Source organism: Oncorhynchus keta, chromosome 15, assembly GCF_023373465.1.
Source record: "Oncorhynchus keta strain PuntledgeMale-10-30-2019 chromosome 15, Oket_V2, whole genome shotgun sequence".
In the NCBI taxonomy this organism is placed as follows: Eukaryota; Metazoa; Chordata; class Actinopteri; order Salmoniformes; family Salmonidae; genus Oncorhynchus; species Oncorhynchus keta.
Window position 1 is genome coordinate 14655262 of NC_068435.1, and position 288358 is coordinate 14943619.

The following is a 288358-nucleotide window of genomic DNA, read 5'->3' on the forward strand; positions in this document are numbered from 1 at the left end:
TCTGTCTGTCACTATCTTTCTCTCTCTGTTGCTGTCTCTCTCTCTTTCTCTCTCTGTTGCTGTCTCTCTCTCTCTTTCTCTCTCTGTTGCTGTCTCTCTCTTTCTCTCTCTGTTTCTGTCTCTGTCTGTCACTCTTTCTCTCTCTGTTGCTGTCTCTCTCTCTTTCTCTCTCTGTTGCTGTCTCTCTCTCTCTGTTGCTGTCTCTCTCTCTCTTTCTCTCTCTGTTGCTGTCTCTCTCTTTCTCTCTCTGTTGCTGTCTCTCTCTTTCTCTCTCTGTTTCTGTCTCTGTCTGTCACTCTCTTTCTCTCTCTGTTGCTGTCTCTCTCTCTTTCTCTCTCTGTTGCTGTCTCTCTCTCTCTGTTGCTGTCTCTCTCTCTGTTGCTGTCTCTCTCTCTCTTTCTCTCTCTGTTGCTGTCTCTCTTTCTCTCTCTGTTGCTCTCTTTCTCTCTCTGTTGCTGTCTCTGTCTGTCTCCGTCTCTCTTTCTCTCTCTGTTGCTGTCTCTGTCTGTCACTCTCTCTGTTGCTGTCCCTCTCTCTTTTTCTCTCTCTGTTGCTGTTTCTCTCTCTCTTTCTCTCTCTGTTGCTGTCTCTGTCTCTCTCTTTCTCTCTCTGTTGCTGTCTCTCTCGCTCTCTTTTGTTTTATTTCGTTGTCAGTCAGTCGGTCTCTCACACAGTCACTATCTTTGTCTTTCTCCTCAGTTCCCTCTGTCTCTCTCTATCTCTACTGCTCTGCTCTTGGTTATCAAATCTATTCCACAGTTCCTCTTTCACTTTGTTTATCTTTTTTTCCCTCATCACATGTTCTCTTTATTTCTGTAATCACCACTTATCTTACAGTGGGGCAAACAAGTATTTAGTCAGCCACCAATTGTGCAAGTTCTCCCACTTAAAAAGATGAGAGAGGCCTGTAATTTTCATCACAGGTACACTTCAACTATGACAGACAAAATGAGAGAAAAACAATCCAGAAAATCACATTGTAGGATTTTTAATGAATTTATTTGCACCTTTATTTGGTCACCTACAAACAAGCAAGATTTCTGGCTCTCACAGACCTGCAACTTCTTCTTTAAGAGTCCTCCACTCGTTACCTGTATTAATGGCACCTGTTTGAACTTGTTATCAGTATAAAAGGGGGCACCTCGGGGGTTTGTGGTATATGAACAACCTAAGAACAGCCCTTAGCCGTGGTATATTGACCATACACCACCCCCCTCTGCTTAATTGCACTCTCCTTCTGAGATCGGGCTTCCCCGTGTTGCCCAGTCTGGAACGGCACTTGCGTTTCCAGTGATATGCTCCAGTGATATGGTCTTTCTGTGACCTTGTCTTTTGTGTTTGAGATCTGTTTCGGTTTTGTAAACTGAAGAGGTTAAGAGATCAGCTTTGACATAATGTAAAATTAATGGTGTTTAGAGTGGCTAGGTAGGGGGTGTGAATGGTGTTTGAGTGTCTTTGCGCCTGACCTGATATGTTGAAAGTGTTTGCGAGTAGTTGATGTTCGAGAGGGACTCAAACAACAGAGATGATGTTGTGCTGCTGCAAACCCGTTTATTATTATTGTTTAGTATGAATTATTATATATCTTTACTTTTCTACGTTTTTATTGATATGCCTCGAGTGTCTAGTGAGACAGTTCATTTTTTTACGATTTGGATTTGATTGCACATACTGTATCAAGTTCAGCCTGTTCTCAGCAATTCTCCTGAACCCGTTGTACCCAGGCTCATAAAATCACTTCGAGATATGAAGTTTCTCTTTTCTGTCTTGGCAGCTGAAAGCATGTAACCTCTAGCTCTAATCTCTGCTTAATTTTCTGCAAATCATCTCACTATGAATAGTATTAATTTCACTGTGTTCTAGTCCAAATCTACACTATGTCAAGATTTTACTCAGACTTTTTCTAATGCATTATTAATTACTGGTAGAATTTGCTTTGAGGGCTGAGCTTGTGTGAAAGAACGTTAGTGACTGAATTCATGTTTATGTGGTAACTGGTACCGTTAGGCCTTGTTACATTTGAAAGGTTGAGTAATGTACCCACGTTTTTACTTGTGTTCTACAATACAGTGCCTTGCGAAAGTATTCGGCCCCCTTGAACTTTGCGACCTTTTGCCACATTTCAGGCTTCAAACATAAAGATATAAAACTGTAATTTTTTGTGAAGAATCAACAACAAGTGGGACACAATCATGGGAATGGGAAAAAATGTCAGTCTCTCGATGTGCAATAGCGTATTTAGCGTATATGTTATTGCGGGTGTAGTGAAATGCTTGTGTGTGTATGTTGTTCCAGTGTTTAGACCCCTGGATCTTTATGTTTTCTACTGGCTTTGGGCAGGCTTCTTCAGCCGAATAATAAATATCTAAAAGCCTACTGATATCATTATTTATTTATTTTCTTCACATTGGCACTTTTGTTTTGATTCCAGTATGTCATCTTGCTTTTGAATATTTTTTTTTTTTCAAGTAAATGTATGGCATGTTACATTTCCATGAAGTAAGACAGTGTATAGAATTAATTCAGGTCACACATTCTCACCAGCTAGTTAACATTAACCCAGAAATAATCATTCTTAGTGTTTATTTCACTCCAGTAGTTGGCTTACATCTCAGCTGTGTCATTATGGTCACGTGGTCATCTCTGGCGATCATCATTGACATGATACAAGGGAAGTGTATATGTATACGTTTTATTCCAAAGATGAATGTGTCCACCCTGAAGGGGGGTGTGGTCAAATCATGACGACGGTGATCTTCAGGTTGGAGATCGAGAAAGATGCCAGAGTTTCCGTATAGTAGGTATGTTGGGGGGTTGTATAGTAGGTATGTTGGGTGGTTGTATAGTAGGTATGTTGGGTGGTTGTATAGTAGGTATGTTGGGGGGTTGTATAGTAGGTATGTTGGGGGGTTGTATAGTAGGTATGTTGGGTGGTTGTATAGTAGGTATGTTGGGGGGTTGTATAGTAGGTATGTTGGGTGGTTGTATAGTAGGTATGTTGGGGGTTGTATAGTAGGTATGTTGGGTGGTTGTATAGTAGGTATGTTGGGGGGTTGTATAGTAGGTATGTTGGGGGGTTGTATAGTAGGTATGTTGGGGGGTTGTATAGTAGGTATGTTGGGGGGTTGTATAGTAGGTATGTTGGGTGGTTGTATAGTAGGTATGTTGGGGGGTTGTATAGTAGGTATGTTGGGGGTTGTATAGTAGGTATGTTGGGGGTTGTATAGTAGGTATGTTGGGGGTTGTATAGTAGGTATGTTGGGGGTTGTATAGTAGGTATGTTGGGGGGGTTGTATAGTAGGTATGTTGGGGGGTTGTATAGTAGGTATGTTGGGGGGTTGTATAGTAGGTATGTTGGGGTGTTGTATAGTAGGTATGTTGGGGGTTGTATAGTAGGTATGTTGGGGGTTGTATAGTAGGTATGTTGGGGGTTGTATAGTAGGTATGTTGGGGGTTGTATAGTAGGTATGTTGGGGGGTAGTATAGTAGGTATGTTTGGGGGGTAGTATAGTAGGTATGTTTGGGGGGTAGTATAGTAGCTTTGTAGGGGGTAGTATAGTAGGTATGTTGGGGGGGTTGTATAGTAGGTATGTTGGGGGGTTGTATAGTAGGTATGTTGGGGGGGTTGTATAGTAGGTATGTTGGGGGTTGTATAGTAGGTATGTTGGTGGTAGTATAGTAGGTATGTTTGGGGGGTTGTATAGTAGGTATGTTGGTGGTAGTATAGTAGGTATGTTTGGGGGGTAGTATAGTAGGTATGTTTGGGGGGTAGTATAGTAGCTTTGTAGGGGGTAGTATAGTAGGTATGTTTGGGGGGTAGTATAGTAGCTTTGTAGGGGGTAGTATAGTAGGTATGTTGGGGGGTAGTATAGTATGTATGTTTGGGGTAGTATCGTAGCTTTGTAGGGGGTAGTATAGTAGAAAAGAAACATCCTCTCACTGTCAACTGTTTATTTTCAGCAAACTTAACATGTGTAAATGTTTGTATGAACATAACAAGATTCAACAACTGAACAAGTTCCACAGACATGTGACTGACAAAAATGGAAGAATGTGTCTCTGAACAAGGGGGGATCAAAATAAAAAGGAACAGTCTGTGGCTGCATTAAGTACTGCAGTGCATCTCCTCCTCATGGACTGCACCAGATTTGCCAGTTCTTGCTGTGAGATGTTACCCTACTCTTCCACCAAGGCACCTGCAAGTTCCTGGACATTTCTGGGGGGGAATGGTCCTAACCCTCATCCTCTTATCCAACAGGTCCCAGACGTGCTCAATGGGATTCAGATCCGGGCACTTCGCTGGCCATGGCAGAACACTGATATTCCTGTCTTGCAGGAAATCACGCACAGAACGAGCAGTATGGCTGGTGGCATTGTCATGCTGGAGGGTCATGTCAGGATGAGCCTGCAGGGCACAAACCCACCATCGCTGGACCAGACAGGACTGGCAAAAAGTGCTCTTCAATGACGAGTCGCGGTTTTGTCTCACCAGGGGTCATGGTCGGATTCGCATTTATCGCCTGCCTTACAAGGTGCCTGCAAACCCTCAGTCCAACCTCTCTCAGCCTATTGCGGACAGTCTAAGCACTGATGGAGGGATTGTGCGTTTCTGCTGTAACTCGGCCAGTTGTTGTTGCCATCCTGTACCTGTCCCGCAGGTGTGATGTTCGGATGTACCGATCCTGTGCAGGTGTTGTTACACGTGGTCTGCCACTGTGAGAAGGATCAGCTGTCCGTCCTGTCTCCCTGTAGCGCTGTCTTGGGCGTCTCACAGTACGGACATTGCAATTTATTGCCCTGGCCACATCTGCAGTCCTCATGCCTCCTTGCAGCATGCCTAAGGCACGTTCACGCAGATGAGCAGGGACCCTGGGCATCTTTCTTTTGGTGTTTTTCAGTCAGTAGATAGGCGGCGCCTTTAGTGTCCTAAGTTTTCTTAACTCGGACCTTAATTGCCTATCATCTGTAAGCTGTTAGTGTCTTAACGACCTTTTCACAGGTGCATGCTCATTAATTGTTTATGGTTCATTGAACAAGCATGGGAAACGGTGTTTAAACCCTTTACAGTGAAGATCTGTAAAGTTATTTGGATTTTTAAGAAATATATTTGAAAGACAGGGTCTTGAAAAAGAGCAGTTTTCTTTTTTTGCTGATTTAAAAAAAATATTTATGTTATATTTTCAATTCAAATGAATTAATCAATTTTAGTAGAAAACTTTTGACCTGAACTTCACTTTGATGATTTTGGCATCTGTGTGCAGAACTGTACAGTCATGTTGCCAGGGGAAGAAGGTAACTTGCCAGCCCTAGGGAGAAATTAGTGGTCCAAACGACAGCCCAACTTTCTCATTTGGAATTGGCACTAGGAGAGGGGTTTACATAGCAAGGACAAAGTAGTGTAGAATTTGGATAGTTTTAGGGCTCAGAGATGAAATGCGTGGGGTAAAGACAAATGTTCTGTACTCAAGTTAGAAACGAGGGTAAGTTAAAACTAGTGAAGTTATATATTTTCACTAAGATCATCAACTGCATGATTGTCACTAATAGTCACTAATTTAATTCATATGCATACTTTATTTTTTTACTGAGGAAAAGGTAGATTTGACTGAATTAAAGTTGAAACCTGCTATTTATGACCCTAGGTTAACAAGCCCAAGCTAGGTTTACAAGCCCAAGCTAGGTTTACAAGCCCAAGCTAGGTTTACAAGCCCAGGCTAGGTAAACAAGTCCAAGCTAGGTAAACAAGCCCAGGCTAGGTAAACAAGCCCAGGCTAGGTAAACAAGCCCAGGCTAGGTTTACAAGCCCAAGCTAGGTAAACAAGCCCAAGCTAGGTTAACAAGCCCAAGCTAGGTTAACAAGCCCAAACTAGGTTAACAAGCCCAATGAAATACAGATCAAGTAAGATTATCGTGTCATGACATGACAGGCAAACATGATTTGAAACACAGACACACACACCGCAGGCTGCCACTACAGGGAACACAATACTTGGTGAACAAATGTGGGTTTGCTATTTGGAGACAGTAGGCTACACACAAAGCTGTCTGGAAAGAACAGACAGGCCTGCTGTGGGTTTGCTGCTTACTAAGAGCAATAAACGTACATTGTGTGTGTGTGAAAGTCTGCCAGCATGCCTGTGTGACTGTTTGTGTGTGCATGCGTGTGTATGTGTGTCTTCCTGTATGTGTTTGCACAGACTCCCCCCACTGTCTGCCTGTACCATTGTATCTAAAAGTGATACAAAAATGAATGCAGTGTTTTTTTCCCTCAAGTTATCCCTGATCAAGCTGTTTAGTGATGTGTATTTGTACTGTATTTGTATAGAAATGTCTGACATAGACATAGACATTTCAAATGTCATATTATTGCTCTCTTTTTGTCTCTCTTCCTTATCCTCCCCTTCTTTTTCTTTCTCTCTCTCAATTTAAATTTAAGGGGCTTTATTGGCATCGGAAGCATTTATTTACATTACCAAAGCAAGTGAAATAGATAAACAAAAATGAATAGTAAACATTCCACAAGTTCAAAAAGAAGACATTTCAAATGTCTTTATGCATATACAGTATAGTGTTGCTGTCTCTCTCTCGCTCTGTCTCTCTGTGTCTCTCTTTCTCTCTCTGCCCCCCCCCCCTGTCACCATCGGGGATCACTAAGGTTGAGGATGACCATGTATGTACTGTATCTGTTACGTTTCAGAGACAGTTTGAACCAATATATTGTAGGAAATAATGAGGCTTTTGTTTGAGCTTGTATGGTTTATTAGGATCCCCATTCGCTACTGCACATGCAGCAGCTACTCTTCCTAGGATCCCCATTAGCTACTGCACATGCAGCAGCTACTCTTCCTAGGATCCCCATTAGCTACTGCAAATGCAGCAGCTACTCTTCCTAGGATCCCCTTTAGCTACTGCACATGCAGCAGCTACTCTTCCTAGGATCCCCATTAGCTACTGCACATGCAGCAGCTACTCTTCCTAGGATCCCCATTAGCTACTGCACATGCAGCAGCTACTCTTCCTAGGATCCCCATTAGCTACTCCACATGATGCAGCTACTCTTCCTAGGATCCCCATTAGCTACTGCACATGATGCAGCTACTCTTCCTAGGATCCCCATTAGCTACTGCACATGCAGCAGCTGCTCTTCCTAGGATCCCCATTAGCTACTGCACATGCGGCGGCTACTCTTCCTAAGATCCCCATTAGCTACTGCACATGCAGCAGCTACTCTTCCTAGGATCCCCATTAGCTACTGCACATGCGGCGGCTACTCTTCCTAGGATCCCCATTAGCTACTGCACATGCAGCAGCTACTCTTCCTAGGATCCCCTTTAGCTACTGCACATGCAGCAGCTACTCTTCCTAGGATCCCCATTAGCTACTCCACATGATGCAGCTACTCTTCCTAGGATCCCCTTTAGCTACTGCACATGCGGCGGCTACTCTTCCTAGGATCCCCATTAGCTACTGCACATGATGCAGCTACTCTTCCTAGGATCCCCATTAGCTACTGCACATGCAGCAGCTACTCTTCCTAGGATCCCCTTTAGCTACTGCACATGCAGCAGCTACTCTTCCTAGGATCCCCATTAGCTACTCCACATGATGCAGCTACTCTTCCTAGGATCCCCATTAGCTACTGCACATGCGGTGGCTACTCTTCCTAGGATCCCCATTAGCTACTGCACATGATGCAGCTACTCTTCCTAGGATCCCCATTAGCTACTGCACATGCAGCAGCTGCTCTTCCTAGGATCCCCATTAGCTACTGCACATGCGGCGGCTACTCTTCCTAGGATCCCCATTAGCTACTGCACATGATGCAGCTACTCTTCCTAGGATCCCCATTAGCTACTGCACATGATGCAGCTACTCTTCGTAGGATCCCCATTAGCTACTGCACATGCAGCAGCTACTTTTCCTAGGATCCCCTTTAGCTACTGCAAATGCAGCAGCTACTCTTCCTAGGATCCCCATTAGCTACTGCACATGCAGCAGCTACTCTTCCTAGGATCCTCTTTAGCTACTGCACATGCAGCAGCTACTCTTCCTAGGATCCCCATTAGCTACTGCACATGATGCAGCTACTCTTCCTAGGATCCCCATTAGCTACTGCACATGATGCAGCTACTCTTCCTAGGATCCCCATTAGCTACTGCACATGCAGCAGCTACTCTTCCTAGGATCCCCATTAGCTACTGCACATGCAGCAGCTACTCTTCCTAGGATCCCCATTAGCTACTGCACATGCAGCAGCTACTCTTCCTAGGATCCCCATTAGCTACTCCACATGATGCAGCTACTCTTCCTAGGATCCCCTTTAGCTACTGCACATGCAGCAGCTACTCTTCCTAGGATACCCATTAGCTACTGCACATGCAGCAGCTACTCTTCCTAGGATCCCCATTAGCTACTCCACATGATGCAGCTGCTCTTCCTAGGATCCCCATTAGCTACTCCACATGATGCAGCTGCTCTTCCTAGGATCCCCATTAGCTACTGCACATGCAGCAGCTACTCTTCCTAGGATCCCCATTAGCTACTGCACATGCAGCAGCTACTCTTCCTAGGATCCCCATTAGCTACTGCACATGCAGCAGCTGCTCTTCCTAGGATCCCCTTTAGCTACTGCACATGCAGCAGCTACTCTTCCTAGGATCCCCATTAGCTACTGCACATGCAGCAGCTGCTCTTCCTAGGATCCCCATAAAAGTACAAATACATGACAAAGTACAGAAGAGTTATAGACAAGAAAAACATAAGATATTACCTTAAATAAGGTTAGGTTGATGTTAGTGCAGGGCCCAGGGTGATTTGAGGTAGAAGTGAGAGAAAGAAGTGTGTGCCACACGCCGTCTCACCACAGCTGGCACCAGTTGTCCTGGTTATGAGGCACAACAGTGAAAACAACAACTCTAAAAAAGAAGAACCTCTTCAGTTGTTGACACCATTGTTTTAAATATCTGTATTCTTCTTACTGTGGATGTCACCATGTGTGATATGAAGAGAAAAATACCTGTTCAAACTAAATGTACTAGCCTCGCATTGAACCCTACAGTAATGAGCACTATTTAGGGGCCATAGAAAGAGCATTTAGGCTCTGGACATGTCCATACGATCCAAACACTCTCTGTAGGTTTTGTTTTCTTCAAGAGGTCAGAAGTGACTGAGGTGACTCTTCTCCAAAAGCAGTAAAACTGGCCCATGTTACTATGTGTTCCAGTGACTAACATGTTAGTAATGTAAAAGCGTTTAAATTGGTGCATCTTAGTTTGGAAAATGGTGTGCAGAAAAGTTTTTTTGTTGGGCGTAGACTTTTTTCTTCACGCTATCCCTAACCAAGCTGTTTAGTGATGTGTCAATGTACTGTTGGTTCTCTCTCCCCCTCTCTCTCACACACCATCATGAAACACTGAGGTTGAGGATGTGCGTGTGCAGCTATCAGTAAAGAGGATGTGGTTGTACTGGCATGTGGTGCAGATGCAGCCTGTAGGTCTATGTTGAATCGCAGGTTTCAGAGGTATCCCTAAAATAATACTTCACTATTATTTTTACTTCTCTAAACCCAGTAACTTAAAATATATTATTTTATGAGGGAAACATTCTGGTTAACTTGTTTTTTTGTAGAAGATAAACCATTGTCATGGTCTTCTGTTTTTGACTTCCTTCCTACTGTTGTCATTCTTTGACTATGTACTGTAACTGTCACATTTTAGACACTTTGAACCAGCGTAGCTATATATTGTAGGAGAAAATGAGCCTATTGATTTGAGCTTGTATAGTCAGTTGATTATGCTTGGGTACAGTGGTTAGGTTAATGTAGGGTGCAGGGCCCAGTGTGATTTGAGGTAGAAGCGAAAGAGAGAGAGAGAGAGAGTGAAGTGTGAGTGGTTTCTGTGCCACACGCCATCACACGACAGCTGGCATCGGTTGTCCTGGTTATGAGACACAACAATGAAAACAAGAAGAACCTCTTCAGGTTATATCCTTCCTGTTTGGCCCTGTCCGGGGGGTGTCATCGGATGGGGCCACAGTGTCTCCTGACCCCTCCTGTCTCAGCCTCCAATATTTATGCTGCAGTAGTTTGTGTCAGGGGGCTAGGGCCAGTTTGTTATATCTGGAGTACTTCTCCTGTCCTATCCGGTGTCCTGTGTGAATTTAAGTATGCTCTCTCTAATTCTCTCTTTCTTTCTCTCTCTCGGAGGACCTGAGCCCTAGGACCATGCCTCAGGACTACCGGGCATGATGACTCCTTGCTGTCCCCAGTCCACCTGGCCATGCTGCTGCTCCAGTTTCAACTGTTCTGCCTGTGATGATTATTATTTGACCATGCTGGTCATTTATGAACATTTGAACATCTTGGCCATGTTCTGTTATAACCTCCACCCGGCACAGCCAGAAGGGGACTGGCCACCCCACATAGCCTGGTTTCTTCCTAGGTTTTGGCCTTTCTAGGGAGTTTTTCCTAGCCACCGTGCTTCTACACCTGCATTGCTTGCTCTTTGGGCTTTTAGGCTGGGTTTCTGTACAGAACTTTGAGATATCAGCTGATGTACGAAGGGCTATATAAATACATTTGATTTGATTTGACACCATTGTTTTATACATCTGTATTCTTCTTACTATGGATGTCACAATGTGTGATATGAAGAGAAAAATACCCTTTCAAACTAAATGTACTAGCCTCGTCTTGAACCCTTCAGTGATGAGCCCTATTTAGGGGCCATAGAAAGAGCATTTAGGCTCTGGACATGTCCATACGATCCAAACACACTATGTAGGTTTTGTTTTCTTCAAAGGTCAGAAATGACTAAGAATTCTCTCGTTCTCTTTTTTTCTGTCTCTCTCTTTCTCTGTCTGTGTCTGTCTCTTTCAATTAAATTCAAAGGGCTTTATTGGCATGGGAAACATATGTCTAAATTGGCAAAGCAAGTGAAATAGATAACAGAAGTGAAATACCATTTCAAACTAAATGTGCTAGCCTTGTATTGAACCCTACAGTAATGAGCACTATTTAGGGGCCATAGAAAGAGCATTTAGGCTCTGGACATGTCCATACGATCCAAACACACTATGTAGGTTTTGTTTTCTTCAAGAGGTCAGAAGTGACTGAGGTGACTCTTCTCCAAAAGCAGTAGAACTGGCCCATGTTACTATGTGTTCCAGTGACTAACATGTTAGTAATGTAAAAGCGTTTAAATTGGTGCATCTTAGTTTGGAAAATGGTGTGCAGAAAAGTTTTTTTTGTTGGGCGTAGACTTTTTTCTTCACGCTATCCCTAACCAAGCTGTTTAGTGATGTGTCAATGTACTATTGGTTCTCTCTCTCACACACCATCATGAAACACTGAGGTTGAGGATGTGCGTGTGCAGCTATCAGTAAAGAGGATGTGGTTGTACTGGCATGTGGTGCAGATGCAGCCTGTAGGTCTATGTTGAATCGCAGGTTTCAGAGGTATCCCTAAAATAATACTTCACTATTATTTTTACTTCTCTAAACCCAGTAACTTAAAATATATTATTTTATGAGGGAAACATTCTGGTTAACTTGTTTTTTTGTAGAAGATAAACCATTGTCATGGTCTTCTGTTTTTGACTTCCTTCCTACTGTTGTCATTCTTTGACTATGTACTGTAACTGTCACATTTTAGACACTTTGAACCAGCGTAGCTATATATTGTAGGAGAAAATGAGCCTATTGATTTGAGCTTGTATAGTCAGTTGATTATGCTTGGGTACAGTGGTTAGGTTAATGTAGGGTGCAGGGCCCAGTGTGATTTGAGGTAGAAGCGAAAGAGAGAGAGAGAGAGAGTGAAGTGTGAGTGGTTTCTGTGCCACACGCCATCACACGACAGCTGGCATCGGTTGTCCTGGTTATGAGACACAACAATGAAAACAAGAAGAACCTCTTCAGGTTATATCCTTCCTGTTTGGCCCTGTCCGGGGGGTGTCATCGGATGGGGCCACAGTGTCTCCTGACCCCTCCTGTCTCAGCCTCCAATATTTATGCTGCAGTAGTTTGTGTCAGGGGGCTAGGGCCAGTTTGTTATATCTGGAGTACTTCTCCTGTCCTATCCGGTGTCCTGTGTGAATTTAAGTATGCTCTCTCTAATCTCTCTTTCTTTCTCTCTCTCGGAGGACCTGAGCCCTAGGACCATGCCTCAGGACTACCGGGCATGATGACTCCTTGCTGTCCCCAGTCCACCTGGCCATGCTGCTGCTCCAGTTTCAACTGTTCTGCCTGTGATGATTATTATTTGACCATGCTGGTCATTTATGAACATTTGAACATCTTGGCCATGTTCTGTTATAACCTCCACCCGGCACAGCCAGAAGGGGACTGGCCACCCCACATAGCCTGGTTTCTTCCTAGGTTTTGGCCTTTCTAGGAGTTTTTCCTAGCCACCGTGCTTCTACACCTGCATTGCTTGCTCTTTGGGCTTTTAGGCTGGGTTTCTGTACAGAACTTTGAGATATCAGCTGATGTACGAAGGGCTATATAAATACATTTGATTTGATTTGACACCATTGTTTTATACATCTGTATTCTTCTTACTATGGATGTCACAATGTGTGATATGAAGAGAAAAATACCCTTTCAAACTAAATGTACTAGCCTCGTCTTGAACCCTTCAGTGATGAGCCCTATTTAGGGGCCATAGAAAGAGCATTTAGGCTCTGGACATGTCCATACGATCCACACACTCTCTGTAGGGTTTGTTTTCTTCAAAGGTCAGAAATGACTAAGAATTCTCTCGTTCTCTTTTTTTCTGTCTCTTTCTCTCTGTCTATCCCTTTCTGTCTCTCTCTTTCTCTGTCTGTGTCTGTCTCTTTCAATTAAATTCAAAGGGCTTTATTGGCATGGGAAACATATGTCTAAATTGGCAAAGCAAGTGAAATAGATAACAGAAGTGAAATACCATTTCAAACTAAATGTGCTAGCCTTGTATTGAACCCTACAGTAATGAGCACTATTTAGGGGCCATAGAAAGAGCATTTAGGCTCTGGACATGTCCATACGATCCAAACACACTATGTAGGTTTTGTTTTCTTCAAGAGGTCAGAAGTGACTGAGGTGACTCTTCTCCAAAAGCAGTAGAACTGGCCCATGTTACTATGTGTTCCAGTGACTAACATGTTAGTAATGTAAAAGCGTTTAAATTGGTGCATCTTAGTTTGGAAAATGGTGTGCAGAAAAGTTTTTTTTGTTGGGCGTAGACTTTTTTCTTCACGCTATCCATCCCTAACCAAGCTGTTTAGTGATGTGTCAATGTACTGTTGGTTCTCTCTCTCACACACCATCATGAAACACTGAGGTTGAGGATGTGCGTGTGCAGCTATCAGTAAAGAGGATGTGGTTGTACTGGCATGTGGTGCAGATGCAGCCTGTAGGTCTATGTTGAATCGCAGGTTTCAGAGGTATCCCTAAAAGAATACTTCACTCTATTATTTTTACTTCTCTAAACCCAGTAACTTAAAATATATTATTTTATGAGGGAAACATTCTGGTTAACTTGTTTTTGTAGAAGATAAACCATTGTTATGGTCTTCTGTTTTTGACTTCCTTCCTACTGTTGTCATTCTTTGACTATGTACTGTAACTGTCACATTTTAGACACTTTGAACCAGCGTAGCTATATATTGTAGGAGAAAATTAGCCTATTGATTTGAGCTTGTATAGTCAGTTGATTATGCTTGGGTACAGTGGTTAGGTTAATGTAGGGTGAAGGGCCCAGTGTGATTTGAGGTAGAAGCGAAAGAGAGAGAGTGTGAAGTGTGAGTGGTTTCTGTGCCACACGCCATCTCACGACAGCTGGCATCGGTTGTCCTGGTTATGAGACACACCAATGAAAACAAGAAGAACCTCTTCAGGTTATATCCTTCCTGTTTGGCCCTGTCCGGGGGGTGTCATCGGATGGGGCCACAGTGTCTCCTGACCCCTCCTGTCTCAGCCTCCAGTATTTATGCTGCAGTAGTTTATGTGTCAGGGGGCTAGGGTCAGTTTGTTATATCTGGAGTACTTCTCCTGTCCTATCCGGCGTCCTGTGTGAATTTAAGTATGCTCTCTCTAATTCTCTCTTTCGGAGGACCTGAGCCCTAGGACCATGCCTCAGGACTACCGGGCATGATGACTCCTTGCTGTCCCCAGTCCACCTGGCCGTGCTGCTGCTCCAGTTTCAACTGTTCTGCCTGTGATTATTATTATTTGACCATGCTGGTCATTTATGAACATCTTGGCCATGTTCTGTTATAATCTCCACCCGGCACAGCCAGAAGAGTACTGTCCACCCCACATAGCCTGGTTTCTTCCTAGGTTTTGGCCTTTCTAGGGAGTTTTTCCTAGCCACCGTGCTTCTACACCTGCATTGCTTGCTCTTTGGGCTTTTAGGCTGGGTTTCTGTACAGAACTTTGAGATATCAGCTGATGTACGAAGGGCTATATAAATACATTTGATTTGATTTGACACCATTGTTTTATACATCTGTATTCTTCTTACTATGGATGTCACAATGTGTGATATGAAGAGAAAAATACCCTTTCAAACTAAATGTACTAGCCTCGTCTTGAACCCTTCAGTGATGAGCACTATTTTAGGGGCCATAGAAATAGCATTTAGGCTCTGGACATGTCCATACGATCCAAACACTCTCTGTAGGTTTTGTTTTCTTCAAAGGTCAGAAATGACTAAGAATTGACTTTTGTATTTGACAATGACAAATACTACTCAAGCCGTCAAAGATGGCGCCATCCCAACTTCACACAGCTCTCCATAGCCATTAGTGAAGGAGCCAAGCTATCTACACTGAGTGTACAAAACATTAGGAACTCTTTCTCTTTCTATGACTTAGACTAACCAGATGAATCCAGGTGAAAGCTATGTGTATGTGTGTCTCCCTGTTTGCACAGACTCCACCCACTGTCTGCCTGTACCATTGTATCTGAAGGTTATTCAAAAATAAATGCAGTGTGTTTTTTCGTCAAGCTATCCCTAACCAAGCTGTTTAGTGATGTGTCAATGTACTGTTGGTTCTCTCTCTCACACACCATCATGAAACACTGAGGTTGAGGATGTGCGTGTGCAGCTATCAGTAAAGAGGATGTGGTTGTACTGGCATGTGGTGCAGATGCAGCCTGTAGGTTCTATGTTGAATCGCAGGTTTCAGAGGTATCCCTAAAATAATACTTCACTCTATGATTTTTACTTATCTAAACCCAGTGACTTAAAATATATTATTTTTTGAGGGAAACATTCTGGTTAATTTGTTTATTTGTAGGGGGGAGAGAGAAACTCTTTCTATGACTTAGACAAACCAGGTGAATCCAGGTGAAAGCTATGATCCCTCATTGATGTCACTTAAATCCACTTCAGTCAGTGTAGATGAAGGGGAGGAGACAGATTAGAGAAGGTTTTTTAAGCCGTCAGACAATTGAGACATGGATTGTGTATGTGTGCCATTCAGAAGGTGAATGGGTAAGACAAAAGATTGAAGTGCCTTTGAACGGGGAATTGTAGTAGGTGCCAGGCGCACCAGTTTGAAGTGTGTCAAGAACTGCAAAGCTGCTGAGTTTTTCAAGCTCAACAGTTTCCCGTGTGTATCAAGAATGGTCCACCACCCAAAGGACATCCAGCCAACTTGACACAGGTGTGAGAAGCATTGGAGTCAACATGGGCCAGCATCCCTGTCGAACGCTTTTGACACTTTGTAGATCCCATGAATTGAGATATACACCGTTTATATCTGACAGCTAAGAGTACGGCCAAGCGCCCGCCTGTCTGAAAATGTTATCAAAGCCTTCACACAATGGAGGCTCTTACAATGTCCCCACAACGTGCATACAAAATTCTCACACTGTCTGGGACATGGACTCAATGGAAACGTAGGTAGAGGTCCTTATCTCTCCCCCAGTTCTCCTAGCTTACAGCCCTCTGGTCTTTAAACAACACTCCTGGTCAAACTGACCATGTAAGGAAAAGGTCCTCTGTGGGCACCGTGGCAACAGATGTTGTGACATCATAAAGGGTTCCTGTTTGCTATGCCTGAGAGTGTGTTATTGGTCTTGGTAGAGATGTCACAAATACATTGGGTGTCTGTCTGCTAGAGGAGCCAGGACAGCGGAGTCAATCACCACCTTCCGGAGACACCTGAAACCCCACCTCTTCAAGGAATACCTAGGATAGGGTAAGTAAGGGTAAGTAATCCTTCTCACCCCCCCCAACAAGATTTAGATGCAAGTGGCTGTTCCACTGGTTGTCATAAGGTGTATGCACCAATTTGTAAGTCGCTCTGGATAAGAGCGTCTGCTAAATGACTTAAATGTAATGTAAATGTAAGTGTGTGTGTGCTCCTGGGTCGGCCATGTTTTGAGATGTTATGTTGTCACATGTTGACCTACTGTGGAGTCTTCCCGGCTTTTGTGTCGTTTGTGTTGACTACAACACACTTAGTGCCTTCTTTCATTGCCTGGTTGTTCATGTCTTATTCCACTTGTTTCATACCAACATCTTGCATGGTTGGTAATATTAGATTGCTATCAATATCTATGTGTATAGCAGATGCACATTTTATGATGTAGGTGAACCATGTTGTCATTCAGTCATGGAAAGGGACTGTTTTGTTTTTCTTCATTGAAACAATCACATTTGCATACTTACCAGTTATCATTCTATCAAACTTCCATAAAAACATATTACTATTTTGCAGCATTTCTAAAGTCACATCGTCTGTTTGTTTCATGTTTTACTTCAGAGGGGGTTTATATCAGACTAACTGTAAATTGCTGCAGTTCAGATCTTTAAGAAGGGAACAGCTGGTTTTCAGAAATAAAATCTAAATTGAACAGTAAGGCCTTCAGCTTCTTGGGTCGTTGGGATCTTCAGAGGCCATTTTGAGAGGAAAGTCTTTAAGTTGAGCCAGCCCGCTGGGCGAAAATGGTTTGAATCAACATTGTTTCTATGTAATTTCAATCAAAAAATTAAATGTGATGAGGTAAATGTGATGAACTGTGGAAAACTGATTCGATTTGAAAAAAGTAATCAACGTAAGAGAATTTTGTATTTTTTTTCCCACCCAACTTTGAACCTAAATCCAATGACACGGTGACATGTTTTGTTGTTGATTTCACTTTGAATTCACATTAGTTGACAACTCAACCAAATGTACAATAAATCCAAACTAGATGTTGAACTGACGTCTGTGCCCAGTGGGAGGGCACTGAAACCAAACACTCGTACTGGCATTGACCAACTGCTTTCCCATAGCATGTGTTTCAGTTTAACATGGTTTTGTATGAGTTTGCTTCTCCTGTGAGTTGTATACCTTCATTCACAAGTATATAACACTTCAATGTAGTCCTAACCAGCACAGGGCACATATATTCCACATTACTCACTTCTAGTGTGGACATATGGAATCTTAAGAGTGTGTAAACATCTCTTTACTGTGAGAGAGGGAGTGTCAGTGGGTGTGAACTGGTAACATACCTTTGGGCTTTAGTTGGGGTAATGGTTGCTGAGTTTTGTTTAATGAACTGAACTAGTTATTGTGTGGAGAATTCTCCAAATGTCCCAGCTAATGTGTTAGGCTACTTCTATTCTGCAGGCCTTTAGACAGTCAAACACAGCCTAGACACTACACCAGTGTGGTAGGCTTGCCTAATTACAAACAACGACAAGACAGCCTGCAGGGAGGAGGGGAAGGCCATGGCAGTGGTGCATCGACAGGGCCGAAAGTGGAGAGGGTGAAAAGCCTTGGCGTGCACATCACTGACAAGCTGAAATGGTCCATCCACACAGACAGTGTGGTGAAGAAGGAGCAGCAGCATCTCTTTAACCTCAGGAGGCTGAAGAAATGTGTCTTGGCCCCTAAGACCCTCACAAATGTCTACAGATACAAAGAAGATTATCAAGGACCTCAGCCACCCGAGCGACGGCCTGTTCACCCCGCTACCATCTAGAAGACGGAGACAATGCTGAACTTTAGTCACTGTTACTAGCCGGCTACCACCTGGTACTCTACCCTGCAGAGACCAGCCTGGTCTAATATACTAGACGTAACATACTACATGTATATCCGGGACACTCAAATTAGTATGATATATTACGTTTGGTATGTTTACATAAGACAAACTGTTACTTAAGGCAAAAATGAAAGTAGGGTGGATGGTGGGCATAAAACGCGAACATCTAGCAACCCAAAGGTTGTGAGTTTGAATCTCAAACTTTAACATTTTAGCTAAATACCTACTTAATACTTTTTAGCTACTTTGCAAGTACTTAGCATTTAAGCTAACCCTAACCATTTTAGCTAACCCTTCCCCTAACCCTTTAACCTAACTCGTAACTCGTAAACTTAACCTTAACCCTAACTTGACCCTAACTCCTAGCCTGATCAAATACTTATGTCATGCAATAAAATGCTAATTAATTACTTAAAAATCATACAATGTGATTTTCTGGATTTTTGTTTTAGATTCCGTCTCTCACAGTTGAAGTGTACCTATGATAAAAATTACAGACCTCTACATGCTTTGTAAGTAGGAAACACTGCCGATTTACAGGTTATCAAATACTTGTTGTCCCCACTGTATATACTGTATTCTATCCTAGGCCCCACGCTCTTCATAATTTACATCAACAACATAGCTCAGGCAGTAGAAAACTCATCTATTTATATGCAGATTATACAATCTTATACTCAGCTGGCCCTCCCCTGGATTTTGTGTTAAATGCTATACAACAAAGATTTCTTAGTGTCCAACAAGCTTTCTCTACCCTTAAACTTGTTCTGAACACCTCCAAAACAAAGATATTGTGGTTTGGTAAGAATGCCCCTCTTCCCACAGGTGTTGTTACAACCTCTGAGGGTTTAGAGCTTGGGGTAGTCACCTCATACAAGTACTGGAGAGTATGGCTAGACGGTGCACTGTCCTTCTCTCAGCACATATCAAAACTGCAGGCTAAAGTTAAATCTAGACTTGGTTTCCTCTATCGTAATCCCTCCTCTTTCACCCCAGGTGCCAAACTAACCCTGATTCAGATGACCATCCTACCCATTCTAGATTACAGAAACATAATTTATAGATTGGCAGGTAAGGGTGCTCTCAAGGGGCTAGATGTTCTTTACCATTCGACCATCAGATTTACCACCAATGCTCCTTATAGGACACATCACTGCACTCTATACTCCTCTGTAAACTGGTCATCTCTGTATACCAGTCACAAGACCCACTGGTTGATGCTTATTTATAAAACCCTCTTAGGCCTCACTCCCCCCTATCTGAGATATCGACTGCAGCCCTCATCCTCCACATACAACACCCGTTCTGCCAGTCACATTCTGTTAAAGGTCCCCAAAGCACACACATCCCTGGGTCGCTCGTCTTTTCAGGTCGTTGCAGCTAGCGACTGGAATGAGCTGCAACAAACACTCAAACTAGACAGTTTTATCTGTCTCTTCATTCAAAGACTCAATCATGGACACTCTTACTGACAGTTGTGGCTGCTTTGTGTGATGTATTGTTGTCTCTACCTTCTTGCCCTTTGTGCAGTTGTCTGTGCCCAACAATGTTTGTAAACATGACGCTACACCGGCGATAACATTCGCAAAATATGTGTAAGCAACCAATACAATTGTATTTGATTTGACCAGGAGCTGGAGGTAGCGCATGACATCATGAATACTTTTATTCTCTCAAAATAAGAGTGTTTAGCTTGTAGTGATGTTTCAGCTGGCCGTAACCAGATAGCAGCAAGTCACTCAAGTCAATACGTTACAGAACGAGACTTGCTTATTAATTTCTGACCTTACCTGACCATTTATCGATGGAAATGATTGGCTGCAGCCTCTGTGTGTGTGTGTGTGTGTGTGTGTGTGTGTGTGTGTGTGTGTGTGTGTGTGTGTGTGTGTGTGTGTGTGTGTGTGTGTGTGTGTGTGTGTGTGTGTGTGTGTGCCTGCCTGCCTGCGTGGGTGTGCAAGAAGGTAAGTAGACTATGAATCCTACAGGACATGAACACAGCCTACTGTTTGCACTGCCTTATTATGTTACATTATGGTTGAACCCAAGAGACCAATTTGTCTATAGTCATTGATATACAGTTTTCTACAACCTCTCCCTCAACATCATCAAAACGAAGGAGCTGGTCGTGGACTACAGGAAACAGACCTCATTCACATCGACGCGGCTGTAGTGGAACGGGTTGAGAGCTTCAACTTCCTTGGTGTCCACATCATTAAGAATCTATCATGGTCCAAACACCATAGCACAGTCCTGAAGAGGACACGACCATGCCCCTTCCCCGTCAGGAGGCATGGGCTCTCAGATCCTCAAAAAGTTATGCGGCTGCACCATTGAGAGCATCTTGACTGGCTGCATCACCGCTTGGTATGGTAACTAACTGCTTGTCATCCGACCACACGGCGCTACAGAGGGTAGTGTGAATGGCCCAGTACATCACTGGGGCCGAGATCCCTGCCATCCACAACCTCTATACTGTACGTGTCAGAGGAAGACCCTAAAAATGATCAGAGACTTCAGTCACCCAAATCATAGACTGTTCTCTCTGCTACTGCACGGCAAATGGTACCGATGCACCAAGTCTGGAACCAACAGAACCCTGAACAGCTTCTCCCCCCAAGCCATAATAAGACTGCTAAATAGTTAGTTCAGGTAGCTATTTGGTTAACTATTTATGTATCTGCATTGACACCTTTTTTTAGCCAACTGTTCATCATCAAATATGCTGCTACTACACTTTACTATCTGTCCCTTTATTCCTACTTATATGCACGTCTACCTCATTTACCTCCTACTCCTGCACATCGAATCGGTACTGATACCGCGTGTATATAGCCAAGTTATGGTCGCTCATTGTGTATCTATTATTACTTGTAGTATTATGTTTTACTTGTCTATTATTTTCTTTCTCTCTGCATTATTGGGAACGGCCCGTAAGTAAGCGTTTCACTGTTAGTCCACACCTGTTGTTTACGAAGTATGTGACGAATTACCTTTCATTCGATTTTCTGTACAGCTCTTTTTTTCATGGCTTTGATTGTCGACCAATCAATGCGTTGCTTCAATGTCAAACCCATAAGGGCTGAACACTCACTCAACAAGCAATGAACAGGCGTTTTAAGAAGTTGTATTCGCGTCCACATCTGTTTCTGCTCACTTAGCACCCATTGTCTCATTTTCCATTACACATCTGTCAAACCGTGAGTTACTTTTTGATATTAATTAATTTTGTATTATAATTTGGTGCATTTTGATTCTTTGTTGCAATGCATTTTATTACAAAGTTGCGAGACTTGTTTGAACCTCCAATGGTCTCTATGGAAACTTTATTACGCCTAAACGTTTATCGAGCTTAGTCTAAATTATCGTGCGCAATCGTAGACACTGTTGAAGTTTGGATTTAATTATTCAAAAAGTTCCAAATGATTTAATATCCAGATGTGTGTGACCGACTGTGAATTCGGTCTATTCCTGTTTTAAATCTGAACAGAGATCGACTGAAACATTATCTCTTAAACTCTTTACACAGTTGACTAATAGCCAAACAAATGCCTTTATTTTACCATCTTTATCAATGAAGTGTAAATAGGCGTATCATATTGTGAGTTGTGCATGGGATCATTTATACTACTCGGTTTGATAACATTTCCCAGCACAGCCAGCCCATTTGGGGGCACAGGCTAGCCTATTCTGTTATGTTCCCTGCGAAGATGGAAAAATGTCACCATTGAGTTCGAAGTGCATCAGATTCATTATTATATGCATCAGATTATGCCAGTGATTTATTTTATAGACCTATACTAGTACACTAGATGAGTTATAGAGTATATATATATATGGGGCGCTGTTTTGAGGCCTCCCGTCTGCATTTTGGCACTCCCCCACCGTTGTGAAAATGTGTACTGACACCTTATTACAGACACCTTAATGCATACTTTTAAGTTATATTATGTGAGGTAAGCATCAAAATAAAACATGAAAATAAATATTACAAACATTTTCCTTAAAGTATCATTTTATTTCACTACAACAACAAAAATACTTAAAAATGCACTATGCAGAAATCACTCCGAAATTTCCTGGTTGCTAAAAATTATAATAGTTTGCTTAATTTCAGTTTATGTGAAGAAACAAGAAAGTGTAGTGAAGAGAATCATTGTACCATCTAAACCGCTGTGAAGTATATTTTCCATAACCAAAAATATTGTCTTTGCCGTTTTTGAAGCTGGTGTACAAAACCTGAAAGTAAAAAATGCAAAAAACGAAATTTAAGAATGGGAAGCATAGAAATAGCACAAAAAGAACAGTTCTACTGCTTCTTAGACTTGCTTTCAATGAGAATGGCAGATCTATAACACACATTTCTATTTGAGTCTGGTTGAAAAAATATATATAATTACTTATTGCAGCTTTAAATACAGAATTCCATTCATTCCTATGCTCCTTCTGGGGAGTGTCAATATGGCCAACTGGTGTCTGAAACATCTCTCATTGGCCAATAAATATAGCATCAACAATCCAGCTTTTATACAGTGCAAAAATGTCTAAAAACCTGTTTTTTCTTTGTCATTATGGGGTATTGTATGGAGATTGAAGAGGGTGAAAAAACAATTTAATCCAAGACTGTAACGTAACAAAATGTGGAAAAAGTCAAGGGAGTCTGAATACTTTCTGAATGCACTGTACATTATTGGATTATCCCCACGTGGAAATGAAAAGACAAGCGTGTGTGTTGGTCTGTGTGAGAGAGAAAGGTATTTTAATATTTGGTCATAAATTTGTGTATCTTTTATTGTCACACACTGGATAGGTGCAGCGAAATGTGTTGTGTTACAGGGTCAGCCATAGTAGTACAGCACCCCTGGAGTAAATTAGGGTTAAGTGTCTTGCTCAGGGCACATCAACAGATTTTTTTCACCTTGTCGGCTTGGGTATTCGAAACAGCGAGCTTCCGGTTACTGGCCCAATGCGCTAGGCTACCGTGTGGTGTCACCACATTTTATTTCAGTAGATATGATAACTATCTCAACTAACACATTTACATTGTCTCAAGGGTGTGTTGTTGATTGAGTGCAAAGATAGATGAGGATCTATCTCAGTTAGAGCAGAACCAGAGAGCTAGTTAATTCACAGGCAGCACAGTTGGCTAAGGTTTGTAAGCTAATGAGTCACCCGCTGTTATCATATAATAATATAACATTAGAAACAGTGGTTTTAGAAGCAGTTTGCCAAGCTTCCTGACATCCAGGACCTATATACTAGGCGGTGTCAGAGGAAGACCCCAAAAATTGTCAAAGACTCCAGTCACCCAAGTCATAAACTGTTCTCTCTACTACCGCACTGTAAGCGGTACTGGATCGCCTAGGACCAAAAGGCTCCTTAACAGCTTCTACCCCCAAGCCATAAGACTGCTGAACAACTAATCAAAAGGCCACCCAGACTATGTACATTGACCCCCCCCCCGCCGCTCTTTGTTTTTACACTGCTGCTACTCTCTGTTTACTATCTATGTATAGTCACTTTACAAATGAACTGGACTAACCTGTACCCCTGCACATTGACTCAGTACTGGTAGACCATGTATAAAGTCTCGTTGTTGTTATTTAAATTTATTGTGTTGCTTTTTGATTGATTAGATTTTTTTACTTTAGTTTATTTAGTAAATATTTTATTAACTCTATTTCTTAAACTGCATTGTTGGTTAAGGGCTTGTAAGTAAGCATTTCACGGAAAGGTCTACACCTGTTGTATTCGGCGCATGTGACAAATACAATTAGATTTGATTTGATTCAGAATTGCTAGGCACATAAAATGTTATCCATGCTTCTATTTTCAGTTTAATCTCCCTCATCTTTCCTGTGTAATTTAAAAGTCAAGAAAGCATACCGAAGCCACGGTTATGTCAACACAATATTACACCGTGGGCTTGTGGTAGCAAATGTTGGTTCTGGGAAAGGAGCTACATAATCTGTAGTTGGCATAATCCCTACATAATCTCTCAATCTAGGTCGGTCAGTGTCAGATTCAGGGGTTTCCTCCATAGGTTAATACAAATTTAAAAGTCAAAGTTTCCCGACCCATACACTACATTATATTGAATATATTGACTGAATGAGTGACGACAAATAGTACAATGTTAGTTGAACTATTTTTGATCTGTGCTAGTAGTCTGAAGTTATGTATAAAATATTTATTTTGTATGATCATTGACCGGTTTGACCTTACGTAACAAAATTTGAACTTGGGTTTTTTACATTTGATAAAAGTGGAGACTCAGAACTAGAAAATGGTATATCATACACTACATTTAAGGATCAATGGGAAAGTAATTCTGCTTTGACACTTGTAACCCCACTTTTGAGAAAATGGCACTTGAATGTTTTGGTGCACCTACTGGAGAGCTCCTCTTTGTCTACTCCCATTCAAGATCATTCTCACCTTCTTAAGCCTTAGCTCCAACCATCTCTTTAAGGATTCACGTGATGCCATGCGTGATGCCATACAGAGTGAGTACAGTAGTGTACTAAATAACCAAAGATTTCAAGACTGAAGGCTGGTTTATACTATGTCTATTGACATGTCTGTAGACAGTTGTCACGGTGACAACATCAACATTCTATTGTCATGTCTGTAGACAGTTGTCATGGTGACAACATCAACATTCTATTGTCATGTCTGTAGACAGTTGTCGCAGTGACAACATCAACATTCTATTGTCATGTCTGTAGACAGTTGTTGCAGTGACAACATCAACATTCTATTGTCGACGTCAAACTTGTCATTGCCGTTATGAAAAAGTATAAACACAAAAACGACAGGATCATGACATCAGCAGCCAAAATAGCATACAATGTGTATTTTGACACTTATAAACCCATCAGTTTCAAAATGAATTTAGTATATGTCAATCTAGCAAACCAGGCAACTAAAAGCAACTTTCTAAACAATGTTTTGGTTCGTTTCGAGCTATCTAACGTTCAGCTCATGAAACATGGGGCCGACATGTTGTGTTTATAATTTTGTTCAGTATAGCTAGGTTTAATGTTAGCTAGTTCACATTAGGCTATAACTATAAATAATATTATTACACAGATCATACCCGTAATGTTAGCTAGTGAGCCAGCCAGCTAACAGTATGCTTTAACTTGTAATAAAAATGAAAATGACTTTCTGACAGAATTAGAAACGTATCGAACCTCCCGAGTGGTGGAGTGGTCTAAGGCTGTGCCACTAGAGTTTCTGGGTACGAGTCTAGGCTCTGTCGCAACCAGACGCGACTGGGACACCCATGGGGCGGCACACAATGGGCCCAGCGTCGTCCGGATTATAGGAGGGTTTGGCCGGCAGGAATGTCCTTGTCCCATCGTACACTAGCAACTCCCGTGGGCCGGGTGCAGTGCACGCTGACACGGTCGCCAGGTGCACAGTGTTTCCTCCAACACATTGGTGCGGCTGGCTTCCGGGTTAAGTGGGCATTGTGTCAAGAAGCAGTGCGGCTTGGTTGGGTTGTGTTTCGTAGGATGCACGGCTCACGACCTTCGCCTCTCCCGAGTCCGTACGGGAGTTGCAGTGATGAGACAAGACTGTAACTACCAATTGGATACCACAAAATTGGGGAGGAAAAGGGGGTAAAAAACAACAAAAAAAACACAACAATTAGAAATGTATAATATCTGAAAATGTAGCTAGCTAGACTCTCTTACCCATATACATTGATGAATGGTTCTCCGTCTGTGTTGCGGATGCCATGGTTGCCCTTAGTTTGAAGATGTAATCTGGACACAGGTGTGTTATACAACAGACTTCTTCTGTGTGTTCTCTTTTTGACTCCCTTCACATTATTTGCAATCAAACGCCAGAACTTTCTCCATCTCCTTAGCTATCATACTGCTTCCACCTGGCATTCCACTGATTTCAAAACTTGGTCCTCCAGAAAGTGGAACATCATCAACACTTATGCAGTTCTTCGTGGAATCTTTCAAAAAAGAAAGGATTACCTACACATACTGAGCAGCTCATGTTATAGACAGAAAGAAGCGTGCTACATGACAGACGAATCCGAACTCATCTATTGGCAAGTCCAGCCCATCCATTATCTCAGCCAATCATGGCTAGCGGGAAGGTTCCTCCCTTTTTCGTGGCTAAACCAACTAGGCTTGTAATTTAACAATGTTTGTTATTAAGGCACATGAAAGTTCACGTTCCAGAAGGCATTTCTGCCCCCCCCAAAATACGCATTTTGATAAAAAACAAATGTTTACATTCAAATGCCTCTCCTGTGAAGTAGTGACGCGTGACATACACCTAGTTTCCTGAAACGAGTCATGTTTATACACAAACAGAAGGTACAGTAGTTTTGAACCAATAATTCATAGGCTACAGTCATAGGTTACATGACACATGGAGCTCTATTTTCGGCTGGCATTAAGGCGGCACTAGTGTAAACGCATGTTAGTTTTCAATTTCGTTATGTAAAAACTGCTGCATTAGCATTTTCCAGCCCTAATGCTAGGTTCGGCAATTGAACTGTCTTACAGTCGTATGAAAAAGTTTGGGCACCCCTGATGATTTCCATTTATAAATAATTGGGTGTTTGGATCAGCAATTTCATTTTGATCTAACAAATGACTGATGGACACAGAAATATTTCAGTAGTGAAATTAGGTTAATTGGATTAACAGAAAATGTGCAATATGCATAAAAACTAAATTAGACAGGTGCGTACATTTGGGCACGCCAATAGAAAAATCACATCAATATTTAGCAGAGCCTCCATTTGCTAAAATAACAGCCTCTAGACGCTTCCCATAGCCTCTAATGAGTGTCTGGATTATGGATGAAGGCATTTAGGACCATTCCTCCTTACAAAACATCTCCAGTTCAGTTAGGTTTGATGGTTGCCGAGCATGGACAGCCCGCTTCAAATCATCCCACAGATTCTCAATGATATTCAGGTCTGGGGACTGGAATGGCCATTCCAGAACATTGTACTTGTTCCTTTGCATAAATGCCCGGGTAGATTTTGAGCAGTGTTTTGGGTCGTTGTCTTGTTGAAATATCCAGCCCCGGCATAACTTCAACTTTGTCTTTGTGACTGATTATTCAACATTATTCCCAAGAATCTGCTGATATTGAGTGGAATCCATGCGACCCTCAACTTTAACAAGATTCTCAGTACCGGCACTGGCCACACAGCCCCACGGCATGGTGGAACCCCCACCAAATTTTACTGTGGGTAGCAAGTGTTTTTCTTGGAACGGTGTGTTCTTTTGCCGCCATGCATAACATCCCTTGTTATGACCAAATAACTCAATCTTTGTTTCATCAGTCCACAGCACCTTATTCCAAAATGAAGCTGGCTTGTCCAAATGTGCGTTTGCATACCTCAAGTGACTCCTGTTTGTGGCGTGTTGGCAGAAAAGTCTTCTTCCGCATCACTCTCCCATACAGCTTCTCCTTGTGCAAAGTGCGCTGAATTGTTGAACGATGCACAGCGACACCATCTGCAGCAAGATGTTGTAGTTCTTTGGAGGTGGTCTGTGGGCTGTTTTTGACCGTTCTCACCATCCTTCGCCTCTCCGATATTTTACTTGGCCTGCCACTTCTGGCCTTAACAAGAACTGTGCCTGTATTCTTCCATTTCCTCACTATGTTCCTCACCGTGGACACTGACAGCTTAAATATCTGTGATAGCTTTCTGTAGACTTCCTCTAAACCATCATGTTGAACAATCTTTGTTTTCAGGTCATTTGAGAGTTGTTTTGAGGCCCCCATGTTGCCACTCTTCAGAGGAGAGTCAAAGAGAACAACAACTTGCAATTGGCCTTAAATACCTTTTCCCATGATTGGATGCACTTGTCTATGAAGTTCAAGGCTTAATGAGCTCACCAAACCAATTGTGTCAGTGGCAATGTTCAGTGCTAAGTAGTTACAGGTATTTTATTTCAACCAATCTTATTAGAATGATTCACCTTCCTGGTTTTATGGTTACAACGTCCGCGGCTACAACGTCCGCGGCGCGCTTGCAATGCAACTTCTGGAGATGTGTGAATGCGTTCTGATCTGTAAAATGGTTCTGATTATGTTCATAAAACATAGGCCTATTTGGGAGCAGCATTAACAGAGTGGACATTGGGAGCAGCATAACGGAGTGGACATTGGGAGCAGCATAACGGAGTGGACATTGGGAAGCAGCATAACAGAGTGGACATTGGGAGCAGCATTAACAGAGTGGACATTGGGAGCAGCATAACGGAGTGGACATTGGGAGCAGCATAACAGAGTGGACATTGGGAGCAGCATAACGGAGTGGACATTGGGAGCAGCATAACGGAGTGGACATTGGGAGCAGCATTAACAGAGTGGACATTGGGAGCAGCATAACAGAGTGGACATTGGGAAGCAGCATAACAGAGTGGACATTGGGAAGCAGCATAACGGAGTGGACATTGGGAAGCAGCATAACGGAGTGGACATTGGGAAGCAGCATAACGGAGTGGACATTGGGAGCAGCATTAACAGAGTGGACATTGGGAGCAGCATAACAGAGTGGACATTGGGAAGCAGCATAACAGAGTGGACATTGGGAAGCAGCATAACGGAGTGGACATTGGGAAGCAGCATAACGGAGTGGACATTGGGAAGCAGCATAACAGAGTGGACATTGGGAAGCAGCATAACGGAGTGGACATTGGGAAGCAGCATAACGGAGTGGACATTGGGAGCAGCATAACGGAGTGGACACTGGGAAGCAGCATAACGGAGTGGACATTGGGAAGCAGCATAACAGAGTGGACATTGGGAAGCAGCATAACAGAGTGGACATTGGGAAGCAGCATAACAGTGTGGACATTCTCCTTTTCTCTTTATGTTGGATCTTTGTCCAGTTACTGAGAAAAGTTTGAATGTGCCGTAAAACCCTCCATAGTCTCCATTGTTTTAATATTATATGGCCACGGGGAGAAATGATGGTGCCTGTAAGTGTGACATAGTACATTTAAAACAAGTTGTTGTTTCGTTTTGTTTAGAGTTTGATTAGAATTATTCGTTCTCTTTTTAGGCCATATATAATGAATTTAGTCTTGCTTATTGACTATGTTTGGCATGTCCATTCTCAGCCATAATGTAATGTACACTAGGCCTTGCCCCTATATCTGTGGGGATGCCCCTAGAACAATGTGGACTGCAAATCGGTTCAAGTTAACCTATTTAGCAAAGATGGGTCTACCTTTTGTCATTTCGTTTCTGTAAGCCATTTATCAAACTATAACGGACTAACATTGGAATTGGAATTGATTCCAAGGCAATACATAAATGGTTGGAAATACACAACTTGAAGCAACCACATATTTGGCCATGGAGCACGTTCTGATTGGCCAGTAAGGGGTCAAGCCTCTGACAAGTGCACCGATCATTTCTGACACTTCCCTGAACCCATAGCGCTATCTCCTGCGCTTATATTTACCATTGCGTTAGTTTTGTTAAAATAGAGCCCATAGGCTACATGACACTAGCAGACCACTTTCTGATCTGAAAAAGATTATGCAATGCCCCATGATAAGGGGTTATCTGTATTCGAGGCACATTAAGCCTTATGGTGCTGAGAGGGTAGAATAAGGGCAGTGGGTTATCACCGTACGATGATTTGTTTCACAGTGTAATCAACCTCTCCCACTACTATCAACACACACCAAATTCACTTAGAAATTATAGATCTGTCATTCTCATTGAAAGCAAGTCTAAGGAGCGTTAGATCTGTTCTATGTGCAGTATTTCTATGCTTCTCCTTCTTAAATTTAGTTTTTTGCTTCTTTTACTTTTTAAATTTTTTAAACAAGCTTCAAACAGCTGAAAATACAATATTTTGGATTATGGAAAATATATTTCACAGTGGTTAGTACAGTGATTTGCTACACTTGCTTGTTTTGTTACATAAACTGATAGTAGGTGAACTATTAGAATTTTAGCAACCAGAAAATGGAGAGATTTCTGCATATTGAACCATTAAGAAGAGAAGAAGAGATGTTTATGACTTTTATGGTATGTCTGCCTCTTGAAGCTCCAGCTCTCTCTGCCTCTCTCTCTCAGAGCTGTCATGGTGTCACACAAGGAGTTTGTGACTGCAGGGAAGGAGAAAGGGCTGCAGGTGTGGCGTATTGAGAACATGGACCTGAAGCCTGTCCCCAAGGCCCTGCACGGCAACTTCTACACAGGAGATGCCTATCTGCTCCTCTACACAACTGCAGCTCCCTCCTACTACATACACATGTGGATGGGTAAGACTTGCGTACACACACACACACACTACACTAGACTCCTATTAGTAACAACTGATTGGACATGGACTGGATCTGAGATATCTATGTAGTAGATTTCTTGCTTTCAACCAGTCATGTTAGATCAATGTTTAATTTGAGAAAGAGAGGGAGAGAAGAGCTACTTTAAAGTGTTGGAACCGGTTCAGGGAACAGAACAGAAAACCTGAAAATAATACATATTTTCAAGGAAAAGAATCAGAACCAGGAACGAAAGTGAACTATACTGTTCCAGAACAGAACCATTATTTTAAAAGCATGGAAACCGGTTAATAACGTTATTTTACATCCGGGCAACAAAGCGCCTATGCAAAGCCCCCCCCTCTGTCAATCAGAAACTTCTGCCAGCTGAGAATCTGCCTGCCAGCTGAACATCTGCCTGCCGCCCCCTCCGAAGCTTAGCTGTAGCCTACTGACGTCATAAGCGTGATTCAGAAGATAGGGAGAGAGATTTTTAATTAGAGAACAATGGATAAACCTTTTCAATGCTTGTTAGGGATACTATAGTTATCACATTTCACACTGGATTTATTAACTACTAAAAGGTAAGATGTGTTTTTAATTCTGGTGTCGCTCTGCACACACAAGCTTGTTAGCTAGCTAACTTTTCTGGTCCAACGTTAAGTCAACTCTGAAGTTCAAAGACATTCAAAGTTCCTCCCTAGAAACCGCTCCTCTGTAGGTATAATTATGTAGGCCTAATTCAGATACTACATGTCATTACAAGATGCCAAGCGTTGCAAGCCAAGCCTCGTCCTCCACCCTCTCTCGCTCTCTCCCAACCCGCAAAATTTTAGTTGCATCTCACGCCCAACACTTATCTTTCCATCTTCCCTGTAAACAACTCACTGAGCTATAGCTTGCCTGTAAAACAAGTCACTGAGCTATAGCTTGCCTGTAAACAAGTCACTGAGCTATAGCTTGCCTGTAAGCAACTCACTGAGCTATAGCTTGCCTGTAAGCAACTCACTGAGCTATAGCTTGCCTGTAAGCAACTCACTGAGCTATAGCTTGCCTGTAAGCAACTCACTGAGCTATAGCTTGCCTGTAAGCAACTCACTGAGCTATAGCTTGCCTGTAAGCAACTCACTGAGCTATAGCTTGCCTGTAAGCAACTCACTGAGCTATAGCTTGCCTGTAAACAACTCACTGAGCTATAGCTTGCCTGTAAACATCTCACAGAGCTATAGCTTGCCTGTAAACATCTCACAGAGCTATAGCTTGCCTGTAAACATCTCACAGAGCTATAGCTTGCCTGTAAACATCTCACAGAGCTATAGCTTGCCTGTAAACATCTCACAGAGCTATAGCTTGCCTATAAACATCTCACAGAGCTATAGCTTGCCTGTAAACATCTCACAGAGCTATAGCTTGCCTGTAAACATCTCACAGAGCTATAGCTTGCCTGTAAACATCTCACAGAGCTATAGCTTGCCTGTAAACATCTCACAGAGCTATAGCTTGCCTGTAAACATCTCACAGAGCTATAGCTTGCCTGTAAACATCTCACAGAGCTATAGCTTGCCTGTAAACATCTCACAGAGCTATAGCTTGCCTGTAAACAACTCACTGAGCTATAGCTTGCCTGCTCCATAGCAAACGGTCTATCCATACTGCATAATTGGTTAAGTAATTTAACATCGAACAAAATGTAAAACAATTACGATTTCAGAGATTTTCAAAGAACAGAAAGTAACGATATAAAACCGGGGCTTTGAACCGGCTCAGAAATTTATTTTGCTGGTTGGAACAGTGGAATAGAACAAACTAAATAATGGTTCAGTTCAGAACAAAACGATTGGAAAATCATAGATAGAGCAGGCATTACAGAGGTAAAATTAAAATAAAAAAATAGACCCTCTTGGTGGGAGATACAGCAGGCATTACAGAGACAAATATACCCTCTTGGTGGGAGATACAACAGGCATTACAGAGGCAAATAGACCCTCTTGGTGGGAGATACAGCAGGCATTACAGAGACAAATAGACCCTATTGGTGGTTGATACAGCAGGCATTACAGAGGCAAATAGACCCTCTTGGTGGGAGATACAGCAGGCATTACAGAGACAAATAGACCCTATTGGTGGGAGATACAGCAGGCATTATAGAGACAAATAGACCCTATTGGTGGTTGATACAGCAGGCATTACAGAGACAAATAGACCCTATTGGTGGGAGATACAGCAGGCATTACAGAGACAATATACCCTATTGGTGAGAGATACAGCAGGCATTACAGAGGCAATAGAACATATTGGTGAGAGATACAGCATTTCAGTTCCTTATCGACATACGAAACTTCTACAAATACTTGCTATTTTGTTACACGGTTTCTACCATGAGAGGCCGTGTGAATTTGCATGATATAAATAATGTAGAAATACCTGTGGTAGCTGTGGTTAATCTACACATAGACCCTTATAGAAAACATTACTTTTGTCAGTGTGCATGTGAATAAATACCCTATAGCTATGGTCAATTATACACGTATTGTAGACACTGAATCTGCATATAACAAATATTGCTTAGCAGGAAATGTTCCTCTTTGTCACGGTTTTCTAATGGTGAAGGAGAGTCGGACAAAACTGCAGCGCGTATATTGTGATCCATGTTTAGTTACACAACGTAACACGAATCCAAAACACAAACTCTACAAAACAATAAACGTAGTGAAAACCGAAACAGCCTTAACTGGTGCAAACTAACACAGACTAAGGACATCAAGACACTCAGGACAATCACCCACAATACAACCAAAGAATATGGCTGCCTAAATATGGCTCCCAATCAGAGACAACGATAAACACCTGCCTCTGATTGAGAACCACTTCAGACAGCCATAGACTCCTATAACACCCCACTAAGCTACAATCCCACTAAACTACAATCCCACTAAGCTACAATCCCACTAACCTACAATCCCACTAAGCTACACACCACATACAAAAACCCATGTCACACCATGTCACACCCTGGCCTGACCAAATACATAAAGAAAAACACAAAATACTTCGACCAGGGCGTGACAGAACCCCCCCCTAAGGTGCGGACTCCCGAACGCACCTCAAATCAATAGGGAGGGTCCCCTCTCCTCACGTCCCTGGATAGACCACCCTCGCCGCCGACCATGGCCTAGTAGTCCTCACCCAGAACCCCACTGGACTGAGGAGCAGATCGGGACTGAAGGACAGCTCGGGACTGAGGGGAAGCTCGGGAGTGAGAGAAAGCTCGGGAGTGAGAGAAAGCTCGGGAGTGAGAGAAAGCTCGGGAGTGAGAGAAAGCTCGGGAGTGAGAGAAAGCTCGGGAGTGAGAGAAAGCTCGGGAGTGAGAGAAAGCTCGGGAGTGAGAGAAAGCTCGGGAGTGAGAGAAAGCTCGGGAGTGAGAGAAAGCTCAGGCAGGTTGATGGATCTACCAGATCCTGGCTTGCTGGTGGTTCCGGTAGATCCTGGCTGACTGGCGGATCCTGGCTGACTAGCAGATCTGGCAGATCCTGGCCGACTGGCGGATCCTGGCCGACTGGCGGATCCTGGCAGATCCTGGCTGACAAGCTGATCTGGCAGATCCTGGCTGACTGGCGGATCCTGGCCGACTGGCGGATCCTGGCCGACTGGCGGATCCTGGCCAACGGGCGGATCCTGGCCGACTGGCGGATCCTGGCCAACGGGCGGATCCTGGCCAACGGGCGGATCCTGGCCAACGGGCACTTCTGGCGGATCCTGGCTGACGGGCTCTGGCGCCGGACAGGCGGGAGACTCCGGCAGCAGCGCCGGACAGGCGGGAGACTCCGGCAGCGCAGGAGAGGAGAAAGGCTCCGACAACGCAGGAGAGGCGAGGCGCACTGTAGGCCTGATGCGTGGTGCTGGCACTGGTGGTACTGGGCCGAGGACACGCACAGGAAGCCTGGTGCGGGGAGCTGCTACCGGAGGGCTGGGGTGTGGAGGTGGTACTGGATAGACCGGACTGTGCAGGCGCACTGGAGCTCTTGAGCACCGAGCCTGCCCAACCTTACCTGGTTGAATACTCTCGGTCGCCCTGCCAGTGCGGCGAGGTGGAATAGCCCGTACTGGCCTATGTAGGCGAACCGGAGACACCGAGCGCAAGGCTGGTACCATGTAAGCCGGCCCAAGGAGACGCACTGGGGACCAGATGCGTAGAGCCGGCTTCATGGCATTTGGCTCAATCTAGCCCGGCCGATACGCGGAGCTGGAATATACCGCACCGGGCTATGCACCCGCACTGGGGACACCGTGCGCACCACTGCATAACACGGTGCCTGCCCGGTCTCTCTAGCCCCCCGGTAAGCACAGGGAGTTTGCGCAGGTCTCCTATCTGGCGTTGCCATACTCCCTGTAAGCCCCTCCCCAATAAATTTTCGGGGCTGATTCCCGGGCTTCCGTCCGCGCCGTCGTGCTTGCTTCGCCAACCTCATTCTCCTGTAACCTTCCGCGCACTGCTCCATCGAATCCCAGGCGGGCTCCGGCACTCTCCCTGGGTCGACCGCCCACCTGTCTATCTCCTCCCAAGAAGTATAGTCCATACTGTACTCCTCTTTGGGCTGCTCCTGTTTCCTCTTCTCCTGCTGCACCTTTGGGCGGCTACACTCCCCTGGTTTAGCCCCTTGGTCCTCTCCCGTCAAGGATTTCCTCCCATGTCCAGAAATCCTTAATACGCAGCTCCTCTTTTGGCTGCTCCTGCCTGTTGACACGTTGCTTGGTCCGTTTACGGTGGGTGATTCTGTCACGGTTTTCTAATGGTGAAGGAGAGTCGGACCAAACTGCAGCGCTTATATTGTGATCCATGTTTATTTACACAACGTAACACGAATCCAAAACACAAACTCTACAAAACAATAAACGTAGTGAAAACCGAAACAGCCTTAACTGGTGCAAACTAACACAGACTAAGGACATCAAGACACTCAGGACAATCACCCACAATACAACCAAAGAATATGGCTGCCTAAATATGGCTCCCAATCAGAGACAACGATAAACACCTGCCTCTGATTGAGAACCACTTCAGACAGCCATAGACTCTCCTAGAACACCCCACTAAGCTACAATCCCACTAAGCTACACACCACATACAAAAACCCATGTCACACCCTGACCTGTCCAAATACATAAAGAAAAACACAAAATACTTCGACCAGGGCTTGACACTCTTTCTCAACACACATACGTGAGAAAGCATTTCCACCCTGACACTGTATCTAAGTGTTGAGATAGCAGAAGTGTTGAAACTCTTGTGTGAAATTAACTTGTGTAATTCTATTTCCCCTCTTGTTTTCCTGTCATGTCTATTAGCTTGATTCAATTGTCAAAAAGCTGCACATCTTCAAAGAAAGCCCACAAGTAATTACGTGTAGGAGAGAGTGTATACTACACTCCCTCATCTCCTTCTGTCTCTGTCTCCTTTCCTCCCTCTCTAATATATAATAATAATATATATATGCCATTTATAGCAGACGCTTTTATCCAAAGCGACTTACAGTCATGTGTGCATACATTCTACGTATGGGTGGTCCCGGGAATCGAACCCACTACCCTGGCGTTACAAGCGCCATGCTCTACCAACTGAGCTACAGAAGGACCTCTCTCTAGCTCTCTTTCCTTTCCTCTCTTTCTCTGTCTCTCTCCTCTTCCCTTCAACTCTCCTATGTCTAGTTTGTCAGTTCGACTTTGTACTGAGACAAACCAGAGTGAACACAGTGTGTATGCTGCCGGCTCTCACACATAGCATACCAGTGCCTGTTAGTCATTACCCAGCCACATTAGAGAGACCTGGGTCTGGATGGGTTTATGTGGTGCCTAGCTCTCCCTCTGATGATCGAGGCTTCAGTTCTTTGTTGTGGTGGCGGCCTTACTGATCTAACATTCTCTATCATTCCCGTTCGAGATCTGAGACAGATCCACGCAGAGTTGCAAACAACTCCACCCCATTGTTTCAGTTTTTCAACCACATGTTGGAGCCCCAGGGCAAAACTCAAACCATATTTAGCTGTAGTAAAGAGAACTTTCTGGCTCTTGGTGGAGTTCTTGTTGAATCTGATCAAACCAGTTTTAAAATAAGTATTTATGTACATACTGTGCAGTACCCATTGAAAGTCTACAAACTCCTTGAAGAGTCGTCACATTTAAAAATGTATAAAATAAGATTGTTTTTTCCTACCATTTTACAATACCTACAACATTTTCAAAGTGAACATTTTTTAAATATTTTTTTTTACAAAAACATGTCTTGATTGTATAAGTCTTCACACCCCAGAGTTTTTTTTCAGATATAAATCAAAGATTCTACCAACTTTGGATAACTCTTTGGGCAACATATCCATTGTTTATGTAAAAAATTCTCAGGCTCAGTACATTTGGCAAGGAATTATTGTACAGCAATATTCAAACCTTATATCTTTTTTTCAAACAGATTTAAGTCAGGACAGAGACCGGATCATTCCGGAACACTCAACACCTATTGGAAAGCCATTCTAGTCTGTCTTTGGCATAAACATTTGTGTAATTGTTCCGCTGAAAAGCAACCTATCCCAGGGTTAGATATTCAGAAGAATGACGCATGGTTGATGATACTTCCGGCGCCGACTGAGATGGCCGCCTCGCTTCGCGTTCCTAGGAAACTATGCAGTTTTTTGTTTTTTTACGTGTTATTTCTTACATTAGTACCCCAGGTCATCTTAGGTTTCATTACATACAGTCAAGAAGAACTACTGAATATAAGATCAGCGTCAACTCACCATCAGTACGACCAAGAATATGTTTTCCGCGACGCGGATCCTGTGTTCTGCCTTACAAACAGGACAACGGAATGGATCGCATGCAGCGACCCAAGGAAACGACTCCGAAAAAGAGGGAAACGAGGCGGTGTTCTGGTCAGACTCCGAAAAAGGGCACATCGCGCACCACTCCCCAGCATTCTTCTTGCCAATGTCCAGTCTCTTGACAACAAGGTTGACGAAATCCGAGCAAGGGTGGCATTCCAGAGGGACATCAGAGACTGCAACGTTCTCTGCTTCACGGAAACATGGCTTACTGGGAAGACGCTATCCGATGCGGTGCAGCCAAACATCTTTCTGGTAAGAAGAGTGGCGGGGGCGTATGCCTCATGACTAACGAGACATGGTGTGATGAAGGAAACATACAGGAACTCAAATCCTTCTGTTCACCTGATTTAGAATTCCTCACAATCAAATGTAGACCGCATTATCTTCCAAGAGAATTCTCTTCGATTATAATCACAGCCGTATATATCCCCCCCAAGCAGACACATCGATGGCTCTGAACGAACTTTATTTAACTCTTTGCAAACTGGAAACCATTTATCCGGAGGCTGCATTCATTGTAGCTGGGGATTTTAACAAAGCTAATCTGAAAACAAGACTCCCTAAATTTTATCAGCATATCGATTGCGCAACCAGGGGTGGTAAAACCTTGGATCATTGTTACTCTAACTTCCGCGACGCATATAAGGCCCTGCCCCGCCCCTTTCGGAAAAGCTGACCACGACTCCATTTTGCTGATCCCTGCCTACAGGCAGAAACTAAAACAAGAGGCTCCCACGCTGAGGTCTGTCCAACGCTGGTCAGACCAAGCTGACTCCACACTCCAAGACTGCTTCCATCACGTGGACTGGGACATGTTTCGTATTGCGTCAGATGAAAATATTGACGAATACGCTGATTCGGTGTGCGAGTTCATTAGAACGTGCGTCGAAGATGTCATTCCCATAGCAACGATAAAAACATTCCCAAACCAGAAACCGTGGATTGATGGCAGCATTCGCGTGAAACTGAAAGCGCGAACCACTGCTTTTAAATCAGGGCAAGGTGTCTGGTAACATGTCCGAATATAAACAATGCAGCTATTCCCTCCGCAAGGCTATTAAACAAGCTAAGCGTCAGTACAGAGACAAAGTGGAATCTCAATTCAATGGCTCAGACACAAGAGGCATGTGGCAGGGTCTACAGTCAATCACGGACTACAAGAAGAAACCCAGCCCAGTCACGGACCAGGATGTCTTGCTCCCAGGCAGACTAAATAACTTTTTTGCCCGCTTTGAGGACAATAAATACAGTGCCACTGACACGGCCTGCAACGAAAACATGCGGTCTCTCCTTCACTGCAGCCGGGGTGAGTAAGACATTTAAACGTGTTCACCCTCGCAAGGCTGCAGGCCCAGACGGCATCCCCAGCCGCGCCCTCAGAGCATGCGCAGACCAGCTGGCCGGTGTGTTTACGGACATATTCAATCAATCCCTATACCAGTCTGCTGTTCCCACATGCTTCAAGAGGGCCACCATTGTTCCTGTTCCCAAGAAAGCTAAGGTAACTGAGCTAAACAACTACCGCCCCGTAGCACTCACTTCCGTCATCATGAAGTGCTTTGAGAGACTAGTCAAGGACCATATCACCTCCACCCTACCTGAAACCCTAGACCCACTCCAATTTGCTTACCGCCCAAATAGGTCCACAGACGATGCAATCTCAACCACACTGCACACTGCCCTAACCCACCTGGACAAGAGGAATACCTATGTGAGAATGCTGTTCATCGACTACAGCTCGGCATTCAACACCATAGTACCCTCCAAGCTCGTCATCAAGCTCGAGACCCTGGGTCTCGACCCCGCCCTGTGCAACTGGGTACTGGACTTCCTGACGGGCCGCCCCCAGGTGGTGGGCAACAACATCTCCTCCCCGCTGATCCTCAACACGGGGGCCCCACAAGGGTGCGTTCTGAGCCCTCTCCTGTACTCCCTGTTCACCCACGACTGCGTGGCCACGCACGCCTCCAACTCAATCATCAAGTTTGCGGACGACACAACAGTGGTAGGCTTGATTACCAACAACGACGAGACGGCCTACAGGGAGGAGGTGAGGGCCCTCGGAGTGTGGTGTCAGGAAAATAACCTCACACTCAACGTCAACAAAACTAAGGAGATGATTGTGGACTTCAGGAAACAGCAGAGGGAACACCCCCCTATCCACATCGATGGAACAGTAGTGGAGAGGGTAGCAAGCTTTAAGTTCCTCTGCATACACATCACAGACAAACTGAATTGGTCCACTCACACTGACAGCGTCGTGAAGAAGGCGCAGCAGCGCCTCTTCAACCTCAGGAGGCTGAAGAAATTCGGCTTGTCACCAAAAGCACTCACAAACTTCTACAGATGCACAATCGAGAGCATCCTGGCGGGCTGTATCACCGGCTGGTACGGCAACTGCTCCGCCCTCAACCGTAAGGCTCTCCAGAGGGTAGTGAGGTCTGCACAACGCATCACCGGGGGCAAACTACCTGCCCTCCAGGACACCTACACCACCCGATGTTACAGGAAGGCCATAAAGATCATCAAGGACATCAACCACCCGAACCACTGCCTGTTCACCCCGCTATCATCCAGAAGGCGAGGTCAGTACAGGTGCATCAAAGCTGGGACCGAGAGACTGAAAAACAGCTTCTATCTCAAGGCCATCAGACTGTTAAACAGCCACCACTAACATTGAGTGGCTGCTGCCAACACACTGTCATTGACACTGACCCAACTCCAGCCACTTTAATAATGGGAATTGATGGGAAATGATGTAAATATATCACTAGCCACTTTAAACAATGCTACCTTATATAATGTTACTTACCCTACATTATTCATCTCATATGCATACGTATATACTGTACTCTACATCATCGACTGCATCCTTATGTAATACATGTATCACTAGCCACTTTAACTATGCCACTTTGTTTACTTTGTCTACATACTCTTCTCATATGTATATACTGTACTCGATACCATCTACTGTATGCTGCTCTGTACCATCACTCATTCATATATCCTTATGTACATATTCCTTATCCCCTTACACTGTGTATAAGACAGTAGTTTTGGAATTGTTAGTTAGATTACTTGTTGGTTATCACTGCATTGTTGGAACTAGAAGCACAAGCATTTCGCTACACTCGCATTAACATCTGCTAACCATGTGTATGTGACAAATAAAATTTGATTTGATTTTTGGTTTCCTTCAACTTTTTATCTGGTCTCCTTTATTTTTTTATTCTGACAAACTCCACAGTCCCTGCCGGTGACAAGCATACTCATAACAGGATGCTGCGACCGCAATACTTGAAAATAGAGGATACACATTGTATTCACTCCACATTAATGGCCTGAATGACAGAAAAAGAAAGCCTGTGTTTAAAAATCCCATCAAAATCATCCATTCTGTTTGCAACAAGGCCGTTAAGTCATATTGGAAAACAACATGGCAAAGAAATATATTTTTGGCCTAAATAAAAAATGACAGGCTTGGGTCAAATCCAATACAACACAACACAACACAGAGTGAAACCCTTGAAAGTACAAAGTATTGTGGAGACAGCATCATGTTATGGGAATTCTGCGACGTGTGTGGTTGGACCAAGGTGCAGAGAATGGAACAGACGCGGAATCAATGGTTTATTATAAAATTAAATACTTTACTGAAAATAAGGATCACAGTAATATTGGGAAAAAAACACTAGGACTAGAAAACTTACTCAGGCAACAAACAGAGGCAACCGAAATCAAGCTTCTGCAAACAAGGACAGAAAACACACATAAAAAAAAAGAAAAATCATAAATTAAGTGATAAGCAACACCTGAGGAACAAAGAAAGCCTTTAGGACGGCATCTGCTGCCCGGAGGAACCATGACAGTACACCCCCAGGAGCGGCTCCAGCTGCGGAGCCCTGACGACCACCACGTACTCGGTTGAAGTCTCTTACCAGACCTGGATCCAGGATGTCCCGGGCCGGCACCGACTGACGTCAGACAGTGTAGGCCAGGTTGGCCATCCACAAGTCGGGGGGGGCGGAGGAGCAGCTGGGGGGCTGGCTTGAGACCGGAGACATGGAAGGAGACAGAACCTCATGTACCTGGGAAGCTGGAGACGATAGGTATCCAGGTTGCTGCGACTAAGGATCTTGAAGTGTCCTATGTAGCGAGGAGCAAGCTCTCACAAATTCACCTTTAAGGACAGATCATGAGTGAACAGCCACACCCGTTGACCCAGTCGGGGGAGCTGAAGAGGTCTTTGGTGCCGGTTTGCCTGATGTTGATGTCGGGCAGGTGACGGTGACAGTCCAGTGGATGAGTTCGGCAGTGTTTTATGAGCATACTCCGCCCAGACGAGTTATCTGCTCCAGTTTCTGGCCCTAGTGTAGACGGAGTAACTTCCCTAGCGCCTGGTTGGCACGCTTCGTTTGCCCATTCAACTGTGGGTGGAACCCCGAGTAGAGAATTACCGATGCCCCCAACAGAGCAGAAGGTCTTCCAATAGCGTGCAACAAACTGGGGTCCCCGATATGAGACACTGTCCTGGGAAAGTCCGTAGTCGAAAGACATGACTAAATACTCATAGTGGCCACTAGGGGTGTTAAAGGCAGTTTTCCACTAATCTCCTTCCCTGGTGAAGAATTTGGCCCATTGGGCCAACTCTAAGGCAGTGGACATTCTTGATCGTAATCCGGTTCAGCCCTCTAATCGATGCACGGACGCAGGCCTCCATCCTTACACACAAAAAAGAAGCCTGCATCAGCTGGGGATGTAGAGGGTCGAATTAATCTTGCCTCCAGCGACTCCCGGATGTAATTGTCCAGGACTGCCGCTTCAAGGGTTGAGAGAGAGTACAGATGGCCCCGGGGAGGTGTGGAGCCAGGTAGGAGTTATGGCACAGTCATATGGACGATGAGGGAAAAGGGTGGCCTGTAGCCTCTTACTGAAGGCCTCCCAGAGGTTGAAGTATTCGGGAGGGAGAGAGGAGAGGTCTTGGCCTTTAATGGATGTAGGAGGACATGGCTAGGCCCTTGGTGGGGGTCTTAGTCATTTAGTCTGGCAGTCCTTACCCCAGTCTAGTAGGTGTCCCATGGACCAGGAGAATCGTGGGTTATGTAGCACTAGCCAGGGGTACCTGCTCCTGAGAACCCTAGAGAGTGGGTTCTCAGGAGCAGTGATCAAAATAAAACTTAAGTCTGAGTGGTTCACCCCAACCTAAAGTAGAATGGGCTTGGTCTGATAGTCCCCCTGGCCAGAGCCAGTGGGGTGTCCATCGAGGGCTTCAATCTGCAGAGGGACGGGACATTTCACACAGGGGATCAATGCGGTCCCAGAGTCCATGAAGAGTTGAATCCGGTGTTGACGGTTTTCCCAGTGGAGGGTTGTGGGTAGTAACATACAGTGACTGGGTAGCCGGGAGGTAACTGCACAGCTTATCAGGGTCTCCCCTTGTCCTGGCGAGCCCTGGTGTTTCCCGTCAGCTCTGGACATGTAGCACGGTGATGACCACAACCTCCGCAGTGGAGGCAGCAGCCTTCGCGCGTGTGCCTGTCACTCTCCTGTGGGCTCAGACGTGTGTCCCAGCTGGATTGGCTCATCAATGCTGGGTTCAGGTGGGGCACTCAGAAAGCCGGGATACTGGGGTGGTGTCAAAAAAAAAAAAACGCTCTCACCCCCATTCTCAGAAGCTGTTGTAAATGCCTGATTTCCAGCGTTATCAGGGACTCAAGGTCCTCTCCCAGTTCCCAGGCAGCCAGATCATCTTTGATAGAGTTAGACAGGCCCTAGTGGAAAGCGGTAACCAGTGCCTCAGTATTCCACCTACTTTCGGTGGCGAGGGTACGGAACTCAATGGCGAAGTCAGCCACTGGTCTGGCTCCCTGGCGGACCAGTCAGCTTGCTGCTCCCCGTCCATCGACTTGGTAGTCAAAGACTCGACACAGCTCGGCAGCGAAGGCTAATATGCAGCTGCAGGATAGTGGCTGCTGTTCCTACACGGCCGTTGCCCACACCAGGGCCCTGCCCGAGAGCAGAGAGATGATGTAGGCGATCATGGCCCGATCGGAGTGAAACAAGGAGGACTGTACTCGAACACCAGAGAGCACTGAGTGAGAAAACCCTTACATCTTCCTGGGTGGCCGTCATACCGCTCAGGGGCTGGGATCTTGGGTTCCCAGTGCAGGGTCCCTGGAGGAACTACGGTAACGCCTGTAGCACTGGGCGATGAGACTTGGGCATTGGCTCCTCCTGGGTTGGGGTGTGCTGTGGACAGAAGGAATTGGTGAGTGCCCGGAGGATCTCGGAGATCTGGGAGAATTGTTCTTGCTATCTTCCCAACAGTGCTCCTCTGTGGGTTATGACCTCTCATCTGGTTGATCTCTGCTGGGTCCATGTTGGGGCAGAAGCTTGCTGTGACGTGGTGGGGTTGGATCCAGGTGCTGGACCAGATGAGGAATCAATGGTTTAGGATAACTGTAAATACTTGACTGAAAATAAGGTAACAGAAGAGTAACACTGACAACCAACAAACACTAGACCTCTTACTTAGGCAACAAACACACAGGGCAACCAAAATCAAGCTTCTGCAAACAAGGATGGAAAATACACCTATTTTAAAAGGAAAATAATAATGAAATGATAAGCAACACCTGAGTAGCAAATATAGTCTCTAGGGCGGTCTCTACCGCCCTCTGGTGCTCGGAGGAACCATGACATATGCTTGTCACTGGCAGGGACTGGGGAGTTTGTTAGGATCGACATACATATGAATGGAGGAAAGCCCAAGTAAAAAGGAAAACCCGCCTCGGTCTTCTGAAAACCTAACCCTGGGATGAAGTTACAACTCGGCACAGATTGGTTGAATCACCTTATTTCAATGAAATTTCAACAACATTTTGTTGTGTTACAGCCTGAATTCAAAAGAGATTACATTTAGATGTTTTTGCCCGCATCTACACACAATAGCCAATAATGAAAAAGTGAAAATATGTTTTTAGAAATTTAAGCAAATTGATTGAAAATGAAATACAGAAATATCTCATTTACATAAGTATTCACACCACTGAGTTAATACATGTTAGAATCACCTTTGGCAGAGATTACACCTGTGAGACTTTCTGGGTAAGTCTCTAAGAGCTTTGCACACCTGGATTGTACATTATTTGCACATTATTATTTAAACAATTCTTCAAGCTCTGTCAAGTTGGTGGTTGATCATTGCTAGACAGCCATTTTCAAGTATTGCCATTACTAGGCCACTCAGGAACATTCAAAGTCGTTGGTAAGCAAATTTATTGTATATGTGACCGACCACCTCGATTTGTTCTTATGTTGCAAAATTAGAAAGTGTTTTTTTACATTGGATAAAAGTAGAGACACAGAGCTACAAAATCATGCACTGCAGTTGAGGAACAATGGGAACTAATTCTGCTTTCAAAGTTTATAAACTTGTAACCCCACTTTTGAGAATGTCCCTTGAATATACTTATTCAGCATTGTTCACACCCTCTTAAGCCTTAGCCCCACCCATCTCTTTAAGGATTCACATGTGAAGACATGTGCTAAACAGAGTAAGGTAGTGTAGTAAACAACCGAAGATTTCCAGACTAAAATTCGTGAAAATAGTAGCATATAATAAGGGAAAACACCAGGTAAAAAATAAACTTTATCTAGTTGTTGGTCTATATCCTAATCTGTGGTGCAGGTCATGTTGTTCTTCACATTACCATCTTTGGTAAACACACACTGTATCAAATACAATCAAAGTTTATTTGTCACATGCACAGGATACAGAAGGTGTAAACGGTACAGTGAAATGGTTTCTTGCATAGTAGCAATGTCAAAAATAGAAAGTGTTTAAATTATTAGATGGTGCTGACCCAGACACACATGTCTAAATTGATGGGTCATGTGAAAGAAATGTTATAACCACACCCCAGCCACATCTAGCTAAGTGGATGGTTCACTATTGTCTAGACATGTACACATGTTCATGAAATACAATAGAAGGCCGTAATCACCCACAGACACACCTACCTAACTTGATGGGTCATGTAATCATCTGGCGAAGTGGAGTATCTTGTTTAGACATGAAGCTAGCTAGCTAAAATATGAACCATAATCCCCACCCATACAGTACAAATGGATTGTCATAGCTAGCCACCATGCATGAAATGCATTAATATGAATCTGCAGGTAGCTAAAGCTAACCAACTAGGTTCAATGTTATCTAGCTAACTAACATTAGGCTATAATTAGCATGGCAAATGGCTCTCTGAGATACAAATAATATTACACAGACGACACAGATCATACAAGTAATGTTAGCTAGCGAGCCAGGACGCTAATGTTCGCTAGCTAGCTAACAGTACTCTTTAACTTGCAATGAAAACGACTTTCTGACTAAATTCGAAACGCATATAATCTGAAAATGTAGCTAGACTTTTCCCTGTATACATGGATGAACGCTTCACGGCAGACTGAACCACTTTAACTAAGTAAGACGTCCTGTGTCGTTTCCGTTTTGTTTGTAACTACTGCTTGTTTGTCCCGTTGTGTTAAATCACTCCGGTTCACACTGACCGTGTGTAGAAAGTAGGTCATTGCATTTTTCCCCACTGATCTTTGTCGATAGCGTCTGCTAAATTCTGTGCAGCAATGTTGTTGAGAGCAGTAGCAACACTTTTGAAGTTCTCCATGGCTAAAGTTATATATATATATTTTAAACTCAGTAGCAAAGATTATCTAAACATACTGAGCAGCTTGTTATAGGCAAAACCATGCTACTGGTCAGACTTATCCGAACTCATCTCTTGGCATCCAATATCCCAGCCAATCGTGGCTAACGGGAAGTTTCCTGTCTTTTTCTGTGGCTAACCCAACTAGGCTTGTAATTAAACAATTGTATTCATATTTACAGATGGCAGTTTATTATTGGGGCACTTGAATGTTCACGTTTAAGAAGGCATTTCTGCAACAACAGCAAAACCCGCAAAAGAATGAACAAAACGTTCACATGCCTCTCCTGACCTCTGAATGCTCAGCTATGAAAAGTCAACTGACATTTTCTCCTGAGGTGCTGACCTGTTGCCCCCTCTACAACCACTGTGATTATTATTTGACACTGCTGGTCATCTGTGAACATTTGAATATCTTGAAGAACAATCTGGCCTAAATGGCCATGTACTCTTATAATCTCCACCCGGCACAGCCAGAAGAGGACTGGCCACCCCTCAGAGCCTGGTTCCTCTTTAGGTTTCTTCCTAGGATCCTGTCTTTCTAGGGAGTTTTACCTAGCCACTGTGCTTCTACATCTGCATTGCTTGCCGTTTGGGGTTTTAGACTGGGTTTCTGTATAGCACTTTGTGACATCTGCTGATGTAAAAAGGGCTTTATAAATACATTTGATTTGATTCCTGTGTAGTGACGTGCGACATACGCCTAGCTTCCTGAAAAGGGTTACATGTTTGGCCTTGCATTTTAGGTTATTGTCCTGCTAAAAGGGGAATTTGTCTCTTGGTGTCTGTTGGATAGCAGACTGAACCAGGATTTTCTCTAGAATTTTGCCTGCGCTTAGCTCTATTAGTTTATTTTATCCTAAATAACTCCCTAGTTCTTGCCAATGAAAAGCATATCCATAACATGATGCAGCCACCACCATGCTTGAAAATATGAACAGTGGTACTCAGTGATGTGTTGTATTGGATTTGGCCCAAACATAACTCTTTGTATTCAGGACTTTTTCAGGGCAGTTTTACTTTAGTGCCTTATTGCAAACAGAATGCATGTTTTGGAATGATTTATTCTGTACAGGCTTCCTTTTCACTCTGTCATTTAGGTTAGTATTGTTTATTAACTACAAGGTTGTTGATTCATCCTCGGTTTTCTCTTATCACAGCCATCAAACTCTGTAACTGTTTTAAAGTCACCATTGGCCTCATGGTGAAATTCCTGAGCGGTTTCCTTCCTCTCTGGCAACTGACGCCTCTATCTTCGTCGTGACTGGGTGTATTTACATTTAACATTTACATTTAAGTCATTTAGCAGACGCTCTTATCCAGAGCGACTTACAAATTGGTGCATACACCTTATGACATCCAGTGGAACAGCCACTTGCATCTAAATCTTTTTTTTTGGGGGGGGGGGTGAGAAGGATTACTTACCCTTACTTACCCTATCCTAGGTATTCCTTGAAGAGGTGGGGTTTCAGGTGTCTCCGGAAGGTGGTGATTGACTCCGCTGTCCTGGCGTCGTGAGGGAGTTTGTTCCACCATTGGGGGGCCAGAGCAGCGAACAGTTTTGACTGGGCTGAGCGGGAACTGTACTTCCTCAGTGGTAGGGAGGCGAGCAGGCCAGAGGTGGATGAACGCAGTGCCCTTGTTTGGGTGTAGGGCCTGATCAGAGCCTGGAGGTACTGAGGTGCCGTTCCCCTCACAGCTCCGTAGGCAAGCACCATGGTCTTGTAGCGGATGCGAGCTTCAACTGGAAGCCAGTGGAGAGAGTGGAGGAGCGGGGTGACGTGAGAGAACTTGGGAAGGTTGAACACCAGACGGGCTGCGGCGTTCTGGATGAGTTGTAGGGGTTTAATGGCACAGGCAGGGAGCCCAGCCAACAGCGAGTTGCAGTAATCAAGACGGGAGATGACAAGTGCCTGGATTAGGACCTGCGCCGCTTCCTGTGTGAGGCAGGGTCGTACTCTGCGGATGTTGTAGAGCATGAACCTACAGGAACGGGACACCGCCTTGATGTTAGTTGAGAACGTCAGGGTGTTGTCCAGGATCACGCCAAGGTTCTTAGCGCTCTGGGAGGAGGACACAATGGAGTTGTCAACCGTGATGGCGAGATCATGGAACGGGCAGTCCTTCCCCGGGAGGAAGAGGAGCTCCGTCTTGCTGAGGTTCAGCTTGAGGTGGTGATCCGTCATCCACACTGATATGTCTGCCAGACATGCAGAGATGCGATTCGCCACCTGGTCATCAGAAGGGGGAAAGGAGAAGATTAATTGTGTGTCGTCTGCATAGCAATGATAGGAGAGACCATGTGAGGTTATGACAGAGCCAAGTGACTTGGTGTATAGCGAGAATAAGAGAGGGCCTAGAACAGAGCCCTGGGGGACACCAGTGGTGAGAGCGCGTGGTGAGGAGACAGATTCTCGCCACGCCACCTGGTAGGAGCGACCTGTCAGGTAGGACGCAATCCAAGCGTGGGCCGCGCCGGAGATGCCCAACTCGGAGAGGGTGGAGAGGAGGATCTGATGGTTCACAGTATCGAAGGCAGCCGATAGGTCTAGAAGGATGAGAGCAGAGGAGAGAGAGTTAGCTTTAGCAGTGCGGAGCGCCTCCGTGATACAGAGAAGAGCAGTCTCAGTTGAATGACTAGTCTTGAAACCTGACTGATTTGGATCAAGAAGGTCATTCTGAGAGAGATAGCGGTAGAGCTGGCCAAGGACGGCACGCTCAAGAGTTTTGGAGAGAAAAGAGAGAAGGGATACTGGTCTGTAGTTGTTGACATCGGAGGGATCGAGTGTAGGTTTTTTCAGAAGGGGTGCAACTCTCGCTCTCTTGAAGACGGGAGGGACGTAGCCAGCGGTCAGGGATGAGTTGATGAGCGAGGTGAGGTAAGGGAGAAGGTCTCCGGAAATGGTCTGGAGAAGAGAGGAGGGGATAGGGTCAAGCGGGCAGGTTGTTGGGCGGCCGGCCGTCACAAGACGCGAGATTTCATCTGGAGAGAGAGGGGAGAAAGAGGTCAGAGCATAGGGTAGGGCAGTGTGAGCAGAACCAGCGGTGTCGTTTGACTTAGCAAACGAGGATCGGATGTTGTCGACCTTCTTTTCAAAATGGTTGACGAAGTCATCTGCAGAGAGGGAGGAGGGGGATTCAGGAGGGAGGAGAAGGTGGCAAAGAGCTTCCTAGGGTTAGAGGCAGATGCTTGGAATTTAGAATGGTAGAAAGTGGCTTTAGCAGCAGAGACAGAGGAGGAAAATGTAGAGAGGAGGGAGTGAAAGGATGCCAGGTCCGCAGGGAGGCGAGTTTTCCTCCATTTCCGCTCGGCTGCCCGGAGCCCTGTTCTGTGAGCTCGCAAGGAGTCGTCGAGCCACGGAGCGGGAGGGGAGGACCGAGCCGGCCTGGAGGATAGGGGACATAGGGAGTCAAAGGATGCAGTAAGGGAGGAGAGGAGGGTTGAGGAGGCAGAATCAGGAGATAAGTTGGAGAAAGTTTGAGCAGAGGGAAGAGATGATAGGATGGAAGAGGAGAGAGTAGCGGGGGAGAGAGAGCGAAGGTTGGGACGGCGCGATACCATCCGAGTAGGGGCAGTGTTGGAAGTGTTGGATGAGAGCGAGAGGGAAAAGGATACAAGGTAGTGGTCGGAGACTTGGAGGGGAGTTGCAATGAGGTTAGTGGAAGAACAGCATCTAGTAAAGATGAGGTCAAGCGTATTGCCTGCCTTGTGAGTAGGGGGGGAAGGTGAGAGGGTGAGGTCAAAAGAGGAGAGGAGTGGAAAGAAGGAGGCAGAGAGGAATGAGTCAAAGGTAGACGTGGGGAGGTTAAAGTCGCCCAGAACTGTGAGAGGTGAGCCGTCCTCAGGAAAGGAGCTTATCAAGGCATCAAGCTCATTGACATGAAGGCTCCTTGCTGTCCCCAGTCCACCTGACTGTGCTGCTGCTCCAGTTTCAACTGTTCTGCCTTATTATTATTCGACCATGTTGGTCATTTATGAACATTTGAACATCTTGGTCATGTTCTGTTATAATCTCTACCCGGCACAGCCAGAAGAGGACTGGCCACCCCACATAGCCCGGTTCCTCTCTAGGTTTCTTCCTAGGTTTTGGCCTTTCTAGGGAGTTTTTCCTAGCCACTGTGCTTTTACACCTGCATTGTTTGCTGTTTGGGGTTTTAGGCTGGGTTTCTGTACAGCACTTTGAGATATCAGCTGATGTACGAAGGGCTATATAAATAAATTTGATTTGATTTGATTTGATTTGATTGATGAACTCTCCGAGGGAACCTGGAGGGCGATAAATGATAAGGATGTTAAGCTTGAAAGGGCTGGTAACTGTGACAGCATGGAATTCAAAGGAGGCGATAGACAGATGGGTAAGGGGAGAAAGAGAGAAAGACCACTTGGGAGAGATGAGGATCCCGGTGCCACCACCCCGCTGACCAGAAGCTCTCGGGGTGTGCGAGAACACGTGGGCGGACGAGGAGAGAGCAGTAGGAGTAGCAGTGTTATCTGTGGTGATCCATGTTTCCGTCAGTGCCAAGAAGTCAAGGGACTGGAGGGAGGCATAGGCTGAGATGAACTCTGCCTTGTTGGCCGCAGATCGGCAGTTCCAGAGGCTACCGGAGACCTGGAACTCCACGTGGGTCGTACGCGCTGGGACCACCAGATTAGGGTGGTCGCGGCCACGCGGTGTGGAGCGTTTGTATGGTCTGTGCAGAGAGGAGAGAACAGGGATAGACAGACACATAGTTGACAGGCTACAGAAAAGGCTACGCTAATGCAAGGAGATTGGAATGACAAGTGGACTACACGTCTCGAATGTTCAGAAAGTTAAGCTTACGTAGCAAGAGTCTTATTGACTAAAATGATTAAAATGATACAGTACTGCTAAAGTAGGCTAGCTGGCAGTGGCTGCGTTGTTGACACTACACTAATCAAGTCGTTCCGTTGAGTGTAATAGTTTCTACAGTGCTGCTAATCGGGGGCTAGCTGGCTAGCTAGCAGTGTTGTTTACGTTACGTTGCGTTAAAAGAACGACAATAGCTGGCTAGCTAACCTAGGAAATCGCTCTAGACTACACAATTATCTTTGAAACAAAGACGGCTATGTAGCTAGCTACGATCAAACAAATCAAACCGTTGTACTGTAATGAAATGAAATGAAAATGTGATACTAACTGTGGAGCGAAGCGGAATGCGACCGGGTTGTTGTTGGCTAGCTGTTAGCTGTTAGCTGTTGGCTAGCTAGCAGAGTCTCCTACGTTAAGGACGACAAATAGCTGGCTAGCGAACCTCAGTGAATTAAGATAATCACTCCAAGGCTACACACACTAAACTACACAATTATCTTGGAAACAAAGACAGCTATGTAGCTAGCTAACACTAGACTAATCAAGTCGTACAGTTGAGTGAATAGCACTACAGTGATGCTAATCTGTGTGCGTTAGCTAGCGAATAATATAAAATAATAATAATATATGCCATTTAGCAGACGCTTTTATCCAAAGCTACAGTCTGGGCATACAATAGCAGTGAAGGCTACGTACCAACTGAGCTACAGGACCACCGAATAGCAGTGAAACGTTACGATAATTATGCAATTATCTCTGATACAAGGACGGCTATGTAGCTAGCTAAGAAGAATTGCTAAGATTAGACAAATCAACCGACAAATCAACCGTTGTACTATAATGAAATGTAATGAAAAAGTTATACAACCTGCAGAGCGAAGTGCGAATGCGACCGCGTATTGACACACCATTGTATGTGTGGGGTACACAGATGAGGTAGTCATTCAAAAATCATGTTCAACACTATTAATGCACACAGGGTGTGTCCCTGCAACTTACTATGTGACTTGCTAAGCACATTTCTACTCCTGAACTTATTTAGGCTTGCCATAACAAAGGGATTGAATACTTATTGAGTCAAGACGTTTCAGCTTTTCATTTGTAATTAATTTATAAACATTTCTAAAAACATTATTCCACTTTCACATGAAGCCGTATTGTGTGTAGGACAGTGATACAACATCTACATTTAATCCATTTTAAGTTCAGGCTGTAACACGACAAAATGTGGAAAAAAATCAATGGGCGTGAATACTTTCTGAAGGCACTGTATGTTGCCCTGAGAGTTGCGCAAAGTTGGCTGAATCTGATTCCAAATTATTCACAGCTGTAATGGCTGCCGAAGGTGCTTCCCGCAAGTATTAACTCTGGGGTGTGAAGACATATGCAATCAAGACATGTTAGTTTTGTATTTTTTTGCTTTCACTTTGAAAATGTGGAGTAGGTAGTGAAGATAAGTACGAAATAAATCACATTTTCTCCCTTTTTTCCCCATTTAATTTCAAGGCAGGAAAATGTGAAGAATGTGCAAGCGGCTTGTAGACTTTCACTAGTAAGCTTGGTGTACTGTAATTACAAAAGAAGTTGGCTATAACCAAAACAGGCAGTCACCTATACCATACTCAACAGTTTGAATAAAGGCCTGGAAAGGCAATACTTAACCGCTATTGGTCAAAACAGGTTTTAGCAATTTCTCTGTGGATGATTAACTTTCTCTCCTTTCTTTCCTCCAGGGGATGAGTGTTCTCAGGATGAGAGAGGAGCGGCGGCCATCTTTGCCACCCAGCTGGATGACTTCCTGGGCGGAGGGCCGGTCCAGTTCAGAGAGGTCCAGAACAACGAGTCCATCACCTTCTTGGGCTACTTTAAGTCTGGCATCAAATACAAGGTCAGCTTCTTCTGCTAACAGCTGAAAGATGTAGAGTGGGAAGTGATTTGTCTTTTATTCCAATTAATCATCCACTAATGACACTTTGAACAAGAGCAGTGGGTTCAGGGTATCCCAAACCCGGTCCTGGGGCACCCTCTGGGTGCACATTTAGTTTTTTACCCTAGCACTACACAGCTGATTCAAATAACCAATTCATCATCAAGCAGTAATTATTTCAATCAGCTGTGTAGTGCGAGGTCAAAAATCTAAACGTGCACCTAGGAGGGCAGGACCGAGTTTGGGATACCCTGGGTTAGTTGATGGTAAGGAAGTGGTTTATTGTGCATTAGAAATGTAAGGGTTTGTGTTGTATTAGAAAGGTAACAGTTGGGGCAAGAGGGGTTGGTCGTAGCGATCTGCAACATCTCTGTTACAACCGCTCCTGTTTGTGGCAATGCGTTAGGCAATAGGAAGGAATACTCTTTGGACATCCATTGATGTACTCTATCAGTATAATGTCAGAAGGATTAAGTCATTATTACTGATCCAAAAATAAGATAGAAAATATTGAAAAAACGGGATAAAACTGGATAGAAAAACTGGATACGGTTTGGACGTCACTGGGATGTCACTAATGATTAAAGCACTGGTTTAATCATTTGCGACATCTCATAAACTTTGCAATGAAGTGAATGAGTCTGAAGTTCATAGACATTAACATTCATTCCTCTGAGCCTTTGTCATGATTACATCCAAAGGTGTGACAGGCACTATAGTCACTGCAACCAGCATGTCAACGGCAGCCATTTTGAAATCCTTATAAATACAACAACTGTGGGATTTGAGAGTTTACCCTTTGCTGTTTCTCTCACCGTCTTTTTACATTTCCAGAAAAACCTCAGACATTGGTTTAGATGGCAGTAATTAACCCAGTTCTGTTTACCATTTTGAAATGTTCGGTTTGTGGAAACTATCTTCCTTTTATTGTAGAGTTACACACAGTGTCCTTGAGAGAGAAAAATAGAGAGAGCTGGAGAAAGAAAGAGATGTGGATTATGAGGGAGCAGAACAAAGAGAGGAAAGGGTAACATGAGAAATTAATTAATGAGAAATCCTCATTTCACTAAAACACCACATTTACCCCCTCCCCACCCCCACCTCAAAACACACACGTTGATAAAAAAGCATCTGGACATTGAGAGAGAGGGGAAAGGGTAAGGGGGAGAAATAGGGAGGGGTGAGAAAAGAGGGAGAGGGGAACAGGGTACCAAGCTAGGGCTCATTATATGAAACCTTCATTACCCTGTAGACATAAAACATTCTTTCCATGAAAATAAACAAAGCTGCTTCTCTGCCATGGAAAGTTATCCGTCTTTCTCAGGAGAACTCTCTCCCTCAGAGTAGATCTGTTTCTCATTTGGGGAATTTTCATAATCACATAACATGGGAACACACTTTGTATGCCCTTGAGAGGAAAAGCAGAACCAGGATTTGCCAAAGTTTTTTTCCCCAAACCAATGGACAAATTGTTTGAGTTGAATTGAAGTTTGGACAGTGATATCAATGGTTTGCAAACTTTTATCACGATTCAATATTTCCCTCTAACCTCCATATGCATGTTTTTGTGTGGCGGCTTACCAGGAAGGCTCAGCTGACAGCACATTAAGGTAGAAATCTGTAGTGTAGAACAGAAATTATTCTCTGTCTTGTCAAATAGGGAATAATGCAAGTTTTATGTAATACATTTCAAGCTGCAAGGTTTCAAACATTGCGCACCACCGAACAAGCCTCATCGTTACTCTTTGACATTATTTGACCCCTCCTATCACAGCAAGGGGGCGTGGCTTCAGGCTTCCAGCACGTTGTGACCAATGACATGAGCGTGAAGCGCTTGTTGCACATCAAGGGGAGGCGGACCATCCGGGCCACGGAGGTGGTACTGTCCTGGGCCAGCTTCAACCAGGGAGACTGCTTTATCGTGGACCTGGGCAAGGTAAAACTCTACACTACAGTACAGGTGAAATGTAGATCTGGCCTGTGTATATGTAGGCTACAGTATTGGAAAACTGTAAGCTGGAATCAGGGCTACGAGCTAAGTAACATGAAAACTTATAGGTGCAGTATCTCACATCATAATCATGCATTGACCTCAATGGAATATTTGAATAAAATGTTAAGCTATGCATCTTAAGTTAGGATTTTGCCCTACAAGCCTGAAGGGCTTTTGGCTAAGTAACATGAAAAGTAAAAATGATATACACCTGAAATGGAATATCAGCACACGTATAGAGGCCTTAGTCACCGAACAGACAGTAATATCAGTACACGTATAGAGGCCTTAGTCACCGAACAGACAGTAATATCAGCACACGTATAGAGGCCTTAGTCACCGAACAGACAGTAATATCAGCACACGTATAGAGGCCTTAGTCACCGGACAGACAGTAATATCAGCACACGTATAGAGGCCTTAGTCACCGGACAGACAGTAATATCAGCACACGTATAGAGGCCTTAGTCACCGAACAGACAGTAATATCAGTACACGTATAGAGGCCTTAGTCACCGGACAGACAGTAATATCAGTACACGTATAGAGGCCTTAGTCACCGAACAGACAGTAATATCAGTACACGTATAGAGGCCTTAATCACCGAACAGACAGTAATATCAGTACACGTATAGAGGCCTTAGTCACCGAACAGACAGTAATATCAGCACACGTATAGAGGCCTTAGTCACCGGACAGACAGTAATATCAGCACACGTATAGAGGCCTTAGTCACCGGACAGACAGTAATATCAGCACACGTATAGAGGCCTTAGTCACCGGACAGACAGTAATATCAGCACACGTATAGAGGCCTTAGTCACCGAACAGACAGTAATATCAGTACACGTATAGAGGCCTTAGTCACCGGACAGACAGTAATATCAGTACACGTATAGAGGCCTTAATCACCGGACAGACAGTAATATCAGCACACGTATAGAGGCCTTAATCACCGAACAGACAGTAATATCTGTACACGTATAGAGGCCTTAATCACCGGACAGACAGTAATATCAGTACACGTATAGAGGCCTTAATCACCGGACAGACAGTAATATCAGCACACGTATAGAGGCCTTAGTCACCGAACAGACAGTAATATCAGCACACGTATAGAGGCCTTAATCACCGGACAGACAGTAATATCAGCACACGTATAGAGGCCTTAGTCACCGAACAGACAGTAATATCTGTACCTACATGGTACCACTGGAAACCTAAACACTTTATGTCTTGTATTTCTTTTCCACCTCTTCTTCAGGATATCTACCAGTGGTGTGGCAGTGAGAGTAACCGCTTCGAGAGACTGAAGGCCTCCCAGGTGGCCATCGACATCAGGGACAACGAGAGGAACGGCAGGGCCAAGCTCCACATGGTGGAGGATGGTGCTGAGCCACAGGAACTCACTGAGGTGAGGGATAGGGATACACACACACACACACACACACACACACACACACACACACACACACACACACACACACACACACGGTTGGTGTCGTTTAAGATTAGAGAGAAAAATATTTTTTTTATGAATATGGCCTTATTTCTATTACAGCATATTGGATGCCTTTCATTGATATTCCATTCACCCAGTTCAATGTAACGTCAATAGGTTTAGGCTACTACATGATACTGGAATTTTCCCTATACCCATCATGAGGTTGCTACAACCTAGCATACAAATTAAAGTTTACACATGAAGGTACACAGGTCGAGAGACATATTGGAGTCATCAAGGTGACAGACAATGACACATTCACTGCACACTTTTGCATCTCGCATCTAGCTGATCTAGCATCAGGCATCTAGCTGATCTAGCATCTAGCATCTAGCTGATCTAGCATCTAGCTGATCTAGCATCTAGCTGATCTAGCATCAGGCATCTAGCTGATCTAGCATCAGGCTGATCTAGCATCAGGCATCTAGCTGATCTAGCATCAAGCTGATCTAGCATCTAGCTGATCTAGCATCTAGCATCTAGCTGATCTAGCATCAGGCATCTAGCTAATCTAGCATCTAGCTGATCTAGCATCTAGCTGATCTAGCATCAGGCATCTAGCTGATCTAGCATCAGGCTGATCTAGCATCAGGCATCTAGCTGATCTAGCATCAAGCTGATCTAGCATCTAGCTGATCTAGCATCAGGCATCTAGCTGATCTAGCATCTAGCATCTAGCTGATCTAGCATCAGGCATCTAGCTGATCTAGCATCTAGCTGATCTTGCATCTGGCTGATCTAGCATCTTGCTGATCTAGCATCTGGCTGATCTAGCATCTGGCTGATCTAGCATCTGGCTGATCTAGCATCTAGCTGATCTAGCTGATCTAGCATCAGGCATCTAGCTGATCTAGCATCTAGCTGATCTTGCATCTGGCTGATCTAGCATCTAGCTGATCTTGCATCTGGCTGATCTAGCATCTAGCTGATCTAGCATCTGGCTGATCTAGCATCTAGCTGATCTAGCATCTAGCTGATCTAGCATCTAGCTGATCTAGCATCAGGCATCTAGCTGATCTAGCATCTAGCTGATCTTGCATCTGGCTGATCTTGCATCTGGCTGATCTAGCATCTGGCTGATCTAGTATCAGGCATCTAGCTTATCTAGCATCTGGCTGATCTAGCATCTGGCTGATCTAGCTGATCTAGCATCTAGCTGATCTAGCATCTGGCTGATCTAGCTGATCTAGCATCTAGCTGATCTAGCATCTGGCTGATCTAGCATCTAGCTGATCTAGCATCTAGCTGATCTTGCATCTGGCTGATCTAGCATCCAGCTGATTTAGCATCTGGCTGATCTAGCATCTAGCTGATCTAGCATCTGGCTGATCTAGCATCTAGCATCTAGCTGATCTAGCATCAGGCATCTAGCTGATCTAGCATCTAGCTGATCTAGCATCTAGCTGATCTTGCATCTGGCTGATCTAGCATCCAGCTGATCTAGCATCTGGCTGATCTAGCATCTGGCTGATCTAGCATCAGGCATCTAGCTGATCGTGCATCTAGCTGATCTAGCATCTGGCTGATCTAGCATCTAGCTGACCTAGCATCTGGCTGATCTAGCATCTAGCTGACCTAGCATCTGGCTGATCTAGCTGATCTAGCATCTGGCTGATCTAGCATCTGGCTAGCATCTGGCTGATCTAGCATCTAGCTGATCTTGCATCTGGCTGATCTAGCATCTAGCTGATCTAGCTGATCTAGCATCTAGCTGATCTAGCATCTGGCTGATCTAGCTGATCTAGCATCTAGCTGATCTAGCATCTGGCTGATCTAGCATCTAGCTGATCTAGCATCTGGCTGATCTAGCATCTAGCTGATCTTGCATCTGGCTGATCTAGCATCTAGCTGATCTAGCATCTAGCTGATCTAGCATCTAGCTGATCTAGCATCTGGCTGATCTAGCATCTAGCTGATCTAGCATCTAGCTGATCTAGCTGATCTAGCATCTAGCTGATCTAGGGTGAAATCAGTAGTCCAAACTGTTCCATTTTGCAACTAAAACAAGTTTCTAGCGTTCCTCTGTGTTTGACTCAGGTTGTTGAAAGGCTACATTAGATGCATTACTGAAAGGTAAACTAAGGAGAATAAATATATTCTCGCTTTCTCCCTCCCCCTGCCTCCCTCTTTGTGATTTTTATCAGCCAATATCAATGTAAAATAGGTATATTGTAGCTGTCATAAGGGCATGACATCAGCAGAAGGCAAGGCAGATTGACGTGCTCAGAGTGTAGATTTATTTACAGGTGTTCCAATGGTGAAAGCGCCATTTCATATCAAATATACAAGTAGATTTACCAAATATACACGGCAACAACACAACAGATATAGCCTCTGTATCAGGCTTAACCTATCTTAACGGACACTGGTAGAGTGCAAGACTGTTCAGCCTCCCCTTGAAAAGCCAAATGGAATCTGTGTAACAGGAGCTCAAGCAGGTAGGCCTACTACATAATAGAAGCACTTGGCCCCCAGGACCATAATTGTAATTGGCAATTAAAACTAATAAACTGGTTCTACAATGTAAAAGGCAATTTATTTCCATATCCATTGTTACATTTGTCTTAATCCGACAGAATTATTTTTTGGATATTTCAACACAATGCATATATGGAACAATAATTTTATCTTGTTCAACGTTCTGACCCCAAAGCGTTCTACAGTGCACTCCTATTACACAGAACTGTACTGTAGGACACAGAAACACAGAACTCCGACACAACCCGGGAAATATGAACAAAGGAAACCATACATTGAATTAAATAAACCGAACTTCTACCTCATGACTCTTTCGAACGTCCATCTGCAATATAGGCCTCATGTACATCTGCAATATAGGCCTCACGTCCATCTGCAATATAGGCCTCACGTCCATCTGCAATATAGGCCTCACGTCCATCTGCAATATAGGCCTCACGTCCATCTGCAATATAGGCCTCACGTCCATCTGCAATATAGGCCTCCCGTCCATCTGCAATACAGGCCTCACGTCCATCTGCAATATAGGCCTCACGTCCATCTGCAATATAGGCCTCACGTCCATCTGCAATATAGGCCTCACGTCCATCTGCAATATAGGCCTCACGTCCATCTGCAATATAGGCCTCACGTCCATCTGCAATATAGGCCTCACGTCCATCTGCAATATAGGCCTCACGTCCATCTGCAATATAGGCCTCACGTCCACTCAGAGCAGGGTAAGAAATGTTTGGCTAAATGAAAATGTGTCGTAGGCCTATTAAACATGAAACAGAAATGTCTACATGTCTACATTAACGGTACGGGATGGAATGATGAAACACTAATAATTATTTTTGTATTAAATGGAATATAGATTTATCACATAGGGCATGTGAATGTAAACGTGTGAAAGCAACAGCAAACATTTCAACAAGAGAAAAAAAGCGCTCTCCACTGGCGGGAGTTTGGAGAGCGTAAGTGACGAGAGTCTTTGCAATAGTAAGAATACATTTTAACAACAAATTCCAAATGCAAAGCTTCATAAGTAAATTATCAATTTCAAGAAATTGTTAGGCCTACATGCCAGAAGACCATTAGGTCTACATGCCAGAAGACCATTAGGCCTATGCTAGTAATTGATGCCCCATTGCAGGTGAGCTTGCAAAGTATACCGTTAATATTATTAATCACCAAACAAGATTTGGGGCATAATTTTTTTATCATTATGGCAAACCTCTCTCCCTCCAATTTGATGCTTGCGCCGCAACCGATCCTATAGCTGTACAGCAAATCAGCAATCTGTTTTCCAGCTCTCCCGACCTGTGTTGATTGACAGTTTGCTGGTGCAATCAGAGTGCCGAGGGTGTGTTTCACTTGCCAATCTGTTCAAATTGGCATGTTATTTTGTATTACAAGGGTGATGCAGCGGTTACTGTCTCTGGCTGTGTGAATAATCCACAAAATGAGTGACAAAAAAATGAGAAAACCTGGCCAGATACTTTCTTGTCATAAGTCTCAATTCAATTCAAGTCCCATGTCTACGGGCTCCAAGTCCAAGTTATTTTATTTTCTATCAATTCGAGTCATCAAATTTGTGACTCGATTCAGACTCGAGTCCATGTCATGTAACTTGAGTCTACAACTCTGCCTAACCCTAATTCTAACACTAATTCTAACCTTAACCCTAAACTCCCTATAAATAGCATTTGTTCAAATGTTTGCTTGTTTACTATTCTTGTGGAGACTTCTGGTCCCCACAAGTATAGTTAAACACGTTCACACACACACACACACACACAAATCAAATCAAGATGGCGCTGACAGAGATGGTCGCCTCGCTTCGAGTACTTAGGAAACTATGCAGTAATTTAGGTATTATTTCTTACATTGTTACCCCAGGAAATCTTAAGTCTTATTACATACAGCCGGGAAGAACTATTGGATATAAGAGCACACACACACACACACACACACACACACACACACACACACACACACACACACACACACACACACACAAGCAAGTTACTCGTACTTACACACCTACTGTATCCAAATAACATTCAAATATTCCATCGTTGGACGTGACGATGATACCATATCATAAAATGGTGCTATGCATTGATGAGGAGTTCCCTGGACATTGAAATACCCCTCACCGTGGGAATATATATATAGCTTTTGTGCTATGTGTCATTTCTGTGCCAGCTCTGTGCCAGCTCTGTGCCGAGAGAGAGAGAGAGAGAGAGAGAGAGAGAGAGAGAGAGAGAGAGAGAGAGAGAGAGAGAGAGAGAGAGAGAGAGAGAGAGAGAGAGAGAGAGAGAGAGAGAGAGAGAGAGAGAGAGAGAGAGAGAGAGAGAGAGAGAGAGAGAGAGAGAGAGAGAGAGAGAGAGAGAGAGAGAGAGAGAGAGAGAGAGAGAGAGAGAGAGAGGCATTGCTCTGTCTCTGTATGAAGCTAATCCTCCATTTTGGATCTGTCCTAGGCTCTGGGGCCCAAACCCAGTATCCCCCCTGGCACCCCTGATGATGAGAAGGTGGACACCTCCAACAGGCAGAAGGGTGCCCTCTACATGGTAACTGATGTTACTGCACCTTTGTTGTTCAACAACAGTATAATGATTTGTAATTGTTGTTCCTATCTCATTGTTCTCTTCTCTTGATAATGGTGTTGTCCATCTCAGTGCTCACACATTGTTGATCTCTCAAGCTCATTCACATGCATTGTGAATCTAGGACGTTATGTGTTTAGTTGTTCATAACATTTAGTATATATTATTTAAGGATCCATTTGAGAAGAACAAATTATTTTTCAAGGGAGTACTGTCAATATGTACAGTATAAATGTATGTATTTATTGATATCTCATCTCTGTGTATTTTGTAGATCTCCGATGCCTCTGGCTCTATGAAGTCGTCGGTGGTGGCCTCGTCCAGCCCCTTCAAACAGGCCATGCTGACTGCCGAGGAGTGCTACATCCTGGACAACGGAGTGGACAAGAACGTCTTCGTATGGAAAGGTAGACTAGTCCTCGCCACTGTTTTTAAACACTTGCCAGGATATCAAATGTTACCTATGCAACACATTTCTTACATAGAATGCAGTTAAAAGTGATTCATATATAAAATTTGTAAAACATATTTTCTACTGTGTAGGATAGTGCGAGATTCAGAATGAGAAGTCGAGTAAATGTTCACTAAATCCTTGTGCACAGCTGTGAGTTTTTAGAGTATTGTTGAGATGTGTTGATGATTAATCAACTTTATCTTACCATCATCACAGGACCCAAGGCCAATGCAGCCGAGCGCAAAGCAGCCATGTCAGCAGCCCAGCAGTTCATCAAAGAGAAGGGCTACTCCGACAAGACACAGGTACGATGATGGAATAATGTGAAGTAACATTTTTAAATGAACATGGATGAAAACATTTTGACCTTTGCTAGGTCTTGCTCATGCACTACTAGGCTATGTTCAAAATGTTGTTAGCTATGTCCACTTTTTAATTTTTTTAAAGTTACTTAAAATGTTGAACAATAATGAATTGAAAACAAATAATGATAGTGAACTAGTCTCACATAACCACACTACTAAATTTAGATTATCAATTGGCTATTGGAATGCATGTGAGAGGAAATCGAGGTTCATGGTAAACAACAGAACAATTGACTCTTCCTATTTCTTCGGCCTTGCAGATCCAGGTACTACCAGCAGGAGGCGAGACCACTCTGTTCAAGCAGTTCTTCAGTGACTGGAAGGACAAGGACCAGACCACGGGCCCCAGTAAGGCCTACACCATCGGCCGCATCGCCAAGGTGGAGCAAGTGCCTTTCGACGCCTCCACCCTCCACTCCAACAACAACATGGCCGCCCAGCACAACATGGTGGACGACGGCAAGGGCAAAGTCCAGGTAAAACACACAACACTGGACTACAATGGAAATAACTAAGTGAGGGTTCTCATAGTAATTTTGCCCAGGGTCCGGCTGTTTATGTTTACAAAGACAACCACGTGCCGCACTAAATTGGCTAGGGGACCAGATGTAGCTCACTGCCCGTATGTTTCAGACCGCTGAACTAAGTCTGTATAAAGTGATGCAGGAGGGCTAAAAAGAATCGAACGATGCAGTTGGCTGTTCTAAGAGTGGTCTGAGGCAGGCGTTAGATTACAAGCTTTTTAAAGTGCAATGTTAATAACGCTGGTTTTGGGAAACAGCTCGGAGATTTAACAATTCTCCTACTAAGGTTCTAACAATGAACTTAGCCTTAAATGTCCCATGCAGCCATTTTTTTGTGTAACAATGAAGTACCTTACTTTGATTATTTTCAATTAAAATCGATTCTTAGAGCAAAGATAAATTTCTCAAGCAAGAAATGAGCTAGGACCTTCTGGGAATGGTCTGAGTAGGGAGGAGAAAACTGAAAACTAGCTTTTATTGGCAGAGAGGTTTGGAACTCTCTTTCTTATATAGGTCACCAGGCAGACCAAAACTCCACCCCACCAAAACAGGCATACATTTCAGGCAGTCTTTTGAAACAGCTTTTACACTTAAAGGGCATAACCATTACCATAATTCTCACAATTTCACAGTATTACTTCTACCTCATAGTGTGGAAATATACTGTATATAAAACACAGGTAAATCAAGTGTTTGACTGCACTGGGCCTTTAAGATGCTTTTGGGAAAACTAGCCCTGGTAAATACAAGGTTTTGAAGCAAAGGGTCACTCAGGGTGCTGGGCACTTTTCAAACAGATCAGGGCAGCAACATACATGTGGAAAATTATACTATTGGTTTCAGATCTGGCGTGTTGAGGATGGTGATAAGGTGGCTGTGGATCCATCCTCTTATGGCCAGTTCTACGGAGGAGACTGTTACCTCATCCTCTACAGCTACAGGCTGGGAGGCAGGGAGCAGCACATCATCTACACCTGGTCAGTACATATGACATCATCCAAAAATATACTCTAAACATGACATCATTTATTTACACCTAGACAGTTAAAATGACATCATCTACTTTACACTTGGTCAGTACATATGACATCATCCACAACATCTTTATTTACATATAGACAGTTCAAATGACATCCTCTACAAGGAAAGGGGATACCTAGTCAGTTATACAACTGAAATGTATATTCTGCATCTAACCCAGCCCCTCTGAATCAGAGAGGTGTGGGGGGCTGCCATAATTGACATCCCTGTCTTCGGCACCCGGGGAACAACTGCCTTGCTCAGGGAAGACAGATTTGTACCTTGTCAGTTTGGGGATTCGATCCAGCAACCTTGCTGTTATTGGCCTAATGCTCTAACCACACCTTATCATCTACTGTGCATCTGCCACCTGGTCAGTGCAAATGACATCGAAACCCGGTGTGTGTACGTGACATCATTAATAATCATTTACCTTACCCCAACCTGTTCTGGAATATTCTGAAACCCTTAGATGTGTTCTCCTAGTCTAAGTTCATAAAGAAGGATGTATCTGAAATAATCATGGCAAAACTGACTCAGTACTTGTAGTAGTGGATGTTCGATACCTGTAGAAAGGTCTCAATAAGGTGGGCGTGACGTGTGTGTGTTTTTGTGTTTATTAATCTGTATCTGCGTGTGTGTCAGGCAGGGGCTGAAGTGCACCCAGGATGAGCTGGCAGCCTCTGCCTTCCTCACGGTGAAGCTGGATGACTCTATGGGAGGAGCCCCTGTTCAGGTGGGTCTCTATCCTCTCCATTTTATCCCCATGTCCCCAACACTCACAGTCCAAAAGCACCTGAGCAATAGGTACAACGGTGTGACATTTAGATTCGTAAGGTCACTGGACTAAGCACTATAAGTGAATAGGCCAAAGCTGTTTCATTTATCGTGCTTCATAAAGCCGATGGCATGATGGATGATCTTTTGGCAAGGGCAGCGGCTGCATTGGTGTCCAGTCATTTAAGTCTCACAAGTGAGGTCATATTATTGAACCACTGTGGATTTTGTATTTATAGACTGAATAGTTATGTGGAAAGTTTTTTATACTGTCCAGCAGAGGGCAGTCACACTTTGTTTTACTTCCAGTGTGTGTACAATTTTAATGGTTACCATATTGACACAAGGTTCCATCATGACAGTATATTATAATAAGGAAAGCAATCTTTGGCATTTTTTTTTATTAAATCACCAGAATTACCTGTCACTTTAGAATGGCTTTTCTTCTACATAGTTATCATTAAGTGTCCATTTTCCCCTCCAGGTGCGTGTGACCCAGGGTCAGGAACCCCCCCACCTGATGAGCCTGTTCCAGGGCAAGCCCATGATGGTCCATAATGGAGGGACGTCCCGTAAAGGAGGACAGTCGGGTACTGGCAGCACCCGCCTCTTCCACATTCGTCAATCCTCCACCCGCGCTACACGAGCTGTAGAGGTGAGTTCTCCGTGTGTGTGTGTCAAAGTGGGACCACACTTTGTACCTGTGTGTGTGATTGCTTGAGGAAGATTAAGTGTCTAACAATTGTTAGCCTAAACCATCAAAATGACTGAACAACTTCTGAGCACCTCGTTGTCTCCTCTCTCTCTCAGGTAGAGCCCTCTGCCTCCTTCCTGAACACCAATGACGTGTTTGTGCTCAAATCTCCCACCGCCATGTTTGTGTGGAGAGGCGTGGGTGCCAGTGAGGAGGAAATGGCCGCCGCCAAGCACGTTGTGGGTTTCCTGGGTGGCAGTGGCAGTAATGTGTCTGAGGGCAAGGAGCCAGGTAAGGATTCCATCTAGTGTTACAGGTTTATTGTATTAAGTGGGGTGCATCTTAATATTATTAATTTGGCTGGATCTCAATAGTATGACATGGGGTGCATCTCAATAGTCAAATGTGGCTTCTTCTTCTTGTCTTATCCTTTATCTACAGCCTGAAATCACAGGATACGGGAAAGCAACTTTTTCAGATGAGTGTTGATGAAGGAAAGGTTACATGAAGAGGAAACAACTTTAGACAATTGAAATGTGCCCCTAAATAAGACAGAAAAGAGATAACAACACACATCCTGACAAATCACAAGAAAACACTATATAGTTCCAAACAACCAAGGAGACTAATCCATGCCGGTCTTTTCTGTCCTAGCTGGGTTCTGGTCTGCCCTGGGAGGGAAGAAGGAGTACCAGACTTCCAAGAGTCTGCAGAACATGGTCAAACCTCCACGCCTGTTTGGCTGTTCCAACAAGACCGGATGCCTCAGTGTAAGTGATGGATTGTTGTTGAGTGTGTCTAACGTAACTAACTCTCTTGGATAGATATATTCACAGTTCATCCCCAATGGGGAATTCAGTGTCACTCAGGAGGAGAGAAAAAGGCATAGGTAATACAAAGTACAATGCACAAGTCAAATGTGCCCATGTTCCAAAGTGCTGTAACATATTGTAATCCTCCAATCATCAGGTGGAAGAGGTTCCTGGAGACTTCCAACAGACTGACCTGGCCACTGATGATGTCATGTTGCTGGACACCTGGGACCAGGTGAGTGAAGCTCCCCCATCCATATCATAATTCACAAGCGTGTTCATCTTCTGCTCTAAAAATACAATGCAGAGTGAATCTGAAAGTCTATAAGCTAACAGCATTTCTGGACTCCCGCCAGATCTTCCTCTGGATCGGCAATGAAGCCAATGCAGAAGAGAGAACTGGAGCACCCAAAATAGGTAGGACAAACACGCAGGGAAACAAACTTTCACAGTGGCCCCTACCCAGGACGAAGCCACAACTGATTAAGGAGAACATGAGCTCTAACTGTATCTATATAATCAAACAAGGACCTTTTATATACAGTACCAGTCAAAAGTTTAGACAGACATACTCATTCAAGGGTTTTTCTTTATTTGACTATTTTCTACATTATAGAATAACAGTGAAGACATAAACACTATGAAATAACACATATGTTATCGTGTAGTAACCAAAGAAGTGTTAAACAAATCAAAATATATTTTAGATTTTAGATTCTTCAAAGTAACCACCAACTTATCATCTGCAGCAGAGGGAACTCTGGAACTTCCTTTCCTGTGGCGGTCCTCATGAGAGACAGTTTCATCAGAGCGCTTGATGGTTTTTGCGACTGCACTTGAAGAATCTTTTAAAGTTCTTGAAATGTTCCACAATGATTGACCTTCGTGCCTTAAAGTAATGATGGACTGTCATTTATCTTTGCTTATTTGAGCTGCTCTTGCAAAATATGGACTTGGTATTTTATCAAATAGATCTATCTAGGGGCGGCAGGGTAGCCTAGTTGTTAGAGCGTTGGACTAGTAACCGAAAGGTTGCAAGTTCGAATCCCCGAGCTGACAAGGTACAAATCTGTCATTCTGCCCCTGAACAGGCAGTTAACCCACTGTTCCTAGGCCCTCATTGAAAATAAGAATTTGTTCCTAACTGACTTGCCTAGTTAAATGAAGGTAAAATATATATACATTTTTGAAATACCACCATCACCTTGTCACAACACAAGTGATTGGCTCAAACGCATTAAGAAGGAAAGTAATTCCACAAATGAACTTTTAACAAGGCACATCTGTTAATTGAAATGCATTCCAGGTCACTACCTCATGAAGCTGGTTGAGAGAATGCCAAGAGTGTCCAAAGCTGTCATCAAGTCAAAGAATGGCTACTTTGAAGAATCTCAAATCTCAAATAGATTTTGATTTGTTTAACACTTGTTTGGTTACTGTATGATTCCATATGTGTTATTTCATAGTTTTGATGTCTTCACCATTATTCTACAATGTAGAAAATAGTACAAATAAAGTAAAACCCTTGAATGAGTAGGTGTGTCATATATATACAGTGGGGCAAAAAAGCATTTAGTCAGCCACCAATTGTGCAAGTTCTCCCACTTAAAAAGATGAGAGGCCTGTAATTTTCATCATAGGTACACTTCAACTATGACAGACAAAATGAAAAAAAGAATCCAGAAAATCACATTGTAGGATTTTTTTATTAATTTATTTGCAAATTATGGTGGAAAATAAGTATTTGGTCAATAACAAAAGTTCATCTCAATACTTTGTTATATACCCTTTGTTGGCAATTGACAGAGGTGAAGACTTACAGAAAACGTTTGACAAGGTTTTCACACACTTGCTGGTATTTTCTCATTTTGTCTGTCATGGTTGAAGTGTACCTATGATGAAAATTACAGGCCTCTCTCATCTTTTTAAGTGGGAGAACTTGCACAATTGGTGGCTGACTAAATACTTTTTTTGCCCCACTGTATATATATATATATATACATACACACACTACCGTTCAAAAGTTTGGGGTCACTTAGAAATGTCCTTGTTTTTTAAAGAAAAGCACATTTCTTGTCCATTAAAATAACATCAAATTGATCAGAAATACAGTGTAGACATTGTTAATGTCTCCCTCCCTCTCTAGCTAAGGACTATGTGGACTCAGACCCCTCTGGACGCAGAGGACTGTCCATCACCACCATCAAACAAGGGGCTGAACCCCCAACCTTCACTGGCTGGTTCCAGGCGTGGGACCCCAAAATGTGGGAAACAGACCCTCTGAAGATAATCCATGCCCGCTTCTAAATGCCAAACTCCACCCCCTTACCTATCTGGCACTTACACATACACATGTCATTCCCTCGCCTCGCTCTTTGGATCAGAGTACCAGTATAACACCCTGGACTGCTATTTTAATTAGACTTGTTTTTATGCCATAACGTTGTCTCTTTTAGACTCATACGAAACATTCACCTAGCATGCCTTTTTTATCTGCTGTTGGAGCACAGAAAAACCTTATCTTTTGGAGCCTGTTTATTCCAGTAGTCTATTGAATCCAACGGGTATTTGGTTCTACTTTGTGAAGTCATGATATGTGATTACCATTGAGACTTAGGTCTCATTTGAAAGCATGCTGCATTTTAACAGGATATCTCTGCCGGAGAAATATGTCTGCTCTTCTTTTTTTTTTTTACATTACTTCCGATGATTCTGAAATAGTATTATGGATGGCTTTTTCAATAAATTCCTAGTATTTCTAGAGGAACTCTAGAAACACGTGAGAACACGTTGGTAGCCTATATTTTCTATGTTGACAGGTGGAACGACAGCAGACCAAGGTATCATACGTTTAACATCAGCACAACCTCTTCCATGTAACATTTATCTTTCCTCTGAAGTTAGTCAAATAGTGGAAAAAAACTGAGAACAGACAGCCACAGTACCTCAACAACGGAAGACTCCCTCAAGAGGATGTTATCTTTTTACACACCACCTGGCTAGGCGGAGTTGTCTTCCTTCTTCCCACCTTTAGATCTACAGTGGCAGTCAATGATTAATATAAACCCTGGATTGTTAATGCTATGTATTGTTTTTATTTAACCCTTATATTACCAGGTAAGTTGACTGAGAACACATGATCATTTACAACAACCTGGGGAATAGTTACAGGGGAAAAATTAGCCAATTGTAAGCTGGGGATGGTGGCCGTGATGGTATGAAGGCCAGATTGGGAATTTAGCCAGGACACCAAGGTTAACACCCCTACAATAATTGCCTTGGGATCTTTAGTGACCACAGAGAATCAGGACACCCATTTAACGTCCCATTCGAAAGACGGCACCCTACACAGGACAATGTCCCCAATCACTGCCCTGAGGCATTGGGATTGATTTTTTGTTGACCAGAAGAAAAAGTGATCCCTACTGGCCCTCCAACACCACTTCCAGCAGCATCTGGTCTCCCATCCAGGGACCAACCAGGCCAACCCTGCTTAGCATCAGAAGAAAGCCAGCAGTGGGATGCAGGGTAGTATGCTGCTGGCTTTGAAGCCACCGGTCGGCCATATTGGTACTCCCCAGTAGGAGCAGTCCTCCATAGGAATGAATGGAATTCTACAGTATTTCAATTACATTTTTCAAGGCAAAAATGACATGTAAACAAAACAATATGGGGGACAGTAACAAAATTATATTTATTTTTAGCTCAGATAATATAATTTAATGGCATGCATTAAAATGTCTATAATATAATAAATGTGGCAAAAACAAATATAGACATTAATAAATGCATTTTTATAGCTTACAAAATATATTATTCCAAAGATGGGGGAGGTGCGTTGGCTTCAAAACAGCGCCCTCTGTTGGTCATTAGTGTATATATAAATCATTGATAGCAGTGCCGCATGGTGTGATTGACATGTGCCCTTCATCAAACAGCTCATCAGACAGTCTTGTGGGAGCTGTGATGGACAGCTCTTTCCCACCACCAGGGGCATAAGCACGGGTGGGCCTGGGTGGGCACAGGCCCACCCACTGGGGAGCCTGGCCCACCAAAATAGTTTTTATGCTCTACTTGTCAGTGTTCCAAATGGGACATTATTTGTATTTATACCTAAGCACAGTACTTGACTTGGGCAGGAGATCACCGGAGCTGGGTATCGGCACCTCAAATGTTCTTCTGCTTGAGTTCCTGCACCTCCTATTATTACCACAAAAGTATTAAGGAGTTCCTGCATCTAAATATTAATGGTACCGGCACCTATTTCAGTCCAAGTCAAGCACTGGTCTACATGCATACACCATCAGATAGAATTCATAGAAAGCATTACGGAGGAGGTGGGAAATGAAAGGGATACACACAGTTTATTAGGTACAGCCATCTTGTTCCGGGTTGGACCCCTCTTTCCCTCCAGAACAATCTGAATTATTTGGGGCATGGATTCTACAAGAAAATGCTGTTGAATTATGGTCCATGTTGACGTAATGGCATCATGCAGTTTCTGCAGATTGGACAGCGGTACACCACCAGCTTGTACTGATGAAACCAGGCAGGATGGGGCCATGGACTAATGTAAAATCCTGACTCTGCCATCAGCAACTGGGATTCGTTGGACCAGGCGATGTTTGTCCACTTCTCAATTGTCCAGTGTTGCTGATCGCTTGCGCACTGGCGCTGATTCTTCTTAACTGATAGGAGTGTAAATCATCTGCTGCAACAGCCCATTGATGACAAGGACAAACAAGTTGTGCTTTCCGAGATGCACACCACTCTGTTTCTTTGCCTCTGTGTAAATTACAGTACATTCTGTTTGTGATATTAAGATTCTAACAATGATAGTGTGTTAGACTTATTTATGAAAAGTCAAGAACAGGGGGACATAACTTTTAAAATGGCAGAGTAATTTAAAAAGTGCATGTGTCTCCTATGGTTACATTTGTAGCCGTCTAGCCTTCTATCTCCTGGTCACTGAGCCTAGCCTTCTATCTCCTGGTCACTGAGCCTAGCCTTCTATCTCCTGGTCACTGAGCCTAGCCTTCTATCTCCTGGTCACTGAGCCTAGCCTTCTATCTCCTGGTCGTTGAGCCTAGCCTTCTATCTCCTGGTCACTGAGCCTAGCCTTCTATCTCCTGGTCACTGAGCCTAGCCTTCTATCTCCTGGTCACTGAGCCTAGCCTTCTATCTCCTGGTCACTGAGCCTAGCCTTCTATCTCCTGGTCACTGAGCCTAGCCTTCTATCTCCTGGTCACTGAGCCTAGCCTTCTATCTCCTGGTCACTGAGCCTAGCCTTCTATCTCCTGGTCGTTGAGCCTAGCCTTCTATCTCCTGGTCGTTGAGCCTAGCCTTCTATCTCCTGGTCACTGAGCCTAGCCTTCTATCTCCTGGTCGTTGAGCCTAGCCTTCTATCTCCTGGTCATTGAGCCTAGCCTTCTATCTCCTGGTCACTGAGCCTAGCCTTCTATCTCCTGGTCACTGAGCCTAGCCTTCTATCTCCTGGTCGTTGAGCCTAGCCTTCTATCTCCTGGTCATTGAGCCTAGCCTTCTATCTCCTGGTCACTGAGCCTAGCCTTCTATCTCCTGGTCACTGAGCCTAGCCTTCTATCTCCTGGTCGTTGAGCCTAGCCTTCTATCTCCTGGTCACTGAGCCTAGCCTTCTATCTCCTGGTCGTGGAGCCTAGCCTTCTATCTCCTGGTCGTTGAGCCTAGCCTTCTATCTCCTGGTCGTTGAGCCTAGCCTACTATCTTCTGGTCACTGAGCCAGTGAGAGGTTGACAAGCCTATTGTGATTATTACTGTTATTTCAGGGCATTATATTCTAGTCCCATAGTCTATTAATTACAGGCCTATAGTTTATTATATGTAAGTCTATGTGAGTCACATGTTAAATGTAAGAGTCATGGATTTACCTCGGCCTACAAGATTATTTGGTCCGTAATGTGAAATCATATGTTAGATGTAAGAGTCATGGATTTACCTAGGCCTACAAGACTATTTGGTCTGTAATGTGAAATCATATGTTAGATGTAAGAGTCATGGATTTACCTAGGCCTACAAGACTATTTGGTCTGTAATGTGAAATCATATGTTACATGATTTGTTGTGTGCAATAAATTACAGTAGGGCATAGGATAGGCTATGCTTATATGATCATTTTATGATGATTTGAGTGCCCAAATTTTGGCCACCTAAATGTTTGCTGGCCCTGCCATCAGCGAATTTCTGACTGCCAATCTTCGGAGGTTAAACTGGGTGGTTTTTGCCTCTTGTCTCAAAAAAAATGACATGACAGCCTTTAAATAGGCTGAAAGCTTCTGGTTAGGCCACCTACACCAAAGTATGTGTTATTGTAGGCTTTTAATCTTATGTACGTCCAGTGCTTGATTTGTAAATCTGGAGGTGCTGGACCAAAAAGTGAGCCGTGAGAGGAGGTGACCTGCAGGTGACCTAGGGAGTTTTGAGGTCCAGGAACACATGAGAAAAAAGTGGCATAGAGCCATGGAGTAGAGGCACTTACAGAAGTTGTACACATGGGGAATATTTTTAGTATCCTAAGGTCCCGGAACATTTTTGCTTTTTTATAAATACATTTCATGCAATTCTACATAATTTTACCTGATTTGAGACTGGCAGAATCTTTTTTAATACCTCACAAATAAATGATCGAAATGGCAGGCTACTTTGACACTGAGATCAATGAAAACGACCTTGTCTTGAATCCATCAATATCCCAGGTCTAGGTGTGTGGAGACAATTATATTGTAGGGTACAATATGAGGAGGAAATTATAGTCCTAAAAATGCTCTCCAGTTTCGCTGACTCACCCAATGATACTCATCCCACTCTCTGGTGATGGCTGATGGGCTCATCCCGAAAGCTTATCTCAATTTTTGGAAGTTGATCAAATATTTTGGTAGCCTACAGCATAGAATCTTCTCTTTTCAGCAGGAGCCATTTGCTTTCCAACCTGTGTTTTCCCTCGATTGTATTTGAAATATTGCTAAAGGCCTGTTTTGTCTGCATGCTGTTTTTTCACTGACAGATTTGTCTCGCATTCCCAGACTGTAGGCTACTCCTTGTTATTGGGCTACAATCCACAGCTAGCCTATTTGTAAAAATAAGCCATTTATCCTCTGTGGCTAAGTTATAGGCCTTATGGTGTTGTAGGCTATTCTGAATGATTTAATTTATTTCTGAACAGACAGCAGTAATTATATACATTTTGCAAATGTATTTAAATGTATCTGTGGTGCTGCAGTTCCTTCAGAAACCTTCACCCGATTCTAGAAGGAAATAAATGATGAAGTACAATTAGAGCAGAGAGGGAGAGAGATCATAGAAAGTTCAACTCATTCTAGTTATGTGAGAGATACTGGCGCGCTTCTCACACAGCCACGGCCACACGTTGGTTTCAAACACAGGTTACAATGTTTTGTAAATCATGAACCCGGGCTGGCCCAACCTTGAATCAAAAAACCTTTGTGAAAAAGTAGATTTTCAGCACGGGCCTAGAGTCGATTAAGCCCGCACTGAAAATAAAAACATTTCACAACATGTTTTCTGTGTAGGCAGGATAATTAACAAACGAAGAGACAACTCGAATAAACTTTGATCGATTTTGTTAGAATTTTTACATAGCAAAAGGTGAAAATATTTTTTTATACCAGGAGAGGTACCGGATCTGACCAAATAGGTTCCGAAACAAAACAGTCCAAAATGGAGAGGTGCCAGTCCTGTTCTGGCAGGATAAAATTAAGCTCTGGGTAGGGCACCATAATATATTACAACGACATGTATCCTAGGTTTCCTACTACAGTAGCTAGGACTCTTTCTGACCTCGCAAAATCCATAGGTGTAAAGTTGGCACACGCAACAAAAAAAACATAGCTATCCTTGCACCCAGGAGTATCTGGGATTTATGTACAGAAAAATACGAAATGCTCTGAGACCAGGTTGTGCACCCTTATCACTGTGAACGGGGCTCTCACTGCAGCCTATATCGGCTTGTCTTTTCACCAAGTAAAGTGGCATGGGGACACAGTAAATTATTCGTCCTTACCGCCTGCGCCCGTGCCAGATACACCCACTCATTGCGCGCGCGCTGCATCTCGCCTCAGTACTGTATAAAAAATGTATTGGGTACAGCCTACAGAGATGGGATCACACTACAAAACTGTATAGTGGGCATTGACTTTAATATTTGCATAAAGGGCTTGAATCCATACTTTGCATTCAATTAATTTACATAAAATATCTTCATCCTATATTCATACATTTAATTTAGGAAACATTTTGTATAAGCTTATCCATTAAACGTCACACATTAAGGCTATGGACATTTATGAAGTAATATAGTTTTAACATTTCCAAAGAAGGGAAGAAACAAGTTAAGATCAGAACACTTTTCAAGCTTCCTTTGCATGGCCTGGCACAATGGGGGCTATTATGATTCGGGCATTTAGTGACTCGGTAACCTGCATGATGAATCTCTATTGCAATGCGGCGGCGCTCCACAGATCCTTCAGTGTAGTGTTCCGCAGCGATAGGCAGGGGTGCTATTCCGTCATGTGATTCTGCTTTATTCCTTCGAAGTTGAAAGGCAAGCAAGTCAGTGCGGGGTTAGCCTTCCTCAATCTTGGTTGCTGGAGAACTAGCTAGATGCGGTGACTTTCTTCTCGATTTCTTACTCGTGATTTTTCTTCAACTTTTTAAGATGGCCGGGGCAATTATTGAAAACATGAGCACCAAAAAGTTGGTGATCGTAGGAGTGATTCTGCTTTTATTCCAAGCGTTTTCTTTTATGGTCGGAGGCTTGATTGGTAAGCATGGTTTTTCCCAATTGTATTCCTTTATGTTGCAACCTTTGGCTTTGTTATGCGATATATGCGGTTGAATAATCACGATTTATAGATCGTATATTTTATGTATCAAATAATGAAAACAACTTAGTTCTTTAGACTATCATTTTAGAGAGTATGGTAATTTTTAAAATCACTGCTATGTTTTGTTATAAAATGGAACACTATGGCGACTGTAGGGCTTGCCTTTAAGTTGTTCCTATAACTTTAACAATGTAGCCTTTAACGAAGTTTTGAACTCTTCAAAGTTTAAAGAAAAATAGAAGCTATTCGCCTCCAACTCAATCGTTTCCTCTGTATTGACGTTGCAAGGTTTAATGTGGTCTTTGAAACTTTAACATTTGCCATTAATACACACACGACTTTCCTATTTCAGAAAACGTATTATAAAGTATCGAGTTAATTCACTTACTCATTGGCGTATGAGTTTGTTTTTCCAATATTCCTGTAAAACACCATAGGAATTGGTGTGTATCTTTTAACTTCACTTTGATTGAATACAGAATGTTTGCTGTCCTCCTTTCCCTCATTTGTCTGTCTCCGTGGCCCCAGGCAGGCACCATCTCTTTCTTCCCCCCTCTTGCAACCCCCTCAACTCCCAAACCCCTCTAAGCGTTGCATATTTCCTCTTCTCCTGCTGGTTCCATTTGCATGGCTCTACTCCCCACTGACACACACACACACACACACACACACACACACACACACACACACACACACACACACACACACACACACACAGCTGTCAAAATTGTGTTCTGCCTGAAGTACGACATCAGAGTTGCTGTCAGCTTTTTCCCCCATGTGCCTACACACTCACACAGATACTCCTACACAAGCTCAATGTCACAATAGTTGAGTCCTATGAGGCCTGTTACAGATTCATATCTCTAGTTAATTTGGGGGGAAACTTTCTCCACTCAGTCAGTCTCTTCTCCAGAGCTGGATGGCTACTGAAATAAGTGAGCTTGTTTGGGATGCTGCCTTAGATAGTTTTAATGAAGCCTGATGCTTTTGTATTTGCTCGGTGGCCGGGGCCAGCCAGGGTAATTGAGTAGAAAGGCGTTCGTCTCCCCGTTATTGGACAACTCCGACACAGCATGAGGTCACTGGGCAGAGAGGCGGACACACTAGGGTAGAAACTGGAGGAGCGGTGTGTGCCCGGAATCTTAGGGTCCCGGGATAATTGAACTCTGAGGGGTTCCGTAGAGCTGGTTTAATTCAATTTGGTGCGTCTGTGTGCTTGTTCCTGAGTAGTCCTTTGTGAGGTGATACAGGCACACCTAGTTAAGACACACACACACACACACACACACACACACACACACACACACACACACACACACACACACACAGATAGTTGATGGCCTGATTAGTTTTATGAAGCGGGTGCCAAAGGCCTAGCCTCGAGGGTGCTTTTATGCCACGGTATGTTTTTTCAGTTACTCTATTGAGAGTAAATAAATTGGCTCGACATCAGCTGGTAATGGAGACCATCTGCACAGACCAGGGCCTCGCAATCGGAAAGGTTTCCTTGTTTTAGCTGTTTTCATCTGTGGATAAATCATTAAAGGTGTATGATATTTGAGCATGTAAGTAACTAATGTGAAACATTGCATTGTTGTAGGTGTCTCAAATGACTTCCCTTTGAGCTAATCATTGATTATAGTGGCATGATGTAATCCTAGAGGGATTCGTGTATTATCCCTGGATGTCGGGGGATATATTGATGAAGGGAGAAGTCACTCATGCTTTTCTGGCTGTGGCTGACATCTTCCTCTGGCCCTGAGGGCATGGACCATGTTCTTACCTATTACCAATACATTACAGTATTGTGTACTGGGGAATTTCCTGACAGCTAGCTTCAAAAGGATTGGGCCTTGCTACAGGGTGTTCTGTCAACATGTTTGGAAATAATTGCCACTTTGTTAGAGCAGGCTAGGTTTGATCTAAAATGCAACTTCTTCATTTTTTGGGTGATATTCTATTTGACTGTTTGACAATAAAGAAAAACCACAGAAAGATGTCTTCATGTATGTCTACTTTGTTGATCTTAATAGGTGTATGACACATCTTCATCTCCAGAACAAAGCTTTGATTATGAGTTTGGAAATGGATTGTCTTCAACTTTACCATCAGCCTAACTATGAATTCACTGAAAATATACACACTTTGTCACACATTATAGATTAACATAAAAAATAAAAAAAAGCCAGTAGCTGTAGCTCAGCTGTAGCACAGTTGGTAGAGCATGGCGCTTGTAACGCCAGGGTAGTGGGTTCGATTCCCGGGACCACCCATACGTAGAATGTATGCACACATGACTATAAGTCGCTTTGGATAAAAGCGTCTGCTAAATGGCATATATATTAAGAACAAATTCTTATTCACAATGACTGACGGCGCTGGGCCAATTGTGTGCCGCCGTATGGTACTCCCAATCATGGCCGGATGTTATAGTCTGGATTCAAACCTGTAGTGACGCCCATTGCACTGAGATGCAGTGCCTTAGACCGCTGCGCCACTCGGGAACCAATGGACTTGAATATGGCACTTTTCAGCATAATAAGAAAAGGTTACACACAGAGCATTGAAATAAGAACTGCAACTAAATTGTGAAACGATGTGGTCAGCAACCAAAAATGACCATTTAAATCCCCCAAATACTATTTACTGCTAATTTCATAAAATATAGATGTATTTATTTTCCTACACAAAAGGTGACAGATAAATATAACTATTTATGTATCTAGGTTAGCTACCAATGTAACCTAGCAAGCAATTACCCAGGCTAACGTCTGTTTTTCCTCTCCCTGTAGCTCCCAGCCCCACCACAGCAGTCCACTACCTGGCTACCAAATGTGTGGACACGGTCAAACACCATCAGAGCACCAAATGGTTCATGCCCTGGGGCCCTAACCAGTGTGACAAGATCCGGGACTTTGATGAGGCCATGGCCAAGAAGATCGAGGCAAACAACATTGTATTTGCCGTCCATATCCCCCTGCCCAACAAAGAGATGAGCCCCTGGTTCCAGTTTATGCTGGTCATCCTACAGTTTGACATTGCCTTCAAGATGTACAACCAGATAGGTGAGTGACACTTCTTGTTAGATTTCAATATGGCTGCCGTTCATTGTGTCGATTGTGTTATTTCAGGAGTGACATTTTTACCTTGTTGTTCTTTGTCTGTATTTTTTTTGTGTTCTGTCGTGTCTCCATCTTGTGTGTTCTTGTTGTCCGTCTGCCTGTCTGTCTATCTTTCTGCCTGGTTTGTCTGTCTATGTTGTATCATGACTCATGAGGACTCACCAGTCTAAGCAGTTCTATGACCACTGAAGTATGTGTCCTTTGTCTTCTACACTCTGTGGATCCAATTCTAAAGTATTCATGTGTCTATAGATGCTGTTGATATTAGTCTCCCTCTACATCACCTCAGGCTGTCGGCTGCTTTTGTCCTATCTATTGTGTTGACCGCATGAGGCCCCTGAGGAATGTTTCTCTCCTCTCAGTGGATTGCATTTATCTCACGCTGAGAGGAAGGCCTGACAATGACTGATGTGCTGCTGGTTCTCCCTAGTGATACAAGCCTCAGGGATCCATGTCAGAGGCTTATAGTCTCTATAGAACAGGTAGTTGGGGAAACTCTGACTGTGGTGGGCTGTCTCAATTTGGAAGCTGATAGCTTTGCAATTCCCTAATATGAAGTGGAATAACACTCTGCTGGGCAAATTTGTCACATTTTCTCCTGGCTATCCTCAAGACGAATTGTAACATGGTACACGGTACGTCCCTCAGTGAGGGTTGGGGATGAGTGTCTCACTCTCCATTGTAGAGGTCAATGTAAAATTAGAAAACAAACATAAAAGCCCTGAAATATTGAGTCATTTTCAGCAGCAGGTGTTCGATTTTTAAAAAATTGAACCTTTATTTAACTAGGCAACAAATGATTATTTTACGATGACGGCTTACTCCAGCCAAACCCTCCCCTAACGATGCTGGGCCAATTGTGCGCCTCCCTGATCTGATGAAGGCTAGTTTTTCCCCCATCCCTTTGCTTATCATAGCAGACATCCTGCACCTCCCTGAACCCTCTTAACATTCCTTTACGTTCAGACCAGGAATGTTTGGCCACATCCTTATCCGAACATGGTATCAGTCAGATCTGTGCCCAATTCCGACTGGAACCCAATGCACTTCCTGTATACCTATTACAATATGGTCCTATATACATGGGAAAAGGTCACAATCGTTCTTACATCAATCCACTCTGTTCTCATAGATCTACCTGAAAATCCTAGGTGTAGGGATGAGAGTTTGATTTGGAGGTGTGCATAGATATCACATTCAGAAAATAATTCAGATATGGCAACCCTCTTCTGGCCTGGGATTAAGGGAAAGGTAATATGGATTTGGGCTTGCTTCTCCCTTCTGTGACTTCTTTACACTGTAGCAAGTGAAATATCTCTTAGTGTGTGGTTGGAAAGGAGGGGGCGACACTGACTGGGCAGATCGGCGCTTGGCGCTGCGCCAGGTCTGAGGCTGTGAAAGAAGGGATTAGAGGGATAACAAAGAGAACTAATGAAGGGGGATCGGTGGGCCGGGCCGGCCTGGGAAAGTGATCAGAACACAGACTCTTTTAAGCTTCAGGAGCCCTTGGGATGGAGGGAAGCAGAGCCCAACGTCTTATGTTGTGTAACAGATTTCTATCTGGCCTAGCAGCGGTTGTACATCAACTACATTCAGCCGCGGGCCTTTTTATTTTTCTTGAGTGGGTGGTCAGGGGACTGGAACATAATTACAAATTATTTGTTGACTGCAAATAGACCGCAAGAAGCCCAAACAGATATAATATTTGACTAAAACATAATAATTTCAAACCTTGCTTACATTTGTGTACGATCACAAATATCTCTTATGTGTGCGAATACTTTGGAACAGATTTTCAAAGTTAAAATCAAACAGAGCTGATTTGCTGGTGTTATGTCCAACAATAAAAAGTTATTTTTTTATTCAGAGAACATGGGGATGCCAAAAAAGATCACCCGCGGGCCAAATTCAGCCTGCGGGTCTTCAGTTGGGGAACCCTGTTGTACAGCAGGGCATGAGGCACTCTGTAATATCTTCCTCTCACCAAAGATATGTTGTGAAAGTATGCTTGATTTGATTGAACCTTTATTTAACTAGGCAAGTCAGTTAAGAACATTCTTATTTATAATGACGGCCTACCAAAAGGCCTCCTGCAGGGGCTGGGATAAAAAAAATCTCTCTCATATATATATATATATATATATATATATATATATATATGATAAAACACACATCACAACACTACATAAAGGTAGACCTAAAAAAACAACAGCATGGTAGCAACACATGACAACAACAACGGCAGTAACCTGGCAGCAGCACAACATGGTACAAACATTATTGGGCACAGACAACAGCACAAAGGGCAAGAAGGTAAAGACAACAATACATCACGCGAAGCAGCCACATCTGTCAGTAAGAGGGTCTGTGATTTGAGTCTTTGAATAAAGCGATTTGAGATAAAACTGTTCAGTTTGAGGGGTTTTGCAGCTCGTTCCAGTCGCTAGCTGCAGCGACCTGAAAAGAGGAGCGACCCAGGGATGTGTGTGCTTTGGGGATCTTTAACAGAATGTGATTAGGAGAACGGGTGGAGAATGAGGGCTGCAGTAGATATCTCAGATGGGGAGATTAGTGAAGCTGCATTTTATGACAAAACTTACATTCCGAGTGAGGTTTATACAGTTTTTCTCATATAAACTATAGTCATGTTTCAGTGTGTACTCAATAAGTTAATGTCCCAAGCATGAAATTATTGTTGTTTACAGCTTGCGCTGCCAGATTAGTCAGATTCACCACCCCGTCCCACAATTCCACCCAACCAGATGCTGTGGAATGGGACTGTTATCCACCCCACTCTGAGTCACTGGGGCCAGGCAGACTACCTCTGATCCTCTGCCAGCAGTGTTATTGTGCCTGGCCCCGGGCCCTGAGGCAAGGGCCTAATGATCACCCTGATGTCAACAGTCGTCTATGACCGAGCAGCGGAGGAGAGCTAGACAACCGGCTCGGAAATGTCAAGCAGCTGCATATCAAACCACGTATTCAAGTTCAGAGCTGAAACGTGTAGCTGTAGTGTCACTAATCGCAAATGCAATCCAGGCTGTCTTTGCAACTCAAGATCATATTAGCTTGCTGAGCTCTAGGTCTCTTTTTGGTCTAAACAGAGGTCAGATAGTCTCAGGCAGGAATACTATTCATGCAAGGCTAGCTCTGCAAACAACCTCTGTTACATTAATAAGGTGCAGAGTGCTAATTTGATCAAAGAAAATGAGTTCCAGCAGTCTATTGACGGATCTGGGTCGAGGAAGGATTCCCAGCAGTCTATTGACGGATCTGGGTCGTGGAAGGAGTCCCAGCAGTCTATTGACGGATCTGGGTCGAGGAAGGAGTCCCAGCAGTCTATTGACGGATCTGGGTCGAGGAAGGAGTCCCAGCAGTCTATTGACGGATCTGGGTCGAGGAAGGAGTCCCAGCAGTCTATTGACGGATCTGGGTCGAGGAAGGAGTCCCAGCAGTCTATTGACGGAGCTCTGGGTCGAGGAAGGAGTCCCAGCAGTCTATTGACGGATCTGGGTCGAGGAAGGAGTCCCAGCAGTCTATTGACGGATCTGGGTCGAGGAAGGAGTCCCAGCAGTCTATTGACGGATCTGGGTCGAGGAAGGAGTCCCAGCAGTCTATTGACGGATCTGGGTCGAGGAAGGAGTCCCAGCAGTCTATTGACGGATCTGGGTCGAGGAAGGAGTCCCAGCAGTCTATTGACGGATCTGGGTCGAGGAAGGAGTCCCAGCAGTCTATTGACGGATCTGGGTCGAGGAAGGAGTCCCAGCAGTCTATTGACGGATCTGGGTCGAGGAAGGAGTCCCAGCAGTCTATTGACGGATCTGGGTCGAGGAAGGAGTCCCAGCAGTCTATTGACGGATCTGGGTCGAGGAAGGAGTCCCAGCAGTCTATTGACGGATCTGACGGATCTGGGTCGAGGAAGGAGTCCCAGCAGTCTATTGACGGATCTGGGTCGAGGAAGGAGTCCCAGCAGTCTATTGACGGATCTGGGTCGAGGAAGGAGTCCCAGCAGTCTATTGACGGAGCTCTGGGTCGAGGAAGGAGTCCCAGCAGTCTATTGACGGAGCTCTGGGTCGAGGAAGGAGTCCCAGCAGTCTATTGACGGAGCTCTGGGTCGAGGAAGGAGTCCCAGCAGTCTATTGACGGAGCTCTGGGTCGAGGAAGGAGTCCCAGCAGTCTATTGACGGAGCTCTGGGTCGAGGAAGGAGTCCCAGCAGTCTATTGACGGAGCTCTGGGTCGAGGAAGGAGTCCCAGCAGTCTATTGACGGAGCTCTGGGTCGAGGAAGGAGTCCCAGCAGTCTATTGACGGAGCTCTGGGTCGAGGAAGGAGTCCCAGCAGTCTATTGACGGAGCTCTGGGTCGAGGAAGGAGTCCCAGCAGTCTATTGACGGAGCTCTGGGTCGAGGAAGGAGTCCCAGCAGTCTATTGACGGAGCTCTGGGTCGAGGAAGGAGTCCCAGCAGTCTATTGACGGAGCTCTGGGTCGAGGAAGGAGTCCCAGCAGTCTATTGACGGAGCTCTGGGTCGAGGAAGGAGTCCCAGCAGTCTATTGACGGAGCTCTGGGTCGAGGAAGGAGTCCCAGCAGTCTATTGACGGAGCTCTGGGTCGAGGAAGGAGTCCCAGCAGTCTATTGACGGAGCTCTGGGTCGAGGAAGGAGTCCCAGCAGTCTATTGACGGAGCTCTGGGTCGAGGAAGGAGTCCCAGCAGTCTATTGACGGAGCTCTGGGTCGAGGAAGGAGTCCCAGCAGTCTATTGACGGAGCTCTGGGTCGAGGAAGGAGTCCCAGCAGTCTATTGACGGAGCTCTGGGTCGAGGAAGGAGTCCCAGCAGTCTATTGACGGAGCTCTGGGTCGAGGAAGGAGTCCCAGCAGTCTATTGACGGAGCTCTGGGTCGAGGAAGGAGTCCCAGCAGTCTATTGACGGAGCTCTGGGTCGAGGAAGGAGTCCCAGCAGTCTATTGACGGAGCTCTGGGTCGAGGAAGGAGTCCCAGCAGTCTATTGACGGAGCTCTGGGTCGAGGAAGGAGTCCCAGCAGTCTATTGACGGAGCTCTGGGTCGAGGAAGGAGTCCCAGCAGTCTATTGACGGAGCTCTGGGTCGAGGAAGGAGTCCCAGCAGTCTATTGACGGAGCTCTGGGTCGAGGAAGGAGTCCCAGCAGTCTATTGACGGAGCTCTGGGTCGAGGAAGGAGTCCCAGCAGTCTATTGACGGAGCTCTGGGTCGAGGAAGGAGTCCCAGCAGTCTATTGACGGAGCTCTGGGTCGAGGAAGGAGTCCCAGCAGTCTATTGACGGAGCTCTGGGTCGAGGAAGGAGTCCCAGCAGTCTATTGACGGAGCTCTGGGTCGAGGAAGGAGTCCCAGCAGTCTATTGACGGAGCTCTGGGTCGAGGAAGGAGTCCCAGCAGTCTATTGACGGAGCTCTGGGTCGAGGAAGGAGTCCCAGCAGTCTACTGACGGAGCTCTGGGTCGAGGAAGGAGTCCCAGCAGTCTACTGACGGAGCTCTGGGTCGAGGAAGGAGTCCCAGCAGTCTACTGACGGAGCTCTGGGTCGAGGAAGGAGTCCCAGCAGTCTACTGACGGAGCTCTGGGTCGAGGAAGGAGTCCCAGCAGTCTACTGACGGAGCTCTGGGTCGAGGAAGGAGTCCCAGCAGTCTACTGACGGAGCTCTGGGTCGAGGAAGGAGTCCCAGCAGTCTACTGACGGAGCTCTGGGTCGAGGAAGGAGTCCCAGCAGTCTACTGACGGAGCTCTGGGTCGAGGAAGGAGTCCCAGCAGTCTACTGACGGAGCTCTGGGTCGAGGAAGGAGTCCCAGCAGTCTACTGACGGAGCTCTGGGTCGAGGAAGGAGTCCCAGCAGTCTACTGACGGAGCTCTGGGTCGAGGAAGGAGTCCCAGCAGTCTACTGACGGAGCTCTGGGTCGAGGAAGGAGTCCCAGCAGTCTACTGACGGAGCTCTGGGTCGAGGAAGGAGTCCCAGCAGTCTACTGACGGAGCTCTGGGTCGAGGAAGGAGTCCCAGCAGTCTACTGACGGAGCTCTGGGTCGAGGAAGGAGTCCCAGCAGTCTACTGACGGAGCTCTGGGTCGAGGAAGGAGTCCCAGCAGTCTACTGACGGAGCTCTGGGTCGAGGAAGGAGTCCCAGCAGTCTACTGACGGAGCTCTGGGTCGAGGAAGGAGTCCCAGCAGTCTACTGACGGAGCTCTGGGTCGAGGAAGGAGTCCCAGCAGTCTACTGACGGAGCTCTGGGTCGAGGAAGGAGTCCCAGCAGTCTACTGACGGAGCTCTGGGTCGAGGAAGGAGTCCCAGCAGTCTACTGACGGAGCTCTGGGTCGAGGAAGGAGTCCCAGCAGTCTACTGACGGAGCTCTGGGTCGAGGAAGGAGTCCCAGCAGTCTACTGACGGAGCTCTGGGTCGAGGAAGGAGTCCCAGCAGTCTACTGACGGAGCTCTGGGTCGAGGAAGGAGTCCCAGCAGTCTACTGACGGAGCTCTGGGTCGAGGAAGGAGTCCCAGCAGTCTACTGACGGAGCTCTGGGTCGAGGAAGGAGTCCCAGCAGTCTACTGACGGAGCTCTGGGTCGAGGAAGGAGTCCCAGCAGTCTACTGACGGAGCTCTGGGTCGAGGAAGGAGTCCCAGCAGTCTACTGACGGAGCTCTGGGTCGAGGAAGGAGTCCCAGCAGTCTACTGACGGAGCTCTGGGTCGAGGAAGGAGTCCCAGCAGTCTACTGACGGAGCTCTGGGTCGAGGAAGGAGTCCCAGCAGTCTACTGACGGAGCTCTGGGTCGAGGAAGGAGTCCCAGCAGTCTACTGACGGAGCTCTGGGTCGAGGAAGGAGTCCCAGCAGTCTACTGACGGAGCTCTGGGTCGAGGAAGGAGTCCCAGCAGTCTACTGACGGAGCTCTGGGTCGAGGAAGGAGTCCCAGCAGTCTACTGACGGAGCTCTGGGTCGAGGAAGGAGTCCCAGCAGTCTACTGACGGAGCTCTGGGTCGAGGAAGGAGTCCCAGCAGTCTACTGACGGAGCTCTGGGTCGAGGAAGGAGTCCCAGCAGTCTACTGACGGAGCTCTGGGTCGAGGAAGGAGTCCCAGCAGTCTACTGACGGAGCTCTGGGTCGAGGAAGGAGTCCCAGCAGTCTACTGACGGAGCTCTGGGTCGAGGAAGGAGTCCCAGCAGTCTACTGACGGAGCTCTGGGTCGAGGAAGGAGTCCCAGCAGTCTACTGACGGAGCTCTGGGTCGAGGAAGGAGTCCCAGCAGTCTACTGACGGAGCTCTGGGTCGAGGAAGGAGTCCCAGCAGTCTACTGACGGAGCTCTGGGTCGAGGAAGGAGTCCCAGCAGTCTACTGACGGAGCTCTGGGTCGAGGAAGGAGTCCCAGCAGTCTACTGACGGAGCTCTGGGTCGAGGAAGGAGTCCCAGCAGTCTACTGACGGAGCTCTGGGTCGAGGAAGGAGTCCCAGCAGTCTACTGACGGAGCTCTGGGTCGAGGAAGGAGTCCCAGCAGTCTACTGACGGAGCTCTGGGTCGAGGAAGGAGTCCCAGCAGTCTACTGACGGAGCTCTGGGTCGAGGAAGGAGTCCCAGCAGTCTACTGACGGAGCTCTGGGTCGAGGAAGGAGTCCCAGCAGTCTACTGACGGAGCTCTGGGTCGAGGAAGGAGTCCCAGCAGTCTACTGACGGAGCTCTGGGTCGAGGAAGGAGTCCCAGCAGTCTACTGACGGAGCTCTGGGTCGAGGAAGGAGTCCCAGCAGTCTACTGACGGAGCTCTGGGTCGAGGAAGGAGTCCCAGCAGTCTACTGACGGAGCTCTGGGTCGAGGAAGGAGTCCCAGCAGTCTACTGACGGAGCTCTGGGTCGAGGAAGGAGTCCCAGCAGTCTATTGACGGAGCTCTGGGTTTTTACTTTCTCATGTCATCTAAATCTCTCTGGCTGACTGGTAAGCAAAGAAGCAGAGCTCTGTGTGACAATATGGCCTCTGTCTATAACTCAACCAGAACCACTTTCTTTAGATAGTACCATACCAAAGGTAAGGGGATTCTACTCCTCAGTCATGTGACTATTGCGGAATGCGTAAAGAAGCCCCCCAACAGCACCTTGCCCACTTGGTGTTATAAAGCTGGTCCCTGAGATGAATTGCCCCCCTTTCTTCCCACCCCACTCTACCCCGGCAACAATCACCCCTGGCAGGGGTCCAGCAATAACACAGCTGTTGAGCAGGCTTAGTCACTGTGGCGATGGCCGTTGGACTGGGGTGGAATGTTTGTGTGTGGTAAGCTGACATTCAGAATCTTTGGCAGTGTTCGCTTGAGAGGGGAGGGATCGAGGGGTTTGAGGAGACAGTAGAGGAGAGAGAGGACTGCCAATACCCCCCCTTTCCTCTCTTCTCCCGGTCAGGCCACCGGGTTTCTTTCGGTGCGCTCCAGCTTGTTTCATAACCGCACAAGAGTCTGTTTGGAAGGAGGAAGTACAGAACACTTTGTCTTTGCAATGTGATCTAAAGCCTGTCTTGGCATTCTGACTCCCATTTAGGTTCTCAAATCACTTAAAACCAGGTTCAGCTCTGAAAGGTTTCACCTTCAAGTCAGCACTATAGTATCATTGCCTATTGTGTAGTAGACTGAACTTCGAGGCCTTCCGTACATGTACGTAAAATAGCTTTAAATCCCTCAACAGGGAAATGTTTGAGGTCATGAATCATCCCTGGACTGTTTCTGGATCAACACAGCACGCCGATGTGAGCGTTTGGTGCATCTGTTCTGATACTGTTTTGGATGACATGGTTTCTTTCCTGCAAACTTTGAAGGTTGATGGAACAGTTCACCCCAACTTGAACGTTTCTCTGTTTTCATACTTCAAATTAGTAACTTTTAAGGACATAAACTGGAGTGGCTACGGATGTGTAGTTTCTGTGTCCCAATTTCCCAAGGCAACAAAAAATATATATGGATATTTCTGCACATGTGCAGGATAAAACATTTTTACGTAGCTGAATGTCCACTCTGCTGTCTACATAGCTGCTGTGCTGAGTGTCCACTCTGCTGTCTACATAGCTGCTGTGCTGAGTGTCCTCCACTCTGCTGTCTACATAGCTGCTGTGCTGAGTGTCCTCCACTCTACTGTCTACATAGCTGCTGTGCTGAGTGTCCACTCTACTGTCTACATAGCTGCTGTGCTGAGTGTCCACTCTGCTGTCTACATAGCTGCTGTGCTGAGTGTCCACTCTGCTGTCTACATAGCTGCTGTGCTGAGTGTCCTCCACTCTGCTGTCTACATAGCTGCTGTGCTGAGTGTCCACTCTACTGTCTTACATAGCTGCTGTGCTGAGTGTCCACTCTACTGTCTACATAGCTGCTGTGCTGAGTGTCCACTCTGCTGTCTACATAGCTGCTGTGCTGAGTGTCCACTCTACTGTCTACATATCTGCTGTGCCGAGTGTCCACTCGACTGTCTACATAGCTGCTGTGCTGAGTGTCCACTCTACTGTCTACATAGCTGCTGTGCTGAGTGTCCACTCTACTGTCTACATAGCTGCTGTGCTGAGTGTCCACTCTACTGTCTACATAGCTGCTGTGCTGACTATCCACTCTACTGTCTACATAGCTGCTGTGCTGAGTGTCCTCCACTCTGCTGTCTACATAGCTGCTGTGCTGAGTGTCCTCCACTCTGCTGTCTACATAGCTGCTGTGCTGAGTGTCCACTTTGCTGTCTACATAGCTGCTGTGCTGAGTGTCCACTCTGCTGTCTACATAGCTGCTGTGCTGAGTGTCCACTCTGCATAGCTGCTGTGCTGAGTGTCCACTCTGCATAGCTGCTGTGCTGAGTGTCCACTCTGCATAGCTGCTGTGCTGAGTGTCCACTCTGCATAGCTGCTGTGCTGAGTGTCCACTCTGCATAGCTGCTGTGCTGAGTGTCCACTCTGCATAGCTGCTGTGCTGAGTGTCCACTCTGCATAGCTGCTGTGCTGAGTGTCCACTCTGCATAGCTGCTGTGCTGAGTGTCCACTCTGCATAGCTGCTGTGCTGAGTGTCCACTCTGCATAGCTGCTGTGCTGAGTGTCCACTCTGCTGTCTACATAGCTGCTGTGCTGAGTGTCCACTCTGCTGTCTACATAGCTGCTGTGCTGAGTGTCCACTCTGCTGTCTACATAGCTGCTGTGCTGAGTGTCCACTTTGCTGTCTACATAGCTGCTGTGCTGAGTGTCCACTTTGCTGTCTACATAGCTGCTGTGCTGAGTGTCCACTGCTGTCTACATAGCTGCTGTGCTGAGTGTCCACTCTGCTGTCTACATAGCAGCTGTGCTGAGTGTCCACTTTGCTGTCTACATAGCTGCTGTGCTGAGTGTCCACTCTGCTGTCTACATAGCTGCTGTGCTGAATGTCCACTGCTGTCTACATAGCTGCTGTGCTGAGTGTCCTTCACTCTGCTGTCTTACATAGCTGCTGTGCTGAGTGTCCACTCTGCTAGCTGCTGTGCTGAGTGTCCACTCTGCTAGCTGCTGTGCTGAGTGTCCACTCTGCTAGCTGCTGTGCTGAGTGTCCACTCTGCTAGCTGCTGTGCTGAGTGTCCACTCTGCTAGCTGCTGTGCTGAGTGTCCACTCTGCTGTCTACATAGCTGCTGTGCTGAGTGTCCACTCTGCTGTCTACATAGCTGCTGTGCTGAATGTCCACTGCTGTCTTACATAGCTGCTGTGCTGAGTGTCCTTCACTCTGCTGTCTTACATAGCTGCTGTGCTGAGTGTCCACTCTGCTAGCTGCTGTGCTGAGTGTCCACTCTGCTGTCTACATAGCTGCTGTGCTGAGTGTCCACTCTGCTGTCTACATAGCTGCTGTGCTGAGTGTCCACTCTGCTGTCTACATAGCTGCTGTGCTGAGTGTCCACTCTGCTGTCTACATAGCTGCTGTGCTGAGTGTCCACTCTGCTGTCTACATAGCTGCTGTGCTGAGTGTCCACTCTGCTGTCTACATAGCTGCTGTGCTGAGTGTCCACTCTGCTGTCTACATAGCTGCTGTGCTGAATGTCCACTGCTGTCTACATAGCTGCTGTGCTGAGTGTCCTTCACTCTGCTGTCTTACATAGCTGCTGTGCTGAGTGTCCACTCTGCTAGCTGCTGTGCTGAGTGTCCACTCTGCTAGCTGCTGTGCTGAGTGTCCACTCTGCTAGCTGCTGTGCTGAGTGTCCACTCTGCTAGCTGCTGTGCTGAGTGTCCACTCTGCTAGCTGCTGTGCTGAGTGTCCACTCTGCTAGCTGCTGTGCTGAGTGTCCACTCTGCTGTCTACATAGCTGCTGTGCTGAGTGTCCACTCTGCTGTCTACATAGCTGCTGTGCTGAATGTCCACTGCTGTCTACATAGCTGCTGTGCTGAGTGTCCTTCACTCTGCTGTCTTACATAGCTGCTGTGCTGAGTGTCCACTCTGCTAGCTGCTGTGCTGAGTGTCCACTCTGCTGTCTACATAGCTGCTGTGCTGAGTGTCCACTCTGCTGTCTACATAGCTGCTGTGCTGAGTGTCCACTCTGCTGTCTACATAGCTGCTGTGCTGAGTGTCCACTCTGCTGTCTACATAGCTGCTGTGCTGAGTGTCCACTCTGCTGTCTACATAGCTGCTGTGCTGAGTGTCCACTCTGCTGTCTACATAGCTGCTGTGCTGAGTGTCCACTCTGCTGTCTACATAGCTGCTGTGCTGAGTGTCCACTCTGCTGTCTACATAGCTGCTGTGCTGAGTGTCCACTCTGCTGTCTACATAGCTGCTGTGCTGAGTGTCCACTCTACTGTCTTACGTAGCTGCTGTGCTGAGTGTCCTCCACTCTGCTGTCTTACATAGCTGCTGTGCTGAGTGTCCACTCTACTGTCTTACGTAGCTGCTGTGCTGAGTGTCCACTCTACTGTCTACATAGCTGCTGTGCTGAGTGTCCACTCTACTGTCTTACGTAGCTGCTGTGCTGAGTGTCCACTCTACTGTCTTACGTAGCTGCTGTGCTGAGTGTCCACTCTACTGTCTTACGTAGCTGCTGTGCTGAGTGTCCACTCTACTGTCTACATAGCTGCTGTGCTGAGTGTCCACTCTACTGTCTTACGTAGCTGCTGTGCTGAGTGTCCACTCTACTGTCTACGTAGCTGCTGTGCTGAGTGTCCACTCTACTGTCTACATACTGTCCTGCCCCTCCTTGATCTTCTTTGGTCACTAGTGTAGCCTACTAATGTAATGTTGTACACGACACTGTTCAAACAATTGCATTCCATTTCCCTGGTAATCATCAGTGTGATTTCATGTCCTTTTTTTCAGGAGCGGAGTTGACTCCATCCAGCTATTTACATGTTTTACACAATATACATTTTCAACTTGATCGTACAAACTTTGCCAGTATTTGAAACATAAGAAACATAACACTCTACTCAGCAAACTAGATGTAGTCTATCACAGTGCCATCATCTGTTTTGTCACCAAAGCACCATATACTACTCACCACCTGTACGCTCTCATTGGTTATCCCTCACTACATATTCGTCGCCAAACCCACTGGCTCCAGGTCATCTGTAAGTCTTTACTAGGTAAAGCCCCGCCTTATCTCAGCTCACTGGTCACCATAGCAACACCCACCCTTCTGTAAATTGCACACCCAACTACCTCATCCCCATATTATTACTTACCCTCTTGCTCTTTTGCACCCCAGTATCTCTACTTGCACATCATCTGCACATCTATCACTCCAGTGTTCATGCTAAATTGTAATTATTTTGCCTTTATGGCCTATTTATTGCCTATCACATTTGCACATACTGTACATAGATTTTAACGTTTTTTCTTCTACTGTATTATTGACTGTATGTTCATTCCATGTGTAACTCGGTGTTGTTTTTGTGCCACTGCTTTGCTTCATCTTGGCCTGGTCCCAGTTGTAAATGAGAACTTGTTCTCAACTAGCCTCCCTGGTGAAAATAAAACATGTCACTGGGCGACGCAAAACTAACTTGTCCATTGTCAGATATTTTTTTTATCGATCTGGATACATGCCCGGCTGCCTAGAAAGTTCGGCGGCAGAGTTGGAAGACAATTAGCGATTGAATGTTATTTTTTTCGTCATCATTGCAAACATTAACTAAGCTGCGCAGGAGGCAGACAGGCAGTCAAGTAGTGTTGTTTTCAGCAACTGCAATACACATGACAACAGACAGACCGAGAAGGCTGGAGCCTTCATAATATACATGACAACAGACAGACCGAGAAGGATGGAGCCTTCATAATATACATGACAACAGACAGGCCGAGAAGGATGGAGCCTTCATAATATACATGACAACAGACAGGCCGAGAAGGATGGAGCCTTCATAATATACATGACAACAGACAGACCGAGAAGGATGGAGCCTTCATAATATACATGACAACAGACAGGCCGAGAAGGCTGGAGCCTTCATAATATACATGACAACAGACAGACCGAGAAGGATGGAGCCTTCATAATATACATGACAACAGACAGACCGAGAAGGCTGGAGCCTTCATAATATACATGACAACAGACAGACCGAGAAGGATGGAGCCTTCATAATATACATGACAACAGACAGGCCGAGAAGGATGGAGCCTTCATAATATACATGACAACAGACAGACCGAGAAGGATGGAGCCTTCATAATATACATGACAACAGACAGACCGAGAAGGATGGAGCCTTCATAATATACATGACAACAGACAGGCCGAGAAGGATGGAGCCTTCATAATATACATGACAACAGACAGACCGAGAAGGATGGAGCCTTCATAATATACATGACAACAGACAGGCCGAGAAGGCTGGAGCCTTCATAATATACATGACAACAGACAGACCGAGAAGGCTGGAGCCTTCATAATATACATGACAACAGACAGACCGAGAAGGCTGGAGCCTTCATAATATACATGACAACAGACAGACCGAGAAGGATGGAGCCTTCATAATATACATGACAACAGACAGGCCGAGAAGGATGGAGCCTTCATAATATACATGACAACAGACAGACCGAGAAGGCTGGAGCCTTCATAATATACATGACAACAGACAGACCGAGAAGGCTGGAGCCTTCATAATATACATGACAACAGACAGACCGAGAAGGCTGGAGCCTTCATAATATACATGTTTAATTCAAATCGCCTCAGGGTTTGAATTTCAGCTGTTCAGAAATACATTGCTCAAAAAAATAAAGGGAACACTTAAACAACACAATGTAACTCCAAGTCAATCACACTTCTGTGAAATCAAACTGTCCACTTAGGAAGCAACACTGATTGACAATAAATTTCACATGCTGTTGTGCAAATGGAATAGACAACAGGTGGAAATTATCGGCAATTAGCAAGACATCCCCAATAAAGGAGTGGTTCTGAAGGTGGTAACCACAGACCACTTTTCAGTTCCTATGCTTCCTGGCTGATGTTTTGGTCACTTTTGAATGCTGGCGGTGCTTTCACTCTAGTGGTAGCATGAGACGGAATCTACAACCCACACAAGTGGCTCAGGTAGTGCAGCTCATCCAGGATGGAACATCAATGCGAGCTGTGGCAAGAAGGTTTGCTGTGTCTGTCAGCGTAGTGTCCAGAGCATGGAGGCGCTACCAGGAGACAGGCCAGTACATCAGGAGACGTGGAGGAGGGCGTAGGAGGGCAACAACCCAGCAGCATGACTGCAACCTCCGCCTTTGTGCAAGGAGGAGCAGGAGGAGCACTGCCAGGCCCTGCAAAATGACTTCCAGCAGGCCACAAATGTGCATGTGTCTGCTCAAACGGTCGAAACATACCACCCTCATGGAGTCTGAGGGCCCGACGTCCACAGGTGGTGGTTGTGCTTTACAGCCCAACACCATGCAGTACGTTTGGCATTTGCCAGAGAACACCAAGATTGGCAAATTCGCCACTGGCGCCCTGTGCTCTTCACAGATGAAAGCAGGTTCACACTGAGTATGTGACAGACGTGACAGAGTCTGGAGTCGCCGTGGAGAACGTTCTGCTGCCTGCAACATCCTCCAGCATGACCGGTTTGGCGGTGGTTCAGTCATGGTGTGGGGTGGCATTTCTTTGGGGGGCCACACAGCCCTCCATGTGCTCGCCAGAGGTAGCCTGACTGACATTAGATACCGAGATGAGATCCTCAGACCCCTTGTGAGACCATATGCTGGTGCGGTTGGCCCTGGATTCCTCCTAATGCAAGACAATGCTAGACCTCAGGTGGCTGGAGTGTGTCAGCAGTTCCTGCAAGAGGAAGGCATTGATGCTATGGACTGGCCCGCCCGTTCCCCAGACCTGAATCCAATTGAACACATCTGGGACATTATGTCTCGCTCCATCCACCAACGCCACACTGCACCACAGACTGTCCAGGAGTTGGCGGATGCTTTAGTCCAGGTCTGTGAGGAGATCCCTCAGTAGACCATCCGACACCCCATCAGGAGCATGCCCAGGCGTTGTAGGGAGGTCATACAGGCACGTGGAGGCCACACACACTACTGAGCCTCATTTTTACTTGTTTGGGTTGATAAATTTGATTTCCATTGATAATTTTTGTGTGATTTTGTTGTCAGCACATTCAACTATGTAAAGAAAAAAGTATTTAATAAGAGTATTTCATTCATTCAAATCTAGGATGTGTTATTTGAGTGTTTCCTTTATTTTTTTGAGCAGTGTATAATGCAGAGACAGACTACATCATGATTCAGAAGAGGTTGCACGGCCACTGCATGGTCAATCCCATGTCTGCATTTATTGTGATACGACCTCTGCAGAATTAAGGGAATTCATACTTCTTGCGTTTCACATTGAAGAGCTGTTGCGAATGAAGTTGTGAGTTTGTGTTTATACAGGACCTCCCACCCTCACCTACTGTCAACCAATCATGCCAATGCGGAGCTGTACGGAGCCCTTCGCATTGTTAGAAAATTTGAGAGGGACACGGCGATGCGGTACAGAGCTCGCCCTTTGGTGGAAACGCAATTGCGTCACACCCTCTGTACGGAGCCTCTGGTTCACATTGCCTGAGCTAAGTTGGCATTAAAGAGCTAAACGTGAAGGGAGGCGGAGTGTGAACAGCAGCTATGTTAAAAAAAAACTTTAAAAAAAATAACACATGAGTTGAACTATCCCTTTCATCAGCCCAATGAGCCCATTGTCACATTTGTAGCCTTTGGAGTAGTTTAGACTTGCACTCATTGTCTTTAATGGTTGTTGATGCATACACCTTGGGAAATTTAAATGAATTTGAATTTCATTCACACAAAGTGAAATTAATGATGTGTCAACTGATTTGACAGCCATAAAATGACCCAGGGTTGCTATTATCAGATCGTATGTTTAGCAGAGATGTGCGTCCTTTTCATAGCTCCAGACGTTGCTCCTCCTCTGGCCTCTCCCTACCCCTTATCACGACTCCCGTTCCATTGGGGCGGCAGGGTAGCCTCGTGGTTAGAGCGTTGGACTAGTAACCGGAAGGTACAAATCTGTCGTTCTGCCCCTGAACAGGCAGTTAACCCACTGTTCTTAGGCCATCATTGAAAATAAGAATTTGTTCTTAACTGACTTGCCTAGTTAAATAAAGGTAAAATAAAAAATATGGGGTCATATGCTGCCAGAGGCAAATGCTCGATGCCGTCTGACTTTAACCAAATACTCTGTCGCAAACGCAAATATGCCTCGCAACGCAATACAGTTTTGGAAACATTTGTAGTTTTCCTATAGGCGAGAAAAAATATTCTAATACAAAATATGCTCTTACTGTATCCAGTTTAGTAAAGTTGCATCCAGCTGTATTTTGAGAAACTCATGCTATCCAGCTGGAAATGTGGAGTGGAATGGTTCAATGGAAATGTGGAGTGGAATGGTTCAATGGAAATGTGGAGTGGAATGGTTCAATGGAAATGTGGAGTGGAATGGTTCAATGGAAATGTGGAGTGGAATGGTTCAATGGAAATGTGGAGTGGAATGGTTCAATGGAAATGTGGAGTGGAATGGTTCAATGGAAATGTGGAGTGGAATGGTTCAATGGAAATGTGGAGTGGAATGGTTCAATGGAAATGTGGAGTGGAATGGTTCAATGGAAATGTGGAGTGGAATGGTTCAATGGAAATGTGGAGTGGAATGGTTCAATGGAAATGTGGGTGGAATGGTTCAATGGAAATGTGGAGTGGAATGGTTCAATGGAAATGTGGAGTGGAATGGTTCAATGGAAATGTGGAGTGGAATGGTTCAATGGAAATGTGGAGTGGAATGGTTCAATGGAAATGTGGAGTGGAATGGTTCAATGGAAATGTGGAGTGGAATGGTTCAATGGAAATGTGGAGTGGAATGGTTCAATGGAAATGTGGAGTGGAATGGTTCAATGGAAATGTGGAGTGGAATGGTTCAATGGAAATGCGAACGTAAGGGTAGAGGTTGTGTCCTACCTCGGTCGGATGCAACTTTGCTGAACTCCGTACAGTAAGTGTATCTTTTGTATTTGAAAAATTATTTCTTGCTGGTATGAAAGTTGAAATCCAAATAGTTTCCAAAACCGTATCGCAAGCAAGGATTGTTAACTTTTTAAAAGTTGATAACAGTGTCTCGATTGTAGTTCACATGGAGCCAGCTGCAATCCATATGTTCAGTTAATAAACCAGGATGGGGACCACTGTAAGCCCCCTTGGATAATTGAGAGCTAGCCTCTTACCAAAATGACTCTGTCACCAGAGACCTATTTCATCCCAGTCATCGCTGGTTTACACAGATGTATTGATGTCAAAGCTACAAATTTAAATTGAGCATATGTAAATAGATAATTTGATTAACTAGTAGAAAGAGGAGGCAGGGAAGCGCTGCTAAGGTACACAATAGTACATTTTGGTAGATAGAAGGTGCTCTTTGGTAAAAGGGGTGAATTGGTCATCAAAATGAAACGAGGACCAAGGCACTTTATAATTAATTAAAATGCCTTTTTGTATGGCATGTTCAATGGAAACAAAGTTTTAAAACTCTGGCGCGTTTTGGCTGCGTCGGATATGATTCATTACATTTAAGAGAATTTGATTAATTGCAAATTCCCCCTTCGATGCTGATCTTGCTTGTTTAGACCTGCATAGATCAAAAACAGGATAAATTTGTAATGAAGTCTCCATAACTGGTATCTATGTGAAGTTTGGTAGTTGGTATATTTGTGAACCTTTGAACATTCAGATCACCCTAAAGTGTGATACGTTGACGTTTTCCCCCTACAGAGGATGGAGCACTGGCCACCATCGACGTGGGTTTGGCCTACAGAGATGACACGCTCAGTGAGTGGACAGAGATGGCCCACTCCATAGAACAGAGGAAGCTCAGCTGCAACTTCACCACCACCAAGGTAAACAATTCCATTCCTCAATCTGTTGTGCTTCTGGCTTTTGCTTAATTTTCAGCTCTTAATCAGTCTCTCATAGTCTCATCGTTTCAGCTCATCAGATTTATTTTTGTGTAAAAGAAAAAATCCATATAAGTTGTTGTTGTCCAATTGGATATCTCTTACCTTACCTTGTGTTCTGCAGACGTATGAGAACGAGGGGCGCTACTATGAGTGTGACCTGCTGCCCTTCATGGAGCTGGGCAACGTGGCCCACAAGTACTACCTGCTCAACATCCGCCTGCCTGTCAGCGAACGCAAGAAGATCAACATGGGCATCGGTGAGATCAAGGACATCCGTCTGGTGGTGAGCATTCTCTACTACACATCTCTTCCAGATCGCCCCGTCTCCTCTCGGTTGGGAGAGACTATAATATATCATCTACTATGGAGTCTAAACACACGGCCGAAGTGTGAAAATACTTTGGTTAGTTTTTCGATTTTGTCCAAACCGATGGTCAAAATGGGCAAATGAGATGTTGAAATGAACTGTGTGAAGGACTGTGGCTGACAGTTTAATTTCCTATCCTATCAGGGTATCCATCAGAATGGCGGGTTCACCAAGGTGTGGTTCGCCATGAAGACCTTCCTCACACCCAGCATCCTCATCATCATGGTGTGGTACTGGAGACGCATCACCCTGATGACACGACCCCCTGTGCTGTTGGAAAAGTAAGGCCGTGCCATATTGTTTATTGGACTGTAAACGTGATGTTTCTTTGTTGTTTATTCAAATTTGGCGTCAAAATAGTTCAGTTGTCCATTGACATTGGTTGCTTTGTGGGCTTGTGCACCGTCTGTGTGAATTGAGAATTGATCTCTAATCCAAAATGCATGGGTGTCTTTTGTCCTAGCGATACACAAGTCAAACCTTCAGCCAGTGTAACCAATTTGAAATAGTTAGCAGTGGTGCGCACTAATAGCGTTTCAATCGGTGACGTCACTCGCTCTGAGACCTTGAAGTAGTGTTTCCCCTTGCTCTGCAAGGGCCGCGGCTTTTGTGGAGCGATCTGTAACGATGCTTCGTGGGTGACTGTTGTTGATATGTGCAGAGGGTCCCTGGTTCGAGCCCGGGTATGGGCGAGAGGACGGTCTAAAGTTATACTGTTACACCAGGGTAAAACCCAGTAACCCCAGTGGATACCAGTTAGGCCTAGTGCTTATGGTAACATTAGTACAGGAGGAGACATGTCATTAGATTAACTATGGATGAACTGTGCATCTAGGTCAGATCGCAGTGTCCTGGGTCCGTATTCACAAAGCATCTCAGAGTAGGATTGCTGATCTAGGATCAGCTCCCCCTTGTGCATGCATTCGTAATGATCTAAAAGGCTAAACTGATCCTTGAGCTGCAGTTGGGCACCTACACTGTTAAATAAAAATGAGTACCAAATGTAGCTTTTTCAAGCAAAAATGATAACGAACACCAGATTGAAATGATTTACCAATGTAACCAATGAACGATACCCTATGCAGAGAGCTATGCAGAGAGCTAAACGTTTAGTTTAGTTTACCCCCTGCAGTGAGGGGAGAGCGTAACAGTATGTCGCTGCGTTCGAAACCACAGGAACATTCGTTGAGGCGTAAAGCGTGTAACAGTCTTTTAGCACTCAACTAACGCTTCCACCTCAGTGTTTCCTCGCTCTCTCCATCTTGTCCTTGGTCTTCGGCTCAGAGTCATCCTTCCCAAATGACTGCAGAGTTCTCAGGAAATGGCCCTCAAACTCTATTTGTGGAGGGGAGATTATTTATTTCATGCTGTAAAAGCTTTGGTGAAGCTGTCATGCTATTCCTTAGAGGTGTCAAGATGGTAATCTTTTTATTTTTAAAGCTAACAAGAGATGTAATGGGGAAATGCCTCTCATAGGTACTTAGGCAACTGGGAACTGGACCAAGGTTACGTTATTGTCTATGTAAGAAAAGTCAGTTGTCTGAATGCAAGGCGGTTGAAACCGGATTTGTTTAAAGCACTTGACTGTTTGTGTGGTGGATTATTAGGTTTTATTAGAACTTTTGAAAAACAGAACAACTCAATGACATTCATGCCATTGTCAGTAGTTAACTGTTAATTGCTGGTGGACTACTTGTCAAGGTTTCCTGGAAGAGTATAAAACACTGGAGGTATAAGTGTATCAATGGCAGCAGTACACACTGACTAAGTCTATGCCTGAAGTTTGTTTCCACTAAAGCAATTTTTGATTCTATTGAGTTAGTACTTTTATTTCCCCAGGATGTACTGGAGGTTGATGCCTCTGATCTGGCTCTCTTTGCAGGATGTACTGGAGGTTGATGCCTCTGATCTGGCTCTCTTTACAGGATGTACTGGAGGTTGATGCCTCTGATCTGGCTCTCTTTACAGGATGTACTGGAGGTTGATGCCTCTGATCTGGCTCTCTTTACAGGATGTACTGGAGGTTGATGCCTCTGATCTGGCTCTCTTTACAGGATGTACTGGAGGTTGATGCCTCTGATCTGGCTCTCTTTACAGGATGTACTGGAGGTTGATGCCTCTGATCTGGCTCTCTTTACAGGATGTACTGGAGGTTGATGCCTCTGATCTGGCTCTCTTTACAGGATGTACTGGAGGTTGATGCCTCTGATCTGGCTCTCTTTACAGGATGTACTGGAGGTTGATGCCTCTTATCTGGCTCTCTTTACAGGATGTACTGGAGGTTGATGCCTCTTATCTGGCTCTCTGCAGCTTGTTTAGTTGCTGTGCTCTTTATACACACCTCTCTCCTGACTGTATATTCGCAGAGTGCAGGACATTCCCTGCATACCAGCCCAATGTGGTCTCGCACTGTTCACTCGGTAGAACATGCCGGAACGGTTCTCGCTGCCGACTCTTCTGGAATGTGATTAATGTTTTTAGAGTCAATTGCAAACCGTCATCCACACACACACACACAATACACCCACCTCTCAGCCCGCACTGCACCCCTCATTCTCCCTGCAATATGCCCACCTCTCTATCCCGCACCCCTCCCTTCCTCCCGCCCCTCTCCCTTCCTCCCGCCCCTCTTTGCAATTATCCTTTCATCTTTCCCAGCATGCAGGGACTTGCAGCAATTGAACAGAGAAGCCTTATTAGGTTGATATTTTATTTATTTTACCAGCAGTGATTTATCAAAGCCTGCAGTGCGGTACAGTGGCTGGGGAGGTGGACTATGGAGTCTCCCCGGTGGACTATGGAGTCTCCCCGGTGGACTATGGAGTCTCCCCGGTGGACTATGGAGTCTCCCCAACCCAACCATTTAACAATTCTGCTGAATTATAAGAAAGTAATGTCCATGATCATTTATATTGATTGTGAGCATTATGTTAATGCAGTATGCTATTGATTTCTATTTCAATTTATGTTGATGATCATGTTGATCATGATGATGGTGGTGATGATAATGATTTTGATAATGATCCAGTTGATGGTGTGTCCTCCAGGGTGATCTTTGCCCTGGGCTTGTGCATGACCTTCATCAACATCCCGGTGGAGTGGTTCTCTGTGGGCTTCAACTGGACCTGGATGCTGCTGTTCGGGGACATCCGGCAGGGCATCTTCTACGCCATGCTGCTCTCCTTCTGGATCATCTTCTGTGGAGAGCACCTCATGGTTTGTCTCTTCACCTTCTCACCGACTTGGTATCCATTGAGCCAGTGACTTGGTATCCATTGAGCCAGTGACTTGGTATCCATTGAGCCAGTGACTTGGTATCCATTGAGCCAGTGACTTGGTATCCATTGAGCCAGTGACTTGGTATCCATTGAGCCAGTGACTTGGTATCCATTGAGCCAGTGACTTGGTATCCATTGAGCCAGTGACTTGGTATCCATTGAGCCAGTGACTTGGTATCCATTGAGCCAGTGACTTGGTATCCATTGAGCCAGTGACTTGGTATCCATTGAGCCAGTGACTTGGTATCCATTGAGCCAGTGACATGGTATCCATTGACCCAAATCCCTAGCACGGAAGCTCCCCGTTGTAGCGTGGTTGACATTTAAAAGGTAATTTCCAATTGAGCTGACATGTGTAGCGTTTACCGTGAATGCAGTCTACGTGAAAGTGGTAACATTGCCTTTCAAATTAAATCAAATGTATTTAATGTATTTAACCCGTTTTTTCATTAGCAGATGTCACAAAGTGCTTATACAGAAACCCAGCCTAAAACCCCAAACATCAAGCAATGCTAATCTAGAAGCATGCACGGTATCTAGGAAAAACTCCCTAGGAAGAAACCTAGAGAGGACCAGGCTCTGAGAGGTGGCCAGTCCTCTTCTGGCTGTGCTGGTAGAGATTACAGTATAAGAGTACATGGCCATTAAGGCCAGATCGTTCTTCAAGATGTTCAAATGGTCATAGATGACCATCCGGGTCAAATACACTGAACAAAAATATAAAGTAAAGTGCTGGTTTCATGATCTGAAATAAAAGATCCCAGAAATGTTCCATATGCACAAGCTAATTTCTCGCAAATGTTGTGCAGAAATTTGTTTACATCACTGTTAGTGAGCCTTTCAACTTTAAGACAATCCATTTACCTGACAGGTGTGGCATATCAAGAAGCTGATTAAACTGCATGATCATTACACAGGTGTGCCTTGTGCTGGGGGCAATAAAAGTCCACTCTAAAATGTGCAGTTTTGTCACTAAAGACAATGCCACAGGTGTCTCAAGTTTTGAGGGAGAGTGCAATTGTCCTGCTGCCTGCAGGAATGTCCACCAGAGCTGTTTTGCCAGAGAATTGAATATGAATTTCTCTACCATGATTAATCAATGAAACTGATTTATAAAGCCCTTTTTACATCAGAAAGCCGCCTCCAATTTAGTTTTTAGAGAATTTGGCATTACGTCCAACCGGCCTCACAACTGCAGACCATGTGCATGGCGCCTTGTGGGCGAGCGGTTTGAATTCGTATCCATGGACTTAGTATGACTTTGTATCCATAGTCCTAAAACCTTTTTATGCTGCTTAATGTCTTGCTATCTGCTATGTTAAATAAAGGTTATAGAAGGAAAGGTCTGTCATGGCATTGTGCCCTTTGTGGTATACACCAAATTAGAATGGTTAGCTGTAGGGCCCTTGTAGATTTGTTTCATTTGCATACATACATACAGTGTCTTCAAAGTATTCATACCCCTTGACTTATTCAAAATTTTGTTACAGCCTGAATTTATTGAAAATAAAATACAGATCTCATTTACAATTTACATAAGTATTCACACCCTTGAGTCAATACTTTGTAGAAGCACCGTTGGCAGTGATTACAGCTGTGAGTCATTCTGGGTAAGTCTAAGAGCTTTGCACATCTGGACTTTGCAACATTTGCCCGTTTTTATTATTATCATAATTCTTCAAGCTCTGTCAAGTTGGTTGTTGATCATCGCTAGACTATTTTCAGGTCTTGCCATAGATTTTCAGGTAGATTAAAGTCAAAACTGTAACTCGGCCACTTAAGAACATCCACTGTCTTCTTGGTAAGTAACTCCAGTGTAGATTTGTCCTTGTTTTAGGTTATTGTTCTGCTGAAAGGTGAATTCATCTCCCAGTGTCTGTTGGAAAGCAGACTGAACCAGGTTATTGTTCTGCTGAAAGGTGAATTCATCTCCCAGTGTCTGTTGGAAAGCAGACTGAACCAGGTTATTGTTCTGCTGAAAGGTGAATTCATCTCCCAGTGTCTGTTGGAAAGCAGACTGAACCAGGTTATTGTCCTGCTGAAAGGTGAATTCATCTCCCAGTGTCTGTTGGAAAGCAGACTGAACCAGGTTATTGTTCTGCTGAAAGGTGAATTCATCTCCCAGTGTCTGTTGGAAAGCAGACTGAACCAGGTTATTGTTCTGCTGAAAGGTGAATTCATCTCCCAGTGTCTGTTGGAAAGCAGACTGAACCAGGTTATTGTTCTGCTGAAAGGTGAATTCATCTCCCAGTGTCTGTTGGAAAGCAGACTGAACCAGGGTTTCCTCCAGGATTTTGCCTGTGCTTAGCTTCATTCCATTTCTTTTTATCCCGGCAAATTCCCCAGTTCTGAAAGATTACAAGCACCGACAACATGAGTCAGCCACCACTATGCTTATTATTATTATATTATTACTATGCTTGAAATATTGGAAGTGGTACGTAATGTGTTGTACTGGATTTGCGCCAACATTAACACTTTGTATTCAGGACATATAGTGAATTGCTGTGACACATTTCTTTACAGTATTACTTTAGTGCCTTGTTGCAAACAGGATGCATGTTTTGGAATATTTACATTTTTTTTGCAGGCTTCCTTCTTTTAACTGTCAATCAGGTTAGTATTGTGGAGTAACTACTATGTTGTTGATCCAGCCTCTGTTTTCTCCAGTCACAGCCATTCAACTATGTAACTGTAAAGTCACCATTGGCGTCATGGTGGAATCCCTGAACAGGTTCCTTCTTCTCCGGCAACTGAGTTAGGAAGGGGGTCGATCTTTGTAGTGACTAGGTGTATTGATAAACCATCAAAATTTTAATTTAATTAATAACTTCACTATGCTCAAAGGGGTATTCAATGTCTACATTTGCCTCATCTACCAATAGGTGAGGCATTGGAAAATCACCCTAGTCTTTGTGGTTGAATCTGTGTTTTGAATTTCACTGCTCAACTGAGGGACCTTACAGATATTTGTGTGTGTGTGTGTGTGGGTACAGAGATGAGGTAGTTATTCAAAAATCATATTCTACGCTATTATTCTACACTTATTATGACTTGTTAAGCCATAACAAAGGTGTTGAAAACTTATTGACTCAAGTCATTTCGGCTTTACATTTTACATTTTATTAATTTGTAAAAAAAAATAATCTAAAACCATAATTTCACTTTCAGATTATGGGGGGTTGTGTGTGTATATGTGTGTGTGTAGGCCAGTGACAATCTAAAATGAATTAATTTTAAATTCAGGCTGTAACACAACAAAATGTGGGAAAAGTCCAGGGGTGTGAATCCTTTCTGAAGGTGTTGTAGATGCAGGGTTTAGTTTAGACCAGGATACTGCTGTTTTCTAACTCTTTTATTATTCCATCCCTCCTCTCTTGTATTTCTGTTCTTTGTCCCACCTTTTATCATTACCCTCAGGACCAGACGGAGAGGAACCATTTCTCAATCTACTGGAAGCAGGTGGGACCCATTGTCTTCGGCTCCTTCTGCCTGTTTATCTTCGACATGTGTGAGAGGTGAGGCTGAAACACACACACACACACACACACCCTTCATCACACTGTCAAAATAAAACTTGTTTAGAAGTTACCACCACCGCAGGGACCATTTCTGAAATATTTTTTTCCCACCAGGGGAGTCCAATTGAAGAACCCTTTCTACAGTATTTGGGCTTCCGACGTGGGGACTGAGTTGGCTGTATTCTTTAGATTAATATGATTAAACTAGGGATGAAGTCTTGTAAGTCTGAAAATGTGTCCATGTTATTGTACTGTATATTCCAATTTCATCCCCAATGTTTCCTACTATTAGTTTTTCTCTGATCTCTCTCATTTCATTGCAACATAGGGCCAGATTGTATATCAATATTTGACAGAGACATACTAACATTAATCAGAGCACTTCTCCTCCATCAGTCACAGGCTGTCCCTGAGGTCCTCTCCACTGTTCTGTGCTGCAGTGAGGAATAATTCAGTGTTGCTGGCAGTGCCTACTCCTGCCTTGGGCCATCTCTCTTCTGGGTCTTCCCTCTGCCTGCTCTCCCTCTCTCTCTCTCTCTCTCTCTCTCTCTCTCTGTGTCTCTGTCTGTCTCTCTCTCTCTCTCTCTCTCTCTCTCTCTCTCTCTGTGGGTGTCGAGGAGAGCTGCAGTGGGAAACCCACAGGCTGAGGTGATGTACGATTCATCAGTATAACCCCCCTTATCAAAATCTAGTCTCTTGGTTCGTCTCTCGCTCTCCTTCACTCTTGCTTTCTCCCTCTAGCATTCCCTCTTTCTCTCTCTCTCTCCTTCCCTTTCTTGCTCACTCTCCTGTCTAGTGGGAGAAAAAAAGGCCTGTGAAAAGACATCAATCTCTATCAAGCCTAGAAGTAGACGATGGCATATTCACTAGCTTTTAGAACCTGTCAGCCAAAGAGGGTTCCATGTGTTATATTTAGTGTTCCTAGAAGTAGACCATGGCATATTCACTAGCTTTTAGAACCTGTCAGCCAAAGAGGGTTCCATGTGTTATATTTAGTGTTCCTAGAAGTAGACCATGGCATATTCACTAGCTTTTAGAACCTGTCAGCCAAAGAGGGTTCCATGTGTTATATTTAGTGTTCCTAGAAGTAGACCATGGCATATTCACTAGCTTTTAGAACCTGTCAGCCAAAGAGGGTTCCATGTGTTATATTTAGTGTTCCTAGAAGTAGACCATGGCATATTCACTAGCTTTTAGAACCTGTCAGCCAAAGAGGGTTCCATGTGTTATATTTAGTGTTCCTAGAAGTAGACCATGGCATATTCACTAGCTTTTAGAACCTGTCAGCCAAAGAGGGTTCCATTTGTTATATTTAGTGTTCCTAGAAGTAGACCATGGCATATTCACTAGCTTTTAGAACCTGTCAGCCAAAGAGGGTTCCATTTGTTATATTTAGTGTTCCTAGAAGTAAGCTTGCCATGGGTTTCTAAATGTACGCTGAGCTAAGGCTGGGGGTTCATATGTAAAGTAAGGGCAGCGGTTCCTAAATGGTGCTTCAGTTACGGTTGGTCCTATTTCTCCGTAACTGTTGGAGTCTAGCCCTTTTCAGTTTGTTGAGTAATATTGTAACTATTTATTAAGCTATGCTTTTTTAGCATCACCATGCTAGTTCCCTCCTTGACTGAGGTTGATAACAGATGGCGTTCATCATTGTGGCGGGGATCTGTGCCTGTCTCTACTTCCTCTTCCTGTGCTTCATGGTCTTCCAAGTGTTCCGCAACATCAGTGGGAAGAGGTCCTCCCTGCCCGCCATGTCCAAGGCCAGACGCCTGCACTATGAGGTCTGTGTGTGTGTATTTGAGTATACATTTGTGCACCTAAAATTGTGTTATCGTACAGTACCAGTCAAAAGTTTGGACACACCTACTCATTCAATTGTTTTTCTTTTTTTACTATTTTCTACATTATAGAATAATAGTGAAGACATCAAAACTATGAAGTAACACATGGAATCATGTAGTATGCTTGTCCAATAGTCTTGAAGGAGTTCCCACATGCAGAGTAGTTGTTGGCTGCTTTTCCTTCACTCTGTGGTCCAACACATCCCAAACGATCTCAATTGGGTTGAGGTCGGGTGATTGTGGAGGTCAGGTCATCTGATGCAGCTATCCCCCTTGGACAAATAGCCCTTATACAGCCTGGAGGTGTTTTGGGCCATTGTCCTGTTGAAAAACAAATGATAGTCCCACTAAGCACAAGCCAGATGGGATGGTGTATCGCTGCAGAATGCTGTGGTAGCCATGCTGGTTAAGTATGCCTTGAATTTGAAATAAATCACTGACAGTGTCACCAGCAAAGTATCGCCACACCTCCTCCTCCATGCTTCACGGTGGGAACCACACATGCAGAGATCATCTGTTCACCTACTCTGAGTCTCACAAAGACACGGTGGTTGGAACCAAAAATCTAAAATTTGGACTCCTCAGACCAAAGGACAGATTTCCACCGGTCTAATGTCCATTGCTCGTGTTTCTTGGCCCAAGAAAGTCTCTTCTTATTGGTGTCCTTTTGTTGTGGTTTCTTTGCAGCAATTTGACTATGAAGGCCTGATTTCACGCAGTCTCCTGAGGAAACAGTTGATGTTGAAAAGTGTCTGTTACTTGAACCTGAAGCATATATTTAGGCTGCAATTTCTGAGGCGGGTAACTAATTAACTTATCCTCTGCAGCAGAGGTACCTCTGCGTTCCTTTTCTGTGGCGGTCCTCATGAGAGCCAGTTTCTTCCTCTCTCACGGGATCATCTTCATGGATAGTAATAGTGTAACTGTAATTTTCCTCTCTCAGGGCCTTATCTTCCGGTTCAAGTTCCTCATGTTGGTCACTCTGACCTGCGCTGCCATGACTGTCATCTTCTTCATCATCAGTCAGGTGAGTCATGTCTGTGTGTTTGACTGCAGGGGTATCCCAGAATCCTCTGGAGAGGATTAGGTATTTAAGCATGTTCATTAGGGCACTCCGTAGCTAAATGTTTTTCACTGGAAAAATGAAAACAAGTGTTTCTTATTGGACATGGTTTTGTAGTGTTTTTTGCTTCCATTTCGTACCTATTGAACACAACCCATATTGTCTAGGTGAATGAGGGCCACTGGCACTGGGGAGACTACACGGTGCAGGTGAACAGTGCCTTCTTCACGGGAATCTACGGCATGTGGAACCTCTACGTGTTCGCCATCATGTTCCTGTATGCTCCCTCACACAAACGCTACGGAGACGAGCAGTGCAGTGGTGAGTCCAACTAACAGCTGCCTGGAATGGTCAACCGTGTCAGTAGGTCCAAAAGGAAGTCAAATTTTGAAGTGTATCATAATAGTCTTGATATACTTTGATGTACAGAAAAATAACACACAACAGTGTCTCTTGTGACGGTTCAGGTCAAATATCTTGAAAAATATCTTACGTTTTTATGTTGATATGTTATCTTACATTTCAAAATTCTATTTAAATTTATCTTAAAATAAGTTGACCAATGACTTTAGATAATTTATCTTGGTAAGCAAAACATATTTTAAAAAACACATCACTCAATGTCAGATATTTAGGCTTGCTTAGATTTCCCTTTTTGCATTGCAGTTTCAACAGACATAGTAATAAAGTATACTGCCTTACTTGAATCAGAAGGAATGAAATGACAGAAAAATTGGATCTACAAAAGATGTTCAGGAGAAAAAAGTTAAATGAAAGCCGTCTTGAAAAGTTAACACATTGCGGTGGATTCAGACAAAAAACCTGTCAACGTTTTGGACTATTTAAAATGCTTTTCAACAGAAATTATTTTCTTATTGACTTCAGGTTTAGGTAGCCGCTCCCCAGGGCTGGTTCCAGACATAAGCGACATAAATGTTCACTTAGGAGCCCCTGGCCCCAAAAAATATGATACGGTGCCTTCAGAAAGTATTCATACCCCATGACTTATTCCACATTTTGTTAGTCTGATTTCAAAAAGTAGATATTTTTCTCTCTCTCACCCGTCTACACACAATACCCCATAATGACAGTGAAAACATGTTAGAAATTTGTGAACATTTATAAAAAACAAAATACAGGAAGATCTAATTTACATAAATATTCACACCCTTTGAGCCAATATGTTAGAATCACATTTAGCAGCAGTTACATCTGTGGTTCTTTCTGGGTCAGTCTCTAAGAGCTTTGCATAATATTTGCCCATTTATTATTTTCTAAGTTCTTCAAGCTCTGTCAAGTTGGTTGTTGATCATTGCTAGACAACCATGTTCAAGTCTTGCCATAGATTTTCAAGGAGATTAAAGTCAACTGTAACTAGGCCACTCAGGAACATTCACTGTCATCTTGGTAAGCAACTTGTGTTTTAGGTTATTATCCTGCTGAAAGGTGAATTCATCTCCCCAATGTCTGGTGGAAAGCAGGCAACCATGTTTTCCTCTAGGATTTTGCCTGAGCTTATTTTTTACATTTTATTTCACCTTTATTTAACCAGGTCAGCTAGTTGAGAACTTGTTGTCATTTACAACTGCGACCTGGACAAGATATAGCAAAGCAGTGCGACCCATAGCTGTTTCTATTGTGTTATTGACTATGTACAGTGTGTGCAAATGTAGAAGATTAGGGAGGTAAGGCAATAAATAGGCAGTTAAAGGGTTTAGCTCCATTCCATAATTTTTTTTTATCCTGAAAAACTCCCCAGTTGTTAACGATTAGAAGTATACCCATAACATGATGCAGCCACGACTGTGCTTGAAAATGTGGAGAGTGGTGCTCCATATTGTGGTGTATTGGATTTCCCCCAAACATAATACGTTGTATTCAGCACAAAAAGTTAATTGCTTTGCCATATTATTTGCAGTATTACTTTAGTTCCTTTTTGCAAACAGGATGCATGTTTTGGAAAAAGTATTATTCTGTACAGGCTTCCTTATTTTCACTCTTGTCAATTAGGTTAGTATTGTTGAGTAACTACAATTTTGTTGACCCATCCTCAGGAGAAAACTATCACAGCCATTAAACACTGTTTTAAAGTCACTATTGGCCTCATGATGACATCCCTGAGCGGTTTCCTTCCTCTCCGGCAACTGAGTTAGGAAGGACGACTGTATATTTGTAGTGAATGGGTGTATTGATACACCATCTAAAGTGTAATTAATAATGTCACCATGCTCAAAGGGATATTAAATGTCTGCTTTTTGAATTTATACCCATCTACCATTAAGTGCCATTCTTTGCGAGGCATCGAAAACCTCCCTGGTCTTTGTGGTTGAATCTGTGTTTGAAATTCACTGCTCAACTGAGGAACCTTACAATTATCTGTAAGTGTGGGGTACAGAGATGAGGTAGTCATTTAAAAAATAATGTTAAACACTATTGCACATGGAGTCAATGCAACTTATTATGTGACTTGTCAAGCACATTTTTACTCCTGAACTTATTTAGACTTGCCATAACAAAGGGATTAAATACAGTGGGGCAAAAAAGTATGGAGTCAGTAACCAATTGTGCAAGTTATCCCACTTAAAAAGATGAGAGGCCTGTAATTTTCATCATAGGTACACTTCAACTCTATGACAGACAAAATGAGAAAAAAAATCCAGAAAATCACATTGTAGGATTTTTAATGAATTTATTTGCAAATTATGGTGGAAAATAAGTATTTGGTCAATAAAAAAGGTTTCTCAATACTTTGTCATTGCCAACAAAGGGTATATAACAGAGGTCAAACATTTTCTGTAAGTCTTCACAAGGTTTTCACACACTGTTGCTGGTATTTTGGCCCATTCCTCCATGCAGATCTCCTCTAGAGCAGTGATGTTTTGGGGCTGTTGCTGGGCAACACGGACTTTCAACTCCCTCCAAAGATTTTCTATGGGGTTGAGATCTGGAGACTGGCTAGGCCACTCCAGGACCTTGAAATGCTTCTTACGAAGCCACTCCTTCATTGCCCGGGTGGTGTGTTTGGGATCATTGTCATGCTGAAAGACCCAGCCACATTTCATCTTCAATGCCCTTGCTGGTGGAAGGAGGTTTTCACTCAAAATCTCAAGATACATGGCCCCATTCATTCTTTCCTTTACACGGATCAGTCGTCCTGGTCCCTTTGCAGAAAAACAGCCCCAAAGCATGATGTTTCCACCCCCATGCTTCACAGTAGGTATGGTGTTCTTTGGATGCAACTCAGCATTCTTTGTCCTCCAAACACGACGAGTTGAATTTTTACCAAAAGTTATATTTTGGTTTCATCTGACCATAAGACATTCTCCCAATCTTCTTCTGGATCATCCAAATGCTCTCTAGCAAACTTCAGACGGGCCTGGACATGTACTGGCTTAAGCAGGATTTGAGTCCCTGGCGGCTTAGTGTGTTACTGATGGTAGGCTTTGTTACTTTGGTCCCAGCTCTCCTGCAGGTCATTCACTAGGTCCCCCCGTGTGGTTCCGGGATTTTGGCTCACCGTTCTTGTGATCATTTTGACCCCACGGGGTGAGATCTTGCGTGGAGCCCCAGATCGAGGGAGATTATTAGTGGTCTTGTATGTCTTCCATTTCCTAATAATTGCTCCCACAGTTGATTTCTCCAAACTAAGCTGCTTACCTATTGCAGATTCAGTCTTCCCAGCCTGGTGCAGGTCTACAATTTTGTTTCTGGTGTCCTTTGACAGCTCTTTGGTCTTGGCCATAGTGGAGTTTGGAGTGTGACTGTTTGAGGTTGTGGACAGGTGTCTTTTAATACAGGTAACAAGTGGAGGACAGAGGAGCCTCTTAAAGAAGAAGTTACAGGTCTGTGAGAGCCAGAAATCTTGCTTGTTTGTAGGTGATCAAATACTTATTTTCCACCATAATTTGCAAATAAATTCATTAAAAATCCTACAATGTGATTTTCTGGAATTTTTGTCTCTTTTTGTCTGTCATAGTTGAAGTGTATGTACCTATGATGAAAATTACAGGCCTCATCTTTTTAAGTGGAGGAACTTGCACAATTGGTGGCTGACTAAATACTTTTTTGCCCCTGTACTTATTGACTCAAGACATTTCAGCTATTGATTTTTAATGTATTTTTTTACATTTCAAATACATAATTCCACTTTGACGACATGGGGTATTGTGTGTGTGTGTGTGTGTGTAGACCAGTAACAAAAGATCTCAATTGAATCCATTTTAAATTCCGACTGTTATAACAAAATGTGGAAAAAGTCTAGGGATGTGAATACCTTCTGAAGGCCCTGTTTATATTTTTTGTTGTGAACTCAGTCATGTTCTCAACCTAGTATTGAGAGTAAGAATAGTCCATCAGGTGCAATTTTGAAATTTGGTTGTGACTTAGCAGTTTTGTTCTCTGTCAGTCATAGCTAATTGAGTGTCAGCTAACAATTTTTAGATTGCCAGCTATCTAAACTACTTCTAGTATTCATGGCCAAATACCGACCGGGGACCCTGACCTCCAGGGGCCCCAATGGATTTTGTTAGTACTTGGGGCGGCAGGGTAGCCTAGTGGTTAGAGCGTTGGGCTAGTAACCGGAAGGTTGCAAGTTCAAATCCCCGAGCTGACAAGGTACCCGTTCCTAGGCCGTCATTGAAAATAAGAATTTGTTCTTAACTGACTTGCCTAGTTAAATAAAGGTAAAATAAAATTAAAAGTACTTCTCACTCAGATATTAAGATGGCATAAGTCATGACAAAATATGTAGAATTGCAGGGAATTTGTTTTAAAAAATGTATCTCCACCCCATGCCAAAATATAGCAGGGAATTCGCTTTAAAACTACCAATTTTTCACGACTGTCAAGATGGGGGACACTAAAATGTTGTGAGGTAAGGCACCCGCCCAATCAAATTTTGCTTAGGGCCCCCGAAAGGCTGCAGCTGGCCATGTTCCTCCCTGTTTCAGTTTTGTTTTGTTCCATTTGGTGCCTAATGAGCACAAAGCAGATGACCCAGATGTACTGCTGTCTGTGTTTACTATACTGACGTGTGTTGGTCTCTGTGCAGGAGATGCAGGAGCCAGTGGCGAGGACATCCAGCTGACCACCACCATCACCCACGTGGACGGACCCACCGAGATCTACAAGATGACGGGCAAGGAGGCCCAAGAGTAGACCCCCCCACCCCCCTTGACATCAAACCACCTACAACACCCCTCCCTCAAACCTGTACGGTGCTTCCTTTAGCCCTACCCTACTACCCATGTGCCCCACATTGTCCCAGAAGTTCAAAGCAACTTTCTCTGTAGCTCTTTTAGTCCTTTCATTTCATTGCAGACATGGGGCCAGATTGTATATTCATTTCTGACATTTGACATAGTCTGTTAACTCTGTTTGTAATGTTGTTGAACAACTGTACTCTTATGAAGTCCAGGTTGTGAAAATCTGCTTTGCGATGGAGTGGAAGGATGTAGAACAGCATCTGCTGGTCATGAGGTAGTTGAGGAGGGAACAAAACACTCCAGGTAGATGTTGTCTTCACAAATCTAGGATCAGCATACCATCCCTCAAATCCTAAACCAAACCATTAGGGGTAAAGTGCAAATCTGAAATTAGATCAGTGTCCAGTGGCAACGACATCCAACTACAGGAAAAACATTGGGCTTTCAAGGCATTATATTGTGGTGTAACTGGTTGCCTCACTGAAGACAACATTACTTGGTTCTTTAGAGAGAACTACATTTGGATGACTGCTGTTTTTGGCACTGCCTCTGCAGTTTTAGATTGAAACAACCAGTAGGACAAATAAGTGTATGTCAATGGTACAAGGTCCAAGATGACCACTTTCTGAAGATCTGTCAAAAGAAAGCATATCTCTGCACGTTGTCAGTCATATCTTTGTCTTTTTTGTCACTTCTGTCCGCACTCACGTTCAGCTGTACACATCCATGGAACTTTCTAGAGACTACTGTGTTCTCTTGTCTATCACTCTCCCAAGTGGGGGGGATAATACCTTTTTGTATTGTGGGGGAAAAAAGGACAAACCACAGGGCCGTTTTGGGAAACACCAAGTTCATTATGTTACGATGTAGATATATATATTTTATAAAGTGCTTATTTTCAACTGTATGAAAGATTTGCATATGCTGTATCACTTACTGTCTGTTGGCAAAAATAATAATAATTGAGATTTGAAGATGACTATGACGTGGTAGTGTAGTATTGTGCTTTTTATGCTAAATTAAATCAAATGTTTACTTTATGCCTAGTTTTGGAATATTTTCAAAGTATATTCACATGTTGTTGTAGGGAATTTCCTTGTGGTCTAAGAAAAATGCAACTTAACTAGCATTTCTATTGTAGGCTAATTGTTTTATGTGCTTACTGTTATCCAGGCTGTATCACATCTGGCTGTGATTGGGAGTCCCATATGGCAGCGCACAATTGGCCAAGCGTCGTCTGGGTTTGGCCGGGGTAGGCCGTCGTTGTAAATAAGAATTTGTTCTTAACTGACTTGCCTAGTTAAATAAAGGTTAAATAAAAACTAATTAGACGGTACTGAACTAATTTGCAAAGAAATGGCAAGTTTACTGAACATTTTTCTTCTCCTAAATAAATAGAAATCATTCCTCTTTTGCTTGCCGGAGTTAATCTTCTCCCGTAGCAGCTCTGTGAGACTGAAGAAGGGAAAAAAACATCTTCAACTTCTGTGTTGACAGTGTGTTGCTACAATATTAGAGAACTGAAATTCACGTAGAATGGAGTGACTAGTAATGCTTACAGGCTTCATGTCCTTTCCTCAGTCCCCTCAGTGCTCCATCGAAGCAGCTAGTTCCTCCAGCAAATCGGACAGTTAAAAAAAAAAAGGCCCATAATGGCTCAGACTTTGAAAGGCAGTGACCATTTTGACAAAAGCAATATGCTCGAATGAGCCCATTGCCTTTGGAAGGTAAGTTGAAACCACTCAATATCGCCATCTGCCGGCCTTTGGGCTAATATGAAGTATAGCCTCGTACAGGGCCCCCCACGCGAGTGGGTTTATTTATTATAATAGACTTTAAAAAAACACCAGGAAATCAGCTCCAAGAGATTTTAATTTAAGAAATCTGCAAGTATTCCCACTCATAATAGAGATAAATGTGGTCGTATGATGTAATCAAGGTTTGAAATTATTGTTTTAGTCAAACATATCTGTTTGGTCTTCTTGCGGTCAATTTGCCGTCTACAAATGCTCTTGTAATTATGTTCCGGCGCCCCGCCAAATCCGCTCAAGAAAAAATCGACCCGCGGATGCCTAGTACATATTGTATTGAAACGCTTTGCACAGAAAGAGGGCGCCTGGGAGGCACCAATAAATACAGGAGCAGAGACTGCAAAACAACAAATTCTCGTAACACCCGCTAGTGTTCCCACTGTTCTGTGACTCCACTTCTCTATCTGGCTGTGGTCGTTCGTTTCCGTCACGAAGCGGACGAGGGAGTGTAGCCTAGTCATACGGGCAAGTAGGTGGAGAAAATAAAATAATCAACGATATTTACGATAAGCGACAGCCAACACCGTGAGAAAGTGAAAGTGACACCAGTTGGCAGTCCCAAAGACCGTCGTTTGATCTGCTTTTCATAGCTGTCAACTGTTATTGAGTGAGGTCTCCTCCTAGTTGGTGACGGATACAGTAGGCGACACGGGGAGACCAGCTTGTATTGCCCTCGCCAGGTAAGTGTGTCGTGTCAGTGTTCCTAGGAAGTTAAGGGTTAATCAATAGGCCTATAAAACACATTCCCTGTTTTAGCTCTTCAAAAAAACGTTCAGAAAGATAACTTGCCATTACAATGTATTTATTTGTAGGATACTCCAGTGGCACCCAGATAGATAACATAAAATATTGACATTGTTACCAATTTTGCTTACATTGGGACAGAACCTGTCACATTAGTAGAGTGCGTGATAGGCCATGCGCGTAACATAAGTGCATTTTGTAGTTATTACCGTGATAATTGTATGCTATGCCTTTGGGTGTCGACGGTAATCGCCCTTCTGACCAAGAATGAATTGTACTACGCCTATTGTGAAACAGCTGAAGCACAACGTACAGTGCCAGTATTTCCATTCGTGGAGGCTACTTATCGTCAGGCCTTCCAAAGACTGGTCGACTTGTTCGTGCAACAAGTCATAGGCTACCTGTTCATATCAATCCTTCTCCATACATCTAGATGTGACAGGCCAGGCACACATATTGGGCTCGAGGAGTGTGCAATTTTTTAAAATACCACCTTTAATGGAAACCTATCAGAATAAAATATATCCACATGCATGCAGTAGATAATCAAATATGGCAATACTGTAGTAAACCAGTTACAAAGTGAGGATGTTCTATTGCTACTATTTCAATGAGAAGTCTAGCAACCATTAGGCTACACTGCATATGACAGCACAATGGCCGGATTCCACGTTTTTATCCCGATAGAAGAAAGTGTATGATTGCATGTTCTTGGCTCCTGAAGGTCAGCTTGACCCACCTGTGTCTTCAACTCTGTCCAATGTGTAACTTATTGTAGCCAGTGGCACCTACTGGCCGCTATGAGATGAGGTGTACGATTTGCATAAATACCTGAAGCGAAACGTTCAGGGAAAGAGAGTGTTGGTTCCACCCGGGAGCGCAAGGAACAGTGCACATTTCCTGTTCACTCCATGGGAGTATCTCAAATGTTTTTGCTCGCCTCCTCTCCTCTGTCCTCTCCACCTTTTTGAAAAATGTCAAAGGTAATCAAGGACATGAGTCGAGGAAAGGAAACGTGGAAACAACCCATTGGTTGAATTAACGTTGTTTCCACATAATTGCAATAACATTACGTTGAACCAGCATTGAATAGATGTTGAATTGACCTCTATGCCCAGTGGGAAATGACTTATATGAAATGAGAACCACCTCCACTTGCGTGTCATCAGGCAAATGGAGTTTACAGGTGTGGAATCCCAAAATATATGTGTAAAGTGGTAACATGAATGTAGCTAGTTGTGCAAGACATTTTATTGACAAAAAGACAAGTAGCATATCATTTTTAAACGTTTGCATTCTTTTCTCCTTTGGGAAAACAACAGCTCAACAGCTGATTCAAAGGGGGTGTTGCGGATTGTTAAACCCTTCTGCCTAGACGCTGCGAGGATACTCTCGCGCATCCTCTGCTGAAGTAGGTTTTCGAGGAGGGGAGCAGACTCCTTCGTTCGCATACAAACACATTTACTCTTCTCTACCACTTATTGGTTTCCGGGTCACGGAGGAGAGGAGGACGGAGAAGTCGAAGTCTAAAGTTTATTGAACTTTTGTGACGTGTCCGACGCAGTTGGAGGGAAGTGTTCAGTGCTGTTGGGAGAAGTGGCTTTGACAGCGAGTTATGGTTGTGGAGGCCAGGAAAGAGCATGGCTTGCCAACTTCAAAGTGAGCTTGGGAGAAGCCTTTCACTGCTCTGACTGTATTATTGAGTTCCTTACATTAGGTAGGCAGGGTTTGGTATTTTGTTTAGTCTGGTATTTCAGGCAAAATATTTGGGGATGCATTGGCGGGCTGACTATTTATTTTAAATATTTGTTTGTCTACAGTACCTGTTTATTTGGTCACCACTTTCCTAGATACCGCCACATCTGACTTTACTTAGGAGTGAACTATTTAGTCAGAGAGCAGAAGCTAGTCTTATTCATCCACGTGTGTGTTTTGTATGCTAATTATTAAGTGTTTTATCTAAATATGAGTGTTTCATCATGAGTGTGCTGTCTTACAAAGAGTGTGAATACTTGTGATTATTTCTTGCCCTGCTGCGAACTCATTGTGTGTCTTCTAAGAAATAGCCCCAGCCAGTGTGTGTCCTTCTGTGGAGTATTGTGACTCACAATTTTATTAACTTCTGTATTGCCCTGCGATTGTTAATAAACAGTGGCTCTTTGGAACTCTGTTTGTCATTTATTTAGCAGACCTGTGCTTAACATGTCGCGAGGACCTCCTCGTAGTACAGTTTACATTGTGATCATCAACTAGAGCGCTGACTGAGAGAGTGATGATGCAGCAGAATTACGACCAGCCAGGGAGGCCCAGCCAGGGAGACCCAACAAGGAGGCCCAGCTAGTGAGTCCCAGCCAGGGAGGCTCTAGGCCAAGGCGTTTATACACAGACAATAAGCCGCCCTGTGTTCTGTCGCCCCATCACAGAGTCAACACAGGCAAGGCATTGATTAGACCAACTCATTAGTAACCTTATTTACTCTCATCAAAGCCTCACTCTACTACGCCCATTAAAATGAAAGGCAGTCTTGTCAAAACGCGTGGTTTTATAATAACGCTCCCCGGCCTGTTTCTTGGCATATCGGAACAGTTACCGCTAAAACAAAACATTACTATATGAATTGCCATTGTAATCATTTCCAGTAACTTACAATTACAGCTTTTTATGATGACATACACTGTCAGTTTTTGTTCTAGCTTTTATTTAGAAACTTTACATTTACATTTGAAATTTTAGTTATTTAGCAGACTCTCTCAAATCAAATTTTATTGGTCACATACACATGGTTAGCAGATGTTATGCTAGTGTAGTGAAATGCTTGTGATTTTAGTTCCAACAGTACAGCAACATCTAACATGTAATCTAACAATTCCCCAACAACTACCTAATACACACAAATCTAAAGGGATGGAATAAGAATATATATATAAATATATGGATGAGCAATGACAGAGCGGCATAGGCAAGATGCAGTAGATGGTATAAAATACGGTATATACATATGAGATGAGTGATGCAATGCAAATGTAAACATTATTAAAGTGATGAGTGATTCATTTATTGAAGTGGCCAATGATTTCAAGTCTGTATGTAGGTAGCAGTCTCTCTGTTAGTCTGTTATAAACAGTCTGATGGCCTTGAGATAGAAGCTGTTTTTCAGTCTCTCGGTCCCAGCTTTGATGCACCTGTACTGACCTCACCTTCTGGATGGTAACAGGGTGAACAGGCAGTAGCTCGGGTGGTTGTTGTCCTTGATGATCTTTTTGTTATTCCTGTGACATCGGGTGCTGTAGGTGTCCTGGAGGGCAGGTAGTTTGCCCCCGGTGATGCGTTGTGCAGACCGCACCACCCTCCGGAGACTCTTTCAGTTGTGGGCGGTGCAGTTGCCGTACCAGGCGGTGATACAGCCTGACAGGATGCTCTCAAATATGCATCTATAACAATTTGTGAGGGTTTTAGGTGACAAGCCACATTTCTTCAGCCTCCTGAGGTTGAAGAGGCGCTGTTGCGTTTTTTTCACCACTCTGTCTGTGTGGGTGGACCATTTTAGTTTGTCCGTGACGTGTGCGCCGAGGAACTTATAACATTCCACATTCTCCACTGCTGTCCCGTCGATGTGGAAAGGGGGTTGCTCCCTCTGCTGTTTCCTGAAGTCCACGATTATCACCTTTGTTTTGTTGAGTGTGAGGTTATTTAACTGACCCCACACTCCGAGTGCCCTCACCTCCTCCCTGTAGGCTGTTTCGTCGTTGTTTGTGATCAACAGAGATACTCTTAATGATCGGCTATGAAAAGCCAACTGACATTTACTCCTGAGGTGCAGACCTGTTGCACCCTCGACAACTACTGTGATTATTATTATTTCACCATGCTGGTCATTTATGAACATTTGAACATCTTGGCCATGTTCTGTTATAAGGGAGTTTTTCCTAGCCACCGTGCTACACCTGCATTGCTTGCTGTTTGGGGTTTTAGGCTGGGTTTCTGTACAGCACTTTGAGATATCAGCTGATGTAAGAAGGGCTATATAAATACATTTGATTTGATTTAATCAAGCCCACTACTGTTGTTTCGTCTGCAAACTTGATGATTGAATTGGATGTGTCCATGGCCACACAGTCATGGGTGAACAGAGAGTACAGGAGGGTGCTGAGCACGCACCCTTGTGGGGCCCCAGTGTTGAGGATCAGCGAAGTGGAGATGTTGTTTTCTACCTTCACCATCTGGAGGAGGCCCGTCAGGAATCCAGAGTGACTTACAGTTAGTGCATGTACATTTTTGACAGCAATAAACCTACAGGGTACTCACACAGTTTGACTTTTGAGCCAACTTGTAATGATTTCAGAAGCAAGTGTCTTCTTTGAAAGAGAAGGCTGCAGAACTTGCTCGGTCTTGAATAAACTCAGGTTTGTATATGAGGAAGGAAGAGCTTAGACGTAATGCAATCTTTGCTTGTGAGTTTCTGTGTGTTCTACTTGTGAGGCTTCAAGTCGTTCTTGTTGATACAGTTTAATACCAACTGTCTTGCCAGTGATTAAAACATGTGCGAACACACACACACACACACACACACACACAGTCACTCACTTCCTCTGTTTTCTCTAGTCCATGTTTATGTGGGTGATTGAATAACCTTCTCAGTAATGAACTCAGAGGATATGACTGCTCACTCCACATTGATCAACTGGTGTCCCCAAGACAATATCATAATACACTAATACACTAATACAACATAATTGTTGACATAATGTGTAAATTAGCTCTTTGTCATCGCACACAAATTGCATTGACAAAACAGTGCAACATCAATAACACTTATCTTCACTAGTCTAAAATGGGGTCTGACTTGAGTTTAAAAATGAATCCCCAAAACAATCCCAATAAATCAGAAAATAGAGTATAACTGTGTATTAATCATTTGACAGTGTAGTTTGCTAGTAAATACCTGGTCATTTCTGTACTTAAAATAAAGTGCTACCAAACAAAAATGACTTTATTAGTGCCGGCAAATCCAGAACCATGTTTTGTCCTGTTGTTTGTGGTGGTTGGTTCAGCCGTATGTTAAGGAAAGTTTGTCCACTTGACCCAAGAACATACACTGAACAAAAATATAAATGCAACATGTAAAAGTGTTGGTCCCATGTTTCATGAGCTGAAATAAAACACCCCAGAAATGTTCAATACACACAAAAAGCTTATTTCTCTCAAATTTTGTGAAGAAAATTTGTTTACGTGTTACTGTTATTCAGCATTTCTCCTTTGCCAAGATAATTAATCCACTTGACAGGGTTGGCATATCAAGAATCTGATTAAACAGCATTATCATTACACAGGTGCACCTTGTGCTGGGGACAATAAAAGGCCACTCAAAAATGTGCAGATTAATCACACAACAGGAATGTCCACCAGAACTGTTGTCAGATAATTGAATGTTCATCCTTCTACCATAAGCAGCCTCTAAAGTCATTTTAGAGAATTTGGCAGTACATTCAACCGACCTCACAACCGCAATGTGTATGGCATTGTTAGGGTCAGCGGTTTGCTGATGTCAACATTGTGAACAGAGTGCCCATGGTGGCAGGGGGGTTATGGTATGGGCAGGCATAAGCTACGGACAACGAACACAATTGCATTTTATCGATTGGCAATTTAAATGCACAAAAATAATGTTACAAGATCCTGATGCCCAATGTGAGGCCCATTTATTTTTAAAGGTATCTGTGACCAACAGATGCATATCTGTATTCCCAGTCATGTGCAATCCATAGATTAGGACCTAATTAATGTATTGCAATTGGCTGATTTCCTCATATGAACTGTAACTTGTTAAAATCTTTGAAATTGTTGCACATTGCGTTTAGATTTTTGTTCAGTATCGATTAACCAACAAGAATGTTGACATTACCAATGTACAGTAGCCACACCCAAAACTGATGATTCAGCAATAGGTTGATGAATTTATACTTTTAATTGTATAACATGAAAAAAAAATTCTGACAACCTTAGTGCCCTGGGAGTTGATTCTTAAAAAATATATATATTTTACCTTTATTTAACTAGGCAAGTCAGTTAAGAACAAATTCTTATTTTCAATGACGGCCTAGGAACAGTGGGTTAACTGCCTGTTCAGGGGCAGAACGACAGATTTGTACCTTGTCAGCTCAGGGGTTTGAACTTGCAACCCTCCGGTTACTAGTCCAACGCTCTAACCACTAGGCTACCCTGCTGACCCATTCTTCCTAGACCCCTCCCTAAAAAATACAACTTTTTAAATGTTTTATAAAGAACTAGATATTACTTCACAGGAAATGACATATAATAGATAAACATCTGTGCCTCTCTGCTTTCCTGCACAAAGTGTGTCTGTTAAGACCTATATTTTAATCTGATTTGAATGGGGATCAAACGTGTGCGTCAATAATGTAATGGTTGTCGTAGCAACTATCTGAGATGGAAGCGGATTTCCACCTAATTTGTGTAGTCATAAACTCTGGCAGTGTATAACATGTTGTGTCTCGTCCTTACAAGCCCAGTGTGACACACTAGTGTAAAGTCTTCCTTTCTTGCCGTTTCTCTCTCTACCTCTATCTCAATCAGCTACACGGTGAATACTCTGTCTTGGTCATGCATCCTGGAGGCTCATTCAATCTCTTTGTTGTACTGCTGTAGTGAAAATACTTTCATTCAGATAAAGTGGAGAGGATTGTGGATAAGATAGATAGATAGATAGTCATTGTATTCTTGAGGAGTCCATCAAATGGTTTAACCACCCGACAGATCCTCATTCTCTCTCAGGTTATCGAGGGTCAATCTCCAAACATTTCCAGATTTTCCGATCAACCTTAAAACATTCCTAGATTTCCCCATATGACAAGCAGAATTCCAACTAAAATCCCCTTCAAAATTCTAAGATGTCCATTAGTAAGGGGGATGGCAGGAAGAGGATGGATGAGAAGAGAACAAAGAAGGGAGGGATATGACAATGGTTTATTTTTGGATGCAGGCAGCCTTGTGCCACATGCCGTCGTCGTGACCACGTGAGTTGTTACCATGTAGAAGCTGTCATATGCAGAGACCTCTTCAGTGGACGAGCTTTGTCTTCCACCTGGTGCTCTCTCTCTGTCTCTCTCTCTCTTTCGCACGCACGCACAGACACACACACACACAGACAGACACACACACAGAGACAGACACACACAGAGAGACACACACACACTTGTATTCTTATGGTGAAGCTATTGTTTTCTCATGAATTTACACATGCACTGATGCACACCTAGTTGATATAATTGAATTTAAGTCAGTTTATGGGAAGCTCAAATCCAGCCCTAGGCACTCATAGCCTGGCCTTTTGAATCCATCCCAGTGAGGTTAGCAGCTGTTGATACTGAGGGTGATGCCACTGATTGCTTGTCCAAACCCAGGGAGGATGTAAATCATACTTTCTTAGAAAAAAAGGTGCTATCTAGAACCTTTAAGGTTTTTCAGCTGTCCCCATAGAAGAACCCTTTTAAGAACCACTTTTGGTTGCCAGTAGAACACTTTTGGGTTCCAGGTAGAACACTTTTTACAGATGGTTTTACCTGGAACTAAAAGTGTTCTAGCTGAAATCAAAAAGGGTTCTCTAGCCGAATAACTTTTGGAACCATTTTTTTCTATGAGTGTTATAATACAGTATTACAGTTATTAATTTGAGCTATTTTGTTACAGCAGGAAATTTAATCCTAGAGCAACAAGAAATGTGAATCATAATGTGTATTATAATTCATGTAAAGTTTTGTAGAAGTTGATACAGTTTTACTTAGGGCAAATTAAGTCTGGAAATTACAAACTTTAGAAGCCTTTTTAAAACTCAATTACACTACGTTTGCACTTCCTGTTATGCAGGAAATTTCTCTGCAACAAAAGTGATAAAATGAAAAGCCTACATACAGTAGTCAGCCACCAATTGTGCAAGTTCTCCCTCTTAAAAATATGAGAGAGGCCTGTAATTTTCATCATAGGTACACTTCAACTATGACAGACAAAATGAGGAAAACTAATCCAGAAAATCACATTGTAGGAATTTTAAAGAATTTATTTGCCAATTATGGTGGAAAATAAGTATTTGGTCACCTACAAACAAGCAAGATTTTTGGCTCTCACAGACCTGTAACTTCTTCTTTAAGAGGCTCCTCTGTCCTCCACTCGTTACCTGTATTAATGGCACCTGTTTGAACTTGTTATCAGTATAAAAGACACCTGTCCACAACCTCAAACAGTCACACTCCAAACTCCACTATGGCCAAGACCAAAGAGCTGTCAAAGGACACCAGAAACAAAATTGTAGACCTGCACCAGGCTGGGAAGACTGAATCTGCAATAGATAAGCAGCTTGGTTTAAAGAAATCAACTGTGGGAGCAATTATTAGGAAATGGAAGATATACAAGACCACTGACAATCTCCCTCGATCTGGGGCTCCACGCAAGATCTCACCCCGTGGGGTCAAAATGATCACAAGAATGGTGAGCAAAAATCCCAGAACCACACGGGGCGACCTAGTGAATGACCTGCAAAGAGCTGGGACCCAAGTAACAAAGCCTACCATCACCAAGGGCATTGAAGATTAAACGTGGCTGGGTCTTTCAGCATGACAATGATCCCAAACACACCGCCCGGGCAATGAAGGAGTGGCTTCGTAAGAAGCATTTCAAGGTCCTGAAGTGGCCTAGCCAGTCTCCAGATCTCAACCCCATAGAAAATATTTGGAGGAAGTTGAAAGTCTGTGTTGCCCAGCAACAGCCCCAAAACATCACTGCTCTAGAGGAGATCTGCATGGAGGAATGGGCCAAAATACCAGCAACAGTGTGTGAAAACCTTGTGAAGACTTACAGAAAACGTTTGACCTCTGTTATATACCCTTTGTTGGCAATGACAAAGTATTGAGATAAACTTTTGTTATTGACCAAATACTTATTTTCCACCATAATTTGCAAATAAATTAATTCAAAAATCCTACAATGTGATTTTCTGGATTTTTTTTCTAATTTTGTCTGTCATAGTTGAAGTGTATGTTGAAGTGTCATAGTTGAAGTGTATGATGAAAATTACAGGCCTCTCATCTTTTTAAGTGGGAGAACTTGCACAATTGGTGGCTGACTAAATACCCTTTTGCCCCACTGTATATATTGAACTGCTGTTGCTCACTTCGTTAGCCTATAGATTTCGATATTCAATTAAAAGATTCAGTAAGCACTGAAAACACAGCCAAGCTGGCCTATCCATTTAGAAAGACAAAGTGGTTCGCGTGGACATAACAGCATTATCTCTGACACCATACATGTTGGGGTATTGTTAGATGACTAGTAGTAGCTGAGAGTGGAGAGGATGGCTGTTTGACATGATATAGTACAATAAGTAAATTGACTGTAAGCCATGTATGGCAGTGTTTTTATAGTAGTGATTTGGAATCACTGAGGCTGATACAGTGAATCCAATCCCAAACCAAGTGTGATGTTTATTCCCTAAACCAGTCTGAGAGTGGGATAAAACATTGCTTTTTAATTTGAGACTCCTGAAGTAACTGTTGAGTCTCTCCTCAGATGAGCGGATCAGGCTAATGTCAAGCTAACGTTAACTTCCGTTGTTGATATGAAGCTCTGGCCTCCGTCACTCTGTTCTAATGCCGGGATTCAATCCAAGGCACGTTAGAGAGTAGCGCATTGCTCTTGACTTTTAAAGGTAATTCACGTTTAAACTGACATTCAGCATTTACCGTTAATGCGATCTCCACGAACTTCCGCAAATCCTGGCCTGGTAGTACTAGTAATTTTTTAAATCATAGACATGCAGTGAACAAATGTAATGCACTGTATGTGTGTTAAGCTAAGTATATTACATGTGTGTGCAGTACAACGTGTTACGCATTGTATTAAATTACTTAAAGAGCCACTGCCTTTAAAAAGCAAACAATCCATTTGAAAATGGCCCATGTGGCATTGATATCTGTCAGAAACATTTATTCGAGTCAAAATTGGCTACAAAGTGTACATAGGATCATTTTTGTCATAAAATCAGTCTCAACCAAAACGGAGTTTTGAACATCCGTGTGTCACAACGGGTAAATTAAGGTTGGGTTTTGTTTTGACGATGTCCATTTCCCCACTAACCTGGGGGTAAACAGCTGCAGGGATTGCTCTTAATACAATAGCATATACAGTGAGGAAGTTTACATGAAACAGCATTTTCTTTTCTTTTTTTGACAAATATCATTAACCAAACGTGGAATCGGTCAGGAAACACACCACCAAGACTGAAATCGAGTGCCAATCAGCGTGTTCAGTGGCTCTTTAATATGTTGGAAATTAGATACCAAAGACAGATTGATGCATACTATTATTAACTATAGTCATAACTTGTGAAAATGCAGAGAACACGTTTGTGTGTAGGCTACTACTGTACGTGCACAGAGCTCATAATGGTATTACCCCCCAAATAATGAAGAATACTATATTCTGCTGTCCCCTGCTGCTGATATGGTGGGAATGCAGGCATTATCACAACTTGGATTTTCCTGTTGAAACCAAACACCTGAAAACATTGGATAGAAAAAAACGTATTATATGGCAGAAATTCCTATCAGAGGGCTCGCTAGGGGTTATTTATGTCTCTGTCGGTTAGCTAGGTTGCTAGGGGTTGTTTCCGTCGCTGTGCTCCTCATGGAACGTATGCATTTTTGCTGTGGAATTTTGTTGCTGAAACGTTTCTTATATTTGTTGTGGCTGTACTGTTAGATTATAAAATAATGTATTGGATTATAAAAGAATGTCTCTGATTATAAAATAATGTTTCGTTGCCATGGTTTTGTCATTGACATTTCATCCCTGTTTTACAGCCCTCGAAAGGGCCACTTACTCAAAGTTATTAATTCCTTAAACATTGTCCTGACATGAAATTAACAGGAGAAACATAGGTAATAATGAAATGACAATTTTCTTAAAATTACCTGAAATTGGCGCACGATTGTTGTCATGGCATATGGAAGAAAAAAAGAAGGGCTCAAATAAATAGCAATTCCTCTTTATGGACGCTAGGTGGCGCACTAGACTACATTCCCAGCTCTCACATTGTCTTTCCTCAGGCGGTCTAAAACTTTCCTGAGGCAGAGCATACACTTGTATCCTGCTTTTAATGGGCTACTTACAAACAGTGACATATCCAAATATTGATATTGTGCGTATGTGAGGGTTTCCACTTTGGCAGAGCAGTGTCTTCTCATATTGCAGTGTGTATTGTGTTACATGTGGTTTAAAGCTCTGGATAAGAGCGTCTGCTAAATGACTTAAATGTAATGTAAATGTAAATATACTTAAGTTGCAACCTTAGACTAAATACTGAAGTAAATACTTGAATGAGCAAAAGTTTCCAACACCCCCATTCCTGAAACAAAGCTGCTTTGTTTGGTAGAGGACAAAGTTAGGGTAATGTGTGTTAGCTAGTACAATGCACTCGGTCAGTAGGGTAATAGGGTCCTCACTTGCAGGTGCAATTATAGTTCTGCATTAGCTACAGATTGAAGGAGAACTTTCCTGCAATGCAGGACATTTTAAACTTGTAGTGTATTTGAGGTTTTAAAAGGCTTCTGAAGTCTGTAATGTACACTTTGACATTTCAGACCTGTTAAATAAAGGTTAAATAAAAAATAAAATAATCCTTTACGAAAAATGTATCATCCCCTACAAAAATGTCCATCAATTATAATCCACATAATAATTCAAATTTCCTGTTGCTGCAGGATTATTTTCCTGCTGTAGAAAACTGGCTCAAATTAAAATACTACATCTGTAATGACTCAGATGGGAAGAGATGCATTGTGGAATTCCTTAACCCCACGTCACGTCTTAATATGGAGATAGGGACGAGGGGCCTTACTACAAGGTCCAGGTGTCCTGACAATGACCCCCCGCCCCTTTTCTGCCAGCTTGGCTGTGCCAAATGGACTAACTACAACCCTTAGTGAGTAGACTTATCCACTGACCATTGATCTAGTTCTCTCTTCTGTTGTATATCTCCTGTGTGTGTGTGTGTGTGTGTGTGTGTGTGTGTGTGTATTAAAACAACAGTTGGGTCGCTGAGGTAAAGTTACCCTGTCTGTGTCTAGCGGGTGGCCTGGCCCCATTGAAGTATCCTCTAACAGCTCCACAGAGTGTGTGGAGTGTTTATAGTGTCATACGTGTGTGTGTTTTTTTTTGCAGAGGATTCCCCAAGCTCCTAGAGATATGCTTCTCGCTTATTGATCCCACTATGCTGTCAACAGCTTTGATAACAGCTCTGTGGGTTGCCGGGGGACCAAATGGCGTTTCGTTTACTCTAATAACAGACATGTACATTGAACAGTAGGCCAATAGCTTTGTGGTTTGCTTGAGAAAACATTGGCAGGTTTTGTTGTCTATTTTAGAACTATATCATATTGCCAATGATAACGTTCACGTGAAATGTGTTAGGCTTCTGTAATTTTCCATAAAACTCCTGTCAGGGCAATACAGGAAGACACGCCTTTCATAAAGACGCCAACTCTCTTACCTGAACCAATATTAATATTGACCCTGACCTATACTCCACAGCATTTCATAACCATACTGCACTTATATGGGTTATTTCCCCCGGCCTAAGGAGAGGAGGCTCCACCAGCCCACGTCAACTTCCTGCCGGACGGGTGAAGGGGAAAGTCCAAGTGGAATTCTTGGAATGTCCCAACTCTGACATCACATCAAATTTGAAATGGTTTTGGTTAGGGTTGAGGTTGAGGTTAGAGTAAGGGTACGGGTTAAGGTTAGGGTTATGGTTGAGGTTAGGGTTAAGGTTATAGTAAGGTTAGGGTTCAGGTTAGAGGAAGGTTAGGGTTAAGGTTAGAGTAAGGTTAGGGTTGAGGTTAGAGTAAGGGTTAATGTTAGGGTTATGGTTGAGGTTAGGGTTGAGGTTAGGGTTAAGGTTAGAGTAAGGGTTAAGGTTAGAGTAAGGGTAAGGGTTAAGGTTAGGGTTTGGAATAGGGACGTCCCAAGGATTCAAGATAGCACTAATCCAGGTAAAAGTAGATGTTATACAATAGATATGACTTCCTCTGGGTGGAGCCGATCAGGAAGAAGTGGTATCAATAATAAAAAATGACAATGCATGTTTTATAGCTCACATTCAAAAACAATGGAAGCACAAGGTGCTCCCGAGTGGAGCACCGGTCTAATCCATTGCATCTCAGTGCAAGAGGTGCCACTACAGTCCCTGGTTTGAATCCAGGCTGTATCACATCCGTCCGTGATTGGGAGTCCCATAGGGCGGCACACAATTTTTCCAGCGTTGTCCGGGTTTGGCCAGGGTAGGCCATCATTGTAAATAAGAATTTGTTCTTAACTGACTTGCCTAGTTAAATAAAGGTTAAATAAATAAAAAATAAAAAGTGCATGAAACACAGTCAAGTTGATAAATGCATGAGAGATGGAAGTGATCGACGGGGCTGGAGTGGAGCGGGTCGAGAGCTTCAAGTTCCTTGATGTCCACATCACCTATCATGGTCCAAACACACCAACACAGCCGTGAAGAGGGCACAATAATGCCTCTTCCCCCTCTGGAGGCTGAACAGATTTGGGGTCCTCAGATCCTCCAAAAGTGAGTAGGCCTCTTGACTGGCTGCATCGCTGCTTGGAATGGCAACTGCTTGGCATCCAATCACAATGCGCTACAGAGGGTAATGCATACAGCCCAGTACATCACCGAGCTCCCTGCCATCCAGGACCTCTTAAACCAGACGGTGTCAGAAGAAGACCCTAAAAATGGTCAAAGACTCTAGCCACCTAAGTCATAGCCTGTTCTCTCTGCTGCCACACGGCTAGCGGTACCGATGCCCCAAGTTTGGAATCAACAGGACCCTGAACAGCTTTTATCCCCTAGACTTAAGAAGGCTAAATAGTTAGTTAAATAGTCCGGTTAGCTATTTGGTTAACTATTTGGTTAACTATCTGCATTTACCCTTTTTTCACAAACTTTTAGGCCTCATCACATGCACTGCTGCTACTATTTACGGTCACTGTATTCCTAGTTATACGTGCATACAGTATCTACTTTAACTACCTTGTACCCCTCCCTGTATATTCACTCTGTACTGGTACCCCTTGTATATGGCCAAGTTATCATTACTCATTGTGTATCTATTATTATTTGTATTATTACGTGGTTTATGTTCTATTATTTCTCTATTTTCTTATTCTCTGCATGGTTGGGAAGAGCCGTAAGTAAGCATTTCACTGTTAGTCCACAGCTGTTGTTTACGAAGCATGTGACTAATAACATTTTATTTGATACAATAACGAGAGGAAATAGAAGTTTTTCTTGTGTTTCCAAATGGCATCTTGTGTAATCTGTTAACTGTTGTCTTTTTGTGGAGCTCAGGCTTCAGAATGCTCAGAACTGATGTTGGTTTGAGGGATTGTTTAATTTCTTTAGAGTCCTCAGGGAAGTTGTCTGGCAACCCAGGAAAAAGGGATAGATTGTTGGTAATTTGTGGGTCCTTGTTCAGTCTTGGGATAGTTTTTAGTGCCTGTGTGGTGAGAAATTAACTGGGAAACTATGGAGGAGGGTTGTGTGTGTGTGTGTGTGTGTGTGTGTGTGTGTGTGTGTGTGTGTGTGTGTGTGTGTGTGTGTGTGTGTGTGTGTGTGTGTGTGTGTGTGTGTGTGTGTGTGTGTGTGTGTGTGTGTGCGAGCGAGCAGAGACACCACCCTTTATGCTCTCTCGCTCCTTGGGCCCCAAAGTTTTTGTCTCTTGTTCCACTGTGTTGAAGAGGCACACACAGGTGTCAGGGAGATGCACAGACACACTCTTTGTCCAATTCACCCTACACCAAACTCAGGTGCTGCATTCACATTCAAATTGCACAAAACTTTATTTGCATCTCATTTCACAGTCCACAAATCCAGAACAAATTCCAAGAAAACGTACAGAGAGCCATGACTGCATGGAACTCCCACCCATCAAAGATTGCTCAAGTGAACAGCAAACCTGGGTTCAAATAAGAGATAAATGTCTCCCTTTTTAGACCAAGATATTGTGTGGTATGTACTGATATGTAGGCTATGTGTGACGTTTTGCATTCATGTAGTTCTGTCCTTGAGCTGTTCTATCAATGTTCTGTAATTATGTCATGTTTCCTGTGGACTCCAGGAAGAGTAGCTGCTGCTAGCTCTTTGTGTTGGCCACTTGTGTGAGTAGACACTCACTCAATCTCATTTTCTGTAAAGGTCGCAACCTTTAACTTAACTAAAAAACAAAACTGACAACACATCTTTATGGTAGTGTGACTGGGCCAGCCTAGACCCTAACCCAGACCCTGACCCAGAACCTGACCCAGACCCAGACCTTGACCCAGACCCATGTATCTGTGCAGAGAAAATAAGACACGAGAGAAAGTCTGAAGGGAGGGGATGTAAAGAGGGGTATAGGATAATTGACAGATATATCAGGGTGGCCTCTCCAGGAAGTGACCTCAGTTTGACCCTGCGGTATCCGTCCCCAGTCCCTTGGATCCCTGACGTCTCAGACAGATGGAGTTACTGGAGGAGGAGGAAGAGGAGCCGGATACAGAACCACACAAGCATTAATCTGGGCCCCGGGGCTCTACCTACCCTACCCCACTCTGTCTAGCTTACTGGCTGCTTACCTGTGTGTGTCTCTCTGTCTGTGTCTGGTTTAGAGAATAAACTATATGGATTTTTTTTAGGCCCGATGCCGATGTTTGGGGGTCAAGGAGGCCAATGGCCAATATTTTAGGCCGATATTCAATATCATTAAATTAGGAAATGTTGATGACAAAATTTCCCAGAGACAGCCATGTATGCTTTAATGCATGGATTTTTAAATCAAACAATACATTTGACCAACCTAACTACATAACAACATAATGGTAATCATTTTATTTGAATGGTAACTCTCTTGATAAACTGGGACTATTATTAAGATGGCATAGGCCTACTCACAATACAGGTGAATGCATATTCAATAGGAGTGTGTGCGCACAATGAGTTATTGAGCTTGTTTGGGCTGATCAGTGGAATCAATGGTGCTACAGATGACAAACAATCTGTTTTCCTTCCATGTGGGACTGATATTAGCCTACTGATCAACAACATTTGCATAAAAGAGTCACTCCAGAATGTCACACCTGAATGGAAAGACATATCATATAGGCACTGCTGTTAGTTTGAGAATATAAAATAACATACAGTACCAGTCAAGGGTTCTTCTTCATTTTCGCCAATTTTCTACATTGTAGAATAACATGGAACCCAAACCAGCTTTGTGCGTGCTCCATCGTGCATACATGTATTTTGTCTCCCCACACCAAACGCGATCACGACACGCAGGTTAAAATATCAAAACAAACTCTGAACCAATTATATTAATTTGGGGACAGGTTGAAAAGCATTAAACATTTATGGCAATTTAGCTAGCTAGCTTGTAATTGCTAGCTAATTTGTCCTATTTAGCTAGCTTGTACTTGCTAGCTAATTTGTCCTGGAATATAAACATTGAGTTGTTATTTTACCTGAAATGCACGAGGTCCTCTACTCCGACAATTAATCCACACATAAAACGGTCAACCGAATCGGTTCTAGTCATCTCTCCGCCTTCTAGGCTTTTTCTTCTCTTGACTTTATATTGCGATCGGCAACTTTCATAAATGAGGTGCATTACCGCCACTGACCTCGTTCGGCTTTCAGTCACCAACGTGGGTATAACCAATGAGGAGATGGCACGTGGGTACCTGCTTCTATAAACCAATGAGGAGATGGGAGAGGCAGGACTTGCAGCGCGATCTGTGTCACAAATAGAACTGACTTCTATTTTAGCCCTTGGCAACACAGACACTCGTTGGCGCGTGCGAGCAGTGTGGGTGCCATAATTTAATAATATAGATTTCTAAATTAATTTTGCAACGCGAGCGGTGTAGTCAGCCTGTTATGGACTATGAGCCTATGTCAATCTACTATCCCCCATGGTAGAAAAGTTGACCTATTCTATTGGTCAGCTTGTCGAGGAAGAAACGTTCCAAACAGACTCCTGGGACGATAGAGCCCAAATTCATACAACAGTTGGCCCAGGCTACATTGGGAAAAAAGGAACGTTACAAAGCAATGAATCTGATGCATCGGATCAGAACTTCGTTTAGCGTAAAATGTTGATACACTATAATTTCTTAACATTATTAGTGCAGTAGGTGACGCGCGAGAGTGCATTTGCCTACCAGACAATGAAAGACATTTTAAAGCCAATAGAACCTGAGAGAAATAGGCTACTGGTTTCAATGGCATATGGAAGTCTTTATAAAACAAAAAGCTACTGGTTTCAATGGCATATGGAAGTCTTTATAAAACAAAAAGCTACTGGTTTCAATGGCATATGGAAGTCTTTATAAAACAAAAAGCTACTGGTTTCAATGGCATATGGAAGTCTTTATAAAACAAAAAGCTACTGGTTTCAATGGCATATGGAAATCTTTATAAAACAAAAAGCTACTGGTTTCAATGGCATATAGAAGTATTTATAAAACAAAAAGCTACTGGTTTCAATGGCATATAGAAGTCTTTATTTACATTTACATTTAAGTCATTTAGCAGACGCTCTTATCCAGAGCGACTTACAAATTGGTGCATTCACCTTATGACATCCAGTGGAACAGCCACTTTACAATAGTGCATCTAAATATTTGGGGGGGGGTGAGAAGGATTACTTATCCTATCCTAGGTATTCCTTAAAGAGGTGGGGTTTCAGGTGTCTCCGGAAGGTGGTGATTGACTCCGCTGTCCTGGCGTCGTGAGGGAGTTTGTTCCACCATTGGGGGGCCAGAGCAGCGAACAGTTTTGACTGGGCTGAGCGGGAACTGTACTTCCTCAGTGGTAGGGAGGCGAGCAGGCCAGAGGTGGATGAACGCAGTGCCCTTGTTTGGGTGTAGGGCCTGATCAGAGCCTGGAGGTACTGAGGTGCCGTTCCCCTCACAGCTCTGTAGGCAAGCACCATGGTCTTGTAGCGGATGCAAGCTTCAACTGGAAGCCAGTGGAGAGAGCGGAGGAGCGGGGTGACGTGAGAGAACTTGGGAAGGTTGAACACCAGACGGGCTGCGGCGTTCTGGATGAGTTGTAGGGGTTTAATGGCACAGGCAGGGAGCCCAGCCAACAGCGAGTTGCAGTAATCCAGACGGGAGATGACAAGTGCCTGGATTAGGACCTGCGCCGCTTCCTGTGTGAGGCAGGGTCGTACTCTGCAGATGTTGTAGAGCATGAACCTACAGGAACGGGCCACCGCCTTGATGTTAGTTGAGAACGACAAAAAGCTACTGGTTTCAATGGCATATGGAAGTCTTTATAAAATAATTGCCTCCACGGATATGTAGTAAAACATGTTATAAAACATTCAGGTTTCAAACAATTAAGTAGCTATATGTTTTCAAAATGCGTACTGCCTCCAGCTCATTTCAAAGTGATGTGTGACGTGCTGATGAAGCCTGACTTCTGTTGATTATGCATTTGAATGGTAAGTGCGCTTCAATTAGCAGTTGAGAAATACAAACAGTAGCTCTTTTTTAATCGTAGCCAAAATTGTTTTAACACACAATTGCAGTTAGTATCATTACGCAAAGATGGGTCATATATAAGTGCTGTCTGATAGATCTTCCGCCCAAAGGCTCTGTATCTGTGTGCTGTACATGTGTGATAAATAAGATGCATAACGAATATGCACACGAGCCAATTTAATTCCACACAATTATGCAAATGAACCCATAGATGAATAGCATGACTGGTCAAATGTATTTCCATCACCTGGTGTTTACATCAATGAATAGGCTAAAAAACAACTGGTGTTTACATCAATGAATAGGCTAAAAAACAACTGGTGTTTACATCAATGAATAGGCTAAAAAACAACTGGTGTTTACATCAATGAATAGGCTAAAAAACAACTGGTGTTTACATCAATGAATAGGCTAAAAAACAACTGGTGTTTACATCAATGAATAGGCTAAAAAACAACTGGTGTTTACATCAATGAATAGGCTAAAAAACAACTGGTGTTTACATCAATGAATAGGCTAAAAAACAACTGGTGTTTACATCAATGAATAGGCTAAAAAACAACTGGTGTTTACATCAATGAATAGGCTAAAAAACATTATTTTGAGATGGGATTTATTTTCTTCTCTTGGACAATTGGCCAGTGCCAATTTTGTTCATCAGCTTTTAAAACATTTTAATGGCCAAAAGCCGGCTATTGCCAGCTAATGGAAACCCTGGTCTGCCCCTACGTGTCTGGTTGGCTATCTGTCTGTCTGGTTGGCTGTGTCTGGTTGGCTATCTGTCTGTCTGGTTGGCTGTGTCTGGTTGGCTGGCTTCGGCTGGCTGTACACTGATGGATCTACAGCTGAACCAGGGGTGAGAGAGAGGTCAAGGATTTACCGCTCATGCAAGAGAGGGAAAGCATGGTGTTTTCTCCCCCTGTCTCTCTTTCTTTGTCTAGCTCATGCTTTTCGTCTCTCTTTCTCTTTCTTTACCTATGTCTTGTGTCTGAAAAGCAAAACCACACGTGTTGTCGTGTAATGTAGGGTAATTCCTTCCCCTGTGGCTCTAATCCACCTCAATGTCTGATAAATAACATCATGAATGACTGGGCTTTCTATAATTCTGTAAGATCTGAAGGATTTTGAGCAGGTGATACATTATTTGGAGCTTCGTGTGAAGTCCCTAACACCTTGATCACACCTATAGGGTCATTGCGCAAAATAGTATGCAGCATCATCTGGATATGTGTGCCAAAAATATATATATTTCTGTCAAGCCGTCTACGCCTATACAATTTGATGCATCCGTTTTGATAAATACAATGTATGAACCACACACTGCAACTGCTTCTGCAACACAATGCTGCAAGGCAAACGGAGCGTTCCATTGGAAAAGAATGTGATGACGCTGTCGGTGTGATCGAGGCGTAACAGCTTGAAGTCTTGGTTCATTGGTTGGTAGTCCTATAGGCCTACTCCTGGGCTGGGTCTCCCAGAACCATTGTAGCACTAAGACCATCTTAATTCAATTGAAACTAAATGAAAGATGATCTTAGTGCTACGATGCGTTTGATGAAACCCAGCCCTGTTCTGCTACATTCTTCTGCTTTCGGTTTTCCCTTCGTCCGATGTTATTGGGTTGGTTTCATGACCTGACCCTGCCCATTCCCGCTCTCAGATTCAAACAGTCCTTGTCCTTGAACCAGTCATAAATATCTTACAATTTGGAACTTGCCCTTTAGCATAGCAGCTGTGTGGTACCATATAGTTTGAATGAATACAAACACAATGACGACAGGATATTGCATCAAATGCAATACGGCTGCTCTCTGTTTCTGTACTTTTGCCTTTTCTGCGTTGTATGTTGCCTCTGTCAGTGTTGCCCTTGGATGTTTGCATTGATGAGGTGCAAAGGCCCCTAAAGCAACATTAATGGTTGCCGGGTCCAACACTTTCCGTTAAGATTAAAGGAAGCCGGTCTTGTTCTTGAGAAGGTTGGGGTTAAACGTAATGGTAGGGGAAACACTTCTCAGAGTGACACTTTTCTTCCTGTTACAGTAATAACTGGGGATTTACATTGATGGGTCACACACACACGTCCTATACAGTAAATCTTGAGACCTGCTAAAACAAAGTTACTTTTGTCCTACAAAGAGGAGGGGTGCATGGGCCAATACAATTCTAAATAAAAATAAATAAAAACTATTGAGTCCTGACTGACTTTCCTGCCCCTCATTCCCAGCATGGCTGTGTTTTTTGTTCAGGCCCTCTTTGAAATGTTACAGTTCATTGATAATGGTTGATGATTCAGTCCTTGTCTATCTGAGGTACTTGTCTATCTGAGGTACTTGTCTATCTGAGGTACTTGTCTATCTGAGGTACTTGTCTATCTGAGGTACTTGTCTATCTGAGGTACTTGTCTATCTGAGGTACTTGTCTATCTGAGGTACTTGTCTATCTGAGGTCCTTGTCTATCTGAGGTCCTTGTCTATCTGAGGTCCTTGTCTATCTGAGGTCCTTGTCTATCTGAGGTCCTTGTCTATCTGAGGTCCTTGTCTATCTGAGGTACTTGTCTATCTGAGGTCCTTGTCTATCTGAGGTCCTTGTCTATCTGAGGTGCTTGTCTATCTGAGGTGCTTGTCTATCTGAGGTCCTTGTCTATCTGAGGTCCTTGTCTATCTGAGGTCCTTGTCTATCTGAGGTCCTTGTCTATCTGAGGTCCTTGTCTATCTGAGGTCCTTGTCTATCTGAGGTCCTTGTCTATCTGAGGTGCTTGTCTATCTGAGGTGCTTGTCTATCTGAGGTCCTTGTCTATCTGAGGTCCTTGTCTATCTGAGGTCCTTGTCTATCTGAGGTCCTTGTCTATCTGAAGAACTTGTGTAACTGAGGTCCTTGTCTATCGGAGGTCCGTGTCTATCTGAAGAACTTGAGTATCTGAGGTCCTTGTCTATCGGAGGTCCGTGTCTATCTGAAGAACTTGAGTACGCACAGAGAGCCAAACCCTGTCTGCCTATTATCATCACACTTGTTCAAATTATTGCCTTTCTACGAGCAGGTTTTTATCATTAAGTGAGTTTCGGTTGTAAAAGTGAAGGAAAGACTTTCCTCGTTTTTGAAGGTGTGTGGAAAGCATCCCGTCTTGCTCAAGTCATCTGTTTTACTACACACCTCACTATCACTAGGAAGAAGCGTTATATACAGAACTTTCAACCGGTGTTCAGTTAGTTAGAGAGTGTGTCTGTGTCTTTTCTCATTTGATCGTTGCCACATCTAGCAGTGTCAGAACATGGCGGGTGGCAGAAACAGATATTCAGTCTGGTCCACTGAGAGAGTTAAACACTGACTTGTAAGCAAAAGGTCAACAGACTATTGACACTTGACCCAGTTGACACTGATGTAATATGTGCAGCTTCTCGAATGTCCCTTCATTGAATGATGCCTTTAAATCATGGTGGCAGTGATCTAGTCTAGATGTATTTAACACACGTGCACACATTCTCTCACACACACACACACACACACACACACACACACACACACACACACACACACACACACACGTATGTATACATGGCACACACACATTCTGCAAACTTGTAAATTGTAGTGCTGGGATATTATCACGATACTTAGGTGACGATACAATATGTATTGCGATTCTCACAATTCCATATGTATTGCGATTCTCACGATTCTATATGTATTGCGATTCTCACGATTCTATATGTATTGCGATTCTCACAATTCCATATGTATTGCGATTCTCACGATTCCATATGTATTGCGATTCTCACGATTCTATATGTATTGCGATTCTCACGATTCTATATGTATTGCGATTCTCACGATTCCATATGTATTGCGATTCTCACGATTCTATATGTATTGCGATTCTCACGATTCTATATGTATTGCGATTCTCACGATTCTATATGTATTGCGATTCTCACGATTCTATATGTATTGCGATTCTCACGATTCTATATGTATTGCGATTCTCACGATTCTATATGTATTGCGATTCTCACGATTCTATATGTATTGCGATTCTCACGATTCTATATGTATTGCGATTCTCACGATTCTATATGTATTGCGATTCTCACGATTCCATATGTATTGCGATTCTCACGATTCTATATGTATTGCGATTCTCACGATTCTATATGTATTGCGATTCTCACGATTCCATATGTATTGCGATTCTCACGATTCCATATGTATTGCGATTCTCACGATTCCATATGTATTGCGATTCTCACGATTCCATATGTATTGCGATTCTCACGATTCTATATGTATTGCGATTCTCACGATTCTATATGTATTGCGATTCTCACGATTCCATATGTATTGCGATTCTCACGATTCTATATGTATTGCGATTCTCACGATTCCATATGTATTGCGATTCTCACGATTCTATATGTATTGCGATTCTCACGATTCTATATGTATTGCGATTCTCACGATTCCATATGTATTGCGATTCTCACGATTCCATATGTATTGCGATTCGATACGGTGATTTTATTTGCGATTCGATGTTCCAAAGATATTGCTCACCATATGTCTGCTGCAGAAGGACAATAATTATTTTTTATTTATCCAATTGCGATCCAAATAACGATCTTGTCTCATCGCTGCAACTCCCCAAAAGGCTCGGGAGAGGCGAAGGTCGAGTCATGCGTCCTCCGAAACACAACCCTCCAAACACCCACCACTTAAACTGGAAGTCAGCTGCACCAATGTATCAGAGGAAATACCATTTAACTGACGACCGACGTCAGCCTGTTGTGACACAGCCTGACCGCTGTGCCACTCGGGAGGCAAGAAAATTAGTTTTGATCAGTCATGAAAATAAAAGTGCTGAAAACAAATTGGCTCCCTATTTAAAAACCTCTTAAGGATCATACCCTTTTTTTCAATTTTCGCCTAAAATGTCATACCCAAATCTAACTGCCTGTAGCTACTGCCTGTAGCTCAACTTTGTAGTTTGTGGAAATGTGAAATTAATGTAGGATAATATAACACATTAGATCTGGCAAAAGATAATACAAACAAAAAATAGTGTTTTTTTCATCTTTGAAATGCAAGCGAAAGGCCATCCTTTCAGATAGGAGTCTAGGTGTTATTTATATTTTGGCCACCAGATAGCGGCAATGTGTGTGCAAAGTTTCAGACGGATCTAGTGAAGAATTACATTACTGCACAACATTTTGTATCAAGTCTGCCAGGAGTTTGCCCAAATGTGCCAAATTGGTCAATTGATTAATTTTCAAGTACATAATTAGAGAGAACATACAAAACTGCTATGGTAATACAAAATTAAACTTTACACACTCCCATGAATGTCATACATGATGGATAATTAGCTTATACACAAACTTTCACACATCTAGATGGCGGGGTGGGTGTGGAGCCAGAGACTGCAGGGGGGTCAAACTGTAGACACCAGTTCCTACATTTGAACATAAAAAAGGATTTTATCAAACAAAACTATGCTACATTTAATCTCTGGGACCCTCAGGAAGACAAATCAGAGCAAGATTACTGAATGTAACAAACCAGTTGCTGTGATAAAACTGTTTTGTTGTTGTGCACTCTCCTCAAACAATAGCATGCTATTCACTGTAGTCGCTACTGTTAATTGGACACTGCAGTTAGATTAGCAAGAATTTAAGCTTTATGCCCATATAAGACATGTCTATGTCCCAGAAAGTTGGTTGTTGTATATAACATCATTCTAGTCACATTAGCGCACGTTAGCAACAACCGTCCCGTAGAGGTTAAAAAGGAGATGGAGAACAAGCTATTAAGGAAAAATACTGGAGTATTACTGCAATTACAGCCAACTAACGCAAAAATAATGTTGCAATATTGTCACTAGTAAATAGGTTAATTTACTTCTCGACCTTTACCTCTTGCAGATGATATGGTGCCAGCATGGAAACGTGCCATACTTTTTTGTTTTTGATCACCAATTAATTTGTCCTGTTTCATAGAGTTATGGAAAATTATTGTTTACAGAGGTGAGGTTTGTTACTGAATCACTTTTTATTGTGTTTTTAGTGGCCCAGCGGTGTGCTTAGTGCTTGTCCATTGTTCTTTTAACGTTTGTCATGATTGTGCTTGGCAGAGGCGGCAGCTGAAGTTGTCTTATAAAAAGTAACGTGGATAGGTTACACTTTCCCTCTCTCTCCCTCTCTCTGTCTTCTCTCTCCCTCTCTCTGTTTTCTCTCTCTTTATCTCTCTGTCTCTCTCTCTTTCTTCCCTCTGTTTCTCTCTCTGTTTCTCTCTCTGTTTCTCTCTCTCTCTCTTTAACTCTCTCTTTGTCTTCTCTCTCTTTATCGCTCTCTGTCTCTCTTTCTTCCCTCTGTTTCTCTCTCTCTCTTCTCTCTCTCTCTCTTTGTCTTCTCTCTCTTTATCGCTCTCTGTCTCTCTCTCTGTTTCTCTCTCTGTTTCTCTCTGTTTCTCTCTCTGTTTCTCTCTCTCTCTCTCTCTTTAACTCTCTCTTTGTCTTCTCTCTCTCTGTCTCTCTCTCTTTCTTCCCTCTCTGTTTGTCTTCTCTCTCTTTATCGCTCTCTGTCTCTCTCTCTGTTTCTCTCCCGGTTTCTCTCTCTGTTTCTCTCTCTGTTTCTCTCTCTGTTTCTCTCTCTGTCTCTCTCTTTGTCTTCTCTCTCCCTCTCTTTATCTCTCTCTCTCTCTCTCTCTCTCTCTCTCTTCCCTCTCTGTTTCTCTCTCTCTTCTCTCTCTTTATCGCTTTCTGTCTCTCTCTTTCTTCCCTCTCTGTTTCTCTCTCTGTTTCTCTCTCTCCCTCTCTCTGTCGTCTCTCTGTCTCTCTCTGTTTCTCTCTCTGTTTCTCTCTCTCTCTCTCTCTGTCTTATCTCTCTTTATCTCCTCTCTCTCTCTCTCTCTCTCTGTCTTCTCTCTCTTTATCTCCTCTCTCTCTCTCTCTCTGTCTTCTCTCTCTTTACCTCCCTCTCTCTCTCTCTCTCTCTCTCTCTTATCTCTCTTTATCTCTCTCTCTCTCTCTCTCTCTCTCTGTCTTCTCTCTCTTTACCTCCTCTCTCTCTCTCTCTCTCTCTCTCTCTCTTATCTCTCTTTATCTCCTCTCTCTCTCTCTCTCTCTCTCAGTCTTCTCTCTCTTTATCTCTCTCTCTCTTTATCTCCTCTCTCTCTCTCTCTCTCTCTCTTATCTCTCTTTATCTCTCTCTCTCTCTCTCTCTCTCTCAGTCTTCTCTCTCTTTATCTCTCTCTCTCTTTATCTCCTCTCTCTCTCTCTCTCTCTCTCTCTCTCTCTCTCTCTCTCTCTCTCTCTCTGTCTCTCTCTCTCTCTCTCTCTCTCTCTCTCTCTCTCTCTCTCTCTCTCTCTCTCTCTCTCTCTCTCTCTCTCTCTCTCTCTCTCTGTCTCTCTCTCTCTCTCTCTCTCTCTCTCTCTCTCTCTCTCTCTCTCTCTCTCTCTCTCTCTCTCTCTCTCTCTCTCTCTCTCGCTTTCCCTCCCTCTCTCTCTTTCTCTCGCTCTCTATCTCCTCTCTCTCTCTCAATTCAATTCAAAGGTCTTTATAGGCATGGGAAACATAATAATAATATAATATAATATATGCCATTTAGCAGACGCTTTTATCCAAAGCGACTTACAGTCATGTGTGCATACATTCTACGTATGGGTGGTCCCGGGAATCGAACCCACTACCCTGGCGTTACAAGCGCCATGCTCTACCAACTGAGCTACAGAAGGACTACAATGTATGTTTACATTGTATGTTTACATTGTCAAAACAAGTAGAATAGATAATAAACATAAGTGAAATAAACAATAAAAAATGAACAGCAAAGATTACACTCAAAAATGTTTCAGAGGAATTGAGAAATTTCAAATGTCATATTATGACTATGTTCAGTGTTATAACGATGTGCAAATAGTTAAAGTACAAAAGGGAAAATAAATAAACATAAATATGGGTTGTATTTACAATGGTGTTTGTTCTTCACTGGTTGCCCTTTTCTTGTGGCAACAGGTCACAAATGGATTTGTTTTCAAATTCTTAGTGGGTCTGTGTAATCTGAGGCAAATATGTGTGTCTAATATGGTCATACATTTGGCAGGATGTTAGGAAGTGCAGCTCAGTTTCCACCTCATTTTGTGTCTTCTCTTGAGAGCCAGGTCTGGCTACGGAGGCCTCTCTCAATAGCAAGACTATGATCACTGAATCTATACATAGTCAAAGCTTTCCTTAATTCTGGGTCAGTCACAGTGGTCAGGTATTCTCCTCTCCCTCTTAATGGTTGAATTGTTATTTTTTTAAACCTATGCTAAAATGATAATGCACAAGATACCGTGGTATATCATGAATATGGCTGGGGGAATGTGGCTGGTGTTGTGTTGTCAGGTAGAATGTTGTCACTGCTTGAATGTTCCTTGGCCACTCAGCAAGCAGGAGCTATCAAAGACCCATATGGTGTGCTGATGTGCATTAAAGTCTCCTACTGTATTCTTGTCTGTGTTCTCCTCCCCTCTCAAACCTGTTCCACCTTTCTAGTAAGCCGACTCCTCTATGACGCTTCCTTTGCTGTCCTCCGCTTGGTGTGACGTGCTTATGCCATTATTCCTGTCCCTGCTGCCTCGCTCTGTCTCACTCCTAGTCCTGCCCCGGATGGATGGAAGAGGACGAAGAGGGCGGAAAGCAGTGTGCACCGTGGACCTTTAGCCTTATAAACTCTCTCTCTGGAAACAGTAACGCAGTAATGTATACGAAGCTGGACTAGCTCTGGGACTGGACAGAAAGAATACTTTGTTTATTGTTCCATACAGGCAGGGTTCTGTTAGGGCGAGAGATGGAGATGCATCATGAATAACAGTATTCAGTAGAGGGGAGGCGAGGCGAGAGCATGAGGATACAATAGCTTTAAGTTTTATGGTGCTACTGTTGCTGGAGCAGATTTGGGCACGGGGCCTATGGAAACACGCACCCAGCTGCGGAGCATGCTCCCCCCGTTTTCTAACGCTCCCTCTCTTTCTCTGCTTCTCTCGCTTAACATCTTCACTCTTATACACATTTTAACAGTGTCTCTAGTCTATTTCATTGTCTCACAACCCCATACTTTAAAAAAATCTCTTTTAACCCTCACTTTGTCAGTCCTCTCAACTTTCTCTATTTTCACTCAAAACCCCCATCCAACACATCCAAGACCATTTCCAGAAAAGCTCTTTCCTCTGAGCCCCAGGTATATATGCCTAGTTCTCACAACAATGCCATTTGCTATCCAAAGTGCTGAGGCACTGCCTGTGCTACTCGGCCGCCTTGACTCCTGCATGTCACCCCCATGCGTCTGCGGTGATGTCTGAGGGATTTTATCTTCCATAAGCCTCTGTTTGTTTTGGGCCACCCAGTGGCTGATAATGGCCCCATTACTGGAGAATAAGGGCTCCTGTGCAGTTTGCTGGAAGACCCACTGTCTACAATCTGGATCCTACCCAGCTGGCAACTCCCCCTACTCCCTGCTCCCTGCTTCCTGCTTCCTGCTATCTCCAAGGTAGCCACTGGCCAGGTTATTTTTAGGACCTGCTGCATGGGACTGTTAGTGCTCATGATGTCATCGTGTTGTCTGGGTTTTGTATCAGTGTTTCACAGTGTAATAGGACACTTGACATGCTGTGTGTGAAGCTGTGGGATATGTCTGAAGATTTGGTGTTCTGAAGAGACTTTACAGTCATGTACTAGGTTTCTGTTCATTCTAGGCCTAATCCATTTCCAATGTCATTCTTTCTTTCTTTCATTCTCTCTCTCTCTCTCTCTCTCTCTCTCTCTCTCTCTCTCTCTCTCTCTCTCTCTCTCTCTCTCTCTCTCTCACTTCCTTCCTTCCTTCTCTCTCTCTCCTTGTTATTGCAGTCTTGTGATGTGGGGCAGGTGCCTGAATTCCTCTTCACTTAGATAATGGAGAAGAAACTGTCAGTTGACACAAGCTATTAATAATTCAATTCCATGAGTGGTTCAATAGGAACATTCTGTACTGTTTACGCTGAAGCAGAATTCTAGTTTAATGATTCAATGGCCCAAAAGTCCCCTCCTCTACAGTCTGGGAAAACGATCCTGCCAGGAAATGTAGTTCTTCTAGTAGGCCGAGTGTCCTGTCAGGGCAACACTGTGTGTCCAGTCTCGAGTGTCCTGTTTGAATGTGTTAAACAACGCATCCTTCCTCTTTTCTTGAAGAAATCACTTGTTGAAACGCTGAAACGGTGGAAACTGTTTGCATTTATCAGATGCTTCGGCCTACATCAAGTAAAAAAGGACTAACATGTTTATTTTATGAACGGGGCCTGGACTTGTTTTTTTTCGTGGTATCCAATTTGGTTGTTACAGTCTTGTCTCATTGGTGCAACTCCTGTACCAGACTTGGGAGAGGTGAAGGTCAAGAGCCGTGCGTCCCCCGAAACACGACCCAGCCAAGTCGCACTGCTTCTTGACACAATGCCCGCTTAACCGGGAAGCCAGCCGCACCAATGTGTCAGAGGAAACACCGTACACCTGGTGACCGTGTCAGCGTGCATGCGCCCGGCCTGCCACAGGAGTTCCTAGAGTGCGATGGGACAAGGACATCCCAGCCGGCCAAACCCTCCCCTAATCCGGACGCCGCTGGGCCAATTGTGCACCTCCCCATTGGTCTCCCGGTCGCGGCCGGCTGAGACTGAGCCTGGACTCAAACTAGGATCTCTAGTGGCACAGCTAGCAACTGCGATGCAGTGCCTTAGACCACTGCACCACTCGGGAGGCCTCAGGGCCTGGACTTGTTACTCTGTATGTAGTCAGAGTCCCAGTGTGTGAGGTGCAATGGGCAGAGTCCAGTCTGTTACTGTTTATGCACGGCTAAGTCATGAGTCAGACTGGATTCAGCTTAATCCACACATACCACATATCCCTGTGTTATCATGTTATCTCTTCAAGTCCGTCCGTCCGTCAGACTCCAAACACATCCTGTGCTCTTCAACTCTGTACCTGCCTAGCCCACTACTGCTGGATGTATAGCATGGTATTGTACTCACACAATCATGGGTTGCTGCTAATCATTGCATGCGAGAACATCAAAACCTAGTTTTATCATGTTGAATATGAAGCAAGAACAAGATGAGTTTGGATTGACTCCTAATGCGTTTTATGAAACCTGGTGCTGGCCCCTTCCTGCATTAGCCTATGAGACATTTTCATGCCAAACATGTAGAATGCAGACATTGCTGAATGTAGAAATAATCTAGGCTAGCATTCTACCTCTACAGGAAACCTCTATGGCTGCTCTGTCAGTATAGAATCAACACGGGTAAGAGAGAAGGTTAGAAATGAGACTATAGTAATTACATGGGGATTTGGGGATTCCTCAGAAATGAGTTCAGTGTAGAGACGACTGTCTAGACAGAGCTGTGCTCTGCTGCTGAAACAGAGCTTATAGAGTGAAAGCTGTGAAAACAACAGGACCGTTTTCAATAAAGCCTGTGTGTATGTATGTACTGCATGTCTGACGGTATGTGGGGACAAGGGAATGACTGTATGTTTACAGTACTGGAAAAGTGTATTTTGTATGAGAACTTGTCCATTCCTTTTGTGATTATTCTGAAGAAGGACATTGAAGGCCGAAACGTCAGTCTTTTAAATGTATCAAATAAAAGGATGCATTTTTAATGGGGAGCGAGCGTTGATGAGCAAACAGGTCTTAAGACCTGGAGACTTGTGTTGCTGGTAATTTAATATAGATAACATAAAGACTTAAAGCGATACTTCAGGCATGCTAGCAGATACTCATAGACTTCCAGTTATTGTGCTAACACTAGTTAGCATGGACTCACTTAACTACCTCTATAACTTCCTTCATACTGGACACAGAGACATTAAATTGGTATCCACAAGTTAATCTGACACCGGGGAAGTAGATAATGGGCCTTATTGCTAAAATGCCAAAGTATCCCTTTAGGGTCAGGAGGCTAACATAGTCTTGGTGTGGTTAGACCCAGGGACGGACATAGTGATTTGGAGGCAGCTTCATTAAATAGTACCCGCAAAACACCAGTCTCAACATCAACAGTGAAGAGGCGACTCCGGGATGCTGGCCTTCTAGGCAGAGTTCCTCTGTCCAGTGTCTGTTCTTTTGCCCATCTTAATCTCTTTTTTTTATTGGCCAGCCTGAGATGTGGCTTTTTCTTTGCAACTCTGCCTAGAAGGCCAACATCCCGGAGTCGCCTCTTCACTGTTGATGTTGAGACTGGTGTTTTGGGGGTACTATTTAATGAAGCTGCCAGTTGAGGACATGTGAGGCATCTGTTTCTCAAACTAGACACTCTAATGTACTTGTCCTTTTGCTCAGTTGTGCACCGGGGCCTCCCACTCCTTTAATGAATTTGCAAATAAATTCATTAAAAATCCTACAATGTGATTTTCTGGATTTTTTCTCTCATTTTGTCTGTCATAGTTGAAGTGTATCTATGATGAAAATTACAGGCCTCTCTCATCTTTTTAAGTGGGAGGACTTGCACAATTGGTGACTGACTAAATACTTTTTTGCCCCACTGTATATATGCAGTGCATTCGGAAAGTATTCAGTCCACTTGACTTTTTCCACATTTCCATTCATTAATCTACACACAATACCCATAACGACAAAGCAAAAACAGGTTTTGACATTTTTGCTAGTTTATAATTTTTGGGGGCGAAATATCACATTTACGTAGGTATTCAGACCCTTACTCAGTACTTTGTTGAAGCACCTTTGGCAACGATTACAACCTTGAGTCTTCTTGGGTATGATGCTACAAGCTTGGCACATCTATATTTGGGGAGTTTCTCCCATTCTTCTCTGCAGATCCTCTGAAGCTCTGTCAGGTTGGATGGGGAGCGTCGCTGCACATCTATTTTCAGGTCTCTCCAGGAATGTTCGATCAGTTTCAAGTCCGGGCTCTGGCTGGGCCACTCAAGGACACTCAGAGACTTGTCCCGAAGCTACTCCTGAATTGTCTTGGCTGTGTGCTTAGGGTCGTTGTCCTGTTGGAAGGTGAACCTTCGCCCCAGTCTGAAGCCCTGCGCGCTCTGGAGCAGGTTCTCCATAGGGATGGTGCCAGGTTTTCTCCAGACGTGACGCTTGGCATTCTGGCCAAAGCGTTCAATCTTGGTTTCATTAGACAAGATAATCTTGTTTCTCATGGTCTGAGAGTCCTTTAGCGGCCTTTTGGCAAACCCCAAGCGGGCTGTCGTGCCTTTTACTGAGGAATGGCTTCTGTCTGGCCACTCACCATAGTGGCCTGATTGGTGGAGTGCTTCAGAGATGGTTGTGCTTCTGGAAGGTTCTCCCATATCCACAGAGGAACTCTGGAGCTCTGTCAAAGTGACCATCGGGTTCTTGGTCACCTCCCTGACCAAGGCCCTTCTCCCCCAACTGCTCAGTTTGGCCTTGTGGCCAGCTCTAGGAAGAGTCTTGGTGTTTCCAAACTTCTTCAAATTAAGAATGATGGAGGCCACTGTGTTCTTGGGGACCTTCAATGCTGCAGAAATGTGTTGGTGCCCGTTCCCCAGATCTGTGCCTCAACACAATCCTGTCTTGGAGCTCTACGGACAATTCCTTCGACCTCATGGCTAGGTTTATTGGTTTTTGCTCTGACATGCACTGTCAACTGTGGGACTTATATACAGTCGTGGCCAAAAGTTTTGAGAACGACACAAATATTAATTTTCACAAAGTCTGTTGCCTCAGTTTGTATGATGGGAATTTGCATATACTCCAGAATGTTATGAAGAGTGATCAGATTAATTGCAAAGTCCCTCTTTGCCATGCAAATGAACTGAATCCCCCAAAAAGATTTACACTGCATTTCAGCCCTACCACAAAAACCATCTGACATTATGTCAGTGATTCTGTCGTTAACACAGGTGTGAGTGTTGACGAGGACAAGGCTGGAGATCACTCTATCATGCTGATTGAGTTCGATTAACAGAATGGAAGCTTCAAAAGGAGGGTGGTGCTTGGAATCATTGTTCTTCCTCTGTCAACCATGGTTACCTGCAAGGAAACACGTGCCGTCATCATTGCTTTGCACAAAAAGGGCATAACAGGCAAGGATATTGTTGCCAGTAAGATTGCACCTAAATCAACCATTTATCATCAAGAACTTCAAGGAGAGCGGTTCAATTGTTGTGAAGAAGGCCTCAGGGCGCCCAAGAAGGTCCAGCAAGCGTGAGGACCGTCTCCTACAGTTGATTCAGCTGCGGGATCGGGGCACCACCAGTACAGAGCTTGCTCAGGAATGGCAGCAGGCAGGTGTGAGTGCATCTGCATGCACAGTGAAGCGAAGACTTTTGGAGGATGGCCTGGTGTCAAGATGGACAGCAAAGAAGCCACTTCTCTCCAGGAAAAACATCAGGGACAGACTGATATTCTGCCAAAGGTACAGGGTTTGGACTGCTGAGGACTGGGGTAAAGTCATTTTCTCTGATGAATCCCCTTTCCGATTGTTTGGAGCATCTGGAAAAAGCTTGTCCGGAGAAGACAAGGTGAGCGCTACCATCAGTCCTGTGTCATGCCAACAGTAAAGCATCCTGAGACCATTCATGTGTGGGGTTGCCTCTCAGCCAAGGGAGTGGGCTCATTCACAATTTTGCCTAAGAACACAGCCATGAATAAAGAATGGTACCAACACATCCTCCGAGAGCAACTTCTCCCAACCATCCAGGAACAGTTTGGTGACGAACAATGCCTTTTCCAGCATGATGGAGCACCTCAGGGAACGAAACATCGATATTTTGGGTCCATGGCCAGGAAACTCCCCAGACCTTAATCCCATCAATCCTCAAGAGGCGGTGGACAAACAAAAACCCACAAATTATGACAAACTCCAAGCATTGATTATGCAAGAATGGGCTGCCATTGGTCAGGATGTGGCCCAGAAATTAATTGACAGCATGCCAGTGCGGATTGCAGAGGTCTTGAAAAAGAAGGGTCAACACTATTGTACAACAATATTGACTCTTTGCATCAACTTCATGTAATTGTCAATAAAAGCATTTGACACTTATGAAATACTTGTAATTATACTTCAGTGTGCCATAGTAACATCTGACACAAATATCTAAAGACACTGAAGCAGTAAACTTCGTGGAAATTAATATTTGTGTCATTCTCAAAACTTTTGGCCACGACTGTAGACAGGTGTGTGCCTTTCCAAATCATGTCCAATCACTTGAATTTACCACAGGTGGACTCCAATAAAGTTGTAGAAACATCTCAAGGATGATCAATGGAAACAGGATGCACCTGAGCTCAACTTCAAGTGTCATAGCAAAGCGTTTGAATACTTATGTAAATAAGTTATTTCTGTTTTTTATTTATCAGAAATTAGCAAACTTGTTTTTTTTTTAAACAACAACTGTTTTTGCTTCATCATGGGATACATTGTGTGTAGATTGATGAGGGAAAAAAATATTGTATCAATTCTAGAATGTTGAAATGGGGAAGGGGTCTGAATACTTTCTGAATGCATTCTGTGTGTATTTATTTATATTTATATATATTTTTTTTAATACCATGGAATTACCCGTATACCTTTACTTGGAAATGCCCTATTCATTTCCAGTCATTTGTTGGCTCAATACCGGGTTATTAACACAAGTCTCGTGACACTTGTGGGGTCGTAGAGCAAAACGGAGAACCCCATCATGTTCGTGAAAGTCTTGTCTTTCCATACTAGTGTGCAGCCCAAACGGTTCTTACACTACGACACCTCCTGGTCTGACAAACACAGCTGTAGCTTAGCCACCTTCCACCACAGATGCGGAAAGATGACATCAGCAGATGCTGTGGATTGAGATGCAGCCTATGCAAAAAAATATCTCTAGCTGAAACAGATGGATTTTGATGGGGGCATCAAGCGGATAATTCATTTTTTATTTTTACTTAACAATTAATTAGCATTCAAATCTCCAGTCTGACACCAATGCTGACACCGGACTGGGTGGGGTCACCCTAGCGAAGTTATCTTTGTAACCATGCCCTCTTCTTTGAGTAGTTTGCTTTTCTCACTCTCCTCTTACCCCAGAATTGAAGTGACATATCTCTCACCCCTGTAGCTTTCTCTCGTGAAGCCAATGACCTACATACTGGAACAGCTCAGATAAGCACCATGGTTTATAAAGTTATGATGTATGTCTATGAAGTCTATGATGTAATGTTTGTAGTTTCAACATCCACTGACTACTGTTTGAGTTGTCTGATTATCCTAGGTTACAAAATATATTCAACAGAAAGACTGGACTAATGCAGTCCCAACCAATGTGCATGACAACAGTTGCTTGCCAATCTATCTAGAACGTTAAATGGTTATTTGGCTCTCCCCATAGGAGAACCCTTTAAATAACTGTTTTGTTTCCAGGTAGAACTATTTTGGGCTCATATAGAACTCTTACCACAGAGGGTTCTACATGGAACCTAAAAGGGTTCTTTCTACCAGGGTTATCCTATGGGGACAACCGTAGAACCCTTTTGGAACCCTTTTTTTCTAAGGCTGAACAACTCTGAGCAGCTTTTCTGGTGGGATTGGAATGATGTCATCCTCTCTAGTTCTTCAGTGCCTCAATGTTTCTCACACATTAGCAAACATAAGCTACCACCATCAGCAGCTTCTCTGTTTCTCTCTCACCGACTCATAAACGTATCCTACTTTACTCAGCAAAACCAATGGCATCTTTGTTATGGAGGTTCGTAGTAGAAAATTGTTTGGTTTTATTCACAGACTCAGATGGAAAGTGCTGATACTGGCAAAAGAGCACGGCTCCAGCAGTGTGAACAGCTACTTTTAGCTTTCGCCCTGCAGACAAGAGAACTCCTGCAGCAAGCGTTGTGTGTGTGTGTGTGTGTGTGTGAGTGAGTGAGTGAGTGTGTGTGAGAGAGAGACCAATTCTGGCTGCAGCCCAGGGCTTTGAACTCTGGAAAGTTCAAAGAGGCAGATCTGTCTAGACTCCAAATATCACTTTACACAAGAGTGGCGACTTTGGCCTCAGACGATGTCTATAGACAACCCATATGAACACATTTTAATAAGCCCATAGCCTTCTTTAGATATAATCATGCGGACGTTATATGACCTGCAAAAATGTTTGTTTATGAGTCCTGACTTCAAGCAAAGATGTACAGCTGCAGCCATAGGGGGACATTTATTATTGCATGCTACCTACTTTTTGCTAACTTTCACACTAAAGGACCACACAACCAGTTGACACGGTCCATTATCTTGCAATGCACTTAACATGTATTAGTCAGTGGCAATAGAATTCACAGTGGCCTGATTATATCACGTTAATTAACACAGACCCTATTCATAGAAAACTCGATTCATTCCAGTGACTCACAAAGGACTCTCCGGCATGTTAATTAATAATGTGTGGGTGAGTGTGTGTAAGGTACAGTAGAGTAGTGGGCCTGCTGTATTAAATACTGTTGGTGGTCCTGTTGAGGTTGACATGTGAGGGCTGGAGAGTGGTGGCGGGGGGCGATGGGGTGGGCTATGTTATGGGGTGGTCTCTCTCTCTGATCCTAGGTGGTAGAACTACTGTATGGTGGCTGTGTGGCCCCCCACCTTGGAGTTACTGCAGGGGGATGGGGGTGCCCCTCCCAAAGTCAATTCGGATGGTGGTGGTGATGGTTGGCATCAGATCAGAGGACTTGCTAGCCTGACTCACTTGGGTTGGGCTGTTTAAAAAATCACTAATGTTGAGCGGGTCAGAAAACTCCCTTTCACTTCAGACTGATTGAACTGGTCTTTCGAAGCCACAAAAAGGTTTCTATGGTTCGGGGGCGACAGTAAATACAGGCCTAACATCAGTGTACGAGTCTACGGTATCCAGGACCAGCTTACCTCTGCTACACACTGTCATTTAGTACCGTAGTCTGTTCTTTGTAAGCATGCACTGTGACCTTTATTCAACCCTAACTTCTATGAATTTCAGGTTGAATTTAAAAAATATATATATATATATATATTGACAAGTGACAGCCAACATCAACTGACTGCAGCTCCATCAGAACCCACGGAGCCCAGTTTGACCCAGGTTCTAATGCAGCACTCTCTTCCTTCTGCTAGAAACAGCAGAACACATGAGCTCCTCAGGCCTGTCTTCTTTCCAAGAAGAGGAAATAAATATCCGGTTGCTGTTTACTGCTCTTAGGAGGGATCTTTACTTCAGTCTGTGATACCCTAACGACGTTCTCTATCACGTTGACTTTAAACTTCAGCTTGATTAATTTTGATTGTGGCACGTCATCATGGTGCGAAGCTGGAATATTGTACACATCTTTACTCTTTATGAAGTTAAGAGAGAATCAAGGAAGCTGGAGGAATTTGGAGGAATGTATTATGTATAATGTGATGTATTACCATAAGATGTAAAAATGACTTTATAAACACATTTGATTGATTGATTTGATTGACAAATCAGTTTTCTGATTTACACATTGTCTTTTTTTCATTCTATTGTTATGGTTCACTTGAAAAGCTATCGTGCTTCTGTTCTGTCGGAGGATGATGTTACATCCTTTTTTCCCTCGGGTCAATGACTGTTCAGCTCTGTTAGCTTGACTCCTTGTGTTAGTTTAACACCAGGAACTGACCCACCAAAAACCTGACATGGTGGCAAATGGGCGGGGCTTTTCTCAGAACTCTTGGCTAGAAGTGTCTCTGGAAGAGTATTTTTGATACATATTTGCATTGGGGGTTTGGGGTTTCAGGTTGATTTGGCTTGACTGGAATGCAGGGTAGGCAGAGATTGCACTTGTGATACAGAATTTTCCTTTGGTCACATTGTACCAGGGAAACTAAATCAAGAAAGTCTTTGAAAGTATCTGACATGTATTTTACCCAGGGCTAAATGAAAGTCTTTGACAGTATCTGACATATGTATTTTACCCAGGGCTAAATGAAAGTCTTTGAAAGTATCTGACATATGTATTTTACCCAGGGCTAAATGCAGCAACAAAGCTTTCCAGCTTCATCATTGTCCAGCTATGTTTTGCTCTGGAACGTTGTGCTTTAATCAGTCATCCCAAAGCAAAGGCCAGGAAATTAGAGTCTTCCCTCCTTCCTGGACACAAAGAGAAATACAGTGGACGCCTGTCGTAGCATCAAAGACTTTAGAAGGAATCGCATCCTGTTGGGCACAGGGGTCAAACAAAACAACCCAATCACTCTAATGGAGGAACAGGATAATTTGAATCCTAGCTCTGGTCCTGTGCACACTGCACACTTCTCTAATGGAGGAACAGGATCATTTGAATCCTAGCTCTGGTCCTGTGCACACTGCACACTTCTCTACTGGAGGAACAGGATCAGTTGAATCCTAGCTCTGCACCTGTGCACACTGCACACTTCTCTAATGGAGGAACAGGATCATTTGCATACTAGCTCTGGTCCTGTGCACACTGCACACTTCTCTAATGGAGGAACAGGATCATTTGAATACTAGCTCTGGTCCTGTGCACACTGCACACTTATCTAATGGAGGGAACAGGATCATTTGAATCCTAGCTCTGGTCCTGTGCACACTGCACACTTCTCTAATGGAGGAACAGGATCATTTGAATACTAGCTCTGGTCCTGTGCACACTGCACACTTCTCTAATGGAGGAACAGGATCATTTGAATACTAGCTCTGGTCCTGTGCACACTGCACACTTCTCTAATGGAGGAACAGGATCATTTTAATATTAGCTCTGGTCCTGTGCACAGTGTACACTTCTGTATTTTGATCATTAAGTTGTGTGTAATTACATTCATATTCTTTACTGATATTACACAATGTTTCTTACATTTCACTCTGCTTTAATTCCTCTGCAGTGTGCATGAACATAGGACTTTTAACACTGGATGCTGATTGGCTTAGTTGAAGATTTAATAAGGCCTACCTTATTGTGGGCCTCGTTGTTGCACATGTGGTGTTTCTGTTTATTACACAATATGTTCTGAGAAAAGTGCTCAATGTTTCCCGTCTCTTGCAGTAAAAAATGAAGTGTGTATATGTGTGTGAGAGGGAGGGAGAGGGAGTGAAAAAGACACAGAAACCAGAGATCCCAGGAAGCAGAGGAGAGGATGTGTCCAGGCATGTTCCCATCATCCCTGTAAATGATTACCAGGAAGGGGAATTAGAGCTCAGAGGGAATGACTCCTCTAACTGACTATGAACTTTACCCCACTTTACTTCACTCCGGACACTACTCTCAGAACTCTACTCTCAGGACTCTACTCTCAGAACTCTACTCTCAGGACTCTACTCTCAGAACTCTACTCTCAGAACTCTACTCTCAGGACTCTACTCTCAGAACTCTACTCTCAGAACTCTACTCTCAGAACTCTACTCTCAGAACTCTACTCTCAGGACTCTACTCTCAGGACTCTACTCTCAGGACTCTACTCTCAGGACTCTACTCTCAGAACTCTACTCTCAGGACTCTACTCTCAGGACTCTACTCTCAGGACTCTACTCTGCACTTAAACTATATTTGCATTTGTATTTACCTTTTCGGCTGGGGATTCAAATCAGAGACCTTTCGGTTACTGGCCCAACACTTTTAACTGCTAGGCTACCTGCCACCCTCTCTTATATACAGCCTGATTTTGTAGAAGATGCTCTAGGCATGGATGTGTGTGTATGTTTGTCTTAACCTGGGGCGGCAGGGTAGCCTAGTGGTTGGAGCGTTGGACTAGTAACCGGAAGGTTTCAAGTTCAAATCCCCAAGCTGACAAGGTACAAATCTGTCGTTCTGCCCCTGAACAGGCAGTTAACCCACTGTTCCTAGGCTGTCATTGAAAATAAGAATTTGTTCTTAACTGACTTGCCTAGTTAAATAAAGGTAAAAAAAATAATACTCAAGCATCTCAATAAGGTGTAACTAACTAACTGCAATCTGCAATTCGGGCCATTCCTATGTGTGAGCATTCCTGCAGAATGCCCCCTCTCCCAGCATTCCATTGGTTCCTACATGAACTCCTCCCCCCCCGAGCACGACATCTTTATGCTTGTGACACTTTTGAATGTTGGTCAAAAGGGAAATAAAAGCATTATCTGATTTTTTTTGTCTCCGCCTAACGGAGTCCTCCTTGCTAGCAGTAGACAGTGTCCTTCGCTCCCACCTGCTGAACACCTACCCTCACCATCATTAACAGAACTGCGGGAAAACCGTGCCTGACAGACGGGGGCGAAGGACACTGTCTACCGGTTGTACCTGCCTCCCGCTAGCATGGCAGACGGCTAGAGCGACACTGTGTACTAGCTAGCTTGATAGTAAGCGACACCGTGTGCCAGCTAGCTTGCTAGTTAGCTAGCACACAGTGTCGCCCCCTCCTCCCACCAGATGTATACCAGAGTCCTCCTTAAGATTAGCTGGCTAAGCTATGACAGAGTGTCCTTCGCTCCCGCCTGCTGAACACCTGCCCCCGCCGTTGTTAACAGAATTTCGGGAAAACAGTGCCCTTCTTCTATGAGGTTCTTCTGTGAGGCATCCAAGGTTATTGTTGTGCATTAATGCCGCATACTGTACTGGAGCGCACCGGCCTCCCGTCTGTCCTAACTGAAACATTTACCAATAGAAATATAAAGAGGGGTCCCTACAGATACAGGAATACCCCGAATTGCGCAAATTGCACCGTTCTCAAGCATCTTGGTAGGCGACCCTGGTGCGTCAGGGTAGCCTAGTGGTTAGGGTCGTGGCCTAGTAACCCAAAGTTGACCAGTTCAAATCCCCGAGCTGACAAGGTACAAATCTGTCGTTTTGCCCCTGAACAGGCAATTCACCCACTGTTCCTAGGCCACCAGTGGAAATAAGAATTTGTTCTTAACTGACTTGCCTAGTTAAATAAAGGTAAAATAAATACAAATTATTGTGACTGTGCATGATGAGGAAAACCTTGTGATGTCACTTAAGGGAAAGGTCTGTGTGTGAATGGAGGAAGTGTGTGAACGGAAGGTGTTGACACTCATGATTACCCTTGTTGCAATGATATATTATTGAAATATTCAAATAGCATGGGCGACTGAGAAAAACAAATTGGTACAACTTAAGGCCAAGTGGCAAACAATAATGCAGGCACTAGGGATGGTGGTGTGAGCATGAGGGTCTGGGCAGATGAGATGTAATAATTATTTGTGTCTATAAGTTGTTGTTCGTATTTATATGTTTGTTTCAGGAGTGTAAAAAATAAATAATGTATTTAAAAAACAATATATATATATATATATAGTACCAGTCAAATGTTTGGACACACCTACTCATTCAAGGTTTTTTTTAATGTTACTATTTTCTACATCAATACTATGAACGCATATGAATCATGTAGTAACCAAAAAAGTGTTTAGCAAATCAAAATATATTTAAGATTTTAGACTCATCAAAGTAGCCTCAAAGTAGCCACCCTTTGCCTTGATGACAGCTTTGCACAATCTTGGCATTTTCTCAACCAGCTTCACCTGGAATGCTTTTCCAACCGTCTTGAAGGAGTTCCCACATATGCTGAGCACTTGTTGGCTGCTTTTCCTTCACTCTGTTGTCCAACTCATCCCAAACCATCTCAATTCGGTTGATGTCGGGTGATTGTGGAGGCCAGGTCATCTGATTCAGCACTCCATCACTCTCCTTCTTGGTCAAATTGCCCTTACACAGACTGGAGGTGTGTTGGGTCATGGAAAAACAAATGATAGTCCCACTAAGCGCAAAGCTGATTGAATGGCGTATTGCTGCAGAATGCTGTGGTAGCCATGCTTGTTAAGTGTGCCATGAATTCTAAATAAATCACAGACAGTGTCACCAGCAAAGCACCCCCACATCATCACACCTCCTACTCCATGCCTCACAGTGGGAACCACACATGCGGAGATCATCCGTTCACCTACTCTGTCTCACAAAGACACAGTGGTTGGAACCAAAACATTTGGACTCATCAAACCAAAGGACAGATTTCCACCGGTCTAATACTCGTGTTTCTTGGCCCAAGCAAGTCTCTTCTTATTGGTGTCCTTTAGTAGTGGTTTCTTTGCAGCAATTCGACCATGAAGGCCTGATTCACGCAGTTTCCTCTGAACAGTTGATGTTGAGATGGGTCTGTTACTTGAACTCTGTGAAGCATTTATTTGAGCTGCAATTTCTGAGGCTGGGGAACTTGTCCTCTGCAGCAAAAGTAACTCTGGGTCTTCCTTTCCTATAAGAGCCAGTTTCATCATAGGTATTGATGGTTTTTGCGACTGCACTCGAAGAAACTTTCAAAGTTTTTGAAATGTTGACTGACCTTCATGTCTTAAAGTAATGATGGACTGTCATTTTTCTTTGCCTATTTGAGCTGTTCTTGCCATAATATGGACTTGGTCTTTTACCAAATAGGGCTATCTTCTGTATACCACCCCTACCTTGTCACAACACAACTGATTTGCTCAGACGTGTTAAGAAGGAAAGAAATTCCACAAACAAACTTTTAACAAGACACCTGTTAATTTAAATGCATTCCAGGTGACTACTTCATGAAGCTGGTTGAGAAAAAAAAACTTGAATGAGTAGGTGTGTCCAAACAATTACTGGTACTGTATATAAAAATATATATATTACCCTTGTTGCAAAGCGCTACCAGCTGCACTGCCTCTTAAAGTATACATGCCTCCAATAAAACATATGGTTATATCAAGCAAAAACACAATGGAGAACTGATTGAATCACACTTTGTTGACACAACAGCAACGTTCCATTATTTGTTTACTGTACATTTCCTTCGCAGACATATGAATGGTTTTGTAATGACATACTGCGCCGTGATTTGTCAAGAGGCTTGCAATGTGACCTAACTGCTTCCCATGCGTCAAAGATGGGTTGGTCTTTACCGTCAGATAGCAGGATGTATGTCTGGGGAAAGATTGAGGGGGGAATGTTCTCTCCCAATACCCGTTCTAAAGTGAGTGGCTTTTAATGCAATGATTGCCAGTTGTTTAAAAAAAACTTATTTTTCTTTCAGATTTCATAAGATTAGATTTCAAAATATTTGACGAGGTAAGTGTTGTCAAATTATCTATAAAAAGGCTATTTATATTTTTGCCATATCTGTTGTGTTTCATGACAAATTCTATAATATTAGCTTTTCTCTTATGTACTTCCTCCATGCAGTGGTGTGGAGGCCAAGATGTCATCGAAGATGCCAAGCTCTAACAACGTAACTCAGGCCAGAAGGACAGTACAACAGCTAAAGATAGAGGCCAGTATTGAGAGGATAAAGGTACGGCATGCTGAAAGTAGAAAGGAGTGCTGAGTAACAAAGTAGATTTTACTGGTCCTTACCTAAATGTCTTACTAAATGCACACCATCTTGCCATTAAGGATAGCCCAATGATCTATTGTTAGTGTGTGTGTCTGTGTACACTATACACGTATATGGGTACTTGTGAGTATGCGTTAGGCTTGGGCGGTATCCAGATTGTCATACCTTTATACCGACCTTGTGCCTTACCAGGATATTCGGTAATACTGACACTGAATACAAGGGTTGCTTTTTCCTCTGTAATCCGAAGGTTAGCAATGCTAACAAGTACATGTAGATTCACATAAAGAATGCTAACTAAATGCTAACAAGCGTTGCAAACACTTTCTACGGTCTCTGACCGAAAGTATTTGCAGGACAGACATCCCAGCTCATAAAGTTATACAAGTAACAAAAAAATGCAGCATCAGTTGGCTGCATGCACAAAACAAATATTAGACAGGGAGGCTCTTGATCCAGGAGGGATATCTCAGCTGTTACCAAACAAAGCTTGATTTTGGAAGAAGCTAACCACTTAGCTAGATATACATAGATAGCTAACTAGCTACTAAATTAGCAAACCAAATGCACAACTGCAGAGCATTTACAACATTTTAGACAGTTAACTTATTAATTATAAGATATCTAACTGACAAATATTTAGTTGTGAATTCCATACTGTAACTAAATCATCTGGTGCGTGCTGCACAACAGGCTCTGTTGTGCAGCACAGGCTCTGGTCTCTCATCGTTGTGTGCTTATATACAAACACCACTTGACCGGTAGTAATCGTCATAATGAAGAATTATTTGACAGGTGAAATAAAGAACACAATCTTCTTTTATCTCCTAGCGTATTGCACAAGTTGACTGCGGGTATTTACTTAAAAAGTAGCGACAAATATTAAAATTTATGGTATATATGGTATACAGCCCAAGCCTAGTGTGCATACTGTACATGTATGTGTGTGAGCAGAGAGACTCCTCCTTGCCCACACACTCATGCACCCTCTCTTATATCACCTGTAGGTATCCAAGGCCTCAGCGGACCTCATGCACTACTGTGGCGAACATGCCAAATACGACCCTCTGCTCATGGGCATCCCTGCCTCAGAGAACCCCTTCAAGGACAAAAAGCCTTGCGCTATATTGTAATGACCCCTTTATGTATCTGTTGGCTTTTTAATGTTCCTGTATGTCTTTTTTTTCTACTCATCCACCCGTCATGCCTTAAAGCCTATAACCTTACCCTTTAATGAAAATGTTGTATTTTATCACTCACGTTGAACATACTTACAGACATAACATACAGTGCATTGATACAGTACATCGTTCAAATGTACCTTGGGACATTGACTGTTAATGTGTGTCTGATTTAGCTCAGTGGATTTAGCCAATGTTTCCGACCAGCCCTTTAACAAGTCTGTTTTAATCATATCTTCTGTCATCTGTATTATAATGACCTAATTTAATATATTTCAGGCTTTGGAGTCATGGTTGGGACATGTGGCTGTATTGTCTTCTTCCCATTGACTCATCATTGACCTGTGCAGCGTTCACGTGCTAGTTGGAACTAGGAAACTCTGACATGTTTGACTTGCTAACCGGTTGAACAGGGCATGTGTTTAACTACAACCAGTTAGCAAATCAAACATGTCAGAGTAACCTAGTTCCGACTAACATGTGAACGCAGCTTCATGCTGTTTATTAATAACTTCCTGGTTCAGCAGGATGGCATCTGGACTGTCAGTGAGCAATGGAGGAAGTAGACCCAGGGACAAATATTTTCTAAAATAGACATCATCAGAGCCCTCAACCTTCTATTAATGTAAAGAGCATAAGTTTTTGATTAGTGCTGAGGATATTTTAACTCGCTGCCAATTTTCGGATGGGAAACTGCAGTGTACAGCTAAGACAGGTAATTCACAACCTCAGTATACAGCACTCCACCCAGCCATTTAAACCAGGTGTTACATAACAGAACACTGTGAGCCAAGTCACCTTAACATATTTACGATAGTAATCATGTAATCAATGTATAGGTTGGTATTTTAAAGAGGGGGTTCAGGTACAAGTATTCTGTTGGGAGAGACCATAGGAGGTGCACCAGCTTGGCACATGGGTTGTTATTAATGGTGTAATAAATTATTTTCACTCCAACTATGTGCACTATACCATGTATTTGAGTAGACTGGTCTCATAGACTAGAAGTAACATAGTAAACGTACATCCGGGACACTCAAATTACACTGAACAAAAATATAAATGCAACATGTGAAGGGCTGGTCCCATGTTTCATGAGCCGAAAAAAAAATCCCTGAGATATTTCCCTACGCCCAAAAAATGAATTTCTCTTAAATTATGTGCCAAAAATTGTTTACACCCTTGTTAGTGAGCATGTATTCTTTGTCAAGATAATCACTCTACTTGACAGATGTGGCATTTCAAGAAGCGCATTAAACGGCATGATCATTACACAGGTGCACCTTGTGCTGGGGACAATCAAAGGCCACTCTAAAATGTGCAGTTTGGTCACACAACGCAATGTCACAATTCTCAAGTTTTGTGGGAGCGTGCAATTGACATGCTGACTGCAGGAATGTCCACCAGAGCTGTTACCTACCATAAGTCACCTCCCACATCCTTTTAGAGAATTTGGCAGTACGTCCAACCGGTCTCACAAGCGGAGACCACTTGTAACCACACCAGCCCAGGACCTCCACATCTGGTTTCTTCATCTGCGGGATCGTCAGAGGAGAAAGGGGGGACTATTTCTGTCTGTGGGGAAAAACTAATTCTGATTGGCTGGGCCTGGCTCCCCAGTGGGTCGGCCTGACTTCGAAGTGGGTGGGCCTATGCCCTATCAGGCCCACCCAAGGCCTCGCCCTTGCCCAATCATATGAAATCCATAGATTATGGCTTAATGAATGTATTCATATTGACTAATTTATTTGTATGAACTGTAACTCAACAAAATCTTAGAAATTGTTGCATGTTGCATTTATATTTTATTTCATTATAGTATATGACATGTTACCTTTGGTATGGTTACATAAGATAGAAAGTTAGTTTTGGCAAAAACAAAAGGAGGTTGGTTGGGATGGGATGGGCGTATAATGCGAATGTCTAGCAACACAAAGGTTGCATGCTTGAATCTCATCACGGACAAATTAAGCATTTTAGCAACTTGGCAACTACTTACTACTTTTTTAGCTATTTTACAACTATTTAGCATATTAGCTAACCCTAACCCTTTTAGCTGGCCCTTCCCCTAACCCTAACCTTAACCCTTTTAGCTGGCCCTTCCCCTAACCCTAACCTTAACCCTTTTAGCCCAACTCCTAACCTTAACCCCTAAGCCCTAGAGCTAACGTTAGCCAGCTAGCTAATGTTAGCCACCTAACCAACGTTAACCATAACAAATTGGATTTCGTAACATATCATCAAAAACTGATGATGGACATCCACAAATTAACACATATCATATGAAACATGACATATCATACTAAATGGAGTGTCTCAATTTACAAACAGAATAATACTAAATGCTCTGAGACCAAGTTGATTTGAAGCTGACCCCAATGTCCTGTGATAGTACCTAGTATCGTAGTTGGGGGGGCAGGACCAAGTTTGGGAAACTCTGTCCTATTGAACAGTAAAAAAAAATAGAATGTCCCGTATGTCCTGTCGGTTAGCTGTTGGGAACATGTCTCGATAAAACGAACCAGCTGTATCGATGTGGTTAGCACAGATAGGCTGGAAAGTATAATTATGTTTGCATTCACAAAGCCTTACAAGTGTTTGCATTGTGGTGTGAAGATTATTATTTTTTTAATTGTTAAATGAAATGGATCTTTCTGTGCTGATTTCCTGTGATTTCTAACTGAATCGTGCCATCGTCTTGTCACTAGCAGAAGAGAAAAGAAAATGTCTGATTGTATACACCTGGTGCTACTGTTTGTAATGTTTGTGTTAACCTCCCTCCAAAAGGTACTTCATTCATCATAAAGGTCTTGAAATCAGAGACAGGGAGACCCAGTAACCCATTATGAATTCTTGAGCGATGACAATTGTATCTCGACCACTTTTCTCTCTGACAGTGTATCTCTCTAATATGCTAAATCTGGCTACTGTTACTTTGTGTGACATCACCAGACAATTCTGATTCAACCAGCATACCAGCAATGGCCTTTATATACCTTTGTGAGACTCGTACGTGACCTTTCCCTGACCCTCTGTGAAGACAGTGTGAACCTGGTGGATTAAAGACATCTGTATGTGGTTTTGTTCATTATATCAAGTGATGGAGCCTTTGTTTCTCTGCTGAGTACAGTCTTTCCTGTTGTTATTAAACATACATTTAGAATTGCACCTTGTCTCCACGGCTTCTTTATTTTTGTTACTTTCTCACTTTTCTCACTTGATTATTAGTCTGATGGTGGGTAATATGGTCCAGTGTGGCTCAGTTGGTAGATCAAGGCGCTAGCAAAGCCAGGGTTGTGGTTTGAGGGACCACTGCGAAAAAGCACGAAAAATGTATACACTGTATAAGAGCATCTACTAAATGACAAAAATGTAATTATACTACCACGTGCAAGAATCCATTGTTCCCATTATGTTAAGACAATCTAACATTGAATTGAAACGTATTATTAAAATGCAGCATTCAATATCACTCATATCTAAAGGGAATAATTAACAAATACAGCTCTTAATTTGAGGCAGTTTGCTCCAGCACAAAAATAATCCTGCAGTTACAGGTTATGTGGATTATAATTCATGGACATTTTTGTAGCGGTTGATACATTTTTGGTAAGGGAAAATCAAGTCTCAAATTTCTAAGTGGAAATTACTAAATAAAATACACTAAGTTTTGCATTGCAGGAAAGTCCTCCAGCAACAAGATCCTAAATCTGTACAAAGGGGATGCAGACCAAGCTCAACAGTTTGATTCAACTCCAGCCATGTGGCCTAAAGAAAGCTACTGTGAGTTATCTATAGCCTAGCCTTGTTTCCTCTCATTACGTGGGGTCCAGCGAACATGTGTTTATACCTCACCATGGTGAGACTAGAATAGGCCTCGGCCCATGGTCGTCTGGGCCAATGAACTGGAGAGAGCTAAAAATAGGTGCTGAAACCCTGGTTTCCACTTATCGAGAGATGAGGCGCTATTTTAAGGATTTGTAAGCTTGAAGCTTGTTCCCCTTTATTTTCGGACCTTGTCTTTGGGCAGCTAGTGGATAAAAAAAAGAAAAAATTCAGTATGAGGAAAATGTTGGATAGTAACCAAAAGAGACTTGTAACGAGTGTGCTGAGAGTCGGGAAGCAAGTTCAGGGAGTGAGTGTTTTAATAATTAAAGGAAACAATAAACAGGTTATACAAACAACGCACCGACATGAAAACAGAGTCAATAACACCTGAGGAAAGAACCAAGGGGAGTGACAGATATAGGCAAGATAATCAAGGAGGTGATGGAGTCCAGGTGAGTGTCATGAGGTGCGCGAGACGATGGTGACAGGTGTACAGGATAATCAGCAGCCTGATGACCTAGAGGCCGGAGAGGGAGTATACATGACACATTTTAGATATTGTTCTCTCTTGCACATGGTTCATCTCTGCAGCTGGGAAAGCCACAGTAAGTCCAGTCTTTTACTGTGGATGTCTTTAGGTGCCGTGTCCTGCAGAAGGCTGGCTGCCCAGTAACAGTGTATTGATATCGGTGCAAAGCAGGCATATTGGACGCGAAGCACACAGTGTAATCCTGGCAAGCACAATGTCATTGTGTTCCAGGGCGAGCCTGGTGGGCACATTGCTAAGGCCTGGCAGGCCCACTGACCGCGTGCCTCCCTTGGTGAAAGCCTGGCAGTCACAGTGTCAGTGTGTTGGAATGTGCTGATGTGTGGGAGATGGGGAGGGAGGGGGCAGCGTTGAACCCATCCCAGCACAGTCCTCTGCACTGTTGGTGGTCCCACCCCCGCACAGCCGAGCCACTCATTCACCCCCATTCAGCAGTGCAGTGGACCATGCCAAACCATGACATCTGATCTACTGTCTACTACCCCAAGTGTTCCCTCAGGATGTTGTTACACTGTTGTACAATATTTATTCAGCAATTGTATTTGATTTATTTTCTCTAGTTATATATACTGATATTCTGCAATATTTATTGTATTATTAGTGTAATCTGTTGAGAGTAACATGTTGAGTGTAATCTGTTGAGAGTAACATGTTGAGTGTAATCTGTTGAGAGTAACATGTTGAGTGTAATCTGTTGAGTAAGAGTAACATGTTGAGTGTAATCTGTTGAGTAAATGTAACATGTTGAGTGTAATCTGTTGAGAGTAACATGTTGAGTGTAATCTGTTGAGAGTAACATGTTGAGTGTAATCTGTTGAGAGTAACATGTTGAGTGTAATCTGTTGAGAGTAACATTTGAGTGTAACATATTGAGAGTAACATGTTGAGTGTAATCTGTTGAGTAACCTGTATTACACTCAGTGAAAAATATGATTCTGATTATTTTGATGACCTGAGTATTTATTGTCCTATACAACCTCCTTTAACCCCCTATACAACTTTTGCGTATGTCGATGGTAATAACCAGAAAACACAGGGATACCCAAGGAGCCGGTTGGGTAGTTACTAAGGGCTGGGGAATGTAAAATTCCTCCTGTGACTGACTTGAACTCCTCCAGTACCAACATAAACCTTACATCACACTTCCCCTACTTGTATCTAACCTTTCCCCCAAACACCACCAACACAATACCACATGACATCAGTGTCACACCCTCAACTGGTTGCCACACACCTTAGTTACGACATGGTAACCTTTAACACAGTGCTGTTGGGAGGGTCTACCCAGTGGTGTTATTAATATATAATATACATTATTATTGATGAAAATATCATAGAATCCATTTAAATTATTTGCAGTCAGAGTACAAAAATATGAAAAACGATTAAAAAACACCAATAAAAATATTAGCAATATTGGAGTTGTTAATCATTAAACACATTCTAGAAGATAATTAAAGCCATCTACAATGAAACGTTGTTTTCCTGTGCAAAGGTGACAAGCTCTTGTGATCATGACAAACCAGGGAAAAGCCTGCTTTGCATCAGCTCTGACATCATCCACACCCAACGCCAGCGTCACCTGTGAGCATGGAGAGGAAGGACTGGGGGAGAGCGTGTTAAACAACCTACACGCACGGCAGTGTCTACCTTACACAACTCTCCAAGGGCGTAAAGTCATGCGTTCTCTACCGCACCTTCCATGCTAAATGCTAATAAACAGCAAGCAGCATGTGTTTGATAATTGGGGGAAAGTTTACGCTATAACCTCACTCAGCAGAGGTTTTGTAATATGTTTGTTATTTGACGCGATTGATATGTACTATGTTCCCCTGGATATGCCCTATTAGTTGAAGCAGTCAAGTGTTTCTGTTTCCATTCTACCTTTATTCACCTGAGCACTCACTATTGTCATGTTCAGCAGATAGTTCTGCATGCAAGTAGACAATCAACGCGTGTGTGTACTACGCAGAAACCTGGATTGTCAAATGTGCACGTGAGCATTGTGGGTGCACTTTGCACACGTGCAGTACTTTTCCTAGCGAGGCAGCAGGTAGGTGTGAGGCATTCAAAGAGGTATGCAGGAAGGGCTCTCAGCTTACCCGTGGGCCGAATTCAGGACGATGAAAAGGGGAAGGCATACGGATGAATGAGCACGATCATGCTGACAAAGCGTGGTGGGGGTGGGGCTATTGTCACCTGGCAAGAGGATGTCACTGAGTGCATAGAGCCCAGTGTGACCTCCATGATCGCATGTGATTCCCTATACAAATGTTGTGGGGTCAAAGTTCAACTAGCTTTGTTACATTTCCAGAAATGTTGAAAAAATGAATGAGAAGGACCATCGAGTTCTGGCTCCAAAAATATGTTTTATTTACCACAATAATACATTTGTGCTTTTGTAGAGAATTTCATATAGATAATGGTAAAAAATTGCTAATATAAATACATTTAAATATCATAAGAAATAACTTAACTGTAAAAAAAAGAACTTTTCACTTGAGTAAAAAACATTTGGCATTGGAAACACTGACTGAATGCATAGTATCTTGAATATTCATTAGATATTTAGCCCTTCCCTTTTTAAATAATTACAAAACAAAAGTAATGACAACATCAACAGTGTGAATAAAAAATGAAATTGCAAAAGTCCAGTGTTTCTACAAGTGCTCTGTTTCTGCAGAGAGATGCTAAGGCCATGGTCCTCTTAACAACAGTGCCTATTTTTGTTGCTATTCCCTCTTTAAAGTCCCCACAAGGTGAAGTGCTCTGTCATACAGGCTTTTATCCTTCTGTACAGTGTGTCCATCTTCTGTTAAAAAGCACAGACGTCGGTTTCGGTCTCGTGACCGAACATAAAATGTGCCTCATCTCGCCTCGACTGCCATAGCCGAGAGTTTAACTCCACCAGCCCAGTGGAAACCATCCTCTTTTGAATCCCATCTAGATGGCAGGGTCTGATCTTTTTTTCTTCTCGAAATGCCTTATTTTGTGGTCGTTTATCTTGTTTTTCCTCCATCAGGAATTTCCCCAGGGTAGTGTGTCCATCAGGGATTACACTACTCGTGTTCAGAGAGAGTACTTCGCAGGCCTTGCTGTTGGGGGGTGGGGGGGACCCTTCAGCGCTCTGGGAGGTTGATGATGGGCACCCACTGGTCCATGCAGCGGCTCTCCCTGCAGAAGCGGTTCACTTTGCTTAGGGCTGGGTCTTTCCAGGACGAGGAGTGTGGGCTCTGCACAGACAAGAGAAAAAGAGAGAATGAGTCAATAGTGGCACAAGGATCCAAATGCCTGTTTTATGACATGTAGGCCTAACATGACAATGGAATAGATAGAAACCTGGGGGTTTCAAGACTATGAGCAATTAAGTTACTTGCCTAAATGAAAATCCCACAAGCGGCAAGTCGAGATATCAACACTGAGTGGTGCGCTACAGGACTCAAGGAGTGAGTAATTACTGGGTGTGTTCTGACAAGTTCAGAGCATGAGTGTCTCAAGTGCATCAGTAAAATAAAATAAACGTTGGAGACATTTTTAGCACCCTGGTCTGTTTGAAAGTCACTTTGAAGTCTACATTTAACATATGTTAGTGTATATTAGTGGAAATGGATACTTACAGTGACCAGGACACAGTGCAGGTCCATGGGCTCTCCCCCTTGTTTCCCTCCCCCTCCAAGGATCTCTGCCAGACGCCTGGTGTTGTTCACTCGCAGGATGTTGATGTCATTCTCACAGCAGAATGCCTGGATCAGGGTGAAGTGGATCTGAAGGGCCACGTCCTTTACATCCTCGTCATCTGTAGCCAGGATGCACAGAACCACATTATCTGGATCTCTGTTGAAGAAAGTAACAGACAAATGGTTAGTAACGCAGTAATAGCACATGAATTTAAAACATTTTTTTAACTAGGCAAGTCAGTTAAGAACAAATTCTTATTTACAATGATGGCCTACCGGGGCAGAATGGCAGATGTTTACCTTGTCAGCTCAGGGATTCAATCCAGCAACCTTTTGGTTACTGGCCCAATGCTCTAACCACTAGACTACCTGCCCCCAAATTGCAGACATTCTAAAACAGGCATGCATAGACAAAAACTACATCATTGCAACTTTAATTGATTTTAATGAAGCGAAGCCTACTTACACATTCAATGATTTAGCTGCTTCATAGACCCCTACTGTTATGCATCCTTGGGGTAATGCTGATGAGAGAACCTCTTCCAAGGCTTTTGTCACTGTATCCATCCTACAACAGCGAAAGGAACGAATTGTTAGAACTAACATCAAATTCACATCAACTTTCACATATTCATGGCCAAAACTCAACTTCTTGAAAAGGAGGCCATGCCAGGGCTAATCTATCAGCCTGGTAAATTACAGCCAAAAGCAGGCACCGGCTTTGGTATACTAGTATTAGCTAGGTAGCTACTGTAGGTAGTGAGTAAAAATGACTGATTTGCAAGTTGAAACTCTGAAATCGCGTTTGATTTTCGGTGCATGTCACTCCATAATTGACTTAATATTATTGTATGATGAGTACATTGATAGTCGAATACACTGAAGCTTTTAGTTCATGTCAAAAGTGTGCTACCCTAAAGTGACCTGACACCGGCATTTACAGTAGGCTAAACTGTAAGTGAGCTGAACAGAAAAGCTGGCGTTAGCTAGCTACATATTCAAATATTGCATAAACCTCAACCAAGCCAAGCTACTGTTACCTAGCTAGTTGACAAAGTAAACAATATCAAAGTTTAGGTCAAGTTAACTGTAGTTCAATATCTGAATAAAATTACATTGAAGTTTTGCGCATTCTTTTTCGTAAATTGAATGCATGCATGGCTTGATGGCCAGAACAGTCACTCACAAATTGTACTGACAACATTGGCAAATGCAAAAGCGCTTAAAAGTATAGTTTACCTTTCTGTAGAATATTCCCCACTTAGTTCCTCAAATGTCATCTTGCACATAAAATCCAAATAGAAACAAAGATATTGCTTGCTGATATATCCCTTTTTGTGCTAGCGATTTTTTGTCACTATACACCGTTTATCGTTCGCTGTTGAAAATGAAGCAACTTATCTGCTGTACACGCAGATATTATTGGCGATTTGGGGTCATGTCGAACATTTGCATACTTAAGATCATTGGCCACATGCTAATTTACCAGGACCGTTCTAAATAGGGAATGGCTGTAAAATGAGTAGCAACCACTGGTAGCAACAGTAATGAGATATTCTGATTGGAACACGATTTTAGAGAGGCGTGGTCTGCCTCAGCAGTTGCATGACCTGTATCTGAGGTGGTGTAAGCATGTTATGAAGCCAGTCAAAATGTGAAGGGTTATTTAGTTATTCAAGATAAACGAAAGAGGTCTTGAAAAAGTTAGCTTGATGCAAATGCTTTATTGCATTCCTAACTGTCCGTGTTTTTATTTGTGCATTTGGAAACAGAACACAAGACAGCATGTAGCAGCCTACTTGTGCCATATCTGGTCTGTGAACATTTGCTTCAGTAACCTACAGATGGTATGCCCACACACACAAACACGTATAGTAAGTATTATCCAAAGGGTGTGAAGAACATGTCACATGATGAAAAGTAAAAGAGTAGTAATCAAGAGGTATGTTAAACATCATAGGAGGACGTGTGTTAAGAAGTCAAGTTCATCAACCAGAATAAACAAACATTTTAGCAATTGTGTTATTGAAAATTGAAATGGTCTACATGCGAGGATATGTTGACCTGTATTTTGCTAGGAAAATTCTGCAAACTCACCTGTCATGAGAAAGAGCCGGTGTGAAGATATAGCAACGAGACGCAAACCGTTTCTGATTGGACATTCGGCAGAGCTTGCGAAACCGCGACATCTGGAGGAGAGAGTAGCCTACAAAATATTTACGAGAGACGGGTGAGAATCGTCTGAGGTATATGCTACTACTACAATGCATGCAATCTATTATGCCAATTTTATCTGTTTCAAACCCCGCTCCTTTTCTTCTATATAGTCATCTTTACACATTTTGTATTTTTGTCATCTGAATTTGACAGCCTATTTGATGTCAATGCATACCTGGGTGAATGAGTTCAGGTGGTATCAAATTTCATGTCATTGCCCCCAAAGAAGCTTCAATGGTTGAACAGCACTTGAGGCCAGGAGAGTTAAACCTTTCATGGTTTTCTATGGGACTTTAGTATCAACTGGTGTACAAAGTAATATAATGAAAACAGGGCTGCCAAAGTTTGAAGAAAGCTTGGAGGGAGATTTGCTATGTTTAAAAGCTCATTTATTGTAATTTGAGGTATTTTGACATGACTTCAAAATTCAACAACTTACCATTAGATTTTTGGGTGGTTTGACACTTTATTCAAACAGTAGTGAAATGAGATATGGCAAATGACAGAAACAGTGGAAAGGTTGGAAGCAGGGATTAAGCCCTGTTCTCAGGTGGAAAGTTGTATGCAGCACATGCAGGCGAGGGTTACCACTACAACAAGGACATTTTTATATTAATGCTTGATGGCAGTGGGCAATCAAATCATAGATTGCAGTCTGTTTGTTCATAAACATTTTGTAATTTGGGTGAACTCTCTCTTTAAAATAGGGCTGAAAGAAAATCCTGCTTGTACTCCAGGAAGGTTGACCGCCCCTGATCTATGTTTCCCAAGTGCTGGGTGTTTGAAAATGTTCTTGTTGTTATAACAATACATTTCTCATAATCACCAGACCTTCAAGAAAAATAGAATGAATATATCAATATTCAGGTGGTTTATGCCTACTAGTTGAAGATCCTTGCCATCATTTTACGCTACATAGACAAAATATGACATGTTTATGAGCTGTGAGTCCCCCTACCATCTCTGCCTAGCATGTGCACAATACTAAAATGTCAACAATTATATTTGATTCCTGGAGCATATCCAATGCTTATTTGTATGGCTTATTCAAAACTGTCCATGAATGGCTACAAAAATACATAACCTCAAATAATGCATTTCCGGACACAGGTAGGCATATCAGATTTCAAATATGCAGATTACACCGGCAAAATTGGGATGAAGTGGAATAATACAAGAAGTGTGGGGAATATCAGTAGTGTTCTTGCTGACGAGCACCGTAATCACCCTATATTTTAGTCCATTGTTACAAATAAGAATTGTTCCACTGATCAGACTAAGTCAAGTAAATAGATTATAAAATGTCCCATCGACAAGATGACAAGATGACAGAAATCTGCTCGTACACCCTAACCAAATGATTTATATAGTTATTGTCCCCCATCTAGATTGAAATGTACACTTTTGGGTTCACAATCTGTTTGACAAATTTATTGTCATAGTTACAAATCAGATCACCCTACCTAACTTCCTTGCTAAAACATAATGTAGGTCTTTCTGCCTGCTGCCTTTGCGTTGTCACAACCTAAATGACAATCAACAAACGGTCTAAATGCTAAATGTGGATTAAATTGACTTCAAAGGGCTACATTCTGCAATAGGGACAGGAGTAACAGCAACCCCATTTTGTTGACAACATTGTGCATGAAACAGCACTACGGGGCTGCTCTTCTTACATGCTGACCACACCGCTCGCGTTGCTGCTCTTCTTACATGCTGACCACACCGCTCGCGTTGCTGCTCTTCTTACATGCTGACCACACCGCTCGCGTTGCTGCTCTTCTTACATGCTGACCACACCGCTCGCGTTGCTGCTCTTCTTACATGCTGACCACACCGCTCGCGTTGCTGCTCTTCTTACATGCTGACCACACCGCTCGCGTTGCTGCTCTTCTTACATGCTGACCACACCGCTCGCGTTGCTGCTCTTCTTACATGCTGACCACACCGCTCGCGTTGCTGCTCTTCTTACATGCTGACCACACGGCTCGCGTTGCTGCTCTTCTTACATGCTGACCACACGGCTCGCGTTGCTGCTCTTCTTACATGCTGACCACACCGCTCGCGTTGCTGCTCTTCTTACATGCTGACCACACGGCTCGCGTTGCTGCTCTTCTTACATGCTGACCACACGGCTCGCGTTGCTGCTCTTCTTACATGCTGACCACACCGCTCGCGTTGCTGCTCTTCTTACATGCTGACCACACGGCTCGCGTTGCTGCTCTTCTTACATGCTGACCACACCCTAAATGCTCTTCTTACATGCTGACCACACGGCTCGCGTTGCTGCTCTTCTTACATGCTGACCACACCGCTCGCGTTGCTGCTCTTCTTACATGCTGACCACACCGCTCGCGTTGCTGCTCTTCTTACATGCTGACCACACCGCTCGCGTTGCTGCTCTTCTTACATGCTGACCACACCGCTCGCATTGCTGCTCTTCTTACATGCTGACCACACCGCAACGTTGCTGCTCTTCTTACATGCTGACCACACCGCTCGCATTGCTGCTCTTCTTACATGCTGACCACACCGGGTTTCTGCTCTTCTTACATGCTGACCACACCGCTCGCGTTGCTGCTCTTCTTACATGCTGACCACACCGCTCGCGTTGCTGCTCTTCTTACATGCTGACCACACCGCTCGCGTTGCTGCTCTTCTTACATGCTGACCACACCGCTCGCGTTGCTGCTCTTCTTACATGCTGACCACACCGCTCGCGTTGCTGCTCTTCTTACATGCTGACCACACCGCTCGCATTGTGCGCAAAATAAATGTACACATAGATGTTATTCAATCATTTAATCTGAACTGCCAGAGCGCGTCAACGAGAGTCTGCATAGCTAGGAGCTAAAATAGAACTTGATTCTATTTTTGATGCTTGATGCACTGCAAGTCCCATCTCCTCATTGGTTTTTAGGAGCATATACCCACATGGGTGATTGAAAGATGAACTGAGGTCCACACTCCAGTCCAGTCGGTGGTGGTAATGCACCTTAAAGTTGGTTGCCAATCACCATGTCAAATCCACAGAAGACCTTTTTAAAACTATGCAAATCAGTTAAGAACACATTGTTGTTGTTTTTCACAACAACATCCTATTGGTGAACAGTGGGTTGACTGCCTTGTTCAGGGGCAGAATTACAGATTTTTACTTTGTCAGCTCAGGGATTTGATCCAGCAACCTTTCAGTTACCAGCCCAACACTAGGCTGCTGCTGGCAGCTTCTGGCTGCTAAAGGAGAAATACAATAGGGTTCCCCTTTTATCTGTGGATTAAATGTCAGAGTAGAGAACACACGATTTTGTGTGACTCAAATGGGTCAAAATTCTACAAAGATTCAGAAAAAACGGACCTTGTGCATTTCAGGTAAAATAACATCCCAATGTTTGTATCTCAGGACAAATTAGCTAGCAACGTGTCCATGAATGTTTCATGTGTTTCTATCTGTCCCCAAATTAATATAGTTTGTTTAGAGTTCGTTTTGATATTTCAACCTGCTGTCTTGGATCGCTTGGTGTGGATGGACAAAATCAACATGCGCGCAATGGCGCAGATTACTAAACTCCAGAGAACGTTTTCTATTCATCTCCACTCTAGTCTTGAGGGGCGTTTCTTTAAAACACGCATCCTTGATCCTTGATCCTTTACATAACTAGACCAATCATATGCTTTAATGTGCCACGGTTCACCGTGCTGTGGCAATACAGGACAATGATGGAGGTTCGTGATGTTCAATATCAGGCGAAAATGCTCCGATTTCAAAACTATTTGGAGCACAGTTGAAAAGTTAACGCGCTGACTATACAATGGACTAATTAGAAAATCAAAAGCAGTACTTTTCAATGTGGGAGGTATAATACGTGTTCCTTGAGAGCGTGAGAAGTGGGTGAAAAGCGTGTCTCACGGACAATGCATGAGTTGGCAGCTCTGATAGTTTGAGTTTTTTTATTTTGTATTTAAATGTCTTGTCTTGTAGCGTCCTTTTTTATACACTAGAGGAAGCTAGAGCTTCATTGACCAGAGAGCAGCAGCATTAACTCAGTCCCTGAAAACAACGTTGATCAAATCAAATTGTATTTGGCACATGTGCCGAATACAACAGGTGTAGGTAGACCTTACAGCGAAATGCTTACTTACAACCCATAACCAACAATGCAGTAAGAAAAAAGAATAATAAGAAGAAATAAAAGTGACACATTTTTGAAGAGCAGCAGTAAAAAAGCAATCGCGAGGCTATATACAGGGTATACAGGTAAAGAGTCAATGTGCGTTAGTCGAGGTAATTGAGGTAATATGCAGGTGTATATTGTAGGTAGAATGATTAAAGTCTCTTGGACCGAGGCTTGGGGTCTCTGGTACAGCTTGCGATGCGGTAGCAGAGAGAACAGTCATGACTAGGGTGGCTGGAGTCTTTGACAATTTTTAGGGCCTTCCTCTGACACCACCTGGTATAGAGGTCCTGGATGGCAGGAAGCTTGGCCCCGGTAATGTAATGGGATGTACGCATTACCCTCTGTAGTGACTTGCGGTTGGAGGTCGAGCCGTTGCCATACCAGGCAGTAATGCAGTCAGGATACTGAGGACCCATGCCAAATCTTTTCAGTCTCCTGATTGGGAATAGGTTTTGTCGTGCCCTCTTCACGACTGTCTTGGTGTGCTTGGACCATGTTATTTTGTTGTTGATGTAGACTACAGCCCCGTCGATGAGAATGGGGGCGTGCTAGGACCATGTTATTTTGTTGTTGATGTAGACTACAGCCCCGTCGATGAGAATGGGGGCGTGCTCGGACCATGTTATTTTGTTGTTGATGTAGACTACAGCCCCGTCGATGAGAATGGGGGCGTGCTAGGACCATGTTATTTTGTTGTTGATGTAGACTACAGCCCCGTCGATGAGAATGGGGGCGTGCTCGGACCATGTTATTTTGTTGTTGATGTAGACTACAGCCCCGACGATGAGAATGGGGGCGTGCTCGGTCCTTCTTTTCCTCTAGTCTTGGTCTTTTGAAGCCATTCCTTTTTCTCAGAGAATATTCAGCTTTACCGCTTCTTGCCTACCTATACCTTCATTTCCGTGGTCATTTGGTTACACATTTACACATTACTATTGTCATGTTTTATTATTAAAACCAATACATTATTTGGAAATGATGAAATCATTACCAGTAGACTGTGTAGGCGAATCGTACTATACCTAAAAAAAACATTTTCTTATACCGTCACAATGGAAATTTGATATTTTCTATTGTTAAAATGAAAACCCTAGAGACATGTGTATACAGTATATTATGTATACTATTGTGGGATATTGAGCAGCCCTTATTTACATGGTAAATGCATACAATAAAAATATGAGAGTATGTCATATGAATGTAATTACTGAAGGGAACCCTTGCGTGCTATATCAAACTAAAAGCTATTATGAGTCTAATGAACCTCAGGGAGTTTTTGTAATGGGCAAAAGCTCCAAGCTCCGCTCTAAGCAGGGAGCTGTAGTAGCTACAGTACCCTTGAGGTGCCAGTGGCCCCATTCTTACTTTAGTCTCTCCTCCAGCCCGCAGACTGGAACAAGGGCAAGGTAAAAACTGGGGCCTGGAGCCTACACCAGAGAGAGGGAGAATAATATGCTTCCACACAAGACCATCAGATGATAAATCACGCCATTGTACTGCACGACCACCACCACTTCTACCTTAACTTGCGTTATATTAGTGGTAGCAGATGTAGGAGCGTCATTTGAACCAGTTTGCTACAGCAGGAAAATAATCCTGCAGCAATAGGAAATGTGAATTATTATGTGGATTATAATTAATGGACATTTTTGTAGGGGTTGATATATTTTTCGTAAGGGAAAATCAAGTCTGAAATGTCAAAGTGTAAATTAAAAACTAAAGAAACTTTTTTAAACCTCAAATACATGACACGTTTTACAAGTCCTGTATTGCATTTAAGTTCGCCTGTATCATGTTGATCAAAGTAAGATGCTACATCTGTAGGTCCTGTATTGCAAGTAAGTTTGCCTGTCTCATGGTGATCAAATTAAGATACTGCATCTGTAGAGGCTAACACTACTGAAAATGTTATGTAAGGGATATCATAGAAAAAGAGACAAGGATTTAACTAGATAAAATAGATAAAATAGACACTATTAGCTGAGGAATTACATAGAATTGCATAGAAAGAAATGTAAAGGCATTTTCTCTATGTACAGTAGCCTGCACAATACAAATGAAAGGTGACATGCTAAATGTATACTTTATGAGCACATTAATAAATATACCTACATAAAGATGAACAAATATAATAACTTCATTATTTTATTTATTCATTATTTTACCAGGTAAGTTGACTGAGAACACGTTCTCATTTACAGCAACAACCTGGGGAATAGTTACAGGGGAGAGGAGGGGGATGAATGAGCCAATTGTAAACTGGGGATTTAGCCAAGACACCAGGGTTAACACCCCTACTCTTACAATAAGTGCCATGGGATCTTTAATGACCTCAGAGAGTCAGGACACCCGTTTAACGTCCCATCCGAAAGACGGATCAATAAAAATATAAGTTTATATATATATATATATATATGTGTGTGTCTAAAAACTACCTCAATATAAGTTTATCAAGTATGGCATTAACAATAATCAATGACTTTAAACATTGTAACTTCATTCCCTCCGTTGAGCATGATGTGAAAGTTGAAGAGAAAAGGTCTCAGGGAAACACATGATAAATACATCAGGTACTGACACCGCTATTGAAAACACATAAAATACCTTTGTTTTGACGCAATAATCCTAATTTGTTTGGTGATGAGGGTACATTAAAACAGTAAATGAGAGGAGGGGGGTAAACATAAAAGAATGGGACCGCCAGCTCAGCGATGATAAATGTGGTCTCGGCAATAGAGAGGCCATGTACAACATTTCTTTCCAATGTCCTGATTGCTCAATTAATTCTACAGCTGGTTCTTTTGCAGTCCCGTTTAATGTGTAAACAGTCATATTTCCTCCCAGATTAGTATAGATACAGGTTTACACTCTGCTCTGCTTAAAGGTATTTGGGAGTCATTATGCCACAATGGGCCCATGTATCATCTCAGGTTTTTCCTCCACCACTTCAAACCCTCTTCTCATTCCCAGCTCCTGGCTCTTTGGTAAGGGGGGGGGGCTGGGCCCTCTGTGTGTGAGGTTAGAGTGTGTGGGCTTCTCTCCCACTGATGTATTAGCTGGCATATGCAGGCGACAAATTACCAGGCAAAGGTAGTCAATTATCCACTTTGAAAAAACGAGTGACTGGGCGCCCCGGTGGCCCCAGGGCCCCTTTTCCAATTCAGGGAATGATTTCCCGAAGAGTGGGAGAGGAGAGGAAGGAGCCTATGTGGAGGAGGAAGAGGAGGAAGGAGACTGTGAGGAAGAGGAGGAAGGAGGGAAAAGAAACGACCCGTGTCCTCTACCCCACTTTCTTCACCCCTCTTTCTCTCCACTCAAATCCAGATAACAGGAAGCTGTGTGAAAATGCTAAATGCTATTATCGCCCCTTCAGAGTACATAAACCTTCACTTATGATGGATGTGTATGGGATTTAGAATGGCCTCTTGTCAAACAGCAGGCATTTCTCCCTCTTATCTGGCTCTCTCTTTTTCCCACCTTTTCGTTTTACCAAAATCAGGCCCCTAGTTGATCTGGCCTAGCTATTAAAGTGGAATATTTGAGCAGTCACACACGCACACACGTACACACACACACTATCCCTTGCCACCCTGTCGTGTAATTTTTGGTAGGCCACTGATTTCTCTAACCTCTTTTTGGAGGAGAGAGGGATGGATGGAGGGGAGGGGTATAGATGGAGGTGAGGGGTATGGATGGAGGGGAGGGGTATGGATGGAGGGGAGGGGTATAGATGGAGGTAAGGGGTATGGATGGAGGGGAGGGGTATGGATGGAGGAGAGAGGGATTGATAGAGGGGAGGCGTATAGATGGAGGAGATAGGGATGGTGGAGGGGAGGGGTATGGATGGAGGAGAGAGGGATGGATGGAGGGGAGGGGTATGGATGGAGGAGAGAGGGATGGATGGAGGGGAGGGGTATGGATGGAGGAGAGAGGGATGGATAGAGGGGAGGGGTATGGATGGAGGAGAGAGGGATGGATGGAGGGGAGGGGTATGGGTGGAGGGGAGGGGTATGGATGGAGGAGAGAGTGATTGATAGAGGGGAGGGGTATAGATGGAGGGGGGGTATGGGTGGAGGGGAGGGGTATGGGTGGAGTATGGGTGGAGGGGAGGGGTATGGGTGGAGGTGGGGGGTATGGGTGGAGGGGGGTATAGGTGGAGGGGAGCGGTATGGTACTCTGACCAGACCCCTTTGGACGTTTGCCGGCGCCCTGCAGCTGACTGACACGGGTGACACTTAGAGAAATTAGATCATTAGCTGGAATTACAAGGAGGTTTTGATAGCTGGGTAATGGGTTTTAATGATGGAATTTAGCATAGAGCGCCACAAGGGACAGATAGTATACACAGGCAGACAGGACATTTAATGACGTGAGAGAAGGGTCGAGTGTGGAGGAGGAGAGAGGGGACAGAGGTCAGGATAGAGAGAAGAGAGAAGGAGAGTAAGATCTGGGACTGTGTTTGTGAGAGTTTAAGGAAGGGGAGAAATAATCGTCAGTACTGAACTCCGTATCAGAAGAAGAGGAAATGTGAGGGACTTTCCAAGATGGATAACTGGGCTCATTTTCAGATCCCCCGTCTGTAAAATACATTTAGTTTGTATGTGTTACGGTCAAATGTGTACACCACGGGAAATAGGCATATTCAGACACACAGCAAACTGTTTGTAGTTTTACAAGTAGCTAACTACAGTACAGAATACTATTGAGGTTCTATTGTCTGATTTTCACCAAAAGTATATCACTTTTTTGACAAGGTATAACTTCCCTTATCAATTGCATTATAATGGAATGAGACAGATGGACAATTTGAATTAGTAGGACTTTCAAAGAAACTAAACTACTTTAAGAGAAAATAACTTTAGCCCAGAGTTGGTCAACACAGCCAAGTCTTAGAGTTTTATGTCTTCAAATGTAAGATTTCCAAATGAAAACAGATAATAACAAAATATTCTTCAATTATCAGAAAAGATGCAGCCATAAGCCTGGCCAGAATTGCAAAGGAGTCTAAAAGAGTGGCAGAAGAAACTAAAAGAAAAGAGTATTTAAGATGCATACAAACTGTCAGTTAGTATGGGTATTAGTCGGGTAACACTTCATTTCAACTACAGTCAAATAAACAACAGTTGTATAATGCACAACCATATAACTAGCCATGAAAGTTACAATCAAACTTACTTTAAATGTCATTAAGTATGTTTACTATTGAACAGAAAACTTTGTCCAAGTTGAGTAATCACAAAGTTGTCCAATATACAATTGCAATAGATTTGTAAAAGAGGTTATGTATCTATGCACTTTTCATTAACATTACTGTATAAAGATACTCTATACGCTACCCCCCTCTCTATACGCTACCCCCCTCTCTCTCTCCGCTAACCCCCCTCTCTATACGCTAACCCCCCTCTCTCTCTCCGCTAACCCCCCTGATTCACAGCAGTGCAGAACAATCCACATCCCCTCTGGACTCCTACTGAAAGAGTCTCTCTCTTTCACCACAAGGCGAGTTGAAAAACAAGAGGATAGGTGGAGAGATGAAGCCAGTTTGTCCTGGACTCCTACTGAAAGAGTCTCTCTCTTTCACCACAAGGCAAGTTGAAAAACACCCAAGAGGATAGGTGGAGAGATGAAGCCAGTTTTTCCTGGGCTCCTACTGAAAGAGTCTCTCTCTTTCACCGCAAGGCAAGTTGAAAAACACCCAAGAGGATAGGTGGAGAGATGAAGCCAGTTTGTCCTGGGCTCCTACTGAAAGAGTCTCTCTCTTTCACCACAAGGCGAGTTGAAAAACATCCAAGAGGATAGGTGGAGAGATGAAGCCAGTTTGTCCTGGGCTCCTACTGAAAGAGTCTCTCTTTCACCGCAAGGCAAGTTGAAAAACACCCAAGAGGATAGGTGGAGAGATGAAGCCAGTTTGTCCTGGGCTCCTACTGAAAGAGTCTCTCTCTTTCACCGCAAGGCAAGTTGAAAAACACCCAAGAGGATAGGTGGAGAGATGAAGCCAGTTTGTCCTGGGCTCCTACTGAAAGAGTCTCTCTCTTTCACCGCAAGGCAAGTTGAAAAACACCCAAGAGGATAGGTGGAGAGATGAAGCCAGTTTGTCCTGGGCTCCTACTGAAAGAGTCTCTCTCTTTCACCGCAAGGCAAGTTGAAAAACACCCAAGAGGATAGGTGGAGAGATGAAGCCAGTTTGTCCTGGGCTCCTACTGAAAGAGTCTCTCTCTTTCACCACAAGGAAAGTTGAAAAACACCCAAGAGGATAGGTGGAGAGATGAAGCCAGTTTGTCCTGGGCTCCTACTGAAAGAGTCTCTCTCTTTCACCGCAAGGAAAGTTGAAAAACACCCAAGAGGATAGGTGGAGAGATGAAGCCAGTTTGTCCTGGGCTCCTACTGAAAGAGTCTCTCTCTTTCACCGCAAGGCAAGTTGAAAAACACCCAAGAGGATAGGTGGAGAGATGAAGCCAGTTTGTCCTGGACTCCTACTAAAAGAGGCTCTCTCTGTCAGCGAGAGAACGAGGACTGACCCTGGTCCACAGTGGATCTGTTCCTAAACAGCCATTGCACTAATGGCTTTTTGAAGGTGTTACAAACAGCTTCAAGTCAAATTTAGGCACTGAAAAACGGACATAATACTTGTATACCACCTACTCTACACAGCAGGACATTACCTGGCTTCCCTTCTCTACCTCTCTTATTCCTGTAAAGTAAATACCTGCATTACAGATCTGAGCAATCCAGTCCCTGTCCATATTCCCGAAAACATCTGAAACCCTCATCAAAGAGTATCTTAAATAATCCCTCAGTACCCATATTTGCGCATAATGGCATTTCCACCGACATTTCCCACATAATACATTTTACAGACACAAACAGATCCCACCATATAGAACGAACTAATGATCTGTTGGCATTTATATAATTACACTGAAACTTCCTGTTTCCATCACAGCTGTTTTTTTTAATACGATATGACTTCCCTCACATAAAAACTGTGGTTGGAAATGTGGTTTATGACTGAGATATGTGATTGTCCCACCTAGCTATCTTAAGATGAATGCACTAACTGTAAGTCGCTCTGGATAGCCTAAATTACTCAAATGCTAAATACACACACCCATGGTTGGTACACCGTTTTCCTACCAGACCAGGGGAGGCAGTCATTTTTATTTATTTATTTTTATTTCACCTTTACTTAACCAGGTAGGCCAGGTGAGAACAAGTTCTCATTTACAACTGCGACCTGGCCAAGATAAAGCAAAGCAGTGCGACAAAAACAACAACACAGAGTTACAAATGGGATAAACAAACATACAGTCAATAACACAATAGAAAAATATATGTACAGTGTGTGCAAATGTAGTAAGATTAGTGAGGTAAGACAATAAATAGGCCATAGTGGCAAAATAATTACAATTTAGCATTAACACTGGAGTGACAGATGTGCAGATGATGATGTGCAAGTAGAGATACTGGGGTGTAAAAGAGCAAGAAAAATAAATAACAATATGGGGATGAGGTCGTTGGGTGGTCTATTTACAGATGGCCTGTGTACAGGTGCAGTAATTGGTAAGCTGCTCTGACAGCTAATGCTTAAAGTTAGTGAGGGAGATATAAGTCTCCAGCTTCAGTGATTTTTGCAATTAATTCCAGTCATTGGCAGCAGAGAACTGGAAGGAAAGGCGGCCAAAGGAGGTGTTGGCTTTGGGGATGACCAGTGAAATATACCTACTGGAGCGTGTACGGGTGGGTGTTGCTATGGTGATGTCTTTTTAAAATTTATTTTTCATTTTTTATGGTGATGTTTTGTTGAGCTGCTATAAGGCCAGGCCTGGGGGCCTGCAGTAGCCAGATCTCAGAGATAATCGACCAGCTCAGTGGTCCCCTCCCCAGCCCTCCCTCCCCCTGTCCCTGATCCTGTACAGTAATAACTGTACTCATGTCAGGGAGGTAATTTGCTGCAAAAGGTGACAAATTTCACTGTTGCTCCACTAAGTGATTCATGCTCGGTTGTGGTTCCTGTTTGGCCCTGTCCGGGGGTGTCCTCGGATGGGGCCACAGTGTCTCCTGACCCCTCCTGTCTCAGCCTCCAGTATTTATGCTGCAGTAGTTTATGTGTCGGGGGGCTAGGGTCAGTTTGTTATATCTGGAGTACTTCTCCTGTCCTATTCGGTGTCCTGTGTGAATCTAAGTGTGCGTTCTCTAATTCTCTCCTTCTCTCTTTCTTTCTCTCTCTCGGAGGACCTGAGCCCTAGGACCATGCCCCAGGACTACCTGACATGATGACTCCTTGCTGTCCCCAGTCCACCTGGCCATGCTGCTGCTCCAGTTTCAACTGGCCTGGGCCCTAGGACCATGTCCCAGGACTACCTGACATGATGACTCCTTGCTGTCCCCAGTCCACCTGGCCATGCTGCTGCTCCAGTTTCAACTGTTCTGCCTTACTATTATTCAACCATGCTGGTCATTTATGAACATTTGAACATCTTGGCCACGTTCTGTTATAATCTCCACCCGGCACAGCCAGAAGAGGACTGGCCACCCCACATATGCTCTCTCTAATTCTCTCTTTCTTTCTCTCTCTCGGAGGACCTGAGCCCTAGGACCATGCCCCAGGACTACCTGACATGATGACTCCTTGCTGTCCCCAGTCCACCTGGCCATGCTGCTGCTCCAGTTTCAACTGGCCTGGGCCCTAGGACCATGTCCCAGGACTACCTGACATGATGACTCCTTGCTGTCCCCAGTCCACCTGGCCATGCTGCTGCTCCAGTTTCAACTGTTCTGCCTTACTATTATTCAACCATGCTGGTAATTTATGAACATTTGAACATCTTGGCCACGTTCCGTTATAATCTCCACCCGGCACAGCCAGAAGAGGACTGGCCACCCCACATATGCTCTCTCTAATTCTCTCTTTCTTTCTCTCTCTCGGAGGACCTGAGCCCTAGGACCGTGCCCCAGGACTACCTGACATGATGGCTCCTTGCTGTTCCCAGTCCACCTGACTGTGCTGCTGCTCCAGTTTCAACTGTTCTGCCTTATTATTATTCGACCATGCTGGTCATTTATGAACATTTGAACATCTTGGTCATGTTCTGTTATAATCTCTACCCGGCACAGCCAGAAGAGAGGCCACCCCACATAGCCCGGTTCCTCTCTAGGTTTCTTCCTAGGTTTTGGCCTTTCTAGGGAGTTTTTCCTAGCCACCGTGCTTTTACACCTGCATTGTTTGCTGTTTGGGGTTTTAGGCTGGGTTTCTGTACAGCACTTTGAGATATCAGCTGATGTACGAAGGGCTATATAAATAAATTTGATTTGATTTTATTTGATTTTGGTTCGCTGCCCTGTTGTTACTGTGGCACCCAGGTGGATCTGGGTTCTCCTGCAGATATACTTCCTTCCCAGCTTTAACTTGACCTTTAACCAATGGGAGGAAAGGGAGGATTCTGATGGGGCATTTGGACTAGATAGTCTACCCTAAGACAAAGCTCTTGGGTTTGCGGCCATGATTATGTCCACATTAAATTGACAAATGCTAGATAATATATGTTCCCAATACATGGTCTGTCATGCAGTATGTTTCCAACCTATCTCAGTTGTAGCCTAATAGTCTATTATGCAACGGGTGGTTTGGAATTCCCATTGTTCATCTGTCCTGCCCATACTACACAACACACACATTGCCAGTACATTCATGAAAAATGCCATTGTTACTGAGCAATGTGCTACTACTACTACTACTACTACTACTACTACTACTACTACAACAACTATGTAGACAGATCCACTGCCCAGCCATGCAATTTATAAACTTTAGATCTCTACGGTGTTCCTTAGTAATGAAGGTGTCGGGAGTCGGGACAAGACAGACAGGCAGCTTTTCTCAGTCAGTCGAAATCATGAATAAGCATAATTTTTATTGATATTTTTCAAAGAAATGTCAATAGAAAAACAGGTTAAACGAAACAAAATTCAGCTAGTTTTCTATCTTTCCAGCTTCAGTCTGAAGTGATGGTGTTAGCTGTGTAATAGGCAAGCTAGCAAGGTGGGTAGAGCTTCCATAGCAACCTGAAAAGTTGTGGAACTATCAACCAGCACTTTACATGGCAGTCAATAGTCAATACTAATAGAACTAACAACCAGAGAACGCCTAAAATTGCACTTGACAACCATTGTTAGTGAATGTAGCATCGCGTTTTGATAAGAATTGGGAAAGATTCTTGCTTTTTAATGCTGGTAACCCTTTCTATAAAAGCAATAATACACTTAAGTCCATGTGTTACGACATTTTTATCATGGCTGTGGTGGTCAATGAACATGTTACAGCCATGATAAAAATGTCATAACACATGGCCTCTCATGTATTATTGCTTAAGTATGTGCATCTATGACTTTGTTTCAGCAATTTCCTCTTCAACTCAAACTATTGTAGACTCAAACTGGAATGAAATCCTGTTGAGTATGTAGCCTACTATTCTACTGCAAACCATAAATCTGGTGTCTTTCGGACACCAGAACTAAACAAATCAAAACAAATACATATTTTGTCAGCCTCGTGGTCTTTTTGGAGTTCTCATCCCACTTAGCTGCTGGACCTACCATCAACAAGTCGACCAAGCCTCCACTGTGTCACATCATAACAAATTAGGCAGACAGGGCAACAGGGGGGAGATTGCTACATTCATCATGGAATAAATAGATAATGTCATCAAAGCTGTGAAGCCCTCTCTGCTCATGTGGGTCTATGGATGGAACAGCTATATGCTAACACATCTATTACAGCTACGCTAAATTGTGTATCAAGCCAATATAGAAAACTACAGGTAACTGGTTGGCAAGGTAATTTTGCTGGGTTATGATATATTTTATTTTGATATAGCAGAGGTATGCTACTTTGAATCTTCACACTTATTTTGAGTGGACTGGTTCAATCAGGTCACGTTTGGGGTTATTTAATTTAATTAATTTAATTCTGAATTAATGTTCTACTGTGGCATTGCTTAATTTACCATTCATCTTTAACTATGATTAAGTTGGTGTAGCTTTTGTACAACCGATGCAAATCTCTCAGTATCTCTCATCGGAGTTTTACAATCGAGAACTGTGGAATGGTTCGGTCCTTTTCCTCTGAACCTGTTGCATCAGCCATTATAAATGTTCTATGTTCCGACCTACCTGAACAAGGTTAGCTGTATTTTTCTTCTCTGCTAATTTTGTGATTAGAAGTGTGTAAATATCGCTCTATATCCACAAAAAACTAAGGTAATATGTTCCTTGTCATCTTAATGTATGCATGGACTCGAATTCTGCTTGTTTAGAATGTTATTTTTGTACGGGAATGTTCACCATAATCTTGAGCATGAGCTGCTAGCTCGGTCGGTGTAGTTGTTAGCATTCGCTCGCAACATACACCATCTAAACACACCCGCACGCACAAAAATACACAAACCCTTCTCCACACAACCCTTCAGCAGCATACCAAACCTTTTATGCCGCACATATCATTCATTACACCAAACACCGATATCCACCCAACACACACATACACACACTCCCCACTCCCAGTGCAGAGCAGATAGATGACTGATTGCTGCGGTGAGAAGGAAGATTTATTTGTGTTTATCCAGCACTCGATGGTCACCTGCGGCATAGAGACCTGGGCCCAGATTCACAAACCTTATATGTATTTTATATATTTTTTACTCGTTTTTCTCCCCAATTTTGTGATATCCAATTTGTAGTTACAGTCTTGTAACGCTGCAACTCCCGTACGGACTCGGGAGAGGCGAAGCTCGAGAGCCGTGCGTCCTCCGAAACACAACCCAGCCAAGCCGCCTGCTTAACTCGGAAGCCAGCCGCACCAATGTGTAGGAGGAAACACCTTGCACCTGGCACAGGAGTCGCTAGTGCACGATGGGACAAGAGCATCTCTGCCGGCCAAACCCTCCCCTAACCCGGACGACGCTGGGCCAATTTTGCGCTGCCAGTGCCTGGACTCGAACCAGGATCTATGGTGGCCCAGCTAGCACTGCGATGCAGTGGCTTAGACCACTGCACAAACCCTTAAGAAGAAATGTCTTTCTTTTCTTTATTTGTATAAGAAGTGTTTTGTGAATCTGGGCTGGTATGTGTGTTTTTATGTGTGAGGTTGGTAATACAATACATATGTATATGTACTTCACTGAAATATACATAGGCTATACTGTATGATTGATTGATGGATGGATTTATGTGTATTTTCATAATGCCCTGCCCCCTTATAAGACACTGTATTTGCGGTATCTAAATAAAATGATCATACTTATATATGCAGACATGTACATACATAGATAGATACAGTTCCAGTCAAAAGCATTTGAGGTGAAGCTGGTTGAGAGAATGCCAAGAGTGTGCAAAGCTGTACTGCAGCGCCAGCTGTGCCACCAGAGACCCTGGGTTCGCGCCCAGGCTCTGTCGTAACCGGCCATGACCGGGAGGTCCGTGGGGCAACGCACAATTGGCCTCGTCTCCTTGTCTCATCGCGCACCAGCGACTCCTGTGGCGGGCCGGGCGCAGTGCACGCCAACCAAGGTTGCCAGGTGCATGGTGTTTCCTCTAACACATTGGTGCTCTGACACACTGGCTTCCGGGTTAGATGCGCACTGTGTTAAGAAGCAGTGCGGCTTGTGTATCGGAGGACGCATGACTTTCAACCTTCGTCTCTCCCGAGCCCGTACGGGAGTTGTAGTGATGAGACAAGATAGTAGCTACTAAAAAACAATTGGATACCACGAAATTGGGGAGAAAAAGGGGTAAAATAAAATTTACAATTTTAAATAAAATAAAAGAGCTTTGTGCAAAGCTGTCATCAAGGCAAAGAAGAATCTCAACATGTATTTTGATTTGTTTAACCCTTTTTTGGTTGCTAAATGATTCCATAAGTGTTATTTCACAGTTTTGATGGCTTCAGTATTATTCTACAATGTAGAAAATATTAAAAATAATGAGTAGGTGTGTCCAAACTTTTGACTGGTACTTTACGTACATATTTGCATTCTTACTGAAATGAAAACATTTGAAACACAACAAAAATCTTCCAGTTTTCAACTTATTTCGTTGCGTTTTCCAAGCTTTGGAAATAAACTTTGCAACCAGGAGCACTTAGTTTCTGAATAGCCATCCAAGTTTTTCTTCATCACTACTCCATAATAGTTCTGGTATCTATCAAATAAGGTTACTCCTAAATCATCATGTAAAGTACAGTAAAATAAAATAAAATGCAGTTAATCCTCCATGCCCTGAAATCACAGACTGTACATTCAGTATACCAAACATTAGGAACACCTTGCTAATAACATGGGAAACATATGTCCATATCAGACTGGGTATTTCGTAATCAAGCGTCATAACAATGACAAACATTTTAGAAAATACAATAAATGCAAGTACCAGAAGATAGACACAAGGAAGCACATTAGATGTGCAGGACAACAGTATATTGATGGCTGTACATTCCTGATTTGTCTGTTGTCATGGAAATAAGTGAATTAGCAGGAAGCTACTGTGACCGTTACAATTAGAGCATGCTAGCTAACTCATCTCTTACAGAAATAACATACACTAAACACATCCCAGGATGCCCCCAATATCTAACAGGTACCGTACATATACAGTATCCATATCAGGACATGTACACTACATAGTGAACCTGTATACGGGCGGCAGGCAGCCTAGTCGTTTGAGCGTTGGGCATTGGACCAGTAACCGAAAGGTTGCTAGATCGAATCCCCAAGCTGACAAGGTAATAATCTGCCGTTCTGCCCCTGAACAAGGCAGTTAACCCACTGTTCCTAGGCCGTCATTGTAAATAATAGTTTGTTCGCAACTGACTTGCTTAGTTAAATAAATAAAAAATTCATTGTAAATATGAAATTAGAAAAACGGGGTGTTTTGAACCCGGAATGATGATTGGTTGACAGCTGTGGTATATCAGACCATATACCACGGGTATGACAAAACTTTTATTTTTACTGCTCTTATTACACTGGAAACCAGTTTATAATAGCAATAAGGCAAATCGGGGGTTTGTGGTATATAGCCAATATACCACGGCTAAGGGCTGTATCCAGGCACGCTGCGTTGCGTCATGCATAATAACAGGCCTTAGTCATGGTTTATACGCCATATACCACACCCCCGTGCCTTATTGCTGAATTATACAACTGGTGGTTTGGAATTCCCCATTGTTAGAGCCTATCCTGCCAATGATATACGAGACAACGCACTACCACTACTTTTACAACTACTAGCCTCAGCACCTGTAACTTGTCATGTATGGATGATTTTAAAGTTACTTTTGATTTGTTTTATCCACTAACATTTGAAGAACTCTGCCAACAATAAGAGGAGGAGGACATGAAAGAAATGAAACAAGATGAAGAGCAAGTGGACCAGTCTAGTGTTAACATTAGACATGCAGAAATCAGTGACCATGTCGCAACCATGATAAAAATGTCGTAACACATGGCCTCTTGTGTATTATCGCTTAAATAGAACACAGTATTTCAGAACATGACCTGCCGCTTGCATGTCAATACAGACTGGTACGTCGCTATCTCCCTAATCTGCAAGCATGACCAATGACCTTATTGATTTGTAAATTCAACCAACCAATAGGAATATATAAACATTGAATACATATTTCTGTAAGGTCTATGTGTGTGTGTGTGTGCTCTTGTGTTTCCCTCTCCTTTTGTAGAATGCCACAGATACTCCCTTTTGGTAACCTTCCCATAGTTCAGTCGCTGTGCTCAGTGAGAGAGAGAGAGTGCTAGGGAGAAAAGAAAGAAAGAGAGAGGGACGAGAGGGTGAAAACAAGAGGGACAGGCAATCATTTATTTTTTTGCAGGCAGCTGGGAGGCGTACAGATGAAACCCCATTTTCCTCTGATTAAGTCCTCTGAAAATATTCAATTTGTCAGTGCCATTGCCGTGGCGGCAGGCCCCGCCCTGCGCACCCAGCCGACTGTGTCTGTTAGTGCTGCGATTTACATCGGTCACTGACAACATCATCTCACCCGCTCATGGCCTTCTTCACCCCTACCAGACTACCCCCACCCCCGTCTACCAGGCTACCCCCCTCACCCCCGTCTACCAGGCTATCCCCACCCCCGTCTACCAGGCTACCCCCCTCACCCCCGTCTACCAGGCTATCCCCACCCCCGTCAAGCAGGCTACCCCCTCACCCCCGTCTACCAGGCTATCCCCACCCCCCGTCTACCAGGCTATCCCCACCCCCCGTCTACCAGGCTATCCCCACCCCTGTCTACCAGGCTACCCACCCCATCTACCATACCCCCACCCCGTCTACCAGGCTATCCCCACCCCCATCTACCAGGCTATCCCCACCCCCGTCTACCAGGCTACCCCCACCCCCATCTACCAGGCTATCCCCACCCCCATCTACCAGGCTAACCCCACCCCTGTCTACCAGGCTACCCCCCACCCCTGTCTACCAGGCTACCCCCACCCCCATCTACCAGGCTACCCCCCTCACCCCCGCCTACCAAGCTACCCCACCCCTGTCTACAAGGCTACCCCACCCCCCGTCTACCAGGCTACCCCCCCCCCGTCTACCAGGCTGCCCACCTCACCCCCATCTAGCAGGCTACCCCCACCCCTCACCCCTCACCCCACCTTACCTAAGCATCCATACCTCTTCCACTCCCCTCATTTCCTCCGGTCTGCGGCGCTCAGCACCCCCCAACAGCATATTTCTGTGTGATCTGCCCTCATTGCAAGGTTGACTGCTACCAAAGAGAGGAGAGAGTAAAGGGACCTGTCCCAACTCTGTCATAGTCATTTTCAATGTCATAAATTTATATTTCCAATCTCTCCATTTTCTTCTCTCTCTCCCCCACTCCAACCTTAGCCACTCTCCCCTGCTCTCTACCCCCACCCCATCAGGGTATTTGTCGTTTCTCCCTCCCTCTCTCGTTTCTTTTCCTAGGCTACACACCTATTGCCCATTATCCAGTCTCGCTCTGGCTTTCTTTCACCAGTATAGAATGCAATTTCCCCCGGCAGCCTTTCTGATGAGAACCAAATGAAAGATCATTAATATTTTGCTTAAAAAAATAGAATTGCGTTCGTCGCCCGATTTTTTTATATCGTTTTTTTCTCATTCCCGTGCTTATCTCGAGGTAAAGTGTTCCATCACACGTTATGGCGCGCGGAGGTCGCATATGTGCAGTCTTGTTCAATAAAGATCTGCTACCCCACCCGCACCACCTAAAAAAACAGATTGTGATATGGTCTCCCCATTCAGTCCCTTAAAATGTATTTAAAGTCCAAATGGAGACAGCGGTTGTGTGTTTGATAAAGAAGAATGGAATGTATGAGATGACATGGTTCCTAAGGAGTGTCACACTCTGTCTTGCTCAATCTGTCTGACTAAAGAAGAGATGGTAAGTCCCAACTCCCATAGACACTGTCATTCATGGCAAATACTCTGTTCTGGTTTAGGTAGGCCAAGAACACATATATAGGCAGGTAGAATGACTGAGATTCCAACACTTGGTAGCCAAGACTTGTTTTTGGTTGCTAGGCCATTGTCATCAAATGAGAGACATTTATCATGTTTAGTGCATGGATGACAAGTTTGTCCATACACTGTAAAAAAAAATATATGTTGTTTTTATGGAAACTTATTGGCAACAAGATACTGTAAAAAAATTTTTTTTAAGTACAATATGTTACCGTAAATACCCCCCAAGAATTGGTTTTAACAGTACCTACACTATAATGGACTATTAAGCCAAAGTTTATTTGGAATGTTTGGTAACATACTGTACCTTTATTTACAGTATTTACAGCTAGCTGGCTGCCAGTTAGTTATCGCCAAACTACAGGATTCTTTTACTGTGTAACTTCCCATAATGGGATGCCAGGTTATCGAGTTGTCAGACACATTTTCCCCAGAGAGATAATAAACTAAATTTAGGGGTGCAAGTCAGTAACTTCTTGATTCCTAAAATACTCTGAACATTTGAACTGTTTGAAATCAATTCCAATTTTATTTGGGAGGAAAAAATGTAATTAAAAAGTTTGATTGCTTCTGTGCGGAAGCCAATATTGTCACACAGGGTTAAACTTCATTTCTAGTCTGAGTCAAAGGGCTCTCCAGAGGGTGGTGCTGCGATCAGCCCAACGCATCACTGGGGGTAAACTTGATTTCTCGTCTGAGTCAAAGGGCTCTCCAGAGGGTGGTGCTGCGATCAGCCCAGCGCATCACTGGGGGTAAACTGCCTGCCCTCCAGGAGGTCTACAGCAAAAAAAGTATTTTAAAAATATAAAGTATTCAGACCCCTTGACTTTTGCTGCAATTTGTTACATTACAGCCTTATTCTAAAATTGACAAAATATTTTTTTCCCTCACCAATCTACACACAATACCCCATAATCAGGCTGTAACGTAACAAAATGTGGAAAAAGTCAAGGGGTCTGAATTCTTTCCTGTTGTTTTGTGGTTTATATATATTCCGGACTCTGACATTGCTCATTCTGATATTTCTTCATTTCGGTCATTACATTTTGGGGCGGATTTGTATGTTGTGTTTTGTATTGTTAGGTGTTTCGCTATACATCTGCAATAACATCTGCCAAATATGTGTTAGAGACCAATCAAATGTGATTAGATTTTATTTGAGTTACTGCCTGTTATTTCGACTTTGCTCATGAAGCTTATGTCTACAGGATCTATAAAGACTGCAAAGTGCAAGTTACTGAGAAACAAATACAACAAAACAAAGGTGGGAAAAGAGAGGGAGTGTGTGTGGAATGGTGAGAGAAAAGAGAGGGAGTGTGTGTGGAATGGTGAGAGAAAAGAGAGGGAGTGTGTGTGGAATGGTGAGAGAAAAGAGAGGGAGTGTGTGTGGAATGGTGAGAGAAAAGAGAGGGAGTGTGTGTGGAATGGTGAGAGAAAAGAGAGGGAGTGTGTGTGGAATGGTGAGAGAAAAGAGAGGGAGTGTGTGTGGAATGGTGAGAGAAAAGAGAGGGAGTGTGTGTGGAATGGTGAGAGAAAAGAGAAGGAGTGTGTGTGGAATGGTGAGAGAAAAGAGAAGGAGTGTGTGTGTGGAATGGTGAGAGAAAAGAGAGGGAGTGTGTGTGGAATGGTGAGATAAAAGAGAGGGAGTGTGTGTGTGGAATGGTGAGAGAAAAGAGAAGGAGTGTGTGTGGAATGGGTGAGAGAAAAGAGAGGGAGTGTGTGTGGAATGGTGAGAGAAAAGAGAGGGAGTGTGTGTGGAATGGTGAGAGAAAAGAGAGGGAGTGTGTGTGGAATGGTGAGAGAAAAGAGAGGGAGTGTGTGTGGAATGGTGAGAGAAAAGAGAAGGAGTGTGTGTGTGGAATGGTGAGAGAAAAGAGAGGGAGTGTGTGTGGAATGGTGAGATAAAAGAGAGGGAGTGTGTGTGTGGAATGGTGAGAGAAAAGAGAGGGAGTGTGTGTGGAATGGTGAGAGAAAAGAGAGGGAGTGTGTGTGGAATGGTGAGAGAAAAGAGAGGGAGTGTGTGTGGAATGGTGAGAGAAAAGAGAGGGAGTGTGTGTGGAATGGTGAGAGAAAAGAGAGGGAGTGTGTGTGGAATGGTGAGAGAAAAGAGAGGGAGTGTGTGTGGAATGGTGAGAGAAAAGAGAGGGAGTGTGTGTGGAATGGTGAGATAAAAAGAGAGGAGTGTGTGTGGAATGGTGAGAGAAAAAGAGAGGGAGTGTGTGTGGAATGGTGAGAGAAAAGAGAGGGAGTGTGTGAGGAATGGTGAGATAAAAGAGAGGGAGTGTGTGTGGAATGGTGAGAGAAAAGAGAGGGAGTGTGTGTGGTATGGTGAGAGAAAAGAGAGGGAGTGTGTGTGGAATGGTGAGAGAAAAGAGAGGGAGTGTGTGTGGAATGGTGAGATAAAAGAGGGAGTGTGTGTGGAATGGTGAGAGAAAAGAGAGGGAGTGTGTGAGGAATGGTGAGATAAAAGAGAGGGAGTGTGTGTGGAATGGTGAGAGAAAAGAGAGGGAGTGTGTGTGGAATGGTGAGAGAAAAGAGAGGGAGTGTGTGTGGAATGGTGAGAGAAAAGAGAGGGAGTGTGTGTGGAATGGTGAGAGAAAAGAGAGGGAGTGTGTGTGGAATGGTGAGAGAAAAGAGAGGGAGTGTGTGTGGAATGGTGAGAGAAAAGAGAGGGAGTGTGTGTGGAATGGTGAGAGAAAAGAGAGAGAGTGTGTGGAATGGTGAGAGAAAAGAGAGGGAGTGTGTGTGGAATGGTGAGAGAAAAGAGAGGGAGTGTAGTTGTGAAATGTAATTTGTTGAATCAATCAGCATCCATTAACCTGTGGGGCCATCTCTCTTGTCTTTTTCTCTATTTCTCTCCTTCAATCTTGATTTTTCTCTCTCTCTCCTTTGCTAAATGTTCTCTCTCTCAGCATGGCAATGTGTGTACTCACTGCTCGCCCAAGCAGCGCTCATATGCCCGCTGTTTCGCCAGCCCACTCCCTAACTAAACTTTACCCCCCCCTCACCCCTGCCTGCACCCCTCCCTCACAATGCTCATTAGCATATCATGATCATGTGATTTGCATGCCTTCAATCTCTGCTCTAATTCTCACATCCTCTTCTGTTCTTTTTCTTTTAGAACTTCCCCCGTCTGGTTAAATTATTCCCTGGCACCTGAAGGAAAGGAGGGAAGACGTGCTACAGTCCATATTAATATGTGTGTTTATGTATGAGTGCTTGTGTGTGGGGGGGTTGTGCTAGGTATGCCAGGGGTATTTTTGGGCGGTCATTCACTCCACATTATAGTCCACACTAAGACACTAAGAAACTGTAAAAAACAAACTGAGAGCAAGTAAGTACAGTAATCCAATCAACACACATTCAAGACCTCTCAGCAAACAGATTGCCAGTCCTCTACCCTAATCCAAAATACTGAAGGAAAACTCCTGTAGAAATAGAGAGTGAGTCATAATTCACTTTTGACAATGTAATTCCCCTCAGTTTCCATGCCAATAAAGCTATAATTGTATTAAACTGAACTGAATTAGAGAGCCCTAAAGAAAGACTAATTAGCCCGGTGAATGGAGGGGGGCGGGGTCACAGCCAGGCAATTAGAACAGTGACAGCTAAGCCCGGGAGAGGAGAGAAGAGCAGTGGCCAACCTCTGACTGCACAGCCTGGGTCAGATACCTGACTGACTGGTTAATGCAACTAGAACGCATTGAATCTCTCTTTCACTTCTTCACTCTCTTCATCCAGGAAACAATGTGAGCCTTTTTAAGTAAGCAGATGACATGGCTCTGGTGGGACAATTTACTACGTCAGATGGGGACACCTATTTTAAACAGGCCAACAACCTTCCAGAATGGTCCCGGACCGGTCAAGTGCCCCCACATCAATGTGGACAAGACAAAGGAGCTAATCATCAATGGCAACAACCTGCCGATGTCCCAACCACTCTCTCTGAATGACCAACCAGTGGAGGTGGTTGAGTGTTTCAAAGACCTAGGGACACAAATTGATGACAAGCTGAGCTTTACAAAGATTGCAGACTGTATTTAAAAAATAACAACAATAATCATTTGCCAGTGCCTGTTTCTAATTAGGAAATTGAAGGGGTCAGGGGTCAGACAGGATGTTCTGGAGAGGGTGTACAGCAGTCTGATGGAGAGCATCCTCACATTCAATATGACAGTCTGGTATGGTAATCTGAGCATAAGGAGCAGAAGAAAACTGAACAGAATAGTAAACACAGCCAGCAAAGTAATTGGTCGACCACAGGCACAATTGAGCAGTCTGTCCCACAAGGCAACCAAAAGGAAGACACTGGCTGTTGTTGGTGACCCCTCCCACCCTCCACACCCTCAGTTCGAGAGGCTTCCTTCTGGCCAGCACTTCAGAATACCCATGGCCAAGAAGAACGTGTTCAAATATTAATTTGTTACTTGAGCTGTTTAATTACTGAATGCAGCTTAAATTGTATGGTTGCCGTGAAAATGCATCTGTCCCCGTTCAAATGTTCTCTACTTTTGCATATTTTGGATACTGAATGTTATCAGATCTTCAACCAAAACCTAATATTAGATAAAGGAAACCTGAGTGAACTAATAACACAACAATTACATACTTATTTCATTTATTTAATAAACAAAGTTATGCAACACCCAATGGCCCTGTATGAAAAAGTAATTGCCCCCTTTCACTCAATAACTGGTTGTACCTCCTTCAGCAGAAATGACTGCAACCAAATGCTTCCTGTAGTTGTTGATCAGTCTTTCACGTTGCTGTGGAGGAATTGTGGCCCACTCTTCCATGCAGAGCTGCTGTAACTCAGCGACGTTTGTGGGTTCTCAAGCATGAACTTGTCACGCCCTGGTCGAAGTATTTTGTGTTTCTCTTCATGTTTGGTTCAGGCCAGGGTGTGGCATGGGGTTTTTGTATTGTGGTGTGTTTTGTCTTGGGGTTTTGGTATGTATTGGGATTGTAGCTAGTGGGGTGATCTAGCAAAGTCTATGGCTGTCTGGAGTGGTTCTCAATCAGAGGCAGGTGTTTATCGTTGTCTCTGATTGGGAACCATATTTAGGCAGCCATATTCTTTGGTTGTTTTGTGGGTGATTGTCCTTAGTGTCCTTGTTCCTGTCTGTGTTAGTTTTCACTAGTATAGGCTGTTTCGGTTTTCGTTACGTTCTTTGTTTTGTAGTGTTTGTGTTTTAGATTCGTGTTACGTTTTTATTCATTAAACATGGATCGCAATCTACACGCTGCAGTTTGGTCCGACTCTCCTTCACCACACCTAGAAAATCGTTACAGAATCACCCACCCTAAACGGACCAAGCAGCGTGTCAACAGGCAGGAGCAGCCCAAAGAGGAGATGCGCAATAAGGATTTCTGGACATGGGAGGAAATCCTTGACGGGAGAGGACCCTGGGCTAAACCAGGGGAGTGTAGCCGCCCAAAGGTGCAGCAGGAGAAGAGGCAACAGGAGCAGCCCAAAGAGGATGAAGAACTGGACGGTAAAGGACCCTGGGCTCAGCCTGGAGAATATCGCCGCCCCAAGGAAGAACTGGAGGCGGCGAGAGCGGAGAGGCGCCGGTATGAGGAGGCAGCACTGCGACTCGGAAGGAAGCCTGAGAGTCAGCCCCAAATATTTATTGGGGGGGCTCAGGGAGAGTGTGGCAGAGTCAGGAGTCAGACCTGAGCCAACTCTCCCTGTTTATCGTGAGGAACCAAGGAGGAGACCAGAGCCGGTGTTGGAGGTGAGCGAAGCAGAGACTGAAGGAGTTAATGGGGAAATTGGAGGAGAGAGAAATGAGGGAGTTGCTGTGTTGGTGTTTTTTGCATGAATTCGCCCAACAGAACGTGTCGGGGATTTGATGGCACCTGGGTCAGCGCTCCATACTCGTCCTGAGGTGCGTGTTATTCGGCTGGTGAAGTTGGTGCCAGCCTCACGCATCAGGCCTCCTGTGCACATCCCTAGCCTTGCACGTCCTGTGCCAGCACTGCTCTCAAGATCTCCAGTACGCCTTCACGGTCGAGCCCATCCTGTGCCACCTCCACACCCCAGTCCTCCGGTAGCAGCTCCTCGCACCAGGCTTCCTGTGCGTGTCCTCGGTTCAGTTCCACCAGTGCCAGCACCACGCATCAGGCCTACAGTGCGCCTCGCCTCTCCAGCGCTGTCGGAGTCTCCCGCCTGTCTAGCGCTATCAGAGCCTTCCTCCTATCCAGCGCTGCCGGAGTCTCCCGCCTGTTCAGCGCAGCCAGAGCCTTTCTCCTCTACAGCGCTACCGGAGTCTCCCGCCTGTTCAGCGCAGCTAGAGCCTTCTTCCTCTACAGCGCTGCTGGAGTCTCCTGTCTGTTCAGCGCAGCCAGAGCTGCCAGTCTGCAAGGAGCTGCCAGTCTGCAAGGAGCTGCCAGTCTGCAAGGAGCTGCCAGTCTGCAAGGAGCTGCCAGTCTGTAAGAAGCCGCCAGAGCTGTCAGTCCACATGGAGCAGCCAGAGATGTCAGTCTGCATGGATCAGCCAGAGATGTCAGTCTGCATGAAGCAGCCAGAGATGTCAGTCTGCATGAAGCAGCCAGAGCTGTCAGTCTGCAATGAGCTGTCAGTCTGCAATGAGCTGCCAGTCTGCAAGGAGCTGCCAGTCTGCAAGGAGCTGTCAGTCTGCAAGGAGCTGCCAGTCTGTAAGAAGCCGCCAGAGCTGTCAGCCCACATGGAGCAGCCAGAGATGTCAGTCTGCATGGATCAGCCAGGGATGTCAGTCTGCATGGAATAGCCAGAGATGTCAGTCTGCATGGAGCAGCCAGAGCTGTCAGTCTGCATGGAGCAGCCAGAGCTGTCAGTCTGCATGAAGCAGCCAGAGCTGTCAGTCTGCATGAAGCAGCCAGAGCTGTCAGTCTGCAAAAAGCTGTCAGTCTGCAAGGAGCTGTCAGTCTGCAAGGAGCTGTCAGTCTGCAAGGAGCTGCTAGTCTGTAAGAAGCCGCCAGAGCTGTCAGCCCACATGGAGCAGCCAGAGCCGCCAGTCAGCGTGGAGCAGCCAGAGCCGCCAGTCAGCGTGGAGCAGCCAGAGCCGCCAGTCAGCGTGGAGCAGCCAGAGCCGACAGTCAGCATGGAGCAGCCAGATCTTTCAGTCTGCCCAGCGCCGCCAGTCTGCCCAGCGCCGCCAGTCTGCCCAGCGCCGCCAGTATGCCCAGCGCCACCAGTCTGCCCAGCGCCACCAGTGCCGCCAGTCTGCCCTGCGCCGCCAGCACCGCCAGTCTGCCCTGCACCGCCAGTCTGCCCAGCGCCGCCAGTGCCCCCAGTCTGCCCAGCGCCGCCAGTGCCCCCAGTCTGCCCAGCGCCGCCAGTCTGCCCAGCGCCGCCAGAACTGCCAGTCGGCCAGGATCTGCCAGTCGGCCAGGATCTGCCAGTCAGCCTGGATCCGCCAGTCGGCCAGGATCCGCCAGTCGGCCAGGATCCGCCAGAATCTGCCAGTCAGCCAGGATCTACCAGTCAGCCAGGATCCGCCAGTCAGCCAGGATCTGCCAGATCCGCTAGTCAGCCAGGATACGCCAGTCAGCCAGGATCTGCCAGTCAGCCAGGATCTGGTAGATCCATCAACCTGCCTGCGCTTCCTCTCACTCCTGAGCTTCCTCTCACTCCCGAGCTTCCTCTCACTCCCGAGCTTCCTCTCACTCCCGAGCTTCCTCTCACTCCCGAGCTTTCTCTCACTCCCGAGCTTTCTCTCACTCCCGAGCTTTCCCTTCAGTCCCGATCTGCTCCTCAGTCCAGTGGGGTTCTGGGTGAGGACTACTAGTCCATGGTCGGCGGCGAGGGTGGACTATCCAGGGACACGAGGAGAGGGGACTAAGACATTGACTGAGTGGGGTCCACGTCCCGCGCCGGAGCCGCCACCATGGACAGACGCCCACCCGGACCCTCCCTGTTGTTTTGAGGTGCGTTCGGGAGTCCACACCTTAGGGGGGAGGTTCTGTCACGCCCTGGTCGAAGTATTTTGTGTTTATCTTCATGTTTGGTTCAGGCCAGGGTGTGGCATGGGTTTTTTGTATTGTGGTGTGTTTTGTCTTGGGGTTTTGGTATGTATTGGGATTGTAGCTAGTGGGGTGATCTAGCAAAGTCTATGGCTGTCTGGAGTGGTTCTCAATCAGAGGCAGGTGTTTATTGTTGTCTCTGATTGGGAACCATATTTAGGCAGCCATATTCTTTGGTTGTTTTGTGGGTGATTGTCCTTAGTGTCCTTGTTCCTGTCTGTGTTAGTTTTCACTAGTATAGGCTGTTTCGGTTTTCGTTACTTTCTTTGTTTTGTAGTGTTTGTGTTTTAGATTCGTGTTACGTTTTTGTTCATTAAACATGGATCGCAATCTACACGCTGCAGTTTGGTCTGACTCTCCTTCACCACACCTAGAAAACCGTTACAGAACTGCTCGTTTCAAGTCCTGCCACAACACCTCAATTGAGATTAAGACTGGAGTTTGACTAGGTCATTCCAAATCTTCAAATTTGTTGCTTTTTAGACATTTTCATGTAGACTTGATTGTGTGTTCTGGATCATTGTCTTGTTGCATGACCCAGGTCCGCTTCAGCTCACAGATGGATGGCCTGACACTCTCCTGTAGAATTCTCTGATACAGAGCAGAATTCATGGTTCCTTACTATTAAGGCAAGTTGTCCAGGTCCTCAGGCAGCAAAGCATCACACTACCATCACACTACCATCACACTACCATCACACTACCATCATACTACCATCACACAACCATCACACTACCATCACCATGCTGACCTTTGGTCTGCGGTTCTTACTGTGGAATGCAGTGTTTGGTTTTCACCAGACATAATGGGACCCATGTCGTTGAAAAAGTGATACTATTGAATCATCTGTCTATAGAACATTCTTCCAAGAGCCTTTCTTTTTTTAACCTTTATTTAACCAGGAAGGGCTCATTGAGATTTGAAATCTCTTTTTCAAGAGCGTCCTGGCTAAGATAGGCAGCACCAAGTCATTACACAATCACAGACAGACAAGAAAAACTACAGGGAATCTAGTAAAAAAAACATAGAATTAAGTGTATAAGAAAATCATAAAAGAGCAAATTATCATAAAAGAGAAAATCATAAAAGAGCAAATTAAAGTATTGATGATCATCCAGGTGCTTCCAGGTGCTTTTTGGCAACATTGAGTTAACTTTTTGAAGGCACTGGATGTGTATGTGATCGTTTTAATGTAAGGTGATGCCAAAGAAAATGTCCATCCTGGGCAGTTTTATTCTATTCTCCATTGTCACTTTCCCTGAGGTTTCAAAGGCATCAATGAATACTTAGCTTGAGGAAAACAATGTCAAATTGTACCGAGAGCATGATGCCACATTAGAATAGTTCCTACTCTCTTCTTACTGTATATCTATCAAATTCTTTCTTTTGAGAAAAATCAACAATTTAAAAAGTCAATGCTTTGTATGTTTAGTGGTACGGTAAATATGGTTGACTTCTTTCAGGTTTCGTTGCTAACATTTCAGGAATATCATTAGTCCACTCCATTTCCCATGCTCTCATGCCGATCCCCTGTGTGTGTGAGAGAGAGAAAGAGGGAGTGCAAAAAAAGGAGGTGAGTGAGAGAGGGAGCGAGACAGAGAGGCTTCAGAAGAGGGGAAGTGATCCATCTCTCTCTGACTGAGGGCTGAGCAGCATGAGTGATGACATCGCTGTGTTGATATGATATCTGTGTTCTGTTATCAATTCAAATCACCTCCTCATTCTACACACACGCATCCTCAGCCTCCCCCCCCACACACACACACGCATCCCCAGCCTCCCCACACACACCATGGTGTCATCTGTGTGACAGACAGAAGAGCAGGCACGGGCGGGCTCACTCAATGGCTCAACTCGATCGTCTGTGACAGTTATGATTTGATGTTACTCTTGTGGCATGTTTGTGCAGCGCCTGTCAGAGTGGTTAAAAGGTAATTGTGTGACATTAGCCAGGAGAGGGATGCTCTTGCTCTGTCTCGCGTCTCAACTCCGCCACCGATTCGCCAAACCAGTGGGGGGGGGGGGGGGGGGGGGGGGGCTGGTAGTTATAAATGGCCCCCATTTCCCCAACAACTCTGTTCTCCATTGTGGATTGTTTGTCGCCCCAGGGTGGGGAGGGGGAGTATTGTTGGGATATAGGTATGGGGGGCGTTGGGAGGGACGCAAAGCGAGCTGTTAGTCCCAGAGGACAGCTAGCTAGCCATATGACGACACGGAGAGACGACATGGAGACAAGACAAGAGACGCACTTCTAGATGGTCTGGCTATCTGTCCTACTCACCATCAGAGAACACTGTCCTCATCCATGTAATACTGTGTGGGAGTGTTTCAGTAGCGAGCGAGAGAGTGGTTGTACATGGAAAGTTTGTTGAGAAGTTGAGAACACAGTATAGGTTGAGAACAGTACAGTATAGATGGGGTGGCTGACAATGTCACGAAAAGGATGCGCGTACATCGATGTGGCCAGAAGGTGTGCGTTGTTATGATTCCGAACAGTCAGTTAAATGTGGCCAGAAGGAGTGCGTTGTTATGATTCTGAACAGTCAGTTAAATGTGGCCAGAAGGTGTGCGTTATGATTCTGAACAGTCAGATAAATGTGGCCAGAAGGTGTGCGTTGTTATGATTCTGAACAGTCAGTGGCCATAAATGTGGCAGATAAATGTGGCCAGAAGGTGTGCGTTGTTATGATTCTGAACAGTCAGATAAATGTGGCCAGAAGGTGTGCGTTGTTATGATTCTGAACAGTCAGATAAATGTGGCCAGAAGGTGTGCGTTGTTATGATTCTGAACAGTCAGATAAATGTGGCCAGAAGGTGTGTGTTGTTATGATTCTGAACAGTCAGTTAAATGTGGCCAGAAGGTGTGCGTTGTTATGATTCTGAACAGTCAGATAAATGTGGCCAGAAGGTGTGCGTTGTTATGATTCTGAACAGTCAGTTAAATGTGGCCAGAAGGTGTGCGTTGTTATGATTCTGAACAGTCAGTTAAATGTGGCCAGAAGGTGTGCGTTGTTATGATTCTGAACAGTCAGATAAATGTGGCCAGAAATGTGGCCAGAAGGTGTGCGTTGTTATGATTCTGAACAGTCAGATAAATGTGGCCAGAAGTTATGATTCTGAACAGTCAGATAAATGTGGCCAGTTGTTATGATTCTGAACAGTCGTTGTTATGATTCTGAACAGTCAGATAAATGTGGCCAGAAGGTGTGCGTTGTTATGATTCTGAACAGTCAGATAAATGTTGTTATGATTCTGAACAGTCAGATAAATGTGGCCAGAAGGTGTGCGTTGTTATGATTCTGAACAGTCAGATAAATGTGGCCAGAAGGTGTGCGTTGTTATGATTCTGAACAGTCAGTTAAATGTGGCCAGAAGGTGTGCGTTGTTATGATTCTGAACAGTCAGATAAATGTGGCCAGAAGGTGTGCGTTGTTATGATTCTGAACAGTCAGTTAAATGTGGCCAGAAGGTGTGCGTTGTTATGATTCTGAACAGTCAGATAAATGTGGCCAGAAGGTGTGCGTTGTTATGATTCTGAACAGTCAGTTAAATGTGGCCAGAAGGTGTGCGTTGTTATGATTCTGAACAGTCAGTTAAATGTGGCCAGAAGGTGTGCGTTGTTATGATTCTGAACAGTCAGATAAATGTGGCCAGAAGGTGTGCGTTGTTATGATTCTGAACAGTCAGATAAATGTGGCCAGAAGGTGTGCGTTGTTATGATTCTGAACAGTCAGATAAATGTGGCCAGAAGGTGTGCGTTGTTATGATTCTGAACAGTCAGATAAATGTGGCCAGAAGGTGTGCGTTGTTATGATTCTGAACAGTCAGATAAATGTGGCCAGAAGGTGTGCGTTGTTATGATTCTGAACAGTCAGTTAAATGTGGCCAGAAGGTGTGCGTTGTTATGATTCTGAACAGTCAGATAAATGTGGCCAGAAGGTGTGCGTTGTTATGATTCTGAACAGTCAGTTAAATGTGGCCAGAAGGTGTGCGTTGTTATGATTCTGAACAGTCAGATAAATGTGGCCAGAAGGTGTGCGTTGTTATGATTCTGAACAGTCAGATAAATGTGGCCAGAAGGTGTGCGTTGTTATGATTCTGAACAGTCAGATAAATGTGGCCAGAAGGTGTGCGTTGTTATGATTCTGAACAGTCAGTTAAATGTGGCCAGAAGGTGTGCGTTGTTATGATTCTGAACAGTCAGTTAAATGTGGCCAGAAGGTGTGCGTTGTTATGATTCTGAACAGTCAGAAAATGTGGCCGAAGTTAAATGTGGCCAGAAGGTGTGCGTTGTTATGATTCTGAACAGTCAGTTAAATGTGGCCAGAAGGTGTGCGTTGTTATGATTCTGAACAGTCAGTTAAATGTGGCCAGAAGGTGTGCGTTGTTATGATTCTGAACAGTCAGTTAAATGTGGCCAGAAGGTGTGCGTTGTTATGATTCTGAACAGTCAGTTAAATGTGGCCAGAAGGTGTGCGTTGTTATGATTCTGAACAGTCAGATAAATGTGACCAGAAGGTGTGCGTTGTTATGATTCTGAACAGTCAGTTAAATGTGGCCAGAAGGTGTGCGTTGTTATGATTCTGAACAGTCAGTTAAATGTGGCCAGAAGGTGTGCGTTGTTATGATTCTGAACAGTCAGTTAAATGTGGCCAGAAGGTGTGCGTTGTTATGATTCTGAACAGTCAGATAAATGTGGCCAGAAGGTGTGCGTTGTTATGATTCTGAACAGTCAGTTAAATGTGGCCAGAAGGTGTGCGTTGTTATGATTCTGAACAGTCAGATAAATGTGGCCAGAAGGTGTGCGTTGTTATGATTCTGAACAGTCAGTTAAATGTGGCCAGAAGGTGTGCGTTGTTATGATTCTGAACAGTCAGTTAAATGTGGCCAGAAGGTGTGCGTTGTTTGATTCTGAACAGTCAGTTAAATGTGAAGGTGTGCGTTGTTATGTCAGTGCGTTGTTATGTTAAATGTGGCCAGAAGGTGTGCGTTGTTATGATTCTGAACAGTCAGTTAAATGTGGCCAGAAGGTGTGCGTTGTTATGATTCTGAACAGTCAGATAACTTAGCAACAATGACAAGATGCTGCCTTGTGGGGAATTGTAGGTGGTTCGTTTCAGCTGGTTGTATCTTGATAGCATGTCTTGTTTTGAGGTGTTTTGACTGTTGTCAGGTCTATGCTAATATGGCTAAAATCCTCTAGACAGCTACAGGAAAAACTGTGACGATGTATTTGAGAGACAACAAGTGCTCAATGTGCAAAAGTATTTATGTTATCAATAAACATTGGAGACTAAATATAGTTTACACGTTGTCAACAGTCTATGCCAACCCAGTCTGTTCTGCCCTATAGTTGCGCACGCCACGGTTTTGTTGCTAAACAACCAACCCGTCTATAGGTTGAGCTGCAGGCTGTTGAGGTCTTTTCTACTGAAGTTTACACTTTTTAGTTGAAGAACTTTAACATGCACTTTAGCAGTCAGTCCGTGTATCTGTTTTATACCTCCAAAAGTGGAGGTTGAACCCACCAATAACCTTCCTCGCCACTTACATCGACCGGCTGCTCTTCTTTAAGTTGTGGCGCTCCGTTAGAGTGCATATCCCCTCCCAGCCCCCCACCATAGACTCTAATTCTAAATATGAATGACTGTCAATAGGCTGTGTCTCGTCTCCCCTCTCCCTGTGGGCAGCCTGGCTGGTGATCTAGCCCAGTCATTAAGCACAGCACAGCGTGTAAACAAACATCCCTAATCACAGCCTCTTAAAGACTCCTAATGAGTCTGAGCTAATTAGCCTGCCCAAAGTCAATCTTTTCTCTCCCCAATCTGTTTGCCTAATTTGTCTGATATAGATTAGTGGATGAAGGGGGAAGCATAGGCAGGGGGTGTTTGTTTGTGTGTGTTTGCCACTTCATTGGTAATTTGTCTGCCATTGACGCGAATGGAAAACAGACTGAGCTTTCCTTGTGTCACTTGCCTTAAACCTGTGGTCTCTAGGTTATAACACCTTCCAGAATGATCACAGAATGATCTACTGTAGTACCGTCCCTCAGAATAATGTGCAAATCTAGTATGTACGTATCTAACCGCTGCCTCTGTAAGCGATAAACGGCATTCTGAGCCATGATGCATCACAGCGAAATATCCCTCTTTTGGCCATCCAGTCGATCAGAGGCCTTCTCAGCATGTCCTCGCCACTGGCTAAAACCCATTTCTATAATCACTGTATCCCCCCCCCTCTGTCTCAAAGTTTACCCCTGAGACAGCTCAGGCTCAGGCTCTAAACCACAAACCCTTCACTTAAATCTGATAAGAGTACTGGTGCTATTGTGAGGCGATTTTCCCCTCGGAAGTCCGTCCATGGTCCTTCCACTGTACTTCCCGACCAGCGTGGATTGTCTGCAATAAACTCCAATCCTCCTTAAAACGAGAGTAAAGAAGAAAAAAATAAAAAGCCAAGAGGATCATGGGACGAGTAGGCCAGAGGGAGGGAAGGGGATCCATTCGACGGAGGGGAAAGTGGACTTAGCAACTTAGCCCCCCCCCTTTCCTCCTCTTTTAAATGAATGTCAGACTGCACTTCCTCCCCTGGCCACCGGGCAGTGCTGCAGCAGTGCGGTGCTGAGGTACTTAGGGGCGAGCGTTGCCGTGAACGACGGGCTGATCCATTTGTTTGTTATCTCAATCTGGGATTTGGAGAGATACAAAGCTGATTAAGCAACAAAAGCATATGGGGAGTTAAAGGACACTTAGGTAATGGGTTTTGACAGCCTCTTTGGCACGGCAGAAATCTCATCATCTCTCTCTCTCTCTGCTCTAAATATGGTTGTTATTCTTTTTCTCCGCCAGCCACGGCAAGGAAGGCAGGGTTAGGACTAGGAGGATTGAGAGATATTTAGGGGGAGTTGTTCTGGAGAAGTATATAAAACAATTGCAATAAAAAGTAGCACATCTCTGCCTGAAGACTGCCCTGCAGTTTGAGCCTGCATTCAAACTTACTTCTGTCTTACTTCTGTCCAGGTTGTATGTACTTTGTATTTGTATTTATTAGGGATCCCCATTAGCTGTTGCTAATGCAGCAGTACTCTTCCTGGGGTCCAAACACAATAAGGCACTTACATCACACACAAATAGTTGGGCTCTCGAGTGTCACAGCGGTCTAAGGCACTGTATCTCAATGGAAAAGGTGTCACTACAGTCCCTGGTTTGAATCCAGGCTGAATCACATCTGGCCATGATTGGGAGTCCCATAAGGCAATGTAGAATTGGCCCAGCGTCTTCCAGGTTTGACCGGGGTAGGCCGTCATTGTAAATAAGAATTTATTCTTAACTGACTTGCCTAGTAAGTTAAAACAGTAGATAACATTATAGCACCACTACATATGTACAATTCAAAATGTATAATACAAAAATATTACAATGAACGTGTGTTTGTCTCTTCACAGTCTGCTTGTTCCATAAGGTGTAGTTTTATCCGTTTTTTAAAATGTGATTTTACTGCTTGCATGAGTTACTTGATGTGGAATAGAGTTCCATGTAGTCATGGCTCTGTGTGGTACTGCGCGTTCCGGAATCTGTTCTGGACTTGTGGATTGTGAGGATGCAAGATGACGCCTACAGAGATGGTCGCCTCGCTTCGTCCTTAGGAAACTGCAGTATTTTAAAATTGTTTTATGTATTATTTCTTACATTGTTACCCCAGGAAATCTTAAGTATTATTACATACAGCCGGGAAGAACTATTGGATATAAGAGCAACGTCAACTTACCAACATTACGACCAGGAATACGACTTTCCTGAAGTGGATCCTCTGTTTGGACCACCGCCCAGGACAATGGATCTAATCCCAGAAGCCGTCCCAAGACAACGTCGCCGCAGAAGGGGCAGACGGAGCGGCCTCCTGGTCAGACTCCCTAGACGTGCACATCGCTCACTGCTCCTGAGTATACTACTCACCAATGTCCAGTCTCTTGACAACAAGGTAGATGAAATTCGAGCAAGGGTTGCCTTCTAGAGAGACATCAGAGATTGTAACATTCTCTGTTTCATGGAAACATGGCTCTCTTGGGGTATGTTGTCTGAATCAGTTCAGCCACCAGGCTTCTCCATGCATCACGCCGACAGAGATAAACACCTCTCTGGGAAGAGGAAGGGCAGGGGTGTATGCTTCATGATTAACGACTCATGGTGTAATCATAACAATATACAGGAACTCAAGTCCTTCTGGTCACCCGACCTAGAATTCCTCACAATCAAATGATGGCCATATTACCTTCCAAGAGAATTCTCGTGAGTTACGGTCACAGCTGTGTATATTCTCGCTCAAACAGACACCAAGATGGCCCTTAAGGAACTTCTCTGGACTCTATGTAAACTGGAAACCATATATCCTGAGGCTGCATTTATTGTAGCTGGGGATTTTAACAAAGCAAGTTTGAGAACAAGGCTACCTAAATTCTATCAGTATATTGATTGCACTACGCGCAGGTGTAATACACTCGATCACTGCTACTCTGACTTCCGTGATGCATACAAAGCCCTCCCCCACCCTCCCTTCAGCACGACTCCATCTTGCTCCTACCGTCTTTTATAGCAGAAACTCAAACAGGATGTACCAGTGAGTAGAACCATTCAATGCTGGTCTGACCAATCGGAATCCACGCTTCAAGATTGTTTTGATTACACGGACTGGGATATGTTCCGGTCAACCTCAGACAATACATTGACCTATACGCTGACTCGGTGAGGGAATTTATAAGGAAGTACATTGGAGATTTTGCACCGACTGAGACTGAAAACCTACCCTAACCGTGAATGGATGGCGGCATTCGCGCAAAACTGAAAGCGCGAACGACCGCATTTAACCACGGAAAGAGGTCTGAGAATATGTGTCACAACTTCCGCCAAATATGGTTGAATATAAACAGTGTAGTTATTCCCTCCGCAATGCAATCAAACAAGCGAAATCCCAGTACAGAGACAAAGTGGAGTCGCAATTCAACGGCTCAGACACGAGACGTATGTGGCAGGGTCTACAGGAAATCACGGACTACAAAAAGAAAATCGGACACCGATGTCACGCTTCAAGACGAACTCAACACATTCTTTGCCCGCTTTGAGGACAATACAGTGCCACTGTCGCGGCCCGCTATCAAGAACTGCCCCCCCCCCCTCTCCTTGTCCGTGGCTGCCTTTAGTAAAACATTTAAACGTGTTAACCCTCGCAAGGCTGCTGGCCCAGAGGGCACCCCTAGCCACGTCCTCAGAGCATGCGCAGACCAGCTGGCTGGTGTGTTTACGGACATATTCGCTCCCTATCCCAGTCTGCTGTCCCCACATGCTTCAAGTTGGCCACAATTGATCCTGTACCCAAGAAGGCAAAGAAAACTGAACTAAATGACTACCACCACGTAGCACTCACTTCTGTCATCATGAAGTGCTTTGAGAGACTAGCCAAGGATCATATCACCTCCACCTTACTGGCCACCCTAGAACCACTTCAGTTTGCATACCACCCTAACAGGTCCACAGACGATGCAATCGCCTGCACACTGCCTATCCCATCTGTACAAGAGGAATACCTATATAAGAATGCTGTTCATTGACGACAGCTCAGCATTCAACACCATAGTACCATCAAGCTCATCATCAAGCTGGAGGCCCTGGGCCTCAACCCCACCCTCTGCAATTGGGTTCTGGACTTCCTGACCGCAGGTGGTGAAGGTAGGAAACAACATCTCCACCTCGCTGACCCTCAACACTGTGGCCCCACAAGGGTGCGTGCTCAGCCCCCTCCTGTTCAACACGACTGCGTAGCCATGCACGCCTCCAACTCAATCATCAAGTTTGCAGATGACACAACAGTAGTGGGCTTGATTACCAACAACGACAAGACAGCCTACAGGGAGAAGGTGAGGGCACTCGGAGTGTGTTGTCAGGAAATCAACCTCTTACTCAACATCAAAAAAATAAAGGAGATGATTGTGGACAGTAAAGGGTGCTTTGCTATTCTTGGGTAGTGGAATGACTTTTGCTTCTCTCCAGGCCTGAGGGCACACACTTTCCTGTAGGCTTAGATTGAAGAGATGGCAATGAATCTACTTCTAAAAAAGGAAATACAATGCATAGTAAATTACCAGATAGAACAGCTGTTTTTAATTAATTAATGACATTACATTAGTCACTTCTAACCTCTCCCGGGAAATCATTCTTACAGTGTGATAACAATATTCAAGCTACACACTGGTTGAATGAATATTGTTTCCCAGTCATTTCAATGAAATTATGTTGAACCAATGTGGAGTAGATGTTGAATTGACGTCTTTGCCCAGCAGGTATGCTCTATCCCTTCATGTACTAAATTGAAAACAAAGAGTGTTAAACATTTCCCTGGGTGGCCAAATGAAGAGCTTATAGGTGATTCCTGCAATAATAAAGCTCCACACACTGTAAATGGCTTCGCAAGGCAAAGTGTGGAAAAACACATTTATTTGCCTTACAGCTTTGTGTGTGTGTGTGTGTGTGTGTGTGTGTGTGTGTGTGTGTGTGTGTGTGTGTGTGTGTGTGTGTGTGTGTGTGTGTGTGTGTGTGTGTGTGTGTGTGTGTGTGTGTGTGTGTGTGTGTGCATGAACTATCCTAGGTGTGGTGGATGAATGTATAGATGGATGGAGGGGTGGATGAATGGATGGAGGGATGGATGAATAGATTAATAGATGTAGAGTATCATTAATCCAAGTTTACTGTTAGGAGGGAGGCCTTGGTCAAACGGCTCGACCGGGCCTGGGCTTAGGCCTCAGAGAAAGGCCTAAATATTGACTTTTAGCTCCCGCCTTTCTTTCTTCAGCTGAACTCATAAGCTATTTTTCCTAAGGATTGCACAAACAAACAAAGCCCCCCCACCTGTCACCAACACATACAAAAACACTTAATTTGAGAAAATACAGACTTCCATTCCATGCTAAATCACTACCATGTGGACACCCCTTCAAATGTGTGAATTTGGCTATGTCAGCCACACCCATTGCTGCCAGGTGTATAAAATCCAGCACACCGCCATGCAATCTAGACAAACATTGGCAGTAGAACAGCCCATACTGAAGAGCTCAATGACTTTCAACGTGGCACCGTCATGGGATACCACATTTCCAATAAGTCAGTTTGTCAAATTTCTGCCCTGCTAGAGCTGCCCCGGTCAACTATAAGTTCTGTTATTGTGAAGTGGAAACCGCTAGGAGCAACAACGGCTCAAACACGAAGTGGTAGGCCACAAAAGCGCACAGAGTGTAAGGCGTAAAAGTGTGTAGCATCTGTCCGTCTGTCCTCAGTTGCAACACTCACTACTGAATTCCAAACGGTTCGTCGGGAGCTTCATGAAATGGGTTTCCATGGCCGAGCAGCTGCACACAAGCCTAAAATCACAATGCGTAATGCCAAGCGTTGGTTGGGGTGGTGTAAAGCTCGCCGCCATTGGACTCTGGAGAAGTGGAAACACGCAGTCCGACGGACGATTCTGAGTTTGGCAGATGCCAGGAGAACGTTACCTGCCCCAATGCATAGTCCCAACTGTAAAGTTTGGTGGAGGAGGAATAATGGTTTGGGGCTGTTTTTCCTGCTTTGAGCAATCCCCTTAGTTCCAGTGAAGGGAAATCTTAACACTGCAGCATACAATGACATTCTAGACTATTCTGTGCTTCCAACTTTGTGGTAACAGTTTGGGTAAGGCCCTTTCCTGTTCCAGCATGACAATGCCACTATGCACAAAGCGAGGTCCATACAGAAATAGTTTATCAAGATCGGTGTGGAACAACTTGACTGGCCTGCACAGAGCCCCGACCTCAACCCTATCAAACATCGTTTGAATGAATTGGAACGCCGACTGCGAGCCAGGCCTAATCGCCCAACATCAGTGCCCGACCTCGCTAATGCTCTTGTGGCTGAATGGAAACAAGACCCCAAAGAAATGTTCCGACATCTAGTGGAAAGCCTTTCCGGAAGAATGGAGGCTGTTATAGCAGCAAAAGGGGGACCAACTCCACATTAATGCCCATTATTTTGGAATGAGATGTTCGACGAGCAAGTGTCCACATACTATATTACATTCTATTAATGATAACATTAACTCAAGTATTTGTTTACTGTTTAGTGTGATTGAGTTTAGAACTGAGTTGAAATAATGCTTTGGAAATAATCACCATTAATAGATTTCAGACAGAATACATTATTTCATCAGACTGTGGTACACACTTAGGCCTTGTAAATAACAAGTGAAATTGCAACAGCTTCAATAACCAACTACTCAGAACGATCGGCCCTGTTTATGAATACAAATAGAATTTCCATGGCGCCCTTGTAGCAGTCATGGCTGGTATGATTTATTCCTTAATGAATATTTTTCCCGTTCAACTCGGAAGATGGGAAACCATTTTCCTGCTAAATGAGACCCAGCTTTACAGCCAAGTAGTTCTGTTACCATGTTTGCCACACCAGCATTCTTAGGAACATTATATTTCATTGTTGTTTTGGATTCAACAAAGCTGTCCACATTGCAAGTGAATGACAATTTGACATACTCAAAAGGTGGGTAGAACAAACTACTTGAACTGTATGCCAACATGAATTTCCAAACATAGCAAACCTTTGACTAAAGTCTATCTAAACAGCCGACTGTAAGTGCAACCCACATTATCTAACTTGTTTATAGCACAACTTTCAGTATGACTCTTTTCCTCTGTTGTTATTCGTAAATATCAGGTTGTACAGGACGAGAAACAGGAAGAGAGACGGGACGAGAAACAGGAAGAGAGACAGGAAGATAGATAGGGGGAGATAGAAGGAGAGATAGGAGGAGAGACAGGGGAGAGACAGGAAGAGAGAGAGGAGGATAGATAGATAGGGGAAAGACAGGAGTAGAGACAGGAAGAGAGACAGGAGGAGAGACAGGAGTAGAGAACAGGAAGAGAGACAGGAGGATACAGGAAGAGAGACAGGAGTAGAGAACAGGAAGAGAGACAGGAAGAGAGACAGGAGGAGAGACAGGAAGAGAGACAGGAGGAGAGACAGGAGTAGAGAACAGGAAGAGAGACAGGAGGAGAGACAGGAGTAGAGAACAGGAAGAGAGACAGGAGGAGAGACAGGAGTAGAGACAGGAAGAGAGACAGGAGGATAGACAGGAGTAGAGACAGGAGGATAGACAGGAGTAGAGAACAGGAAGAGAGACGGGAGTTGAGAACAGGGGGAGAGACAGGAGTTGAGAACAGGGGGAGATAGCTGAAGAAGTCTGAGGCAACTAAGCTACATCACTGACTGGCTAATAGAGATACCAAGGCTAGATAATTTACCAGCTAATGTTATACAGATACCAAAGCTAGATAATTTACAGGCTAATGTTATACAGATAATGTGCAATTGATCAGAGGCCTGCTGCTAAATAATGCAGACCCAGGCTTGGGTCATGAAGAGTATTTAAATGGTATTGATAAACTAATCTGCCAAGGTGTATAATGTATTCAGTCACAAAGCTCCCTGCTACTGATCAAACAGTAGGCTTGAACTGGAAGAGCTCAGAGTTTGAAACAAAATAAAACACACAACGAGACAGGAAAATGGTTGGATGAGACAGGAGGAGAGGGAGTGACTGGTGAGGGGTTTGAGGGAAAGAAAGGAGAGAGCGAGGGTTAGACGAAGGGCTGAGCTGTCCATCCCTCCCCTGCATCGCCAGGGGACAACCGAAGGTGTAAAGTTGTTAACGAGCTCATCCACAGTGATGTCATATGGAGAGGAGGTCCATCAGGTGAATGAGACGTGTGGCTCTGTTGCCCACATCCTAAGGTGCATTGTGGGAGGACACAGAAACTGTGGGGAGATAGATGATGCACGGGCACATCTTTATTCACTCACAGGTGGCTGGGAAATGGAGAGGCATAGTTAAGAAGAATTAAAGATCTCTCTCTCTCTGTCTGACATGTTAGTCTTACTGAGGAGTGATAACAATGTGTAGACACAATGTGTTATCAACACTAACACTACCATGTCCATGCTATCTCCTGTGTGTACCATTTGGTCTGCATTTCTGTCTTTTGTGTATAATAACTACTTATCTACAATGCAATAACTGGAATTAGAAACTGGGTGGTTAAAGCCCAGAACGCTGATTGGCTGACAACCATGTATATCAGACAGTATACCACGGGTATGACAAAACATTTATTTTTACTGCTCTATTTACATTGGTAACCAGTTTATAATTGCAATAAGGCACCTTGGGGGTTTGTGGTACATAGCCAATGGCTAAGGGCTGTGTCCAGGCACTTCGCGTACATTAGAACAACCCTTAGCCGTGGTATATTGACCATATACCACACATCCTCAGGCCTTATTGGTTAAATAGCCCTTTTCATATAGGTTCCATAGGAATGCCATGACAATGGAATCTCTAAGCGAAATGTTCATAGAATATGAATGGTTTGTGATTTACATAGTTCATACCTTCCTTCTGTGGAGATGAATTGTGATAAGGATTGATGAGATAAACATATTTATTTCAAAGTAGAGATTAGAAAAAGAGCAATGAAATAACATGTTACATCATGAAATGTTTCTGGTCCACATCAAATAACAATTATGTTGTCGAGGACATAATCAGGAATTATCAGGTTTGAAGCAGTCTGAATAACAAGTCCACCAAAACAACTTGAAAGATACACATCTTATTGTTATTATGAAGACACTTAGGAGTAAATCTTTTATGATCACGATGATGATCCGTGTCAAATAAAGAAGAAAAACATGTTTCTCTGACCAGTGATATGGTTGTAGCCAGTCCAAGGCCGTAGATGTTTAGTCCGGATTGTGGAGGGAGGGTTTAGAGGGATTATAAAGTAGCAGGAGAACAACACTGTCTAATGCTGAAACGGAGATCCTGGCATATGCACAATGACTTCAGAATAATATCATACATGTCCTATAACAGAATGATACAAGAATAATACACGACAAGACTATCAATATTATTGTCGCTCTAAAATACTTCCAAATACTGTTTGTATAATCAGATGCCTAAACAAAACGAAACAATGACATGTACTTGAACAAAGCTACTTTATACAGTACTATTAGTACTTATCCAAGTGATTTGGATACATTTAAAGTTTCATGCTCCAGCTTTCATCTAGAATATACCGATGGATAATGGGTTTGTTTATATTTCATTTTCCGATATTCTAATATCCATTTTAAAGCTACTGCCTATTTGAGCCCTCCCATCTTAGCCTGTGATGTTCCCTCTTTGCACGATAAAGAGATTTCCAGTGCAAATATCAGCCTTGAGAATATTTATGTGGACCATATTTATGTGCAATATATGAGAGCAGAAAATTCTACTTTAAGGTCTGGTGGAAAAATAAATAAACAAAGTCAAAAATAAATAGCTACAGTATTAAAGTTAAAGTGAACTATTTTAACTATTTTGGCTTTTGATATTGATACAGTACTTGTGGGAGGGCTGGTATGGCCTCCAAATGAATAACAGTAGACCTAATGCCATTTGGGTGCTTAGGAGTGTGTCCAATAGTTTAAGTAATAGCGTTAATGGCGAATTTGAATGAGATTGATTTGAACATCAAACAGGACCTTAAAGGGAGCACTTCCTTCATGGCCGTGGGTTTTAGAAGTTCTGAATTCACTTCCTCTCTGAGGGAAGGAAATCATCTTTTGGCTGCTCGGCTCAGCTCCAACCAGAAAAGCCTATACTGGGAATGGGGGAGGAGGATTGTTAGGGTAAGGCCCAGAAGAGAGAGAGTGCCCAGTAAGTAAGGTTATTGGAAAATAATTAGCCTAGCCCTGAAATCAGCAGGGATATTAAGCCCACTGGACCCAAATGCTCGCCCCGGCCTCTTTTCTACAGCTAATTAAATCTGAGAAGAACCAATTAATAAGGTTTCTTCATACAGAGACTGGTGCAAATGCAATAGATGCCTTTTATTGAATTGCAGAAACGACCTATTTATTTGGAGTGCACGGTAAAAACAGAGTGTATGTAGTCATGAGAAGAAAGATACACACTCAGGTGTCACTATAGGGGAGAAGCTCTTTGGTGACGTGAGTGATACTGAACACGTAGGTTCTCTTAGTGATCTGAAAGGAATTGGGTTCCCTTAAATGATCTGTTTGTTTCAGAGGTTGTCAGTGATTCTTTAGTTCCTTTAACTAACACGTTCTTTGACAAAATAGGGGAGGTTGTGGTTCCTCAGCAGGCTGACCATGAGGTTGTTTGTATGTCAGGGGTTGATTTATCTGACACGTTTGCTGACTGAGCAATGGAACGGAGGATATTCTTCCCAGTCATGTTGTGACACGGCAGTGTCTTGTGATGAGAATCAGGAGCTTGAAGAAGTGAGTTTGGTGGAAATGGCAGATCCACTGTTTTGTCAGGTCCGGTTGTTGAGGGGCGGTTGACAGATCCTGCAGGGATGTGGACCTACAGTGTCTCCGGAAATGGAGGAGGATACTGGTTGAATCAACATCATACTGACTCAAATCTCTAGACACTTTAATAAATGGACCTAATAAAGGTATCACTAGTCACTTTAAATAACGCCACTTTAATCATGTTTACAGATTATATTACTCATCTCATATGTATATACTGTATTCTATACCATCTACTGCATCTTGCCTATGCCTCATGCCATCGCTCATCCATATATTTATATGAACATATTCTTATTCATGCCTTTACATTTGTGTGTATAAGGTAGTTGTTGAATTTGATTTGATTTGATTGTTTCCTTGTAATTTCAATAAAATTACGTTGGACCGACGTGGAATATACATTGAATTGAGGTCTGTGCCCAGTGGGGTGAGTGCTCAGGGCTGGAGAAAAGAGGCATTTGGGAGCATGGATGGTGTTCCTAGTGAGTTGGCTAAAGTTGTGGTCGATGCTTACTTGTCCCTGGTGATTGGTTGCTCCAAGTCCCTTATCGATGACTATTTATCAGATGGAGCTTGGTGCTTGTGACCATGGGCCTAGTGAATGGAGTCGGTGTCTCAGTGTAGAATCAGAGGGGCTCCAGGTTGTCCCTTGGTTTGTTCAAGTCACATACTTCCCTCAGGAGAAAATTACCTGAGTGCAGAGCAGTGAATTGGATGGTTTTAGTTTTTTACTGTTTTCTCAGAGTTGAGGATTTCTGGAGTTGGGGAGGTTTTCTGGAAAATAAATAGAAAAAAGTATAAAAGTTAGGAACATGCCGGAAAATAGATAGTCACTAGTATGTGAGTTTTCAATGTTATTTTCAAGTTGGGAGAGGTTTTATGAGATGGGGGTTAAGTTTCTGTCTCCTGGCAACATGTGCATCCAATACAGTCCTCAAATGCTGGTTTCTCACTTAAACACACACATTCATTCAGATTATAGACCCTGTAACGAGGCCTAGGGCATGTAGACAAAGAGAGTGCAACAATATCCATAGGCTAGTTCTGGGTTTCGTAACATCTCTCCCCTTCCTTCGTTCTCGTTCTCGTTCTCCGTCTCCGTCTCCTTCTCCTTCTCCGTCTCCTTCTCGTTTTCCTTCTCCGTCTCCGTCTCCTTCTCCGTCTCCGTCTCCGTCTCCTTCTCCGTCTCCTTCTCCGTCTCCGTCTCCTTGTCCTTGTCCTTGTCCTTGTCCTTGTCCTTGTCCTTGTCCTTGTCCTTGTCCTTGTCCTTGTCCTTGTCCTTGTCCTTGTCCTTCTCCGTCTCCTTCTCCGTCTCCGTCTCCTTCTCCTTCTCCTTCTCCTTCTCCTTCTCCTTCTCCTTCTCCTTCTCCGTCTCCTTCTCCGTCTCCTTCTCCTTCTCCTTCTCCTTCTCCTTCTCCTTCTCCTTCTCCTTCTCTGTGTCCTTCTCCTTCTCCGTCTCTGTCTCCTTGTCCTTCTCCGCCTCCTTCTCCTTGTCCTTCTCCGTCTCCTTCTCCTTCTCCTTCTCCTTCTCCTTCTCCTTCTCCGTCTCCTTCTCCTTCTCAGTCTCCTTCTTCGTCTCCTTCTTCGTCTCCTTCTCCTTCTTCGTCTCCTTCTCCTTCTCCTTGTCTTTGTCCTTCTCCTTCTCCGTCTCTGTCTCCTTGTCCTTCTCCGCCTCCTTCTCCTTGTCCTTCTCCGTCTCCGTCTCCTTCTCCTTCTCCTTCTCCTTCTCCTTCTCCAGAATTCTGTACTCCTTCTCCGTCTCCATTGAGTTGTTCTCCGTTCCGTCTCCTTCAATACCATTGAGTTGTTCTATACTGTTCAAATCCTCCTCAATCCATTGAGTTGTTCTATACTGTTCAAATCCGCCTCAATACCATTGAGTTGTTCTATGCTGTTCAAATCCCCCTCAATACCATTGAGTTGTTCTATACTGTTCAAATCCCCTCAATACCATTGAGTTGTTCTATACTGTTCAAATCCCCCTCAATACCATTGAGTTGTTCTATACTGTTCAAATCCCCTCAATACCATTGAGTTGTTCTATACTGTTCAAATCCGCCTCAATACCATTGAGTTGTTCTATACTGTTCAAATCCCCTCAATACCATTGAGTTGTTCTATACTGTTCAAATCCCCCTCAATACCATTGAGTTGTTCTATACTGTTCAAATCCCCCTCAATACCATTGAGTTGTTCTATACTGTTCAAATCCGCCTCAATACCATTGAGTTGTTCTATACTGTTCAAATCCCCCTCAATACCATTGAGTTGTTCTATACTGTTCAAATCCCCCTCAATACCATTGAGTTGTTCTATACTGTTCAAATCCCCCTCAATACCATTGAGTTGTTCTATACTGTTCAAATCCCCCTCAATACCATTGAGTTGTTCTATACTGTTCAAATCCGCCTCAATACCATTGAGTTGTTCTATACTGTTCAAATCCGCCTCAATACCATTGAGTTGTTCTATACTGTTCAAATCCCCCTCAATACCATTGAGTTGTTCAAATCCGCCTCAATACCATTGAGTTGTTCTATACTGTTCAAATCCCCCTCAATACCATTGAGTTGTTCAAATCCTCCTCAATACCATTGAGTTGTTCTATACTGTTCAAATCCCCCTCAATACCATTGAGTTGTTCTATACTGTTCAAATCCCCCTCAATACCATTGAGTTGTTCTATACTGTTCAAATCCCCCTCAATACCATTGAGTTGTTCTATACTGTTCAAATCTGCCTCAATACCATTGAGTTGTTCTATACTGTTCAAATCCACCTCAATACCATTGAGTTGTTCTATACTGTTCAAATCCGCCTCAATACCATTGAGTTGTTCTATACTGTTCAAATCCGCCTCAATACCATTGAGTTGTTCTATACTGTTCAAATCCACCTCAATACCATTGAGTTGTTCTATACTGTTCAAATCCACCTCAATACAATTGAGTTGTTCTATACTGTTCAAATCCGCCTCAATACCATTGAGTTGTTCCCATCCCCATAGAGATTAATATAGAACCTGGTCCCCACTCTCCCACTCAGTGAACGCCATCCCCAGGGTAACCAAATGTCCTCTTGCTTGTCAGACCGGCAGCAGCTGCTACTTATACCCAGGTCTGGGGCTGCTCAGGAAATCTAGCCCCAGGCTGAGAGGGAGCTGCGCAGGCCTCAGCTCCTAATCACCCCCTCCCAAGACAGCACTCATCAAGACAGCAGCTCCAACAAATCAATCTTCCTCTGACAGTTCATTTAGACTGAATTAATTTGGAATTAGAGGCCATTACGGCATGGATATTCCCTTAACAAGGGCTGCTTTCCCTTCTTCTCTGAGAAGGAAAAGGAGAGAGAGAGAAGCCTACGACTGGATAAGGTGTTTTCTAGCGCTGCTCAGGGAGGCTGAGGTCGGGATTGGAAATCAGTTGAACAAAGTCATCACTGCTCTCAATCAACATAGCAGCCAGGTGTTTTTCAGTGTTTATTTCTGTCCTCATGCAAAATGAGCCAATAGGGTTGTCAAGAGACAAAGGGGTTGAATGAGAGTTGTATTAGGGTTGTATTAGAGTTGTATGAAGGTTGTATGAGAGTTGTATGAAGGTTGTATTAGAGTTGTATGAGGGTTGTATGAGAGTTGTATGACGGTTGTATGAGAGTTGTATAAGAGTTGTATGATGGTTTTATAAGAGTTGTATAAGAGTTGTATGAGGGTTGTATTAGAGTTGTATGAGGGTTGTATTAGAGTTATATGAGGGTTGTATTAGAGTTGTATGAGGGTTGTATGAGAGTTGTATGAGGGTTGTATTAGAGTTGTATGAGGGTTGTATTAGAGTTGTATGAGGGTTGTATGAGAGTTGTATGAGAGTTGTATGAGAGTTGTATGAGGGTTGTATTAGAGTTGTATGAGGGTTGTATGAGAGTTGTATGGGGGTTATATAAGAGCTGAAGTCTGTACTTGATGTTGTATACATAATTCAATAAGACTTGATGTGAACGTATAAAGTTCTCATGTTCAAAATATGCATTTAACATAAGAACCAATACAAGGTTCAAAACAAATGCAAAAATAGAAGTATAGTGTTTGTTTTTTACTGCTCCAGATTATTGACTAAATCAGACTTTAAAAACTGGGCCTTTTGCATGTTACTCTATAGAGTGAAGGAATAGGAGTTCTCCTGCTGGGGCAAATGACCCCAGAGTTTGCTTGGGGTTCACGACCTGTGACCTGCTGGTTTGATCCTTTATTGCCCGAGACAACTAAACTCCATGGAGACACCACTCTGAAAAGATAAACATCAGCTTCCCACTCAGGCTTTCAAACCACTACGAACGCACACGCACACGCTCACACAAACGCTCATACACACACACACACACACACACACACACGCACGCACGCACGCACACACACACACACACACACACAGCTTAATCTTTCAGCAAGGCCGGTCCAGGGACTCCCCCATACCTGTGAATGGAATGGGGTGGGTGGGGTGGGGTGGGGAGTGTCTGAATATCTCACCCACCATATTTCATTCTGGGACAAAAAGAAAAAGCCCTTGATATCTGAGCAGTTAGGCTGCTGTGGATATTAGGGATCAGGCTGGCTGTTCCTCATTAATGCAGCCCCTCCTCTTCTCCCACCATGGAGTCTGCTGCTCCTCCCCCTTCACAGGTGAGCAACCTTTTCCAGGTCGGTAAAAAGGGAATGGGACCATACTTAAACTGATTATAAATATTTCTCAAAAACGGTAAAGGATTAGAAGATAAAATCCCCCAAATTTGAAGGAAAAATGTATTTATGATGCATTATGTCCACACTTTTTTCAGAAAAGAGTCAAATTACAAATGTTTATTATTTTCTCAGAATCAGGAACATAACGCGCTGCTTCTAGTGACTGGCAACATTGCTGACTAGGTGAATGAGAGTACGGGAGAATTTCAATTGGATACTCCTTGCGTCCTTCTCAATACCCGTTGAAGGAGACGTTCAGAGGGGAGGGACCTCTGGCTTTCTCATCCAACGGGTTTAGAGAAGGAGGTGAGGAGAGAGGACGGGGGGAGTATGCAATTGAGATTCTCCCTCTGAGAGCCCTTCTGCTATTGAGCCGTGAGAGCACAGTCAATATGAACACTTTCCACTCCTGTGGAAATACCTCAGAGACGTACAGGGGCAAGAGGAGGAGGAGGAGGAGGAGTGGACACAGACAGTTTCATAAGGAAATAGGTAAATGCTGGGCCACTCATTATACACACACCCCCACCCCCATATACACTCAGAATCCCAAAACAATTCCAGCCCCCCGCTGACATGCTCCTTCAACACCTGCCCAATATTCCCAAAGACTATTACAGCCAGGGCTTCAGCTGACAGCCCCCCCCAACTGATGATAACCAACATGCCTGTTCCCGTCCCCTTTTACAAACACCATTCCGTAATAAAATAGATAAAAATAACAACATTATCATATGAACCACATGTAAAAACGCTCTCTATTTTCAATGTTGACTGGTTCTTGTTCCTATAGCTATGCTTAGTGTTCACCTTGCCTAACTGCATTTGAGGGAAAAGGATGTGTGAACATGTGAGTAACTGATGGGAGCAGCTGACAAAAGCACATCAGGTCCTGCTATCAGTTAAGAATGATCATATTACAAATGCATGTCAAAGCTCAGAGGAGACAGAGTGCCTCTATTTATCATGTTTTCAGGTAGAATGTTCCATCGCTGTGAGAAACATGGCAGTGATTTCAACGATACACTCTGGTTTCAGGGCAGGCAGGTAGGGGTGAGTGTGTGTCTTTGTGAACATGAGAGAAAGAGAGAGAGAGGCAGAAAGAGCTCGAGCCAGGGCTAAAGGAAGTTCATTCTACCTATTTGTAGTCAGAGAGCAACATTTGGGCCCAGCCCGAAATAGTGTCAAATAAAAACAAAACCACAAACTACACTTTACGTCAATATTGAATCCTGTACTATGCGAGAAACAAAATATATTGTGTAAACATATATACTAATTTGGCCTTTGATTTACCCACAAAAATACGTTAGTGCACGAGGCCACTGGCAACAAGACTTACAGTGTTAAGTCTCTCTCTCTGTACCTTACCTCCCTCCCTCCCTCCCTCCCTCCCTCCCTACCTCCCTACCTCCCTCCCTCCCTCCCTGTCCCTTACCATCCCTCTCTCTCTCCCTCCCTCCCTCTCTCTCTCTCTATCTCTCTCTCTCTCTCTCTGTACCCTTACCTCCCCCCCCTCTCTCTCTCTCCCTCTCTCTCTCTCTCTCTCTCTCTCTCTCTCTCTCTCTCTCTCTCCCTCTCTCTCTCTCCCTCTCTCTCTCTCTCCCTCTCTCTCTCCCTCTCTCTCTCTCACACACTTTCTCCCTCTACCCGCCTCCCTCCTTCTCTCACCCTTTCTCTCTCTCTCCTTCCTTCTCCCACCCTCTCTCTCTCTCTCTCTCTCTCTCTCTCTCTCTCTCTCTCTCTCTCTCTCTCTCTCTCTCTCTCACCCTTTCTCCCTCTCCTCTCTCTCTCTCCTCTGTACCTTACCACCCCTCCCTCCCTCTCCTCCCTCCCTCCCTCCCTCCCCCTCTCTCTCTCTCTCTCTCTCTCTCTCTCTCTCTCTCTCTCTCTCTCTCTCCCTCTCTCTCCTCCCTCCCTCCCTCCCTCCCTACCTCCCTCTGTACCTTACCATCCCTCTCCCTCTCCCTCCCTCTCTCTCTCTCTGTACCTTACCACCACTCTCTCTCACCCTTTTTCCATCTCCCTCCTTCTCTCACCCCTCTCTCACCCTTCTCTCTCCTCTCTCTCTCTCTCTCTCTCTCTCTCTCTCTCTCTCTCTCTCTCTCTCTCTCTCTCTCTCTCTCTCTCTCTCTCTCTCTCTCTCTCTCTCTGTACCTTACCATCCCCCTCCCTCCCTCCCTCCCTCCCTCCCTCCTCTCTCTCTCTCTCTCTCTTTCTCTCTCTCTCTCTCTCTCTCTCTCTCTCTCTCTCTCTCTCTCTCTCTCTCTCTCTCTCTCTCTCTCTCTCTCTCTCTATCTGTACCTTACCATCCCCTCTCTCCCTCCCTCTCTCTCTCTCTCTCTCTATCTGTACCTTACCATCCCTCCCTCCCTCCCCCTTCTCTCTCTCTCTCTCTCTCTCTCACCCTTTCTCCCTCTCCCTCCCTCCCTCCCTCACTCTCTCACCCTTTCTCCCTCTACCTCCCTCCCTCCTTCTCTCACCCTTTCTCTCTCTCTCTCCTCCCTCCCCTCTCTCTCTCTCTCTCTCTCTCTCTCTCTCTCTCTCTCTCTCTCTCTCTCTCTCTCTCTCTCTCTCTCTCTCTCTCTCTCTCCCTCTCCTCTCTCTCTCTCTCCCTCCCTCCCTCCCTCTATCACCCTTCTCTCTCTCCCCCCTCCTTCTCTCACCCTTCTCTCCCTCCCTCCCCCTCCCTCCCTCCCTCTGTACCTTACCATCCCTCCCTCCCTCCCTCCCTCCCTCCCTCCCTCCCTCCCTCCCTCCCTCCCTCCCTCCCTCCCTCCCCTCCCTCCCTCCCCCTCCCTCCCTCCCTCCCTCCCTCCCTCCCTCCCTCCCTCCCCTCTCTCTCTCTCTGTACCCTCCCTCCCTCCCCCCTCTCCCTCTCTCTCTCTCTGCACCTTTGCTCCCACTCCCAGACCTCTTGTCAGTCCTGTTGACTTTGCCAGTTTGCTGAGTGCAGTAATGTTTTTACTCCACTGAGCCTCTTAAAGGGATCCCCTCCCGCATGAACACTGACGCAGAGAGAAAACACAAATGGTTACGAACACACACAGCCCGTAGGGCCTGAGAGCATGTGTGGTCAAGTGTACTGGAGAGTCTACATGAGTTGAACAAAGCAAAGCACAGACAAGCTCAACCAGCCATGACCAGATCACCACACAGAGATTAACCAGCCATGACCAGATGGCCACACAGACAAGCTCAACCAGCCATGACCAGATCACCACACAGACAAGTTCAACCAGCCATGACCAGATCACCACACAGAGATCAACCAGCCATGACCAGATCACCACACAGACAAGCTCAACCAGCCATGACCAAATCACCACACAGAGATCAACCAGCCATGACCAGATCACCACACAGACAAACTCAACCAGCCATGACCAGATCACCACACAGAGATCAACCAGCCATGACCAGATCACCACACAGAGATCAACCAGCCATGACCAGATCACGAAACAGACAAGCTCAACCAGCCATGATCAGATCACCACACAGACAAACTCAACCAGCCATGACCAGATCACCACACAGAGATCAACCAGCCATGACCAGATCACCACACAGAGATCAACCGGCCATAACCAGATCACAACACAGAGATCAACCAGCCATGACCAGATCCCCACACAGAGATCAACCAGCCATGACCAGATCACCACACAGAGATCAACCAGCCGTGACCAGATGGCCACACAGAGATCAACCAGCCATGACCAGATCACCACACAGACAAGCTCAACCAGCCATGACCAGATCCCCACACAGACAAGCACAACCAGCCATGACCAAATCACCACACAGAGATCAACCAGCCGTGACCAGATGGCCACACAGAGATCAACCAGCCATGACCAGATCACCACACAGACAAGCTCAACCAGCCATGACCAGATCCCCACACAGACAAACTCAACCAGCCATGACCAGATCACCACACAGAGATCAACCAGCCATGACCAGATCACCACACAGAGATCAACCAGCCATAACCAGATCACAACACAGAGATCAACCAGCCATGACCAGATCCCCACACAGAGATCAACCAGCCATGACCAGATCACCACACAGAGATCAACCAGCCATGACCAGATCACCACACAGAGATCAACCAGCCATGACCAGATCACCACACAGAGATCACCACACAGAGATCATCCAGCCATGACCAGATGACCACACAGAGATCAACCAGCCATGACCAGATCACCACACAGAGATCAACCAGCCATGACCAGATCACCACACAGAGATCAACCAGCCATGACCAGATCACCACACAGAGATCATCCAGCCATGACCAGATCACCACACAGATCAACCAGCCATGACCAGATCACCACACAGAGATCAACCAGCCATGACCAGATGACCCCACAGATCAACCAGACATGACCAGATCACCACACAGATCATCTCATTCTAACTGTCAACGCAGTGTTGAAGTAGAGGTTGTTGTCCTGGCACCACCGTTGTGTCATCTCCAAACTTGATAATGGTGTTGGAGTCGTGCATGGCCGTGCAGTCATGAGTGAACAGGGAGTACAGCTGGGGACTGAGCACACACCCCTGAGGGGCCCCTGTGTTGAGGATTAGCATGGCAGATGTGTTGTTACCTACCCTTACTATAGTTTTCTAAGGGTTTCTCAGTACATTCACTCCCCCCTCCCCTACCCCCAAGTCAATTTGAGTTCCCACACACAAGCAAGCAACGTAATGATGATACTTGGCTTGTCATACACATGAAGGATGTTTGCTGAGTCATACCTTTCACCTGGAAGATAAAAAATCATATCCACATGCAGATGTTAAGCCTGGGTTTTGTAGGTGGTGGAACTACACCAGCTTGTTGCCTTTCCATAACCATTACTCATAGAAATCTTCACAAATCACAGTGTGTTTTATCCCTTTCTAAGATAGTGGAACTACCATTCCATTGAACCCTTGGTCGTGTTACGTAGTCAAACTCCCACTGCAGACTCTTGGGAGAGAAGGGTGTCAGGGAAAGAGGAGAGGAGGTGAGAGAGGAACGGAGGGAAGGGTTCTCCACTATGAGGAGTGGAGGGAGGGGTTCTCCACTAAGAGGAATGGAGGGAAGGGTCCTTCACTGAGAGAACAGAAGAGTATAAAACTCTGTGGGAACTGTGTAGAACCCGGTGGCCTCCAAACCGTAAAATATTTTCAATTAACAAGGAACTGGGGGATTGGGGGTTAATCTGTCCCCAGAGAGTGAGAGAGGGTACAGTAGAGAACAAATAAAGGGGGAGAGGGAGCCTGGGGAGAGGGAGCCTGGGGATAGGATGTGTGGGGAGAGGGAGCCTGAGGAGAGGGAGCCTGGGGATAGGATGTGTGGGGAGAGGGAGCCTGGGGAGAGGGAGCCTGGGGATAGGATGTGTGGGGAGAGGGAGCCTGAGGAGAGGGAGACTGGGGATATGGTGGCAGATCATTTCTGTTAGCAATAACATTTAAATATGATAAATTGCTACAGAAATGAAACTGTTCTATTACACTTCAACAAATTACAGAGCAAAGAAGGGATGGTTACAGAACTAACATACAGCATAATACTTCCTTAAATATGTTATTTCAGCCTCCTGAGTGGTGCAGGGGTCTAAGGCACTGCATCACAGTGCTAGCTGTGCCTCTAGAGTTCCTGGTTCGAGTCCAGGCTTTGTCGTGACTGGGATACCCATGGGGCACCACACAATTGTCCAGGTTAGTGGAGGGTTTGGCTGGCCGGGATGTTCTAGTCCCATCACGCTCTAGCGACTCCTGTGGTGGGCTGGGTGCATGCACACTGCCATGGTTGCCAGGTGTACCCTGTTTCCTCCAACATATTAGTACGGCTGGCTTCTGGGTTAAGCGGGCAGTGCGGTTTGGCTGGGTCGTGTTTCAGAGGATGCATGGGTCTTAACCTTTGCCTCTCCCAAGTCCGTATGGGAGTTTCAGCGATGGGACAAGACTGTAACTACCAATTGGGGAGAAAAAGGGGTAAAAAAAAACGGTATTTCAGAGGTGTTCATTTGGATTTTCAGTATACGATTTTACACCAGTTGAGTAATCATAAAGGATATCAAATAACAACATGATACCGATCCCCTCTAGCACTGAGGAGGTTAGCAGGGATTAAAACAGCACAAAACGGAAGATAATCCCACAATTTAGCCCCTCCTGCGGAATGCCTTAATTGGTTTTCAAATTATTGGCGGATTTGGGCGGGTACGGGTTAGTGTTATTTGAAAGCCATGAGCCCTCCTCCTCTCTTAAACCCCTCCTTCTACTACCTCCCCAGACTTAGACACACTCATCATTATGATGGAAATGGAAAACACACATCACAAAAAAAGAGGGAATGTTCCTGACATTTTTGGAGGGTTCCACAGGGCTGCATTGTGGCCCCCCTTTTATTGAAAGTCTATAGAGACTGCTGGGTAATATAGCAGTAGACGATTAGGATCAATTTGGATGATAATTATTGAGCCGAGCTGATAGCGGCTAAAATATCCCTTCCTCCCTTCTCATCCTTCTTTCTCACTAGCAGGGCCTGTGGACGCAGGAGCGATAATCTGGATAGGCTAATCAGGGTTTGGGGGCTATCCCCTCTCACTCAGCCCCATAGCCCTTGGCTCTGGATCACCATACTAAGGAGCAGAGGGGTGAGGGCAAGGCTGATACAGGGATAGGGCTGCCATGGGGAGCCAGCCGGGGATCAGTGACTACATCTCCATGCCCTAGTGATGTGTTTTAGGTTGGGGTTTGGGTGAGGTGGAGGAGGTCAAATCCTCAGCTCTGGGAATCCAAAGGATATGGAAAGGGATTGGTAGAGGAGGAATGGAGGTGGTGGCAGAATAGCTTATAGGGCAGAGTACAAAGAAGAAGGCCTCTTCCGTATGATAAATGACTGAGGAGGAAGCTAGTGTGGAGATCTATAGACTTTAAAGTACCTTGGTTTTGGTCTGGAGACCTTTAAACTCAGCTAGCAGTCGGGAGGAGCAGGTCCAAACCTAGAGTCCTTTCCTGCAGTCAAATTACCAAATCGCCCTCTAGTGGCCTCATGGGTGGAATGTTATTAATACTGTTCATAATTTCATAATTAATCAAATAAAATAAAAAATCCATGCCGAAAATCCGGTGTTTCAAACGGTTTAGTTATATTTCGGTCTTCTGTGATGTATATAAAGTGTAATATTGGAATGCAAACTTAAAATGGAATACATTTAAACTCTATATCTGACATGGTACAGGTGTCTTCTTTTTTTGTTGATGCCCATAACCATGTATGTGAGGTGTAGACTTTGGCTTCAAAGTAGATTTGTTTATGACTTACCAAGAATCACTCTGTGTGACCCTGATTTAGCCCACTGCAGTAAAACATGTAAGTAGATCAACCAATACTCTTAACTGAACCTTTGCCTCAAATAAAAATCCACCTTCAGGAATCAAACCCACCATGTGATTGACTCACAGAGATTCTCTTCCGACCAAGGCGCTTTCCATGAGCCAGTTAAATGCCAGCAGGGGTTCAGTCTTGATTCCTATTCGCCAGCCAAAGGTGGCTCCTCAAATTCAGCACCCCAGTCCTTTCGCCGCCCCTTTAATTAATTCACTTTGAAGTACCCCTGGCTGTAGCAGGGAAGGCACTCAATCAATTACGAACGAAATAATCTCTTTACGATATTCCAAGGTTTTCTTTAAGTGGAGGCAAAATGCAGGAAGAGATTACTGAATGCAAATCAGTTTTTAGCCACATATAAAGTGACAGGAGGAGAATCAGCGCAGGCAATGCTGAGATATAAAAAATATAACAAAGATTATGTCTGACTGTGTCACCGCAAAATCCCTAACCTGATCCGAGGCGAGAGAGGTGGAAATGGATTATTCCAAGACACATTTATTAAAAGGACCAGGGTTATTCAAATAGGTTTGCCTGCCCGAAGAGAAAACATTCACACATAGCAAAACATCTGTGTAACCTATATTTGTGTGACATATCTGTGGAACAACACAGGGCATAAACAAAGAGAGGAATCAGGTCACACTTTGAATCCAACTTTACACACTGTCCCACATATATCCTGTCTCTCCATCTCTCACTGTCACACATATATCCTGTCTCTCCATCTCTCAATGTCCCACATATATCCTGTCTCTCCATCTCTCACTGTCACGCATATATCCTGTCTCTCCATCTCTCACTGTCACACATATATCCTGTCTCTCCATCTCTCACTGTCACGCATATATCCTGTCTCTCCATCTCTCACTGTCACACATATATCCTGTCTCTCCATCTCTCACTGTCACGCATATATCCTGTCTCTCCATCTCTCACTGTCACACATATATCCTGTCTCTCCATCTCTCACTGTCACACATATATCCTGTCTCTCCATCTCTCACTGTCACACATATATCCTGTCTCTCCATCTCTCACTGTCACACATATATCCTGTCTCTCCATCTCTCACTGTCACACATATATCCTGTCTCTCCATCTCTCACTGTCACACATATATCCTGTCTCTCCATCTCTCAATGTCCCACATATATCCTGTCTCTCCATCTCTCACTGTCACACATATATCCTGTCTCTCCATTTACATTTACATTTAAGTCATTTACTGCTGTCACACATATATCCTCTTCTCCATCTCTCACTGTCACAAATATATCATTCTCTCCATCTCTCACTGTCACACATATATCCTGTCTCTCCATCTCTCACTGTCACACATATATCCTGTCTCTCCATCTCTCACTGTCACACATATATCCTGTCTCTCTATCTCTCACTGTCACACATATATCCTGTCTCTCCATCTCTCACTGTCACACATATATCCTGTCTCTCCATCTCTCACTGTCACACATATATCCTGTCTCTCCATCTCTCAATGTCCCACATATATCCTGTCTCTCCATCTCTCACTGTCACACATATATCCTGTCTCTCCATCTCTCACTGTCACACATATATCATGTCTCTCCATCTCTCACTGTCTCACATATATCCTGTCTCTCCATCTCTCACTGTCACACATATATCCTGTCTCTCCATCTCTCACTGTCACACATATATCCTGTCTCTCTATCTCTCACTGTCACACATATATCCTGTCTCTCTATCTCTCACTGTCACACATATATCCTGTCTCTCTATCTCTCACTGTCACACATATATCCTGTCTCTCCATCTCTCACTGTCACACATATATCCTGTCTCTCTAGCTCTCACTGTCACACACACACTACCATTCAAAAGTTTGAGGTCACTTAGAAATGTCGTTGTTTTTGAAAGAAAAGCACATTTTTTGTCCGTTAAAATAATATCAAATTGATCAGAAATACAGTGTAGACATTGTTCATGTTGTAAATGACTATTGTAGCTGGAAACAGCTGACTTTTAATGGAATATCTACATGGGCGTACAGAAGCCCATTATCAGCAACCATCACTCCTGTGTTCCAACAGCACGTTATGTTAGCTAATCCAAGTTTGTCATTTTAAAATGCTAATTGATCATTAGAAAATCCTTTTGCAAATATGTTAGCACAGCTGAAAACTGTTGTACTGATTAAAGAAGAAATAAAACTGTCCTTCTTTAGACTAGTTGAGCCTTTGTGGGTTCGATTACAGGCTCAAAATGGCCAGAAACAAAGACCTTTCTTCTTAAACTCGTCAGTCTATTCTTGTTCTGAGAAATTAAGGCTATTCCATGCGAAAAATTGCCAAGAAACTGAAGATCTGGTACAACACTGTACTAGTCCCATCACAGAAGAGCGCAAACTGGTCTAACCAGAATAGAAAGAGGAGTGGGAGGCCCCGGTGCACAACTTAGCAAGAGGACAAGTACATTAGAGTGTCTAGTTTGAGAAACAACTGGCAGCTTCATTAAATAGTACCCACAAAACACCAGTCTCAACGTCAGCAGTGAAGAGGCGATTCTGGGATGCTGGCTTTCTGTCCAGTGTCTGTGTTCTTTTGCCCATCTTTTCTTTTTATTGGCCAGTCTGAGATATGGCTTTTTTCTCTGCAACTCTCTGCCTAGATAGTTGCTGATAATGGGCCTCTGTACACCTATGTAGATATTCCATATAAAATCAGCCATGCTACAACAGTAATTTACAACATTAACAATGTCTACACTTTATTTCTGATCAATTTGATGTTATTTTAATGGACATTTTTTTTTGCTTTTCTTTCAAAAACAAGGACATTTCTAAGTTTACCCCAAACTTTTGAACGGCAGTGTATATCTCATCTCTCCTCTCACTGTCATATATACAGTGGGGCAAAAAAGTATTTAGTCAGTCACCAATTGTGCAAGTTCTCTCATCCTCGATGGTGCGGTAACTCAGCCTCGATGGTGTGATCACTATCTTGAGACCACATAAATGCAATCTGGGTCTGGTCCTTGGGTCCCTGGATTTTGGAATCAATTATGTTGGTGTGGGCCTTGTTTTCTTACATTTCCCACCAAGGTCTCAATAATACACAGTTTCTCTGTAGGTCTGTGTCGAGGGCTCCTGTCATTCCTTCATCTCTGACGTAGAGTGATCAGAGAGATCATTAGTGACCTATTCAGTAAACCCAGCACTATCGGGCAGCCCTCATCACATAGCAAACCATGGCCTCATTGGCATTGGGTCTCTCCAGTCTCCAGCCTCCACTCAGAGGCCATATTAGTGTTCACCTCCCTGGCCTGAAGCCCTTATTTCCTCTTGATGGTTGTTTCTGCTGCTGTAAGCTCACCCATCACTCCACATTGATCGGCCCTTCATCCCCAAAGTACTTCCTTTATACGTGGCTAATGCTGCCTCACGCCCTCTTCATCCAGAGTGAGAAATCAATAACAGAACCAAGTGGGTGGGGTCAGGGGTCGACTAGGTCCTTAACAAGTGTGTCGGGGGAGGGAGGTGTGTATGTGTGTGAAAGGGGAAAGGAATGGCCTAGTCTCTCTGCCAACCAACAGTCTTGTCAGAGATAACATTTACGACCGTTGATGAGGCGAAGGTTGTGTGGGTGTGTGTTGTAGAGGCTATCTGTGATGAGGCTAAGGTTGTGCGGGTGTGTGTCCTACCCATGCTAGATTATGGAGGGATAATTTATAGATCGGCAGGTAAGGGTGCTCTCGAGCAGCTAGATGTTTTTTACCATTCGGCCATCAGATTCACCACCAATGCTCCTTATAGGACACATCACTGCACTCTATACTCCTCTATAAACTGGTCATCTCTGTATACTCGTCGCAAGACCCACTGGTTGATGCTTATTTATAAAACTCTCTTAGGCCTCACTCCCTCCTATCTGAGATGTCTACTGCAGCCCTCATCCTCTACATACAACGCTCGTTCTGCCAGTCACATTCTGTCAAAGGTCCCCAGAGCACACACATCCCTGGGTCGCTCCTCTTTTCAGGCCGCTGCACCTAGCGACTGGAACGAGCTGCAACAAACACTCAAACTGGACAGTTTTATCTCAATCCCTTGATTCAAAGACTCAATAATGGACACTCTTACTGACAGTTGTGGCTGCTTCGCGTGATGTATTTTTGTCTCCACCTTCTTTCCCTTTGTGCCCAATAATGTTTGCACCATGTTTTGTGATGCTACCATGTTGTGTTGCTACCATGTTGTTGTTATGTTGTGTTGCTACCATGCTGTGTTGTCATGTGTTGCTGCCTTGCTATGTTGTTCTCTTACATTTATATTTCATTTACATTTAAGTCATTTAGCAGACGCTCTTATCCAGAGCGACTTACAAATTGGTGCATACACCTTATGACATCCAGTGGAACAGCCACTTGCATCTAAATCTTTTTTTTTTTTTTTGGGGGAGAAGGGGGGTGAGAAGGATTACTTACCCTTACTTACCCTATCCTAGGTATTCCATGAAGAGGTGGGGTTTCAGGTGTCTCCGGAAGGTGGTGATTGACTCCGCTGTCCTGGCGTCGTGAGGGAGTTTGTTCCACCATTGGGGGCCAGAGCAGCGAACAGTTTTGACTGGGCTGAGCGGAAACTGTACTTCCTCAGTGGTAGGGAGGCGAGCAGGCCAGAGGTGGATGAACGCAGTGCCCTTGTTTGGGTGTAGGGCCTGATCAGAGCCTGGAGGTACTGAGGTGCCGTTCCCCTCACAGCTCCGTAGGCAAGCACCATGGTCTTGTAGCGGATGCGAGCTTCAACTGGAAGCCAGTGGAGAGAGCGGAGGAGCGGGGTGACGTGAGAGAACTTGGGAAGGTTGAACACCAGACGGGCTGCGGCGTTCTGGATGAGTTGTAGGGGTTTAATGGCACAGGCAGGGAGCCCAGCCAACAACGAGTTGCAGTAATCAAGACGGGAGATGACAAGTGCCTGGATTAGGACCTGCGCCGCTTCCTGTGTGAGGCAGGGTCGTACTCTGCGGATGTTGTAGAGCATGAACCTACAGGAACGGGACACCGCCTTGATGTTAGTTGAGAACGTCAGGGTGTTGTCCAGGATCACGCCAAGGTTCTTAGCGCTCTGGGAGGAGGACACAATGGAGTTGTCAACCGTGATGGCGAGATCATGGAACGGGCAGTCCTTCCCCGGGAGGAAGAGGAGCTCCGTCTTGCTGAGGTTCAGCTTGAGGTGGTGATCCGTCATCCACACTGATATGTCTGCCAGACATGCAGAGATGCGATTCGCCACCTGGTCATCAGAAGGGGGAAAGGAGAAGATTAATTGTGTGTCGTCTGCATAGCAATGATAGGAGAGACCATGTGAGGTTATGACAGAGCCAAGTGACTTGGTGTATAGCGAGAATAAGAGAGGGCCTAGAACAGAGCCCTGGGGGACACCAGTGGTGAGAGCGCGTGGTGAGGAGACAGATTCTCGCCACGCCACCTGGTAGGTCTCGCTTTATGTAGTGTTGTGTTGTCTCTCTTGTTGTGATGTGTGTTTTGTCCTATATTTATATTGCAATTCTTTTTTTATTTTTTATCCCAGGCCCCTGTGTCCGCAAGAGGCCTTTTGCCTTTTGCTAGGCCGTCATTGTATATATGAATTTGTTCTTAACTGACTTGCATAGTTAAATAAAGGTTAAATAAAATAAAATAAATAAAATAGGCTATCTGTGATGAGGCTAAGGTTGTATGGGTGTGTGTTGTAGAGGCTATCCGTGATGAGACTAAGGTTGTGTGGGTGTGTGTTGTAGAGGATATCTGGTGTGTGTTACTATGTGATTAGTAGGGGAACACCTGGTAGAAGGTGAACAGTCATCTGATCAGCAACATTATATCCAATGAGGGAAATGTGTCAGGTAAAGACTCTACAACGGTCTGAACATTTCCCTCCATTTGACATGCCCTGGATTTCAGTATTCTGAAAAGTATACTATCAAAGAGAAAAACAGGTAATTGGTCCACCCACCCAACCATAATCCATCCATAAATCAATCAAAACCATCCATAATCCATCCATCCAGCCATCATCCATCCATAATCCATCCATCCATAAATCAATCAAAACCATCTATAATCCATCCATGCACCCATCCATAATCCATCCATCCAGCTATCATCCATCCATAATCCATAATTCATCCATCCATCATCCATCCATAATCCATCCATAAATCAATCAAAACCATCCATAATCCATCCACCCATAATCCATAATCCATCCATAATCAATCCATCCAGCCATAATCCATCCATCCATAATCTATCCATCCATTCCTAATCCATCCATCCATAATCCATCCATCCATAATCTATCCATTCATTCATAATCCATCCATCCATAAATCAATCAAAACCATCCATAATCCATCCATCCATAATCCATCCATCCAGCTATCATCCATCCATAATCCATCCATCCATAATCCATAATTCATCCATCCAGCCATCATCCATCCATAATCCATCCATCCATAATACATTCATCCAGCCATCATCCATAATCCATCCATAATCTATCCATCCATTCCTAATCCATCCATCCATCCATAATCCATTCATCCATAATCCATCCATTCATTCATATGCACTAACCTCCAGTTCCCTCTGTAGTAGTACTGCTGTAACCACACAGCTCTGCCGACAGCTCTCCTGAGATTGCAGCATTTAATGATCCCCCTCTGCTGCTCAATTTGGCCGCTCTTTTCCCACTGTTTAATTCCCACTGTAATCCCCCCAATCCTGCTCAATCACCAGGCTTTTCTATTCAGGAATCAGCTCAGGTTGAGTGTGTGTGTGTGTGTGTGTGTGTGTGTGTGTGTGTGTGTGTGTGTGTGTGTGTGTGTGTGTGTGTGTGTGTGTGTGTGTGTGTGTGTGTGTGTGTGTGTGTGTGTGTGTGTGTGTGTGTGTGTGTGTGTGTGTGTGTGTGTGTGAATCTTCATGATGCGAGTAATTATCACTGATGTACTCCCACAGAGAGAGAGAGAGAGGGGGGGGGAGAAGGTGATAGTAAATGAACAATTCCATAACTCTTAATTAATAGGCTGAAATAATGAATAGGCTAAAAACTGGTTTTACCAATATGTTATTTTCTTGGCTTCTATGTTTCTTCATAAAACTCGAAGCAGGTGTGTGTGCTACAGAGGTGGTGCATGTGCTTCAGTAACAATGGAAGGGAGTGGGGCTGGGGAGAATCCATTTGCAATTTAAATGGCAATTGAATGACCCCATGGTGGCAGTGAATTAGCCTGCTGATCAATTGATCATGTCAAGGATAAATAGGTAAACAAACATGTCCATTAGCTCTGTACCTCCTCCTCCTACCCTGACCCTAACCCTCCCTGCTGGGGAAGAATGCTGGGGGATCACTGCATACGCATGCTTTCTCACACACACACACACACACACACACACACACACAGTCTCCCCACACTCCCCGCTGATACGGACCTGCCCACCTCTTTACACGGGCAGTTGGACTCAGCAAGACTCCTTTGAGAGATGTTGGAGAGGGATGGCAGAGGAGGGAGTGAGGAGGCTTCAGAGACACTACAGAACAAGTGAGGAGGGTCCCAGAGCACAGCCAAGTGGAACCAGACCTGCTGCCAGGTCTCACCCAATCTGCCCCCCAAAAAAGAGGCATCTGGGAGAGGATGAGGTTTGTGTGTGTGTCTTGGAGTACCAGGGAACCCATGGGTATTGTTAATTGGTATGGAAGATGGGTTTGATGCTCAGTAATTGTGGGCAACTGCCATGACGGCATATGTCTTACCGTTTGTTAAAAAGGGGGACTCTGGGGTCTATAGTGACAGTCTATTGGACTTAATGTAAGTTCCAATGCTGCACAAATTCAAGCATGACATTTATAAAAGACGAAAGCACTGGGATCTACAGCCTTCAGAAAGTATTCACACCCGTTGACTTATTCCACATGTAATTGTGTTACAGCCTGAATGTTTTATTTATTCAATTGAGATTTTATATTACTGGCCTACACACAACACCTCATGATGTCAAACCTTTTTCGAAATGTTATACATTTATAAAAAATGAAAAGCTGAAAGGCCTTGAGTCAATAATAATTCAAACCCTTTGTTATGGCAAGCTTAAATCATTTCAGTAATAAAAATGTGCTTAATAAGTCAAATAAAAAGTTCCATGGACTCACTCTGTGTACAATAATAGTGTTTAACATGATTTGGGAATTTCTACCTCATCTCTGTACCCATACATACATAATTATCTGTAAGGTCACTCAGTCAAGCAGTGAATTTCAAACACAGATTCAACCACAAAGACCAGGCAGGGCAAAGAAGGGCACCTATTAGTAGATGGGTAAAAAAAGCAGACATTGAATATTCCTTTGAGCATGGTAATTAAACTTTGGATGGGGAGGCAGGTAGCCTAGTGGTTAGAGCGTAGGGCCTGTAAACGATAGATTGCTGGCTCAAATCCCCGAGCTGACAAGGTTAAAAAAAATCTGTAGTTCTGCCCCTGAACAAGACAGTTAACCCACTGCTCCCCAGGTGGATGTCAACAGCATCCCCCTGCACCTCTCTGATTCAGAGGGGTTGGGTTAAACGCCTCACAAGTCCTCAACTGATGGCTTCATTAAATAGTACCTGCAAAACCCCAGTCTCAATGTGAAGAGGCAACTCTGGGATGCTGGCCTTCTAGGCAGAGTTCCTCTGTCCAGTGTCTGTGTTCCTTTGCACATCTTAATCTTTTCTTTTTATTTTCCAGTCTGAGATATGTTTTTTTCTTTGCAACTCTGCCTAGAATGCCAGCATCCCGGAGTCGCCTCTTCACTGTTGACATTGAGACTGGAGTTTTGTGGGTACTATTTAATGAAGCTGCCAGTTGAGGACTTGTGATATGCCTGTTTCTCAAACTTGACACACTAATGTACTTGCCCTCTTGCTCAGTTGTGCACAGGGGTCTCCCACTCCTCTTTCTATTCTGGTAAGAGCCAGTTTGCGCTGTTCTGTGATGGGAGTAGTATACAAATCAAATCAAATGTATTTATATAGCCCTTCGTACATCAGCTGATATCTCAAAGTGCTGTACAGAAACCCAGCCTAAAACCACAAACAGCAAGAAAGGTGTAGAAGCGCAGTGGCTAGGAAAAACTCCCTAGAGAGGCCAAAACCTAGGAAGAAACCTAGAGAAGAACCAGGCTATGTGGGGTGGCCAGTCCTCTTCTGGCTGTGCCGGGTGGAGATTATAACAGAACATGGCCAAGATCTTCAAAATGTTCATAAATGACCAGCATGGTCCAATAATAATAAGGCAGAACAGTTGAAACTGGAGCAGCAGCACGGCCAGGTGGACTGGGGACAGCAAGGAGTCATCATGTCAGGTAGTCCTGAGGCATGGTCCTAGGGCTCAGGTCCTCCGAGAGAGAGAAAGAAAGAGAGAAAGAGAGAATTAGATAGAGCACACTTAAATTCACACAGGACACCGAATAGGACAGAAGAAGTACTCCAGATATAACAAACTGACCCTAGCCCCCCGACACATAAACTACTGCAGCATAAATACTGGAGGCTGAGACAGGAGGGGTCAGGAGACACTGTGGCCCCATCCGAGGACACCCCCGGACAGGGCCAAACAGGAAGGATATAACCCCACCCACTTTGCCAAAGCACAGCCCCCACACCACTAGAGGGATATCTTCAACTACGAACTTACCATCCTGAGACAAGGCTGAGTATAGCCCACAAAGATCTCCTCCACGGCACAACCCGGGGGGGGCAACCCAGACAGGAAGATCACATCAGTGACTCAACCCACTCAAGTGACGCACCCCTCCCAGGGACGGTATGAAAGAGCCCCAGTAAGTCAGTGACTCAGCCCCTGTAATAGGGTTAGAGGCAGAGAATCCCAGTGGAAAGAGGGGAACCAGCCAGGCAGAGACAGCAAGGGCAGTTCGTTGCTCCAGAGCCTTTCCGTTCACCTTCCCACTCCTGGGCCAGACTACACTCAATCATATGACCCACTGAAGAGATGAGTCTTCAGTAAAGACTTCAAGGTTGAGACCAAGTTTGCGTCTCTTACATGGGTAGGCAGACCATTCCATAAAAATGGAGCTCTATAGGAGAAAACCCTGCCTCCAGCTGTTTGCTTAGAATTTCTAGGGACAATTAGGAGGCCTGCGTATTGTGACCGTAGCGTACGTGTAGGTATGTACGGCAGGACCAAATCAGAGAGATAGGTAGGCGCAGTGTTGTACCAGATCTTCAGTTTCTTGGCAATTTCTCACATGGAATAGCCTTCATTTCTCAGAACAAGAATAGACTGACGAGTTTCAGAAGAAAGGTCTTTGTTTCTGGCCATTTTGAGCCTGTAATCGAACCCACAAATGCTGATGCTCCAGATACTCGACTACTCTAAAGAAGGCCAGTTTAATTGCTTCTTTAATCAGTACAACAGTTTTCAGCTGTTAACATAATTGCAAAAGGGTTTTCTAATTACCAATTAGCCTTTGAAAATGACAAACTTGGATTAGCTAACACAACGTGCCATTGGAACACAGGTGTGATGGTTGCTGAAAATGGGCCTCTGTACACCTATGTAGATATTCCATTGAAAATCAGCCGTTTCCAGCTACAATAGTAATTTACAACATTAACAATGTCTACACTGTATTTCTGATCAATTATATGTTATTTTAATGCACAAAAAAACGTGCTTTTCTTTCAAAAACAAGGACTTTTCTATGTGACCCCAAACTTTTGAATGGTAGTGTATGTAAATGAGATATTTATGTATTTCATTTTGAATAAATGTGCAAACATTTCTAAAAACATGTAAAAACATTAGGGGGTATTGTGTATATATTTTGGTTAGGCCAGGGTGTGACTAGGGTGGGCATTCTAGTTTCTTTATTTCTATGTTTTCTATTTCTTTGTTTTTGGCCGCGTGTGGTGAGGCAGCTGTCTATCGTTGTCTCTGATTGGCAATCATACTTAGGTTGCCTTTTCCCCACCAGTGTTTTGTGGATAGTTGTTTTCTGTATAGTTTATTTGCCTTACAGAAATGTTCCTGGTTCTATTTGTTATTTTGTTTGAGTGTTTTGATCAATAAATATCATGAACATTTACCACGCTGCGCTTTGGTCCATGCTTTCCGACGAGAGACGTAACACTGCCAGTCACCGTTGCTTAGTTCTTTTATCAGTCAGATTTCAATGTTCTATGAGAACTCTTGGGCCGGTCAGATTTCAATGTTCTATGAGAACTCTTGGGCCGGTCAATCTATTAACATAATTTACCCTAATGGGAAACTGATAACGACTTTCTTTGGCTTGATAGGGTTTCAAAAGATCTTGATTACCACAATATGGCAGAAGTCTGCATCAATAGCTCTAGGAGGAAAAGCACCACTGCTAAACAAAAACAATCAATGGATGCAATTGGGCTCAACAGAAAGGTTAAGGTTCTGAGGAACTTTTAACCTGTATCTTTGAAAGTTGGTCCCCCGAGTTCCTTATTTTGGGTTATTTTGCTAAATCTCACCAGCTCCAGGTGGCCTTTTTCAGGTACCTGCTCAGCTAATAGGGTGGCAGGTAGCCAGGCGATGAGAGCGTTAGAATATAGTGCATACTTTACTTTTACAAAGAGCCTACTTCTGAAGGAGAATATTACCCTCAGCCTTTGAGGGCAAGGACATGCAGTACCAATCAAAAGTTTGGACACACCAACTAATTTAAGGGTTTTTCCATATTTTTACTACTTTCTACATTGTAGAATTATAGTGAAGACATCAAAACTATGAAATAACACATGGAATCATGTAGTCACCAAAAAAGTATTAAACAAATCAAAATATATTTTAGATTTTAGATTCTTCAAAGTAGCCACCCTTTACCTTGACGACAGCTTTGCACAATCTTGACATTCTCTCAACCAGCTTCATGAAGAATGCTTTTCCATCAGTATTGAAGGCATTCCCCCATATGCTGAGCACTTGTTGTCTGCTTCTCCTTCAATCTGCAGTCCAACTCATCCAAAACCATCTCAATTGGGTTGAGTTCAGGTGATTCTGGAAGCCAGAACATCTGATGCAGCACCATCACTCTCCTTCTTGGTCAAATAGCCCTTACACAGCCTGGAGTTGTGTTTCGGGACATTGTCCTGTTGAATAACAAATGTCTCACTAATCGCAAACCAGATAGGATGGCGTATCGCTGCCGAATGCTGTGGTAGCCTTGCTGGTTAAGTATGCCTTTAATTCTAAATAAATCACAGACAGTGCCACCAGCAAAGCACTCCCACACCTCCTTCTCCATGCAGTGGGAACCACACATGCAGAGATCATCCGTTCACCTACTCTGTCTCACAAAGACACGGCGGTTGGAACCAAAAATCTCTAATTTGGACTCATCAGACCAAAGGACAGATTTCTACTGGTCTAATGTCCATTGCTTGTGTTTCTTGGCCCAAGCAAGTCAATTATTCTTATTGGTGTCTTTAAGTAGTGGTTTCTTTGCAGCAATTCGACCATGAAGGCCTGATTTACACAGTCTCCTCTGAACAGTTGATGTTGAGATGTGTCTGTTACTTGAACTCTTGTGAAGCATTTATTTGGGCTGCAATCTGAGGTGCAGTTAACTCTAATGAACTCATCCTCTCCAGCAGAGGTTACTCTGGGACTTCCTTTCCTGTGGCAGTCCTCATGAGAGCCAGTTTCCTCATAGCCCTTGATGGTTTTTGCGGATGCACTTTGACAAAATGTTCCTGATTGACTGACCTTCATGTCTTAAAGTAATGATGGACTGTCGTTTCTCTTTGCTTATTTGAGTTGTTCTTGCCATAATATGGACTTTTTCTTTTACCAAATAGGGTAATCTTCTGTATACCACCACTACAACACAACTGATTAGCTCAAATGCATTAAGAAGGAAAGAAATTCCACAAATTAACTTTTAACAAGGTACACCTGTTAATTGAAATGCATTCCAGGTGACTACCTCATGAAGCTGGTTGAGGGTGGCTATCTCAAATATGAAATATATTTTGATTTGTTTAATACATTTTTGGTTACTACATGATTCCATATGTGTTATTTCATCGTTTGATGTCTTCACTATTATTCTACAATGTAGAACATTTTTTAAATGACGAAAAACTCTGGAATGAATAATATAAATAAGAATTTGTTCTTAACTGACTTGCCTAGTTAAATAAAGGCTAAATAAAATAAAATTAAAATAAAAGGCATTTGAGAATTATAATATCTTGGATACTGTGCTATTTGGATTGCATGTCAAGTTCTATACTATCCACTATTCTGCGACTACTACAAATTCTTCAGGATTGGTGCCAAAACCTTGTATCCCTACAGAGCTAGCTTCTGAAGCAAGCCTTTACAGAGTCTGGCCTGACCACTGTCATAGCACACCCGCAACACAGCTATGACAGTCTTACGAGTCGCATATCAGGCCATGGTGTCTAAAACACAGTGAATGAAATAAGAATCGAAAGCCACAATCCAGAAAACGACGAGACAGTAGGTTAACACAGGATGAGGTTTTTATTCGATACAAAGCAAATAGCTTTTAAAAGGGCCATTTGTAAAACAAGGAGTTTAAACCCAGATTATAGGACAACAATAACCCAATCCCTTATGTTCATTCCCATAATACGCTGTGAAGAAGAGGATTTGTACTTATTGTGGCGATGCAGAGCATCAGGCAGCCTCACTGGGAAACATTTGCTCCCAAGGCCAGGTTTAATCCCTGTGTGGCGAGAAGCTGTGATTTGATGAGCCAAAATGACAGAAGTTTTAACACTTTACCACTAAGGGGAAAAAGTCATTAAATCCACCAGTCTGGTTGGGTGGTTGATGATGCCATTGTGACTCTTCTCAACATCCCCATAAGAGTTGGATTGCATTGGATTGGCTTAATTGGCTCTAATGGCTAAATTGTCCTCGCTTCTCACTTCATTAGTTTAGCGTTAGCTCTGTTTAAGTGGGAAGAGAGTCAAAGGGAGCCGGTAAATTGTCTGACTGTTAATGAAGGCATCACAGGGAAAGCTTCTAAATGTAACTCTTCTATAAACATACAACGCTGCTAAAGGTCTGCTGAAATGTCCCCATCGTCAAGTGTATTTTTACCTTGCAAGCTTTCGTCAGATGTATTCCTCAATATAATTTTAAAGCTGACAGTTTAGCCAAATCAACTTCAACCTGAGGTTTTAACCAAATGGATGCACTGTGACTACCTGTATTTAGGTCATAACCAGAGTGATGAATAGTGTGAACAACAGGTGGGCTGAACAGTATGAACACAGGAGTCCCAGATGAAACATCTAAGTGTTTGTTTTATCTGTATAAGATACTAGTCAAAACAAAACCCACTTTGCTACGTATGAAAGTTGCATCAAGTACAATACACAGAAATGGTCTATTCAGCACTATGACAATTATTGTATATTTTCATGTTGATATTCTTGCTAGATATACTTCAAGATATCTAGCCTACCTGGTTAAATACAGTTTAAAAAAAAAACTAAGTCTACATTCCCAGTGCAGAATGATCAGTCCCTTGCCTCAATTGCCTCACAATCTAGTGCAACAGGTAATACCAACTAGACGACACCCTATCCTCCACAGCCCTCACTAAACCCTCCCCACACGAGCTTCCATTCTCTAACCCAGATTACGGGCTGATATTCCAAAGAGGAGCAGATACAAAGGGATTTGGGAAAGTAAAGACATCTGTTTTAGGCGATCGACAGGGAGGGATTTTGCCTCAGGGGAGCAGAGGGCTTTGTCATCGTCAGGCAGATTGGCCCTTATACTGAACCCATCCCTTTAAATGGGGGAGGAATTTTGGACAAATTAAGATCACAGCCTTATCTGGCTATGCATATTAACAGAGTGGGGATGAGGGCAGACCTAGCATTAATTCCCTATTTATTTATTTATTTAACCAGGCAAGTCAGTTTAAGAACACATCTTTATTTACAATGATGGTTTATCCCGGGCCAAACCCTAACCCGGGCGATGCTGGGTCAATTGTGTGCCACCCGATGGGACTCCCAATCACAGGCAGTTGTGATACAGCCTGGAATTGAACCAGGGTCTGTAGTAATGCCTTTAGCGCTGAGACGCAGTGCCTTAGACCCCTGCGCCACTTGGTAGCCCAAACATATATATAGGGTGGATATATGGCATTGTCTTCTATCAGATGGCATCATTCTAACGCAGTTGCCAGGAGCCATCAGTGCAGACGGATGTCGCGCTATCTGACGTTAGACAATGGGACATATGGTAGATCAGGGAGCTCACAATGTCAATTCATCCACTGTCTGTTATTGGGCTAAAGGTATGTAACAGAACCTGGTCTAATTAAGCCCCCATATGGGTACTAAATAAATATGCATAATCTTATATTTACTGATATGTTATAATTGGCTCTAAAAGGCTGTTGTAGGTTCAACTCTTTCTGCACTAGTCAGAACATACCGTTTCTATTCAACCCAATAACATAAACCCTCAGTACTGCAGTTGGCTGCTCAAAATGGCTACATTACTTTACATGGGAGGCCACAAATGAATAGGTGCTCTGTCTGGGAATGCTGGTATTCCCACCCTGTAGCCCACCACCACCACTTCTCCTCCCTGCTGGCCTTCCCATTATAAGCTGCTGATTCAGTACTAATCACCCAGTCAGTGATGAGGTTGAGTCCTGGGCTCTCCAATCATCCTCTGTACTGAGCCCTCTCATTCTATAAAACTAACTGTGAGTATAAGGCTACAGCAGCTGATATGACCTAAAAAGAAACCATTGTTTAACATTGACTAGATATTTCTGACATTTCCAACACCTTTGGTGACTCTGAAGAGAATACTTTTAACACTAACAGGGAGGCCCTTTTTGTTGTGACAGTGCATAGGAACCCATGTCATTCAAACTCGTAACGTCTCGCACACTTTGTGTCAGAAATAATGTTGACTCAAAATGACATACCCAGGCTGTGAGTACATACTGGAAACAGCTTTCTTGACCCTGTGGGAGAGCCAGGCTCATTTTAGTGCCTATATAACCTGATACAGAAAAATGCAACCATCTCTCAAGTGCAATGCAAATCATAAGTGACAATAAGCATGCAATAACTTTATTTTGTGGTTACCAGGGGGCAATTTCATAACTGATGACAAAAGCTTGTCAGTAATGGTTAGTTTCTCCAGGAAATTCATTCCTTTGGGTCTTAGCTCCCTGTTCAACCCCAGAGTGTGTGAGATTTTTTCACTCCTCTCTTTTTGCCCCTTTTCTTTTTTCGAAGAGAAGGTGGATTATGGCAGAGGGGCTTTTGTTTAGATAAAGGGAGGGATTAGGAAGAGATTTGCCCCCATAAAGTTGTGGGCTTGATGGGCCTTTTATCCCTCCATGTTGCTAAAGCTGTGTTGCCTCTGGATTAGGATTTTACAATGGGGCCCCTTGTGCTGAGGGATCCGGGCCAGAGAGAGAGAGACAGAGAGAGAGAGAGACAGACACAGAGAGAGAGAGAGAAGGGTGAGAGAGAAGAAGGAGAGGGTGAGAAGAAAAAAGAGAGAGAGAAAAAAATGGGGTAAAAGGTACAAATAGAAAGAACCTAGGGTAGAGAAAGGGGTGAGACAGAAGGATAGAGAGACAAGGGTGAAAATAAGGGAGGGTGAGAAAAAAGAGAAAGGGATTGAGTGGAGAGTGAAAGAGGGGGAATTATACAGCTTTTAGAGAGAACTGACAGGTTGAAAACTTTTAGTGTGGGATTTGCTGAGGAGATCCTGAGATCTTGTCGCCAATAAAAGGATATCACCAGGATTCGGAGGAGTGGTGTTGACCATAAAACGAAAAATGGAGGTGTTCTTTAACGCAGGTATCTAATTAGGGAAATAAGGGAGTAAGTACATGGGGTTAAGATGGTTTGCTAATAACGTGTCTAAGAGATAGCTCCTGGCAAATTGCTTTGTTATTCTTGTCAAAAAAAGGTCTCGTGGAAGTAGTCGATTCTAAACTACACATCAAAATGATTAATTGCGATGGGATGAACAGATGCTGAAATACCCTTGAATGGAGCCGCGGAGGCTAACGCTGGCTGGATTGCAGGCCTAATGTATTCATGAAGTTGCAGAAACACCATTAGGACTATTAATTAGCGATTAGCGAGCAGTATTCACTGTCAGTAATACATTTTCCCCTCTTCTGCCCCTCCCCCCCAAAAAAAGTAGACTACTATTTAATTCGTTTTCATGTCAATGATCCAAAATGGAAATAAAGTTCCCATAACCGCCATAACCGCGCCATTATCAACGTTTTATAGGCTGCCATCATATAACATAAATGTTTCAATTGGCCAAACACTTACATGACTAGACATAATATGGAGATCAATGAACAGGACATAGGCAATTAATACATGTATAGACGATTAGGTCTAAAAGCAACTCACATCAAAATTATTTGCATGATGTAAAGGCGAGAGTAATATAAATCGTAAACTCAAGGGTCTAAAATAACAAGTGACAATCCGCCAAAAACCCAGGATGGACCTTGGGATAGCTCCAGTCCCAGGACCGTGGGGTCATAATTCGGAGAGGTGAGGACACTTGGCAGGGCTCGAGAGGTATTCTTATTGGGAAGCTCTTGTGACACTTTTAAACCTTTCAGATGCGCCGGACAGTAGTCGCACTAAACCCAGCGCAAAGCAGCTTTGGAGAAGAGGCGCTGAGAAGAACGCGTTCTCGCTTTAATTGCTTTAGAAACGGTCCTCACAAAGAGACACTGCCCAGATTTACCTCCCGTTTAAGTTCTTATTTCCATTGGTTCACAAGTTAATCCTCTTTCTTTCTCAGACCTCAAGAAGAAACCGAGTGATAGACGAAGGCAACAGAAACCAGAGAGGGACAAGAGTTTGTTTGCGGGGCAGATTGACAGTTTAGCCAAACTTTTTACAGTTGAAATGACTATACCATAACTGTAATAGTCTATGTATGGACGGTATATGTCTGCAGATATACACAAAGACATAGCATAATAAGAATAAGAATTATTATTATTATTAATACTGGTAAAAACATAAATAAAAATATTATTATTGTTGTGGTGATTGAATGTTATAACGTTGGAATTATATTAATTTCAATCACGCTCATTTAGCCAAGTAGCCTATGCATCATTTAGTTAACTAAGTAAATAGTCAAAAGCTTCACTTTGACAGTTGTACAAACCCGAGCACATAATTGAACCCCAAAACAGCGTTATTTAAAGCAAAGATGAGGACCAACTTCTAAGCGTGCAACTTCAGAATCAGAATTCTGTATTTGGACCATAAGGAGCAACAATAGACCTATACCACCTAATTTGAATATAGACTATATGTAACCCTTATATTACCTATTGTCTAAAGATCATGTGTAAAAACTACGTTATACCTATTTTCTTGGAAAATCGTAATCCTGTTTACTGCACAAATGTGCTATTGCTACCAGTTTCTCTAACTTTCATACAGAAAAACAAAACACGCAGATGCAAAATCATATTTCATGTGGTTTAGTTTCAGACTGCAGATACTGACAGCAGTGCCTCAATTGGAATAGTAATTGTATAACATTGTTTACAGTGTGTAATTCGTGCGTAATGTCTACCCGTCTTTGGGTACCTGCAAAATACCCGGGAGAAGAGATCTTATCTACGACCCCTTCAAGAAGAGGAGGGTATTATTGTTTTAATCCTCTTACCCGCAGTCATTTGAAGACAGGGGTTTTTGGAGGCTGAGATGGCGTCTTGTCTTCCCTATCCTAGCCCAAATCCTTCAAGGCCGGGTGAGATTCTAAAGGCACTAGCCTGGCATCTATTAGCAATCTCTCCAAAAGTCTTTGCACCGCGCTCTCTCCTCCAATGGCATGAGGAAAGCCGAAATGCAAATAAAACCAACGTATGAGGTTTTCCAAAACCCAAAACCGTATGAAGTTTTCCAAAACCCAAAGAGATCCATGTACATCACTAATGCCAAAGTATTCTGAGGAATATACATTTCATTTCTCACAAAAAAATACATTCAGAAATATTTTATTAAAAAAAAAAAAAAAATGTTAGACCCTGCAACCACAATGTCTGTCACTGGTCAAAGAAAACACTGACGTTACCACACTGAAGTTAAAACAGGCTCCTTTGTCAATTTATAAATCAATACAATTCATTATTATACATTATCAAAAATATTACAAAATAAGTATTGAATATTGTTTTATCTTTTTAAAGATAATTGAACAGCGTTTAAATTCTGGAAATGTCATCCATCTCCCAATTAGGGGCAACTCAATTCACTGATCCAATATCCCTCAAAGACAAGAAAAATCGAAGTATACTTCTTTTTACGTCTTGCTTTCCAGAATTTAAAGGAGTTGACACTCTTCTTAATCCATGAATTGACTGAATGTTTATCAATTCAAACGCAAATGCGAAACAAATACATGTTGATTGCATATGGGAATCCGCAGACATTATGTTCTGAAGTTGATGTTTTCGAATATAGGTATGGTCATTGGCCAAACGTCCGCTACTAATGGTGGAGAAAGAGCCTCTTTATTTGATTGACAGCTTCAAGGGCCACTAGAAAGCTAACATGACCTCACAGAGCAAGCTTTAAAATCCCTCTTCAGCTCATGTCCCAGTAGATGGCAGCCTCCAATGTTGAGCGCGAGACGCACAGGATTCAGACACGCGTAAAGTAGCAGAGCACGCGTTTCACACAGAACTATATGGACTTGTAGTCGTTCGTTCCCAATCGCATGAAGAGCACGAGAAAGGTGGACATTATTAACAAGGAGCCATAGCAATAATACGAATCTTAAGAAAATCACTTCAGAATCGGGATACACTTCCAAGCAGCACAACAAGACAACTCGGCTGACTAAGCAAGAGGTAAGAACTTTTAGGACATCTCTGGGACTGGGTCCACTTGTTAACAGCATTGACAGGTTGGTTACAACAGTGTTGATACACATGTGGTGGAACAATATTTACATTATTGGTGCACACTTTAAGCGTATAATAAACCTAATGGTAATTGCACGATATGATATTATGTTTTACAAGACGTTGTCGATCAAATATCGAGCAAGCATTGACAGTATAGCGAGCACAGTAAAATTATGTTTTGGCTGCAGATGTGAAGGCAAGACTTGACATAAGTGATAAATTAGGCCTATTCAATTGGTAAAGATTCAAGTACATTTTTGTAGAATTAAAATGAGGACATCCAAAAATGAATGGGAGATCTTGCAAAAAAATTGTATATTAAAAAATAAATCTAATTAATATGTAGATATACAGGGTTTTGTGGAAGTACTTCAGTCATTTCCATCTGGGAATTATGACGCAAAGAATTTGTTGAGCGCATGAGGATTTCATGGCCTGGTATTGTAACTTTTATAAGCATAACAGCTCAATTTAATGTAATTTCCCTTTCATAATTATTAACATTCAGGATAATAAAGTACATGTTCAACCCTCAGATCGATAGGTTCAGATTAAACAAAAAAAAGGCATGTTTTTTTTTTATCTTTCGTTTAGCAGGGAGTCGCCATTGAGACTGGTGTCTCTTTTTAAAGGAAGCTCTGCATATACCATTTCATGGAACTATAAAATAAAAAACCATATCAAATAAGTCAAATACAAAAAACAACACAAATTGCACAGACCCATGCCATTGTGTCCATATGAAATTGCAATTAAATTGTTTAAACTAATTGTAAATTAACGAATAGTTTGTCAGGACTAGTGGTTAAGGCAACGTTGTTAACCCGTGTTGCCTCCGCCTCCTCACGTGAAATTCGCTAATCAAACACTTTTCTCGCGGATATGAACAGTCTGGAATACGAAATATGACTCTGACACCCCAAAGGGCTGATTGTCGCTTGCTATACACCTCCGGCCGAAGGGTTTTTAGCAATAACATTTTTCCTAATTTAGTCAGATCAAAGGGTTGCAATGTATTTTCATAATGCTGTTTTAATAACCGAAGCTTTGAACAGTGCTGCCTGGGGCACTCAAAAACATACAGCCGGGAGAAGCGATAGGCATATGAATAGACAACAATGGCAGCTAGATAGAATAAGTAGGCTTGTGTGGTAAATATGGTAGGCCTATCATAACAGTACAAATATCAATAGCAATAAAATGCATGAAAAACGTGAAAGTACAAAATAAGAATTAGTATGAGTAAGTAGCCTCGTTCTCTTTCGCTCTACTTCATATGCACGTGCACATGGACGCACACACACGCGCGCACGCTGTTGAACCGCACTGTATGTCCGTCGGTGTCAGCGTTGATGATAAATGGAGAGCCTCGCAGTCGAAACCTATTTGCACTTCCATTAGACGGGGAGCCAAATGGGGATCAACGTGCATATTTTACCCACGGAGAAGCCATACATCTCAGCCAAAACGTTGCCCCGCGGGGCGATGGGATAAGAGACCGAGAGAGAGGGGAGGGAGGAAAGCGGGCCCATTCAACTCAAATACTTGGGGGACCAAAGTAAATGTTTAGCGAAGCACCCTCCTTCTGTCCAGGCGAATTAACCTATTCCCTCTTGCCCTGTGATCACATTCATCAGGCACTGCAGTGTAATAGGTTGGGAATAGGCACTGCGGGCGTCATACACACAGCTCCCTCATGCACACACAGCTCCCTCATGCACACACAGCTCCCTCATGCACACACAGCTCCCTCATTCACACACAGCTCCCTCATTCACACACAGAACATGGACAGCAGCTTCACGGTGTTATAGGTCTGATTTTATTGCTCAGATTAGGAGTTGTTACAAAAAGTTTCATAATGCAAAAAGGGGAAAAATGGCAAATTCCGATTTATTTGGATGGAGTGTTTGATTCATTCTTTTGATTTAATAGTTACTCAAACACATTTTTATTTATTTTATTTTTACGGAGTCAATGCTGAGACCAACGTCTCCTTTCCTCCAGACGAGCCCTGTTTAGCACAACAATGCACATCAAAAAACAATATACACATTAAACTACACATCCACATTCAAATACACTTTATGAAAAACAACAATACATGAAAAGCAAAACGCAATGATAAAAAACAGACACATTCTGTAGTGATGGTGCTTTGGCCTAATAGAGATCTATATTTGAACGCAATCAAATATTGAAATAAACGTTGTAATAATACAACTGTCAAAATCATTCATAATATAATATCGATAGGCCTAACATTATAAAATAACAATAATAGAAAATAACAGTTTACCAGGCCTATTACATTGTTGTGTAGGTTACAACTATATCATTTAAGGTCTGCCTATATCATAAATTAACATCATTAAGGGATTAAGTGACATTGAATTAAGTATTGTCAAGGGTAATGAAGTCAATGAACTTCAAGCAAAGGCTTACTTCTCAAGCATGTTAGCAATTACAGTTAATATTCAATTAAATACATCAATTTGATCCTTATCACAGACTGCATTAAGTGCAGAGTCACTAAAAAAAATTGAATTGCGTGTGGATAAATTAAATTCTTGACTGAATTTGAATTATCACAGCCTCCTTAGCCTTGGGCAAGACTTGAGGCAGTTTATTCTGTTGTATAATATTCTTATGTACAATTTAATATGTATAAATTGACTAGAATAAATATGAGTCTCAATGCGCTCCTATATCAAGCTTATCTTCTAGGTTGTGGTGATAGAATCAAGATACAGTCAATGTGCAATTGAGCACCATGATATTTCGAAAACGACTAACTATTTGAATGACTTGAATAGGCCGACCTACATTTTCAATCAGCCGAATAACGCATGGACATATACACTTTTTGGTTTAATTTAAATCAAAACATTCATATTATACATATTCTTTGCCCCCAGTAACCTATAGTGAACTTCCCCAAATCAAATCGTATTTGTCACATGCGCCGAATACAACATTATACCTTACCGTGAAATGCCTACTTTCAAGCTCTTAACCAACAATGCAGTTAAGAAGAATAAGAGTTATGAAAATATTTACTAAATGAACTAAAGTTAAAAAATAGTAACACAATAAAATAACAATACGAGGCTAATGGCTGGAGTCTTGAGCCATTTTTAGGGCCTTCCTCTGACGCCTGTTATAGAGGTCCTGAATGGCAGGAAGCTTGGCCCCAGTGATGTACTGGGCCATACGCACTACCCTCTGTAGCGCCTTGTGGTCGGATGCCGAGCTGTTGCAATACCAGGTGGTGATGCAACCAGTCAGGATGCTCTCGATGGTGCAGCTGTAGAACTTTTTGAAGATCTGAGGATTCTGTTTCGCCCATCCTGAACTGGCCAATGAAAATAGACCTAAAGGAGCACAGACACCAGTGAAGATGAAAACATTAGAGGCTACATCTCAGCCCTAGCATGTCAAAATGCTATAGTGAGGCAATTTAAGACTTTAGGAACCCTCTCCCGCTTCCAAATCTCATGATACCTGCCATGCATGGGAATATTTATATATTTTATATCTGTTATAATCATAACCGCTCGAGCCTGTGAGATGTCTCTTCTTGTCAAAGACCTCGACACTAACATGTATCTATCTAATCGTGTCCTGAAGCATTTCATTTTATCTATGAAAATCTTAAAGGGGCAAATAATAACCTACAAAAATGCAGGATGAGATATTTTGCCTCTGAGACCTACATATAACCCACTGGCCACAGACGTCAATTCAACGTATATTCCACGTTGGTTCAACATAATTTCATTGAAATGACGTGGAAACAGCGTTGATTAAACCAGCGAGCCCAGTGGGAAGGCTTCGATTCTTTTGCTGTAAAGTGGTTCTGTCCAATAAAATGAAGGATATACTTTTAATTAGACTTATTATAAAACACATTTTCTAACCTTTATTTAACTAGGCAAGTCAGTTAAGAACACATTATTATTTACAATGACGGCCTTGGAACAGTTGGTTAACTGCCTTGTTCAGGGGCAGAACGAGAGATTTTTACCTTGTCAGCTCGGGATTCGATCTAGAAACCTTTCGGTTATTGGCCCAACACTACCTGCCACGAAAAGTGTTTGATTGGCGAATTTCATGTAAGGAGGCGGAGGCAACACGGGTTAACAACGTAGCCTAAATATAAACCAACATGGTCCAACAAATAGTAGGTCTAGTTAAAAATAACTAAAGTGGCTACTAAAATTCATAGGCTAACCGAATGAGATAATTCAGTAGGCCGAGCCAAAGCATTGGTATTGACAGAATAGCCTATCATTACCGTACAATATAATACATTTTCGTCATTTTAGCAGACGCTCTTAATTAATCAGAGCGATTTACACTAGTCATTTTCTTACTTGCATGTACTGGTCCCCCGTGGGAATAAAACCCACAACCCTGGCATTGCATGTGCCATGCTCTACCAACGGAGCCACACGGGACCTATGTGATTTCAGGTTGCCATCCCGGCGTAGAACAAATCTTGTTATATCATCTCCAAAGCGTTTCATCAACGCAATGATCTCTCAACGCGGCGCTTTCAAAGGGGATTTGCGCTTTTGCTGCGATCACAGAGAAAGTAAGCAAATACATTCCTTCATAAGGCATCCGTTACGCTTTATTACGTGAACGAGTGATACTTACACCCTACCCCAATTAAAATAATTGTGTATAATTAATGGCTTGAACCAAGCGATAATTGGATATTAATGGTTAACGTTCTTGTCCAGATATTAAAATGTATTGCCCCTGAGCAATACGTCTACCTTAACGAAATGAAATGCGTCTGTATGCGATTCAAATGACCACGTCGTTGGCCATTACAAGCACCACACGACTCTGATAACTTTAACATGAACAAATTAAGTAATGGTTTGTCAAGGATTAACCAACCTTGGTTGCACAGATAAACACAAAGGTCTGCAAAACTGCAACTTTATATGAGGTGATCAAATTATGAACTGCAATATGCATAAACTGCAAGTGCACCACTGTCTACACACAACATACAAAATATCCTGAACTGTCAGATCATTAAACCAACAGTGAATTTAGACCGTTCATTACGCGCGTATCTAAAATGGGAACGTTTACGCATGCAACAATAGCCTGTCAAACTCTCCGGACAGATAGCCAAATGGAAACATTCAAGCAAAATGCTAACATGATCTATGCTTTTTTTCCAACAGGTAGTGCCCGTCATGCAGCACTATGGAGTGAACGGCTACTCTCTCCACGCGATGAACTCCCTGAGCGCAATGTACAACCTGCACCAGCAGGCCGCGCAACAGGCGCAACACGCGCCAGACTATCGACCTTCTGTGCACGCGCTCACCCTCGCGGAGAGACTGGCTGGTAATTTAGTCCAACAAACAAACTTTTACACACACTAGGCATCACCTTTGATGATCACTTTCTGACATATCCCCCTATAGGATAGGGTACCATCCAATTAATTAAACTTGCCGTGTTTCTTCTCTTCCAACGGCTGCACATTTCAAGACATCATTCTGGAGGCTCGCTACGGGTCCCAGCACCGTAAACAGCGCCGGAGTCGCACCGCGTTCACCGCACAGCAGCTCGAGGCACTGGAGAAGACCTTCCAGAAGACCCACTACCCCGATGTTGTGATGCGCGAGCGCCTGGCCATGTGCACGAACCTCCCCGAGGCCCGCGTGCAGGTAACTAATTAATTAACATTCCAAATGCATGGTACCTGTAGATTGAAACACAAACAATATTGGTTATTGTACCTGAATTATAATTCATGAAATATATTTACCACTGGGTAAACATTGCAGAAAAAAATGACTTTAGTCATTTGCAATTCTTCTTGGCTTGTCTTAAAGATAAACAGTAGGCAGACCTACACCAATGTAACACACATGTACATCCACAACCATTTGGCTTAATCTCTTGCACACTAAGTATGCTTCTGACTGTCTCCCAATATGGCAACCTTTCAAACAGGTGTGGTTCAAGAACCGCCGGGCCAAATTCCGCAAGAAGCAACGTAGCCTGCAGAAGGAACAGCTCCAGAAACAGAAGGAGGCCAACCTAGAGGGAGGTGACGAGGAGGAGGCTCCCACCACCATCACTCCAGAGAACCAGCTCCCCCCATCCTCTTCCTCCTTGGAGGTTGAGGGTCCGCCCCTTCTGTTGGTGCCGGAAATTAGCGTGGAGTTGAACGTGACCTCGGCGGAGCAGTCAGGCAGCGAGTCGGCCACAGAGGACAATGCCACCGATAAGGAGGAGGAGTCTAACCCACAGAGGGAGGAGTTAAAGAGTGAAAGGGTGATGACGCCCGGCAACGTCTCTCCACCCTGCAAACGACTTAGCCCCAAACCTGGTAAAGGACAAGCTCTTGTGACTGGCAGTTGTACAGCTCTAATATACTGTAGCTGGGGGGGCATAAGAAAACAGAAAGTCAATCAGAGAATTCCTTTAGGATGGTCAATAAAGAGTAAACATATGAAATGCTCACATTGTTGCCCAACATCAGTTCATTTGTCATACTGGCAGCTTTGCTGGTTCTTTGTTAGTTCTACATATATCTGCCTCCCTGCCCACCAGTAAAACTTAGTTTAATGTTATTGACTCATGCTTTTTCCCCTTACCCAGAATCCCCTATGGTCTCCCGGTCTGTGACGCCCTCTTCCAGTGGTGTCAGCGGTGGGATCTCCCAGAGCCACTCCTACTCCTCCTCCCCGCTCAGCCTCTTCTGCCTGCAGGAGCAGTTCCGCCAGCACATGGCTGCCACCAACAACATGGCACTCTACCCTTCATTCGACATGGGCACCACCCCAACTCTGCCCTACCTGGGCATGAATGTCAACATGTCTCCGGCGCCGCTGGGCTCCCTGCCCTGCCAATCCTACTACCAGTCCCTGTCCCACCACGCAGCGCAGCAGGTGTGGAACAGTCCCCTGCTCCAGGCCTCCGGAGGGCTCCCCAGCCAAAACAGCAAGACCACCAGCATAGAGAACCTCCGGATGCGGGCCAAGCAGCATGCAGCCTCCCTGGGACTGGACACGCTGCCTAACTAAGCCCAGGATCTTAGTGCGACCTAGCTGGGAGATCGGTACTATATCCCACCCATCCCTTGTCTGTAACCTCCATAGCCCTACAGGAACCATATTCTCCAGCAGATGGTTTCAGGGGAATTAGTAGCCAGAGTTTTGAAAACCAAAATGGCAAATCACCCTGGACCGAGTTCTCTCCTGCTTCTTGCTTTATCAGTTGCCTAACGTCTGGGATTGCACAGGCTATACACAGGATCTCTAAAGCTGAGCAAATACACTTCATACGTATTTACCTGTCTAGTGTTGCACTTGGTGATAAAGACTTTGCAATGTAATGTTTACAGATAAAATATGAATTTAGGCAGTTTTAAGGGAATTTGGGTCTTCAAGGGGGAAAATACATTTGTGCCAGCATTGGTGGCATTGAGAGACTATTTGTACCATGGGGCCATTACCATTTCAATTAGGTCATGTAGGTACATAGCACATTCTAAAAACACAAGCACATACATAAATATAAACTCAAGCCATGTTCTCCTCAATATCCTAATTAGAAGTGACTAATTTACCAGTTTAATGGCCAGTATTAAATCATGTTGTACAGAGACTGGCTTGGTAATGAGAAAATCATTTCAGTGACTAAATGTGCAAAGCTTTTAATTACATTTTGCCCTGGGCAGAGGGGAGGGGAGCATATGGAATTATGAACATGCACACTATTTATGATTCCCTTATACGTAACTTGGTAACAACATCCCTCCACAAACGGAATAGGGGTCCTTTAGGGCTGGGGTAGTCTCCAGTACTTTCTGTTGTACTCTTTAAGCACTTTAAGGAGTGGCCAATCTTTAAATTGTTGTCAATTATGCACCTGTGATTCTCTCTGTGCTGGGATCCCATCAAGTCCATCCACTCCGATAATGTAAATAATTGTAATATGTAAATTAAGAAGAAAAATAAGTCTATCTATTAATGTTTACTGATAAGGCAAATGTAAAGGTGTTCATATGTTGTTAATTGATCATAAACTGTCCAAGTTGCCGATTCCTATAGTTGTCAGAGTTGTACAGTAGTATTTAAATGGCTCACGCCATTCCATTACCTTCTATTCCCTGGACTACTGAAGCTATACTGTCTGGTAGTCTACATATGAGTTCCATTGTGGCTGTGATTGTAAAAGTTCTACTGTTTCTCTCCAGCCTGTCATACTAACTGGTCCCGTGGTAGATTTAAAATGTTGGCGAGACTAATCTGGAAACCATAGGCATTATCATTTTCTCTCTTTAACAATGTAAGTTTGAAAAGTGATGTTGTAAAATAAATCCTAAATAAAGCCATGCTTGGTCTTTACATACTGTAGCTTCCTTCTCTCGGTTCTTGTTCTCACATGACAAAGCTAGCCACAGCTAAGGATTTTATCATCAGTCTTCTTCCAGGGAGGAAGGAGTGCAGTGTGGAGGAAGCAGTGCAGTGTGGAGGAAGCAGTGCAGTGTGGAGGAAGGAGTGCAGTGTGGAGGAAGGAGTGCAGTGTGGAGGAAGCAGTGCAGTGTGGAGGAAGCAGTGCAGTGTGGAGGAAGCAGTGCAGTGTGGAGGAAGCAGTGCAGTGTGGAGGAAGCAGTGCGGTGTGGAGGAAGCAGTGCAGTGTGGAGGAAGCAGTGCAGTGTGGAGGAAGGAGTGCAGTGTGGAGGAAGCAGTGCAGTGTGGAGGAAGCAGTGCAGTGTGGAGGAAGGAGTGCAGTGTGGAGGAAGCAGTGCAGTGTGGAGGAAGCAGTGCAGTGTGGAGGAAGCAGTGCAGTGTGGAGGAAGGAGTGCAGTGTGGAGGAAGGAGTGCAGTGTGGAGGAAGCAGTGCAGTGTGGAGGAAGGAGTGCAGTGTGGAGGAAGCAGTGCAGTGTGGAGGAAGGAGTGCAGTGTGGAGGAAGGAGTGCAGTGTGGAGGAAGGAGTGCAGTGTGGAGGAAGCAGTGCAGTGTGGAGGAAGGAGTGCAGTGTGGAGGAAGCAGTGCAGTGTGGAGGAAGCAGTGCAGTGTGGAGGAAGCAGTGCAGTGTGGAGGAAGGAGTGCAGTGTGGAGGAAGGAGTGCAGTGTGGAGGAAGGAGTGCAGTGTGGAGGAAGCAGTGCAGTGTGGAGGAAGGAGTGCAGTGTGGAGGAAGCAGTGCAGTGTGGACGAAGCAGTGCAGTGTGGAGGAAGCAGTGCAGTGTGGAGGAAGGGAATTCACTCTTAGAGGAAGAGAATGTGAGAAACGAGGGGGGAAAGGAAGGTGACTTAGAGGAAGAGAATGTGAGAAACGAGGGGGGAAAGGAAGGTGACTTAGAGGAAGAGAATGTGAGAAACGAGGGGGGAAAGGAAGGTGACAGGGATAACGAGAGGGAAAGACAGGCAATATACAGTATGGTAACACTTTACTTGACACCCAATGTCATAACACATTAGGACACGGTCCTAACCGGTCATTATGGTCATAACACTGTCATGGCCCATACATTTACACTTGTTGTGACATATATTGCGTTATTTTACGGCTGGTTATGACGCCTACATAAGAGTGTCAAAACCCACATGTATCCAAATTAGTTTCTTTCCCTGCCAAGAAGTTTCCTTCCGTTTGAAAGTTGTTTTAAAAAAAATCAGTTGTAATGAATTCTTGTAGAAAATAGACTTCATGACACTGTTATGACCATCATAATCATATAAGCCAGATAGGCCTATCGTGTACATGCCCTTATGTCAGTAGTCAGTCAAAAAGAGGGTGTCTTGTCCTGCTCCTGAAACCTGCTCCTGCATTCATCTCAGTCATCAGCAGCAGAGCATTGGGCTAGGTGCATGTCTGACCTCAATGTGTGTGCAATTACAATAATAATTGAATATGGTAAATAAAATAAAATTATATAACATAAAACTACTGTTGACACATAGGCTATGGTGTAATGGAATGTTTTGCCTTGTGTGCTAGGTTTTATGGGTTTTACACTCTTATGTAGGTGTCATAACCAGTCATAAAATAACACAATATATGTCACAACAGGTCTAAATATATGTGTCCGGAGAATGTTATGACCATGTATTAACAGGTTATGACAAGTTAGGTCAGCTGTTATGACATATTATGACATGGTTATGACTGTGTCATAATGTGTTAGGACGCTGTGTGTCAAGGAAAGTGTCACCCTGAAAATATATATATAAAACAGGAAAAGGTCAGAGAGAGAAGAAGGTAATCAGGAGAAATAAACAGCACAGGGGACATAAGCCATCCCCGATGAATAAGCAGCCTATTATCCTGAAGAATGGCGACCTGGGGCGGTGATTATGCTGCTATTATATCTTAAACAGCGTGGTTTGTCAAAATGCACAAGACCCCCCCCCCTCCTCTCTCTCACACACACACACACACACACACACACACACACACACACACACACACACACACACACACACACACACACACACACACACACACACACACACACACACACACACACACACACACACACACACACACACACACACACCTCTCTGACAGCGTTCTAGGTTAGGATCGCTGCAATCCCCACCAACACCATGTTAACGGCCTACTAAACTGCCTACTAAACTGCATGTTGATTGCCTGGCTGTGACATTGTTCAACTGCTAATTGATTTATCCTCGTTAGATATATCCTCCCTAACAGTGTAAATGCAATCTGTTATGGATAAACACTTCCTCAAAAGCGGATACATGGGACAACAACCCAGATTAGCATAGTGTTAATGTGAAAACTTTCCTCAACCTTGCTGTGTGTTATTACATTGTAGGTGTCCTATTTAAAAGGGCATCCTATAGATATGCCTCTTGATATGTAAAGCTGAATTTCCTTGTTATTCCGGGTAGCAATTTTCCCCTGGGATGATTTTGAACCAGCAAACTATGACAACACTACCAAGTGGTCTTTATCCAACCCCCAAACACATCAATGTAGGGACACACAGATACACACACCAGTGCCTGAGGGCCCAACGGGGACTGATGTAGCGTAGATTGTAATGCCGCCGGGTCAAGCGTGTTCAGCCTTGATGCAGGATAAGGTGCTCTTCTCTAATATCCTACCTCCCAATCCCCAAAAATCCCTCGACATCCATCGAGCTGGAATAAGCCTCTATTCCTGTATACCTCACCAGATCATTTAGTTGAGATAAATCAGTAAGAACATGACCCTTATCTAGCCAAATACTGCTTCACTAGGTAAAGATGTGAATCTGGAACCCTAAAGGAGGGTTAAATCCCAAAAGATAAACCTGACGATGTGGGCATACTGTAGTGTAGATGCAGCTGAACTTGCAGATTGCTGAACTCTCAGGACAAGAGATGTCCAAAACGTTGTGAGGAAAGATGCACCCTGATCTTTTAATTAGTCTGGAGCCCTCCTGCACAAATATCACAGTGTACCATTCAATCAAGGTTTTTTCTCTCCCGCCTCCATGGTAAAAGGTTTTAACCCAGCCAAGAATGAAAAGCGCCACCGTAAGAAACCCGGCCCATTGAGGTGTGACATGCTCTGCCAGAATATGATTTGAATCCTGTTTCCAACATTCTTTTAGCCCACTGGCATCGCAATTTCGCCACATATTCTCCGAGCTGTCAACCCAGGGAAATCCCTCTAATAGCACATTGCCCAGATACACATTAAAATGCTCCTGGAAACCACCGGGAGCTTAGTGACACACACACACTTCTGATGTTCAACAGGCTTTTAAACATTGAAGTATTGAAAGTTTGAAGACTACCAATCCTTTTAAAAATGTATTTGACCTTTATTTAACAAGTCAGTTAAGAACAAATTCTTATTTTCCATGACGGTTAACTGCCTGTTCAGGGACAGAACGACAGATTTGTACCTTGTCAGCTCGGGGATTTGAACTTGCAACCTTTCGGTTACTAGTCCAACGCTCTAATCACTAGGCTACCCTGCCGCCCCTTGTACTATTTCAAATTGTATGCAAGACCATGCTCCGAATAAATGTATTTTCTTTCTACATTTTTGTTGAAAAAAATAAAAAATTCTGGATAAAAAGAAAGGAAGAGGAGACAGAGGTCAAAAGGGGAGGAGTGATGGCCACAAGAGGACAAAGGGGAGGATTGATGGCCACAAGAGGACAAAGGGGAGGAGTGATGGCCACAAGAGGACAAAGGGGAGGAGTGATGGCCAGAAGAGGACAAAGGGGAGGAGTGATGGCCAGAAGAGGACAAAGGGGAGGAGTGATGGCCAGAAGAGGACAAAGGGGAGGAGTGATGGCCACAAGAGGACAAAGGGGAGAAGTGATGGCCAGAAGAGGATAAAGGGGAGGAGTGATGGCCAGAAGAGGACAAAGGGGAGGAGTGATGGCCAGAAGAGGACAAAGGAGAGGAGTGATGGCCAGAAGAGGACAAAGGGGAGGAGTGATGGCCAGAAGAGGACAAAGGGGAGGAGTGATGGCCAGAAGAGGATAAGGGGAGGAGTGATGGCCAGAAGAGGACAAAGGGGAGGAGTGATGGCCAGAAGAGGACAAAGGGGAGGAGTGATGGCCAGAAGAGGACAAAGGAGAGGAGTGATGGCCAGAAGAGGACAAAGAGGAGGAGTGATGGCCACAAGAGGACAAAGGGGAGGAGTGATGGCCAGAAGAGAACAAAGGGGAGGAGTGATGGCCACAAGAGGAAAAAGGGGAGGAGTGATGGCCACAAGAGGACAAAGGGAAGGAGTGATGGCCACAAGAGGAAAAGGGGGAGGAGTGATGGCCACAAGAGGACAAAGGGGAGGAGTGATGGCCACAAGAGGAAAAGGGGGAGGAGTGATGGCCACAAGAAGACAACAGGTGGTTGACACTCTTCTTTAGTTCCACTTCATCTCCCATTCTATTGTTGGCCATTTTAAATACTCAGCCTGCCATCTCCTCAAGGATAATCCTCTTAGAGGAAGAAAAGAAAACAGCAATGTGAGTTGGGAGCAGTACATTGCCAGTCCCTGGCCTGGTTGAGACACTGTGCAAGGCACGAATAGTTACACATCACACTATTCCATACTATGTTGAGATGTTTTTCCATCCCAAGTGTGTTTACTATTTGTTTATGTAGTCAGTTGAAGACCAACAAGTACAGAGCAGTGTTAGGAAGCCTCACCAGCCCATCCCAAGTTTTGTCAAAGTAAAACCATTTACTGTAGCCTATTTCAAGTCAGTTGATACCTAATAAAGTTTTCAAAGCCACTGAAATAGTGTAGCGCTGACCGGGAGGCCATGCTGTGTCGTGTTTGAGCCATGTGGCGGGTTGGTTGCCTGCTGGGCCCACTCTTCACAGTGTGTCTGGGACAAAGACCCCCGCTGGTGAGATCCTCTCACTCACAGCGGACTGGGCCAGCCTTCTGATCCTCGCCTGTGGGCCTTAACACCCAGCAGAAGTTCCTATATGAACACATAGGCCTTGGGGGCAGGATCACATATCTGTCATAACCTTTAAAGGGGGGTTGCCTTTTGTCCTGACATCCCTTCTGATGGTTGTGTAAACTAAAAGGGAGTTAAAATAGCTGTGTATGCAGTCACCAACACAGTAGGCCTATGTCTCAAAGGTTTCTATTACGTCGTATGCTGATATCACACCACAACATAAATGTACCATCTCGTAGGGACACAAAAGTCCCACTACACTCATTCACTTATCTTGGCTTACTCTCAATCTTCCTCTTCTGCTCGCTCCCTCCATCCCTGTCTCCTTCCCTCCCTCTCCTAAACAGACCAGACACACACATCCTATTGATATAATTCCCCTCTCCCATACCTAGGCCTACAGCAAAGGAATACCATTGGCTAATTCAATAAGGAACAACGTAATACAAAGAGAAGAGAGGAGTAAGTCATTCCTAATAGTCGCTGGTCTCCTGAGCGTTAAAACATGTAAATGTATGTAAAATCCCCATAGGACACATATTTACAATACCTTTAGGTAATCAGAAGATGCGGCCGCGGCGTCCTGGGCCCGCCGACTGAAGCAGTCAATACAGAAATAGTTTTAGTTAATGTGTCATTAATTCCCTTTGCATTCGCCGATACATCCTGTTACCGCGGTAATACAGTAATCACTCACAATCACACAGTGAAAATATCTGCACTCATCTGTGGAATAAAAAGACCATACCATTTTAGCATCTCTCTTTCATCCTTAATGTTCATCTGGGAGACGCCGAGCAAACAGCCTCTCTTCTCCCTTGGTGGCGACAGGGGCGCCCACTTAATGGCAGCGGGAAGTCGATGACACTCGGCGGCACCGCTCGTTAGCCGTGTCCACACCGCTTTCATGCTACATTGCCCAGTTGGTGCAACAACAGAGAGGGTCATCAGCGGTGTGATGGGAGGAGAGGTACTATACTATACTCACGTTAGATCTGAGAAACAAATACGTTGTAGGCTGCCTTTAAGTGACATTAAATAGTACATTGAGAAAATGCAACCGTTGTAACGACAGGCCTAGAGATTCTCAGAGAGATTCTCAAATGTGACAATGATTATTTGAGTGTTCATTATGAAAATGTTTAGAATCTGAATGAAAATGTCATGATGGTATTACATTTAAAAGGAAGAGTTCCAATGACATCAGAAAATTAGAAAATAATGACGGTCACTATGGGACCACATCAACCAGATTTGAATTGGTTTATTTCAACCTCAGTGACTGGGCATAATGATCTATAAACAAATAAACATTATGTTTATTTGACAGGGCAATGTTTCGAGTGTAGGTTGAGTTTATCCTCAAAATAATTTAAAGCTAATCTATGGGTCTAGTAACTTCGAGCCCTGTTTTCAATACAGAGAGCTCGGACTTGTATAATTGTATAATACTGACACCTAGAGGTCAAAGGTAGCACTGCATACAAATGCATAAGTCCATTGAAAAATGACTTAAAACTGGTTAAATCAGGTCGAACCGAAGGGATCAATAAGATAAGGTACTGAAGTGAATCCACGTCCATCAGTTCTAGTTTAACCTCTGCAGCTTGTACATGTAGATGGGCCCAAAGTTAGTGGTGAGGTGGGCAGGACCAGCTGTCCCAGGTGGAGGTCTGGAGCCAAGTGGAAGGTGTCCTTAAAGAGGTGTGTGAGGGGTCGAAGGTCAGCTATCTGCAGGCTGATGACATGTTCCTCCCGGGCCAGGTGCATGGCGTACTCCACTACGCACTAGTTCTGCAGCTGGGACAGGTAGCGGGTGGGGTAGACAACCTCTCCCCGCAGAGGAACTGCCTCGATACCAGGTGGAAGAGGATCAGGGAGAAAGATATGTGATCAAGTATTATTAGATATCATATGATCAAAATAGGACCGCTGAGATACAAAACTGCCATACATTTTAGCAGGCACTCTTACCCAGAGTGACTTACAGTTAGACCATGCATACAGTAGAAAACATTAAAAGATACAGTCCCTTCAGAAAGTATTCTCATATTGTTGTTACAAATTGATTTGTCAAAAACATTTTTTTATAAAATTAAAATACTAATGTCAAAGAGAAAGAAAAATTTGATTTTTAAAAAAAGATTTCTGAAAAATAAAACACAAATATATCTTAATTAGATAAGTATTTAACCCCCAGACAATACATGTTAGAATCACCTTTGGCAGCGATTACAGCTGTTCGTCTTTCTGGGTAAGTCTCTAAGAGAATTGCATTTCTGGGTTGTACAACATTTGCCCATTACCCTTTTTTAAACTCTTCAAGCTCTGTCAAGTTGATTGTTGATCATTGCTAGACAGCCATTTTCATGTCTTGCCATAGATTTTCAAGACGATTTAAGTAGAAATTCAGGCTGTAACACAACGAAATATGGAAATGTCAAGGAGTGTGAATACTTTCTGAAGGCAATGTACAGAAATACAATCATAAACATATTTAGAAATTAGGAAAAAAATCACAGAAGATATTGTAAATTGAATTTCTTTTAAAGATAACATGAATAATAATAACTCCTAACACTTACAGGAGGAGTTCTATCTGCAGCAGAGGCAGCCTCCCCTTCGTCCTGGCCCTCTTGAAGTTCTCCACCAGCTTCACCTGGAATGCTTTTCCTACAGCCTTGAAGGAGTTCCCACATATGCTGAGCACTTGTTGGCTGCTTTTCATTCACTCTGTGGTCCAACTCATCCCAAACCATCTCAACTGGGTTGAGTACGGGTGATTGTGGAGGCCAGGTCATCTGATGCAGCACTCCCTCACTTTCCTTCTTGTTCAAATAGCAGCTTACACAGCCTGGAGGTGTGTTGGGTCATTGTCCTGTTGAAAAACAAATGATAGTCTGATAAGGGAATTATATGCTTAAAGGTAATGATTAAAGAATTCCACCCTGAAACATAACTATTAGTGGTTATTAGTTTATGTAGCATGTATAATGAATTACTAAAGTACTAAACGTAAGTCCAATAAGGTTTGGTAGAGACATGCGAGGGAGAGAAATGTGTGTGTGTGTCTGAGAAAATACAGAGAACAATTCAACTGTGTTTGACCCGACCTGGCTAGAACTCTGAGAAACTTATGATAGGACAGGGAGTCCTTTCAAGGTTCCTCTAATCTCGGGGGAATGGAACTGTCGGCTTGGTAGTGATAAACAGTGGTGAGAACTATGGGGAAAGATACAACTCATCTAAAAAAGTGGGTTAAACATTATGTAAACATTGTGACCAGTGTTCAATGACTATGTATATAGTGCAAAGCAGCCTAGAGTGCAGGGTAGAGTACCGGGTGGAAACCGGCTAGTGACTTAGGTTCAGGGCAGGGTACTGGGCGGAGGCCGGCTAGTGGTAACAGTCTGATGGCTTGGAGATAGAAGCTGTTTCTTTGTCTATCCGAGCTTTGATGCACTTCTACTGTCTCCTACTTCTAGATCAAGAATGGGCAACTTTGATGTGGTTAGGGGCCACAAAAAAACAGATGTCATCATGATGGACTGCAGTGCTTTGTCGTTCTGCCTACCCACAAGCCACTGCGGAAATTTGACCATGCTTACTACATGTTTAGATAGCTGCCCACTAGAGTAACTTACCAATCTACAAAAGGTGCCATTTATAAATGTGGTTGTGCTTCAGCAGTCAATTAGCCACATTTTTTAAAATTATATTATTCTAACAGTAAGTTGAGATGCCAACTGAGTTCCACACAAAATAAAATTTTGCCAGTTGCCCTTCCCAGTTCTAGACGGTAGAAGGGTGAACAGGCCATGGCTATGTTGGCTTTAGGTCCTTGATGATATTCTTGTCTTTCCTGCAACACTGTGTGCTGCATATGTCCTGGAGGGCAGGCAGTGTGCCCTTAGTGAGGCGTTGTGCTGAATGTACCACGCTCTGGAGAGCCCTGTGATTGCAGCCTGAGGTTGAAGAGGCAGTGTTCCGGCTTCTCCACACTGTTTGAAGGGACCATTTCAGTTCATCAATGATGTGCACGCCGAGGAACTTTTGAAGCTTTTGACCCCCCGTTGATGTAAATGGGGGCGTGCACTCTCTGCCGTCTCCTGTTGTCCACGATCAGCTCCTTCGTTTTGTTGACGTTGAGGGAGAGGCTGTTTTCCTGGCACCACTTCGCCAGGCAGGGGCACTGCCAGGGATTTTGGGCCCAATGAAAAGATATCACATTGGGCCCCACCACCACAGGCCACACCAACCCTGCGCAATTGCTGTAACCACACACCTCCAGAACCCAATCGACCCATTCAAAGCTTTAAATAACTCTACCTTTGCAGGCTTGCGACTCTCTTGTAGTCTAATATTTACTGTTTTATATTTACTGACAGTGAGCTGTGAATATATAACACTGTGCAGGCATGCATGCAACATTCTGCATACAGTGGAATTCACTATTTGATGCAGGACTGATACCCTCTATAAGAAATGTGCTAAAGGCCATCTTTTACAGTAAAATGTCATTTTAATGGAATAATTCTTGAATGGAAAATTCTCTTAACATTAATGAATAACTTAAAATAAATATAACTTAAATATACATTAACCTGTTCAATTAAAATAAATGTACATGATCATCTATAGAATGAAATAATAAACAAAATAATAAAATCAGCAGCAGATTTTTAAACTAAGTACACATACAAACTAGAAAATAAGCAGCTGTAAAAATGGAAATGGAAAGGCCTGATGGTGGCGCTAGAGGAAAGGTCAAGAGGTCACCAAATCAATAGGTTTCTTCCACTTGGGGTCTTGATTGTGCACAACAAATTTTACGGCAATCCAGCCATTGCTTTGAGATTTATCTTGTTGTCAGTCTGTTCTCAGCCTGTGGGCATCATGTGTGTAGTGATCCAATATCCATAGCCATGCCAGTTATCACTGGGCCTTGCTCAGCCTTACTCACCAAGAGCCCAGCGCTGAGCCTTCTTGCTAGCAAAGTCACTGATCAAGTCTTTGAAGTCCAGCTTTCTAGCTAACTGACTTTCAATGGACAGCATGGCAAGACTGCAAAGGCTGTCCTGGGACATAGTGGACCTCAAATAGTTTAGTAGTTTTATCTTACTGAAAGCTCTTGCCACCAGCAACAGTCACAGGCAGTGTGCAAAATATACGTAAAGAAATGCACACTTCTCCAAAACTGCATCTTACAAATTGCATTCAGGAGACCAAGAGGGGACAAGTTAGTGGGGAAAGTGGCAGCATATACAGTGTTCAGGTGTCTTCATTTTGAAACTCAGGTGTGAGATCTCTGGAATACTTCATGATCAGTGGTTGGCACACAGAAGGGACTTTATCCTCACTAATCTGCCCAACTTTCAGAACAGCACAAAATCATTCTACAATTTTTGCAGTGGTGTGGAACCTAGTGTCCAAGTCACTTATGATGTTGTCCATAGCAGTAAAAAACACTGTGTTCCAAAACACCGTTGCTGCACTGTCCTGAGCCGTCTCCTCTTGAGGTCTCATCATGGAATCAGAGGCTCTCTGGATGTTTACTTTTGGCCAAAAGCAAGAAAAGAAAAATAGATCATTAGTTTTATTAGCACTATGTAAATAAAATATTATATTAATGATGATAGGCTAATCATTTAATTTAGAAAAAAATGTACATCATGTTCTAATAATTATTTAGGGCCCCTGTCAGTCACAGGCCCTTAGAATAGTCCTAACTTTCCCCTCCCATACGGCGCCAAAGCCGCCTGGGCCCTCACCTCCTCCCTGTAGACTGTCTCGTCATTGTTGGTAATCAGGTCTACCACTTTTGTGTAGTCAGCAAACTTGATGATTGAGTTGGACACGTGCGTGGCAAGTCGTGGGTGAACAGGGAGTACAGGAGGGGGCTGTTCACGCACCCTTGTGGGGCCCCCATGTTGAGGATCAGCGTGGCAGAGGCGTTGTTGCCTACCTTCACGACCTAGGGTCTGCCTGCCAGGACCCAGTTGCACAGGGAGGGGTTCAGACCCAGGGCCTTGAGCTTAGTGATGAGCTTGGAGGGCACTTAGAACCATTCAGATTGGCATTAAATAATATCACAATACAGGAGATATGTAGCTAAAGTAAATTGTGGTGATGAAACAGACTGAAGCCCAGATTTCAGCATTTTCTTCTCTCGTGTCTGTAACAGAAGTGTTGCAAATCTCACCTGGAAGGCTGTAATCTGGAAAGTTCACCCTTCCTTTGTAATGTTTGTCTTGATTACCGTGGCAAACAATTTTCCGCCTGTGACACGAGTTCAGTGTAGGGCCATTTCCATGGTAACGGAATTATGCTGACTCAGATTTTTCACTTTAAAATGTATACCCAGTGCACAAAGATGACCTTTAACAATTTCCACAGAATTTGACCAAATATTTACAGGAATAACTCTACATATACAAGGTTTGTTAACAGAATACAATGAGGAAGATAACCATGGCATCCTCTTGTAACTAGCTAGCAAGAGCCAATTTATGCTCGATCCGAAAATGTGGTGGGGGGCGCCGCCGTATGGATGTTGATGCAATTGTGAGGCCTAATTGAGATAAGTACCACATCAATTTGCACCTCTCAAATTTTGTAACAATGCGGAGGGCTCCGTATAGCGCCGCATTGACATGATTGGTTGACGGTAGATGAGGACAGGAGATCCTGTATAAACACAAACTAATTTTCTCACAGTGGCATGTATTCACGGATGCCAAGGGAAGCCAGGCCTCCCCCAAAAAACGAGCAAGAAAAATGTCCATAACATTTTTTACCTTTTACATTTTTTTTATTTTGTCTCTGTGTTTCATAATTTTCCTTCAATTCGCAAGAGGCTGAATGTATCGCTCAGGAGAAAGAATCAAAGCAAAATGACGTGTAGGTCATCCATCTGATGCTGTCTGGTCCAAACGAGTATGACATTGTTGCCGCCCGTAGCATTGAAGCAAGCATAGAAGTAGTTTAGCTCGTGTCACTGGGCAGCTCTCGGTTGTGCTTCCCTTGTAGTCTGTAATGGTTTGCAAGCCCTGCCACATCCGACGAGCATCGGAGCCGGTGTATTACAATTCAATCTTAGTCCTGTATTGACACTTTGCCTGTTTGATGGTTCGTCGGAGGGCATAGCGGGATTTCTTATAAGCTCCGGGTTAGAGTCCCGCTCCTTGAAAGCGGGATTCTGCCTATAATCCATGGCTTCTGTTTGGGGTATGTACGTATGGTCACTGTGGGGACGATGTCATCGATGCACTTATTGATGAAGCCAATGACTGATGTGTACTCCTCAATGCCTTTTGAGGAATCACAGAACATATTCCAGTCTGTGCTAGCAAAACAGTCCTGTAGCTTAGCATCTGCTTCATCTGACCACTTTTTTATTGATATAGTCACTGCTGCTTCCTGCTTTAATTCTTACTTGTAAGCAGGAATCAGGATAGAATTATGGTCAGATTTGCCAAATGGAGGGTGAGGGAGAGCTTTGTATGCGTCTCTGTGTGTGGAATATAGGTGGTCCAGAGTTCTTTTCCCTCTGGTTGCACATTTAACATGCAGATAGAAATTTGGTAAAAACGGATTTAAGTTTCCCTGCATTAAATTCCCCGACTAGGAGCGCCACCTCTGGGTGAGCATTTTCTTGTTTGCTTATGGTGGAATACAGCTCATTCAATGCCATCTTATAGTGCCAGCTTCTGACTGTGGTGGTATGTAAACAGCTACAAAGAATAAAGATGAAAACTCTCTCCATAGGTAATGTGGTCTGCAGCTTGTCATGAGAAACTCTACCTCAGCCGAGCAGTAGCTCGAGACTTCCTTAGATATCGTGCACCAGCTGTTGTTTACATAAATACATAGACCACCGCCCCTCGTCTTACCAGACGCCCCTGTTCTATCCTGCCTGTACATCGTATAACCAGCCAGCTGTATGTTGATATTGTTGTCGTTCAGCCACGACTCCGTGAAGCATAAGATGTTACAGTTTTTAATGTCTCGTTGGTAGTTTAATCTTTTGCGTAACTCATCAATTTTATTGTCCAAAGATTGCACATTTGCAAGCAGAATGGAGTGAAGTGGGGGTTTATTCGATCGTCTGCGAATTCTCAGAGAAGGCAGCCGGACCTTCGGCCCCTTTCTTCGCCTCCTCTTCACGCAGATCACAGGGATCGGGGCCTGTTCCCGAGGAAGCAACGTATCTTTCTCGTCGGGCTCGTCAGAGTCATGAAAAGAAAAGGAGGATTCTGCTAGTCTGTGGTGAGTAATCGCAGTCCTGATGTCTAGACACATAGGTTGCAATATGGCTTCCCCAATGATTTTACCCACACACTGCTGTTTCCTCGACAACTAATCTGGACTGCTCTGCCCGGACTTCTGCAGAAGCCATATCAACTTAAATGCCACATGGCCAATGCAGATGTCGGAATGGCAATGCAGCCAAATAATGCAGATCCTTTAATGTTAAGTTTAAAGCCAATTTATGCTTGATCTACGAGTTGTGTGACGCAAATGCGGAGTCTCTGGAGGCATGCAGAGGTCAAATGGAGCTCCATTCCGCTTCGCTGTGCGCCTCTGAAATTCTGTAGCAATGCGGAGGGATCCATAAACTGTAGCTCTATATAGCTCCGCATTGACATGATTGGCTGAGAGAAGGCGGCGATGGGAGGTCCCGAATATTAACAAACTCACTTCCTTGACAACAGCTCTGCACTGCTCCGCGAAGCATGAATGCCATGATTTTGCAGACGGCGGCTTAACCATGTAGTGCCTTTTAGATAGTGAGCACTAGATCTGCACCGCGTGTGCAACATCCCAAACTGTCCATAAACAGAAAATGGTGGTGGATTTTTAAATTTTATTAAGACAGTACAGATTTTCACTTTTTTTGTGTTTTCGGTGGCTCGCCATTCAAATATAGTTAAGGAAGGGAATTATGCCTTTTCAACCTGAATGGAGGATGGTTTAGTGCGGCGCATAATTGGCCCAGCGTCTTCCGGGTTTGGCCATCATTGTAAATAAGAATTATCTTTACTGACTTGTCTAGTTAAATAAAAGTTTAAAAATGTATGGTTTATGTCCAAGCCGGTCCCTAGTGTATTACAGAGAATGCCCATAAATCCTAGACGATAGTGCAGATCCAGGACCCATACCCTAGGCTAATTTAGAGACTAACTTGGTAACATCCTTGTTGCCAGTAAATAAGCAGTTCTCACTCTGTTGACTCCATCACCGGTGATGATTAAAATATGAAGGTATACAATTGTGCGCGAAAAAAAGACCCTCCTCACACAAAGTGAACCGGTGCTAGATTTTTTTTCGCGAACTTGTTTTGTGGATTTTTTGTTGTTGCTTAAACCAGTCTACACGTTATACGTACAATTTTGCTTTCACGCGGTTCCGTTAGACACCGTAGATCTTCAATTTTTCTAAACCATATTCTCGTGTCCATGGACGCTGCCATGTTGGTGTACGACACTGTTTCCAACCCGTCTTGCCATCGGGCAGAATATATCAGAACATTGGTTCCCCCAGCGCATGGAGATGGTTGGAGGGCTGCCATCTAGTGAACGAAAAGAAACATTCTTCCGGCGAACTTTCAAGCGAGCTATTTCCTGCGTGTGACGTAACACGTCCTCCAAATCAAAGCTGGTGATCTAACGTTAGGTCGTGTGTCTTCTGCCGGCGTTGTCCTTGCCAATTTTAGGACTAAAATCATGGTTTTCGAAAACAAAATGATAATGAATGGGGAGCCTGATGATGAGGTATTGCACAATATCAAAATCTTCCTATTGCAATGTAGTTTTCTCTGCGAATCCTACCAATATATCAAGTTATGCAACCCGAATGCTATCAGTTAGCTAGCTAACGGTAGCTGCACACAGTAACTTGCTAATTGCATTGCTAGCCAGGCGTGCGTCCTTGGCAGCTAGCTCTGGACACTCCTCGTTTAATTAACATGGATGATTGAGATTGGTGTAACGTCGTTACCACTTGTTATTTACACCTGGATTTTATATTTAGAAACAAATTAGTTTTAATTAAAATTTCAACTTAGGTTTGAAAACTAGTTTTAGATCATTTGAATAAATCAAGTTGAGTTATATGGAAAGCTATTCAACCCATAACCTAATATTGTTCTTTGCTTTTACAATAGATCAACTCATTCACTTCCTATAGATCTCATTCAGAAAGTTAGTCCTGTCAGATGGAACCTTATTGTGTCGAACAGAAATGGCTTTTGTAGAATGAATAATTGATCATTGTTAAATGTTTATATGCAAGGTGTATGTTGCACCCCACTAATGTTGTCACTGACCAGGAGGAAGAGGCACCGGCAGAGGAGGAAGGAGAGGAGGAAGAGGAGGAAGAAGACATGGTGGTAAGACAGTTGAATTTACATTTACCACACTGTCCTTTGATGACTAATATTTGAATATGAACATACAAATTAAGATTCCCTGACTTTTTTTTTTTTTCTCGATACATTGAGAGTTCTTTTGATGAGTCATCTGCAGCTGTGTTGGTCTCTCCCAGGATCCCTTAGAAACAATACGGGCAAAGTGTGAGGCGTCAGAGCACTGCACCCACACAAGGGAGAGGCTGGAGGCCTGCACGGCCCGAGTGGGCTCAAGATCACACACACAGGAGGAATGCACAGAGGAACTCTTCGACTTCCTACATGCACGGGACCACTGTGTAAGTGTTTTTTTTAGGAACCCTGTGAGCACACACACTACTGCATGCAGGAAAATGTCAAGCTTACATGTGATCAATTTATTATTTGTGGTAATAATCTGTAAATTACAATACATTATCATATTGAACTAGTTATTTCTCTTTTTTCTCACAGGTAGCGCACAAGCTCTTCCACAACGTCAAATGAACTTCTCCATTCTTCGTCAATTCCAGTAGTTTATTGCAACTGTGGAATCTGTTATAAATACTACAGATGTGCAGTGTCAGGGAAGGTTTGAGACCAGAGCCTGTGTTCTACCCATGAATGTTAATAAATTAGATCTTGTTAGTTTTTTTTCTGGACAAAATAGTTCTGTATACACCAGCAACCTGAGCCATTACACATATGTACATTTTAGACTGTATATGGCCAACCTGCTGCTTGTATTGGTGATAGATGCAAACTTATCAGATCTTTGTGGCCAGTAAATGAAGACTGGCCAGGTGATTAACCACTCAGGAGTTTTACTGCATTAAAATGTCAAGCACTGCAGACCGTGTCCCCTCAACTTCTTCAAACTGTACGTTTATACATGAATGTGTTGGTCCAGAGAAGATTAGTGTAGTTGCCCTATGTTGCCATCTCTGGCCCAGAGTGACGACTACTGTCAGAATTAGTTGGGAAAACTCTACAAGCAATTACTTCCTGTGAAGACTGAAGTTTTCACATTTCAGTCTGTTGATTTCAAACACCGCTGGTTCTAGTAAGCTCTGGCTTGCAGAGGTTGCATGACACTGGAAACCTGGCTCATGATTGTCAGTGCTTGGTTTGACTACACTTACTTTCACCAGGTAAGCTAGTTGAGAACAAGTTCCCATTTACAACTGTGACCTGGCCAAGATAAAGCAGAGCAGTTCGACACATACAACACAGAGTTACACATGGAATAAACAAGTCAATAATTCAGAAGTCTATATACAGTGTGTGCAAATGAGGTAAGATAAGGGAGGTAAGGCAATAAATAGGCCATGCTGGCAAAGTAATTACAATTTAGCAATTAAACACTGGAATGGTAGATGTGCAGAAGATTAATGTGCAAGTAGAGATACAGAGGTGCAAAGGAGCAAGAAATCCAGTATGGGGATGAGGTAGTTGGATGGGCTGTGTACAGGTGCAGTGATCTGTGAGCTGCTCTGACAGCTGGTGCTTAAAGCTAGTGGGGGAGATGAGGCTTCAGTGATTTTTGCAGTTCGTTCCAGTCATTGGCAGCAGAGAACTAGGAGGAATTGACTTTGGGGATGACCAGTGAGATATACCTGCTGGAGCATGTGCTGCTATGGTGACCAGTGAGCTGAGAAAAGGCGGGCCTTTACCTAGCAGAGACTTGTAGATGACCTGGAGCCAGTGGGTTTTGCAACAAGTATGAAGCGAGGGCCAGCCAACGAGAGCGTACAGGTCGCAGTGGTGGGTAGTATATGGGGCTTTGGTGACAAAACAGATAGACTACATCCAATTTGTTGAGTAGCGTGTTGGAGGCTATTTTGTAAATGACATCGCCGAAGTCGAGGATCGGTAGGATGGTCAGTTTTGGCTATGTTCGGCAGCATGAGTTAAGGATGCTTTGTTGCGAAAATAGGAAGCCGATTCTAGATTTAATTTTACATTGGAGATGCTTAATGGGAGTCTGGAAGGAGTTTACAGCCTAATCAGACACCTAGGAATTTGTAGTTGTCCACATATTCTAAGTCAGAACCGTCCAGAGAGTAGTGATGCTGGACGGGCGGGCATTGATCAGTTGAAGAGCATGTATTTAGTTTTACTAGCATTTAAGAGCAGTTGGTGGCCCCGGAAGGAGAGTTGTATGGCATTGAAGCTCGTCTGGAAGTTAGTTAACACAGTGTCCAGAAGTACACAGAATGGTGTCGTCTGCGTAGAGGTGGATCAGAGACTCACCAGCAGCAAGAGCGACATCTTTGATGTATACACAGAAGAGAGTCGGCCCGAGAATTGAACCCTGTGGCACCCCATAGACTGCCAGAGGTCCGGACAACAGGCCCTCCGATTTGACACACTGAACTCTATCAGAGAAGTAGTTGGTGAACCAGGCGAGGCAATCATTTGAGAAACCAAGGTCTGTTGAGTCTGCCGATAAGAATGTGGTGATTGACAGAGTTGAAAGCCATGGCCAGGTCGATGAATACAGCTGCACAGTAATGTCTCTTCTTGATGGCGGTTATGACCTCAACCAATATGGTGTCCTGGGGGCAGATGGAGGTCTATAGCAAGTGGCAACAGTGAGAGACTTGTTTCTGGACAGGTGATTTTTAAAAGTAGAAGTACAGACCTGACCTATTAAACGGCATTGAAGCAATCAAGGATCCCCGAGTCATCTTGAAAATCAAACAAGACGTTTCTTGGTACGATGAGTATGTGGTACTAGGAGTATGTAAGCCCGAGAATGTGATGCTCTAAATACCTCAATCGAATGTCTTTTTGGTTTATGACCTTACAATATAGGCCAAGCCTTGAAATGAACTGGTCATAGTTACTGTACAAAGTCTACTGGGGGAAATAAATATGCAATGATTTCATATGAAGGAAATCTGTCAATTTAAGTAAATTAGACCCTAATTTATGGATTTCACAACTGGACAGGGGCACAGCCATGGGAGGGCATAGGTCCACCCACTAAGGAGTAAAGCCCAGTCACTGAGAATGTGTTTTCCCCTCAAAAAATGACTTTATTACAGACAGAAATAGTCCAGTTTCATCAGCTGTCCAGTTGGACAGATTGCCAAATTCTCTCAAATTACAGGTGGTTGATGGTAGAGAAATTAACATTAAATTCTGGCAACAATTCTGGTGGACATTCCTGCAGTCAGCATGCCAATTGCACACTTCCTCAAACTGAGACATCTGTGGCACTGTGTTATGTGACAAAACTGCACATTTAAGAGTGGCCTTAATGTCCCCACGACAAGGTGCACCTGTGTAATGATCATGCAGTTTAAAATGCCACACTGGCCAGGTGGTTGGATTACCTTGGCAAAGAAGAAATGCTTGCTAAACAGGTATATAAACAAATTTGTGCACCAAATCTGAGATAAGCTTTGTGCATATGGAACATTTCTGGGATCTTTTATTTTAGCTCGTGAAAACACTTTACATGATGCTTTTAATCTTTTCAGTTTAGTTCTACTAAAACTTTATTTGCTTAAAAAAGTCATAAACATTCCCACATGGTCAAGAGCATGACAATAAATAACAGGTATATAAAGATACAACTAAAGTTGTTGGTAGTACAAAAGTCCATGTGTATACCCTTAAAAAAAAAAAAAGTACAGCCTGAGACGATCACTTGAAAGATGGAAATAAAAACACAAATCAAATTTTAAATTAAAATAGTTTGCACGGTTTGGGTTGTTGAGCAGTTCCTTCTCACCAACGATTCTCCTTGTTACTTTTGCCCACAAACTCATTCATTGAAGCCTGCAGAGATACAGAGTGTTATACAAGCCCTTTGCTTTGGACAGTCACATAGCTGTGGATGGACACACCCAACTAAGATCATCATTACCAGACCTAACCCACCCTCAGAGGTCAGATTTCTGGAAAGCATTGCACCTCGACACAGGGTGGCAGTACACAGCAGGATACCATTAAAGCACAACTATACTGCTAAGGCGCCCCCCCACTAAAAAACTGAGAAAAGGCAATTCTCATTGCTTCAAAGAATTAGTATTTTTACACAATGCCTTCAGAAAATATTCACACCCCTCAACATTTTCCACATTGTCACAGCCAGAATTGAAAATGTATTAAATATATTTTGTCACTGGCCTACACACACGTCAAAGTGGAATTGTGTTGACATTTCTACAAATGAATGAAGAAAAGCAGAAATGTCATGAGCCAATAAGTATTCAACCCTTTTATTATGGCAAAAGACTAAATAATGTGAGTAAAAATGTGCTTAACAAGTCACATGGACTCACTGTGTGCAAGTGTTTAAAATGATACTTGAATGACTCCTTCAGCTCTGTATCCCACACATAGATAACTAAGGTTCCTCAGTCGAGCAAAGCATTTCAAACACTCTGCCACAAAGACCAGGGAGGTTTTCCCAAGGCCTTGCAAAGAAGGGCACCCATTGAATTATCCCTAAGATGAATATCTAAAAGTTGAAAATGTGTGGGCGACGGCGGAGAGAAAATAAATGGTGCAGTTTGAGGCCATGTGGCGGAGAGTGATGCAGGCGCTGGAGATGTGAGCAGACGGGTCTGGGCAGGTGTGATGTATGTATGTTATCACACACACACACACCTCTTTGAGCATGCTGAAGATATTACACTTTGGATGGTGTATAGACATACCCAGTCACTACAAAGATAGTCTTCCTTACTAACATAGTTGCTGGAGGGGAAGGAAACCACTCAGGGATTTCACCTTGGGAAGGAAACCACTCAGGGATTTCACCTTGGGAAGGAAACCACTCAGGGATTTCACCTTGGGAAGGAAACCACTCAGGGATTTCACCTTGGGAAGGAAACCACTCAGGGATTTCACCTTGGGAAGGAAACCACTCAGGGATTTCACCTTGGGAAGGAAACCACTCAGGGATTTCACCTTGGGAAGGAAACCACTCAGGGATTTCACCTTGGGAAGGAAACCACTCAGGGATTTCACCTTGGGAAGGAAACCACTCAGGGATTTCACCTTGGGAAGGAAACCACTCAGGGATTTCACCTTGGGAAGGAAACCACTCAGGGATTTCACCTTGGGAAGGAAACCACTCAGGGATTTCACCTTGGGAAGGAAACCACTCAGGGATTTCACCTTGGGAAGGAAACCACTCAGGGATTTCACCTTGGGAAGGAAACCACTCAGGGATTTCACCTTGGGAAGGAAACCACTCAGGGATTTCACCTTGGGAAGGAAACCACTCAGGGATTTCACCTTGGGAAGGAAACCACTCAGGGATTTCACCTTGGGAAGGAAACCACTCAGGGATTTCACCTTGGGAAGGAAACCACTCAGGGATTTCACCTTGGGAAGGAAACCACTCAGGGATTTCACCTTGGGAAGGAAACCACTCAGGGATTTCACCTTGGGAAGGAAACCACTCAGGGATTTCACCTTGGGAAGGAAACCACTCAGGGATTTCACCTTGAGGCCAACGGTGACTTTAAAACAGAGTTTAATGGTTGTGACAGGAGAAAACTGAGGCTGGAACAACATTGTAGTTACGTCACTATACTAACCTAATTGCCAGAGTGAAATTATAGTAAGCCTGCACAGCATAAAAATATTTATTGCAACAAGACATTAAAGTAATACTGCAAAAAAATGTGGCAAAGCAATTAACTTTGTCCGGAATACAACACATTTACGATTACCACTCCATATCGTCAAGCATAGTGGTAGTTGTATAATGTTACGGACTAGGGAGTTTCAGGATTAAAAAAAAAGTGCAGACAAAATCCTGGTTTAGTCTGCTTTCCATTGAGAAATCTATTTAATCCATTTTGAATTCAGGCTGTACCTACAAAATGTGGAACAAGTCACTGTAGGTCTATAAGCCCTTTGACCTATTCTGGGACCTTGTTAGATAACCCCTGTGAGGACCCAGACTGGGTCAAAGAACATTAGGCCTTACGGTCAATACAAATTAAGCATACAGCCAGAAACTTACCTGCAACAGTAGCCTCTCTTTCCTCAACTTGCTGTAGAAGTGCAGCACGTCGGGGTCGGCACGGACCACATGGGGGTCAAAGTCCATGACCCTTAGCCCCTCCAGGCTCTTGGCCCGAGACAGCGCCACATAGGCCTGGCCCCTCTCAAACACACGCGCCAGGGAGATCTCCACACAGTCCAGCGTCATACCCTGACATACAGTAGGTGAGAGACATGCCCCAAATACAGACGCATGGACATAGACAGGATGCGGTAGACAAGATGCGGTAGACAATTATACAGACAGGAAGACCTGATACACGTGATGTGAAATCAGTCAGCCTGATATGTAGTGAAAACTAGCTTTGCTTGGATAGCTGCAGAAAAACAATGATTCATAGGGAATGAATCATATGAATACAGAATCTAGACATATTGCTTAGAGCTGCACATCTTTGATGCCAATACAAGCTGCAATTGTCACAAGGTTATGATCCTGTGACACTCTGTTCACGCCATCGGATTCTACCGCTGCCTCTGTCGAGGTGAGGGGAAACCAAACATTGATGACACCGACAGTGACCAATGAACTCAATTACCCAGAGGGCACGGCTTATCCATCTAGCCAATCATCACGGACACATTTCAGAGTAATGAGATCCAGTTCTTGGGTTAGCAGGGGGGGGGTGGACTGAGTAATAACACCCAGGGTCCAACTCAGCTGATCTGTGACCAGCACTGTCTGGCAGTTTAGTGGCAAGAAATAGTAGGGAGTGAGAATTGCTAATGGTCATCCATCGGAGGCTGGATTCCATTTCATCCAGGCGCATGCCACCTTTCCTCTCCCCTTAAAGTCTCTGCCTTGTAGAACTTTAATTGGCTAGATAAAAACATTATGGTGATAAGCATGGCTAGTTGGAGTTGAACAGATATCAAATTTATCTGCGCAGTAACAGTTTGGTAGGGGTGCGTCGTCACAGCCAAAGGGAGAGGATTGCGTTTTGGGAATGTGATCAAACATAGGACGCAGGTCCATCACATTTGTCGTCGGAGAGAGAGGGCGTTATCAATGATCCAAGATTATTGGACAGGAGAAAGCAGCAGTTGCACTGCATAACTTCAACCAAATAAATTGTATCAGGTCACCTCCAAGAAGAGATGGAAGGATGCATCTTCTTTGTATTTGAATGGCTCATATGTGGAATCCCTACTCGGTTCTAGAGCGTTTAGCCAAGCACACCGTAGGGTCTTACATGGTCATTGCCACGCCTCACCTGGCTCTTGTGGATAGAGATTGCCCAGGCCAGTTTGAGTGGCAGCTGCTGGCGGCTCAGATAAAGCCCGCCTCCGGCCTTGAACATCCAACGCTCTGGCTTCAACGCCTCAGTGGTGCCGCACAGGAAACGCACACGTGGGAGCCCTGAGGAGTCAGAAAGGACTGATGGACTGCTACTATACAGAGTTAGGGAACACAGTCAATGAGTCGATCATAAATGCACAGCTATATACTGTACTCTATATCATCGACTATTGGTCATCCATCGACTGCATCCTTATGTAATACATGTATCACTAGCCACTTTAACTATGCCACTTTGTTTACATACTCATCTCATATGTATATACTGTACTCGATACCATCTACTGTATCTTGCCTATGCTGCTCTGTACCATCACTCATTCATATATCTTTATGTACATATTCTTTATCCCCTTACACTGTGTATAAGACAGTATTTTTGGAATTGTTAGTTAGATCACTTGTTGGTTATTACTGCATTGTCGGAACTAGAAGCACAAGCATTTCGCTACACTCGCATTAACATCTGCTAACCATGTGTATGTGACAAATAAAATTTGATTTTAGCTAAAACAGATAACCGCAATGAAATTTGAGGGTTATTAGGCATTAAAGTATACTTCTGGGTCACTTTATTTGGATAGTCTGGATTTTCCATCTGTAGATGCTGTACAGATAGTATGACCATCTGTTGATAAGGTTAGGGTTATAATAAGGGTCACATTTAGGATAAGGGTTAAGATTACAGCAAGGGTTAGTAGATAGTTGAAATGTTACCGAGTACATTAACCAAGACCTGAACCACACCTGAACCACATACTTTTAAAACCTCAATCCTACTGTTTATTGAAGTGTACGGTATATTGAATCTACCTAGTTTCCCCGGCTGAAAGTCCACCACGACACCTCGAGCCCCGTTGACCAGGCCACGCTGGACATCCAGGTTCTTTGTTAGCATCACCTGGGGATAGGAATCAAATCAGTTGTCAGTGAGCGGTCATATCACAGTGGAAAATAAAAATATATATTTTTTAAAAACACTATGGATCTGATCAGCAAGGATCCAAGTTAGTTCAACAGGTTAAAGATGCATGTGTCTATTCAGCTGTGACCACTGAGGGAGTAGTCTCCATACACTGACCTGAGCGCCCACTTTAAGCTGCAGTAGCCTGCTGACGGGACTCTGGCTGTCTATGGTCTTCACCAGTGCAGGGTCGCTGTCCACAGCCTCAAACACCCGCACTGACCCTGGAAGCAAGAAGACCCCTTTAAAATGTGGCACACAGTTCAAGTCTAAAAGTAATCATCAAGTTTACTTAAATTTGTCCCAGAAGGCATTGGGCTTTGCATCAGGGGGAGCATATGGAGACAAACTAAATCCACATAGATCTACTACAGTCATGTGCTGACAGGATCATTTCAATTGAGACCTAGACAACAAGATGAGGGGAGTTTTACGAATTAGTCAAAACAGGTACACAGGTGCAGTGAACAACTGCAGACAAAGCGGCACTCCGTGGAATGAGTTTGACACGTGTTCTACAACGACTTCCATCCTGTCTGACTGTGCAACATGAGCAGCAGCACATAAAGCAGTAGTAAAATTACCCAACAACATTCTCAAATTATCACATCAACATCAAGAATATGCTGACAAATAAGTCAGCAGCAACGTCATTACCACCATCATCCCAATGTTATGACAACCAAGGACAATGAAACCATTTGGGCAGAGTAGCCAACCTCTTCCCTGTATTGAAAAGGGCAATGACCGTAGCAATAAAGGAGTGCTTGTACCAGTTAGTCTTGACAGTGGGGACTCTAAACCAGGAGCAAGAAGGTAGGCCTTGCAACTCACAGTGTAGGTTGTGGGCACAGTCAGACAGGATGGGAAGAGTGTAGAGGGTGGGCACAGTCTTGCCTTCCTCACCACTTGTCTGTTGTACAGGTCAGACTACTCTGCGGGACTCCTGTGAGCTTTCACCATTCTAGCTAGTGGATTTTTAGCTTTGATACTAAGGTTGCCATACCAACAGATCAAAGAAAATGTTAAGCCTGGAAGATTTCTAAGAGAGTCAAGGTCCTGTCAACCTGGATCTTTCCTAGTTTCCTGTGACAAAAAAAAGCTGTTGCTTGTCATTCTTACACAACATGCCAGTGCTACACTGAGCTGAATTTAGCCAATTACAATAATTTTGGCACCATGATTGACTATTGTCTACCCCTTGGTGACTGGTCTGTAGTTATTAAAAACCTTTTGAGTGGTTGTCCTTGGCAACATGGATCCCAGTAGACTGTTAATACACAATTTAAACAAATAAAGGTCTAATTGCTCAGCAGGAGGGGGGAAACCAGGTGACGATTGGCAAGGGCTGTGTGCCACAGGCTCCTGACAGCTTACACCTGTACCAGTTGACTGTCAGAATTCAAACGCATCCAATGCCAAAATAAATAAAAAATCCTTACTTTCGTCCTGCAACCCCACAACAGTTTTCATACCATCCCGAGCCTAAATTATTAGAACCACGTTCTTCAAATGTTGTCCATGCACATCCGTTTAGCTCGCCTGATATTACATCACTTTTTGCAGCCTATTTAACTCAGTATTGGTTACCCTCTTCCTGTTTAATAGCTCACTGAGAGACATGCTAACAGAGGGCTTACTATTGGAGTCCACCTTCACAACCCTCTTCACAATATGACACGCAGGAGGTCCCAGATCTGTAACCTAAAGTCTGTAGTCAGCAAACAGCTACAATATAGTATTTTACTTTGAGTCACAGACAGAGGACATGTGGTCTCCTAACAAAAGCAGCACATGGATGTTGATTTTGTTTTGAGCAATTGGGGTAGAAATTGTTTTCACACCAAATATTTTTGCAAGTGACAACCCTACTTTCGTTTTATCTCAGTAAGACTCCATGACCGTTGAAACCAGCACGACACAGAGAGCACTCATGGTATCTGCAGGCAAACACTCACCACAGGTTGCCCAGTAACAAGGGCAGCACATGGCTGGGTTCACATAAATCAAAAACAAGACAGTCTTTTCAATGGTTCTAGCTTACTTAATCATGTGGTGTGTCTACGCTTGAGATGTGCCAAATGTACAATTTCACTTAACTATAAACGGCCTTTTTTTTCTCCAAAAATGAACTGATATTTTATTTATTTTTCAAAATGACACAAAAAAAAAAAAAATCAGTGGCTTATTTAGAAAATGCTTTGGTCTGGGACCTCCTAGTGTTCATGGGGCCCCAAGCAGTCGCTTCAGTCACTTAGAGGCTTGGACCGGCCCTGTCAGGAGCTGACTCAAGCCTGAGACATACAATAATGGCCAATTGTCACTTGCCTCAAGGCAACAGTTTGTTTCACAACAACGGAAGAACTGTAGGCGATAAGTCATTAAAATGATCAAAAATAAAGAAAAAACACCAAACCTGGCAGCTGCTGGAGCTTGTTGTTGTTAGTGAGCTCTACATCGTCCTTGTGCGTGCAAAGCCTGGTTGCCAGGATACCATCCCGCTCAATCTTGTGATAGGCGCTCTTTATCAACTTGGCAGTGACTTCCTCTGTGACTCTGGGATTTAATGATGGACATTGAAAATACAATGATTTAGAATATTGCATGATTAGGATTCCATTTTACTAAATTGCTCAAACTCTATATGGTATACTGTAGAACTGGCATTTTGTCATGAGACCATGGATATCAGTTGGTTGGTGGCACACTGGGTGCTTCTCAACAGTCTATAAAGTGGCTCTCTCCTCTCGTTCCAAGTCATTTTGTGAAAGCATGAATTTTACCAATCTTGCATTTCATGTGACAAGGAGAGGAAGCTGCATCAGACTATTGAGATACACCCATTGAAAAAGCCCAGAACAGACATCCAAAATGGCTGCCTATTGTCCACTGCTCAGCGTACTGTACCTGCCCACCCTCACTGCCTGCAGGAGGGAGATGAAAGACTGGTCAGTCTGTCTGCGCACCTCAGTCAGCTCCATGTTCAGATGGATGCACTTCCGCCAGCTTCTAGACTAGAGGTCAACAAGAGGTCAGCATTTTCAATGGATGGTGCACTCTTCATCATATCAGGTATCATCTTAGACACAAACTTGAAATACTGTACAAGTTAAACATAACTCAAAGGTTTACCCCAAATCTGTCAGGGATACTAGTAATGCATTAATTATTCACATGTTGTACGCAAGCTTCTGTGTTAGAATCCCAACATGGCTAGAGACTGACATGCTGTAATGAGAAAAGCTCAAGGTGGGAGTCAGTGGGGCATTATCATGACATGTCACCATTATCACCAGGCTTTCTGACCTGGAAGCAGAACGCGACCTTGTCCTTTTCCTTGGAGACCGGGGGCAGCTGGAGGAAGTCCCCACACACTATCAGATGGATTCCTCCAAACGGCTCTGTGGACCTCCTCAGACACCTGGAGCAACGACATGTCAATGGAAGAAATCATAGCAGAATTACACACAATGAACTCTAATAGAAACAGGTCGGTTGATACGTGTACATAATTCTTACAATTGTGTATTGAATCAATGGGACTGGCATTTCTGAAGATCGGATTCAGCCCATAAACATAATTACATAATACAACACTAAATTCTATAGGGTGCGAGTGGGTGGTGGTTCTATTACCTTGCTATTGCCTCCAACTTGTCGAAAAACTGGGCCTCAACCATAGAGATCTCGTCGATGATGAGGTGGTGACAGCTAGTCCAGTGCTGCAGGACCCCGGGCCTCTGGGCCAGCTCTATACACTGCTCCAGAGGGGCTGAGCCTGACCCAATACCTGAGACAATGGGGTAAGACGAGGTTAAAGAGAATTTGGAAAAGGTGGGAATGAGACAAGGAAATAGAGAAGGTGAAAGATAGCAAGATGAGGGTGTTCAGCCAACCCTCCACTAAAGGCTCCCAGTACAGTTCTGGTAACCGGCAGTAAACCATTTTGTGAAGCTAACTACAGGGACTATCAAATGTGTCAATTGAAACAACTGTTAGAGTTGAGACAGCCATTTCTAGACAGACAGCTCACTCTTATTCGGTGGTGTGGTGACTAACCAGCAAAGTTGTGTAGCGTGGTCCCCCCGATGTGACACGCTGCCACGCCCGTGCTGGCCGTGGCGTAGGTGCTCTTGGGCGGCAGAGAGCCCACAATCCTCTTCAACAGGAAGGACTTCCCTGTGCCTGAACAAAAAGACAGAACAGTCTTGAATAGCCAAAAACACTATGTGGGGGTCCTGAATGTATGAGTCATTGTATGAATCAAACTCATACAATGAAAGTAATGACTTCAGCTTGGAATGGAAGGTAGATACCTGCACTGCCAGTGAAGAAAACATTCTTCCCACTCAACACAGCACTGAGGACAGCGGCTTGTTCTTTGTTCAACTTCCGTGCCGCCGGTAGAGACAGGGTGGGCTTTTTGCTTGGGTGGAGTGCCTTCAACTGAGGACGGAGAATAATAATAACAACTTCAAGGACTAGCCTAACAACTAACAAAATGTTGGACATCAAACCAATCTTATGTCTAACGAAACCAAACCAGTGATAAACAGACTAGGCTGAACGGCATGCAATGCATTCCCACCACCAGGGTTGTTAAGTGCAAACCAGGTTGAACATCAGCTTGGGGAGCAATGACAAAGTCACTGAGGATATAAACTCAACTCACTGGGCTAGAGTCACAGTCTGTCCTTTGTCTCTTAACCTGCTGTCCCTGTGGTCCTCCAGTCATCGTATTACCAGTCCTCACTACCAGACCTTTAGAGAGCACTGGTGCATTCACTTTGCTCCTTAGCTCATTGGCCTTCTGTACATCCTTCTGCTGTAATGGGCTGATGGTCTCGAAGCTGCGGGGCAGACAGGCTTTCAGCTTCTCTCGGTCTGTCATAGGTTTGCTAGTCTGCCAGGCCTGGTGTTTGATACTCAAGGTCTTCAGGAAAATGTTTAGTAGGTGGGGCGGGCAGTCAGAGATGAGCACTTGGACGTTTTCGGGGAGCAGTTTAACAGTGCACTTGCCATCCTTAGCAAACCGGGTAAAAAGCTGGAACTCTTTGAGCGTGTAACTTTCGGGCACTTTGCCGTTGTGCACGCGCAGGATTATCTCCTGGAATTCGTTGCGACCCAGAAGAACTGCTGCCTTCCGGATGACTTGGCGTTTGGTGGCCTGGCCAGAGGAGTTCAGGCGCTCCACCACGACACTGCACTGGAGCTGGGCACCGTCGTCCCCTTGCATCATTGTAACAATGTGCGGGCTCTAATGTTAGAGGTAAAAGTCACATTAAAACAAACAATGAACACTGATCAAAACGAATCGCACATCTAACACCAGCTAGATAACGTAATCAACTGGACCCTAAATGCCTAAATGCCACGGCTGTTTTGTAAATTATTTAATCAACACACGTCTGCAAGTAAATCAATATTTGGCTACCTACTAGCCATCTGGGTTTCGATTGAAAGCAAATAGTGGATCCCTTGGCTAGAGATGCATGCAACAAAACATTAAAATATACTTTAAACGTACCATGCATTAAAAACAGATTAACAAACACACAGGGTCGCTCCAGAATTCGATGTAGTAACTTGATTTACCTCTTTGAAGAAAAATGTAGCTTGAGCAAAGACTGATGCCTTGCGTTGTAGTTAGCGTGCTTTCTGAAGTAAAATGCAATTTTCAAAACTGTCGGTGTTTGTAATACAAACCAATGGCAGCGCAACATATTTTGACCAGTAACAGCAGGGTCCTTTAAAGGATTTAACCAATGAAAGACTCGTAATGCCATTTGACGTATATGACCCCGCCCATAATTTTGCCATACTGACCAATTGCTGCGATTGTGGAAACATACTTCATGTATTTCAGTATCTGCGAAGCGTTCATTTTGGAGATACCTCGGCCCACCGATTAAAACCGGGTAGATAGTGGGCCATTCGTTTGGTTTTAAAAATTCCATTCATGATTTTAAAAACAAATGTATGGCTATGTTTCTGGACGATGCTTTGTTTAAATGTGAGCCGGTACAGATTATCTTCTCGATTTGAATTTGACGTTCCCCCTTCACCCCCTTCAATCAACGCACCTAATCCGTTTGCTCAGTATATTTCTAATCTGCATATCTCTATTTCTTTACAGTCGTGTTCTATAACATAAATCTGTTTGTCCTTGTTCTAGAGAAAATGTGTTTATATATATTTTTTTTAAAACAATAGGCCTATGCTATGTCTCCAAGAGAGATGACAATCCCTCTGCAAAACGGCAGTAGAGCTAAACACCGGAGAGAGTGTGTAGGCTTTTGTTCCAGCCCAACCGCAATTGGTTGGCGCTTTAAATGAAGAACAATAGAAATGCAGAAAAAAAATGTTGTTTGCAAAACATATTTTATTTTATGATCAAAATACTTTGCACAATTTTGGCTATTAAATGATCAATCAGTTGGCCTATTGCATTTTATTGTAAAGTATCCTAAACGTTTGCATGTCATTCTTCTGAAGTGCCCCTTAGTTTTTTTCTCTCCAATTTTGCTTGAATAATGTTGCAGTACTGCGTGATCGAACTGTATGGATAAAAGTTGAGTTCTGTATGACAGAGGGCCGTCTGAATTATATTTAAATAACCGGATCTCAATTGAGAGTTTTTTAGTTGTTTTTTACCTTAATGACCTTGGCAAGAAGGAACCCATGGGCTTCCCTATGGTGATGAGTATGCCTATGCTGGAAAAAGAAGGGCGGCTGTGTATGTTTCATGATTAATGACTCCTGGTGTGATAACATACACAAACTCAAGTCCTTTTGTTCATCCGACCTAGAATACCTCACAATCAAATGCCGACCGTATTATCTCCCAAGATAATTCTCTTTGAATATAGTGGGGCCGTGTATATCCCCCCTCAAGCCGATACCACAACAGCCCTCAAGGAACGTCACTGGACTTTATGCAAATTGGAATCCATATATCCTGAGGCTCCACTGCTACAGGTGGGAGGAAGAAGACTGGAGGAACCGGCTGCTTCCATGGACTCTGGAGAGCACTGAGAGAGGGGCAGAGGAAAGGAGAAGGAGCCTGTAAGCATTACTAGTCACTGTTGTACTGTTATTCTGCATTTCAGTTCTCTAATATTGTTGCAACACATACTGTCAACACAGAATATTAAAAATATGATGTTGTGAACTGTTTCATCCTTTTTTGTCTTTATTTTTCAGGCTCACTGAGTTGCTCAGGCAGATGAGAAACTCCTGCACTCAAAACAGGAATGATTTATATTTTTTTAGGAACAGAAAAATGAAAATTGTAATTTATTTAGACATGTAATTTAGTTTTCCTTGAAACTGTCTAATAACCTCTGATTTCTCTGTTCCTCATCATCATCCACTAATGTTGCATAGGTTTCTAGGCCCTCTGCATGTCTGATACAATGCCCTGTACGTCCACTGTTCTGTATGTCCCCCCTACAACACCGTAGTAGCCAAACTGCAGGAAATAGAACATCAATGTGAATAGGCTATTATTCAATAGCCGAACGTACACCGGAACGTCTTTTCCTTTTTAACATTCCCTCCCACCATAACATCCAATCATCCGGTAGGCTACACTATTTTCACATTTTGATGGTGCACAAAATACTGTCAGGAAATTACCAAATAAGTTATAAGCACAACTCCCCTGATTACTTTGTTGCTCAGCATCCAAGTTTGATACGTCCACCTGTCCTCCCACAATTATATTTATGACCACTCAGCTCATATGGCAGCAGGCCATTCATCAGTTCTGCATACCTGTGCTTTCCGTAAACCACAATGCCTGTGCGTAGGCTGGCGAGAATTTCCAGGCACGGGTGATTATCAGTGTTTGGGCATTGGACAGGGGCCATGAATTGTGATAGCCTAGGTATTGACGGATGATGATTCTGGGAAATCACCCTCTCTTCCCCCTCCTCCCACACCTATTTCCCACCCATTTTGCACCCCAGCTCTTTTACTGTACAGCTCATTATGAATGTCTTTAGGGAACCTGAGGGGAAATGGAGTGAAAGTGATGGATAGAGCAAAACAGGAAGCGATGAGGAGGGAGGAAGAAGAGAGAAAGAATAAATTGGGAGAGTGGAAGACAAAATCCAGTTAGGAGAGAGAAGAGATAAGGGTACCGGTATTGATTTCACTTTTGCCATTTGGAACCGGTTAGGCTCTATAAAATGACTGTAGTGAATTAGAAGGGTATTGGTTATGGCAGGGGTTCCCAACATTTTCCCCCATTTGGAACCGGTTAGGCTCTATAAAATGACTGTAGTGAATTAGAAGGGTATTGGTTATGTCAGGGGTTCCCACCATTTTCCCCCATTTGGAACCGGTTAGGCTCTATAAAATGACTGTAGTGAATTAGAAGGGTATTGGTTATGTCAGGGGTTCCCACCATTTTCCCCCATTTGGAACCGGTTAGGCTCTATAAAATGACTGTAGTGAATTAGAAGGGTATTGGTTATGTCAGGGGTTCCCACCATTTTCCCCCATTTGGAACCGGTTAGGCTCTATAAAATGACTGTAGTGAATTAGAAGGGTATTGGTTATGTCAGGGGTTCCCACCATTTTCCCCCATTTGGAACCGGTTAGGCTCTATAAAATGACTGTAGTGAATTAGAAGGGTATTGGTTATGTCAGGGGTTCCCACCATTTTCCCCCATTTGGAACCGGTTAGGCTCTATAAAATGACTGTAGTGAATTAGAAGGGTATTGGTTATGTCAGGGGTTCCCAACATTTTCCCCCATTTGGAACCGGTTAGGCTCTATAAAATGACTGTAGTGAATTAGAAGAGTATTGGTTATGGCAGGGGTTCCCACCATTTTCCCCCATTTGGAACCGGTTAGGCTCTATAAAATGACTGTAGTGAATTAGAAGGGTATTGGTTATGGCAGGGGTTCCCAACATTTTCCCCCATTTGGAACTGGTTAGGCTCTATAAAATGACTGTAGTGAATTAGAAGGGTATTGGTTATGGCAGGGGTTCCCAACATTTTCCCCCAGGGAGCCCTATTTCACATTTGATCAATTTCACATATTTTTTTTGTAAAAATAATTCAGGGTGCCAATAATGAAAATACTAGGAAACTCTGCACTGCTAGTGCATGAGTTATTAGCCCATTATATTCCCACTGGTGCCTGGGTCACATGAATGGCCAGGTATGTGTTGTAGACTGCATCCAACCCAGAAAGGGAAAGGCTTTGTGTCATGATATTAGGTAACATGGGAAATCATGACCTGGCTAATGTTAATCATGTAATGTCAATGAACATAACAACAATGTACATCAAACGCCACAACATTTAAGTAGCTTTAGGTAATAGCCTATACAACCAATGGGAACACTGTATTTTTTCAGAGTATATCCTCCCAAATACCAGTATGCATTTATTTACCTATGACATAATTTGAGAGTCACATATCCATAGTTAATCATCTGAATCATTAAACATTAAACATTGTCACAAGAATCATGATACCATATTAATGACACACACAACAGCCCATTAGTTACCTTGCTATGACACATAATGGACAGTGTTTATTTGCCTAGGGAGAATATGATCTAGCATGGGGACAGTGTGACTGTGTCTTCATCCTAAATGACACCCTATTCCCTATATAATGCACTACATTTCACCATGCCCCATAAGGCTCTGGTCAAAAGTAGTGTACTAGTATAGAGGGAATAGGGTGTCATTGGGGACACAGCCTGTGACTGTACTGCAAAGTTTATGTGTAAGCACTTGGGACAACCTAATGGCTTTTCAGTATCCATATCCATATCCACTTGAAGAGTAAATGTTTAAATCCTGTGCCCTCCTTCAACCATAATACATGTATATTGTCAAGAATATCCTCTTTAGCCTCCCGAGTGGCGCAGCGGTCTAAGGTCACTCCATTTTCAGTGCTTGAGGCGTCACTACAGACCCGGGTTCGATCCCAGTCTGTGCCACAGCCTAGACGCGACTGGGAGAACCACGAGGCGGCGCACAATTGGCCCAGCGTCGCCCGGGTTAGGGAAGGGTTTGGCCGGGTGGGATTTCCTTGTCCCATCGCACTATAGGAACTCCTTGTGGCGCGCCGGGCGCCTCCAAACTGACTTTGGGCGCCAGCTGGACTGTGTTTCCTCTGACACGTCGGTGCGCCTGGCTTCCGGGTTAAGTGAGCAGTGTGTCAAGAAGCAGTGCGTCTTGGCAGGGTAATGTTTTGGAGGACGCATGGCTCTCGACCTTCGTCTCTCCCGAGTCCGTAGGGGAGTTACAGCAATGGGACAAGACTGTAACTACCAATTGGATATCACAAAAAAGGGGTAAAAGTACAGCAAAAAAAGAACATCTTTATTTGACATCAACAAGAATTCAGGTCAGGAAGTTTCTCAACCCAGAAGCCGTACTGGAAATGTACTTAATGTGTGAGAGAAGAGAAGCTGCACAAATAAGCCTGTGCTAATGATTGTAGCTGTATTCAGAGGGACCTTTAATGGATTTCCTGCTCATGAGTTGAAAGTGATTTACCTCATTCAATTAA

The 288358-nt window shown here is 43.8% G+C and overlaps 7 protein-coding genes and 1 long non-coding RNA gene across 14 annotated transcripts; 6 read left to right on the forward strand and 2 right to left on the reverse strand.

Annotated features, from left to right (window-relative positions):
• The first annotated feature begins 21073 nt into the window (after nt 1-21073).
• LOC118394490 (gelsolin-like) lies at nt 21074-68648 on the forward strand. Of its 2 annotated transcripts, XM_052463467.1 has the most exons (17): nt 21074-21215; nt 30103-30290; nt 52457-52611; nt 54425-54586; nt 55908-56057; nt 61091-61180; nt 61491-61623; nt 61887-61975; nt 62296-62511; nt 63403-63536; nt 64225-64315; nt 64841-65011; nt 65167-65341; nt 65705-65820; nt 66020-66097; nt 66219-66279; nt 68009-68648. In XM_052463467.1, exons 2-17 carry the CDS (start codon nt 30110-30112, stop codon nt 68167-68169), a joined length of 2163 nt encoding a protein of 720 aa, XP_052319427.1. In that variant the 5' UTR covers nt 21074-21215; nt 30103-30109; the 3' UTR covers nt 68170-68648. The 2 variants fall into 2 exon arrangements, with proteins under 2 accessions (XP_052319427.1, XP_052319428.1); XM_052463468.1 differs by lacking the exons at nt 65705-65820; nt 66020-66097; nt 66219-66279; nt 68009-68648 and adding an exon at nt 65492-65691.
• A 5750-nt stretch (nt 68649-74398) lies between these two features.
• Nucleotides 74399-112584, forward strand: LOC118394492 (protein wntless homolog). The gene is made up of 12 exons (XM_052463469.1): nt 74399-74678; nt 77537-77809; nt 96086-96210; nt 96392-96553; nt 96782-96918; nt 99685-99853; nt 103336-103433; nt 103551-103614; nt 105074-105217; nt 106221-106304; nt 106508-106661; nt 111391-112584. Exons 1-12 carry the CDS (start codon nt 74573-74575, stop codon nt 111495-111497), a joined length of 1623 nt encoding a protein of 540 aa, XP_052319429.1. The 5' UTR covers nt 74399-74572; the 3' UTR covers nt 111498-112584.
• A 978-nt stretch (nt 112585-113562) lies between these two features.
• LOC118394491 (guanine nucleotide-binding protein G(I)/G(S)/G(O) subunit gamma-12-like) lies at nt 113563-161340 on the forward strand. Of its 2 annotated transcripts, XM_035787714.2 has the most exons (4): nt 113654-114035; nt 156692-156726; nt 156841-156949; nt 157999-161340. In XM_035787714.2, exons 3-4 carry the CDS (start codon nt 156857-156859, stop codon nt 158122-158124), a joined length of 219 nt encoding a protein of 72 aa, XP_035643607.1. In that variant the 5' UTR covers nt 113654-114035; nt 156692-156726; nt 156841-156856; the 3' UTR covers nt 158125-161340. The 2 variants fall into 2 exon arrangements, with proteins under 2 accessions (XP_035643608.1, XP_035643607.1); XM_035787715.2 differs by lacking the exon at nt 156692-156726 and having other exon boundaries at nt 113563-114035.
• Nucleotides 161341-164896: 3556 nt separating this feature from the next.
• LOC118394493 (growth arrest and DNA damage-inducible protein GADD45 alpha-like) lies at nt 164897-167647 on the reverse strand. 2 transcript variants are annotated; one of them, XM_052463470.1, is made up of 5 exons: nt 167464-167647; nt 166691-166792; nt 166165-166381; nt 165925-165977; nt 165645-165780 (listed from the first exon to the last, which is right to left on the reverse strand). In XM_052463470.1, exons 1-4 carry the CDS (start codon nt 167511-167513, stop codon nt 165960-165962), a joined length of 387 nt encoding a protein of 128 aa, XP_052319430.1. In that variant the 5' UTR covers nt 167514-167647; the 3' UTR covers nt 165645-165780; nt 165925-165959. The 2 variants fall into 2 exon arrangements, with proteins under 2 accessions (XP_035643609.1, XP_052319430.1); XM_035787716.2 differs by lacking the exon at nt 165925-165977 and having other exon boundaries at nt 164897-165780; nt 167464-167639.
• A 192-nt stretch (nt 167648-167839) lies between these two features.
• Nucleotides 167840-182798, forward strand: LOC118394495 (uncharacterized). 4 transcript variants are annotated; one of them, XR_008065106.1, is made up of 4 exons: nt 167840-168071; nt 168303-168470; nt 180849-181418; nt 181545-182798. It is a non-coding gene; the product is annotated as an uncharacterized LOC118394495 (long non-coding RNA). The 4 variants fall into 4 exon arrangements; XR_008065105.1 differs by lacking the exons at nt 167840-168071; nt 168303-168470 and adding exons at nt 178052-178415; nt 178506-178781 and having other exon boundaries at nt 178966-181418; XR_008065103.1 differs by lacking the exons at nt 167840-168071; nt 168303-168470 and adding an exon at nt 178052-178415 and having other exon boundaries at nt 178506-181418.
• A 62612-nt stretch (nt 182799-245410) lies between these two features.
• Nucleotides 245411-254085, forward strand: LOC118395093 (diencephalon/mesencephalon homeobox protein 1-A-like). Its single transcript, XM_035788879.2, has 5 exons — nt 245411-245641; nt 250906-251071; nt 251219-251397; nt 251687-252065; nt 252338-254085. The coding sequence occupies exons 2-5, from the start codon at nt 250918-250920 to the stop codon at nt 252760-252762; spliced, it is 1137 nt and encodes a 378-aa protein (XP_035644772.1). The 5' UTR covers nt 245411-245641; nt 250906-250917; the 3' UTR covers nt 252763-254085.
• Nucleotides 254086-268733: 14648 nt separating this feature from the next.
• LOC118395095 (cytochrome b-c1 complex subunit 6, mitochondrial-like) lies at nt 268734-270367 on the forward strand. The gene is made up of 4 exons (XM_035788880.2): nt 268734-268901; nt 269459-269518; nt 269674-269835; nt 269990-270367. The coding sequence occupies exons 1-4, from the start codon at nt 268854-268856 to the stop codon at nt 270020-270022; spliced, it is 303 nt and encodes a 100-aa protein (XP_035644773.1). The 5' UTR covers nt 268734-268853; the 3' UTR covers nt 270023-270367.
• Nucleotides 270368-272937: 2570 nt separating this feature from the next.
• Nucleotides 272938-283540, reverse strand: pif1 (PIF1 5'-to-3' DNA helicase homolog (S. cerevisiae)). The gene is made up of 13 exons (XM_035787717.2): nt 283408-283540; nt 282485-283069; nt 282129-282258; nt 281872-281997; nt 281449-281602; nt 281119-281233; nt 280720-280826; nt 280229-280368; nt 277930-278036; nt 277662-277749; nt 276763-276908; nt 275508-275699; nt 272938-273304 (listed from the first exon to the last, which is right to left on the reverse strand). The coding sequence occupies exons 2-13, from the start codon at nt 283049-283051 to the stop codon at nt 273254-273256; spliced, it is 1923 nt and encodes a 640-aa protein (XP_035643610.1). The 5' UTR covers nt 283052-283069; nt 283408-283540; the 3' UTR covers nt 272938-273253.
• Between the last annotated feature and the right edge of the window lie 4818 nt (nt 283541-288358).

Coding starts and splice junctions, on each gene's coding strand:
- LOC118394490 (XM_052463467.1), top strand. CDS start 30,110: ATGGTGTCACACAAGGAGTTTGTGACTGCAGGGAAGGAGAAAGGGCTG. Junction 56,058..61,090: donor AGCCACAGGAACTCACTGAG/GTGAGGGATAGG, acceptor GATCTGTCCTAG/GCTCTGGGGCCCAAACCCAG. Junction 65,012..65,166: donor GCGCTACACGAGCTGTAGAG/GTGAGTTCTCCG, acceptor TCTCTCTCTCAG/GTAGAGCCCTCTGCCTCCTT.
- LOC118394492 (XM_052463469.1), top strand. CDS start 74,573: ATGGCCGGGGCAATTATTGAAAACATGAGCACCAAAAAGTTGGTGATC. Junction 103,615..105,073: donor ACGTGGGGACTGAGTTGGCT/GTATTCTTTAGA, acceptor GGTTGATAACAG/ATGGCGTTCATCATTGTGGC. Junction 106,662..111,390: donor CGGAGACGAGCAGTGCAGTG/GTGAGTCCAACT, acceptor GTCTCTGTGCAG/GAGATGCAGGAGCCAGTGGC.
- LOC118394491 (XM_035787715.2), top strand. CDS start 156,857: ATGTCATCGAAGATGCCAAGCTCTAACAACGTAACTCAGGCCAGAAGG. Junction 156,950..157,998: donor CCAGTATTGAGAGGATAAAG/GTACGGCATGCT, acceptor TATCACCTGTAG/GTATCCAAGGCCTCAGCGGA.
- LOC118394493 (XM_035787716.2), bottom strand. CDS start 167,513: ATGTGCAAGATGACATTTGAGGAACTAAGTGGGGAATATTCTACAGAA. Junction 166,793..167,463: donor GGGGAATATTCTACAGAAAG/GTAAACTATACT, acceptor TCGCTGTTGTAG/GATGGATACAGTGACAAAAG. Junction 166,382..166,690: donor GCAGCTAAATCATTGAATGT/GTAAGTAGGCTT, acceptor TTTCTTCAACAG/AGATCCAGATAATGTGGTTC.
- LOC118395093 (XM_035788879.2), top strand. CDS start 250,918: ATGCAGCACTATGGAGTGAACGGCTACTCTCTCCACGCGATGAACTCC. Junction 251,072..251,218: donor CCTCGCGGAGAGACTGGCTG/GTAATTTAGTCC, acceptor GCACATTTCAAG/ACATCATTCTGGAGGCTCGC. Junction 252,066..252,337: donor ACGACTTAGCCCCAAACCTG/GTAAAGGACAAG, acceptor CCCCTTACCCAG/AATCCCCTATGGTCTCCCGG.
- LOC118395095 (XM_035788880.2), top strand. CDS start 268,854: ATGGTTTTCGAAAACAAAATGATAATGAATGGGGAGCCTGATGATGAG. Junction 269,519..269,673: donor AGGAGGAAGAAGACATGGTG/GTAAGACAGTTG, acceptor GGTCTCTCCCAG/GATCCCTTAGAAACAATACG. Junction 269,836..269,989: donor TACATGCACGGGACCACTGT/GTAAGTGTTTTT, acceptor TTTTTCTCACAG/GTAGCGCACAAGCTCTTCCA.
- pif1 (XM_035787717.2), bottom strand. CDS start 283,051: ATGATGCAAGGGGACGACGGTGCCCAGCTCCAGTGCAGTGTCGTGGTG. Junction 282,259..282,484: donor CAGACTGTGACTCTAGCCCA/GTGAGTTGAGTT, acceptor CTCCGTCCTCAG/TTGAAGGCACTCCACCCAAG. Junction 280,369..280,719: donor CAGGCAGTGAGGGTGGGCAG/GTACAGTACGCT, acceptor ATTAAATCCCAG/AGTCACAGAGGAAGTCACTG.